Here is a 288,358-nt window from a genome sequence, read left to right as displayed (position 1 = left end):
TGCATCCTTTATAATAGATTCACCATAATCATAAACACAAAAGGAGGTATCTGTAGCTTGATAACATCTCTAAGTGGTCTTTTGTTACTTTATTTTACGTTATTGAGACAGCTAAATAGAAAATATTTTGCTGCAAGATCTCTGATGTAACATCCTGCTTCAATTATATCATGAATGAGAATAGTAGGCAGCACTTCCTATTGTTGGAGCATAACTTCATAATGCTGCATCAAAGGGAGACTTCATAATGCTGCATAAAGTGTTAACTTCAGATTGCCTTAAGTGAGCAGCTGTAGTTGTTGCAATGACTCAGTGACCTAGAAATTCGAAAGTGTCGCACCTGTTTGCTTAAAACGGGCACCGAAGCAACCAATATGAAGGGTGGGCAGACAAACATGCTGATTACACGCCAGAAGTGTGCCGCCTACTATATTAAATCAAGCTGGGTTCACACTAGAACTACTCAAAATGATGAATTAATTCGGTTCCTACGCATGTTTAATGAAAAGGAAAATCAGGCAGGATGTATATTGGCTCGCTAATTCGACATTGCCCATTTTACAGCCTTGCCCAAAATTAAAATTACACTCCATTGGCGAAGTGGAAAACTGCTTGCAAGTGAAATTTAGAGATATGGGGAGTTTAATTGGGCTGTGTAGCACCCATTTTTTAGGCGCTACTGGACACTAATGTTCCCATTAAACTGCGTGGCCGCGCAGCGCTCTGGAGGTCCCGGGCAGCCTGCTTGCTGGCTACACAATGGAAAAACTGTGCATGCGCAGAAATTTGAGTTGATCGCGCAGCCCGTTAAAGGGGTCACACACCCCAAAAGAAAATTAGAGGGAGTATTGGTGGCCACCTAAGGTTTAAAAATGGGGTCCAATATGCACGCACACAGTTCCCATGTGAAGTGCACAGTGTGGTGTATGTGCCTTTACGAGCCCCCTGTGTACTGTAATGCCGGTAATGGCCACTCGGGCTATATAAGCCTGTATATTGTCTTGTATCTGTTAGTTCACCTCCAGACTTTGTTCAGTAAACACCTGTGAAACCTACTCCTGCCTTCCGTGTCTCTATTAACACACGGATACAACAGTGGCGACGAATTGGAAACGGACTTACCTGCAATTCGGCAGCACCTCAAGGACATCGATTCCTCAGACATGCAAAGTCGAAGAAAAGCAAGAAAAAAAAAAAAACGCAGAAAACAGCGTTGTCAGCAGCAGCAGCGGCGGGAAAGCACGGGAAGCGCCATATTTTTTCTGCAGGAAAGAAAGAAAAGCGCGGGATGCACCATTTTTTTCCAGGATGCCTAAGGCTGGCAATATTGATGCTTTTGATAATGATACAGAGGATTGGACCACATATGTGGAAAGAGTGGAGAAATATTGCACAGCGAATGAAATAAAAGATGATAAAAAGGCATCGGTACTTCTAAATCTAATGGGTGCAAGGACATACGGGCTGTTACGAAACTTAATCACTCCAGCCAAACCGATGGACAAGAATTTTAAGGAGATTGTTGATACCCTACACTGCCAATTCAGGACAGGACTGGCAGATTCTCTATGAGACAAATTCGTCTGCGGTCTCCTAAGTGAAGGAACACAAAAAAAGCTACTTTCTGAGAAAGATTTGACACTGGACAAGGCTTTCAGTGTGGCTGTATCATACGAAGCAGCAGCAAGAGGAGCTGCAAAGATACAGCAAAAGCCACAGGACTTCGGCACCCATGAAATGACACGGGGTTTCGAGAGATGTTATCGCTGCGGCAGATCCACCCATGACCAGAGGGACTGCTGGTTCAAGGACAAAGCATGCAGTCAATGCGGAAAGATGGGACATATTACACGTGTATGCCGATCTGGAAACAAAAAATCCACTGACAGAAAAAAAATCAATAAAGAAAAGTACAGAAAGGTACAAATGATGACGGACAGTAGCTCTGAAGACCAGAAGAGTGATAGCGACTCCGGAAACAAGAGACTAAGCTCTCTCAAATTGCATAATGTAATTGCCAAAGAACCCAGACCATTTGGGTTACCCTCACGATAGCGGGGTCCCCAGTTAAAATGGAGCTAGATACAGGACCAGCTCTGACCGTCATAAGTAGACGGGATTACGAGCAGCTATTTCCGCATATACCTTTGAAAGACACATCCATTATCTTGTAAACATATACGGGGCAGAAAGTATACCCCAAAGGGAAAATAAAGGTGCCTGTTGTATACAATGGCAAGGAAATACAGAAGTTGTATTTATACGTTCTGCAAGATGGTGGTCCACCGCTGTTGGGACGTGAATGGATCAGGAAGATACGTTTGAACTGGCACTCCATTCAGGCACTGACGGTGACCAGTAAGAAAAAAAATGATGATGACATCATACCTGAACGATTAAAAGACATCTTGACCAACGCCAAAGAAGTGTTCGAACAGGAACTAGGAACCTTGAAAGGCGTCACCGCCTCAATAAAGGTGGAAGATGCGGCAATTCCCAAGTTTTTTAAGGCAAGGCCGGTGCCATACGCAATTCGTCCAGCAGTCGAGGCAGAGCTGGAGAATTTGGAAAAGACAGGCGTGTTATCCAAGATAGATTGGAGCGAGTGGGCAACACCCATCGTCCCGGTCATGAAGAAAACGTTAAATAATGATAAATCTGAAGAACAGAGAAAAATTCACATCTGTGGGGACTTCAAGGTGACTGTAAACCCAGTCCTTCACACGGTACAGTATCCTCTTCCGAGGATAGAAGATATTTTTGCCTCACTATCCGGAGGGAAACGTTTCACAAAAATTGACTTGGCACAGGCATATCTACAGATGGAGGTTGAGGAGGCCTCTAAAAAGTATCTCACAATAAACACACACAAAGGCCTGTACCAGTACAATCGACTGGTTTTCGGAATAGCATCAGCTCCAGCTATCTGGCAAAGAGCTATGGAACAAGTCCTGCAAGGGATTCCTGGGACTCAATGCTACCTAGACGACATCCTTGTAACAGGAGAAAACGACAATGAACACCTTGCCAATTTGGAGAAGGTACTCACTAGGCTGAGAGAACGGGGCCTACGAGCAAACCGCCCCAAGTGCGAATTTTTCCAGAAACAAATATCATATTGTGGCCACATAATTAATGAAGAAGGGTTGCATAAGTCCCCTGAGAAAATTGAAGCGGTCATAAAAGTACCAGCACCTGAAAATGTCTCACAATTAAGGTCGTTCCTGGGATTGATAAATTACTACCATAAATTTTTACCGAACTTGTCAACTGTTCTGCACCCTCTTAATGAACTGCTACAAACGGGAGTAATTTGGGAATGGAGCGAGGACTGTAAACGTGCCTTCCATAAATGTAAGGGCTTGATCACGTCCAAGGAAGTTTTGGCTCATTACAACCCATCACTGCCAATCAGACTGGCGTGCGATGCATCCCCTTACGGCGTAGGAGTGGTATTATCACATAGATTCCCTGATGGCTCAGAATGGCCGATAGCTTTTGCGTCACGCTCATTGAACTCAGCTGAGCGTAACTATGCCCAGATCGACAGGGAAGCACTCAGCCTGGTATGGGGAGTGAAGAAATTCAACCATTACCTACACGGACAAAAATTTACCTTGTTGACTGACCATCAACCCCTCGTCTCCATATTCAACCCTAAAAAGGGTGTTCCCATTATGACAGCGCAAAGGCAACAGAGGTGGTCCCTTTTCCTAGGGGCACACCAATATGACATAGAATACAAAGGATCAAAACAGCATGGGAATGCTGATGGTTTATCGCGCCTACCATTGCCAACGGTAGAAGAGGCACCTACAGTAGACCCAGTGGAGGTGTTCCACTCAACCATAGTGGAATGTCTACCAGTAACAAATTCTGCCATTGAAAAGGAAACGAGAAATGTCCCGACTCTCTCACGAGTCTACGATTTAACGGTGAAGGGATGGCCAGCACATGGCTAACCACTGTTGCCAGCATTCTCGCAAAGAAGAGAACCGCTGTCAGTGTGCCGAGGAACCTTGATGTGTGGATCCAGAGTGGTGATTCCACCCAAACTCCAGGATAAAGTTCTAAAGGAGCTTCACGAGGGTCATCTGGGTGGAGTGAAAATGAAGAACCTAGCCAGAGCGTTTGTGTGGTGGCCAGGTATCGATGGAGACATCGAAGAAATGACCAAGAGCTGCCTAGGATGCCAGAAGGTCCAAAACACCCCACCACAAGCCCCTCTACATCCATGGGAGTGGCCCTCATCTCCATGGCAAAGGGTACACATCGACTTTGCTGGTGCATTTATGGACTCAATGTTCTTAATCGCGGTTGATGTACACTCCAAGTGGCTGGAGGTAATAAAGATGTCCTCCACCACCACGGAAAAAACCATCACAGTATTAAGGACCATATTTGCCAGGAATGGGCTGCCTGAACAGATCTGTTCTGATAATGGACCGCAATTTGTGTCCGAAGAATTCAGGAAGTTCTTAAAAAACAATGGGGTTAAGCACTACACGTCCGCCCCATACCATCCCGCCACCAATGGATTGGCTGAAAGGTTTGTCCAGACCTTCAAGAAGGCCATAAAGGCCATGGGTAATGAAGACATAAAACTTCAGCATAAGGTAGATAACTTCTTGTTTGCATGCAGGAATGCAACACATGTGGTTCCAAACCAAACTCCCGCCATGATGTTCTTCAATAGAAACCTAAGATGCCGGCTGGATTTGATCAAGCCAAACATCAGAAGGGACGTGGAGAACCGGCAACTTCAAGGCATGAATGAAAGGCCAACTAGAACCTTCCAGATAGGTCAACAAGTTTTGGCCCGGGACTACCGTACCGAGAAATGGCAGCCTGGAACTATTTGCACATGACTAGGACCGCTGATGTATACCGTGGACATTGGAGAAAGCATAATAAGGCGCCATGCTGACCAGATCATAGAGTCATCCGAAAAGGGACAACCTACACCACAACTCTATACGCCTAATGATGAAGTAGAGATACCCATAGTATCTACCTCCGATCCGGTGATACTGGAACCAGATGAACCCGACACTGGCATTCAAGCCGAATCAGCCTTGCCAAAAGAACCTACTACACCACCAGAAACTACTACACCACCGAGGCGTTATCCGGACCGAGTCAGGAAGCCTCCAGAAAGACTGACTTATAATTGATTAACTGCAGCAATGTGTAGATTATTGTTCTTGCAACATGTTAATTAATGATTACTTAAAATATTATGTACTGGTTGTCTAAAAGGGGAGGAATTGTGGTGTATGTGCCTTTAAGAGCCCCCTGTGTACTGTAATGCCAGTAATGGCCACTCAGGCTATATAAGCCTGTATATTGTCTTGTATCTGTTAGTTCACCTCCAGACTTTGTTCAGTAAACACCTGTGAAACCTACTCCTGCCTTCCGTGTCTCTATTAACACACGGATACAACACACAGGATACCGTCTTGATAAAGAGGTTGCGCGGCAGCTTGCACAGCAGGCAGATCATGATGCGAATCAGTGTGCAACTCTGATTTGAAGCTACCGCTGCCATTTTGTAACTCCACACTCCTGCTAATACCATGTCTCAACCTCACACAGCTGAACACAATGTTTCATGGCAAGAATTAAACCCCACAGCACTATTTAAAGGGATCATGAAGTACTTACAGCTGGATTATTTCTTCTGGCTGCTGGTGCAATTGTACGCATTTTTCGAAGTTTCCTATGCTTGGCTAATGTTCTAGTACTCTACAGGAAATTGCCTGGCTGGTCTTGCAGTTATTTTTGTGTCATTTAAAATATTGTGGTAAAAAAGTTGTTTCCAGACATAGGTGGCCTGGTAGGGCTTCCTCAGGGAATTGAACATAACTGGGAGAATGAAGACAGGCCACACAGAGCAGGACAAGCTGCTGGAAAAAGGAGGAGGATGAGGGGGAGAAGGACGTTCAGCAGGAGGCCATATCCGCGAAGTGGTCTTCAGGGAGCTCTTACCTCAACCTCAGCGAGGACCAATGCTGGAGACGTCTTTGGTTCACAAAGGAGGTCACGACTGAAATCTGCCAACTGCTGCAGCCACATCTGCAGCCTCAAAGCAAGGCAAGGACAGTAATGTCTGCGGCTGTTAAGGTGACCATAGCTTAATTTTTATGCTTTTGGCTCCTTTCCTGCTGCTGTTGGAGATATAAGCAACATCTTGTAGTTTGCACTGCACTGCTGTATAAGGGAGGTCACTGAGGCTCTCTATACAATGAGAGACACGTACATCTTAATTCCTTTTGCCAGAGACATGTAGAATGAGTGAGCACGAGGTTTTGCATGGATTGCAGATTTTCCCATGGAGCAGAGTGCCATTGACTGCATGTACATTGCCTTGCGTGCACCACAGGCAGTGCATCATGCAGGTGAATGTCTGCTATCCTGGCAGCAGTCATGATTCTTTCATTCTGCAGCAATTCTCTGCTCCACCTGTTTTTGAACAGCCACAGAAAGTTAAAGGCTGGCATCTGGGCGACGAGAGTTATCCCCTGATAACATAGCTCATGACAGGAACCCACGCACACCTGCACAGCAGGCCTACAATGAGAGCCGTGCTGCCACAAGGAACATTATAGAACAGACTATTAGCTTTCTCAAGTAACACTTCTGTTGCCTGGAGGATCCCTGCAGTACTCAGCTAAGCAGGTATTGAGATTTGTGGTAGTATACTGCATGCTGTACAACTTGGCCATTATGAGGGAACAGCCCTTGTCACTACCTATCAGACGAGAAGCTGAGCAGGTGCATGAGGAGGAGGAGGAGGTGCAAGAGGAAGTGATGAAAGAGGAAGGGAGGCTATAAATTTGACAGGCCTTTTCTGCCAGGGCTCTACATGATCAACTTATTCATGAGCGACACCAGTACCCTCAACTGCCACTCTCCCAGTGATCTGTTGGACAACAGATTGCTAGACTGCTGTGATGCCCTGGAAGTTCCTTGCAACAGTGGTACCCAGAGCCACTCCAGCCATGGGAAACAACCTCTCAGCATCTACCCTGTCAATTCCCCATAGAATCTTATATGTTTCAATGAGATCACCTCTCATTCTTCTAAACTCCAGAGAGTATAGGCCCAATCTACACAATCTCTCCTCATAGGACAACCCTCTCATCCCAGGGATCAATCTGGTGAACCTTTGTTGTACCGCTTCAAAAGCAAGTATATCTTTCCTCAGATAAAGAGACCAAAACTGTGCACAGTACTCCAGGTGTGATCTCACCAAAGCCCTTTACAATTGTAGCAAGACTTCCTTACTCTTGTACTCCAACCCCCTTGCAATAAAGGCCAACATGCCAGTTGCTTTCCGAATTGGCTGCTGTACCTGCATGCTAACTCACTGGGCTGGATTTTCATGGGGAAGGCGGTTTGGGGGCAGGGGGGCTCCGATGCGTGCGGGAAACCCAGCAGACCCTGCTGACTTTAATGGCATGTCCTGATTTGCATCTGAAGCCTTTGTTTCCCACATGCAGGCAACCAGATGGAGAGGATGGATGGCTGAGGGCGGGCAAGCCTGCGGCACTAGGCTGCAGAGAGGAGGGAGAGAGGGATCGGGTGGGGGCTGGTGCCGGCCTCTGGGGAGGAAAGAAGTTCGTAGCCATCGAGGGACCGGGGGGCTGGACAGGAAAGAAGATCACGGCCATTGAGGGACCGGGGGGTGTGGGGAGGGAAGAAGATCATGGCCATCGAGGGGCCGGGGTGTGGGAGGGAAGAAGATCACGGCCGTTGAGGGACTGGGGGGTGTGGGGAGGGAAGAAGATCATGGCCATCGAGGGACCGGGGGGTGTGGGGAGGGAAGAAGGTCACAGCCGTCGAGGGACTGGGGTGTGTGGGGAGGGAAGAAGATCACGGCCGTCGAGGGACCGGGGGTGTGTGGGGAGGGAAGAAGATCACAGCCATCGAGGGACTGGGGGGTGTGGGGAGGGAAGAAGATCATGGCCGTCGAGGGACCGGGGGGCTGGAGAGGGAAGAAGATCACAGCCGTCGAGGGACTGGGAGGTATGGGGAGGGAAGAAGATCACGGCCATCGAGGGACCGGGGGGTGGGGGGAGGGAAGAAGATCATGGCCGTTGAGGGACCGGGGGGTGTGCGGAGGGAAGAAGATCACGGCCGTCGAGGGACTGGGGGGTGTGGGGAGGGAAGAAGATCACGGCCGTCGAGGGACCAGGGGGTGTGGGGAGGGAAGAAGATCATGGCCGTCGAGGGACCGGGGGGTGTGGGGAGGGAAGAAGATCACCGCCATCGAGGGACCGGGGGGCTGGAGAGGGAAGAAGATCACGGCCGTCGAGGGACCGGGGGGTGTGGGGAGGGAAGAAGATCATGTCCATCGAGGGACCGGGGGGCTGGAGAGGGAAGAAGATCATGGCCGTCGAGGGACCGGGGGGTGTGGGGAGGGAAGAAGATCACCGCCATCGAGGGACCGGGGGGTGTGGGGAGGGAAGAAGATCATGGCCGTCGAGGGACCGGGGGGTGTGGGGAGGGAAGAAGATCATGTCCATCGAGGGACCGGGGGGCTGGAGAGGGAAGAAGATCATGGCCGTCGAGGGACCGGGGGGTGTGGGGAGGGAAGAAGATCATGGCCATCGAGGGACCGGGGGGTGTGGGGAGGGAAGAAGATCACGGCCATCGAGGGACCGGGGTGGGGGGAGGGTGGGGAGGGAAGAAGATCACGGCCGTCGAGGGACCGGAGGGTGTGGGTAGGGAAGAAAATCGGGGCTGGCCACTGGAGGATCATGGTCAGCCTCAGGCTGATCGGTGTTTGGGATGGGGATTCGGGAAGGTGACGGGAGGTCTCGTCGGGAGGTCTCTGATCATGGGTGGTGGGCTCGTCAGGGACCTTCGATCCTGGAGGTAGGTGTAAAGGCACCTACCTCCTGGATGCAGCAGTCCCCGTCTTACTGTAACTGCTGGGTTTTAAGAAGTGTGTAAAACCCATCCGCATAGAGTTAAAAGCAAAATGTAGTTTAAAAAAGAGGCTTGCAGCCTCATTGTAATGTTTAAATTGATGTCCCGCCTCCTCGCAGCCAGTTGGCTTCCGTTAAAACTGGAAGTGGGCGGGTTGGAGGCGAGTTCAGGTTGGGATCAGATTTTTAACAATTTAACTACCCCGACACTCCAAAACCACCCTTTTTTAGGTTAAAATAACCACTTTGTGTTTTCCATACAAGGCACCTAAATCCCTCTGAACACCAACATTTAATAGTTTCTCACCATTTAAAAAATATTCTGTTTTTCTTTTCTTCCTACTAAAGTGAATAATCTCACATTTCCCCACATTATACTCCATCTGCCACCTTATTTCCCATTCACTTAACCTGCCTATATCCCTTTGCAGGATCTTTGTGTCGCCCTCACAGCTTACTTTCCCACTTAGCTTTGTATTGTCAACAAACTTGGATACATTACATTTGGTCCCTTCACTTAAGTCATTAACAGAAATTGTAATAGCTGAGGCTCAAGCACTGATCTTTGCAGCACCTCACTAGTTACAGCCTGCCAACCTGAAAATGACCCATTTATCTTTTTTCTGCCCGTTATCCAATCCTCTATCCATCCGTGCTAATATATTAACCCTAACCCCATGTGCCCTTATCTTGTGTAGCACCCTTTTATGTGGCACCTTATCGAATGTCTTTTGGAAAGCCAAATACATTACATCCACTGGTTTCCCTTTATCTACCCTGCTAGTTAATTCCTCAAAAATCTCTAATAAATTTGTAAAACACCATTTCCCTCTCATAAAATCATGTTGACTCTGTCTAATCATATTATGATTTTCTAAATACCCTGTTACCAATTCTTTAATAATGGATTCCAGCATTTTCCCAATAACTGATATCAGGCTACCTGGCCTGTAGTTCCCTGTTTTCTCGCCCCTCCTTTCTTGAATAGCGATGTTATATTTGCTACGTTCCAATCCACTGGGACCGTTCTAGAATCTAGGGAATTTTGGAAGATCACAACCAATGCATCCACTATCTCTGCAGTCACCTCTTTTAGAACCCTAGGATGTTGGCCATCAGCTCCAGGGGATTTGTCGACTTTTAGTCCCATTAGTTTCTCAAGTACTTTTCCTCTACTGCTATTAATTACTTTAACTTCCTCATTCCCATTAGCCCCTTGGTTCCCCACTATTTTTGGTATGCTTTTTGTGTCTTCTACTGTGAAGACAGATATAAAATATATGTTTAAAGTCTCTGCCATTTCCTTATTACTCATTATAATTTCTTCTGTCTCAGCCTCTAAGGGACCAATGCTTACTTTTGCTACTCTCTTCCTTTTTACATTCTTGTAGAACCTCTTACAATTTATTTTTATATTTCTTGCTAGTTTACTCTCATATTTTAATTTCTCCATTTTTATCAATTTTATGTTCATCCTTTGCTGGTTTCTAGAGCTCTCCTAATCCTCAGGCTTACTAATGTGCTTTGCAACATTATAAGCCTCTTATTTTAATCTAATACTATCCTTAACTTCTTTAATTAACCACAGATGGATCACTTTTCCCATGGAGCTTTTATTTTTCAATGGAATGTATATTTGTTGAGAATTTTGGAATATTTCTTTAAATGTTTGCCACTGCTTATCTACCACCATACCTTTTAATCTATTTTTCCAATCTACCTGAGCCACCTCACGCCTCATGCCTAGTGTCGGACTTAAGTATTTCACTCTGAATACCAATGTGAAGTTCTATCATATTATGATCATTCTTCCCCAAGGATCCTTTTCTATGATATTACTAATTAACCCTATCTCATTACACAATACAAGATCTAAAATAAGCTGTTCCCTCGTTGGTTCAACAATGTATTGTTCTAGGAAACTGTCTCGAATGCTTTCCATGAAATCATCCTGCAGATTACCTTTGCCAATTTGATTTGCCGAGTCTATATGAAGATTAAAGTCCCTCACAATTATTGCATTACCTTTGTTACAAGCTCCTATTATTTGTTGATTAATACTCTGTCCAACATTATAGCTATTGTTTGGGGGCCTATAAACTACTCCCAATAGTGTTGCCTGCCCCTTGTTATTCTTTATCTCCATCATACTGATTCTACTTCTATAGTAATCTGGGATGTTATGATTAAGGTTATCCACCAGGTGGTGCTGTAGCCAATGCTACTGCTAAGGTCAGGGGTTGCTTCCTGTTAAGGTCAGGGGTTAGCTTCCTGCTAAGGTCAGCAAAGGTGCAATGCCTGGAAGCAGGCCTGCCTGGTTGTCTCGCAGTCGTTCAATAAAGTACTCGTCTTAATCTTCATACCTCGCCTCTTCGAGTTCCTTGTCTCACTACATGGATTTATCACATTTGGCGACGAGGTAAAACAGGACCCTGAATAAGAGAAGTCTGCCAGGACGTTTAAATGACAAAATCACAAGCTGCAGTTAGCTACCAGTTGGAAGAGAGCATGGCTGCCACGGCAGGAATGGTCTCCGCTTTTGATATTCAAGCACAAACTTGGGAGGAATACTGTGAAGTGTTGGGTTATTTTTTCGAAGCAAATGAAATAAATTATGCCGGAAAAAGGAAAGCCATTCTGCTTAGTTCAGTGGGAAGCCAAACCTACACTTTGATGAAGAACCTGCTCAGTCCTGAAAAGCCTGGAGACAAATCATTTGTTGAATTAGTGGCTGTGCTAAAAGAACATTTCAACCCTAAGCCTAGTGAGATTGTACAGCGGTTCAAGTTTGATTCAAGGAACAGGAAAGAGGAAGAGAGTGTAATGGACTATGTAGCGGCGTTGCGTAAATTGGCACAAGATTGCAATTATGGGAACAACCTGAAGGAAATGCTGAGAGATAGGCTAGTTTGCGGAATAATGGACGACCGAATGCAGCGCAGATTATTATCCGAGACTGGGCTTACTTATGAAAAAGCATTGGAACTTGTTCAAGCCATAGAGACAGCGAACCGAGATGTAAAAGAAATACAGGGTTCAGACAGGGCTAATGCTACGCAAGTTGCAGGTCAGGTTGTTGTGCACAAGTTGAACATGCATCAGAAACCACAACGTGAGCATGTGAAGGCATGTTATAGATGCAAGGGTGATCACCTGGCGAGTGAATGCCGGTTTGTGGAGGAAAAGTGCTACAAGTGTGGGAAACAAGGACACATAAAACGAGCTTGCAGGGCGAAATCACCTGTGGAGGAATCCAAACCAAAAGGGGGAGGACAGCAAAACCAAGGGAGAGAAGTGAAAAAACATGGAGCACACCACATCAGCAGGGAAGCTGAGGAAGAAGAGGATATGTTCATAATGTATGGCATGTTAGAGAACATTCCAAAAGTGGCTCCTATCACATTGCAACTGACAGTAAATGACTCTAAGGTGAACTTTGAAGTGGATACAGGGTGCGGCGTGACCATAATGAACAAGGCAGAGTACTCAAAATTGTGGAACCGTGCAAAACTTCCAGAGTTAAAGCCTTGCTCCCTGCATCTTAAAACATATACAGGTGAATGAGTAGCAACATTAGGTAAGCTAAGGTAACTGTGCAACACAGGGACACAGTGGAACAGCTACCTGTAGTTATAGTATCGGGTTACGGACCAAACCTGTTAGGTCAGGGCTGGATAAGAGAACTTAAATTAGACTGGGGAGCAGTACATCAAATAGATGCGGGCAAACAGTTGACTTTGCAAGAAGTGTTGAGTGAACATGAGAATGTGTTCAAGGAGGAACTTGGCACATTTAATGACCCCCCAGCTAAGATTTATGTAGACAAGGAGGCACCGCCAAGGTGTTTTAAACAACGACCTGTGCCTTATGCCATGAAGCCAAAGGTAGAGGCTGAGCTTGACTGTCTATTGAGAGAGAACATACTGGAGCCAGTGAAATGTTCGGAATGGGCAGCTCCCATAGTACCTGTTTTAAAACCGGACAATTCGGTAAGACTCTGTGGAGACTATAAATTGACAGTCAATCGGGTGTCCATACTAGAGCAGTATCCTATTCCCAAAACAGAGGATCTCTTTGCAAACCTGGCTGGAGGAAAGAAATTCACAAAGTTGGATATGAGTCATGCCTACTTGCAAATTACACTGGATGACGAATCAAAGAAGTATGTCACCATAAATACACACAAGGGCTTGTTTACATATAACCGCTTACCGTTTGGTGTCTCATCTAGTCCAGCTATCTTCCAGAGGACAATCGAAGGTGTACTGCAAGGGATTCCACATGTTTCCATCTATCTGGATGACATTCTGGTGATGGGAAGAAGCGACCAGGAGCATCTGAGAACTCTGAGAGAGGTACTACAGAGATTGGAGAGGGCAGGGTTGCGGCTCAAGAGGAGTAAGTGCGCTTTCCTGGGGAATGAGGCAGTGTTCCTGGGACACAGAGTGGATGCCACCAGGCTCCATCCACTCAAGGAGAAGGTACAAGCACTGCAGGATGCCCCTGCTCCTACAAATGTGGCTGAGTTAAAAGCTTACCTGGGACTGCTGAACTATTATAACAGGTTTTTACCAAACTTGTCAACTGTGTTAGCACCTCTTCACAAACTACTGCGCAAGGAGACACAGTGGCAGTGGGGAGAGGAGCAGGGGGTTTCCTTTGAACAGTCCAAGAAACTGATGCTGTCGTCGGATGTGCTGGTTCACTACAATGCAGAGAAAGACATCATTCTCTCTTGTGACGCTTCACCTTATGGGGTGGGGGCAGTTCTTTCACACTGCATGGAAGATGGAACTGAAAGACCAATAGGGTTTATGTCCCGAACTCTAACACCAGCGGAAAAAAACTATTCCCAGTTAGACAAAGAGGGGTTAGCAGTAATGTTTGGGTTACAGAGGTTCCACAAGTACATATATGGCAGGAAGTTCACCATATGCACCGATCATAAACCTCTTCTCTCTCTTTTCAATGAAATGAAAGCAGTTCCACAGATGGTGTCACCCCGGATCCAGAGGTGGGCCGTGACGTTGAGGGCATATGAGTATGTCATCATCTACAAGGCGGGCAAGTACCATGGGAATGCAGATGCCTTGATCCGCCTTCCACTGCCAGGCACACCTATCCGTGCAGCTCCAGAGGACAGAGTGTTGATGTTGGAGGACACTGACATGGCACTTGTGACTGCAGAGCAAGTAAGAACATGGACAGGTAAAGATCCAGTACTGTCTAGAGTTTGAGAATATGTGGTGAGGGGATGGCCACAGCATCCGGAAGGGTCTGACTTCACACCCTACAGTGTCAGGAAAACAGAGCTGAGTGTGCAAGATGGTTACGTGTTGTGGGGAGCACGAGTGATTATACCACAGCCAGCATGACAGTCTATCCTAGAGCAACTACATCTGTGTCTTCCTGGGGTCTCGCGTGTGAAAGCCTTGGCTGGGAGTTACTTGTGGTGGCCAAAGCTAGATGGGGAGATAGAAAATCTAGTCAAGACATGCAGCACTTGTCAAGTACACAGGAAGGCACCAGCAGCGGCTCCTCTCCACCCCTGGGAGTGGCCGGATAAACCATGGAGAAGATTACACTTAGATTATGCGGGTCCATTCATAGGGAAGATGTTCCCCATAATCATTGATGCACATTCCATATGGATGGATGTTTATCCTGTAAATTCTGCGGACTTGCGGAGAGAGCCGTACAAACATTTAAAGAGATGATGATAAAAAGTGCAGAAGGAAGTTTAGCAGCCAAAGTGTCACGGGTTCTGTTCAGCTACAGAATAACACCTCAATCCACCACAGGACTCTCTCCTGCTGAGATGTTATTAGGCCATAGACTACGCTCCACTCTTGACCTTGTCCACCCAGACCTAAAAAGGAAAATGGAAAACAGACAAAACAAACAAAAAGAGAACCATGACAAAAGAGCAAAGAGCCGAAGTTTTGGAGAAGGAGATGCGGTCCTTACCAGGAATTTCAGTTATGGACCCAAGTGGATTCCTGGCTTCATAGACTCAATGACCGGTCCCGTATCATACCAGGTCATGTTGGGTGATGGTAGGGTAGTACGCAGACATGTAGATCAGATACTTACCAGACAAGGGGAAATTGAAATGAAGGCTCCAGATGCAATGGCTGAGGACAGGGTTGCCCCCAGTTATCCAAGTGCATCTGTGGTGCCACCACCAGGGACAGAGACAATTCCACAGGAACCCATTCATCAAGAGGAAACCATCGTTGCAGAGTCAGATACTCCGAGCACTGCTCAGGAGCAACTGGTGGCTTCACCACAAACAAGCAGGGACTTTACTGTCAGACATTCACAAAGGACTCACAAGCCACCAGAGAGATTGATACTGACCTGTTAGATTCGTCAAGTATGGAACATGGTGAATGGAGACTTCTTATGTGACCCTTCGGAATGGTGGTTTGTTAAGAAATTCATACTGAAATCTTAAGGGGGGAGGGATATAGTAATCTGGGATGTTATGATTAAGGTTATCCACCAGGTGGTGCTGTAGCAAATGCTGCTGCTAAGGTCAGGGGTTGCTTCCTGTTAATGTCAGGGGTTAGCTTCCTGCTAAGGTCAGCAAAGGTGCAATGCCTGGAAGCAGGCCTGCCTGGTTGTCTCGCGGTCGTTCAATAAAGTACTCGTCTTAATCCTCATACCTCGCCCCTTCGAGTTCCTTGTCTCACTACATGGATTTATCACAACTTCCTAATTTTCCGAGCCAAGATCCTTTCTCACTACTGTTGTTACATGATCCTTCATTATCTTGCGTAGCAACATTTTACGTGGCACCTTATCAAATGCCCTGCCCCACCATCATTTTCTATCTGTCTGTCTTTTCAAAACATCAAGTACCCTGGAATATTTAGTTCCCAAGCAGTTCTGATGAAGGGTCATCAACCTGAAACGTTAACTCTGTTTCTCTCTCCACAGATGCTGCCTGACCTGCTGAGTATTTCCAGCATTTTCTGTTTTTCGTTCAGATTTCCAGCATCCGCAGTATTTTGCTTTTGTATTAGTTCCCAACCTTGGTCATCTTGCAACCACTGGGGGAATTTTAACCCTAAAAAGTGGCTGCATTTGGAGCGTGGGGGTAGTTAAATTGTTAAAAATGGGATTCCCGACCTGATGCCACCTCCAACCTGCTCACTTCTGGTTTTAACAGAGGTGGAACAGGGGTGGGACGAGGATGGGGGTGGGAGCAGGGGCGGGGGTGGGAGCAGGGGCGGGGGTGGGGGCCACCCAGGTTTCCCAACCACCTCAGAACCCCCATCTTCCTCCTCAAAATTCCAATCCTCGTCTCTGTGATGACTATTAGATCAAACCCATTTATCTCTATTTTTGCAACTAGTTTATCTATCTCATTACGAATGTTTTATGCATTCAGATAAAGAGCCTTTAATGTTAAATTTTTACCATTATTCCCTGCTTTCACTTTATTTGCTGATGCGCTATTACTGTTAAACTCTCTGTCCCTTCCTGTCACACTCTGCTTATCTTTACCCAAATTGCTACGCTGCTCCATTGCCTTGACCTTTCTCTTTAGATTTCTAAATTTCCCCTCACCTGACCCCTCGCCCTCCTTTTTAGTTTAAAGCCCTAGCTATAGTCCTAGTTACTCGATTTACCAGGCCACTGGTCCCAGCCTGGTTTAAGTGGAGCCCGTCCTAACAAAACCGCTCCCTCTTTCCCCAGTACTGGTGCGAGTGCCCCATGAATCGAAACCCGTTCCTCCCACACCACTCTTTGAGCCATGCATTTAGCCTTCTGATCTGCTTGTCCCTTTGCCAATTTGCAAACGGCTCAGGTAACAATCCAGAGATTATTACCTTTGAGGTTCTGCATTTTAATTTGGACCCTAGCTCCTCATACTCTCTCAGCAGAACCTCATTCCTAGTTCCAATAAAAGCTGTGTCATCAGTCATCAGGTACTGCAACATGTTGCTGATGGAAGTGACCACGTGTTGGAAAGGATGGGCTCCAGGTTCTGCACAAAGCCCTGCACCAAGTTGGACGCGCACTCATCCTTGTTCTTTAACATTGTGCAGTCTTTCTGGCAGGCTTTACAGTGCATCAAGCATTTGGTTATGAGCACCCATCAGCCTTCTTCTGTAGCCTGGGCCATCAATGTCCTCATCTGATTCCCCTGCAGCAGAACCAGTGTGCGACCTCACTCACTGCTGAACTGGCACCTGTGTGTCCTTTCCCCTTCCTTGCCCTGGCTCGTACACGCTTGTGCCTGGTGTATCACCATGTGCAGATACCTCCTCTAACCTATCCTCCAAAGTATGTGCAGTGTCAGTCTCTGAGCTGTTGGCTGCAAATGTAAGATCGAGTGACAGTGTCCATCATCAATCTTCTTCCTCTTCCTGTTATTACAGGTCACCATGCCCTGTTTGCTAGGGGTAACCAGTACATCACCTTCCCCATTGGTCTCAACAGTCAACAGTCAGTGATTTGTAGCATTGGCTTGGTTCCCTCACATCCAGGGCATCATTGACTGCACACATGTTGCCAGAACACCAGCCAGCAACTTTTGTGAATGGAAAAGGTTACCACGCCACTAATGTCCAGCTGGCCTCCGATCACAGAAACAGCATCATGCAAGTTTGTGCAAGGTACCCAGGCATCCTGTGACACTCAACCATCCCTCCCAATATTTGACCCTTCCACCTGTGACAGGATGGCTACTGGGCGACAAGGGATTCGTACTACAGACGTGACTCATGACACCTCTCTGCACCCCCCAGGACACCTGACCAACACAGGTATAATCAAGACTATGGGACTTTCAGGCTGATTATTGAGCACACCAGAGTGTTGCTGAAACAGAGGTTCAGGTGTCTGGACAGGTCTGGTAGCTCCCTACAGTATGCCCAAAGAAGAGTCTCCTGCATCATAGTGGTGTGCACACCACACAACCTCACCATATAGCAAGGCCTGTATTTGGAGGAGGCACAGCAGCAGTAGCTGCAGCAGTCCTCATTGGACGAAGACGACTGGGAGAAGGCGAAGAAGCAGCAGAAAAAGGAGGGTCACCTCAATACCTTGCAACAAGAGATGTGAGGTATCAGCTCAGCAATTGTGCATATCTGCTCATTCCCCTTCCCTGGTAACTTACACAAAACCCATCTGCATTAACAATCCTTGCTAGATTGGCATTGAGATGCGAGACATTAGCAGGCAATGGTCATGGGAATGCAGCTTGAAGTTGTGAAGCTTGCTGAATATTTGCTGAGGTGAATGAAGGGTTACAAATAATATGCAGACACGCTGCTGAAATAAACTGCTAGCCTTGCCTTCCCCGATGCTCATGGCTTTGCCTGGGCCACTATCGCTAGGGCTTCATGCTAAGCTTGGGTGAGGGCTATAATTTTAGGTACTCCTCCCCCAGTCTTAATCCTCTCCCTTGCATTATGTGCTGCTTTGTCCTGCAGATGGAGAGGGCAATAGTTATTGAGTGGCTGTTGAAAAGGTAAGTGGAGATGTATAGAGCTTGTGCTTATAGTGAATGTGCTCAGAGCTGGAGATAAATCAAAATGTATGAATGTAAAGTCAAGTGTGTGGAATGTGAAGTGAGGAAGGAGTGCTGGGAGGAGTTGTTAGTTGTGCAAGTGCGAGGATGTCTGAAGAGGATGCTGTTTGTGTGTGGTCTGAAGAGAGCAAAACAAGAGGTGAGAGTGATTTGGAATAAGAAAGAGAGGTGTTGCAGTGTGCCCTTGTGACTTGGTGTTGAAGGATGTGATGGAGGGAAGGGAATTGTTGAGAATGGTGGGGGAGTGGATAAAAGAAGTGTTGGCAGAGATGGAGAGATGAAGAGCTATGTTTACTTTTGCTGCTCTTGTGAAGTTATTGAACCTCTTCCTACACTGAAGTCAGGTCCTGGAATGACCATCTTAGCCACGTCTGTCCATGCCTGGTAGATAGTGACCCTGGGGATGCTCTTGCAAAGGCTGGGGAAAACTACCACCCTCCTTGACTTGACCACCTCCACCAGGACCTCCAGGGAGGCATCTGAATTCCTGGGGGCAGCCCTGTGACTTATCGCTGTAATCGAAATTCTGTCCACACTGTTCCAATAAAATGCGAAATCAGGAAATGCAACCTTGCTTTAATGGGTGCATTCCTGTTGTACGTAGGCCTTGAACAGTCCACCAGAAATTGTGCAGACAAAATGGATGGGCTGCCCATTTTCTGACCCAATCAGGTGGGCAGCTTGCAATCATATTAAAATGAGGTAACGCCTGGGCCTCACACTGGCAATGTCATGCTTGCTGCTCCCCCCCCACCACCCCTCCCTGCCTGCATGCCAGATACGTCTCCCGAGACAAAATTGAGTCTTTAATTTCCAGTCTGTGGTCTTTAAATTAATTATTGCTTGACCAGTCAGTCCCTAGCAACTCTGGATGCCAAGCTTCCACATCATGTGCTGCACTTGGCATCCTGCATATCTGCATACCAGGAATTTGTGCTTAGGATGTCTCTGCCCCCTTTGGAATAAGATAATGAAGCTCTTGTCTGTCTCAGATAGAAGCTTTGAACGGTCGCTCCAAACATCATCGGAGAATCAACTGGGGTGCATAGAGGATAGAAATTAGACAGAACTGATTTACTGTTCAGTTATGCTCAGTCTGTACCCTAGTGTGGAACCTAATGGTGTCTAAAATCAGCTGCAAGTCTATAATCTTGGGGTAATGCACCAAAACAAGCTGGACCATGCCTGCGATTGAACCTGATTTTTAACCACATATATATTATGACAGATAGAAATAAGCTAATATTATGACGCATCGATAAAAATGATTCATTTTTGTCAGAGTTATTTCCTAACCAGCAGATATTTCTGCTCAAAGGCTGTGGATAGATCCATTAAGCCTTTTTTTAGAAAGTATCCTGGAAGAGGATTCATAGGAAGGATGGGGGAGGAGGAGGATGGGGGCTTTGCATGTTTTATGTAAGTATTTTTCTACCTGAATAAAGGTCTCATTTTGTATGCATAGGGTGATATAGATTTTTGTGTGCATAGGATGTAATAAAACAAGCAGTTTTGTCTAATCTTAGCTTGGAAGTGGTCCCTTTTTCAGTCAGTAAACTTAAGGGGATCAATTTTCAATTTTCCTAATCTCCCAAAGCTTTGGTCAGGTGGTACACATTTAACATGATTGAATCAGTCATTGCCAGCAACACTGCCACATGAACAGATTTAAGCTTCAAAATGGCTCTGAGATACCTTCAAACTTGGTGCAGATCAAGTCAGTGCATTATATAGTTTTACATTACATAGTATTTATAACACAAAAACATAGATGCATTCAAAGGGAAGCTAGATAAACACATGAAGGAGAAAGGAATAGAAGGACCTGCTGGTGGGGTTAAATGAAGAAGGGTGGGAGGAGGCTTGTGTCTCTTGGGACCTTCACTGTTTTTAGCTTTTTGCCATTAAGAAAGTACCCTGCTCTACCCTTTTTATTTCCAAAGTGGATGCCCTGACAGTTGCTTGCATTGAAATCCATTTGTCACAATTTTGCCCTTTTGCTTAATCTATCAATATCGCATTGTAATTTTATGCTTTTATCTACACTGCCTACAATGCCGCCTATCTTTGTGTCATCGGCAAATTTGGATATGTGGCTTTCTATGCCATCATCTAAGTCGTTAATAAATACCGTGAATAGTTGAGGGACATCACTAGTCACATCCTGCCAATTAGAGTACCTGCCCATTATCCCTACTCTCAGCAGACCAAATGAGCCTGGCTCGAGATAGCAGAGGAGGTGAAGAGCAGGGATGTTGTCAGGAGGACCTGGGTTCAGTGTGTTATGTTCATTAATAACTAGACGTTTGCATTATGAACAGCTAGCTTTTGCTAGACATTTATTCAGTACATGTTCTCTGTTATACAGCATCCATCTTGACTACTGCCTTGTGGGTAGCCTAGTGCATCGTGGGTAGTGTAGTCCCAAACACATACAACTAAACATACAGCAATATACAGCTCTATGGCTCCATCTAGTGTACCACTCTAGAATGACATGTTACTGATCATTACACAGTGCTGGAAACATTTCAATGATCTCATTAGATTAGGATTGGTGAGTGCAAAGCCACACTCAACTTCATCCTGCTGTGCCTCTGCACATCCCCAACACTCTGCCTTCCCAAGCCTACTCCTGCAGATCATCACTCACACCAACATACCTTGCATGTCCACCCATCCCTCTCTATCTACATAATCACATCCCCATCTGACTAACCACCCCTCACACTCACCCTCATTCTAATGCAATCATACCAACTAACAACACACAAGGAGGCCATTTGGCATTGGCACCCCACTCCATCATAGTCACCCTCTAAAGATGTAATCCATTCCTTACACTCATTCCATCACCCTCACTCAAACGTATCTTCTTTCCCTCCTTGCAGGAGAAGAGAACCCACAATAAGAGGGAAAGGGAGAGAACGTGAGGTGGCCCTCCATCATTGGTCACCTTAACTGCAGCAGAGGAAATCGCCCTAGAGGTCTCAGCAGTTGCAGAGCAGCTGGAGGTGGGAGACGGAGAGAGGGGAACATCTCAGCAACCTGGTGACAGAATTACATCTCATACAACCATATGGCATTCATATGGGGACTGCTGTCAGCAGCCAGTGAATGTTCATCATATGCATAATTGTATCATTACCCATTCTTGATATGACATTTCTAAGTAATCTCTTTACTGTCCCACAGGTCAATTAAGAGCCTCCCCACTTTCTAAGAGGAAGATGAATCCTCAGAGGATCCTCCAGCCTCTGAGGGTGCACCGTCAGCAGCCATAAGTGCAGCCAGCACCAGCACAGATACGCACACCTTGGTGGGTCCCACCTGAGATAGAGTAGTGTTGTCACCTGGTGTGTCACAAGTCACAAGTGAGCAAAAGGAGATGGTGGAGACAGGGACAGCAGAAAGAAGTGCAGGAGACTTTGACAGGTTTTGCAAACGCGATGGCTGCAAATGTGCAGAGAATGGAGGAGTCCATCTCCAACCTGAGCACCACAGTGTCACAGATGATGATTGTATGCGCTTCCATGGAAAGGATAGCTACCTGCATGGAGCAGCTAATGTGCCACTTGTATGAGCACATAGCCTCTACGGGGAATAGATTGCTATCAATGGAGAACAGATGGCTATCTATGGAAAATAGATGGCTATCTGTGTAGAATAGATGGCAGACGCTCATAGACCTCCTCTCTAGGAGGGATGTCAACAGGGTCCTCATGGCCCCACTGCTGTGCAGCAAGCTGCTCTGAAACTCCTTGCTAGCAGGGAAGTGCGGGTGGCCCATGAGAAGGATGACGGTGAGAGGGGACCTGAAAGTGGGGGCTCCTCTCAAAGCGTATCCCTCTCAGTTAGCCCCATATGCTTTCTGGGATTGCGATGGCCGAGTCTGCCCCTGCACAGTCGCAGGAGGAACAGACTTTTGCAGGGCCATCACAGGCTCCAAGTCCCAGAGGACATCCACCAAAAATGACTATACAGATGCAGCAGGGAAGTGAGGAGGCTGCCTCTACCTCTGCTGAAGCCATAGGGGTAGCACCTCATAGAAGCATGCGCAAGGGAAAGATGAATCACAATAATTGCACAAGGGTAAGCACTTGGGTGTTTTAATAACTGCTTGTGTAAAGTTTCCGTTACTGTGATGTCCACAGAGTTGGAGTGAATGGTGAGTCATAATGTTACCTCCAGCAATGGTGGTCAGTGTGAAAGGAATGGCTTGATCATTGTAGGGTGTTGCCATGGGGTGGTGGGAACATGGCGCAGCATGTGGTAGCCATATGGGTGTAATGCCTGAAGTTAAGTAAATCTGGCCATGATGAGGTCATCCCTGGCCTCCCGGGCAGCAATGAGCTTGGGTGCTGATGGGATCTAGACCGCAGGTTCCTCCTGCTCATCCTCCTCCTTGTCTTCCAGCTGATGCTCCTCCTCCTCCTCTTCTGAAGAGGCTGTGCACTCAGAGCCTTGCTCCTCATGCAATGCTAATCCTCGCTGCTGTGCTATGTTGTGCAGGGCGGAGCAGACCATGATGATTCTGGAGACCCTGGCTGGTAAGTACTGAAGGGTTCCTCCAGATCTGTCAAGGCATCTGAAGCACATTTTCAGCATGCCTATTGTCTGCTCTATGATACACCTGGTGGAAATGTAGCTTTCATTATATCTCTCCTCGGCCTCAGTACTTTGCCTCCTCAAGGGTGTCATGAGCCACATCTTCAGTGGATAGCCCTTGTATCCAAGCAGCCAGCAGGAAAGTATGTTTGGAGGTGTGAAGAACTGAGGGAGGGTGGACTGACGCAGGACGAATGAGTCATGGCAGCTGCCAGGGAATTTGGCGCACACATGCATGATGATCTTCCTATAGTTGCAGAACAGCTGCACATTGAGTGAGTGGACAAAGGTTGACCTCCTGGGTGATGTGGGGGTGCCCTGATGGCCACATGCGTGCAGTTGATGATGCCCTGCACCTGTGGGAATCCAGCCAGACCGGCAAAGCCGAGCTTCTGCTCAGTAACACTGGCTTCATCAGTGGCAAATTTGATATAATTGGCTGACTTGTCAAACAGGGCATCGGTGACCTGTGTGATGCATCTGTGGGCGGCCGACTGCGAGATGCCGCAAATGTCTGCTGCAGATCCCTGGAATGATCCTGAGGCAAAGAAGTTGAGAATGCTGGTGGCTTTGACAACAACTGGTAAGGCATGTTCACCCACTCTTCTGGGCTGCAGGTCTTGCTCCAGCAATCTGCAAATGTCTGCGACAACCTGGTGCAATAGCCTGAGCCTCCTTTGGCACTGCTGCTCAGTCATTTTGAGGAAACTCATCCTCTGCCTCCATACTCTGTGTTGGGGCTATCGCCTTCAGCGCAGTGCAACCCTGCAGTGCAACCCTGCGCTGATGCCCTCTGTCCTGTGGATCATCAGGTGGTTGAGGAGAAGGTTGGTGGTGTTGTTGGTGCTGCTGGTGTGCCTGGTGCTGCTGGTGTTGGGGATCATCGTGGTCCGATTCTGAGGACCAATTTGAGACAGTATAAATGGCACCCATGCTGATGTAATAGATGGCTAGTCAAGTAGAGATGAAAGAAGCAATCTGTCAATGGTGTGAGAGGTTCTACCAATAAAGTAACAGTGGATCTGGAAACACTTGCAACCTCTACAAAGCTAAATCTGTGCTGGCAATGCACTCAGCAACAGCATCTGTCTTAGGAAAATGACCAGGTCTCAGGTGGGAGTATTTATTGTGCTTTCTATGTTGTGCACTAATGAGTTCCATCAATGGCCACTAAACTTCCATCTCAGGTTCACAGATATGGTTCCTGAGCTGCTTGATTCCTGTGGTCATCCAGTGAAATTTGAAAGGTAGGGTTAAAAAGACGCTTAAAGGTCTGACAAGTACCTAATAATGATGTAAATTAGCTCAGCTACCTCTGCCGTTCGGGTCATGGCCACGCTGGCAAATGCGCCCGAGTGAAAGGTGCGTGTGTTAGATCCGTGATTCTAAGAGTATGATGTTTTTCAATAACCACACGGATGCTGTAACTTAACAATCAACAGGTATTTACTGGTGTAGGGTAGTCTCAAGACTGGGGTACAGAGGCATGCTCAAGGCTTATATACAGGTGTGGTCACTGCCGGTACTACAGTATACAGGAGCTGTAAAAGTAGTTCTCTCTTAAAGGTACATACACTACAATTCCTCCCCTTTTAGATTAGTAGTACCCATAATATTCAAATAACAATTAACACTATAACATGTACATTAAACAACAATAGTCCATTTATAGATTCAGTCTTTGGGGCGGCTTCCTGATCCTTTTGGGATAGCGCCTTTCCTGAGGTTCTTGTTCTTGGTGCGGAGGCGATTCTGGCCCCTTTTCATTGGTTAGTTCATCGGGTTCCACTGCTACTGGTTCGGAGGTAGATGCGACCGGTATGTCGGGTTCATCCCCAGGTACGCAAGACATGGGGTTGACTCGTTCCTGTGACGCTAAGATCTGATCAACGTGGCATCTCACAATGTTCTCCCTGACATCCACTGTGTACATTAATGGCCCCTGCCGTGTGCATATCGTTCCGGGTTGCCATTTCTCTGTTCGGTAGTCATGGGCCAAGACTGGTTGTCCTACATTGAAGCTCCTTGTCGGCTTCTCATTGATGTGCTGGAATTGTTTATCTTCAACATTTCTTCGCACATTTGGTCTAAGCAAGTCCAGACGAGATCGCAACCTTCGGTTAAAGAACATCATGGCCGGGGTCTGGTTGGTAACTGCATGTGTCGCATTTCGGTAGGCTAATAAGAAATTGTCCACCTTATGCTGTAGTGGAATTTCATCGTCGCACATGGCCTTTATCGCCTCCTTAAAGGTTTGTACGAACCTTTCAGCCAATCCATTTGTGGCTGGATGATACGGGGCGGATGTGTAATGCCTTACCCCATTCCTTCTCATAAATTTCCAAAACTCTTCGGACACAAACTGTGGTCCATTATCAGAGCAAATCTGCTCTGGCAAGCCGTTTCTGGCAAATATGGTCCGTAGGACTGCAATCGTTTTCTCTGTAGTGGTTGAGGACATTTTTATCACCTCAGGCCACTTCGAATGAGCATCCACTGCTATTAAGAACATTGAGTCCATGAATGGACCAGCAAAATCAAAATGCACCCGTTGCCATGGAGAGGAGGGCCACTCCCATGGGTGTAGAGGGGCATGTGGTGGTGCATTTTGGACCTTCTGGCATCCTGAGCAGCTCTTGGTTAGGTCTTCGATTTGTTGATCGATTCCCGGCCACCACACATAAGCCCTAGCAAGGCTTTTCATTTTCACTCCCCCCAGATGACCTTCATGTAGCTCATTTAGCACTCTCTCCCTTAACTTGGGTGGAATCACCACTCTGGATCCACACATCACTGTCCCCTGGCATACTGACAGCTGCTCTCTTCTGGATGAGAATGCTGGCAACAGTGAGTCGCCATGTGTTGGCCATCCCCTCACCGTCAAATCATATACCCGAGACAGCGTTGGATCATTGCGGGTCTCCTTCTCTATATCCGCGTTCGTTACTGGCAATCGTTCAATTATTGACGAATAAAATATCTCGATAGGGTCCACTGCTGGTGCTTCCTCCACAGTAGGCAGTGGCAGGCGCGATAGCCCATCAGCGTTTCCATGCTGTTTCGTGCCTTTATATTCTATTTCATATTGATTCGCCCCTAGAAACAGGGACCATCTTTGTAACCGTTGTGCAGTCATCACTGAAACACCCTTCTTAGGATTAAAGATGGAGACAAGTGGTTGGTGGTCAGTCAGCAAGGTGAACTTCTGCCCATGCAGATAGTGGTTGAATTTTTTTACTCCCCATACTAGGCTGAGGGCCTCCCTGTCAATCTGGGCGTAGTTGCGCTCAGCTGAGGTTAGTGACCGAGACGCAAAGGCTACTGGCCTCTCCAACCCATCTGGGAATTTGTGCGACAGCACTGCTCCAATACCATAGGGTGATGCATCACATGCCAAACGAATTGGTAGTGCTTGGTTGAAATGGGCCAACACCTCTTTTGATGTGATCAATTCTTTACACTCCTGGAAAGCTCGTCTACGTTCGTCATTCCACTTCCATGGTACCCCCGTTTGCAGTAGGGTGTTCAGTGGGTGTAATACCGTGGACAAATTTGGTAAGAACTTATGGTAGTAGTTTACCAGCCCGAGGAACGACCTCAGTTGTGACACATTTTCTGGTGCTGGAGCCTTGACTACTGCCTCAATCTTTTCAGGGGACTTATGTAACCCCTCTTCATCGATGACGTGGCCACAATACGAGATCTGCTTCTGGAAAAACTCGCACTTGTGGCGATTAGCTCGTAGCCCATATTCCTTTAATCTGGTGAGCACCTTCTCCAAGTTGGCGAGGTGATCTCTGTCATTTTTGCCCGTGACCAGGATGTCGTCCAAATAACACTGGGTCCCTGGAATCCCTTGCAGGACTTGATCCATCACCCTTTGCCAAATAGCCGGAGCCGATGCTACCCCGAACACCAGCCAGTTGTATTGATAAAGACCTTTATGAGTGTTAATCGTAAGGTATTTTTTCGAGGCTTCTTCTACCACCATTTGCAAGTACGCCTGGGCTAGATCAATTTTGGTGAAGCGTTTACCTCCAGATAGCGAGGCGAAAATATCCTCAATTCGTGGAAGCGGATATTGTACCGTGTGAAGGACTGGGTTCACTGTCACCGTAAAATCCCCACAGATGCGGACCTTCTTTGGTTCCCCAGGCGTATTACTCAACGACCTCTTCATTACAGGAACGATGGGTGTAGCCAACTCACTCCAGTCTACTTTGGACAGTACTCCTGAACGTTCCAACCCTTCCAGCTCTGCTTCGACAGCTGGTCTGATCGCATAAGGCACTGGTCTGGCCTTAACAAACTTTGGGGTTGCATTTTCCTCTATTTTAATCGTTGCCGTTATGCCTTTTAGTGTTCCGAGTCCCTCCTGGAACACTTCTTTTGCATCAGTTAGCATTTTTGACAGTCGCCCAGGTGTGACGTCGGCATCCTTTTTGGCCTCAACCTTCAGTGCCTGTATGGAATGCCAATCTAATTGTATCTTCCGGATCCATTCACGTCCTAGCAGTGGTGGTCCTCCATCTGGCAATACATATATATCCATTTTAGGTATTTCCTGGCCTTTATATATCACTTTCACCCTTATTTTTCCTTTGGGGTAGACTTTTTGCCCCGTGTATGTCTTCAAGACAATCTCTGTAGCTTTCAAGGGTATATATGAAAATAGCCACTTGTAGTCCCTTTGCTTTATGACTGTTAGGGCTGATCCTGTGTCCAGTTCCATTTTCACTTGGACTCCGTCCATCTTGAGTGTAACCCAGATAGTCTGGTGATCCTCCATTTTGGTTACCTTATGTCATTTCAGACAACCCAGCTCCTTGCTTCCGGAGTCTGTGTCACTTTTCTGTTCGTCTGAACTACTGTCCATCACCTGGTGTACCTTTTTGTACTTCTCCTGTGGCGATTTCTTACTGTTGGTTTTCTTCCCAGACCTGCAGACTCTTGCTATGTGTCCTGCTTTTCCACACTGTCTGCACACTTGGTCCTTGAACCAACAATCCTTCTGGTCATGTGTTGTTCTGTTGCAGCGATAGCACTTCCCTGTTCCATAGGACATTTCATTGGTGCCATATTCTTGCGGTCTCCGTTGTATCTCTGCAGCGCCCCTTGCGGCTGCTTCATGCGATACTGCCATACTGAAAGCCTTGTCCAGTGTAAGATCCTTTTCTGATAGAAGCCGTTTCTGGGTTCCTTCACTTTGCAGCCCACACACAAACTTGTCCCTTAACGTATCTGCTAGCCCCGCTCCAAACTGGCAGTGTTTTGATAGCTTGCGCAGTTCCATTAGGTACTCAGCATTGCTTTCGTCTTTGTGTTGGTTCCTTTTATGGAACTTAAATCGTTCTGCTATCAGCAGCGGTGTGGGGTTTAAGTGGTACTGTAGGATTTCTACTATGCTTTCAAAATTCTTGTTCACCGGCTTCTCTGGGGTTATTAGGTTTTGCAGTAACCCATACGTTTTTGCACCCATGGAATTTAACAAAACCAGTGCTTTCCTAGCCTCTGGCACTTCGTTCACCCTGCAGTACACCTCAGTACGTTCCACATATGTCGCCCAATCTCCGACTTCATTGTCGAACGTAGAGATACTGCCACTCTTCGGCATCCCTGGGTGTGATTTTACTGTCAATAATGGCATCTCCCGCGCTTCCCCTTCTTCTCCGCTGGCACAAAATGGCGTCTCCCGTGCTTTCCTTCCTTCCCGCGCTCGCCCTTCTTCTCCGCTGCGGCTTCTAAATATGGCATTTCCCGCGCTCTTCCTTCTTCTCCCCACAGACACTGTTCAGCCCTTGAGCCCTGGCTGTGCTCTGCACGTTCTTTTTTTTTTTTTGTGCGCCTTTCCCGTTTCCGCCGCTCGGTCCTGAACCCGGCTGTTGCTTTACCCTCTCTCTCTCCGTTTTGTTTTTCCTCAACGCCGCTCGGTTTTCAACCCCCGGCTGCGCCCTGTGCGCTTCACCCTCTGTCTTACCCCGTCGACGCTGCTCGGCTTTCTCTCCACCGTCGGTCGGCTCCAGCCGCCGCTGTCCGGGAAGGGTCTGTGCTGTACCTGTCATCAGTCTATTGCTGATCGTCGTGGCTGGGGAACCAAGCCCGGCTCTCCACAGCCTCCCCTGCAATGTTCACTCTCTGCCGGACGACTGGGCAGTTGCTCGTGGTCGACGCCCGTGTTTCTGGCCTCGACTTTCTTCCACCACCCTCCCGGAGCGAATCCTCAAAGGGAAATGCAGAGTTGCAGGTAGATTCGAATCGACACTCGTCGCCACTGTTAGATCCGTGATTCTAAGAGTATGATGTTTTTCAATAACCACACGGATGCTGTAACTTAACAATCAACAGGTATTTACTGGAGTAGGTTGGTCTCAAGACTGGGGTACAGAGGCATGCTCAAGGCTTATATACAGGTGTGGTCACTGCCGGTACTACAGTATACAGGAGCTGTAAAAGTAGTTCTCTCTTAAAGGTACACACACTACAGCGCGGAGGAGGGATGACGGCGGGTTCCCGACCCGCTCCGAGTTATTTCAACATTCACTCCCGACCCGCCTCCAATCCCGCCCGCACAGATGCCAGAATATTCCGGCCATGCTCTTACTTATTAGTTGATTCTCCTTCCAGATTCAACAAGCTTCCAGTTTACCACCTGATTGCTGAGAGGGGACACCTTTTAAATCAAGGTATTCCAATCAGCAGTATTACAGACATGTGTGCTAGGCCGATGTAGCAAAGCCTGGTCTCCAAACATCTTGGATCCCCTTGCCATTGGACCAAGACCTTACTCTGTCAAGCCCGTGTGGCAGCTGGTGTGCAACAGCCACCCCACGTTAAAAGAATTCACACAAGGCATCTTCCACCCTTTAAAATGAAGTTTGGGACCTGGAATGTCAGGACCCTCATGGACAACCCCAACAGCGACAGACCGGAACGTCGTACTGCTATCGTTGCCCAGCAGCTCAGACGTTTCGACATAGACATCGCCGCCCTAAGCGAGACCCGGCAGGCAAAGGAAGACCAGCTCAAGGAGCAAGGCGGTGGCTACACCTTCTTCTGATAAGGCAAACCTGAAGAAGAATGTCGCCTCCATGGGGTAGGCTTCACCATAAAAACTGAGCTAGTTGAACATGTCAGAGACTCCCCTTGTGGAATAAACGAATGCCTCATGACTCTACGGCTCACCCTAGCCCGGAAGCAGTGCGCTACCGTCATCAGTGCATACGCCCCAACACTGGAAGCCACAGACGAAACCAAAGTGGAATTCTACTCCAGCCTCCAACAATCCCTGTCCTGAGTCCCAACGGGTGACAAGCTGATAATTTTTGGTGACTTCAACGCCAGATTTGGAAAGGACACAGACCTCTGGGGAAGTGTGAGCGGCAGAGAGGGGGTAGGGAAAGGCAACTCCAACGGTATCCTCCTCCTGACGAAATGCTTAGAACATGGCCTTGTCATAACCAACACCTTGTTCTGCCAGAGAGACAAGTACAAGGCTTCATGGCAACACCCTCGCTCCAAGCGAGGGACCGCAAGGACATCCGCATCACCTGCATCATGACAGGAGCTGACGACTTCTGGACAGACCACCGCCTAATCCACTCTGTCACCTCCATCAATGTAGCCCCAAAACAGCGACAGCAACAGAAGCAATGCTGCAGGAAAATCAACGCTGGAACACTCAAAGACCCTGCTAAGAAAGCCCTATTCAGCCTGTGCCTCACAATCAACCTGACGTGCCCCAGTGATTCAGAGACATAGAGGGGGCAATTTTCCTGCAGGTGTGAGGAATTGTCGGGTTCCCTGAATGTCGGGGTTCCCACACGAATTTAAATGGGCCTGCCAGATTGATGCAATTTTCCCTCAATTGGCCAATTCATTTCCAGCGTGTGGGAACCCTTGCTAATTGACTATTTCCAGTCAGAAAGTCGCACAGTATGATGTCATCATTCGTGGTGCTTTTAAGGTCCACGGCAAGCATTGCTTCCTCTGCAGGCTTCCAAAGGATCCATACAGGATGGCAGAGGAGCCTGCAGCAGCTGTGGCCAGTGCCAGACCCCGAGCTGCCTCCAAATTCGACGAGGCTTCACTGCAGGCATTATTGGATGGGGTTAGGGTCTACAGGGAGGTCCTCTTCCCTAGGCCAGGGAGGAAGAGGCCTCCCACTGAGACCAAGGCTGCATAGATGCAGGTGTCAGCAGATGTCAACTCGCTGGGAGTCACCAGAAGAATCTGGATACAATGTCGGAAACGATTCCATGACCTTCACCATACAGGAAAAGTAAGTATGAAGTTTCCATCACCCTCAAACTGATCCCCATTGCCTTTCCCCACCAGCACTCAGCTTTAGCACTCTCTTCCTCCACATCCCACTTCACAGTCACATCCATGCACCCTTACCCATTCCCTCTCTCTCTATGCTCACATTCACATAACTATTCCACCATGCAGCCCTCACACTCCCTCTCACTCTGATGCTTTGAACACAACTGACAACACACAGGGAGGGCCCTTGGTCTCGCAGCCTCACACCATCTTTGTCTCCCTCGAAGTATCTATGCTATGCAATCTCTACACTCACCCCTTCATTCTCACTCAAACTCCACTTGTCTCCCTCATTGCAGGAAAAGATAGCTCATAACAACAGAGAGCGAGCCAGGACTGGAGGAGGCCCACCCTCAATAGCCCACCTGACCCCCTGGGAGGAAGGAGTGCTGGAAATTGTCGGGGCTGATGTGGCTGCGGAAGTTGGGAAAGGAGAGACAGGGGCAGTCCCGCAAGCTGGTGACAGAATAGTTTTCCACCTCTCTCATTGACATAGCATGAGTCGCTGTTATGATTCTGAAGCTACATCATTTGGACTTATGAACATCTGCAGAATCCAATGTGCATGTAACCTTGGCATCACATCTCTAACTCTTTCCTTTACTCCCCCACAGGACCATCCAGAGCCCCCGTCCCCACTGTGGAGGAGGAAGAGGCTGAGCAGCCAGACTCCTCAGAGGAAGCTCCAACCTCTGCGGGCGCAGCGTCAGCAGAAGAAAGCGCACCCAGCACCAGCGCAGACACTCACACCTCGGGGGGACCTTTGGGACATAGAGTAGTGTTGTCACTTGGTGCTTCACAGCTCACAAGTGAGCATCAGCAGATTGTGGAGACAGGGACAGCAGTGGAGAGTCATCGTCGGAGGGCGCAGGACTCTGCCAGCTCGGCTCAGCTGCATGACGACCCTCTGCCTCTGGGTCCATCAGCAAGAGAAGAGGTGATGGATCTCCATGCACAGATGCAGGAGTCTCTGTCAGGTTTTGTCTCCTGGGTCGCTGAGAGTGTGGAGCGAATGGAGGAATCCATAGCGAACATGAGCAGAGCCTTAGTGGAGTCATAGGCGCATGAACGCATCACCACAGAAAGGATGGCAACCTCCGTGGAAAGGATGGCTACAGTAGAGGAGAGGATGGGTACGGCCATGGAGGAGCTAAGTCTCCAGAGTGTTGAAAACATGGTGAGCGTTCAGAATAGACTGACATCTCTGGAGGAGCGATGGTCAGACCTTCATGGCAGGCCCCCTGAGTAGGACTGCCATTGTTGAAACGGGTCCCCATGGCCCCCCTGATGTGCAGCAAGCTGCTCTCAAGCCACTTGCAGGCACTGAGGGGGACCTGACCCATGAGAGGGAGGTTGGTGGCAGACCTCAAGGAAGTGGGGGCTCCTCTCCAAGCACTCACACTTCCATGCCACTGCAGAGCCCTCGGTCAGAGCCCCGCCGGAGTCCACACCCAATGGAGATAGAGTTCTCAACCCCTGCACAGCTGTAGGAGCAGCAGACTGCTGGCGAGCCCTCACAGGCTCGCCATCCCAGAGGACGCCCGCCAAAGGTGTCGAGACAGGAGCAGCAGGAAAGTGAGCAAGGGGCCTCCACATCTGCTGGAGCCACAGGGCAACCACTACGTAGGAGCACGCGTAAGAGGAAAATAAAGCACTAATAATCACAAGGGTAGTCACTTGGGTGAAATGTGTTTATTTTAAAAATGCCATCAGTTGGTTATTGTAAATAACATTTCTGATGGCAACTTCTGCAGCTGTGGCGTGTGTCATTTCGCGAATGGGGCTGGAGGTCTTCTAATGCCAAGAGGGGAAGGAAAAAAAGGCCTCCCATGCTTCTGGGGTGCCTCAGTTGAGGAAGCGCTGAGTGAGGGTGGCGAGAGGGGCTTCCCAGGAGCTCACACTGGAGAAGTGTATGAGGCTCCAACCTTCCACAGCTGTGCCTAAGCCTGGTACAAGTTGCCCCAAGCCTGAAACAACAAGGTCCTACAACCTACAAATCATGTCTGATTAAATCTGTTCTTTCCTGATTGACCTGCAGCTGATAGTCAGCAATCCGATATTGTTCACGCCAGGTTTCATCAGTGGGGTTCCCACCAGGCGTGTTTACCATGGGAAAAGGCTGAAAATAGCAACGGCCCCTTAAAATGGCATTATAGATGCCAATTATTGGTGATTAAGGTGCCTGAAGACCAGTCCCGCCTGCTGCGGGCAGGACTGATTCGGGTTGGACAGAAACGCCGGGGTGAAAATCGGACGGGGCGGGGAATCAGGCGGGGGGGGGCGGGTCGCGAACCCCTATTTTTCGATTTCCCCCCCCCAGACGCCTGAAAGCCCGCCTGACGGCTCCAGGGAAATCGGCCCCAGAGTGTCCACAGCGCCTGGTCTGCAGTCAAGGCCTCCATAATCAGTACCTGTGAAGAGATGCTCGGTCACTCAACCAGGAAACACCAAGACTGGTTCAACGAGAATGACCAGGAGATCCAGGAGCTAATAAGCCGCAAGCGCAAGGCATTCCTGATCTGGAAAGAGCAACAGAACTCGAGAACAAGAAAGCAGCTCTGCAGACGCCTGAAGGCCGAGGTCCAACAAGAAACTCGTGACCTAAAGAACAGATGGTGGGTGGAGTAAGCGCAGGAGATCCAGCAGCTAGCCGACAACCACGATGTGCGTGCATTCTTTTGCGCAGTCAAGATCACCTACGGCCCAAGCACCCAAGGTCCTACCCCACTGCGGGCCAAGAACGGAGAGGTACTCATCAAGGACAGAGAGGCAGTCAGTGCCCGCTGGAAGGAGCAATTCGAAGATCTCCTTAACCAAGACTCTGTCTTCGACGCGAGTGTCCTCAACTCCATCCCGCAGCATGCTACCCGCCACTACCTCAGCACAACCCCAGCCCGGCATGAGGTTGAAAAGGCCATCCAACAACTGAAGAACAACAAGGCCTCAGGAGCAGATGGAATCCCCGCCGAGGCACTAAAACATGGAGGAGAAGTACTATTGGCGTGAATGCATGAACTCATTTCTCTTATTTGGAAGGAGGACAGCATGCCAGGGGATCTCAGAGATGCCGTAATCGTGACCATCTTCAAGAAAGGTGACAAGTCCGAATGCGGTAATTACAGAGGAGTCTCCCTGCTGTTTGCCACAGGTAAAGTCATTGCAAGAATCATTCTCAATCGCTTTCACCCAGTGGCTGAAGAGCTCCTCCCAGAGTCGTAATGCGGATTCCGTCCACTAAGGGGCACAATGGACATGATCTTCACTGCGCGTAAACTACAAGAGAAATGCAGGGAACAGCACCAACCACTGTACATGGCGTTCTTTGACCTCCAGTCCAGATTGCAGGGGGTTTTGGTGTGTGTCCAGTCAGCTCTGCCCCTGACTGTCTCTGAGCAGTTCGAATCGCTCCACACCCCCTGGGTTCTAGACACCGGACTTAGGTACAGGCGGCGATACAGAAAATCGAGTAGACAAGTGGTTTGGTGCAAGAAAACCAAATGTTATTAAAAGGCTGAATAAAACACAATACTGTAGGAGTCTACGTACTCCTAGCAAAAAATACTGCACTCGGAGAGGTTCAACAGAAAAGGTTTAATTGTTGAGGCTGCATGCTGAACACAAAATGGAGTCAGAGACCACACAAAGTACAACTGCCTTTCATCAGTGCACAGCTTCGACACCTCCTCCCCCGCTCTGGGCTTAACTATATGCAGACTGAGTTTCTTAAAGGTGTGATGCTTCTTAAAGGCATGACGCCTGATTTATAGTCTACGGACCGGAAAGTGGATTGTGTCCGTTCTGTGATCGGTACGCCACACAGCTCCCCCCAGAATCTGCTAGTAGGGAGTGTACGAACCGGCGTGGTGGCTTGATGGCATGGCCGGAACGGCTCTTGGCGGTTGGTGTCGGGAGCGGGGCGGTCGGACACGTCGGGCTCTTAGGTGGTCTGCCCCGCGGTGGGGGTTGGCCCACTTGAACGGGTTTGTCGGGCTCTAGGTGTGCCAGTTTGAGCCAGTCGACCGACACCTTGTCAGTTCTGCTGCCCGCTTCGAGGAGGAAGAACTTATTCCCCGTCTGGAGTACCTTGTAGGGTCCGTCGTATGGGGGCCGTAGAAGTCCTCGGTGGGCGTCATGGCACACGAAAACAAATTTGGCCATGTGCAGGCTAGGTGGTACGCGGGTTGCTGGTTCGCCGTGCCGGCCGGTGGGTACCGGAGCGAACTGTTGTGCTCGGTTGGCGAAAGCGCGGCGTTGCTGGTCAGCCGACCAGGGGGTCATGGCAGTGGGCAGGAACTCTCCGGGTACACGCAGCGGCTGGCCGTACATGAGTTCCACCGCCGAGGCTTGCAGGTCTTCCTTGACCGTGGAGCGTAGGCCGAGTAGCACCCACGGGAGGTGGTCGATCCAAGCCTCGTCCTCGAGGCTGGTGCGGAGGGACGCCTTCATGGACCTGTGGAATCGCTCGCACAGTCCGTTGGCTTGGGGGTGGTAAGCCGTGGTGCGGTGAACGGCCACCCCGAGGTTTCGGGCGATGGCGGCCCACAGATCAGAGGTGAACTGCGGGCCTCTATCCGACGTCATGTCGGAGGGGACGCCGATCCGAGCGACCCAGGTACCGATGAACGCCCTCGCGATGTCGGCGGTGGTGGTGGAAGTCAGTGGAATGGCCTCGGGCCAGCGGGTGGTACGGTCCACGATTGTCAGCAGGTGCGTGTGACCTTGTGATGGTGGCAGGGGGCCGACGAGGTCGATGTGGACGTGGTTGAACCTCCTTTCTGGCACGGTGAACTCCTCGAGTGGGGCTTTGACGTGCTGGTGGATTTTGGCACGCTGGCAAGCTATGCAGCAGCTGGCCCAGGCACACACATCTTTGCGCAGGCCGCGCCAGACAAATCGGTTGGCCACCAGTCTAATGGACGCGCGGGTGCCGGGGTGTGAGAGGCCGTGGACGATGTTGAACACCCGTTTTCGCCAGGACACCGGGACTACGGGACGGGGTTGCGCCAAGGAGGTGTCGCATTTGACTGTGACGGCGGACGGGCCGCAGGCGACGTCGGTCAGTCGCAGCCCTGGGAGGGTTGTGGGCGCGGAGAGCAGATCGGGGTCGGTGCGTTGCTCCGCTACCAGTTGAGCATAGTCCACTGCCAGGTGGGCGCCGTGGACGGCGGGGCGGGATAGGCAATCGGCCACCACGTTGTCTCGACCGGAGACGTGCCGGATGTCCGTGGTGAATTCGGACACCGCAGTGAGCTGGCGTTGTTGCCTGGCTGACCACGGGTCCGCAGATTTTGCCATCACGAATGTCAGGCATTTGTGGTCGACAAACGCGGTGAAGGGGCGGCCCTCCAGAAGAAATCTAAAATGGCGGACTGCCAGGTACAGTGCGAGGAGCTCGCGGTCAAAGGCGCTGTATTTGGCCTCCGGGAGGCGCAGTTGGCGGCTGAAAAAGGCCAGCGGTTGCCAGGCCCCGTCGACCCACTGTTCGTACACGGCGCCGACCGCGTGGTTGGAGGCGTCCGTGGTGAGGGCCACCCTGGCGTTGGGCTGTGGGTGAGCGAGCATGGTGGCGTCGGCGAGCGCCTTTTTGGTCGAGTCGAAAGCGGTCAACATGTCCGCCGACCACTCGGTCGCCATTCTATCTTTCTTACCCCGGAGGGCTTCGTATAGGGGCTGCATGAGGGAGGCCGCTCCGGGAATGAAGCGGTTGTAAAAGTTGATCATCCCCAAGAACTCCTGGAGGCCTTTGATGGTGGTAGGCTGGGGGAACTGCTGGACGGCTTGCACCTTGGCGGGCAGGGGAATGGCTCCGTCCTGCGTGATGTGGTGGCCGAGGAATTCGATCCTGCTGAGGCCGAATTGGCACTTGGCTGGGCTGATGATGAGCCCGTGCTCACTGAGCCGCTGGAACAGGGCGCGGAGGTACTCGATGTGTTCCTGCTTGGAGGAACTAGCTACCAGGATGTCATCCAGGTAGACAAAGAGGAACTTCAGGTCCCGGAGGACCGAGTCCATAAGCTGCTGGAAGGCCTGGGCCGCGTTTTTGAGGCCGAAGGGCATTCGGAGAAACTGGACTAGCCCAAAAGGGGTGATTATGGCCGTCTTGGGAACGTCCGTGGGGTGGACTGGCACCTGATGGTAACCGTGCACCAGGTCGACTTTGGAGAAGACTGAGCGGCCGGCCAGTCTAGCCGAGAAGTCCTGAATGTGCGGTATGGGGTACCGATCCGGCGTGGTAGCGTCGTTTAGGCGCCGGTAGTCCCCGCAGGGGCGCCATCCAATACAATACAATACAATACAAATCGCTTTATTGGCATGATAAGGTACATCTTATGTTGCCAAAGCATCAAAATACATTTATGGTTGAACACATAAACGCGGTTCCATTCATACAGTGTATAAACAGGTATATCCTTGAGTTTATAAATATATTTTCGCCTTGTTTATATATACTCTTGTCTTAGTTTACTGGTTGTCTCTCTGTTCATGGCAAGCTGTAACATAGTGTGCCGCCAGTGTTACACAGCTTCTCTCCTCCCCCAGTAGGAATGGGAGTTTTTGGTTGTCAGTCAGATTTCTGAATTCAGGGCATATTTGTGAGAATTTTTGATAGAAATTCTCTCTGATGCCCTGATATTTTCCACAGGCTGTGAGGAAGTGCATCTCTGTCTCAACTACTCCCTGACTGCAGTGAGAGCATATCCTGTCTTCTCTTGGCAGCCTGGTCTGCCTGTGTCTGCCTTTTTCGATCGCTAGGCTATGTTCGCTAAGTCTGTACCTTGTCAAGGTTTGGTGACGATGTGGAGTGGGGAGGCCCAGGGGCTGTTGGAGCGGCGGATGATGCCGAGCTGTTCCATTGTGGCGAACTCGGCCCGCGCGATCTCCAGCTTGGCCGGGTCCAGCCTGCGGGCGTGGGCATACACCGGTGGGCCCGTGGTGGGGATGAAGTGTTCTACCCGTGTTTAGCAACCTTCGCGGAGAAGGTCGGGTTGGTGAGGACTGGGAACTCAGCCAGGAGTGCTGAGTAGTCGTCCATTACCATCCTTCCCTGAAGCTTAGCTAACCTTCTACTTTAGAGTATCTTTAACGCCTAGTCAACCTTCAGCTGAAATCTAGCTGCATCCTTATATATGTCACCAGTATCTTGGTCTTCCATGATCTTTCTCTGGTTTTCTAGGCTGATGTGTCACTTATGAAAGTTGTTTGGAAATTTAATCCTCACAGACTTGCAATGTAATTCTATCATCTCCTTTTGTGATGCTGCATTTTTAATGGCTCTTTAAACTTTTGCACTTTAGAACTTTAGGTACCAATGACGCCAGTGTAATACTGCATCGCAACATTGTCATCTGTTCTCAATTGCAACGTCAACTCTGCGAATTAAATAAATAGTTGAAGGAGATGGTGACATCATATGCAATACACATCAGAAAATAGCTGTCTCATTCAGTAACTTTCAGAGATTTTACAATAGATAAATGAAAATTAGCTTATTTCAATTCATTTTGTTGTGGGTTACTTTTACAGGCATGGCACAATATTTTGACAAAGCAGATTCCAATAATCTGGGCACACCATATGATTATAATTCAATTATGCATTATGGCAAGTAAGTACTACATTATTTGTTTGTATTGTAGTAATAAGCAATATTATAAAATTAATATGTTACATTCTTTATGAGATTTAACCCAAAATAATGGCCTGTGATCCAATTTGGACCATCTGCCTCACTGGCAGCGGCCCGAAGGTAAGTCCTGGGACGAGGAGAGCAGAGCGCAGCCAGCAGCAGTCCATAATAGTGTTGTAGACCCAGGAGGAACACTCCTGTTTCTCCTGGTTTCCATATCAAAATAAGTATAAAAAAACCTTGGGAGGAAAGATTTGTTAGTGGCCATTTTGGGTCGCTAACATCGCCTGGGTGCTAAATTTAGTGCCCGACGAAAAATAGCGCCGGCAATCACTAACTTCAGTTTTAGCATCCCAAAATGGAGGTGGAGCGCTAATTCAAGCACTCGACTTCCTTCTTAGAGCACTAACCCCGAATATCGGGGCAGTGCGTTCTGCAGCACTATGCACTGGGCCACATAGTGCTTCCCCTCAATAAAGAGGAGGGCCTAAGCCCACAACTCTGCAGGCTCCTACCTGGACCATTGAGGAGCGGAGTGCCGTGCCAGCAGCCCAGCACTCAAGAGGAGTGGCGGGCTGCCAGATCGCGGCACGGACCCTGCATTCAAAGACGCAATGGGCCGCAACAAGTATGTCAGCTGATTTTAATTTTCCCCACCTGCCACCTCCCCTTTAGTTAGGGTCCCGCGAGCCTCCTGCCACTCTGTTCCTGCCCCCTGAATCGGTCTCTGTCATCGCCTGCTGCAGATTCAGTGGGCGTGTGCCAATTTTGCAGGTGGGATGAAAACGGGGCGTTGCGCACGGTGACGACGTCGTCTTCGCCAGCACAGTGGAGCGGGGCACTACCGGTTACCGCCGCTGCTAAACTTCCGCTGAATTTAGCAGGAATTGTTAGCGGCACCGTGCCTGGGTGAAAAGTCGATTGTGTTCTGTTAACGTCCCATGGGGACGCTAGCGAGAGGCGCAAATGCACCAAATCTCTAGCCCCTTTTGTTTAACTTTAAGGACTGTTGGTTCGGCCACATGTAGACCAGGTAATGGGGAGTGCACCAGGCCCAGCGCCTGTTCTGCTCAGTTCAGAATTTCTTACAGAGTTTCTGAATCAGGCATTAGGCCCCTCATTTACATTTGGAAGGGACTTAATGCCCATTTTAGACAGACACCATGGATGACTGGCAAGCCACCAATATGGCGGTTCCCGTATCCCTGGCACAGATCGGGCATGGGATGTTACGCACCGAAATTGATCCTCATTGCCCTCGTTTTATAGCTGGGAAACTGGCGCAGTGAGGACCAATCCCCTCCTCACCCTTTTGTTCTGTGGCTTCTGCACCTCCTGCGCCCTTGCATTTCCAGGCCATCCTATCCTCCTGTTCCCACTGCACTTGTTCTGCTCCCAATGCACTGCAAGACAGCCAGCGATAGTCGCTGCATCCAATTCTATGGAGGTGAAATAACTTCTGTACTGGTCATGAGTGGTGGGCTGGTACACCACTTTCAAATTTTACCCTCGTTCCTTACATTAGTACACCAAAATAAGATTAATCTATAAGCATTGTTCAACTTACAAAGTATTGCATTAATTATGCACAAAATATTTGACAGAATTTACATTTCCACTTGAGAAAAAAATAACCATCTTCAAGTTAGCAGCGGCAAAAACTGTAGCCTAGAAATTGCTGTTTTTGATATTTGTAGATGAGACTGAATGTTTTCGGGCAACATTCCTTTGCCCTTATTTTACTTATCTGCTCATGAATGGGTTAACACTGCCGCTAAAATAGCAGACAGTATATGGAAATATTAAGGCCTAAATATTTGGTGATGCCATGCCCTATTAAAGGTGCCTAAGCCCCTATTAAAGGTGCCTAAGCATTCAATATGGTGGGCTGTGTGCAAGTGCGTGGTGTCCATTAGCATGAGCTGGTGAGCAATATGTGCCATATTGGTAAAGGCTTTGGTATAGGTGTCCTGGGCCCCGCCTGAAACATGTGTAAGACCCTTTGCATATACAAATAACACCTGTTTGAATCCCCCTTCATGAAATTGGGCTACCCTGAACACAGCCGATGCTGGGTCTGCTGCGTTCAGGATAACCATGTCTATATGTGGCCTAACCAGCGGTCCTTAAAGACACCAAAAAGATAATTTTTTAAAAACATACCTAAAACATATGGAGCCAGGAGCCCAATTCTGAATGATCCTCGGGCCTCCGGCTTCTGATGTGCAATCCCAGCGTGTCACCTATTTCAGGCTTGAAAACGGGCTGAACCTAATTTCCACCCCTAAGTGTTTGTCCACTGATATCACTGAAGGCAAGTTTCAGGCTAATAAATCTATTTCTTTCTATTAATTACAAAGTTTCTGAATCAGTCAGAGGTTTTTGGTTTCTGTAGATTTCTCCTAAACACCATTCTGCTGTAGCTTTTAAAAGCTCTTTAGAATAATTTGTCCGTGACTACACAAATCACTTTGGGTACAGGTATATTGTGTAAAGTAAAACAGGTTTATTAAGCATTAAACTTCCATTGCAAAGAAGTAATACTTAAGAAGAAGATAGTCGCAGTCTGGTTCATCGAACACTGGCGTTCCTTCCGAGTGACTGTGGTGCAGTCTCTTTATTCTCTTGCTGTATTCTGTTGACTGAAGCTTCTCAACCTCTGGTTTCGCGCTGCTTTCGGTGTTCAATAGCTGTTCATTTATAACTTTTTTTCCTCTGTTTTGCCTACGTGGCAGTTAGTAAGCAAGCTATCCTTATCTGAGAACAACTTTCACACTAAATTCTCACAGGTGTCTTTTTGCTTTTTAATCAGTTCATTGTTTAGCCGATTCTGCATTTTTGAGAAGACAGGGAGTGGTGACTATCTCCAGCCTCCTATCTTCTTTTGCAATGTTGCTGAATTTCTTGTTCCCCACTATCTCCTTGTTTACTTAACAGGCCATTTTACAGAATTACATCAATTTCTAAGAGTTTAGTCAGGTTGGCATAATTCCCATCCTGCTTTGGTCTCAGCCATTCGCCATTTTATACAGGCTTTTTAGGTTTTTAACTTACAATTTCACATTTTATAGTTATATAATAATGGTTATTGAATCTTCATAATGTTTACTAAATCCTACAGGTACACTCTATCCTACACTGCTTGACCTTCATCACAGCGTAAGCAAGTTTTGCAATTCAGTACTTAAAAGAAACATTCATTGTATAAAACATCTGTTGTGTAGACTCTTTCCTTGCCCCCTGTACGAAGCAGCACAATGTTCTTTGGTCAGCCCTAACAAGTCCTTAACATGAGCAGAATCTTTTTTGATATTTCCTTACATCCATTTGAGAATGGGAGTAAATTTCAGAGTAGTAGTAATAATAGACAAAGGCCCCGATATTAATCTGAAGGCGGCTTCCGTGCGGTGGGGTAATGGGAGGGGGCTGGAATTGTGTGGGGGAAACCCGGAAGTCAACTCAGCGAGTTGGAATCTGAAATCTCAACTCAATTGAACCAATTAATTTTGACTTCTGGGTTTCATGTCTCCAAGCGAGCGTGATGCGTACCCGCATAACACAATCTCAACTGTATGTGAAGGGACCATCCACAAATGTAAATTTGAGGTTTTCATGATGAATGCTGGACATAGAGCAAGGGCAGCGCCCAGATGTAATGATGCCTTGCTGGAATTACTGCTGGGTGCAGTCAGGAGCAGGAAAGATATACTTTTCCCCAGAAATGGGAGGAAGAAACCTGCTACTCTCATGAAGAAAATGTGGTTGAAGGTAGCTGAGGAGGTTTGCAGCAGGAGCGTGTGCCCAGGTCATGGATGCAATGTAGAAATTGATTTAATGACCTAACCAGGTCAGGAAGAGTGACTACAATTGCTGAATCATCTACATCTTGTGCTTTAAGTTCACCCCCTTCACTTTGTCTTACTAAATGTTCTCCATCACATCACACCTCACACCTACTCAACTTTCAGCTGGATCCAGCCTTCGCTTTGTATGCACTTCATCACCTCCTTTGAACAGTTCTAGTCTCCATATTATAAAAAGGATATAGAGGCACTGGAGAAGGTACAAAATGATTTACTAGAATGATACCTATCACAAAAGATTGAACAGGCTGGGGCTCTTTTCTCTAGAAAAGAGAAGACTGAGGGGTGCTCTGATAGAGGTCTTCTATATTATGAAAGGGTTTGATAGGTTAGATATAGAGAAGATGTTTCCACTATTGGGAGACACCAGAACTAGGGGCCATAAATATAAGATAGTCACTAATAAATCCAATAGGGAATTCAGGAGAAACTTATTTACGCAGAGAGTGGTTAGAATGTGGAACTCGCTACCATAGGGAATAGTTGAACGCATCACCACGGAAAGGATAGCAACCTCCACGGAAAGGATGGCTACAGTAGAGGAGAGGATGGCTATGGCCATGGAGGAGATAAGTCGCCAGAGTGCTGAAAACATGGTGAGTGTTCAGAATAGACTGAAATCTCTGGAGGAGTGATGGTCAGCTATTGAGCAGAGAAACCAGACCTTCATGGCAGGCCCTCTGAGTAGGACTGCCATTGTAGAAACGGGTCCCCATGACCCCCCTGATGTGCAGCAAGCTGCTCTCAAGCCACTTGCAGGCACTGAGGGGGACCTGACCCATGAGAGGGAGGTTGGTGGCATACCTCAAGGAAGTGGTGGCTCCTCTCCAAGCGCTCACACTTCCATGCCACTGCAGAGCCCTCGGTCCGAGCCCTGCCGGAGTCCACACCCAACGGACATAGAGGTCTCAACCCCTGCACAGCCACAGGAGCCGCAGACTGCTGGCGAGCCCTCACAGGCTCGCCACCCCAGAGGACGCCCGCCAAAGGTGTCAAGACAGGAGCAGCAGGAAAGTGAGCAAGGGGCCTCCACATCAGCTGAAGCCACAGGGGAACCACTACGTAGGAGCACGCGCAAGAGAAAAATAAAGCACCAGTAATCACAAGGGTAGTCACTTGGGTGAAATGTGTTTATTTTAAAAATGCCATCAGTTGGTTATTGTAAATAAAATTTCAGATGGCAACTTCTGCAGTTGTGGCGTGTGTCATTTCGCGAATGGGGCTGGAGGTCCTCTAATGCCAAGAGGGGAAGGAAAAAAAGGCCTCCCATGCTTCTGGTAGGTGCCTCAGTTGAGGAAGCGCTGAGTGAGGGTGGTGAGAGGGGCTTCCCAGGAGCTCACACTGGAGAAGTGTGTGAGGCTTCAACCTTCCACAGCTGTGCCTAAGCCTTGAACAAGTTGCCCCAAGCCTGAAACAACAAGGTCCTGCAACCTACAAATGCTGTCTGATTAAATCTCTTCTTTCCTGATTGACCTGCAGCTGAATGTAAGCAAGCCGAGATTGTTCACGCCAGCTTTCATCAGCGGGGTTCCCACCAGGTGTGTTTAGTGTGGGAAAAGGCTGAAAATAGTAAGAGACCCTTAAAATGGCATTAAAGGTGCCAATTACTGGTGATTAGGCTCCCGACGTTCAGTCCCGCCAGCTGCGGGCGAGACTGATTCGGGTCGGATTGAAACGCCGGGGTGAAAGACGGATGGGGCGGGGAATCAGGCGGGGGGGGTCGCGACCCCCTATTTTTGCTATTTTCCCCCCCCAACATGCCTGAAACCCCGCCTGACGGCTCCAGGAAAATCGACCCCGATGTCTTTTTTCAGTGATCCCCATTCATACTTTTGACAGGTCTATCTGTCAAAAGTATGAAGGGAGATTCCCTTCTCCCATTGACTCGCCTGGCCCATGTGATCCTAGGGACGCTTCCAAACTGCATGCGCCTCTGGGATACGTGGGCTGTACGCATTTTGTTGTGGAGAGGCCCAGGATCGGAAGCGTCCGGACCTCGAGAGCCCTCAGGTAAGGGCATAGATTTTTTCCCAATAGGAGGCATCCGCACGCAGGAAGCCTCCTATCGGATATTCCGGGCCAGTGGCACTTCCACATCTTGCCCATTATTGCATCCCGAGGACCAACTTGCCCTTTCACTTGTTTCATGATGAATATCAATACATGATGGGACCCATTGGGCAGATGTGCAATGGTTGAATGAGTGGTTGAAGGACTGTTTTGTGCAAAGTGAGGGTATTGGTTTGGTGCTGAAGGTGGGAGCGGACTGTGGGATTTTATTTGTTATGTTTCCCGGGCAGCAATGTAAACATATGGTCTGGATTTGGCTACCCCATCTTCATCCTCCTATTTCTCCTCCTCTACATTCTCCTCATCCAAAGATGAGTAATAAGCCCCTTTGTCCTCTTCCACTTGCAAATTTCCCTGCTGTGCACCTTCTTTCCTGTGCACATGCTGATCCCACCACAGCATGTCGTTGCTGCCGTGGATGGTGATGGTCTTCCTCTTCTGATGTGCTGTCAAATGCATCCAAAGCACCTCCCATCCAGATCTTGTCAATTTGAAATCCTCCAAGGTTGAAAAAGTTATATCCACACAAACATTCTCTGCCAAACATTTTTGCCAGCAGGAACTGGGATAGCAGCTGCAATAAGTGAACTTTTATTCAGATGGGACAATGACACCTGAACTGCTGCTTAAAAAACTTGCCTCAGCTTCTGAGCCCCAGGAAACCCATCCTGCTCAAGTAAAATTTGGAGCCAAGAAAAAAACTATTTAAATATACCTCATTTACGTCTCCTAAGTACATTGGCCCAGAAATTCGGGTCTCCATGGGTGAGTACGCACTGGGTACTCACCCGTAGGCCCAATGGAAGTGCCGGTTTCCTGCATGCACTGCGCACCGGCACTTCCATTCCTCTGAACGAAGGGGTTCAGAGGTCGAACGCGTGCGTGGGGGAGGCTGCGCGTGCGCATCGAACTTCGTTTTTTTTTGCAGGTTTTCCTGGGAGGTTACAGCTGCAGAAGTTAGAAATGTAAAAAGCAGGCGTAAAGCGCAAGGTAAGTGGTGAATTAATTAAAATTAAAACATTTTTTCCACAGGTTTATTATTTTAAAGCAAGGTAAGTTTATTTTTAGCCCCGTTAGAAAATAAAATTATTTTTTCAAAAATTTAAATTATTGTTTAAAATAGTTATTTCATGTAATTTATAGTTTATTTTAAAAATGTGATGTTTTTAAAAAATTTATTTGGAGATTTAGTGCTGTTTTTGGGCCGTAGTATTTATAAGTCTTGACAGCACTTCCTGTCAGACTTATGAATGGAGCATTCCCTGCTCCGATTGGCTCCCTATGGCCCACATGATCCCAGGGGACGCATCGAACTAACTGAGCCCCAGGATACGCAAGCACTGCGCGCCGGCAGCTGGACAAGGCCCCGGATCGGAATTCCACGGGGGCCCACAGCTCAATGGCCGGCGCACAAGGTAAGTGCAGATCGGGGGCTTGCACCCACGGGAAGCCCCCGACCCGAATTTCTAGGCCATTAATTGCATCAATAAGTACCCACCCACATCCAATTAGGAAGTCCCCAACTTCAGCTAGTAGGTTTCTTAAAATGTGTCTCTGTTACACCTGGAAGTGGGTGCATTGGAGCCAGGATCCACTCCCGCTCTAAAAATCAGTAATTTTTACCCCCCACCTGCTCCCAGCCCAACTGTTCTTGGGGGTTAAAATTCCCCCCAAAATGTAAGTTGCCACTTTCATTAAAAGTTACACCAAAAGGAAAATATGGCTCAAAAAGATGAAGAGACATGGAAGGACTTTAGCAGGATGAAAATCACAGAAAACCAACTAATATTGACCTACTGCATTGAAAATAGATTAATAATATTAAAATGATAAAAAGCTTATCTTGTTTGAAACTGAGCAGAATATACTTCCATTAATTTTTGTTTACGAATGATAGGTCATGCACTCCATACAAAAATAATTTCTTAGAGAAGCAAATGTTGTAGGAGAACGACTTTAAGCATTGAGTTCAGAATGAAAAGTGTTTAGAAGTGAAAATTCAACTTATTTTTTGGTTACAGGTACTATCTCTCCAAAGGTTATCCGAAGCGGACCATGATACCCAAACGAAATCCAAACATACCTATTGGATTTGCTCCTGGGCTCAGTGAAACAGATGTTACAAAGATAAACAAATTGTATCAGTGCAGTAAGTGCATATATATAGTTATTTATCTATTTATTCTGTTTGAAGTGCATTAATGTTTATATAGCATTTTGTTGACTGCAATGACATTTTTCTGTCGCAAGCGAAACATGCTAAAACTAGCATATTTCACTGGCAAAGCATTTTAGTGTACCGTAGAACATACAAAACAAGTTCAGTCGCCATAATCTACTATTCAAGGGTTTAGTTTACAGTGAGAATTTTTTTCTCAGTGCACTCACAGACCTTTACAAGTTAATTCAATGTTTTTTCTTGAGAGCTTGAATGCATAACAGAACTGAATATATAATCTCGACAAATGCTGCTTAGTCACTGGTTTAGGATTTCTGCTTTCATCAGATTCAAAATAGATTTTGTGGTCCACCGCAAAACATAGCAGGTAACAACATTATGCATTACAATGCTCATGTGATCAATCTTTGCCTTCTTTTATCTATAAATAAAAAAGACAGTAAACCCAGATGGAGGAGGAAACTGACTATCTTGCACTCATCAGTCCTCTGCACTATCTACATCACCTGAGCACACACACACACACACACGCGTACACACTGAGGGCATCGACCTAGACACCGGCTGTAATGATATCAGCAAATAGTGATGTTATTTGCCTGTTTGATTATCATGTCTTACCAGCATAGTTGCCTGATTGATTACTTATGCCTGACCAGCAGAGGTCAGGTGACAGAGACAAGCAAGGCAGTTTAGTTTAGTTTCAGTTTTGTTCTAGATGCATCACTAGCATGATGTCTCCTGTAAATGCTGTGAAAAGAGTTGAACAAGCTTTAGATTAAAAGACATTCTCTTTCATAAATGTCTCGTCATTGAACCCACAAAGAAATCAATACATGGTGTCAGAAGTGGGATTGAAAGAGATGAAGAGAAAAAATCTGAAGTTAAATCAGCTCTCCACAAATTAGCAAGCCAAAAGAGAACATCGTTGCTTACCATTGGAGAATAGCTAATGAAGTGAAAAATGGAAGGTTTACACCCACCGGCGACGCTTCAGTTGACAGGTAATGTGGCTGAAAATTGGAGGAGATTCCAACAACATGTGTGGTTGTATTTAGCGGCAATCGGAGCTGACGAGCAAAGTGATAATAAGAAATCGTCAGTGTTCTTACATGTCGTGGGTGATGAAGCGCTGGAGGTGTATAATAACTTCACATTCGCTGCTAATGGAGACAAAATGAAGCTAGATAAAATAGCGGAACAGTTTGAGGCCTACTGCATACCTAAACGTAACGTGATGTTTGAGAGGCACAGATTTTTCACATGTGTACAGAAAACGGGTGAGACTATTGATCAGTATGTGACTGAACTGAGAAACAGAAGCAAAACATGTGAATTTGGGGGACTGACAGACTCGCTGATAAAAGACAGACTGGTGTGTGGTATTCCAGATAATGGTCTAAGGGAAAGACTGCTAAGAGAGCAAGATCTAGACCTGGGGAAAGCCATAGCACTGTGTAGGGCTACAGAGACTGTGAAGTTGCAGGCAAAGGAGCTGTTCAGTGACAGTAGCTGCAACGTGGATGCAGTGAGAAAGAACGGATACAAACCGTTTAACAAAAAGAGCGCCAATGTGAAAAAAGAGGCGTGGCCAGCGAACGAAAATGAAAGGGACAATCGAAAGTCATGTAGTCGATGCGGTACACAGCATCCACCAAAAAAGTGTCCAGCATATGGTAAAACATGCAATAGTTGCAACAAAAACAACCATTATGCCCGTTGCTGTAAGAACCAAGCGCAACAAAGCAAGGTCCATACAGTAGATGAAAGCGAGATAGAGGAGTTGAATGTAGATGTTGTGTCTGAAAACAAAAAAGAAGAAAGAGACTGGATGTTGACACTAAAAGTGAATGGCATACACATTCCATTTAAATTGGATACTGGAGCACAAGTTAATGTAATATCAGAGACTGATTTTAAGAAAATTAGACCCAGACCAAAGATACATGGAATCAAAGTGAAAGTGACAGGATACTCAGGTACTGATATACCAGTGAAAGGAAGATGCATTGTCAAAGTAACACACAAGGACAGAGAGCACATGCTAGCATTAATCGTGGTGCCAAAGGATGTGCAAGCCATACTAGGTTTAAAAGCCTGTGAGAGACTGAACCTGGTAAAGAGAGTCCTCGTTGTGGAAAGCGAAGGAGAGACAGTCTATGATGAACTGAATGTTGCGTACACACCGGGTAAGCTGATGTATACAGCAGACACATTGTCCAGAACTGTTGGCCCAGGAGAGCCCGCAAACACAGTGAAAAGACTGATGTACAAGGCAAAAGACAGTGGAACTGACTTCTACCAGAGCATGCTTGTATACCGCACAACGCCGCTCGAGTGTGGTAAGTCACCAGCCCAACTCCTGATGGGACGTCGGCTAAGGTCAAACCTACCCATCCCGGAGAACCTCCTGAAAACAAAAGAGGGGGAGAAAGTGAGGAAGTTCAAAGAGCAACAGAAAGAAAAGCAAAAGTACTACTATGACAGAGGAACACAAAACCTACCTGAACTCCACACTGGTGACCAAGTAAGGTTGAAAGACAAAACAAACACATGGACTCAGAAGGGAACTGTCCTGAGTGAAGTTCAACCAAGATCATACACCATTCAGACAGATGAGGGTGCTGTTCTGAGAAGAAATCGTCGAGATCTTCTCATGGGACCAGCCACAGCAGGTCAAGAGACTGATACTGTTGAACAACCTGATCACACAGCTGAGAAACCATCATCTGAGGCAACAACTCAGATTCAAGGACAATCAATCAGAAAACCCTCAAGACATGTGAAGCCTCCTGAGAGACTCATTGAGCAAATTTAAGGACTATTGTTATAGAAGGAAGTAATGTTATCTTATTCTTTCTTCAAGTTCTAGTGTATTGACATATTTCATGTGAACACACAAAGCAAGGTTAAAAAACCTTGATCATGATAATGATAATGTAAGTTCATTAAGTGTTACAGTTAAAATGCAGATTAATACAAAGAAAACATGTTGTTAGTTAAAAGTAAAATACTTTTGTTTTAAGAAAAGGAGATGTAATGATATCAGCAAATAGTGATGTTATTTGCCTGTTTGATTATCATGTCTTACCAGCATAGTTGCCTGATTGATTACTTATGCCTGACCAGCAGAGGTCAGGTGACAGAGACAAGCAAGGCAGTTTAGTTTAGTTTCAGTTTCATTCTAGATGCATCACTAGCATGATGTCTCCTGTAAATGCTGTTAAAAGAGTTGAACAAGCTTTAGATTAAAAGACATTCTCTTTCATAAATGTCTCATCATTGAACCCACAAAGAAATCAATACACCGGCTTCGGACACGACAATGGCACACCCAACCCAGTTGACCCTGATAAGTCATCCTCGCTAGCATCTGGGGACTTGAACCAAAATTGGGAGAGTTGTCCCACAGACTAGTCAAGCAATTGCCTGACATAGTCATACTCACAGAATCATACCTTTAAACCAATGTCCCAGACTCCTCCATCACCATCCATGGGTATGTCCTGTCCCACTAGCAGGACAGACCCACCAGGGGTGGTGGCACAGTGGTATACAGTCGGGAAGGAGCGGCCCTGGGAGTCCTCAACTTTGACTCCGGACCCCATGAAGTCTCATGGCTTCAGGTCAAACATGAGCAAGGAAACCTCCTGCTGATTACCACCTACCGCCCTCCCTCAGCTGATGAATCAGTGCTCCTCCATGTTGAACAGCACTTGGTAAAAGCACTGAGAGTAGCAAGGGCACAGAATGTACTCTGGATGGGGGACTTCAATGTCCATCACCAAGACTGGCTCGGAAGCACCACTACTGACCAAGCTCGACAAGTCCTAAAGGACATAGCTGCCAGACTGGGCTTGCGGCAGGCGGTGAGAGAACCAACATGAGGAAAAAAACCTACTTGACCTTGTCCTCACCAATCTACCTGTCGCAGATGCATCTGTCCATGACAGCATTGGCAGCAATGACCACCACACAGTCATTGTGGAGACGAAATCCCGTCTTCACACTGAGGACACCCTTCATCAATTTGTGTGGCACAAATACCATGCTAAATTTTTTTTAATTTGTTTATGGGATGTGGGTTGTAGTGTATGTGCTTTAAGTCAGAACTACTTTTTACAGCTCCTGTATACTGTAGTACCGGCAGTAACCACACCAGTATATAAGCTGTGCGCATGCCTTTGTACCCCAGTCTAGAGATGACCCTCCTCCAGTTATTTGTTTATGTACAGCATCCGTGTAATTATTTATCCACTGAACCATGGATCTAACAGTGGCGACGAGTGTTGATGCTAATCTACCTGCAACATAAAAAAAAATAAAAAAAATAGTCGAGTCCAGGAACACGGGCGTCGACCGCGAGCAACTGCCCAGCAGTCAGGCAGAGATCCAACTTCGCTGGGGAGGCTGTGGAGAGCCGGGCTTGGTTCCCCAGCCACAACGAGCAGTAAGAGACCGACGACAGGTCCAGAGCAGACCCTTCCCGAGCTGCGGCGGCTGGAGCTGACCGACGGCAGAGAGAGAGAGCCGGGCAGCGTCGACGGGGTAAGAAAGAGGGTGAAGAGAGCAGGGCGCAGCCGGGAGTTGATCACCGAGTGGCGTCGAGGAACAATACTGCAAACCGGAGAGAGAGAGGGTAAGAAACAGCCGGGTTCTAGACTGAGCGGCATCGACAAATATCAAGAGAAGAACGCGCAGAGCACAGCCAGGGATCACGGGCTGATCAGGGTCCGCGGGGCGAAGCAAGGGGAGATGCCATTGAGCCGCGGAGAAGCAGGGAGAGCGCGGGAGGTGCCATTTAGCCGCGGAGAAGCAGGGAGAGCATGGGAGGCGCCATTGAGCCGCGGAGAAGAAGGAAGAGCGCGGGAGACGCCATTTTGCGAAGCCGCAGCGGAGAAGACGGGCGAGCGTGGGAAGAAAGGAAAGCGCGGGAGACACCATTTTGTGCCAGCGGAGAAGAAGGGAAGCGCGGGAGGCGCCATTGGGGATAGTTAATGCACAACCAAGGATGCCGAAGAGTGGCAGTATCTCTACGTTCGACAATGAAGTCGAAGATTGGGCGACATATGTGGAATGTATTGAGGTGTACTGAAGGGCAAATGAAGTGCCAGATGCTAATAAAGCACTGATTATGTTAAATTCCATCGGTGCAAAAACTTATGGGTTACTGCAAAATCTAATAACCCCAGAGAAGCCGGTAAACAAGAATTTTGAAAGCATAGTAGAAATCTGACAGGACCACTTAAACCCCACACCGCTGCTGATAGCAGAACGATTTAAGTTCCATAAAAGGAACCAACACAAAGACGAAAGCAATGCTGAGTACCTAACGGAACTGCGCAAGCTATCGAAATACTGCCAGTTTGGAGCGGGACTAGCAGACACGTTAAGGGACAAGTTTGTGTGTGGGCTACAAAGTGAAGGAACCCAGAAACGGCTTCTATCAGAAAAGGACCTTACGCTGGACAAAGCTTTCAGTATGGCAGTATCACAAGAAGCAGCCGCAAGGGGCGCTGCAGAGATACAACGGAGACCGCAAGAATACGGCACCAACGAAATGACCTATGGAACAGGGAAGTGCTATCGCTGCGGCAGAACAACACATGACCAGAAAGATTGTTGGTTCAAGGACCAAGTGTGCAGACAGTGTGGGAAAGCAGGACACATAGCAAGAGTCTGCAGGTCTGGGAAGAAAACCAACAGTAAGAAATCTCCACAGGAGAAGTACAAGAAGGTACACCAGGTGATGGACAGTGGTTCAGACGAACAGAAAAGTGACACAGACTCCGGAAGCAAGGAGCTGGGTTGTCTGAAACTACATAATGTGATCAAAACGGAGGATTACCAAACTATCTGGGTCACGCTCAAGATAGCCGGAGTCCAAGTGAAAATGGAATTGGACACAGGATCAGCCCTAACAGTCATAAACCGAAGGGACTACAAGCGGCTATTCTCACATACACCCTTGAGAGATACGGAGATTGTCTTGAAGACGTACACGGGGCAAAAAGTCTACCACAAAGGAAAAATAAGGGTGAACGTTATATATAACGGCAAGGAAGCACCAAAAATGGACCTATATGTATTGCCAGATGGAGGACCACCACTACTAGGACGTGAATGGATCCGGAAGATACAGCTAGATTGACATTCCATACAAGCACTGACTGTAGATGCCAAAAAGGATGACGACGTCACACCTGGACGACTGTCAGAAATGCTAACTGACACAAAAGAAGTGTTCCAGGAGGGACTAGGAACACTAAAAGGAATAACAGCAACAATTAAAATAGAGGATAATGCAAGCCCAAAGTTTCTGAAAGCCAGACCAGTGCCTTATGCGATCAGACCAGCGGTTGAAGCAGAGCTGGAAGGGTTGGAACGTTCAGGAGTACTGTCCAAAGTGGACTGGAGCAAGTGGGCTACACCCATCGTTCCTGTAATGAAGAGGTCATTGAGTAATACGCCTGTGGAACCAAAGAAGGTCCTCATCTGTGGGGATTTTAAGGTGACAGTGAACCCAGTCCTTCACACGGTGCAATATTCGCTTCCACGAATTGAGGATATTTTCGCCTCGCTATCTGGTGGTAAACGCTTCACCAAAATTGATCTAGCCCAGGTGTACTTGCAAATGGTGGTAGAAGAAACTTCAAAACATTACCTTACGATCAACACCCATAAAGGTCTCTATCAATACAACCGGCTGGTGTTTGGAGTAGCCTCGGCTCCGGCTATCTGGCAAAGGGCGATGGATCAGGTCCTGCAAGGGATTCCAGGGACCCAGTGTTATTTGGACGACATCTTGGTCACGGGCGAAAATGACGGTGATCAACTCGCTAACTTGGAGAAGGTGCTCGCCAGATTAAAGGAATATGGGCTACGAGCTAATCGCCACAAGTGCGAGTTTTTCCAGAAACAGATCTCGTATTGCGGCCATGTCATCGATGAAGAGGGGTTACATAAGTCCCCTGACAAGATTGAGGCAGTAGTCAAGGCTCCAGCACTGGAAAATGTATCACAACTGAGGTCGTTCCTCGGGCTGGTAAACTATTACCACAAGTTCTTACCAAATTTGTCTACGGTATTACACCCGCTGAACACCCTACTGCAAACAGGGGTACCATGGAAGTGGGATGACGAACATAGATGAGCTTTCCAGAAGTGTAAAGAATTGATCACATCAAAAGAGGTGTTGGCCCATTTCAACCCAGCACTACCAATTCGTTTGGCATGTGATGCATCACCCTACGGCATTGGAGCGGTGCTGTCGCAGAAATTCCCAGACGGGTTGGAGAGGCCAGTAGCCTTTGCGTCTCGGTCACTAACCTCAGCCGAGCGCAACTACGCCCAGATTGACAGGGAGGCCCTCAGCCTAGTATGGGGAGTAAAAAAATTCAACCATTATCTGCATGGGCAGAAGTTCACCTTGCTGACTGACCACCAACCACTTGTCTCCATCTTTAATCCTAAGAAGGGCGTGCCAGTAATGACTGCACAGCGGTTACAAAGATGGTCCCTGTTTCTAGGGGCGAATCAATATGAAATAGAATATAAAGGCACGAAACAGCATGGGAACGCTGATGGGCTATCAGGCCTGCCACTGCCTATGGTGGAGGAAGCACCAGCAGTGGACCCTATCGAGATATTTTATTCGTCGATAATTGAACGATTGCCAGTAACAAATGCGGATATAGAGAAGGAGACCCGCAATGATCCGACGCTGTCACGGGTATATGAATTGACGGTGAGGGGACGGCCAACACATGGCGACTCACTGTTGCCAGCATTCTCATCCAGAAGAGAACAGCTGTCAGTATGCCAGGGGACAGTGATGTGTGGATCCAGAGTGGTGATTCCACCCAAGTTAAGGGAGAGAGTGTTAAAGGAGCTACATGAAGGTCATCTGCGGGGAGTGAAAATGAAAAGCCTTGCTAGGGCTTATGTGTGGTGGCCGGGAATCGATCAACAAATCGAAGACCTAACTAAGAGCTGCTTAGGATGCCACAAGGTCCAAAATGCACCACCACATGCCCCTCTACACCCATGGGAGTGGCCCTCCTCTCCATGGCAATGGGTGCACATTCATTTCGCTGGTCCATTCATGGACTCAATGTTCTTAATAGCAGTGGATGCTCATTCAAAGTGGCCTGAGGTGATAAAGATGTCTTCAACCACTACAGAGAAAACGATTGCAGTCCTACAGACCATATTTGCCAGAAATGGTTTGCCAGAGCAGATCTGCTCTGATAATGGACCACAGTTTGTGTCCGACGAGTTCCAAAAATTCATGAAAAGGAATGGGGTAAGATATTACACATCCGCCCCGTATCATCCAGCCACCAATGGATTGGCTGAGAGGTTCGTACAAACCTTTAAGAAGGCGATAAAGGCCATGTGCGACGAGGATATTCCACTGCAGCATAAGATGGACAATTTCTTATTAGCCTACCGAAACGCGACACATGCAGTTACCAACCAGACCCCGGCCATGATGTTCTTTAACCGAAGGTTGAGATCTCGCCTGGACTTGCTCAGACCAAATGTGCGAAGAAATGTTGAGGACAAACAATTCCAGCACATCAACGAGAAGCCGACAAGGAGCTTCAATGTAGGGCAACCAGTCTTGGCCCGTGACTATCGAACAGAGAAGTGGCAACCTGGAACGATATGTACAAGGCAGGGGCCATTAATGTACACAGTGGATGTCAGGGAGAACATTGTGAGACGCCACGTCGATCAGATCTTAGCGTCACAGGAAGGCGTCAACCCCATGTCTCGAGTGCCTGAGGATGAACCCGACATACCGGTAGCATCTACTTCAGACCCAGTAGCAGTGGAACCCGATGAATTACCCGATGAAAAGGGGTCAGAATCGCCTCTGCACCAAGAACAAGAACCTCCGGAAAGGCGCTATCCCGAAAGGGTCAGGAAGCCGCCCCAAAGACTGAATCTATAAATGGACTTTTGTTATTGAATGTACATGTAAAAATGTAATTGTTATTTGAATATTAAGGGGGTATTATTAATCTAAAAAGGGAGGAATTGTAGTGTATGTGCTTTAAGTCAGAACTACTTTTTACAGCTCCTGTATACTGCAGTACCGGCAGTAACCACACCGGTATATAAGCTGTGCGCATGCCTCTGTACCCCATTCTAGAGATGACCCTCCTCCAGTAAAGACCTGTTATTTGTTTATGTACAACATCCGTGTAATTATTTATCCACTGAACCACGTTACCTAACATGGGTGTCGCTGGCAAGGCCAGCATTTATTGCCCATCCCTTGAGAAGGTGGTGGTGAGCCGCCTTCTTGAACCGCTACAGTCCATGTGGTGAAGTCCCATCGTTCTGTTAGGTAGGGAGTTCCAGGATTCTGACCCAGTGACGATGAAGGATCGGTGATATACTTCTAAGTCAGAATGGTGTGTGACTTGGAGGGGAACTTGGAGGTGGTGGTGTTCCCATGCGCCTGCTGCCCTTGTCCTTCTAGGTGGAATAGGTCAGTCCATAAGGATGACCCCGAACTTTCGGTTGCTTGTCACTTTAATTCTCCATTCCGCTCCCACTCAGACCTCACCGTCCTCGGCCTCTTACACTGTTCCAATGAAGCTCAACGTCAGCTCGAGGAACAGCACCTCATCGTTCAATTAGGCATTTTACAGCCTTCTGGACTCTAACAATTTCAGACCATAACCTCTGCCCCTATCTTTTTTCCATTTTTTTTTCTCTCTCTCACATGGCAGCTGTCTTTCATTCTGCCGGTGCCATTTACACTTCATCTAGAGTCACCTTTTGTTTCTTAACTTGTCCCATTACCATCTCCTTTTGCCTTGCACCATCATTTATTCTGCCTCTTAATCTCTCCTGCCTTCTATCCTATCACAGACCTTCCCTATTGTTCTTTCCTCCACTCCCCCCTTTCCCTGCCCCTACTGTTGCTTAAAAACCGGTTCCATCTCCAGCTTTTTCCAGTTCTGACGAAGGGTCATCGACCTGAAACGTTAACTCTGTTTCTCTCTCCACAGATGCTGCCCGACCTGCTGAGTATTTCCAGCATTTTCTGTTTTAATTTCAGATTTCCAGCATCCGCAGTATTTTGTTGTAAACATAGAAACATAGAAGATAGGAGCAGGAGTAGGCCATTCGGCCCCTCGAGCCTGCTCCACCATTCAATGCGATCATGGCTGATCATCCAATTTCAGTACCCGGTCCCTGCTTTCTCCCCGTACCCCTGGAATCCCTTTAGCCTTAAGAAATATATCCAACTCCTTCTTGAATGTATTTAATGAATTGGCTTCTACTGCCTTCTGTGGTAGAGAATTCCATAGGTTCACCACTCTCTGGGTGAAGAAATTCCTCTTCATTTCTGTCCTAAATGGCCTACCCCTTATCCTTAGACTGTGACCCCTGGTTCTGGACTCCCCGACCATTGGGAACATCCTTCCTGCATCTAGTCTGTCCAGTCCTGTCAGAATTTTATAGGTTTCAATGAGATCCCCTCTCATTCTTCTAAACTCCAGCGAGTACAAGTCCAATCGTCCCAATCTCCCCTCATGCGTCATTCCTGCCATCCCAGGTATCAGCCTGGTGAATCTTCGCTGAACTCCTTCCATGGCAAGAACATCCTTCCTCAGATAAGGCGACCAAAACTGCACACAATACTCCAGATGTGGTCTCCCCAAGGCCCTGTACAACTGCAGCAAGACATCCTTGTTCCTGTACTCAAACCCTCTCACTACGAAGGCCAACATACCATTTGCCTTCTTAACCGCCTGCTGCACCTGCATGCTTACCTTCAGCGACTTGTGCACAAGGACACCCAGGTCTCGTTGCACTTCTCCTTCTCCCAATCTATTGCCATTCAGATAATAATCTGCCTTCCTGTTTTTGCCACCAAAGTGGATAACCTCACATTTATCCACGTTATATTGCATCTGCCATGCTTTTGCCCAATCACCCAACCTGTCCAAATAATCCTAGAGTTTCTCAGCCTCCTCCTCACAGCACACATGACCACCCAGCTTTGTGTCATCTGCAAATTTGGTGATATTACATCTAGTTCCCTTGTCTAGATCATTAATATATATTGTGAATAGCTGGGGTCCAAGGACCGATCCCTGCTGTATGCCACTAGTCACTGCCTGCCACTCGGAAAAAGACCCGTTTATTCCAACTCTTTGCTTTCTGTCTGCCAACCAGTTCTCTATCCAAGTCAACACCTTGCCCCCAATCTCATGTGCCTTAACTTTACACGCTAATCTCTTATGCGGGACCTTATCAAAAGCCTTCTGAAAGTCCAAATACACCACATCCACTGGTTCTCCCTTATCTATTTTACCAGTTACATCCTCAAAAAATTCTAGCAGATTAGTCAAGCATGATTTACCTTTTGTAAATCCATGTTGACTTTGTCCGATCCGGTCACTGTTTTCCAAGTGCTCTGATATTACATATTTTATAATGGACTCCAGCATTTTCCCTACTACTGATGTCAGGCTTACCGGTCTGTAATTCCCTGTTTTCTCTCTACCACCTTTTTTGAATAGTGGGGTAACATGAGCTACCATCCAATCCATGGGTACTGTTCTAGATTCCATCGATGTTGGAAGATGATCAGCAATGCATCTACTATTTCTAGGGCCACTTCCTTAAGTACCCTAGGATGTAGATTATCAGGCCCTGGGGATTTATCTGCCTTCAATCCCATCAATTTCCCTAACACCATTCCCCTACAAATACTGATTTCTTTCAGTTCCTCCCTTTCATCAGACCCTATGTTCCCCGACATCTCTGGGAGGTTATTTGTGTCCTCCTCTGTGAAGACAGAACCAAAATATGTATTTAATTTGTCTGCCATTTCTTTGTTCCCCATTATAAATTCCCCTGATTCTGACTGCAAGGGACCTACGCTTGACTTCACCAATCTTTTCCTCTTCACATATCTATAAAAGCTTTTACAGTCAGTTTTTATGTTCCCTGCAAGTTTACTCTCATATTCAATTTTCCCCTTCTTAATTAATCCCTTTGTCCTCCTTTGTTGAATCCTAAACTGCTCCCAATCCTCAGGTTTACTGCTTTTTCTGGCCAATTTATATGTCCTCTCCTTGGATCTTATCCTATCCCTAATTTCCCTTGTTAGCCACGGTTGAGTCACCTTTTTTGTTTTATTTTTATGCCAAACTGGGATGAACAAATTCTATAGTTCATCCATGCGGTCTTTGAATGTTTGCCACTGCCTATCCACCATCAACCCTTTGAGTGACATTCCCCTATCAATCCTACCCAATTCACGCCTCAGACCATCGTAGTTTCCTTTATTTAAATTCAGGACCCTAGTCTCTGAGTCAACTACTTCATTCTCTATCTTAATGAAGAATTCGATCATATTATGATCGCTCTGACCCAAGGGGCCTCGTACAACAAGATTGCTAATTAATCCTTTCTCGTTACATAATACCCAGTCTAAGATGGCCTGATCTCTGGTTGGTTCCTCGACATATTGGTCCAGGAAACCATCCCGTAAACACTCCAGGAATTCCTCCTCCACAGTATTGTTACTAATTTGGTTAGCCCAATCTATATGTAGATTAAATTCACCCATGATGACTGCTGTGCCCTTATTGCACGCTTCTCTAATTTCCCTTTTAATGCCATCCCCAACCTCCGCATTACTGTTTGGCGCTCTATATACCACTCCCACTAACGTTTTCTGCCCCTTGGTATTTCTCAGTTCTACCCATACAGATTCCACATCATCAGAGCTAATATCCTTCCTTACAATTGTGTTAATCCCTTCTTTAACAAGCAATGCTACCCCACCTCCCTTTGCTTTTTGCCTATCTTTCCTGAATATTGAATACCCCTGGATGTTGAGTTCCCAGCCTTGGCCACACTGGAGCCATGTTTCCGTGATCCCAATCAAATCATATTCGTTTACCTCTATTTGCGCAGCCAATTCATCCACCTTATTACGAATGCTCCTCGCATTAATACACAAGGCCTTCAGGCTTGTTTTTTTTATTGCTCTTAGACCTATTAGAATTATTATTTACTGTGGCCATGTTTGATTTAAACCATTGATTTCTCTGACTACCACTTTTGTTTTTCTCCTTCCTATCTTTTGCTTTTATCCTTGTTTCCCTTTCCTCTGTCTCCCTGCTCAGGTTCCCAACCCCCTGCCATTTTAGCTTAAACTCTCCCTTGTAGGTGGAATAGGTCATGGGTTTGGGAAGTGCTGCCGAAGAAGCCTTGGCAAGTTGCTGCAGTGCACCTTATAGATGGTACACAGTGTAGCCACGGTACGCGTGGTGGAGGGAGTGAATGTTTAAGGTGGTGGATGGGATGCCAATCAAGCGGGCTGCTTTGTCCTGGATGGTGTCGCACCTCTTGAGTGTTGTTGGAGCTGCACTCATCTAGGCAAGTGGAGAGTATTCCATCACACCCCTTACTTGTGCCTTGTAGATGGTGGAAAGGCTTTGGGGAGTCAGGAGGTGAGACACTCGTCGCAGAATACCTAGCTTCTGACCTGTTATTGTTGCCACAGTATTTATGTGGCTGGTCCAGTTAAGTTTCTGGTCAATGGTGACCCCCAGGATGTTGATGGTGGGGGATTCGGTGATGGTAAGGCCATTGAATGTCAAGGGGAGGTGGTTGGATTCTCGCTTGTTGGAGATATTGATTGCCTGGCACTTCTGTGGCATGAATGTTACCTTCCAGTTATTAGCCCAAGCCTGAACGTCGTCCAGGTCTTGTTGCATGCGGGCATGGACTGCTTCATTATCCGAGGAGTTGTGAATGGCGCTGAACACTGTGCAGTCATCAGCGAACATCCCCATTTCTGAGCTTATGTTGGAGGGAAGGTCATTGATGAAGCAGCCGAAGATGGTTGGGCCTAGGACACTGCTCTTAGAAACTCCTGCAGCGATATACTGGGGCTGTGATGATTGACCTTCAACCAATTAAAAACAGATTTGAAGCTCAAAACTGGGCATCCATGAGTTGCTGAATTGTATTCTACCACAATCTGTAACCTCATGGCCTGGCATATCCCTCAATCTACTATTACCATCAAGCCAGGGGACCAACTCTGGTTCAATGAGGAGCGCAGAAGAGCATACCGGGAGTAGCACCAGGTGTACCTAAAAATGAAGTGCGAACCTGGGGAAGCTGCAACTACATACATGCTAGATATTGGAAACAGCATGCTATAGACAGAGCTAAGCAATCCCACAACTAATGGATCAGATCAAAGCTCTGCAGTCCTGACACATCCAGTCATGAATGGTAGTGAACAATTAAACAGCTAACGGGAGGAGGGTGCTTCATGAATATCCCCAGCTTCAATGATGGCAGAGCCCAGCAAGTGAGTGCAAAAGATAAGGCTGAAGCATTTGCAACCATCTTCAGCCAGAATTGCCGAGCGGATGATAACCATCACAGAAGCCAGTCATCAGCCAATTTCATTCACTCCATATGATATCAAGAAACAGCTGAGCGCATTGGATACAGCAAAGGCTATGGGCCTCGACTACATTCTGCCTGTCGTGCTGAAGACTTGTGCACTAGAACTAGCCACGCACCTCTAGCCAAGCCCTTCCAGTACAGCTACAACACTGGCATCTACCCAACAATGTGGAAAACTGCCCAGGTACGTCCTGTCCACAAAGAGCAGGACAAATCCAATCCAGCCAGTTACCGCCCCATCAGTGTACTCTCAATCATCAGCAAAGTAATGGAAGGTGTTGTCAACAGTACTATTAAGCTGTACTTACTTACCAATAACCTGTTCAACCATGCTCAGTTTGGGTTCCACCAGGACCATTTGGCTCCAGACCTCATTACAGCCTTAGTCCAAACATGGACAAAAGAGCTGAATTCCAGAGGTGAGGTGAGTGTGATTGCCCTTGATATCAAGGCAGCATTTGACCGAGTGTGGCATGAAGCAGCCCTATTAAAATTGGAGTCAATGGGATGAAGGGGGAGAACTTTCCACTGGCTGGAGTCATACGTAGCACAAAGGAAGATGATTGTGGTTGTTGGTGGTCAATCATCTCAGCCCCAGGACATCGCTGAAGGAATTCTTCAGGGCAGTGTCCCAGACTCAACCATCTTCAGCTGCTTCATCAATGACCTTCCTTCCCTCCATCATAAGGTCAGAAATGGGAATGTTCGCTGATGATTGCAGAGTGTTCAGGTCCATTCGCAACAAAATGATGCAGTCCATGCCCGCATGCAGCAAGATATGAACGACATTCAGGCTTGGGCTGATAAGTGGCAAGTAACATTTGTGCCACTCAAGTGCCAGGCAATGACTATCTCCAACAAGCGAGAGTCTAGCCACCGCTTCTTGGCATCACCATCACCGAATTCCCCACCATCAACATCCTGGAGGTCACCATTGACCAGAAACTTAACTGGACCAGCCACGTAAATACTGTGGCTACAAGAGCAGGCCAGCGGCTGGGTATTCTGCAGCAAGAGTCTCACCTGCTGACTTCCCAAAGCCTTTACAAGGCACACGTCAGGAGCGTGATGGAATACTCTCCACATACCTGGATGAGTGCAGCTCCAACAACACTCAAGAAGCTCGACACCATCCAGGACAAAGCAGCTCGCTTGATTGGCACCCCATCCACTACCTTAAACATTCACTCCCTCCACTGTGGCTGCAGTGTGTACCATCTACAAGATGCACTGCAGCAACTCACCAAGGTTTCTTCGACAGCACCTCCCAAACCTGTGACCTTTACCACCTGGTAGGACAAGGGCAGCAGGCGCATGGGAACACCACCACCTGCAAATTCCCCTCCTAGTCACACACCATCCTGACTTGGAAATATATTGCCGTTCCTTCATCGTCATTGGGTCAAAACCCCAGAACTCCTTCCCTAACAGCACTATGGGAGTACCTTCACCACATGGACTGCGGCTCACCAGCACCTTGTCAAGGGCAATTAGGGATGAGCAATAAATGCTGGCCTTGCCAGCGACACCCACATCCCAGGAAAGAATAAAAATAAGCACAGGATGAGTCACTGATCATAAGGGAGGAGTCAGCAGAAGTGTTTTCTGTGGGGAATTTGAACATGACCACAGCCCGATGGAAATGTTCTTGATTCCGGCAGCACTGGACCAATAATGGGATTGAGGTTCTTCCATGAGGATGATCTGGTGAACAAGTCATTTCCCTCATCACATGACATGGTACACACTGGTCTGGATAGAGTTGAGATGGTACATACTGGTCTGGATAGAATTGAGATGGTACATACTGGTCTGGATAGAGTTGAGGTGGTCCACACTGGTCTGCATAGAGATGTGGTGGTACACACTGGTCTGGATAGAATTGAGATGGTACACACTGCTCTGGATAGAGTTGAGGTGGTACACACTGGTCTGGATAGAGTTGAGATGGTACACACTGGTCTGGATAGAGTTGAGATGGTACACACTGGTCTGGATAGAGTTGAGATGGTACACACTGGTCTGGATAGAGTTGAGATGGTACACACTGGTCTGGATAGAGTTGTGATGGCCCACACTGGGCTGGATAGAATTGAGATGGTACATACTGGTCTGGATAGAGTTGTGATGGTCCACACTGGTCTGGATAGAATTCAGATGGTACATACTGGTCTGGATAGAGTTGTGATGGTCCACACTGGTGTGGATAGAATTGAGATGGTACATACTGGTCTGGATAGAGTTCTGATGATACACACTGGTCTGGATAGAGTTGAGATGGTACACACTGCTCTGGATAGAGTTGAGGTGGTACACACTGGTCTGGATAGAGTTGAGATGGTACAGATTGGTCTGGATTGAGTTGAGATGGTACACACTAGTCTGGATAGAGTTGAGATGGTACACACTGGTCTGGATAGAGTTGTGATGGCCCAAACTGGTCTGGATAGAATTGAGATGGTACATACTGGTCTGGATAGAGTTGTGATGGTCCACACTGGCCTGGATAGAATTGAGATGGTACATACTGGTCTGGATAGAGTTGAGATGGTACACACTGGTCTGGATAGAGTTGAGATGGTACACACTGCTCTGGATAGAGTTGAGGTGGTACACACTGGTCTGGATAGAGTTGAGATGGTACACACTGGTCTGGATAGAGTTGAGGTGGTACACACTGGTCTGGATAGAGTTGAGATGGTACACACTGGTCTGGATAGAGTTGAGATGGTACATTGTTGCATTTGCAAAGATAATCCAGAGACCGTCAGTTGAGTTCAGTTCATGTTGCTTTTGTAATGGCTGCCACACACACACACTTCCAGGCACAAGCAATTGAATACCTATACACAATACAATGATAACAGCACTATCAAACTCCATGTGCTCAGGCCAAGGTAATCGAGTACCTATCACCAATGTCAGACATAACATTTCCTCCCCCCTCACAGAATTTCAAACATGAAATGTAGTGACAAAGTCCTGTAGGTGGCCAGGGCGAGAATGTGTACGAACAGGCCGAGGTGTGGACTGGTGAAGAGCAGGCCGAAGTGGGGACTGCTGAGGAGCAGGCTGAGGCACAACATCTGCTTGGGGGTTGGCTGGCTGAGTCACATGTGCATCCCGCCACTCTGGGGGTAAGGCTTGGGGGTTAGGTCCGTATAATCCCGCATCAGGGGGTGCTGGCACCTTCCGAAGGCGGCTGGCATGCCACCGAGAGCCGTCAGTGAGGCAGGAAGTGGCTGGTCCAAGTTGGCGGCTGATTTGGAGAGGGGAGGGCCAGAATGACGCCATCTTATTATTGCGGTGAGGCCTGCGGACTCTGACCCAATCGGAGACTGAGATGTTGGGCGCCTTGGCCCTCTTCAACTGGTCGAAGCGGAGTTTCATCTTCTCCTGCTGTCTAGCGACTGTGGCTTGAGCCGGTGGAGCAGGGCTCTGAGCTAGCGAGGGGTGGAGCCTGCCAAGGGGCAGCATGAGCTCACGGCCTCGCATGAGGGATGCGGGTGAGACCCCTGTAGTGGAATGCTGGGAGGCTCTGTAGTGCAGCAGTGTGTGGAGGAGGGCCTTATCAAACGCACATCCCTGGGATAGGTGTGCTCTGAGGCCATTTTTCAGTGTCTGGTTAAAATGCTCCACCCCCCCATTTGAATCGGGGTGGTAGTACACTGTGCGAATGTGAAGGATGCCCTTGCTCTCAAGGTAAGAGGAGAGTTCCGAAGAGACCATTTGGGGGCCATTGTCTGTGGTGATGGCCTTTGGATGCCCCCAGCGGGAGAAGAGGGATGCAAGGATATCAATGATGACCCGAGAGGTGACGGAGCCCACGGCAGTGATCTCTGGCCATTTTGAGTGCAGGTCATAGGTCACCACTAGGAACCGTTGATGGTGGGGGACACCATGGATCTCCCCGCAGACGTCCAGCTGCAGGTGCTCCCAGGGCTGAGAGGGCCAGGCAAGGGGTTGCAGGGGTGGGGGAGCTTGGTGGCCAGTCTTGCCACTTACAAGGCAGGCTGCACAGTCCTTGACCAGGGCCTCGATTTCCCTGTCGATACCCGGCCACCACACTAGGTCTCGGCATCGTTGTTTGAGCTTCACTATGCCCAAGTGGTCCTCATGCGCCATGGATAAAACACGCGCACGAAGGGCACTTGGAACCACATTGCAGAGCCCACGTGCAACACAGGAGTCATTCCAGTAGGAGAGCTCCTCTTTAACTCTGGAGTAGGCAGACAGTTCCTCAGGCACCTTGCGAGGCCAGCCATCTCTGATGAAGGTGCACAGCTGGGAGAGGGCCGGATCCTGTTCAGAGGCCTCTTTGAGCTCCTGGAGAGAGACTGTGGTTTGGAGAGGCATGTGCAGCATCTGGACGATATCCTGTTCCACTTGTTCAGACCTGACGAGTGGGGCTGGGGCAGAGACAGTGCGGGAGAGCAGATCTGCAACAACATTGTCACGTCCTGGTGTGAACTGGAGACTGAAATTGTATTGGCGGAGGCGGTCAGACCAACAGTGTAGACGCAGTGGTCTGTGGCCCGTGCCGGATGTCGACAGCAGGGCAGTGAGAGCCTGGTGATCGGTTCGCAGGGTGAAGGCACGGCCATACGTGTACAGGTGCCACCGACCGCTCACATGCCCAGATGCACGCCAGCGCCTCACGCTCGCCTACTGAGTACTTCTGTTCGGTGGGGCTAAGGGCTCGGGAGGCAAAGGCGATTGGTTTCTCCACTCCATTCTGTATCTGCGATAACACCGCCCCCACAGCTGCAGCGGACGCGTCGCAGGTGATGAGGGTGGGGCTGGTGACGTCAAAGTGAGCCAACACTGGAGGCGACGTGAGCTGCGATTTGAGGAGGCGAACAGCTTTCGTACAGGCTTGTGACCACACCCAGGGCTCATCCTTTCGCAGGAGCTGGCGCAGTGGGGCTGTGGTGGCTGAGTACTGGGGCAAAAACTTCAGGTAGTACCCAGTCATGCCAAGGAAGGAGGCAACCTGTACTGCAGAGCTGGGTTCTGGGATGCTGTGAATGGCATCCACATTTGATTGGAGTGGGGATATACCATCAGCCGACAACCAAAACCCCACAAATTCGATCTCTGAAACAGCAAAGACACACTTTTCGCCATTCAGTGTGAGCTTGTGTTTTGCTAGAGCTGTGAAAACTCTGTGAAGGCGTTCGTCGTGAGTGGAGGTTGAGGGCCCATGCACGACGGTGTCATCCAGGTAGATGGCCACCCCAGGAATGCCCGCGAGCACAGAGGCCATCACCTTTTGGAAGCAGCTGGGTGCAGAGCTAAGTCCAAATGGCATCCTGGTATACCGAAAGACGCCAGCATGTGTCACAAAAGCAGTGAGGCCCCTACTGCTGGGGTGGAGGGGAACCTGTAGATAGCCCTGTCGAAGGTCCAGTTTCAAGAACAGGATGGAACCATAGAACTGCGCTGTGAGTTCCTCTGACGTGGGCAGTGGATACTTGTCAGGGATTACGGCCTTATTCACTGCTCGAAGATCGGCACAGACGCGTAGACCACCTGACTTTTTCGTTGCGACCACCAGGTTGGAGACCCATGGGGAGGCATCAACTGGTTCGATGATGCCGGCTTCCAGTAGCTGCTTTAGTTCAGCTGTGACCCCGTCACGGAGAGCAAGCGGGATGCAGCGCAGTGGCTGAATGACAGGGGTAACAGTGGAGTCAACCATGGGCTGATGGGTGAAGGCAGTCAGGCAGCCCAGACCCTCGAAGAGTGCTGGCCATGTTTGGCGCCACGGTGAGGCGACGTGCAGAATCGCAGACCCGCCGGTGTCCAAGAGAGAAAAACCCAGGTCAGTGAAAAGATCCAGTCCCATCAGGTTAGCTCCTTGGCGTGCCACATGAAAACAAAAATCTGGCAAAACTTTTGTTCCATAGCGTACAGTGAAGTTGACTGAGCCCACTAGTCCAATTTTCGAATTACCGTACCCACAAAGGGTAGTGGAAGGCGCAGAGAGTGGCAGGGAGCTGAAAAAGCGTTTGAATGTGTTCACATTCGGCAGTGAGACGCTGGCACCGGTATCCAACAACAGCGGGATGCACACATCATTCAGGTTAATTGTGCATGATTTGAAAGCCACTACTGGCCCAGAGCTCACGTGAATTATAGTGCTTGAGGAATGAGAGTGTTCATTTGTAGCAACCGGGGCAGAGCGGCAGACATTGGCAAAGTGATTTTGTTTTCCACAATTGCGACAGGCTTGGCCGCGCGCGGAGCAATTCTGCACTCTGGTAGCATGTGAACGAGATCCGCAGTTTCCACACTGTTGCCGCGGTAGCGCGCGTTGCTGCCATCGCGTGAGCATTACCGTGTCAGAGCTGTCGGGGCTGAGGGCGCTGTCACTGGGTGTGTGTGCTAGTTTCGCTGCACATTTGGCTGCAGATTCCACTTGAAAGGCAATGTTGACTGCCTGTGACAACGACAGATCGTCGGACTCGAGTAACAGTCTTTCACGCACTCTCACGTTGTTTGTGTGCTCTATTAGTTGATCATGCACCGTCTCATCTTGTAATGCATCGAACTTGCACGAGCTAGCTAACCCCCTCAAATTAGCCACGTATTGATGCACCGACTCGCCGAGGAGTTGGTGACGCTGTCTAAAAATGAATCGCCGCAGGAGGGCACTTTGTGGGGCAGAGAACTGTGTGCTTAACAGAGCCACAGCCTCATCATATGTTTGGATTCAGTCTGTTGTGCATAATGTCCCAAGAACACGCTGGCCCTCCGCTCCCAAGCAATGGGATAACAGTGCCTTTTTCCGAGCCGTACTCACAGTTTCTATTCCAAGAGCAATGAGATAGGTTTCAAAGGACTGTAACCAGCGAACCCATGGGATCGGGGGCTCACCTGGTAGTGCAAGGAAGGGAGGAGGTGGTGGAAGAGAGATTTCAGCCATCCTTGTCGCCAAATGTTGCGTTTGCAAAGATAATCCAGAGACCGTCAGTCGAGTTCAGTTCATGTTGCTTTTATAATGGCTGCCAGACACACACACTTCCAGGCACAAGCAATCGAATACCTATACACAATACAATGATAACAGCACTATCAAACTCCATGTGCTCAGGCCAAGGCAATCGAGTACCTATCACCAATGTCAGACATAACATACACACTAGTCTGGATAGAGTTGAGATAGTACACACTGCTCTGGATAGAGTTGAGATGGTACACACTGGTCTGGATAGAGTTGAGATGGTACACACTGCTCTAGATAGAGTTGAGATGGTACACACTGGTCTGGATAGAATTGAGATGGTACATACTGGTCTGGATAGAATTGAGATGGTACACACTGCTCTGGATAGAATTGAGATGGGACACACTGGTCTGGATATAATTGAGATGGTACACACTGGTCTGGATAGAGTTGAGATGGTACACACTGGTCTGGATAGAGTTGAGATGGTACACACTGCTCTGGATAGAGTTGAGATGGTACACACTGCTCTGGATAGAGTTGAGAAGATACAGACTGGCCTGGCTAGAATTGAGATGATACACACTGGTCTGGATAGAGTTGAGATGATACACACTGGTCTGGATAGAATTGAGATGATACACAGCTCTGGATAGAGTTGAGATGGTACACACTGCTCTGGATAGAGTTGAGATGGTACACACTGCTCTGGATAGAGTTGAGATGGTACACACGGCTCTGGATAGAGTTGAGATGGTACACACTGATCTGGATAGATTTGAGATGGTACACACTGGTCTGGATAGAGTTGAGATGGTACACACTGGTCTGAATAGAGTTGAGATGGTACATACTGGTCTGGATAGAGTTGAGATGGTACACACTGGTCTGGATAGAATTGAGATGGTCCACACTGGTCTGGATAGAGTTGAGATGATACACACTGGTCTGGATAGAATTGAGATGGTACACACTGGTCTGGATAGAGTTGAGATGGTACAAACTGGTCTGGATAGAATTGAGATGGTCCACACTGGTCTGGATAGAGTTGAGATGATACACACTGGTCTGGATAGAATTGAGATGGTACACACTGGTCTGGATAGAATTGAGATGGTACACACTGGTCTGGATAGAGTTGAGATGGTACCTACTTGTCTGGATAGGGTTGAGATGGTACACACTGCTCTGGATAGAGTTGAGATGGTACACACTGTTCTGGATAGAGTTGAGATGGTACCTACTTGTCTGGATAGAGTTGAGATGGTACACACTGCTCTGGATAGAGTTGAGGTGGTACACACTGGTCTGGATAGAGTTGAGATGGTACACACTGGTCTGGATAGAGTTGAGGTGGTACACACTGGTCTGGATAGAGTTGAGATGGTACACACTGGTCTGGATAGAGTTGAGATGGTACATTGTTGCATTTGCAAAGATAATCCAGAGACCGTCAGTTGAGTTCAGTTCATGTTGCTTTTGTAATGGCTGCCACACACACACACTTCCAGGCACAAGCAATTGAATACCTATACACAATACAATGATAACAGCACTATCAAACTCCATGTGCTCAGGCCAAGGCAATCAAGTACCTATCACCAATGTCAGACATAACATACACACTAGTCTGGATAGAGTTGAGATAGTACACACTGCTCTGGATAGAGTTGAGATGGTACACACTGGTCTGGATAGAGTTGAGATGGTACACACTGCTCTAGATAGAGTTGAGATGGTACACACTGGTCTGGATAGAATTGAGATGGTACATACTGGTCTGGATAGAATTGAGATGGTACACACTGCTCTGGATAGAATTGAGATGGGACACACTGGTCTGGATATAATTGAGATGGTACACACTGGTCTGGATAGAGTTGAGATGGTACACACTGGTCTGGATAGAGTTGAGATGGTACACACTGCTCTGGATAGAGTTGAGATGGTACACACTGCTCTGGATAGAGTTGAGAAGATACAGACTGGCCTGGCTAGAATTGAGATGATACACACTGGTCTGGATAGAGTTGAGATGATACACACTGGTCTGGATAGAATTGAGATGGTACACACTGCTCTGGATAGAGTTGAGATGGTACACACTGCTCTGGATAGATTTGAGATGGTACACACTGCTCTGGATAGAGTTGAGATGGTACACACTGCTCTGGATAGAGTTGAGATGGTACACACTGATCTGGATAGATTTGAGATGGTACACACTGGTCTGGATAGAGTTGAGATGGTACACACTGGTCTGAATAGAGTTGAGATGGTACATACTGGTCTGGATAGAGTTGAGATGGTACACACTGGTCTGGATAGAGTTGAGATGGTACAAACTGGTCTGGATAGAATTGAGATGGTCCACACTGGTCTGGATAGAGTTGAGATGATACACACTGGTCTGGATAGAATTGAGATGGTACACACTGGTCTGGATAGAATTGAGATGGTACACACTGGTCTGGATAGAGTTGAGATGGTACCTACTTGTCTGGATAGAGTTGAGATGGTACACACTGCTCTGGATAGAGTTGAGATGGTACACACTGTTCTGGATAGAGTTGAGATGGTACCTACTTGTCTGGATAGAGTTGAGATGGTACACACTGCTCTGGATAGAGTTGAAATTGTACACACTGCTCTGGATAGAGTTGAGATGATACACACTGGTCTGGATAGAGTTGAGATGGTACCTACTTGTCTGGATAGAGTTGAGATGGTACACACTGGTCTGGATAGAGTTGAGATGATACACACTGGTCTGGATAGAGTTGAGATGGTACCTACCTGTCTGGATAGATTTGAGATGGTACACACTGGTCTGGATAGAGTTGAGATGATACACACTGGGCTGGATAGAGTTGAGATGGTCCACACTGGTCTGGATAGAATTGAGATGGTACCTACTTGTCTGGATAGATTTGAGATTGTACACACTGGTCTGGATTGAATTGTGATGGTACACACTGGTCTGGATAGAGTTGAGATGGTACCTATTGGTCTGGATAGAGTTGAGATGGTACCTGCTGATCTGGATAGAATTGTGATCGTACTTCACTTTCCTGCCCAATCACCATATCCTTTGATTCCTCTGGAGTCCAAAAATCTATCGATCTCAACTTTGAATATACTCAAAGAGTGAGCATCCATAGCACTTTGGGGTAGAGAATTCCAAAGATTCACAACCCACTGAGTGAAGAAATTCCTCCAAATCTCAGTCTTAAAGGATCAACCCCTTATTTTGAGACTATGCCCCCTAGGACACCTAAATCTCTCTGAACAACAACATTTAATCGTTTCTCACCATTTAAAAAATATTCCGTTTTTTTAATCTTCCTACCAAAGTGAATATCCTCACATTTTCCCACATTATACACCATCTGCCAACTTATTGCCCACTCACTTAACCATCTATATCCCTTTGCAGGCTCTTTGTGTCCTCCTCACATCTTACTTTCTCACCTTGCTTTGTATCATCAGCAAACTTGGATACATTTCACTCGGTCCCTTCATCTAAGTTATTAATATAGACACTAAAAAGTTAAGGCCCAAGCACTGATCCTTGTGACAGCCCCCTTGTTACAGCCGGCCAACCAGAAAATGACCCGTTTATCCCTACTCTCTGTTTTCTGTCTATTAACCAATCCTCTATCCATGCTAATATAATACTCCCAACCAATGTTCCCTCTAATTTGTTTTGGGCCAAGCGGCCCCTTGAATAGTGCCACTGTGTGCGAGCTGTGAGTTGTGGGTGTGAGGCTTGCAACAGTGCTAAGTGTGTGAGGGTGAAGTAAAGCATATGAATTTCAGGGTTGAGTACTGATTGATAGAGATTGTTGGTAGGTGGATGATGGGGATGTAGTGAATTGAGCAATGGATGAGTCTAGTGATGTAGTTGGTGTGATGTACCATTTGAAGATGAACTCACACACCTTGACAGCACGTGTGAGATCATTAAACTTCTTCCTGCACTGCATCTATGTTTTTGGAGGGACACTCCTGGCATTGATCTCTGCTGTTACTTCTTCCCACTGCCTCCTGAGCATCTGTCTGGATGGTCTCCTGTCCCCCTGTGGATACAAGATATCTCTCCTTCTTTCCACCTGTTCCATGAAGACCTCCAGTGCAGTGTCTGAAAACCTAAGTGCACGCTGTCTCACATGTTCAGACATTGCTCAAAGTATCAGAGCACAGATTCTGTTTTCAAAGGGCTCCCACCACTTCTCGCAGCCACAATGCACCTCCTCTTTAAGAGGTGCATGTTGCCTTTAAGTCATTCAAGCCACTCGCAATATCGAGCCCAATGCTGATGAGTGCAGCCAATTGACAGTGTGGGTAGCACTGGCAGCATGCAGCAATCATGTATTTACCGTTCTGCCTGCAACACAATGAATGGGCAAACTGAAACCCCCGCGTCTGTTTTTGAGGATTAGCCTAGTTAGCCCCCATAGTATCTACACGGCAGCTTAGGAAGTACTGTGCTCAGTTTTTATGGGGGTAGTCTGCCTCCGTTTCTGCACCTGGCAGTATTTGAGAAAATGTGTGTGCAAATTCTTCTGAAAGTCGTTTGCATGTAATTAACATTGCTACATCCTCTTCAGGCAGATACAGCAAAGCCATAGGGGTAGTTCAGGTCCAGTACTGGATGTCGGACAACTTAAAGATAGTGGAGGGGTTGAGAGAAGTGGTGGTGAGGTAGAGTAGGGTGTCATCAGCGTACATATGACAACTGACATTATGTTTTTGGATGATGTCAGGCGGGGCAGCATGTAGATGAGAAATAGAAGTGGGGCAAGGATAGATCCTTGGGGGACACCAGAGGGAACGCTATGGGAGTGGTAAGAGAAGCCACTGCAGGTGATTCTCTGACTACAATTCGATAGATAAGAATGGAACCAAATAAGGGCAGTTCCACCCAGATGGCAGAGAGGCATTGGAGGAGGATGGTGTGATCAACTGTGTTGAAGGCTGCAGATAAGTCGAAAAGAATGAGGAGGGATCGATTATCATGGTCACTGTAATATAGAATGTCATTTGTGACAAGGGCAGTTTAAGTACTGTGGCAGGGGCGGAAATCTGATTGGAGGGAATCAAACATGGAATTACGGGAAAGATGGGCACAGATTTGGGTGGCAACAACATGTTCAAGGACTTTGGAGATGAAAGCGAGGTTGAAGATGGGGCGGTAGTTGCACTGCTTTTATGGGTGTTGTTTAGGAGCAGGGAAGGAGCGGCACTTACTCAGCAATAACCTGCTAACTGACGCCCAGTTTGGGTTCTGCCAGGGCCACTCAGGGCCACTCAGCTCCTGACCTCATTACAGCCTTGGTCCAAACATGGACAAAAGAGCTGAACTCAAGAGGTGAGGTGAGAGTGACTGCCCTTGACATCAAGGCAGCATTTGATCGAGTGTGGCATCAAGGAGCCCTAGCAAAACTGAAGTCAATGGGAATCAAGGGGAAAACTCTCCATTGGTTGGAATCACATCTAGCACAAAGGAAGTTGGCTGTGGTTGTTGGAGGTCATTCATCTCAATCACATGACATCACTGCAGGAGTTCCTCAGGGCAGTGTCCTAAGCCCAACCATCTTCAGCTGTTTCATCAATGACCTTCCCTCCATCATAAGGTCAGAAGTGGGGATGTTCGCTGATGATTGCACACTGTTCAGCACCATTCAAGACTCGTCAGATACTGACGCAGTCCGTGTCCATATGCAGCAAGACCTGGACAACATTCAGACTTGGGCTGACAAGTGGCAAGTAACATTCGCACCACACAAGTGCCAGGCAATGACCATCTCCAACAAGCGAGACTCTAACCATCTCCCCTTGACATTCAATGGCATTACCATTGCTGAATCCCCCACTATCAACATCCTGGGGGTTACCATTGATCAGAAACTGAACTGGACCAGCCAGGGAATTCTGCGGCGAGTGTCTCACCTCCTGACTCCCCAAAGCCTTTCCACCATCTACAAGGCACAAGTCAGGAGTGTGATGGAATACTCTCCACTTGCCTGGATGAGTGCAGCTCCAACAACACTCAAGAAGCTCGACACCATTCAGGATAAAGCAGCCCGCTTGATTGGCACCCCATCCACCACCTTCAACATTCACTCCCTCCACCACCGGCGCACTGTGGCTGCAGTGTGTACCATCTACAAGATGCACTTCAGCAACTCGCCAAAGCTCCTTCAACAGCACCTTCCAAACCCGCGACCTCTACCACTTAGAAGGACAAGGGCAGCAGACGCATGGGAACATCACCACCTACAAGTTCCCCTCCAAGCCACACATCATCCTGACTTGGACCTGTATCGCCGTTCCTTCACTGTCGCTGGGCCAAAATCCTGGAACTCCCTTCCTAACAGCATTGTGGGTGTACCTACACCATATGGACTGCAGCGGTTCAAGAAGGCGGCTCACCACCATCTTCTCAAGGGCAATTAGGGATGGGCACTAAATGCAGGCCTAGCCAGCGACGCCCACATCCCATCAATGGAAAAAAATATCTGCCCTTTGGTATTGAAGGGAATAAAGCCATGTAGATAGAAACATGGCTAAAGGGCAGAAAGCAAAGAGAAGGGATAAAAGATGATTATTGGATTGGGAGGGAGGGATGGTAATGGTGTGTCCCAGGGATCTGTGCAGAAATCCATTTTGTTTTCCACTAAACTGATTTGAACATATGAACAAGCAAAAGAGAAATGAGAACAACATTTGCTGATGATGCCAAATTAGATGGCATGGCATACTCTAAGAAAGTGTTCAGGAAATTGTAGGAGGACATAGACAGATTGGTCTGCACAGAGTGATCTTAAACAGAGTGCTTCTAAACAGAGTGTTAATCTTGGGAATTTGGAGAGAGTGGGAGTCTCTAAGTAATGGGTGAGTCTGGGTGAGTATTAGCTGTAAAAAGTGAAATTTAGTTTAATATTTTGAATTTAACTTGGAACTTTAAAAACTGTAGTTAACAGAAACTGTCAGTCAGATGTAAGTGTTTGTCTTGAAATGGTGCTAAAATACAGGGAGCTGAGACAGCACTTATAACTTGGATATGGCCCCAAAGTTATAAAAGGAAACATTATCTGCTGACGCATAGAGTGGTCTGCACAGAGTGATCTTAAATGGAGTGCTTCTAAACAGAGTGTTAAACTTGGGAATTTGGAGAGAGTGGGAATTCTGATCAGAGGGGAAAGGAGGTGCTGCTGTATGCCACCAATACTTGGAGAGCTTTGTGTTACAGGTAAATATTTAATTTAATCTACGTAGTACTTAAACTAGGTCTAGTAATTAACTAAAAACAAAACTATAAGCTAAGTTAATTAAATACATATATTTTAATTAACTAAATAAATAAAACAAGGTTATAAAGGGATGGCAGTGCAGGTGGTATGCTACAACTGCAGCACGTGGGAATTTGTGGAGAGCATCGTGATCCCGGATGACCACGTCTGCAGTAAGTGTCTGCATCTCGAGGAACTTCAGCTCAGAGTTGTTGAGCTTGAGTCCGAGGTGCAGACATTGCGGGGCATCAAGGAGGAGGAGAGTTATCTGGACACTTTCATCCAGGAGGCAGTCACACCCCTTAGGTTAGTAGTGGTCTGTTTGGTAGTCAGGGACAGGAGGGTATGACTGCAACTTAGGCAAGTAAAGGGTTCTCAGGTGCAGTGCTGGAGGAGCCTCAGCCTTTACCCTTGACCAACAGGTATGAGGTTCTTACTGCCTGTGTGGATGAAGGCAAAGTCTGCAGGGTAGATGAGCAAACTGACCACGGCACCATGGTACAGGAGGCCATTCAAGTGGGGGAGTGAAAAAGAATGTTGTGGCGGTAGGAGACAGTATAGTCAGGGGGATAGAAACTGTTCTCATAAGCCACGACCAGGAGTTCTGAAGGCTGTGTTGTCTACCCGGTGCCAGGGTTAAGGATATCTCCTCATGGTTGGAGACGAATTTGGAGTGGAGGGGAAGGATCCAGTTGTCGTGGTCCACGTAGGAACCAACGACATAGGTAGAACTAGGAATGAGGTTCTGCTGAGAAGGTTTGAGGAGCTAGGGTCAAAATTAAAAAGCAGAACCTCAAAGGTAATAATCTCTGGATTGTTACCTGAGCCACGTGCAAATTGGCATAGGAACAAGCAGATCAGAGAGTTAAATGCGTGGCTCAAAGAGTGGTGTGTGAGGAAGGGGTTTCAATTCATGGGGCACTGGCCCCAGCACTGGGGAAAGAGGGAGTTCTGTTGGGATGATATCCACTTAAAATGGGCTGGGACCAGCGTCCTGGTGAATTGAATAACTAGGGCTGTAGCTAGGGCTTTAAACTAAAAAGGGGGGGAGGGGTCAGGTGAGGGGAAATTTAGAAATCTAAAGAGAAATGTCAAGCAATTTGGGTAAAGATAAGCAGAGTGTGACAGGAAGGGAGATGGGGGGAGAAATTCAAGTGGTTTGCGCCACATGTTAGTGCCAGATGGCGCTAAAATGCTGTTGACAGCTGTAATGACAGCTGATGCCGGTTCCAGCGCCGTACACCATATTGGTGTTGCCGGTAGCGCTGCCGGTAAACTCGATTGCCAGGGACCTCGCCATCATGAAGATCGTGATGTCAGTGAGTGTGCAAGGTTCACTGGATGTCCGATTTCCCAACTTCGTTATAGCCACTTACCTTAACGACATCACGGAACAATGACAGGAGGAGCTGGCATCTACCAGCTGGAAGCAGGCTGCTGCAGCGATATTTAAAGGTACCATCCCCAATCAGCTGCAACTAACATGGTTCTGCAGTTTCAGTGCCTGTTTGCTACTTCCTGCAACTGAAACAGCTTTCTTTAGTTATTTCAAGTTTTTTTTGTGACAGGGAGTGTTGATTCAAGTGCAGAAGTCACTCATTATTTGTTAAAGGCTTCTGCTCACAACACTTCCTTGGGAGCTGCGGGATTGCGGGATTACCTCAAGAGGACAAGGAGGTGGAGGAGGACAAGGAGGAAGAAGGCGAGGAGGAGTAACAGGAGGGAGGGTGGAGGCAGCGAGACAATCAACCTTCTGAATAGGCTGTCCCTGACTACCTCATCTGACTGCAATTCACATGAATGAAACCCCAGATCCCCGTGGCTCACCACATCCCCATCATATAATCCCTGTCTCATGCCATATCACAGTGTCCTCCTGGGCACGAAGGTGAAATGAGAGAGACCACAAAATATACCAAACACACGTAAAAATGTACCTATAAACATATCACACATATCACACAAATTCTAATAACTAATGACCCCTGTGCCTGCCATAGTTGAATAGCTGTCATTGTGTGCAAGGTGTGAGATGTGGGTGTTTGTGTTGCTAGGTAGAGATTGTTGGTGGATGAATGCTGGGGGTGTGGTGCATTGAGCAGTGTGTGAAGTTTGTGGTACAGATGGTGGTATGTAGCATTTGTTGAAGCCTTCACTCACCCTGACCACCTGTGTGAGCTCGTTAAACTTCCTCCTGCACTGTGTGTAAGTTCTGGGGAGCACAGTGCTACCCCTGATGTGGTGTGCCACCTCCCTCAACATAGTCTGGCAGTCTTGTGGCGAGGGTCTCCTGCCAGTTGGGGGGTATAGGATCACCTGCCTTCTCCCCACCGCTAAAACCAATGCCTCCAAACTTTTCCTCGGAAATCCTCTGGGTTCTCTCCCTGGGGCGGAGATCTGCCATTAGGATTTGTAAATAAGTGCTCCTTCTCCTTGTCCTTCATCTTATGGTTGTTGAGGCAGCTGCACACCCAACAATGCTGAGAATAAGTTGCTGCAGCATCAATGAACCTCCCCTTTTAGTAGTGAAAAAAGCCTGTGGCAATCATTACTTGCGTTTAGACTGCCTCAATAATGAGCTTGAGCTTTTAGACTAGAATCATGACTGCAATCATTTTAAGTGAGGACGAATCTTGTGTGCAGCCTAGACGTTTTTCAAGTGGTGCTACTAAACCATTTTTATTCTAAACACTGCCTATTTCTTAGCTATAACGAATTTCTAGCCCAGAGAGTTTAACAGTAAAATTGCATCAGTGAATAAGGTGAAAGCATGGAATAATGGTAAAAAGTTAAAATTAAAGGCTCTTTATCTGAATGCACAAAGCATTCATAACAAGATAGACGAATTAATGGCACAGATAGAGATAAATGGCTTTGATCTAATAGCCATTACAGAGATGTGGTTACAAGATAACCAAGGTTGGGAGCTAAATATTCCAGGGTACTTGACATTTAGAAAAGACAGGCAGAATGGAAAAGGAGATGGGGTAGCCCTAATAATAAAGGATGACATAAGGAAAGTCGTGAGAAAGGATCTTGGCTTGGGAGATCAGGAAGTAGAATCAGTATGGGTGGAGATAAGGAACAACAAGGGTCAGAAAACCTAGGTAGGAGTAGTTTATAGGCCCCCAAACAGTAGCTATACCATTGGACAGATTATTAATCAACAAATACCAGGAGCTTGTAACAAAGGTAATACAATAATCGTGGGGCACTTTAATCTTCATATAGACTGGGCAAATCAAATTAGCAAAGGTAGTCTGGAGGATGAGTTAATGGAATGCATTTGAGACAGTTTCCGAGAACAATACATCATGGAACCAACCAGGGAACAGGCTATTTTAGATCTTTTATTGTGTAATGAGAGAGGGTTAATTAGTAATATCATAGTAAAGGATCCTCTGGGGAAGAGTGAGAATAATATGATAAAATTTCACATTGAGTTTGAGAGTGAAATACTTAGTCAGAAACAAGAGTCTTAAAATTAAATAAAGCCAATTACATAGGTATGAGGGGTGAGTTAGCTAAGGCAGATTGGGAAATTAGTTTAAAAGGTTTGATGGTAGATAAGCAGTGGTAAACATTTAAAGAAATATTCCAAAATTCGCAATGAACATACATTTCATTGAGAAATAAAATTCCACAGGAAAAGTGGTCTATCCGTGGCTAACTAAAGAAGTTAAGAATAGTATTAGATTAAAAGAAGAGGCTTATAATTTTGTGAAGAATAGTAGTAAACCTAAGGACTGGGAAAGCTCTAGAAACCAGCAAAGGATGACCAAAAATTTGATAAAATGGGAGAAAATAGAATATGAGAGTAAACTAGCAAGAAATATGAAAATAAATTGTAAGAGCTTCTACAAGGATGTAAAATGGAAGAGAATAGCAAAAGTAAGCATTGGTCCCTTAGAGGCTGAGACAGATGAAATTATAATGGGGCAGAAACTTTAAACAAATATTTTGTACCTGTCTTCACAGTAGAAGACACAAAAAGCATACCAAAAATGGTGGGAAACCAAGGGGCCAATGGGAGTGAGGAACTTAAAGTAATTAATATCAGTCGAGGAAAAGTACTTGAGGAACTAATGGGACTAAAATCTGACAAATCCTTTGGATCTGATGGTCCACATCCTAGAAAGGAGGGAGAGAAAAAACAGGGAACTACAGGCCAGTTAGCCTGACATCAGTTTTCAGGGAAAATGCTGGAATCCATTATTAAGGAAGTGGTAATGGGGCACTTAGAAATCATAGTATAATTAGGCAGCGTCAACATGTTTTTAAGAAAGGGAAATTGTGTTTAACAAATTTACTAGAGTTTTTTAGGATGTAACTAGTAGGGTAGATAAAGGGGAACCAGTAGATGTAGTATATTTGGATTTCCAGAAGGCATTCAATAAGGTGCCACATAAAAGGTTGCTATGCAAGATAAGAGCTCATGGGGTTGGGAGTAATACATTAGCATGGATCGAGGATTGGTTAACCAGATAAAAAACAGAGAATGGGGATAAACGGGTCATTTTAAGGTTGGCAGTCTGTAACGAGTGGAGTGTCGCAAGGATCAGTGCTTGGGCCTCAGCTATTTACAATCTATATTAATAACTAAGATGAAGGGACCGAGTGTAATGTATCCACGTTTGTTGACAATACAAAGCTAGGTGGGAAACTAAGCTGTGAAGAAGACACAAAGAGCCTGCAAATGATATAGACAGGTTAAGTGAGTGGGCAATAAGTTGGCAGATGGAGTTTATTATGAGGAAATGTGAGGTTATTCACTTTAGTAGGAAGAATAGAAAAACAGAATAATTTTTTAAATGGTGAGAAACTATTAAATGTTGGTGTTCAGAGAGATTCAGGTGTCCTTACAGGAATCACAGAAAGTTAGCATGCTGGCACAGCAGGCAATTAGGAATGCAAATGGCATGTTGGCCTTTATTGCAATGGGGTTGGAGTACAAGAGTAAGGAAGTCTTACAACAGTTGTACAGGGCTTTGGTGAGACCACACCTGGAGTACTGTGCACAGTTTTTGTCTCCTTATCTGAGGAAGGATATACATGCCTAAGAGGCGATGCAATGTAGGTTCACTAGATTGATCCCTGGGATGAGAGGGTTGACCTATGAGGAGAGATTTGGAATAATGGATTGTGGAGTGGCGAAGGACAAAGGTGTCATGAGTGCTTCTCCAATGGTCTGAAATAACTTGCAGAATCCTCAGTTACGCATCGCAGACAATTATCACTTTTAACGAGAGGTAACCCTTCCTGTTGATGAAAGTGCCAGGTTCCTGAAGTGGAGCTTCTGCGGCACATCGATGGCCCCCCGTACCCTTGGGAAGCCAGCAATCCTGATGGACCTGCCTCTTTGCTGCACTGGGGAATTTAATGAAGTCCGATGTCCTGCAGAAGAGGGCGACTGTCTGTGTGGAGTTTGCACATTCTCCCCGTGTTTGCGTGGGTTTTCTCCGGGTGCTCCGGTTTCCTCCCACAGTCCAAAGATGTGCAGGTTAGGTTGATTGGCTATGATAAATTGACCCTTAGTGTTAGGGGGATTAAATACGTGGGGTTACGGGGATAGGGTGGGATATGTGTTGGTGTTGGTGTAGGGGTTACGGGGATCGGGTGGGATATGTGTCGGTGCAGGCTCGATGGGCCGAAATGGCCTCTATCTGCACTGTGGGGTTTCTGTGATTCTGTGATCTGTCACCTGTTGAATGCAGGTCCTCACAGCTCCTTGGCTGATGTCACAGAGATCTCCAGTGCCTGACTAGAATTAATTAGAGCCATAGAAATTGAGGGCCGTCGTTACCTTCATTGCCACTGACAAGGCTCTGTGGAAAGTAGACTACGGTTTCAGATTGTCATGGACTATCTCACAGAGGTGGCCAATTGCTTCCTTGGTGAAGCGCAGTCTGCACATGCACAGCTCCTCCAACAGTGCCTCAAATGACATCCATTCCCTGCACTCTTTTGGGGGTGGGGGCTCAGTTCAGTCTCCAGCCATCGTGCCTCAAGCGATGCAACTGCTCCCTCTGCTCCTCCTCCAGTCTTCCGTGATAAGCAAGAACAGGAAAATGCCCATTGATTAGGCATTTACAATGCTTTCACCTTCAAAACACATATAAAGAGGTGGGGTCCTGAAATTAATTGTCTTCAGGAACAAACAGTACACTGGATGGCAAAACTGACAAAAATAAACTGACAAAACTAACAGCATTAAAAAAAAAACTCTGAGAACAATTTCGAGATTGCTGGGGTGAGGCTCCACAGCTTTATAGGTTTCTTTGTGGTCTCCCAGGCTGAGAGTCATGTGAGAGCCATAAATCACGTTAATATCAGGTCACTCACTCCATTATCTTTCAGTCTACGTGGCTGCGACGAAAATCTATATATATAAAAGTATAGTGGTGTCTGTCTGTCTGTCTGTCTGTCTGTCCGGGCATCACTCAAAAGTTATAGAGCGTACCTACACATATGTTATATCAAAAGAAAGGTTATGATTAGGAGGGTGTCCTAGGCATATTTACTTTTTGGTCAGACAAAAATTGTTCGGACAGTAGACAAAAAACTTTCAAAATTCTGCTCATTAGTGGTTGGCCAATCATACGGGGGAAATCCGCTCATTAGCAGTGAGTGATGTGAAGATTGACCAATCCTACGGGGGGAGCATGCTGCATCACGGGGGGCGTTTCATGGCGTGTGTGGGCGGGGCCTAATCTTTCAAACTGCCGTTAATTCGGCCATCTTTACCTCAGCTTTTACTTTTATTCACATTTTAACAGCTGCCACCTTCCTGTTCTATATGGCTTAATGCCAGATCATGTAGTGCAGTTGCCTTCTTAGCTATGGGGTGCTTAAAAACCTGAACTTTAATACAGGGAACTAAGGAAAAGAACAAATGAATTCAGTTTTAAATTGTATTTAGGGAACTCAGTTTTCTTCCAGGGAAGGTCTCCCCACCTTGTGGAGCTGGAGGTCCCAGCCGGGGACTCGGGCTTTCCCCCCCTCAGCCCGGTCCTCCGCTCCATTTGCGGCTGGGGACTTGGGCTTTCCCCCCCTTGGCCTGGTCCCGGGCCTCGGCTCCGTTTGCGGCCGGGGACTCGGGCTTTCCCCCCCTCGGCCCGCTCCCGGGGCTCGGCTCCGTTTGCGCCCGTGGGCCGGGGACTCGGCCTTTACCCCCTCAGCCCAGTCCCGGGGCTCGGCTCCGTTTGCGGCCACGGGCCGGGGACTTGGCCTTTCCCCCCCTCGACCCGGTCCCGGGGCTCGGCTCCGTTTGCGGCCGCGGGTCGGGGACTCGGCCTTTCCCCCCCTCGGCCCGGTCCCGGGGCTCGGCTCAGTGTCCGGGCCTGAGGCGCTAGGGAGGGAGAGGGGAGGGAGGGAGAGAGGAGGGAGGGACAGAGAGGAAAGCAGGGAGAGATAGGGGGAGGGAGAGAGAGAGGGGGAGGGAGGGAGAGAGGCAGGGAGAGGAGAGGGGGAGAGGGAGAGAGAGGGAGAGGGGAGGGAGGGAGAGAGAGGGAGGGAGAGATAGCGGGGAGAGAGGGGGAGAGGGTGAGGGAGGGAAAGAGTGAGGGGGTGGGAGAGGGAGGGAGAGCTTGCCTTCTTCCTTCCTTCCTTCGCAGGGGTCCATCGGGCCAGGCCTTAGGCGTTCCTTCCCCACCTCTCTCCAGGCTAATCCCGAACTAAATCCAGCAATCTCTCTCTCTCTCTTCCCCCCATCTCTCTCTTCTCACCCCAGTCTCTCTCTCTCTCTCTCTCTTCCCCCCATCTCTCTCTTCTCCCCCAGTCTCTCTCTCTCTCTCTCTCCCCCCAGTCTCTCTCTCTCTCTCTTCCCCCCAGTCTCTCTCTATCTCACTCCCCGTCTCTCTCTCTCTTCCCCCGTCTCACTCTCTCTTCCCCCAGTCTCTCTCTCTCTCTCCCCCAGTCTCTCTCTCTCTCTCCCCCCCAGTCTCTCTCTCTCTCCCCCCCAGTGTCTCTCTCTCTTCCCCAGTCTCTCTCTCTCTCTCCCCCCAGTCTCTCTCTCTCTCTCCCCCCCAGTCTCTCTCTCTCTCCCCCCCAGTGTCTCTCTCTCTTCCCCAGTCTCTCTCTCTCTCTTCCCCCCAGTCTCTCTCTCTCTGTCTCCCCCCCCAGTCTCTCTCTCTCTCTCTCCCCCCCAGTCTCTCTCTCTCTCTCCCCCAGTCCCTCTCTCTCTCCCCTCCAGTCTCTCTCTCTCTCTCTTCCCCCCAGTCTCTCTCTCCCCCCCAGTCTCTCTCTCTCCCCCCCCCCAGTCGCTCTCTCCCCCCCAGTCTCTCTCTCCCCCCCCATCTCTCTCTTCTCCCCCCAGTCTCTCTCTCGATCCCCGGGCCTCTGTCCCCCCCCACCGGTCTCTCTCTCTCTCTTTCCCTCTCTCTCTCTCTCTCCTTCCCACACAGACAGACAGACAGACAAACTTATTTATATATATAAAAATTATTTCTACTTTTTTCATAACAACATGCCCTCAAAAATCCCTCGGCACCACTGGGCACTCCAGCTAGTAATGGCATAAATCCAGCAAATTGGCAATCGCCATGGACTGCAACTGTGGATTGGGCAACGAGAACAAACTTTTACCAGCTTAGGCGAGCTATCGGCAGAGCGGCACAAATGTTCCTGCAAATTATGGCACAATGCCAACAATGGCATAACTCACATACTCTATTATTTCCAGGAACTTTTCCATATTAATAATGCCGCACGTGGTTAATTCACCATTACTATGCCAACAAATTCAATGTTATAAAGTTTAAGGCCTAAAAATTTGAGGACTTAACGTCACCCGTTACCAGCAAAAAGTTGCGTTAAGAGGGAGGTCGACGCTCATTTGCCAGCTGGTGGCGGGTCCTGTGGTGTCTTCATTTTTCCTAGGCCTGGGAGCTCTGCCGGTAAGATGCATCGCCCTGCAAATTAAAATGAGGGAGAGGTGACGTCGGTCGGCGTGCAACGGTGACTTTACATCACCACGGCAAACTTGGACCTTTGCACTGAGTTCAGTGCTGGTTCCTAAGCTCGGCATGTAAATACAGCATGCAAGCAGACTCACAGAGGCACTGTCAGCACCTCTTAAAGGGGCACACACATCTTGCAGGTAAGTTTGCATTTTAGCTTTTGAACAGGATTTTTTTGATTTTTTTTGAAGTTGAGGCTTGTTGCAATACATGTTAAAAGTTTTTAAAGTGGGTAGGAAGTGCTGCTGGATGCTTGCAAGGCCTCAGATGGTAAAGGAAGACCTCTGAGAAGATATAAAATGCTGCAAATACTCAGCAGGTCAGGCAACATCCGTGGAGAGAGAAACAGAGTTTAGGGATGGAATTTTCCTGCTGATGGACGTGTGGGTTTGGAGACGGGTTGGCAGTAAAAGTTGCCGAAATTGCGAGCGCATCGGAAACCAGCCGTCATCCCACTGCCTCATACATTTAACTCGTGAACATTTCCCAGCGCGCCATGGACCCGAACGGCAGAGGCTGGCGGCCTAATAGGAGTAATTAAATGCTTGTTGTAAGACCCTTAACAGGATTTTTAACAAGAGCTTTTGATTTTTACTGAATGACCACGGGAATCACGCAGCTCGTGAACCTTGTCTGTCAACGTGAAGTGGAAGCTCAGTGGCCATTGTGCGAGGTCATTAATGGAGAACTTGTAAATCCAAATAAATACTTCCACATGACACCTGTTTACTTGCCTAAGGAAAAGGCTCTCGCTGACTCCATTTTGTACACAGTTCTAGGTGTCTATAGTTTGCAAGTCTTTTCTGCAACCTCGGAAGCCACTCTCACCACATTGCTAGTAACTACCACAACATTGACAGATTAGTCCTCTGATCTCTACTTGGCCTGCCATCTCTTACATCGTGTGGAGATGCCGGAGTTGGACTGGGGTGGACAAATGTAAGAAATCACACAACACCAGGTTATAGTCCAACAGCTTTATTTGAAATCACAAGCTTTCGGAGCGCTGCTCCTTCTTCAGGTGAAGTGGAGAAATGCATAAAGACACAGCTTATATAGTCAGAGAATCATGTCAGATGTTTACAGGTAACCTTTCCAACTGCCATTTATCACACCTCGGCAGAGAGATAATCACAGCAGTCAAAGGTGTGAATGGTGTCCAAACAGGTCAGTCAGGGAAACATTACATCAAAGAACAATGAGGTGGGGTCACAAGGGGTCAAATATTGCAGATGCTGGGGTCTGTATGAAAAACAAAAAGACAGACAAAAACATTTTTTTTGGCTGGAAATCACAGCAGGTCCGGCCGCATCTGTGTAGAAAGAACAAGCCAATGTCGACTCGAGTCTGGATGACCCTGCATCAGGTGGGGTTACATGTAGCGTGACATGAACCCAAGATCTCGGTTAAGGCCGTCCTCATGGGTGCGGAACTTGGCTATCAATTTCTGTTCGACGATTTTGCGTTGTCGTGTGTCTCGAAGGCCACCTTGGAGAATGCTTACCCGAAGATCGGAGGCTGAATGTCCTTGACTGCTGAAGTGTTCCCCGACTGGGAGGGAACACTCCTGCCTGGTGATTGTTGCGCGGTGTCCGTTCATCCGTTGTCGCAGTGTCTGCATGGTCTCGCCGATGTACCATGCTCCGGGGCATCCTTTCCTGCAACGTATGAGGTAGACAACGTTGGCCGAGTCACATGAGTATGTACCATGTACCTGGTGGGTGGTGTCCTCACGTGTGATGATGGTATCTGTGTTGATGATCTGGCATGATTCTCTGACTATATAAGCTGTGTCTTTATGCATTTCTCCACTTCACCTGAAGAAGGAGCAGCGCTCCGAAAGCTTGTGATTTCAAATAAAGCTGTTGGACTATAACCTGGTGTTGTGTGATTTCTTACATCTCTTACATCAGCATGGGTGCCAATTATACTGTTTCACCTTGGTCCTCAGAATTGGACCAAGATGAGCCCCACCACCAGCAGCAGCAACAACACCACCAGCTTTCTCCTCAACGACCTGATGCTCCACAGGAGAGAGTGCATCAGTGCAGGGTTGCACCACCCCAGAGCCAATTTCCTCAACACAGGGTATACAGGCAGAGGATTAGCTTCCTCAACATGACTGAGCAGCAGTGCCAAAGGAGGCTCAAACTATTGCGCCAAGTCGTTGCAGACATTTGCAGCAAGACCTCCAGCTCAGAGGACCTGGTGAACATGCCTTACCAGTGGCTGTCAAAGTCACCACTGCCCTCAACCTCTTTGCCTCAGGTTCCTTCCATGGTTCTGCAGCAGATATTTGCGGCATCTCGCGGTCGGCTGCCCACAGCCAGAAGTGCCGAGTGGATGATCCATATCGGCCTACTCCCGAGGTTCCCACCATCACAGAAGCCAGTCTTCAGCCAATTCGATTCACTCCACGTGATATCAAGAAACGGCTGAGCACATTGGATGCAGCAAAGGCTATGGGCCCCGACAACATCCCAGCTATCATGCTGAAGGCTTGTGCTCCAGAATTAGCCACGCCTCTAGCCAAGCTGTTCCAGTACAGCTACAACACTGGCATCTACCCGATAATGTGGAAAACTGCCCAGGTATGTCCTGTCCATAAAAAGCAGGACAAATCCAACCCGGCCAATTACCGCACCATCAGTCTACTATCAATCATCAGCAAAGTGATGGAAGGTATCATCGACAGTGCTATCAAGCGGCACTTACTCACCAATAACCTGCTCACTGATGCACAATTTGGAAGTCGGTGAAACCCAATACACACCTTGCAGGTTCCGCCAAGACCACTGGGCACCCGACCTCATTATAGCCTTGGTCCAAACATGGACAAAGGAGCTGAATTCCAGAGGTGAGGTGAGAGTGACTGCCCTCGACATCAAGGCAGCATTTGACCGAGTCTGGCATCAAGGAGCTCTAGTAAAACTGAAGCCAATGGGAATCAGGGGGAAAACGCTCTACTGGCTGGAGTCATACCTAGCACAAAGGAAGATGGTTGTGGTGATTGAAGGTCAATCATCACAGCCCCAGGACATCACTGCAGGAGTTCCTCAGGGCAGTGTCCAAGGCCCAACCATCTTCAGCTGCTTCATCAATGACTTTCCCTCCAACATAAAGTCAGAAATGGAGATGTTCGCTGATGACTGCACAATGTTCAGTGCCATTCACAACTCCACAGATAATGAAGCAGTCCATGCCCGCATGCAACAAGACCTGGACGATGTTCAGGCTTGGGCTGATAAGTGGCAGGTAACATTCGTGCCACAGAAGTGCCAGGCAATGACTATCTCCAACAAGCAAGAGTCTAACCACCTCCTCTTCACATTCAATGGCATTACCATCGCCGAATCCCCCACTGTCAACATCCTGGGGGTCATCATTAACCAGAAACTTAACTCGACCAGCCATATAAATACTGTGGCAACAAGAGCAGGTCAGAGGCTAGGTATTCTGCGACGAGTGTCTCACCTCCTGACTCCCCAAAGCCTTTCCACCATCTACAAGGCACAAGTAAGGAGTGTGATGGAATACCCTCCACTTGCCTGGATGAGTGCAGCTCCAACAACACTCAAGAAGCTCAACACCATCCAGGACAAAGCAGCCCGCTTGATTGGCACCCCATCCACTACCTTAAACATTCACTCCCTCCACCACCGGCGTACCGTGGCTGCAGTGTTTACCATCTACAAGATGCACTGCAGCAACTCGCCAAGGCTTCTTCAGCAGCACCTCCCAAACCCGCGACCTCTTCCACCTAGAAGTACAAGGGCAGCAGGCACATGGGAACACCACCACCTCCAAGTTCCCCTCCAAGTCGCACACCATCCTGACTTAGAAGTGTATCGCCGATCCTTCATCGTCGCTGGGTCAAAATCCTGGAACTCCCTCCCTAACAGCACTGTGGGAGTACCATCACCATACGGACTGCAGCGGTTCAAGAAGGCGGCTCACCACCACCTTCTCAAGGGCAACTAGGGATGGGCAGTAAATGCTGGCATTGCCAGCGATGCCCTGATCCCATAAACAAATAAAGAAAAAGATGCATTACACAGGCCACTGATGCCATGTTTAACAAGACAGCCAATTATATGAACTTTGCCACTGATGACGCCAGTGTTACAGAGAGGAGGCTCGGCTTTCCGCTCTGTCTGGCTTCCCACAGGTGCAGGGCATAATCAACTGCATGCATGTGGCCATCAGAGCACCTCCACATCACCCAGGAGTATTTGTGAACTGCAAGGGCTTCCACTCCCTTAATGTGCAGCTGGTCTGCAACAACAGGAAGATCATTTGTGCTCCAAATTCCCTGGCAGCTTACATGACTCTTTAATGCTGCACCAGTCCACTCTCCATCAGCTCTTCGCACTGCCAAACACACTTACCAACTAGCTGCTTGGAGACAACGGCTATCCACTAAAGACGAGGCTCATGACACCCTTGAGGAGGCCAAGTAATGAGGCCGAGGAGCGTATAATAAAAGCCACTTGTCCACCTGATGTGTCATAGAACAAACAATAGGCATGCTCAAGATGCGCTTCAGATGCCTTGACAGATCTGGAGGAGTGGTTCAGTACACACCAGCCAGGGTCTCCAGAATCGTTGTCGTATGCTGCGCGCTGCACAACATAGCGCAGCAGCAATATTTAGAGCTGCATCAGGAGAAAGGCATGCATCCCAGAGGAAGAGAAGGAGGAGGAGGGGGAGCAGGAGGAACCTGTGGTCCAGATGGCACCAGCAGTGGAGCATATTGCTGCCCAGGAGGACAGGAATGGCATCATCATGGCCAGATTTACTTAACTTCCTGCAATGCACCCATATGGCTGCCACAGGAGGGGTAATTTAGAAATCTAAATAGAAAGGTCAAGGTGTAGGAGTCTACGTACTCCTAGCAAAAAATACTGAACTCGGAGAGATTCAACAGAAAAGGTTTAATTGTTGAGACTGAATGTTGAACACAAAAATGGCGTCAGAGCCTACACCAAGTCCGACTGCCTTTCATCAGTCCACAGCTTCGACTGCTCCTCCCCCGCTCTGGGCTTAACTATGTTGCAGATCGAGCTTCTTAAAGGTGTGCTCCTTCTTAAAGGCATGACGCCTGATTTATAGTCTATGGACCGAAAAACGGATTGTGTCCTTTCTGTGATCGGTACGCCACAAAGGCAATAGAGCAGTGTAGCAATTTGGGTAAAAGTAAGTGTGACAGCAAGGGACAGAGGCCTAGAAATTCATTATAGCCACTTTTGGGGCGGTAAAGTCGGGCGGCCGCTAAAGTTTGCGCCCGGCGCAAATTCGAGGCCACTTCGCCGATATTCATTAGCTTCGCCCTAAGAGTTTGCTCGAGCGCTAAAACTGGCGATGCACGGCTCTCTTTAGGCGCTAAGCCGGAGGTGCTGAGCGATACCGCCGAGGCCGGGCACAGCGCAGGTGCGGCCATTTCTTGATTGACAGCAGACACCCTGGCGCCGGCCAGCTCTTAAGGGGGAAGGGTCGAGTTGGTCTGCTGCCACGCCCTGGACACTGCAGCCCTCCAGCTAGGCCTGAACACTGCTGCTGGACCCAAATAGCGCCTGAAAGGATGGAGAAGGCCCGTGAACGAGCGCAGCGCTTCTCAGAGCATGATCTGAGGGTGCTGGTTGGCACTGTGGAGAAGAGACGCCATATTTTGTTTCCGGACAATGGGAAGAAGCCGGCGGCCCGCGTCTACCGGAAAGCCTGGAGGCATGTCGCCACCAGGGTGACATCCAACAGTGAGGCCCCCAGGAGCGCTGTACAATGCTGCAAAAAGCTAAATGACCTCGCCAGGATTGTCAAGGTGAGTACCCTTTCCAGTGTCCTCCTCATCCTTGCATGTGCACCTCACATTATGGGCAAAGGGACCTGAAAGCCCTAATGGCCAGCCCTCATGCAGCAGCTATGGGACAGTCATGAACATCAATTGCACATTGTGCACTTAACACACTGGCCAGGCTATTCCACCATGGGAGGCAGTGCACACAAGATCAGGGCTACACATTGTACTTAGAGGCCGTCCTTTCTCTTGCAGGCCAAGCTGGCCAATAATAAGAGGAGCCGGACTGAGACCGGGGGAGGTGGACCCCAGATCCAGCAGCTCACCGAGCTGCAACAGCGCGTGGAGCGCATCATGGGTGCCCGGGTGATTGGCCCCGTTGCATCTGGAGATGCCGACCCTGTTCTGGGCACCAATGGTAAGGACATCACCTTTTGGACCTCTCTCATCCCACTTGCGCATCAGATCTACATCCTTTGCCACTGTCCGACCAATGCGCTGAATGCCACCACTCATGCATCCCTCGCTGACGCCCTCTCCTCACTCTAAAGCTACTCTTGTGCCTTCCTGCTTTCAGATGGTGAGGAGGAGGTCCCTGAAGTTGCCAGTGATAGCCCCTCAGAAGAGGAGGAGGAGGAGGAGCAAGAGGAAGGCGGCCCATCAGGGGAACCCTCAGCCGCGGCAAGCCATGCCAATGTAGGGGACACGTCTTCCCTGGAGGGGAGCGTGGGGGAAGTGTCGGAGAGGAGTGTATCTCCTGGGACCAGCGGCCTGCAGAAACGCGGGAGGGGGGTGGAAGCTCAGCGGCCTTCTCCCCAGAGGGGGGAAGGGTCGGAGGGGAGTCCAATTACTGGGCCCAGCAGCGTCCAGCAACGCAGGAAGGGTCGGCCAGCTCGGCGGCCTTCTCCCCAGAGGGAGAGTCCGGCCTCCATTCCGGAGACGGTCAACGCCGAGGAGATGCCACCAGTTTGGCGGAATTCGGGGCAGCTCAGGCAGCGACTGGCCAGGTGATCAGTGGTGCCGTGCAGCCACTGGCTGCTCTGATGCGGTCACAGAACAGGGCAACACGGGCACTCACTGCTGCCACACTCGCTGTGCCAGCCAGGCATCGCCAGGGCACCCGGCGCGCTGCAGCAGCACAGCGGTCTGTCCCTCGGCAGATTGCTGCGCATGCTGCAGTGCTGGCCCGGGCGAGTGCCAGTGTCTCAGGCGACCAGCGAGCGCCTGCCATCCGCCAGCTTGCCCCCATTCCTCCAGCCGCCACTGCCACTCCCCCAGTGGAGCTGCCACGAGCTGCTGCAGCGACTGATGCTGCCCAGCCACAGCTGCAGCATTCACCAGCCGGCCCCTCGACGGCCAGACCTCGTCTAGGCCGACCCCCAAGGGCATCTGCCGTCACGACATGTGCCCCTCAGGAGCCTTCCTCCAGCCTTGCAGCAGCCACTGGCCTCACTTTGAGGAGGAGCAGCAGGGCGTGCAGGGGCCGCCAAAGTTTGCAGAAGGCATCGCCCTCACGGGCCACAAAGTAGAGGGTGTGTCCGAATGTTTTGTTTTTTGGAATGGGTGTTTTGTGAAGGCCGAGGATGAAGGCCATTTTTGTTTACATCTTTTGTTAATCCTCCCCAGGTTGTGGGAGTGAGTCATGTATGTGAGTGTTTTTTGGGGGTTTCGTGTGTTCTTGGTTTTCATGTGGGAAGGGCCCTGAGTTTGTACAATAAACCATTTTATTTATTCACATTGTCCATGTTTGATCTTTGAAGTGTTTGTTGCCTTAACCGGCTGAGGGCTTGCGGAGCAGCTGCAATCATGTTCTTTCATTGGCACAAGCCATTCCCTGACAGGGGGCCTAGAAGTGACGTTCAATAAGCCGCCGACGGGCGGCCCTTGGACCTTCTGCCTCCCTCCTGGGCTGGTACTCCTCCTCCTCCTCCTCCTCATGCTCCTCCTGCTCCTCCTCCTGAGGTGGTGGTCCAACGTGAGGTGGCAGTGCCTGAGTCCTGCGGATAGCCAGGTTGTGCAGCATGCAGCAAACGACGACGAATTGGGAGACTCGCTCCTGCGAATACTGGAGGGCTCCCCCGGAGCAATCCAGACAGCGGAACCGTTGCTTCAGGACGCCGATTGTTTGTTCGATGAGGTTCCTGGTCGCTTGATGGCTCTCGTTGTATGCCTCTTCAGCAGGGGTCGTGGGCGCGCGGAGCGGGGTCATGAGCCAGGTACACAAAGGATAGCCTTTGTCCCCGATAAGCCATCCTCTTGGGTGAGGCTGTGCCTGGAACATGTCAGCCACAGTTGTCTGTCGCAGGATAAAGGCATCGTGGCTGCTGCCTGGAAAGCGGGCATTGACAGCTAGGATGCGCTGCCTGTGGTCACACACCAGCTGTACGTTGAGGGAATGGTAGCCCTTCTGGTTGCGGTAATCCTCGGCATGCTCCAGAGGTGCCCGCAAAGCCACATGCGTGCAGTCAATGGCGCCCTGCACCATGGGGAAGCCCGCTATTCTTGCAAATCCCACTGCACGCTGCTGCTGCTTGTCCAGGGTCATGGGGGAGGAGATGAATTGACGTCTCCTTCTGAAAAGGGCATTGGTCACCTGGCGGATGCAGCAATGCACGGCGAACTGGGAGATGTTAGCGATGTCCCCAGCAGCGGATTGGAAGGAGCCGGTGGCATAGAAGTTGAGAGCCACCGTCACCTTCACTGCCACCGACAGAGACGTCCTGCGCATCAGCTGTGGACGCAGATCTCTGTGAAGCAGCTGGCAGATGTCTGCAACCACCTCCCTTCTGAATCGCAGCCTCCTAACACAGTGCGCGGCAGACATGTTGAGATAGGAGAACTGCTGGCGGTATACCCTGGGTGGGTAAGGCCTCACTTGGCGACGCCTGTTGCCCCCTCTGCGTCTAGCCAGGGCTGCCACTCTCTCACGGCGTCTGTAAGCCCTTCCGACATAAGGCTGAAACTCAGCTTTGGCACCCAATGCAGCCCCCATAATATGCTGGCAAACACTGAGATCTCAATGAAGGCAAAGATAATTGCAAAGCTCTGGCCTGAAGCCAAAAATACCTGTCCTAGTGTTGGGCCAAAGCAGTAAGCTCTCTTCCTTGGTCTCTCTCCAAAAATCCGTTGCACAAGAGTGAATGCTGCAAAATGGCTGCCCTTTATAGTGCAGGGTAAATGCTCTTTAATTTGCGCTCCCCGCGGCCCGCCTCGGCTGTGTACCGTTCCACTCAACAATCGTTAGGGCTGCCCGGCGCACAATGGGGCGGCGCGAGTGAAGTTCTGGTTCCGGGCGCACAAAGGGCGTTGCACGATGAAATGACGTCATGATCTGCGCGCGCAGATGAGCGCGCGCAAAGACTTTGCGCCGGCGCTAAATGTCTACTGAAGTTGGGGCGAGGCGCAGATCATGCTGCGCCCGGGCGCTAAGCGCCTAGCGCTCGAGATCTGCTCCTCCTAAGGCGCTAACGGCTGGCGCAGCCAACTGAATTTCTAGGCCTGAGAGTTTAATGGTAGCAGTGCAACAGAGAATAAGGTCAAAGCAGGGGAAAATGGTAAATAATTTAAATTAAAGGCTCTTTATCTGAATGCATGAAGCATTTGTAACAAGATAGTTGAACTCATGGCACAAATAGAGATAAATGGGTTTGATCTAATAACCATTACAGAGACGTGGTCGGGAGCTAAATGTTCCAGGGTACATGACATTTGAAAAGACAGACAGAATGGAAAAGGAGGTGGAGGGTGACATGAATCAGCCATTCATGTGGAAATGACTTATGAAATAATACTGGGTGGCCTGCTGGTGGCGCTGTCCAGGGAGAGTATAAATACTCGGGCATGGGCCTAGCTTGCTGAGGACATTGTTTTACAGGAACTAGTGAAGGACACAACTGGATCTCCATGTTATAAAACAGTTGATTAAAGCTTTGTTTAACGCTTAGACCAAGTGCCTAGTAGTTTTCTTACGTCAGGGGGTAGCCCTGATAATAAAGGATGACATAAGGACAGTAGAGAGAAAGGATCTCGGCTTGGAAGATCAGGAAATAGAATCAGTATGGGTGGAGATAAGGAATAACAAGGGGCAGAAAACACTGGTGGGAGTATATAGGCCCCCTAACAATAGTTATCCGGTTGGAGAGATTATTAATCAAGAAATAGTAGGAGCTTGTAACAATCATAATGCAATAATCATGGGGGATGTTAATCTTCATATAGACTGGACAAATCAAATTGGCAAAGATAGTCTGCAGGACGAGTTCATGGAATGCATTCGGGACAGTATCCTAGAACAATACATCATGGAACCAACCAGGGAACAGGGTATTTTAGATCTTGTACTGTGTAATGAGACAGGGTTAATTAGCAATCTCATAGCAAAGAATCCTCGGGGCAGAGTGACCATAATATGATAAAATTTCACATTAAGTTTGAGAGTTACTTGCCTAAGTCTGAAACTAGAGTCATAGGCCTAGAAATTCAGTCGCGCCACTTTTGGGGCGCTAAAGTCGGGCGGTCGCTAAAGTTAGCACCCGCCGGAAAGTGTAGGCCACTTCGCCGAAATTCAGTAGATTTGGCCAAGGAGTTTGGGCGAGCGCTGAAACTGGCGTTGCACTCCTATCTTTAGGCGCTAAGCCGGCGGTGCGGACTGATAACGCCGAGGCCGGGCGCAGCGCAGGTGCGGTCATGTTTTGATTGACAGCAGACACCCTGACGCCGGCCAGCTCTTAAAGGGGGAAGGGTCGACTTTGTTTGCTGCCACGCCCTGGATAGTGGAGCCCTGCAGCTAGGCCTCAACACTGCTGGTGGACCCAAATAGCGCCTGAAGCCATGCAGAAGGCCCGTGAATGAGCGCAGCGCTTCTCAGAGCCTGCTTTGTGGGTGCTGCTTAAGGGTTTGGAAAAGAGAAGAGAGATCTTGTGCCCGGACAGTGGCAAGAAGGCTCCCAGAGGCAGTTCAGGAGAGCCTGGAGGGAAATCGCCCACAGGGTGTCAGCCACCAGCGATGTCCCCAGGACTGGTGACCAATGCCGCAAGAAGTACAACGACCTCACTCGGTTGGTCAAGGTGAGTAGCCTTTCCAGTGTCCTCCTCATCCTTGCATGTGCACCTCACATTATGGGCAAAGGGACCTCAAAGGCCTAATGGCCATCCCTCCTCCCGCAGCTATGGCACTGGCATGATCATCAATAGCACTTTCTGCACTTTACACACTGGCCAAGCTATTCGACCATGGGAGGCAGTGCACACAACAACAGGGCACCACACTGTACTTAGAGGCCGTCCTTTCTCTTGCAGGCCAAGCTGGCCCAGAATATGAAGAGCCGGAATGTCACCGGGGGAGGCCGTGCCCAGTTCCAGGAGCTCAGTGAGCTGGAGGAGCACGTGGCTCGACTCATGCGTGGCCGGGTGGTTGGCCCCATTGCTATTGGTGATGCGGACCCTGTGCTGGGCCCCAATGGTAAGGACATGACCGTTTGGACCTCTCTCGTTCCCCTTGCGCTTCAGATCTACATCCTTTGCCACTGTCCGACCAATGCGCATAATGCCACCACTCATGCCTCCCTCGCTGATGCCCTGTCCTCACTCTAAAGCTACTCTTGTGCCTTCCTGCTTTCAGCTGGTGAGGAGGAGGTCCATGAAGCTGAGAGTGCCAGTCCCTCGGAAGAGGAGGACGACGAGGACCAAGAGGAAGGCGGCACATCGGGGGAACCCTCATCCGCGCCAGGGGATGGCAATGGAGGGGAGACGTCTTGCCTGGAGGAGAGCCAGGGGGAAGTGTTGCAGGGGGGTGTAGCTCCTGGGCCCAGTGGCGTCCAGGCACGCGGGAAGGGTCGGGCAGCACGGCGGCCTTCTCCCCAGAGGGGGGAAGTGTTGCAGGGGGGTGTAGCTCCTGGGCCCAGTGGCGTCCAGGCACGCGGGAAGGGTCGGGCAGCACGGCGGCCTTCTCCCTAGAGGGGGGAAGTGTTGCAGGGGGGGGCAGTTGCTGGGCCCAGTGGCGTCCAGGCACGCGGGAAGGGTCGGGCAGCTCGGCGGCCTTCTCCCCAGAGGGAGAGTCCGCCCTCCAGTCCGGAGACGGTCCTCGCCCAGGAGGTGCGCCTCCTTGATGAAATGTCCGCGGCCTCGGAGCGGCGCCAAAACGAGTTCATGGGGGTTGTGGGACAGATGCCTCAGGCCATTGAGTCCCTGGCTCATAGTGTGGCCGCTTTCGGGGACTCACAGGCCAGGGGTGTCGACCAACTCGCGGCAGCACAGGCCAGGGGTGTCGACCAACTCGCGGCAGCACAGGATGTGAGTCGCGAGTTCATGAGTGGTGCCGTCCAGACACTGGCTGATCTGATGCGGGCACAGACCAGGGCAGTTCGGGCACTCACTTCTGCCACACTCGCGGTGTCACGGAAGCATCGCCAGGGCACCCGCCGCCCTGCTGCAGCACAGCGGTCTGGCCTCCACCAGATTGCTGCGCTTGCTGCAGTGCCAGCCCGGCCGAGTGCCAGTGTCTCTGGCGACCAGCGAGCGCCTGGCATCAGCCAGCTTGCCCCCATTGCTGCAGCCGCCACTGCCACTCCCCCAGCCAAGGTGCGACGAGCTGATGCAGAGACTGATGCTGCCCAGCCACAGCTGCAGCAGTCAGCAGCCGGCCCCTCCAGGGCCGGACCTCGTCTAGGCCGACCCCCAAGGGCATCTGCCGTCACGCAGTGTGCCCCTCAGGAGCCTTCCCCCAGCCTTGCCACACCCACAGGGCCCAGGTTGAGGCGGAGCAACAGGTCGGGCAGGGGCCGGAGAAGGCTGCACAAGGACTCGCCCTCTCGGCACACCAAGTAGAGTGTGTTGCCAACTGTTTTTTTTATATGGGGGTGTTTGTGTTCTGGCGGGGGGGCTTATTTTGGGAAGGCCGAAGATGAAGCCAAATGTTTTTTTATATGGGGGTGGCTGTGTTCTGGAGGGGGGGTGGCTTATTTTGGGAAGGCCGAGGATGAAGGCAAATGTTATTGACAAGTTTTGTTATTCCTCCCCAGGTTGTGGGAGTGAGAGATGTTTTTGACTGTTTTTTGGGGGTCTTGTCTGTTTCTCTGTTTCATGTGGGAAGGGCCCTGAGTTTGTTAAATAAAGCTTTTTATTTATTCAGCTTGTCCAGGTGTCATGTTTCAAGTGGTTGTTGCATTAACCGGCTGAGGGCTTGCGGAGCGGCTGCATTCAGGTGCGTTCATTGCCACAAGCCATTCCCTGACAGGGGGCCTAGAAGTGCCGTTCAATAAGCCGCCGGCGGACAGCCCTTGGACCTTGTGGCTCCCTCCTGGGCTGGTACTCCTCCTCCTCCTCCTCCTCCTCATGGTCCTCCTGCTCGTCCTCCTGAGGTGGTGGTCCAACGTGAGGTGGCAGTGCCTGAGTCCTGCGGATAGCCAGGTTGTGCAGCATGCAGCAAACGACGACGAACTGGGAGACTCTATCCGGCGAATACTGTAGAGATCCGCCGGAACGATCCAGGCAGCGGAACCGTTGCTTGAGGACGCCAATCGTTTGCTCTATGATGTTCCTTGTGGCTTGATGGCTTTCGTTGTATGCCTCCTCCGCAGGGGCCCTGGGCGCGCGGAGTGGGGTCATGAGCCATGTACACAAAGGGTAGCCCTTGTCCCCAATAAGCCATCCCCTTGGTGGAGGCTGTGCCTCGAACATGTCAGCCACAGTAGTCTGGCGCAGGATAAATGCATCGTGGCTGCTTCCTGGAAACCGGGCATTGACAGCTAGGATGCGCTGCCTGTGGTTACACACCAGCTGTACATTGAGGGAATGGTAGCCCTTCCGGTTGCAGTAATCCTTGGCATTGTCGATAGGTGCCCGCATAGCCACATGTGTGCAGTCAATGGCGCCCTGCACCATGGGGAAGTCGGCGATCCTGGCAAATCCGACTGCACGTTGCTCCTGCCTCTCTAGGGTCATGGGGAAGGAGATGAATTGGTGTCTCCTTGCGAAAAGGGCATCGGTGACCTGCCGGATGCAGCGATGCACGGCGAACTGGGAGATGTTCGCTATGTCCCCAGCAGCGGCTTGGAAGGAGCCGCTTGCATAAAAGTTCAGAGCCACCGTGACCTTCACTTCCACCGACAGAGAGGTCCTGCACATCAGCTGTGGACGCAGATCTCTGTGAAGCAGCTGGCAGATCTCTGCAACCACCTCCCTTCTGAAGCGCAGCCTCCTAACACAATGCGCAGCAGTCATGGTGAGATAGGACACCTGCTGCCGGTATTCCCTGAGTGGGTAAGGCCTACGTTGCCGATGCCTGATGGCCCCTCTGCGTCTAGGCATGGCTGGCCCTCTCACACAGCGTCTGCGAGCCCTTCGCACATAATGCTGGAACTGAGGGTTGGAACCCCATGCAGCCCCCATAATAAACTTGCAAACAGTGAAATCACAAGAGTCACATTTCCAAGCTCTGGCCAGAAGCCAAAAATACCTCTCCTATGTTGTCCCAAATCAGTAAGGTCTGTTCCTTGGTCTCTGTACAGAAATCCAAAGCACTGAAGTCATTGCAGCAAAATAGCTGGCCTTTATAGTTCAGTGTAAGTGCCCTTTAATTAGCGCTCCCCGAGGCCCGCAGGGCCTGTGCTGCATTCCACTTCACAGTTCTTAACAGCACCACGCCCACATTGGGCGGACGCCACTGAATTTCCGGTTTGGGGCGTACAAACAGCGTTGCACGACGAAATGACATCAGAAGCTGCGCGCGCAGCTGAGCGGGCGCAAACACTTTGCGCCGGCGCTAAATGTCAACTGAAGTTGGGCGTAGGCGCAGATCGACCTGCGCCCGGGCGCTAAGTGCCTAGTGCTGGAAATCTACCCCTCTTATGGCGTTAACGGCTGGTGAACGCAACTGAATTTCTAGGCCTTAAACTTAAATAAAGCCAATTACATAGATATGAGGGGCGAGTTGGCAAAGGTAGATTGGAAAAATAGATTAAAAGGTACGGCGGCAGATAAGCAGTGGCTATTATTTAAAGAAATATTTAATAATTCTCAACAAAAATACATTCCATTGAGAAACAAAACCTACACGGGAAAATGATCCATCCGTGGCTAACTAAAGAAGTTAAATATAGCACGAGATTGAAAGAAGAAGCTTATAATGTTGTGAGGAATAGTAGTAAGCCTGAGGATTGGGAGAGTTTCAGAAACCAGTAAAGGATGACCAAAAAATTGATAAAAAGGGAAAAAATAGAATATGAGAGAAAAATAGCAAGAAATATAAAAACAGACTGTAAGAGCTTCTATAAGTATGTAAAAAGGAAGAGAGTAGCAAAAGTAAATGTTCATCCCTTAGAGGCTGAGACGAGAAATTATTATGGGGAATAAGGAAATGGCAGAAACGTTAAACAAATATTTTGTATCTGTCTTCATAGTAGAAGACACAAAAAGCATACCAAGAATGGTGGGGAACCAAGGGTCTAATGAGGGTGAGAAACTTAATGTAATTAATATAAGTAGAGAAAAAAAGAAAGGACAGAGGGAGAAAACAGAGAATTACAGGCCCATTAGCCTGACATCAGTCATCAGGAAAATGCTGGAATCCATTATTAAGGAAGTGGTATCAGGGCACTTAGAAAATCATAACATGATTAGGCAGAGTCAACATGGTTTTATGAAAGGGAAATCATGTTTCACAAATTTATTAGAGTTTTTCTTGACGTAACAAGCAGGGTAGATAATGGGGAACCAGTGGATGTAATATATTTGGATGTCCAAAAGACAATCGATAAGGTGCCATACAAGATAAGGGCTAATTGTGGTGTATGTGCCTTTAAGAGCAATTATGGTGTATGTGCCTTTAAGAGCCCCAGGTGTGCGTAATGCCGGTAATTGCCACTTGGGCTATATAAACCTGTGTATTGTGTATATCCTTTAGAAACCCCCCCCAGACTTGCTTAGTAAATACCTATGAACCAACTCCTGTCTTCAGTGTCTTTATCTACACACGGACACTACAGTGGCGACGAAGTGGAAACGGACTTACCTGCAATTCAGCAGCACCTCAAGGACATCGATTCCTCCAGCGTCCAGAAGACTCAAGGAAGTAAGAGAAACTGTGGTTTCACCAGCTGGCCAAGCTGGTGACAGGTACTGCGCTAATCCTTCCTGGGCGTCAGGCTGGAGCTCCAGCGGCGGGCTCTACAGCTGAGACAGGCAGCGAAATCGGAGGCAAGCAATAATGGACTGGGAGGGTGCACTCGAGAGACGGCCAGCGCGGCAAGCAGGTCAGCGTTTAGACCTCCATCGGGAATGAGTCTCCAACAGTGAATAAACGGAAACCACAGTAAAACAGCGTTGTTATCGATAGCAGCAGCGGGAAAGCGCGGGAAGCGCCATATCTTTTCTGAAATGCCTAAATCTGGTAATATTGAGGCTTTTGTTGGCGAAATAGAGGATTGGACCACATACGTGGAAAGAGTAGAGGTTTATTGCACTGCAAATGGAATAACAGATGAAAAAAAAGCTTCAGTACTTCTGAACTTAATGGGCGCGAAGACATACGGGCTGTTACGAAATTTAATCACTCCAGCCAAACCAAAGGACAAGACTTTTAAAGAAATTGTTGATACCCTGCAGGAGCATTTAAACCCAACACCGCTGCTGATAGCGGAACGATTCAAGTTCTTCAAGAGAAATCAACACAAGAATGAAAGTAACGCTGATTACCTAACCGAATTAAGAAAGCTATCAAAGTACTGTCAATTCGGAGCAGGACTATCGGATTATCTTCGAGACAAATTTGTTTGCGGTCTCTTAAGTGAAGGAACACAAAAAAGACTGCTTTCTGAAAAAGATTTAACATTGGACAAAGCTTTCAGTATGGCTGTATCATACGAAGCAGCAGCAAAAGGAGCTGCAGAGATACAACAAGAGACACAGGACTTCGGCACCCATAAAATGACACAGGAGTTCGGAAGATGTTATTGCTGCGGCAGATCCACCCATAAGCAGAGGGACTGCTGGTTCAAGGGCAAAGCATGCAGGCAATGTGGTAAGATTGGACACATTGCACGGGTATGCCAATCTGGACAAAATAAATCCACTGACAGAAAACAAAAAATCAATAAAGAAAAGTACAGGAAGGTACAAATGATGACGGACAATAGCTCCGAAGACCAGAATAGCGATAGCGACTCCGGAAACAAGAGACTAAGCTGTCTCAAATTACATAATGTACTTGCCAAAGAGGATTACCAAACCATTTGGGTTACCCTCACAATAGCAGGGTCCCCAGTTAAAATGGAGCTAGATACAGGATCAGCTCTAACCGTAATAAATCGACGAGATTACGAGAGGCTATTTTCGCATATACCTCTAAAAGACACATCCATTATCTTAAAAACATATACAGGGCAGAAAGTCTACCCCAAAGGAAAAATAAGGGTGCCTGTGGTATACAACGGCAAAGAAATACAAAAGTTGTATTTATACATTCTACAAGATGGTGGTCCACCGTTGTTGGGACGTGAATGGATAAGGAAGATACGCTTAGACTGGCACTCCATTCAGGCACTGACGGTGACCAGTAAGGAAAAAAACGATGATGACGTCATACCTGAACGATTAAAAGACATCTTGGCCAACGCCAAAGAAGTGTTTCAAGAGAAACTAGGAACCTTGAAAGGCATCACCGCCTCAATAAAAGTGGAAGATACAGCAATTCCAAAATGTTTTAAGGCAAGACCGGTGCCATACGCAATACGTCCGGCAGTCGAGGCAGAGCTGAAGAATTTGGAAAAGGCAGGCGTATTATCCAAAATAGATTGGAGCGAATGGGCAACACCCATCGTTCCAGTCATGAAAAAAACATTGAAAAATAACTCTGAGGAACAGAAAAAAATTCGCATCTGTGGGGACTTTAAGGTGACTGTAAACCCGGTCCTTCACGCGGTACAGTATCCTCTTCCGAGGATAGAAGATATTTTCGCCTCACTATCCGGAGGGAAACGTTTCACAAAAATTGACTTGGCACAGGCATATCTACAGATGGAGGTTGAGGAGACCTCTAAAAAATATCTCACAATAAACACACACAAAGGCCTGTACCAGTACAATCGACTGGTTTTTGGAATAGCATCAGCTCCAGCTATCTGGCAAAGAGCTATGGAGCAAGTCCTGCAAGGGGTTCCGGGGACTCAATGCTACCTAGACGACATCCTTATAACAGGAGAAAACGACAACGAGCACCTTGCCAATTTGGAGCAGGTGCTCACTAGGCTGAAAGAACGGGGCCTACGACCAAATCGCCCCAAGTGCGAATTTTTCCAAAATCAGATATCATATTGTGGCCACATAATTAATAAGGAAGGGTTGCATAAGTCACCTGAAAAAATTGAAGCAGTTATAAAAGCCCCAGCACCTGAAAATGTTTCACAATTAAGTTTTTACTGAACTTATCAACTATTCTACACCCTCTTAATGATCTTCTACAGACAGGAGTGATTTGGAAATGGAACGAAGACTGTAAACATGCCTTCCATAAATGTAAAGACTTAATCACATCCGAGAAAATTTTGGCTCATTACAACCCATCACTACCAATCAGACTGGCGTGCGATGCATCCCCTTACGCCATAGGAGCGGTATTGTCCCATAGATTCCCTGATGGCTCGGAACGGCCGATAGCTTTTGCGTCACGCTCATTGAACTCAGCTGAGCGTAACTATGCCCAGATAGACAGGGAAGCACTCAGCCTGGTATGGGGAGTGAAGAAATTCAACCATTACCTACACGGACAAAAATTTACCTTGCTGACTGACCATCAACCCCTCATCTCCATATTCAACCCTAAAAAAGGTGTCCCCATTATGACGGCACAAAGACTACAGAGGTGGTCCCTTTTTCTAGGGGCACACCAATACAACATTGAATACAAAGGGTCAAAACAGCATGGGAATGCTGACGGTTTATCACGCCTACCGTTGCCAACGATAGAAGAGGCACCTACAGTAGACCCAGTAGAGATATTCCACTCTACCATAGTGGAATGTCTACCGGTGACAAATTCTGCCATTGAAAGGGAGACAAGAAATGACCCTACTCTCTCACGGGTCTACGATTTAACAGTGAAGGGATGGCCAGCACATGGCGAACCACTGTTGCCAGCATTCTCGCAAAGAAGAGAACAGCTGTCAGTGTGCCGAGGAACCTTGATGTGTGGATCCAGAGTGGTGATTCCACCCAAACTCCAGGATAAAGTGCTAAAGGAGCTTCACGAGGGGCATCTGGGTGGAGTGAAAATGAAGAACCTAGCTAGGGCGTTTGTATGGTGGCCAGGTATCGATGGAGACATCGAAGACATGACCAAGAGCTGCCTAGGATGCCAGAAGGTCCAAAATGCTCCGCCACAGGCCCCTCTACATCCATGGGAGTGGCCCTCATCTCCCTGGCAAAGGGTGCACATTGACTTTGCTGGTCCATTTATGGACTCAATGTTCTTAATTGCAGTTGATGCACACTCCAAGTGGCCGGAGGTAATAAAGATGTCCTCCACCACCACGGAAAAAACCATCACAGTATTAAGGACCATATTTGCCAGGAATGGGCTGCCGGAGCAGATATGTTCTGATAATGGACCGCAATTTGTGTCCGAAGAATTCAGAAAGTTCTTAAAGAACAATGGGGTAAAGCACTACACGTCCGCCCCATACCATCCCGCCACCAATGGATTGGCTGAAAGGTTTGTCCAGACCTTCAAGAAGGCCATCAAGGCCATGGGTAATGAAGACATAAAACTTCAGCACAAGGTGGATAACTTCTTATTTGCATATAGGAATGCAACGCATATGGTTACTAACCAAACTCCCGCCATGATGTTCTACAATAGAAACCTAAGATGCCGGCTGGATTTGGTCAAGCCCAACATCCGAAGGGACTTGGAGAACCGGCAGTTTCAGGGCATGAATGAAAGGCCAACTAGGGCCTTCCAGATAGGCCAACCGGTTTTGGCCCGGGACTACCGTACCGAGAAATGGTAGCCTGGAACTATCTGCACACGATTAGGACCACTGATGTATACCGTGGACATCGGAGACAGCATAATAAGGCGCCATGCTGACCAAATCATCAAGTCATCCGAAAAGGGACAACCTACACCACCACTCTATACATCTAACGATGAAGTAGAGATACCCATATCTACCTCCGATCCGGTGATACTGGAGCCCGATGAACCCGACACTGGCCTTCAAGCCGAATCAGCCTTGCCAGAAGAACCTACTACACCACCAGAAACTACTACACCCCCGAGGCGTTATCCGGACCGAGTCAGGAAGCCTCCTGAGAGACTAACTTATAATTAATTAATACAGCAATGTATATTATTTTGCATATAACATGTAATTAATAATTACTTAAAATATGATGTACTAGTTAGCTAGAAGGGGAGGAATTGTGGTGTATGTGCCTTTAAGAGCAATTATGGTGTATGTGCCTTTAAGAGCCCCAGGTGTGCGTAATGCCGGTAATTGCCACTTGGGCTATATAAGCCTGTGTATTGTGTATATCCTTTAGAAATCCCCCCCAGACTTGCTTAGTAAATACCTATGAACCAACTCCTGTCTTCAGTGTCTTTATCTACACACGGACACTACACTCATGGGGTTGGGGTAATATAGTAGCATGGATAGAGGATTGGTTAACAGACAGAAAACAGAGAGGATAAACGGATCTTTTTCAGGTTCGCAGGTTACTAGTGGGGTGTTGCAAGGATCAGTGTTGGGGCCTCAGCTATTTACAATCTATATTAATGACCTAGATAAAACGACCGAGTGTAATGTATCCAAGTTTGCTGATGATACAAAGCTAGGTGGGACATTAAGTTGTAAGGAGAACACAGAGGGGGCGAAATTGGGTGCCTTTGCGTCTCCTATTTGTGCCCCCGGGAGGTGCTAATGGGGCGCAACTGGCGCAAATCGCTTTGCTACCGGGCACGGCACTGACATCGACTCCCGCCATATTCAGCGGGAGTTTTGCGGCGGCGCTACAGCATTGCGCCCTGACCTCCTTTGCCTGGAGATCGTGAGGTCATCGGCGTGCACAACACCCCGGTAGTGCCCTGGACCCGAAATTGACTTCTGCCCCCTGCAGCAACGCCGGTCGAAAACACCGACAGCTGCAGGAGGCATGCAACGGGTGGCCTGCTGCTAATTTTCAAACTTTTAAAAGTGAGCGCCTCAAACAGGGCTATAATTAATTTCTCCCTCAAAGTATCTACAAAGGGATATAGATAGACTAAGTGAGTGGGCAGTAAGGTGGCAGATGGAGTATAATGTGGGGAAAGGTGAAGTTATTCACTTTGGTAGGAAGAATAGAAAAGCAGAATATTTTTTAAATGGTGAGAAACTTTCAAATGTTGGTGTTCAGAGAGATTTGGGTGTCCTCGTGCAAGAAACACAGAAATCTAGCATGCAGGTACAGCAAGGTATGTTGGCCTTTATTGCAAGGGGGTTGGAGTATAAGAGTAAGGAAGTCTTGCTACAATTGTACAGGGCCTTGGTGAGACCACACCTGGAGTACTGTGCACAGTTTTGGTCTCCTTATCTAAGGAAGGATATACTTGCCTTGGAGGCAGTGCAACAAAGGTTCACTAGACTGAGATGCGAGGGCTGTCCTATGATGAAAGATTGTGTAGAATGGGCCTATACTCACTGGAGTTTAGAAGAATGAGAGGTGATCTCATTGAAACATACAAGATTTTGAAGGGGATTGACAGGGTAGATGCTGACAGGTTGCTTCCCCTGACGAGTGTTCAGAACTGGAGGGCATAGTCTCAGGATAAGGGGTAGGCCATTTAAGACTGAGATGAGGAGGAATTTCTTCACTCAGAGGGTTGCGAATCTTTGGAATTCTCTGCCCCAGAGGGCTGTGGATGCTGAGTCTTTGAATATATTCAAGGCTGAGATGGATAGATTTTTGGACTCTAGGGGAATCAAGGGATATGGAGATTGGTCGGGAAAGTGGAGTTGAGGTCGATGATCAGCCATGATCTTATTGAATGGCGGAGCAGGCTCGAGGGGCCGTATGACCTACTCCTGCTCCTATTTCTTATGTTCTTACATGGTGTGCCAATTTGCACCCCCAACAACACCATAAAGCATCCCTACAATGACCAAGCTATTCCTTTCACACTGACCCCCACTGCTGGAGGTTACATAATATCTCACCATTCACTCCAACTCACAAAGCCACTTCCAAGGTAGCAGACAAAAATGAGCATGACCAGAAAGTGGTGAAAATAGATACTCTTATATGTGCGATAACAGTAACGGAACCTTAACAACAACACTTCTTTATACACCCATGTGTATACTCTTGTGCAATTAAGATTGTGGCTTTTTACTTTCACTTGTGCTTCTACAAGGTGCAACCCCTGTGGCTTCAGCAGAGGTATAGGCAGGCTGCTCACTTCGCTGCCGTGACTGCATAGACACTTTTGGTGGATGTCCTCTTGGTTTTGGAATCTGTGAGGGCACTGCCGAAGACTGCTCCTCCTGTGACTGTGCAGGAGCAGATTCAGCCATCGCGATCTGAGGAAGCTTTTGGGGTTCTGACTGAGGGGGAGGCAACAGGGGAAAAGTGGGAGCGCTTTGAGAGGAGCCCCCACTTCCATGTCGCCTCTCACCATCATCCTGCTCATGGTCCACCTGCACTTCCCTGCTAGCAAGGAGCTGGCGAGCACCTTGCTGCACAGCAGTGGGGCCATGAGGCCTCAAGTCAACATTTAGATCCCTCCTAGAGAGGAGGTCTATGAGCCTCTGCCATCTGTTCTCCATAGCTAGCATGTGCTCATGTGAGTGGAGCATTAGCTGCTCCATGCAGGTGGCCATCGACATGGTGGTGCTCATGTTAGAGATGGACTCCTCTATTCTCTGCACATTTGCAGACGTTGCGGCTGTAAAACCTACCAGAGCCTCCTGCATTTCTTGCTACCCCTCTAGGATCACCCTCTTTCTGGATGGTGTAGGGGGTTTCTCTTGCTTGCTCTGGTCTCCTGCCAGGCTTCTTGCAATAATTACCCGTGAGTGGTTCGACCCACTCGCCCCTACGGTTCTAGACCTTGGACTTAGGTGCAGGGAGCTGTAGTGCAGAAAAACTCAATAGACCAGGTCGAATAGCACGAAATGGATGCCTTTATTGAACAGTTTGCAGCATTATAAAATACATGTCATATGCACAGATTAAAGCAACTACAAGCATGCACACATCTATAAACTTAACTCTATAGAAATGGGGAACACACGGCACATCGTAAAAGGGGTAACACATTACAATTACCCTTAACCCCCTCCCCTAAACCTAACTAAGTTTCGATTTGAGGGACTCGGGATCATGCTCACCACTTCAAGAATTGCGAAAAAGGCTTTGCAGCCTTTCGACACAGCTTTCCGTTGTCACATGGGTTTGGAAGCTTCTGGCGCAGCTTGTTTTCCTCTTGGTTCTCCTGCGATGAGCGCTCGCCGATGTGATGTTGACGAACTGGAGTACCGGGCCCTGAGTGTCTTCTTCTCCGGCCTGGGTCGTCGATGATCTCCCGATGGTCTTCCCCGGGGTGGGACGCTGGTTCCGAAATGACTCTTTATACAGTCAGAATTGTCCTTCTGATTTCTCCAACGGTGGAGCAGAATTGGAGTACCTGGGCCCTGAGGGTCTTCTTCTCCGGCCTGGGTCGTCGATGATCTCCCGACAAAAGTACCCGGGCCTCCCTCGTCGTCTTCTCGTCGTGGCCGGGCCTTGCCTGGCCGAGCTGGCTTCCAAGCCGAACTCTTCTCGTCGTCTTCTCGTCGTGGCCGGGCCTTGCCTGGCCGAACACCGACCACGTTCCGAACCGAAATTGTTCCGAAGGTCCGAACCGAAGTGCTGCTTAGTTCTGATGGAGTCTGTCCCGAAGCGTACCGATGGAGAACTCACTGATGGACTTTACTCAATCCATAGTTATACCTTTTGGAACATGCTTATCTCCCGCCAAATCATAGTCCTGTCTTTGTAATAATTTTGGCGGGCAGAACTCTCTGCAGGGGTGTTTTGTCTTCATAACGGGAGTCGGTGATAGCTTAACTGGCCTTCCTGGGCCGATAATGTCTTTGCTTTGTTACCGTAACTTGGTTTGTATATTGATCGGTCTGGAGATTGCCCTGGATAGCTGTTAAATGGCTTCTCTTTGTACAGTGTAATGGGCTTAAGCGTTCGTTCAATTGTCCACCCATTTCTTGATGGGTCACATCCTGCCACCCAAATCTGTCCTGTACTTGTAATCTAATCAATATGTATACTCAGTTCCATGAGTTTCGGCTTCCCGAAACTGGTTTTCGCGGGCTTTTAATGTCCTCAATCCACAAGCCTGTCTGGCTTGCAGTAACAGAAATTCAAATGGTCCCAGAAGCTGGTCACGAGGTCTGGCGGCCATTTTGTGTGCCCTTTTATCAAAGGTTTCTCTGTATAAGCTTCTTTTGGTCAATAAAGCTGTTTTATTAACCCTACTTTCCTACGTGATTATTTAATGAAAATTTCGCGAATCTTACAATGGCCCCAGAGACTCAGCATTTGCATGCAGCTGAGCAGAGCTTGGAGCATCCTGCACCCTCTTGTGAGGAGTCTCCATTGCTGTCCCCATCAACACTATCTGCTCTTGCTCACTTGTGACCTGTGAGACACCAGGTGACAACACTACTCTATCTTGCAGAGCACCCACCGAGGTGTGCGTACCTGCGCTGGTGCTGGGTGTGCTTGGGTCTGCTGACGGTGCACCCTCAGAGGCTGGAGCTTCCTCTGAGGAGTCGTCTTCCTCCTCCGGCTGGACAGTGGTGGGGGGGGCTCTTGATAGACCTGTGGGACAGTAAATAAGATCTCTCCCCTTCCCTGTTGCAGTGGGCTCCTTTCTCCCGCAAGGATGGAAAGAAGAGAAGTTTGAGTGAGAGTGATAGAATGAGTGTAAGGAATGTGTGGGTTACATCTGTAGAGGGTGACTGTAAGAGAGTGTGGTGCCAATGCCAAATGGCGGCCTCCTATGGTGTTACTTGGTATGATTACATTAGGATGAAGGTGAGTGTGAGGTTAGTCAGATGGGGATGTGAGTATGTACATAGAGAGAGGGATGGGTGGATGTACAAAGTATATTGGTGTGAGGAATGATGTGCAGGAGTAGGTTTGGGAAGGGAGAGTGATGGGGATGTGGTGACAGTCACATCAGGATGAAGGTGAATGTGGCTTTGCACTCACCTTTCCTGATCTCATCAGATCATTGAATCTCTCCCTGCACTGTACCCATGTCCTCCTGATGACATCCCTGCTGCTGACCTCCTCAGCAATTTTGAGCCATGCCCTTTTGATCTCTTGGGGAGGTCTCTTCTGCCCAGCAGCAGGGAAGAGGACCTCCCTGCATGCTCTGACTCCATCCACAAGAATATGTAGTGTCATCCAAAAACCGGGTGCAGCCCTCTATCTTTGAGAACTCATTTTTATAACTCTCAGCAAGAACCCACTCCTCTACAATACTCCCTCCATACTCCTACATGAACCTTCAAATGCGATGTGGCCAAGGCTGCTTTAAATATCCCCGCTGGAAATGAGTGATCAATGATGTAATCAGATCTGCACCATTTAATAGGGCTGGCAAATGCGCGTGACTAATTTAATAGGGGCCATTAACGGTAAGTCGCAGTGGGGAGTGTGCTGTTCACATCTTCGGGCTCCCGACCCACTACGCGGCACACACCCACGCAACCTGACTCCAAGGTAAAAGTTCCGGCCCACATCTCAGTCAAGATGCTGCCTGACCTGCTGAGTATTTCCAGCATTTTATGCTGTCATTTCAGATTTATAGCATCCGCTCACAGAAGGAAGAGGAAGACACAGAAGAGGAAGACGCCGAAGAGGAAGAAATAGAAGAGAATGAAGCCAAAGACGAGGAAGGCGAAGAGGAGGAAGACAAATAGGAGGAAACAGAAGAGGAGGAAGCAGAAGGAAAGTTGCAACCCAGACAGCACCTTTCTGGCCGGGCTATCCAGGATGGAATCATCCGCCTGCGGTACAAGTGACCACAAGCCCAATTCCCCTTTCAACATTTTTCCCACACCTTACTTTCCCTTTGTTACTGACCATCACAGGCCATGATACTGAAATAAAAGTCACCACAAAGCAAACTTTCCAATCTAACTTTATACATCTATCCATTGAATATGACATCAAGAAATCAACTCATCACCCTTAGTGACATTCTCTTTGTGACTGTCTTGTGTGTGCCTTTGCCTATCCTACTGATGTCGTGCAGTGCAACCCCAAAGGCTGCAGCATGACTGGTGGAAGGTTGCTGACTTTCAGTGAGGGCACTGCAAATGGTCTTGCTGGTCGACCTTGATTCTTCTTCTTCTTCTTCTTCCTCAACTACTGGCTAGGCAGGCTGCATTTCTTAGGTGTGTGTAATGAGGAAGGCACAAGGGTGGAGTTGTGGTGAGGGGAGGGCAGGAAATCAAGAGGTGCATGTGGTGTATGTGCCTTTAAGAGCAATTATGGTGTATGTGCCTTTAAGAGCCCCAGGTGTGCGTAATGCCGGTAATTGCCACTTGGGCTATATAAGCCTGTGTATTGTGTATATCCTTTAGAAACCCCCCCCCCAGACTTGCTTAGTAAATACCTATGAACCAACTCCTGTCTTCAGTGTCTTTATCTACACACGGACACTACAGTGGCGACGAGGATGGGATTCGAACCACTTGGAGTGTGCATCAACTGCGATTAAGAACATTGAGTCCATAAATGGACCAGCAAAGTCGATGTGCACCCTTTGCCAGGGAGATGAGGGCCACTCCCATGGATGTAGAGGGGCCTGTGGCGGAGCATTTTGGACCTTCTGGCATCCTAGGCAGCTTTTGCGTCACGCTCATTGAACTCAGCTGAGCGTAACTATGCCCAGATAGACAGGGAAGCACTCAGCCTGGTATGGGGAGTGAAGAAATTCAACCATTACCTACACGGACAAAAATTTACCTTGCTGACTGACCATCAACCCCTCATCTCCATATTCAACCCTAAAAAAGGTGTCCCCATTATGACGGCACAAAGAGTACAGAGGTGGTCCCTTTTTCTAGGGGCACACCAATACAACATTGAATACAAAGGGTCAGAACAGCATGGGAATGCTGACGGTTTATCACGCTTACCGTTGCCAACGATAGAAGAGGCACCTACAGTAGACCCAGTAGAGATATTCCACTCTACCATAGTGGAATGTCTACCGGTGACAAATTCTGCCATTGAAAGGGAGACAAGAAATGACCCTACTCTCTCACGGGTCTACGATTTAACAGTGAAGGGATGGCCAGCACATGGCGAACCACTGTTGCCAGCATTCTCGCAAAGAAGAGAACAGCTGTCAGTGTGCCGAGGAACCTTGATGTGTGGATCCAGAGTGGTGATTCCACCCAAACTCCAGGATAAAGTGCTAAAGGAGCTTCACGAGGGGCATCTGGGTGGAGTGGAAATGAAGAACCTAGCTAGGGCATTTGTATGGTGGCCAGGTATCGATGGAGACCTCGAAGACATGACCAAGAGCTGCCTAGGATGCCAGAAGGTCCAAAATGCTCCGCCACAGGCCCCTCTACATCCATGGGAGTGGCCCTCATCTCCCTGGCAAAGGGTGCACATCGACTTTGCTGGTCCATTTATGGACTCAATGTTCTTAATCGCAGTTGATGCACACTCCAAGTGGCCGGAGGTAATAAAGATGTCCTCCACCACCACGGAAAAAACCATCACAGTATTAAGGACCATATTTGCCAGGAATGGGCTGCCGGAGCAGATATGTTCTGATAATGGACCGCAATTTGTGTCCGAAGAATTCAGAAAGTTCTTAAAGAACAATGGGGTAAAGCACTACACGTCCGCCCCATACCATCCCGCCACCAATGGATTGGCTGAAAGGTTTGTCCAGACCTTCAAGAAGGCCATCAAGGCCATGGGTAATGAAGACATAAAACTTCAGCACAAGGTGGATAACTTCTTATTTGCATATAGGAATGCAACGCATATGGTTACTAACCAAACTCCCGCCATGATGTTCTACAATAGAAACCTAAGATGCCGGCTGGATTTGGTCAAGCCCAACATCCGAAGGGACGTGGAGAACCGGCAGTTTCAGGGCATGAATGAAAGGCCAACTAGGGCCTTCCAGATAGGCCAACCGGTTTTGGCCCGGGACTACCGTACCGAGAAATGGCAGCCTGGAACTATCTGCACACGATTAGGCCACTGATGTATACCGTGGACATCGGAGACAGCATAATAAGGCGCCATGCTGACCAAATCATCAAGTCATCCGAAAAGGGACAACCTACACCACCACTCTATACATCTAACGATGAAGTAGAGATACCCATATCTACCTCCGATCCGGTGATACTGGAGCCCGATGAACCCGACACTGGCCTTCAAGCCGAATCAGCCTTGCCAGAAGAACCTACTACACCACCAGAAACTACTACACCCCCGAGGCGTTATCCGGACCGAGTCAGGAAGCCTCCTGAGAGACTAACTTATAATTAATTAATACAGCAATGTATATTATTTTGCATATAACATGTAATTAATAATTACTTAAAATATGATGTACTAGTTAGCTAGAAGGGGAGGAATTGTGGTGTATGTGCCTTTAAGAGCAATTATGGTGTATGTGCCTTTAAGAGCCCCAGGTGTGCGTAATGCCGGTAATTGCCACTTGGGCTATATAAGCCTGTGTATTGTGTATATCCTTTAGAAACCTCCCCCCCCCCCCCCCAGACTTGCTCAGTAAATACCTATGAACCAACTCCTGTCTTCAGTGTCTTTATCTACACACGGACACTACAGTGCATACCAGAAGGAGGATAATGTATGAGGATACCAGCATCTTGTATCCTTTCTGCCCCGCTGCTGGCCAATGGTTCAGTCATGCCCCTGCCAAGAATGGCCTGCACTGCCTCCTCCAAGGTGGTGAGGTGAGGCTAGGAATGGGAGGTGTGCTTTGTGATTGGTACAGATTGTTGGTAGGTGTGTGATTGGCAGGGGGGTCGTGCATTGAGAAGTGTGTGAGGCTAGTGGTGCACTAAAACACCCAGATCTCTTTCTTTCACCATTGGCTTTAATTCTTTTCCTGCAGGATGTATATGTATGTTTAGCATTTGACCTGCCGATATGCATAACACTACGCTTTTCTAAGTTATGCATTGGGGTGAATTTTAACACCCAAAATCGGGTGGGCTGTGGTCAGGTCAAATGTTACAATTTTAAAAATCTCAAACCTGACTCCAACCCGCCCACTTCTGGGTTTAACGGAGGCGGGACAAGGGTCGGACAGCAACACACTCCCAATTAAAACTCCACAGCATGCAGGGAAACCAGGACATCTAGGTATCCCATCCGAAACTCCACCACCCTCCACCCCGCTAAGTAACCTACCTCTGTTAATATCCAGGTCATTATTTCCAAATACAGTCCTAATCCTCCAACACATCTAAATCTGCTTGTAGAAGTTGAACATACTCGACAGTCCGAACTCTCGCACATATCTTGGTATTGTCCGCAATCTTCCGCATCATTCCCTTAACACCTACATTTATTAATGGAAATAGTAAATAGCTAAAGTCCTAACATGACCCTCGTGGGATGCCATTGATAACTGGGGAGTGAAATTCCCCTAGAGGGCCGTTTCGGGCGCGAAGTAAAAAATGTTTGGAAAGTTGCCGCCAGGCGCTAATCTTTTCAAACATTAGTTAAATTCCCATTTTTTCTTCCAAGAGGGAAGTGGTGTGCTAAATCAAGTGCTCCACTTGTCTCTTGGAGAGCAAGAGGCGGGGAATGTCCCGGTCCGGGGCGAAGTGCTCAGCAGCGCCACGGGTGGCCACACGTGGTGCTGCCGCGTTGCAGGGGCTCTTCCCTCAATTAAAGGGAAGGGCCCTGTTGGATCCGTGGTTCAGTGGATATGCTATTATTAAATAATCACACGGATGCTGTACATGAACAATAAACAGGTCTTTACTGGAGGAGGGTAGTCTCTAGACTGGGGGTACAGAGGCATGCGCAAAGCTCATATACCGGTGTGGTCACTGCCGGTACTACAGTATACAGGAGCTGTAAATGTAGTTCTGACTTAAAGGCACATACACTACAATTCCTCCCCTTTTAGATTAGTAGTACCCCTAACATTCAAATAACAATTAACATTTCAACATGTACATTAAACAACAGAAGTCCATTTATAGATTCAGTCTTTGGGGCGGCTTCCTGACCCTTTCGGGATAGCGCCTTTCCGGAGGTTCTTGTTCTTGGTGCAGAGGCGATTCTGACCCCTTTTCATTGGGTACTTCATCGGGTTCCACTGCTACTGGGTCTGAAGTAGATGCTACCTGTATGTCGGGTTCATCCCCAGGTACTCGAGACATGGGGTTGACACGTTCCTGTGACGCTAAGATCTGATCGACGTGGCGTCTCAGAATGTTCTCCCCGACATCCACTGTGTACATTAATGGCCCCTGCCTTGTACATATCATTCCGGATTGCCATTTCTCTGTTCGATAGTCACGGGCCAAGACTGGTTGCCCTACATTGAAGCTCCTTGTCGGCTTCTCATTGATGTGCTGGAATTGTTTGTCCTCAACATTTCTTCGCACATTTGGTCTAAGCAAGTCCAGACGAGATCTCAACCTTCGGTTAAAGAACATCATGGCCGGGGTCTGGTTGGTAACTGCATGTGTCGCGTTTCGGTAGGCTAATAAGAAATTGTCCATCTTATGCTGTAGTGGAATTTCATCGTTGCACATGGCCTTGATCGCCTTCTTAAAGGTTTGTACGAACCTCTCAGCCAATCCATTTGTGGCTGGATGATACGGGGCAGATGTGTAATGCCTTACCCCATTCCTTCTCATAAATTTTTTGAACTCGTCGGACACAAACTGTGGTCCATTATCAGAGCAAATCTGCTCTGGCAAACCGTTTCTGGCAAATATGGTCCATAGGACTGCAATTGTTTTCTCTGTAGTGGTTGAAGACATTTTTATCACCTCAGGCCACTTTGAATGAGCATCCACTGCTATTAAGAACATTGAGTCCATGAATGGACCAGCGAAATCAATATGCACCCGTTGCCATGGAGAGGAGGGCAACTCTCATGGGTGTAGAGGGGCATGTGGTGGTTCATTTTGGACCTTCTGGCATCCTAAGCAGCTCTTAGTTAGGTCTTCGATTTGTTGATCGACTCCCGGCCACCACACATAAGCCCTAGCAAGGCTTTTCATTTTCACTTCCCCCAGATGACCTTCATGCAGCTCATTTAGCACTCTCTCCCTTAACTTGGGTGGAATCACCACTCTGGATCCACACATCACTATTCCCTGGCATACTGACAGCTGTTCTCTTCTGGATGAGAATGCTGGCAACAGTGAGTCGCCATGTGTTGGCCATCCCTCACCGTCAATTCATATACCCTCGACAGCGTCGGATCATTGCGGGTCTCCTTCTCTATATCCGCGTTTGTTACTGGCAATCGTTTAATTATTGACGAATAAAATATCTCAATAGGGTCCACTGCTGGTGCTTCCTCCACAGTAGGCAGTGGCAGGCGCGATAGCCCATCAGCGTTCCCATACTGTTTCGTGACTTTATATTCTATTTCATATTCCCAGAGAGCAAATAATACAAATGACAACAGAGAAGGTCATAGACTTAGGTAGCAGTGGGGAAATTAAAAACCAGAGCGTGTCAGGAAGGGGTAGAAGGTGGGGAGTAAAAGGTAAAGTAATAAAAAGGGCAATAGCAGGAACTAAGTGTCACAAAACATATTTGAAAGTTCTCTATCTGAATGCTCGTAGCATTCGTAACAAAATAGACGAGTTAAAGGCACAAATAGCTACATATGGGTATGATCTTGTGGCCATTACAGAAACATGGCTGCAGGGTGACAATGCCTGGGAATTAAACATACCAGGTTATTTAACAATCAGGAAGGACAGGCAGGAAGGAAGGGGAGGTGGGGTGGCTATGTTAATAAAGGAAGGAATCACTGTAATACAGAGAAATGATATTGGGTCAAAGGATCAGGATAATGAAACAGTTTGGGTGGAGATAAGGAATAATAAGGGGAAAAAAACACTAGTGGGTGTAGTATATAGGCCTCCGAACAGTCGCAACTCGGTTGGACGGAGTATCAATCAGGAAATAGTTGAGGCTTGTAATAAGGGAACATCTATAATTATGGGAGATTTTAACTATCTTATAAATTGGACAAATCAAATTGGGCAGGGCTGCCTTGAGGATGAGTTCATTGAGTGTATTAGGGATGGGTTTCTTGAGCAGTATGTAACTGAACCAACCAGGGGGCAAGCAACCTTAGATCTGGTCCTGTGTAACGAGACAGGATTAATTAAAAATGTCCTAGTAAAGGATCCCCTTGGAATGAGTGACCATAACATGGTTGAATTCCATATTCAGTTAGAGGGTGAGGAGGCTGTATCTCAAACAAGCGTGCTAAGCTTGAATAAAGGAGACTATGAAGGTATGAGAGCGGAATTGAGTAAAGTGGATTGGGAAAATAGGTTAAAGGATAAGACGATACATGATCAGTGGTGTACATTTAAGGAGTTATTTTACAAATTCCAAAAAAAGTATATTCCACTGAGAAAAAAAGGGTGTAAAAGAAAAGACAGCCATCCGTGGCTAAGTAAAGAAATTAAGGATAGTATTCGACTAAAAACAAGGGCATATAAGGTAGCCAAATCTAGTGGGAGGATAGAGGATTGGGAAAACTTTAAAAGACAGCAAAAAATAACAAAAAGATTGATTAAGAAAGGGAAGATACATTATGAAAGTAAATTAGCAAAAAATATAAAGACAGATAGTAAGAGTTTTTATAGTTATATAAAAAGAAAAAGGGTGGCTAAAGTAAATGTTGGTCCCTTAGAGGATGAGACCGAGAAATTAATGGTGGGAAATATGGAGATGGCAAAAACACTGAATGAATATTTTGTATCAGTCTTTACAGTAGAGGACACCAAGAATATCCCAACACTTGACAAGCAGGGGGCTATGGGGGGGGAGGAGCTAAATACGATTAAAATCACTAAGGAAGTAGTACTTGGTAAAATAATGGGACTCAAGGCGGATAAATCACCTGGACCTGATGGCTTACATCCCAGGGTTTTGAGGGAAGTGGCGGTAGGGATTGTGGATGCATTGGTAATAATCTTCCAAAACTCCCTGGACTCAGCAAAGGTCCCGGCAGACTGGAAAACTGCTAATGTAACACCCTTATTTAAAAAGGGCAGTAGACAGAAGGCTGGAAACTATAGACCGGTTAGCCTAACATCTGTGGTAGGTAAAATTTTGGAGTCCATTATTAAGGAGACAGTAACAGGACATTTGGATAATCATAATTTAATAAGACAAAGTCAGCATGGTTTTATGAAGGGGAAGTCATGTTTGACAAATTTGCTGGAGTTCTTTGAGGAAGTAACATATAGGGTGGATAAAGGTGAACCAGTGGACGTAGTGTATTTAGACTTCCAAAAGGCATTTGACAAGGTGCCACACAAAAGATTATTGCTTAAGATAAAAAATCACGGGATTGGGGGTAATATTCTGGCATGGATAGAGGATTGGCTATCTAACAGAAGGCAGAGAGTTGGGATAAATGGTTCATATTCAGACTGGCAATCAGTAACCAGTGGTGTTCCGCAGGGGTCAGTGCTGGGTCCCCAACTCTTTACAATCTATATTAACGATTTGGAGGAGGGGACCGAGTGTAACACATCAAAGTTTGCAGATGATACTAAGATGGGAGGGAAAGTAGTGAGTGAGGAGGACATAAAAAACCTGCAAGGGGACATAGACAGGCTAAGTAAGTGGGCAGAGATTTGGCAGATGGAATACAATACTGGAAAGTGTGAGGTTATGCACTTTGGCAGGAAAAATCGTAGAGCAAGTTATTATCTTAATGGCAAGAAACTTGAAAGTACTGAAGTACAAAGGGATCTGGGGGTCCTGGTGCACGAAACTCAAAAGGTTAGTATGCAGGTGCAGCAAGTGATTAAGAAGGCCAATGGAATGTTGGCTTTCATTGCTAGGGGGATAGAATATAAAAATAGGGAGGTATTGCTTCAGTTGTACAAGGTATTGGTGAGACCGCACCTGGACTACTGCATACAGTTTTGGTGTCCATACTTAAGAAAGGACATACTTGCTCTCGAGTCAGTACAAAGAAGGATCACTCGATTAATCCCGGGGATGAGGGGATGGACATATGAGGAGAGGTTGAGTAGATTGGGACTCTACTCATTGGAGTTCAGAAGAATGAGAGGCGATCTTATTGAAACATATAAGATTATGAAGGGGTTGGATCGGGTGGATGCAGGGAGGATGTTCCAGATGATGGGTGAAACTAGAACTAGGGGGCATAGTCTTAGAATAAGGGGCTGCTCTTTCAAAACTGAGATGAGGAGGAACTACTTCACTCAGAGGGTGGTAGGTCCATGGAATATGCTGCCCCAAAAAGCTGTCGAAGCCACATCATTACATAAATTTAAAACAGAAATAGACAGTTTCCTAGTAGAAAAGGGAATTAAGGGTTACGGGGAGCGGGCAGGAATTTGGACATGAGTCTAGGTTCGGATAGGTCATGGCCCTGTGGGTAGCGGAGCGGGCCCAGGGGCCGTGTAGCCTGATCCTGCTCCTGTTTTTCGTGTGTCTAATGCTGTTAGATTCAGGAGATAGTCCTGTCATAGTGGATTGGCGGTTAGGATCAGATCAGCCATGATCTTATTGAATGGCGGAGCAGGCTCGAGGGGCCAATTGGCCTACTCCTGCTCCTATTTCTTATGTTCTTATGTTCTTATATTGATTCGCCCCTAGAAACAGGGACCATCTTTGTAACCGCTGTGCAGTCATCACTGGAACGCCCTTCTTAGGATTAAAGATGGAGACAAGTGGTTGGTGGTCAGTCAGCAAGGTGAACTTCTGCCCATGCAGATAGTGGATGAATTTTTTTACTCCCCATACTAGGCTGAGGGCCTCCCTGTCAATTTGGGCGTAGTTGTGCTTGGCTGAGGTTAGTGACCGAGACGCAAAGGCTGCTGGCCTCTCCAACCCGTCTGGGAATTTGTGCGACAGCACCGCTCCAATACCATAGGGTGATGCATCACATGCCAAACGAATTGGTAGTGCTGGGTTGAAGTGGGCCAACACCTCTTTTGATGTGATCAATTCTTTATACTTCTGGAAAGCTCATCTACGTTCGTCATCCCACTTCCATGGTACCCCTGTTTGCAGTAGGGTGTTCAGCGGGTGTAATGCCGTAGACAAATTTGGTAAGAACTTGTGGTAGTAGTTTACCAGCCCGAGGAACGACCTCAGTTGTGACACATTTTCCGGTGCTGGAGCCTTGACTACTGCCTCAATCTTGTCCAATAATTTACATATTGATTGGACTACCCAAACTAGTAAAAATTCTGAGGAGGAGGAATTCCTGGAATGTTTTCGGGACGGTTATCTGGACCAATATGTCGAGGAGCCGACTCGAGATCAGGCCATTTTAGACTGGGTATTGTGCAATGAGAAGGGACTTATCAGCAATCTTCTTGTACGAGGCCCCTTGGGTCAGAGCGATCATAATATGATCGAGCTCTCAGTCGAGATGGAGAGTGAGGAAATTGAATCAGAGACTAAGGTCCAGAACTTAAATAAAGGGAATTACGAGGGTATGAGACGGGAATTGGGTAAGAGTGATTGGGTGGTGTTTCTGGGGGGATTGACAGTGGATAGACAATGGCAAGCATTCAAAGATAGAATGGAAGAATTCCAGAACATGTTTATACCGGTTTGGCACAAAAATAAACCTAAAAAGGTGACTCAACCGTGGATAACGAGGGAAATTAGGGACAGCATAAAATAAAAAAAAAGGGCATATCAACTGGCAAAAAAAAGCACCAGACCGGAAGATTGGGGGCAGTACAAGATACAGCAAAAGAGGACAAAGGGATTAATCAGGAAGGGGAAAATAGAATACGAAAGTAAACTTGCAGCAAACATAAAGACAGACTGCAAAAGCTTTTATCGGTATATCAGGAGGAAAAGACTGGTAAAATCCCAAGTCGGTCCCTTGCAGTCCGATTCGGGAGAATATATAATGGAGAATAAGGAAATGGCAGACCAATTAAACTCATACTTTGGTTCTGTATTCACAAAGGAGGACATAAATAACCTCCCAGGAATATCGGCAAACATAGGGACTAATGAGAGGGAGGAGCTGACAGAAATTAGTATCTCTAGGGATATGGTGCTGGGTAAGTTGAGGGGACTGAAGGCCGACAAATCCCCGGGGCCCGATAAACTACATCCTAGGGTACTTAAGGAGGTGGCCCTGGAGATAGCAGATGCTCTAAGGATCATCTTCCGGAACTCCATTGACTCGGGAACAGTACCCGTGGATTGGAGGGTAGCTAATGTTACCCCAATATTTAAAAAGGGGGGTAGAGAGAAAGCAGGGAATTATAGACCAGTAAGCCTTACATCGGTTGTGGGCAGAATGCTAGAGTCCATTATTAAGGATAAAATAGCGGAGCACTTGACAAATGGGGAAAGGATCGGACAGAGTCAACATGGATTTACAAAGGGTAAATCGTGTTTGACTAATCTGCTGGAATTTTTTGAGGAAGTAACTGGTAAAATAGATGGGGGAGAGCCAGTGGATGTGGTGTACCTTGACTTCCAGAAAGCCTTCGATAAGGTTCCACACAAAAGATTATCATGCAAAATTAAGGCTCATGGGATTGGGGGCAAAGTATTAACGTGGATAGAGAACTGGCTGGCGGATAGAAAACAGAGAGTTGGAATAAACGGCTTGTTTTCGGAGTGGCAGGCAGTGACCAGCGGGGTGCCGCAAGGATCTGTCCTGGGACCCCAGCTGTTCACAATATATATAAATGATCTGGATCAGGGAATTGGATGCAATATTTCCAAATTCGCTGACGACACTAAACTAGGAGGAGGGGTGGGCTCTGATGAGGATGTCAGGAGGCTACAGTGCGATTTGGACAGGTTGGGGGAATGGGCGGATACGTGGCAGATGCACTATAATGTGGATAAATGCGAGGTTATCCACTTTGGGGGTAAAAACAGGAGGGTAGATTATTATCTAAATGGCAATAGATTGGGAGATGGGGAAGTGCAGAAGGACCTGGGTGTTCTTGTGCACCAGTCACTGAAGGAGAGCATGCAGGTGCAACAGGCGATTAAGAAGGCAAATGGTATGTTGGCCTTCATATCAAGGGGGTTCGAGTATAGGAATAGGGATACCTTACTACAGCTGTACAAGGTGCTGGTGAGACCGCATCTGGAGTATTGTGTACAGTTTTGGTCGCCCCATCTGCGGAAGGATGTTCTTGCCATGGAAAGAGTGCAACGGCGATTCACCAGGCTGATACCTGGAATGGCGGGAATGACCTACGAAGAGAGATTAAATAGTTTGGGCTTGTACTCACTGGAGTTTAGAAGATTGAGAGGGGATCTCATCGAAACATATAAAATTATGGCAGGCCTGGACAGGCTGAATTCAGAGAGAATGTTTCCAATGGCCGGGGAGCACAGAACCAGGGGCCACAGTCTAAAAATAGCGGGCAAATCATTTAAAACAGAGATGAGGAAGAATTTCTTCACTCAAAGAGTGGTGAGCCTGTGGAATTCCCTGCCACAGAGGGCTGCGAAGGCTAATTCAATAAATATTTTCAAGAGAGAATTGGATATATTTCTGAAGGCTAAGGGGATTAAGGGTTACGGAGAAAAGGCGGGGACGGGGTACTGAACTGGTAAGATCAGCTATGATCTCAGACGAAGATCAGCCATGATCTCATTGAATGGCGGAGCAGGCTCGAAGGGCCGAATGGCCTACTCCTGTTCCTATCTCTATGTTTCTATGTTTCTATGTAACCCCTCTTCATCGATGACGTGCCCACAATACGAGACCTGTTTCTGGAAAAACTCGCACTTGTGGCGATTACCTCATAGCCCATACTCCTTTAATCTGGTGAGCACCTTCTCCAAGTTGGCGAGGTGATCACCGTCATTTTCGCCCGTGACCAAGATGTCGTCCAAATAACACTGGGTCCCTGGAATCCATTGCAGGACCTGATCCATCGCCCTTTGCCAGATAGCCGGAGCCGAGGCTACTCCAAACACCAGCCGATTGTATTGATAGAGACCTTTATGAGTGTTGATCGTAAGGTAATGTTTCGAAGCTTCTTCTACCTCCATTTGCAAGTACGCCTGGGCTAGATCAATTTTGGTGAAGCGTTTACCTCCAGACAGCGAGGCGAAAATATCCTCAATTCGTGGAAGCGGATATTGCACCGTGTGAAGGACTGGGTTCACTGTCACCTTAAAATCCCCACAGATGCGGACCTTCTTTGGTTCCCCAGGCGTATTACTCAACGACCTCTTCATTACAGGAACGATGGGTGTAGCCCACTCGCTCCAGTCCACTTTGGACAGTACTCCTGAACATTCCAACCCTTCCAGCTCTGCTTCAACAGCTGGTCTGATCGCATAAGGCACTGGTCTGGCCGTCAGAAACTTTAGGCTTGCATGTTCCTCTATTTTAATCATTGCTGTTATTCCTTTTAGTGTTCCTAGTCCCTCCTGGAACACTTCTTTTGTGTCAGTTAGCATTTTTGACAGTCGTCCAGGTGTGACGTCGTCATCCTTTTTGGCCTCAGCCTTTAGTGCCTGTATGGAATGCCAATCTAATTGTATCTTCCGGATCCATTCATGTCCTAGCAGTGGTGGTCCTCCATTTGGCAATACATATATATCCATTTTAGGTATTTCCTGGCCTTTATATGTCACTTTCACCCTTATTTTTCCTTTGGGGTAGACATTTTGCCCCGTATACGTCTTCAAGACAATCTCTGTAGCTTTCAAGGGTATGTGTGAAAATAGCCGCTTGTAGTCTCTTTGATTTATGACTGTTAGAGCTGACCCTGTGTCCAATTCCATTTTCACTTGGACTCCGTCTATCTTGAGTGTAACCCAGATAGTCTGGCGATCCTCCATTTCTGTTACCTTATGTAGTTTCAGACAACCCAGCTCCTTGCTTCCGGTGTCTGTGTCACTTTTCCGTTCGTCTGAACCACTGTCCATCACCTGGTGTACCTTTTTGTACTTCTCCTGTGGAGATTTCTTACTGTTGGTTTTCTTCCCAGACCTGCAGACTTTTGCTATGTGTCCTGCTTTCCCACACTGTCTGCACACTTGGTCCTTGAACCAACAATCTTTCTGGTCATGTGTTGTTCTGCCGCAGCGATAGCACTTCCCTGTTCCATAGGACATTTCATTTGTGCCATATTCTTGTGGTCTCCATTGTATCTCTGCAGCGCCCCTTGCGGCTGCTTCGTGTGATACTGCCATACTGAAAGCTTTGTCCAGCGTAAGGTCCTTTTCTGATAGAAGCCGTTTCTGGGTTCCTTCACTTTGTAGCCCACACACAAACTTGTCCCTTAACGTATCTGCTAGTCCCGCTCCAAACTGGCGGTGTACTCAGCATTGCTTTCGTCTTTGTGTTGGTTCCTTTTATGGAACTTAAATCGTTCTGCTATCAGCAGCGGTGTGGGGTTTAAGTGGTCCTGTAGGATTTCTACTATACTTTCAAAATTCTTGTTTACCGGCTTCTCTGGGGTTATTAGATTTCGCAGTAACCCATAAGTTTTTGCACCCATGGAATTTAACAGAACCAGTGCTTTATTAGCGTCTGGCACTTCATTTGCCCTTCAGTACACCTCAATACGTTCCACATATGTCACCCAATCTTCGACTTCATTGTCGAACGTAGAGATACTGCCACTCTTCGGCATCCTTGGGTGTGAGTTAACTGTCACAAATGGCGCCTCCCCTTCTTCTCCGCTGGCACAAAATGGCGTCTCCCGCGCTTTCCTTCCTTCCTGTGCTCGCCCTTCTTCTCCGCTGCGGCTTCTAAAAATGGCGCCTCCCGCGCTCTTCCTTCTTCTCCGTGGCTCAATGGCGTCTCCCCTTTCTTCGCCCCGCGGACCCTGTTCAGCCCGTGAGCCCTGGCTGTGCTCTGCGCGTTCTTCTTTTTATTTTTTTTCGACGCCGCTCAGTCTATAACCCGGCAGTATCTTAACCCTCTCTCTCTCCGGTTTGTTTTCTTTTTCTCGATGCCACTCGGTGTTTAACCCCCGGCTGCGCCCTGCACTCTTCACCCTCTGTCTTACCCCATCGACGCTGCTCGGCTTTCTCTCCGCCGTCAGTCGGCTCCAGCCGCCGCTGCTCGGGAAGGGTCTGCGCTGGACCTGTCGTCGGTCTCTTACTGCTCGTCGTGGCTGGGGAACCAAGCCCGGCTCTCCACAGCCTCCCCTGCGAAGTTCAATCTCTGCCTGACTGCTGGGCGGTTGCTCGTGGTCGACGCCCGTGTTCCTGGCCTCGACTATTTAAAAAAAAATTTTTTTTATGTTGCAGGTAGATTCGAATCGACACTCGTCACCACTGTTGGATCCGTGGTTCAGTGGATATGCTATTATTAAATAATCACACGGATGCTGTACATGAACAATAAACAGGTCTTTACTGGAGGAGGGTAGTCTCTAGACTGGGGGTACAGAGGCATGCGCAAAGCTTATATACCGGTGTGGTCACTGCCAGTATTACAGTATACAGGAGCTGTAAAAGTAGTTCTGACTTAAAGGCACATACACTACAGGCCCCACACTGCGGGCTCTGCAGGTTTATTTTTAGATATGTGGGCCACTGGGGAGCGGGAGTGCCACGCGATCAGCCTGGCATTCATGCAGAGTGCCGGATTGACCGATCGTGGCATGGACGCCGTGACCGGTGGTTGAAAATAAATATTTTTTTAAATCGGCAGATTTTTTTGCCAACCGCCCACTGCGCCTTTAAGTAACGCCCGTGAGCGGCCGGCCTCACTGTTCGCGACCCCTGCAACAGTCAGTAATATCGGCCGGCGCTACTGCGGGGTGCGATTGTGAATTTTTCTTCCGAGGCACTACCGGGGCGCTGTGCCTGGAGGTGACATCACGATCTCTGGGCGCAGAACATCGGGGCACTACCTGTTAGCGCCGCCGCTAACCTCCCACAGAATTTCACAGGAGGCATGGTTATCGCCTCGTGGGGGGCACAAAGCCATTTACGCCCCGTTAGCGCCTCCCACCAGAGGCTCAAACGAGGGGAATTTCACCCCCTGGTCTCCAAGCAGATCTAAATCCATTGATAACAACTTTCTGCATATGGGCCTTCAGCCAATTCTCAATCCGCCGCAGCAGATTACCATTAATTCCACAAGATTCTATCTTATAGAGAAGCCTCTTATCAAAAGTTTTCTGGAAGTCCAGGCTGACCATATCTGACATCCAGCTAATGGGCCTATAGTTACCGGTTCTGTCTTACCCTCTCTTTTAAAGATAGGAACTACAGTAGCCTCTGTGCCTACACGGCTTCTATGTGCTTTAATTTGCTTTTAGAAACTTACCATTTATATTCCGCATCGGTTTTGTCCACACCCAGTAGGGTTGACCAATGGACCAGTTCCAAATTCTCTGTCATTTTATTGAAGTTAGTCCTTTTGAAATCAGGAATTAATTTTAGATTTTCAGCACCTTTAGTTCAACCAGCCAATTGAAACCTTATAATCGTGTTGTCACTGTTTACCAGTTGTTGTCCCACATGGAGATCTGATATCACTCACTGCTAATCACTAAATCTAGTATCTGATTACCCCTGGTTTCCTCTTTGACATTCTGAGTCAGTAAACAGTCTCGTATAATTTCAACAAATCTTTCAGTTGCAGTTCCCACCACATCAGATGGTATACCATTATGTAAGTTTGCCATCAAACAAAGATCACATATTTTAGAGGCTTTGGAAATGTAATATTTGCACGTAGCATGGTCCAGCAAACAGTAATGAGATAAATGACCAGATAATGTCCTAAAAATTTTGTTCCATTGCGCCTGTTGTTTGGGCACTATAGGTGCCAAATTGGGACCAAAATGGCGTCTGAGCAGTGCGTACACATTTCTGGTGCAGGCTGCGTTGGACACCATCTTGATGAGGGCAGTAGGATGGCCATTAGGAGCATGCACTAGAAGTATGCTAAGTAGGCAAATTGTGATGTCACATGCTCATTTAATGCCAGTGCTGCTATTTTAGTCGGCATCACTAGAGCTAACGCCCTCTCCTAACCTTGCAGAGCTGAACATGCGTTCAGCAGCAGGAAGGACCTCTCGCCAGCAATATTTAAAGGGATCATCACCAACTATCAGGTAACTTGCTTTTTGGTTTCTACTGGCTCTGTGTAAGTTTGTGGAGCTGTTTGGAGCTTTCTAGAGTTGGTTAAAGTTGGTGAGGTGACGGGGAGTGGTGCTGCAAGTGGAGAAGGCCTTGCTTCTGAATTCAAGGGTTCTGGTCAGACCACTTGCTCCCATTCAAGGGGGCTCTAGTTGTTATTCCCCTTGGCCTGCAGCATGAAAGGGGGATGGAGCAGAGGCAGCAAAGAAGAGGACAAGTTGCTCGCAGAGGGAGGAGGAGGCGGGGGAGAAAGGCTCTCAGCAGGAGGCCTTATCCACCTAGGATCTTCCGAGTGCAATTCTCTTACCTCAATCTGAGCCAGCAGCAGTGGCGGAGATGTCTGCAATTTACGAAGGAGGTGCTCACAGAACTCGCCCACCTCTTTCAACCAGACCTGCAGCCTTACTCCAGGGCAAGGACAGCACTGCGAGTGGCTGTGAACATGACCGTGGCCTTAAATTTCTTCACATCAGGATCCGTCCAGGTTGGAGCAGGTGTCATCTGTAGGTCTCACAGTTCGCTGTTTACTGCTGCATAAGCGAGGTGGCAGAAGCTTTTTAGGCCAGGAGAGGGGACTTAATTTTCTTCTCTCTGACCAGAGAGAAGCAGATGGAGCATCCACATGGCTTCGCCAGGAAAATGGACTTCGCCACGGTGCAGGACACCATCGACTGCATGCACATTGCTTTGCAGGCACCGTATATAAATGCTGAGTTGTACCACAACCGCAAAGGTTACCACCCACTGACTGCAGTTGGTGTGCAACTACACTCAGCACATCATGATGGTGTATGCCCAGTATTTTAGCAGCAGTCATGATGATTTTATTCTGCACCAGTCCACTGCTCCCTCAGTCTTTGAGCCACCAAAACAAACCAGAGGGTGGCTACTGGCGGCAAGGGCTATCCCTTGACCACCAGGATCATGACTCCGCTCCACAACCCAACCACACATGGGCAGCATCATAGAGCAGATCATTGGTGTCCTTAAACAACGCTTCCACTGCCTGGATTGCTCTGGAGGAGCCCTACCGCATTCACCGGAGCGTGTGTCCCGATTCATCGTGTTCTGCTGTATCCTCCACAACCTGGCCATCATGAGGGCACAGCCCTTGTCACCAGGGATATGGGCACCAGCTCAAGAGGAGAGGAGGAGGAGGAGGGGTAGGAAGTGGAGGAGGCAGAAGTGGAGGAAATGGAAGGAAGGAAGCAACCCAGACAGCTCCTTTATGGCTGGTATATCCAGGATCCAATCATCCGCCTGCAGTACGATTGAACGCAACCCCAAATCCCCATTCAACATTAGTCCCATACTTTACCTTCCCTCTGTTACTGACCATCACAGTGTCATCTTGGCCACAATGCTGAAATAAAAGCAAGCATTTCAATCAAACGTTATCCATATATGCACCCAATATTACATCAAAAAATCAACTAATCACCCATGTGCATTCCCTTAGTGACTGTCTTGTGTGTGCCTTTGCCTATCCTCGTGCACCTATGCAGTGCTACCCCAGTGGCTGCAGCATGGCTGGTGGAAGGCTGCTGACTTTCAGTGGGGGAGACTCCAGTTCGCCTTGCAGGACGACCTCGAGTAGCTCTAGGCTGTCATCCTGAGAGAGGGCAGCAGGGTCAGCCTCCACGGATCCATTGCCACTCCCCGGGGCAGCGCCTCAGCAATCCTAGTCTTCTTCTTCTTAGGCAGTCCCTCGGAACCGAGGATGACTTGCTTCCACATTAAAAATGAGCTCGCGGGTGACTGATGAGTCCAATGCGGGACCTACAGTCTCTGTCACAGGTGGGGCAGACGGTGGTTGAAGGAGCGGGTGGGTGGGGTGCTTGGGTTGACGTGCACTCCTTGTGCTGCCTGCGCTTGGCTTCCGCTTGCTCCCGGCGAAGAGACTCGAGGTGTTCGGCGCCTTCCCGGATGCTTCTCCTCCACTTTGTGCGGTCTTGGGCCAGGAATTCCCAGGTGTCGGTGGGGATGTTACACTTTTTCAAGGAGGCTTTGAGGGTGTCTTTGAAGCGTTTCCTCTGCCCACCTGGGGCTCTCTTGCCGTGCCGGAGCTCCGAGTAGAGCGCTTGTTTTGGGAGTCTTATATCGGGCATGCGGACAATGTGACCTGTCCATCGGAGCTGATTGAGCGTGGTCAAAGCTTCGATGCTGGGGATGTTGGCCTGAGCAAGAACACTGACGTTGGTGCGCCTATCCTGCCAATGGATTTGCAGGATCTTGCAGAGGCAGCGTTGGTGGTACCTCTCCAGTGCTTTGCGGTGCCTGCTGTACATGGTCCATGTCTCTGAGGCATACAGCAGGGCAGGTATCACTGCTGCCCTGTAGACCATGAGCTTAGTGCCGGGTTTGAGGTCCTGGTCTTCAAACACTCTCTTCCTCAGGTGACCGAAGGCTGCACTGGCGCACTGAAGGCGGTGTTGGACTTCGTCGTTGACGTCTGCCCTTGTTGACAGTAGACTCCCGAGGAATGTAAAGTGGTCCACGTTGTCCAAGGCCTTGTCGTGGATTTTGATAATTGCGGGGCAGCACTGTGTGGCGGGGGCAGGTTGGTAGAGGACCTTTGTCTTACGGATGTTTAGTGTAAGGCCCATGCTCTCGTATGCTTCGGTGAAGGTGTTTACGATGGTTTGGAGTTCGACCTCCGAGTGAGCACAGACGCAAGCATTGTTTGCATAATGTACTTCGATGACAGAGGATGGGACGACCTTGGATCTGGACTGGAGGCGACGGAGGTTGAACAGTTTCCCGTTTGTTCTGTAAATTAGCTCCACTCCAGTGGGGAGCTTACTGAGGGTGAGATGGAGCATTGCAGCAAGGAAGGGCAGCACGGTCAGCCTCCATGGATCCATTGCCACTCCCTGGGGCAGCGCCTCAGCAATCCTAGTAATCTGTTGGAGTACAGACTTCTGGACTGCTGTGACACCCTGCAAACTCCTTTTAACACTGGTAAACACAGCCATAATGGCAGCAGTCTGAGCCTGCATGACTTCAGTCTACGCTTCTGTTGCAGCACTCAGAGTGTTGAATCCGGGAGTGTTAATGTATGGTATTCTTCAATAAATCGACAGAGACTGCAGAGGAACAATTAACAGGTGTTTACTGGATGCAGGTTACTCAAAAACTAAAGTACAGATCCCTACTCAGGGTTTATATACCGGTGTGGTCCCTGCCGGTACTACAGTATACAGGAGCCGTAAAAAGTAGTTCTCCCCTTAAAGGTACATACACTACAATTCCTCCCCTTTTAGATTAACAGTACCATAACATTCATTTAACAATTAACACTTTTAACATGTAACATTAACGGCAAATAGTCCATTTATAAATTCAGTCTTTGGGGCGGCTTCCTGATCCTTTCTGGATAGCGCCTTTCCTGAGTGTCTTGCTCTTGGTGCGGAGGCGATTCTGGCCCCCTGTCGTCGGTTGGTTCATCAGCTTCCGATGCTACTGTTTCTGGGGTAGATGCTACCTGTATGTCGGGTTCATCACCAGGTACGCGAGACCTGGGGTGGACTCTTTCCTGTGACTCCAGGATCTGGTCGACATGGCGTCTCACAATGTTCTCCCCAACATCCACGGTGTACATTAGTGGCCCCTGCCATGTGCATATCGTTCCTGGTTGCCATTTCTCTGTTCGGTAGTCGCGAGCCAAGACTGGTTGCCCTACATTGAAGCTCCTTGTCGGCTTCTCATTGATGTGCTGGAATTGCTTATTCTCAACATCTCTTCGTACATTTGGTTTGAGCAAATCCAGACGAGATCGCAACCTTCGGTTAAAGAACATCATGGCCGGGGTCTGGTTGGCGACTGTATGTGTCGCATTTCTGTAGGCTAACAGGAAATTGTCCACCTTATGCTGCAGTGGAATGTCGTCATCGCACATGGCCCTTACTGCTTTTTTAAAGGTTTGTACAAACCTCTCAGCCAATCCATTGGTGGCTGGATGATACGGAGCGGAGGTGTAATGCCTTACCCCATTCCTTTTCATAAATCTTCGAAACTCTTCGGACACAAACTGTGGTCCATTATCAGAGCAAATCTGCTCTGGCAAGCCGTTCCTGGCAAAGATGGTCCGAAGGACTGCAATAGTTTTCTCCGTGGTGGTGGAGGACATTTTGATCACCTCAGGCCATTTCGAGTGCGCATCCACAGCTATTAAAAACATTGAGTCCATGAATGGACCAGCAAAATCAATATGCACCCATTGCCATGGAGATGAGGGCCACTCCCATGGGTGTAGAGGGGCATGTGGTGGTGCATTTTGGACCTTCTGGCATCCTGAGCAGCTCTTTGTCAGTTCCTCGATTTGCTGATCGATCCCCGGCTGTTGTGTATGTAATATGTGTGCTACTTTGAACCTATGGACAGGACTGCACTACTTGTAGGGCGTAGTGATACGCAGTACCACTCCTGGCCATAGGGGTATAAATAGTACTGTGGGTACTGATCTCCCCTCAGTTCCCGCCTGTGGGCATGAAGTAAAGACTTACGTGCAGTCCCTACCTCCAACCAGTAAAGACCTGTTAGAGTTATACGTTTAAGTCTTTGTGTTAATTGTTCAATACAATACACATACTTAACACTGGCGACGAGTCGGTTCGAACCCTGCGGCAGTTATTCCACGGCGGCTTCGTCCAAAGACAGGACGTTGAAGAGAGGTTTCAATCCTCAACACCCCACTCAAAACTGAAGGGCAGCAGAAATCCTGACAGCTTCCAGCGACTGGAAGCGACAGGCATTAGGACCCTGAAGCCTCCATAACCTCGTGGGTAAGCCAGAGCCCGGGAGGGAGCGAGCAAGAGCCGCGCGAGCGGGTGAGCCAGAGGCCGGGAGCCGCTTCAAGTGCGAGGCGCAGCGCGGGCCAGCGATCGGGACCAAAGATAAGGGCCGCACTCGGACTGAAAGGCGCGGCGGCTGCAGAAGCTCAAGGTGCGAGAGCCGTGGTGCACAGCGCGGGCTATCGATCGCGGCGAAGATAAGGGCCGCACTCGGGGGCTGAAGGGAGACGGCGTCGGGGGACGGGTGAAGACCGCCAAGCGCGGGAAAACCGCCATTTTGTGGGTGGAGGATGACGGCAAGAGCGGGAAGCCGCCATCTTTGATAACAAGTAAACAAAATAAAATCTGAGAAATTGCAAATCTACAATGCCTAAACACGGGAATATTAGCACCTTTGATAGTGACCTCGAAGATTGGGCCATATATGTTGAAAGAGTAAAAAATTATTGTAAGGCCAATAAAATTCGTGACCAAGATAAAGCTCTAACATTATTAAATTTAATGGGTGCGAAGACATACGGGCAATTGAAACACCTGTTATCACCAGATGAACCGGCGGATAAGACGTTCGATGAGATTGTTACTGTCCTGAAAGATCATCTAAACCCCACGCCGCTGATGCTAGCGGAACGATTTAAATTTTACGACAGAAGGCAGCTACAGCATGAAAGCAATGCTGAATATTTGCTGGAATTGCGTAAATTAGCGAAATATTGCCAGTTTGGAACGGGACTGACAGATGCACTACGAGACAAATTTTTGTGTGGTTTATTTAAACAGGATACACAAAAGCGACTGCTCAAGGAGAATGAGCTGATGCTTGAGAAGGCGGTCACTATGGCAGCAGCACACGAAGCCGCAGCGAGAGGCACGGCAGTAATGCAGCTACGGTCACCGGAGCTCAGTGCACACAAATTGGGTGTGAGTTCTGGCAAATGTTATCGTTGTGGAAAGACAACGCATGATCAGAACCAGTGTTGGTTTAAAAACCAAGAATGTAGAACTTGTGGTAGGCTTGGACATATAGCTAGAGTATGCAGGTCAGGGAAGAAGACCAGCAACAAGAAGTCACCGCAAGGAAAATACGCAAAGGTACACAAGGTGACCGAACAGGAGTCCGATTCAGACGCTAGCAGTAATGAACTGGCTAGCTTAAGCTGTAATGAACTGGCTAGCTTAAGAGTACTCAACGCTGGTAAGGGTGCAGACCTCCAGACAATTTGGGTCACTCTTCAGATAGAAGGAGTCCAAGTAAAACTGGAATTGGACACTGGATCGGCATTGACGGTCATAAATAAGAAAGATTACGGAAAGTTATTCCAACATATTCCCCTACAGGATACGGGGATTATATTGGAAACATACACGGGGCAAAGAGTGTACCCCATCGGGAAAATAGAGGTTGCAGTGGTCCACAAGGGCGAAGACAGTCAAATAATGGACTTATATGTGATATCTGAAGGAGGTCCTCCACTACTAGGACGGGAGTGGATTAGGAAAATGAATATGGACTGGCATTTCCTACAAACAATAACGAGTGAGAACTCGGTGAAGATAGTCGGCCCAGACTCTGGAACGGATGATGGTAAGCCCAACTCAGGTGCAAAAGACAAAGTTTCAGCACAGAATTCCACTGAGCAACAACAACATAGTTTAACTGTGGATTCTGAGTCTGGCAAGTCTACTGATGTGCCCATTTCTGAGGGACACCGGGCTTGAACTCAACTCCATTTCAAACTACAACAGCAATTAGAACAAATGCTTCGCCGTTTTGAGCAAGAGTTGAATGCAACGAAAGAGTTCTTGGATATAGAGTTGGAGAATCTGGAAAGACAACAGAAGCAGCTGATGGAGAAAATGGAGCAGGAGCACACAAAACGTCTGATGTCAGAGGAGTTAACGGTCAGCCAACTCCTGCATATGCTGAAGGACAGGACTCTGAAATGGGAAAAACTTGAACACGAACTTCAATATTCAAACGAAAGGGGTTCGGAGCTCTCAAAGGTTATTGGAAGAGCTGAGGTGGCAACACAGACTGAGATGACTGCAACAGAGCAGCCCTTGGATGCCAAAAGTACGCTGACTCACGTCAACGTAGAACAACAGACCGCTGAAACAGCTGCTCCGGTAGAGGGATTGAATAGTCCGATCAATCAATCTCCAAAAGAAGTTGAAGTAGTAAAATCTCAAATGAGGTCATTAGTAAACGACTTGCTGAAAGCCCAGAAAAAGCTGGATGAAGAGGTACGCATGAAGAAGTCTCTTCAGGAAAGATGTCTGGACTTGGAACAAAAGCTGGCTAACGCCCAGCTGGGTACGGAGGAAATAGAAGACCCTCTCGCTGGCCTAGATCAGGACGACACCGAATATTACTATGTCCTGTCCTGCCCAACTGGTAACTTCGACTCCCACCATACAGAAATCATGGAGGAGCACCGAAAGTCTACGGAACATCGGGAGAAGGTGGCTCTACTACGGAAAAAGGAGGAAGAGAAGGAGGAACTGCGCATGCAGCTGGCAGCTGACAGTGGAGCCCAGAGAGTCTCCAAGAAGCAGAAAAGGGAAAGTCGAAACAGAAGATGACCCATCTGAACCATTATTACCTCTACCAGATCACACACGTGGTCCCTCCGAAAGGAGCCAATTCAGTTCGGAAGTTCAAACTGTTAAATCCATGGAAGGACTATTGAATGAGTCACTCCAGCAACGTGAACCGACTACACCACAGAGATTGAATCTGTGAACTGTTTTCCGCAGAGACTGAATCTGTGATCTGTTTTGACATGAAGTCATCTATGTATCTATGTTATTCTGTTATGTAAACCTGAAGTTATATATGTATATATGTTATTACGTTATGTTAAATGGGGAGATGACTGTAAAGCTAAGAAGGGAGGAATGTTGTGTATGTAATATGTGTGCTACTTTGAACCTATGGACAGGACTGCACTACTTGTAGGGCGTAGTGATACGCAGTACCACTCCTGGCCATAGGGGTATAAATAGTACTGTGGGTACTGATCTCCCCTCAGTTCCCGCCTGTGGGCATGAAGTAAAGACCTACGTGCAGTCCCTACCTCCAATCAGTAAAGACCTGTTTGAGTTATACGTTTAAGTCTTTGTGTTAATTGTTCAATACAATACACATACTTAACACCGGCCACCACACATAAGCCCTAGCAAGGCTTTTCATTTTCACCCCTCCCAGATGGCCTTCGTGAAGCTCATTGAGCACTCTCTCCCTTAACTTGGGTGGAATTACCACTCGGGATCCACACATCAAGTTCCCCTGGCATACTGACAGCTGTTCTCTTCTGGATGAGAATGCTGGCAACAGTGAGTCGCCATGTGCTGGCCACCCCTTCACCATCAAATCATATCCCCGAGACAGTGTCGGGTCATTTCGGGACTCCTTCTCTATACCAGCGTTAGTTACTGGCAAGCATTCAATTATAGTCGAATGAAATATTTCGACAGGATCCACTGCTGGTGCTTCCTCCGCAGTAGGTAGTGGCAGGCGTGATAGCCCATCAGCGTTTCCATGCTGTTTCGTACCCTTACACTCGATATCATATTGGTGCGCCCCTAGAAAAAGGGACCATCTTTGTAGCCGTTGCGCAGTCATCACCGGAACGCCCTTCTTTGGGTTAAAGATGGAGACAAGTGGTTGGTGGTCAGTCAGCAAGGTGAACTTCTGCCCGTGCAGATAGTGGTTAAACTTTTTTACTCCCCACACTAGGCTGAGGGCCTCCCTGTCAATCTGGGCATAGTTACGCTCGGCTGAGGTTAGTGACCGAGACGCAAAGGCTACTGGCCTCTCCGAGCCGTCCGGGAATTTGTGCGACAGCACCGCTCCAATGCCATAGGGTGATGCATCACATGCCAGCCGAATTGGTAGTGCCGGGTTGAAATGAGCCAACACCTCTTTTGATGTGATCAATTCTTTGCACTTCTGGAAAGCTCGTTTACATTCGTTATTCCACTTCCATGGTACCCCCGTTTGCAGTAGGGTGTTCAGTGGGTGTGGAACTGTAGACAAATTCGGCAAGAACTTATGGTAGTAGTTCACCAACCCGAGGAACGACCTCAGTTGTGATACAGTCAAGTGCTGGAGCCTTGACTACTGCCTCAATCTTTTCAGGGGACTTATGTAACCCCTCTTCATCAATAACGTGGCCACAATACGAGATCTGCTTCTAGAAAAACTCGCATTTGTGGCGATTAGCTCGGAGCCCATAATCCTTCAATCTAGTGAGCACCTGCTCCAGGTTGGCGAGGTGATCACTGTCATTTTCGCCCGTGACCAGGATGTCGTCCAAATAACACTGGGTCCCTGGAATCCCTTGCAGGACTTGATCCATTGCCCTTTGCCAAATAGCCGGAGCTGATGCTACCCTGAACACCAGCCAGTTGTATTGGTAGAGACCTTTATGAGTGTTGATCGTGAAGTACTTTTTCGAGGCTTCTTCTACCTCCATTTGCAGGTACGCCTGGGCCAAATCAATCTTAGTGAAGCGTTTCCCTCCAGATAGCGAGGCGAAAATATCTTCAAACCGCGGAAGTGGATATTGTACAGTGTGAAGGATTGGGTTCACTGTCACCTTAAAGTCCCCACAGATGCGAACCTTCTTTGGTTCCCCAGGCGTATTACTCAACGACCTCTTCATTACAGGAACAATGGGTGTAGCCCACTCGCTCCAGTCCACTTCGGATAGCACTCCTGAACGTTCCAAACCTTCCAGTTCTGCTTCGACGGCTGGGTGGATCGCATAAGGTACCGGTCTGGCCTTAAAAAATTTTGGGCTTGCATTTTCCTCTATTTTGATCGTTGCTGTTATGCCTTTTAGTGTTCCGAGTCCCTCCTGGAACACTTCTTGTGCGTCAGTTAGCATTTTTGACAGTCGTCCCGGTGTGACGTCGTCATCCTTTTTGGCATCTACAGTCAGTGCTTGTATGGAATGCCAATCTAGCTCTATCTTTCGGATCCATTCACGCCCTAGTAGTGGCGGTCCTCCATCTGGCAATACATATATGTCCATTTTTGGTGTTTCCTTGCAGTTGTATATCACGTTCACCCTTATTTTTCCTTTGGGGTAGACTTTTTGCCCCGTGTACGTCTTCAAGACAATCTCTGTATCTCTCAAGGGTATATGTGAGAATAGCCGCTTGTAGTCCCTTTGGTTTATGACTGTTAGGGCTGATCCTGTGTCCAATTCCATTTTCACTTGGACTCCGCCTATCTTGAGCGTGACCCAGATAGTTTGGTGATCCTCCATTTTGATTACATGATGTAGTTTCAGACAACCCAGCTCCTTGCTTCCGGAGTCTGTATCACTTTTCTGTTCATCTGAACTACTCTCCGTCACCTTATGTACCTTTTTGTACTTCTCCTGTGGAGATTTCTTGCTGCTGGTTTTCTTTCCCGACCTGCAGACATTTGCTCTGTGTCCTACTTTTCCACACTTTCTGCACACTTGGTCCTTGAACCAACAGCCCTTGTGGTCGTGTGTTGTTTTGCCACAGCAATAACACTTCACTGCTCCATATGACATTTCATTTGTGCCATATTCTTGCGATCTCCGTTGTATCTCTGCAGCGCCCCATGTGGCTGCTTCGTGTGATACTGCCATGCTGAAAGCCTTGTCCAGCGTAAGATCCTTTTCTGATAGAAGCCGCTTCTGGGTTCCTTCACTTTGAAACCCACACACAAACTTGTCCCTTAAAGTATCTGCTAGTCCCGTTCCAAACTGGCAGTGTTTCGATAGTTTGCGCAGTTCCGTTAAATACTCAGCATTACTTTCGCGTTTATGCTGGTTCCTTTTGTGAAACTTAAATCTTTCGGCTATCAGCAGCAGTGTGGGATTTAAGTGGTCCTGTAGGATTGCCACTATGCTTTCAAAATCCTTTTCCACTGGCTTCTCTGGGGTTATTAGGTTTCGCAGTAAGCCGTACGTTTTTGCACCCATGGAATTGAACAATACCAGTGCTTTCCTAGCATCTGGCACTTCATTCGCCTTGCAGTACACTTCTACACGTTCTATACATGTTGCCCAATCTTCGACTTCATTGTCGACACCGCCACTCTTCTGCATCCTTGGGTGTGGTTAGGCTGGCTAAAAATGGCGTCTCCCGCGCTGTCCCTTCTTCTCCGCCGGCTCAAAATGGTGTCTCCCGTGCTTCTTTCCTCCCCCGCGGACGCTGCTCAGCCCTTGAAACCCCGGCCACGCTCTGTGCGTTTTCCCTTCTCTCATTGACGCCGCTCGGTCTTCAACCCCGGCTCTGCCCTGTGCGCTTCACCCTCTCTCTTACCCCATCGACGCTGCTCGGCCTTTTTGTGTGCCATCGATCGTCTCCAGCCGCTGCCATCCGGGAAGGGTCTGCGCCGTACCTGCTGCCAGCCCGCTGTACTGGATCGTCTCGACTGGGGAACCAAGCCCAGCTCTCCACAGCCTCCTCTGCGATGTTCAAGTCCTCTCCGGATGGTTGACGCCTGCACTGGTGGAATTGGCCTTCTTTTACAGAATTGCAGGTAGGTTCGAATCAACTCGTCGCCACTGTTGAATCCGGGAATGTTAAGGTATGGTATTCTTCAATAAATCGACAGAGACTGCAGAGGAACAATTAACAGGTGTTTACTGGATGCAGGTTACTCAAAAACTAATGTACAGATCCCTACTCAGGGTTTATATACTGGTGTGGTCACTGCCGGTACTACAGTATACAGGAGCTGTAAAAAGTAGTTCTCCCCTTAAAGGTACATACACTACACAGAGGTTGAGTGGTTTCTGCTTGTGCTGCAATGGAAGAAATCCAGCCTGCCTAGTCAGTGGTTGAACAACAAGAGGGAGTGGAGAGCTAAGAAGAACAAGAAACACTATCACTCGATTTCACACTCCTAGCCACCAGCTCAGATACTGACACTCCGGCCTGAGACCTTGGCCATCAGATGCAGCATGATGGTTGGATCCACAAGTGCGATAATGGACCTGCCCAGCCCTTCCACATTGGAAACGATGGGCTCCAAGCTCTGCCCAAAGCCCTGTGCAAGGCTGGAGCTGGACTCCTCCATGCTCCTTGACATTGCATTCAAGCTTTCTGACAGGCCTGCCAGTGCACCAAGCATTTCATTTTGCATACCCGTCAGCATTCTCCTGTAGGCCGTCCCATTGAGATCTTCATCTGAGTCCCATGCATCAGAATTTATGTGTGACCTCAACCTCCGGGGAGCTGGCACCTGAGCTACCCTTTCCCCCTGCCCTGGCTGCAGGTCACTCGTGCCCGGTGTCTCACCATGTGCAGATGCCGTGTCTAGCCTATCCTCTAAAGTACGTGGAGTGTCAGTATCTAAGCTGGTGGCTAGGAGTGTGAAATTGAGTGACAGTGTTTCTTGTTCTTAACTCTCCTCCCCCTCTTGTTGTTCGACCACTGGCTGGGCAGACTGGATTTCTTGGGTGTCTGAAATGAGAAAGGCACAAGGGTAGCTTTGTGTTGAGAGGAGGGAGGGAAAGCAAGAGGTGCATGCTTACACCATGTGCAGATTGTAAATCAGAACAGATTGTGGGATGAGGGTGAAGTGGGTTGTGATAAAGAGGATAACATATGAGGTTATCAGCATCTTGTATTCCTCAGCCCCATCGCTGGCCATGGGCTCAGCCATGCCCCTGCCAAGAATGACCAGCACCATCTCCTCAAAGGGGGTAAGGTGATGCAGGCGAGCATGTATTCCATCGGTTAAGGTCTACTGTTGTCGGTTATGCCCCACCTTTTCCTGCAAGAGAAAGGGAAGTGTGTCAGTGAGTGTAGCGTCATGTGTTTGGATGATGTGTCTGTCATGGTTGAATAGCTGACAGTGTGTTCAAGCTGTGAGATGTAGGTGTGAGGCTTGCAACAGTGGTATGTGCAGGTGATGTGAAGCTATGAATGTGAGGTATGAGCCATGTTTGGTAGAGATTGTTGGTAGGTGAGTGTTGGGGGGTGGTGCATTGAACAGTGTGTGAGGCTGGTGGTGCAGATGGTGGATAGGGCATTTCAAGATGAATTCATTGACCTTGACTACATGTGTGAGGTCATTAAACTTCTTCCTGCATTGAGTCCAGGTCCTCACGGCTATACTGCTGGCATTGACCTGTAAGGATTTCGCAATAATTTCAGAATTTCCTACAGTTCCGAAGATTGAATTTTGATTAAAGAATACCTAGGTAATATACCTTTAAAATCCAGGGATCAAAATGGCCGTCAGACCTCGTGGCAGAAGACAAAAGACATTGAAAAGGCAGCTTGCGTGTGTCTGTGAAAAAGGGGTAATCAAAGATGGCTGCCCGACCTCATGTCAGGACACAGACTGTGGACATATGAAAAGGGAAGATCAAAAATGGCTGATTAAACTGCCAATCAAAGGCAGTTCAGCGAGTTCCCCTTCCTGCAGAGACAATTGACAGAAACTGCTACTATGTTTACACAAAGGATTAACCACTTGAGACTGCGGTTTCAGTTTGACCACAGGACAATGACTTTTGTTTACACTAACTTCCAAAGCTGTTTACTCAGCAATTATAGAAAGACATGCTTTTTTTCAAACCAGGACAGCTCCATTCAAACTCAGTACAATGAATGGGAATACATTCACAAACCCATCACAATCAATGGGTAATTCATCCAAACCCATCACAGACAATGGGGACAGTTTGGATCCCTTTTGTTCAGCCCAGATGCACCTGGATCTGGGCGGGAAGGTTTCGGCCCCAAATGGGGTATAAGATAGCTTCTCAAGAAGCCATCTCTCTCCCTCTCTCTGCCACCTCGCCTCCGTGCTCTGCCTACAGAAGAACAGCTCAGAAGCCTGCCTAAAGGAGTGGAATACCAGCAGTTTACTTTTAAATACTGGGGTATTTTCTACTTCGGGGCAGTGAAGATCATAGACTGCAGGGGGCACGGAGCAGGCATTTTCATTGGTGAGCATACCTTTTCTGGCCCATTACAAGGCAACTTAGAATAGGTATAGTGGTGGGAATTAAGGGGAATTTTGTTAGAACTGTAATTTTAGTCGCTTTTCCCTCGTTGTGTCTGTTCTCTCCTCCCCTATTTAAGTAACAGTGTTGCACTAGCAGAGAAGTGCTGTAGTGAACACTGAGTTCTGTATTAAAAGTGCTGTATTTAAATAAAAGTGTTGCACTAAGCAGGGAAGTGCTGCAGTGAACATTAAGTGATTTGTAAGAAGTAAAGTGCTGTATTTGAGTAACAGTGTTGCGCTAAGCAGAAAGATGCTTCAGTGGACACTAAGCAGCTGTATTAAAGTGCAGTATTTAAGTAAAAGCCACTAAGCAGAGGTGCTGTAGTGAGCAAAGTGTACTGTATTAAAGGTGTGTTGCAATAGTTAAAGGTGCTGTATTTAAGTAAAGCCACTAAGCAAAAGAGTGCTGCAGTAAACGATAAGTGAACTGTGTTAAGCAAAAGTGCTGTACCAGACATAGGTGTGTTGTATCGATTATTTTTAAGTTGTTTCTTTCTTTTGTTTCAATAAATACTGGTCTGTTTTGCACCCGAACCATGAGTCACGTTTTTTTGTCTACATCGCTACTGAATAAGTCCGGCGGTCAGAACCAGGAATAGGGGAGCGCTTCAAAACCGCACGGGGGTCCCTGGAGCAGCTCAGAGGCTTCTGACTGGCCAGAGACAATAACCATAACCCCAACCCCGCTTGTTTAATTCCTACAGACCACATTGGCTATCTGGTCCCACTGGAGTCTTGTCTGTTGTCTGGAGTGCCTCCTGGCCCCCTGTGGGAAGAGGAGCTCTCTCCTGGAGTTGACCTCCTGGACCAACGCCTCCAGTGCTGCATCGGAGAACCTTGGAGCTCTTTCTCTGGCCTGTTAAGTCATTACTCAGTTTTCTATTTCTGACAGTAGCCTCCACAAGCACTTCCACCACCTGTTGCCAGCAGAAGGCATCTCACCTTTAAGAGGTGCAGACTGCCTTTAAGTTGTGCAGGCTAGCTTTAACTAGAGCTAGTCTCGCATGAAACTGGGCCCCCTGCTGAGCGTTCAGCCACTCAGCAGCGTGATCAGTGCTCGGTTGAAAGCTACAATCATGCAAAATAGCAGGCTTCATGAATTTTACGTGCTTCCTACAGTCCTCCAAACAAGCATGGGTTGCTATTACATAGCGATCCACGTGCCCGTTTTCAGGGGCTACCGAACTTCTAGGCCAATATGTTTTCGGTTGTGTTGGTTGAGGGATAAATGTTGGCCAGGACACCAAGCAAAATCCCTGCTCTTCTTCGGATAATGTAAAGTGATCTTTATGATCCACCTGAGAGGGCAGTCAGGATCTCAGTTTAACATCTCAACTGGAAGATGGCACCTCCAACAATTCAGCACTCCCTCAGTAGTGCACTGAAGTGTCGACCGAGATTATCTGCTCAAGTCTCTGGAGTTGGGCTTGAACACACAACTTTCCGACAGAGGCAAGAGTGATACTGCTGTGACAAGACTGCCACCTATTGGGGCAGTAATTCCTCCCCAAACGCGTGAGTACGGAAGGGGTACTCACGCGTCTGGCCGGAGGAAATGCCGGTTTTCAGCATGCACAGCGCATGCGCTGAAAACTGGCATTTCCTCTCCTCTAACCCAAGAGGTGAAGAGGCTAGCGCGTGCACTGTAGGGGGCAGCGCGTGCATCTTGGATTTCCTCTGTTTTGGGGGATTTGCGCATGTGTAAAGGCCTCCGGTCTTTATGCTTGTAAAAAAGCACACGTAAGTATTTATTTTTACAGGTAAGTGGTGTTTTAGTGCAATTTAGAATTTTTTTCCCACAGGTTTATTATTTTAAAGAACCTACAATAAGGTAAGTTTAGTTTTAGACCCTTTTTATTAAAAATGTATTTTTTTCAAAAAAAAAATTATTGTTTAAATTATTTTTTTAAACTTATTTATACTTAATTTAATGATTGGGATGTTTTTAAATTTTTATTTAAAGTTTAAATAGTGTTTTGGGCCCCCGTAGTTTTCATGAGTTTGACAGCTATTACTCTCAAACTCATGAATGAACCTTCCCCTCCCCTGATTGGTTGTACAGTGTTCACCTGATCCCAGCTGGCACATTGCACTAACTACGCCGCTGGATCAGGTAAGCACTGCGCGCTGACATCTGAACCGGGCCTGTGAAAGGAAATGCAAGCAGGCCCGGGCTTCAGATGTCAGCGCGCCGGGTGAGTGCGGATCGGGGGCTTGCACGCGCGGCAAGCCCCCAATCCTAATTTCAGGGCCATTATAAGTTACTTTTAGGATAACCATTCATCAGAAAGAACCAAAATAATTATAGTGTAAAAAAATATCAGTGTTATTTTTACAGTGAGTGTATTATATTGTATAATTTGTATTTGTAACATAAAGCTAATACTATTTTGTTCTGTTTCATTTTAAAAGATGTATGTGGAAAGCTATATACCAACGATGATGGAAGTTTCACCTCTGCAAATTACCCAGCTTTGTATCCTAATAATGCTAACTGCAAGTGGATGATTAGGTCACCTTCAGCAATGAAGGTATGGAATAGCTTAACAACATCCAGAGAATCTATAAATATTAGTTGATCTCGCATGGTATTGCACAATGGGAAAATAATTTTAACTTGTGCTGATAGCATAAAACGGGCAATATCGGATTGGCTGCCCATTATATACCTCATCCAATTTTCATTTCCATTGATTTCAAGTCCTGAGGGGTGATTTTAACTCTACCTGCCTAGGCTGTTAAAATCGGTCAGGTGACCTACCTGTTGCGTCTCACTCCGATCCCGCTGTCTGGAATTTTAACTTGCTCTTCTAAACATGTACAGACCAGGATACAATGACATTACCCAACTGTAATTTTAACTGGTGGCCAGAGCAGGGAATTCATTGTGGCTTTCCGCTTGGTTAAAATTTAGACAGGGTCCGGGGCCAGAAGAAACCCAAACGGGTAAGTTTTTTTTAGCTTATTTTACTTTCCTTGTAGGCCCAGAGAGTACTCCTCGCCCGGGCTCCCCCCACCTTCCTGAATGCGAGACCCTCCTGAAATCCCCTCCTTGCGACTTAGCTGGGTGCTAGCGAATGTTTCTTCAGTCCTGGCCAGTGACTTCCTGAAAAAATTCTGCCCTTGCCTGACGACCAGCTGTCACTTCCCACCTGTTTCAGGCAGGCAGCTGACTGGGGCATGCCGATGAGGCCAGGGAGTTAAAGTCGCTCGGGACTCACACTGCCGAGGTTAGGGAGGGATTTGACACTCACCTTCTCCCCTACTTCCCAATTTCCTCTATGGGCTTTGGAGTAGGGCTATCATCTCACAACCTTCTGACTCAAAGAAATCCTTGCACTGAAGTTTGCAGGGCATTGAACAGTCAGTGTGGGAGAGCACTTTTTTCTTTACACCTCTACATTTGATGTACGAGGATAAACGTAAAGAATTAAATAGTGTATTATTCTGAAAGGCAAAAAATGCCTGAAGATTGTTGCCAAACTGATCATTTGTAGTTATTTATTTATTAACAGCTGATAAACCTCAAGTTCTACCTTTAATGTCCTATTAATTCATACCCCTAAATTTCTCTGCTCTTCCATGGCAAAAGTCTATTTACATTCAGCGTATAATGACTGCTGTTATTTTATTACCAAAATGGATCACCTCACACTTACTGACATTGAATTCCACTTTTTATCCCATTCCACTGTCTTATCAATATTTATTTGCAGCTGCCTTTGATTTTATAAAGAACGAACTATACCCACTATTGTGGTGTGATATACACAGCGCTTTTCTTGCCATTCTTCCTATACACACCTGGAATTGCACCACTGCCAGATTTTTAAACGCTCCTCCCTCCCACCCCCTACCCACAGTGAGAGCTTCTCAGGTGCAGATATGCATTCCTTATGGGCATTCTCTTGCATGCCATTATTGTGGTGAAGGATGAGAAGCAACCCAAGATGAAACAAGGGAGAGTCAGGCAGCATTTAAACAGGATTCATCCCATCATATATCAGCTCCTCCATAGAACATACAGACAACACAGGGCATATGAAGACTTAATGAAGGAAATGTGTATAAGAAGAGTGTGCTTCACCTAAGAGGCAATAGGACAGCTCTGTCACCTTTTGCACGAGGAACTGCAGTCATGCTCACTGGGGGAATGGCTGGTCTAATGCAGCAATCAGGTCCTGAAAGCTCTGAGAGACATCAGCATGCATCAGAGCTGCAGCCTGTATTTTCATGGAGATGGAGGCACTGACTGGTCTCTGGCCGCTTTCTAGGTGGGTGTCTGATGCAGATTCCAATGAAGCAGCCCCACACCCTTTGGTGTCTGCAACAAAGAAAAAGCTTTCCCGATGTTGCCTCAAATAAAAATTGTAGATTCAAGCGTCACATCTGTCAGTTGCTTCCCATTCTTGGAAACTAACCTCAGTGTTGGCATGTAGATATGATTTTCCATGACTATCCTTCTGTTCAGGCGAGTTCCCATGAGCTCTGGGTCCCATGACACCAAAGCCGTGTGCAACCTTGTTTTTAGGCTCCCCGGGATAGGGGGTACATCCGCACCTAATCCCATAAGAACATAAGAAGTAAGAGCAGGAGTAGGCCATATGGCCCCTCAAGCCTGCTCTGCCATTCAATAAGATTATGACTGACCATCGACCTCAACTCCGCTTTCCCGCCCGATCTCCATATCCCCTGATTCCCCTAGAGTCCAAAAATCTATTTACACTCGGTCCCTTCACCTAGGTCATTAATACAAATTATAAATAGCTGTGGTACCCTACTAGTTACAGCCTGCCAATCTGAAAGTGACCCATTTATCCCAACTCTCTGTTTTCTGTTAGTTAGCCAATCCTATATTCACATTACCTCCAACACCATGAGCTGTTATCTTGTGCAGCAACCTTTTATGTTGCACCTTATCAAATGCCTTTTGAAAATCCAAATATACTACATGCACTGGTTCCCCTTTATCTACCCTGCTAGTTACATCCTCAAAAAACTCTAATAAATTTGTCAAACACGATTTCCCTTTCATAAAACCATGTTGACTCTGCCTAATCATGTTATGATTTTCAAAGTGACTTGATACCACTTCCTTAACAATGGATTCCAGCATTTACCCGACGACTGATGTCAGGCTAACTGACCTGTAGTTCCCTGCCTTCTCTCTCCCTCCTTTCTTGAATAGCGGTGTTACATTTGTGACCTTCCAATCCCCTGGGACCATTCCAGAATCTAGGGAATTTTAGAAGATCAAAACCAATGCATCCACTATCTCTTCAGCCACCTCTTTTGGAACCCTAGGACGTAGGCTGTCAGGTCCAGGGGATTTGTCGGCTTTTAGTCTCATTAGTTTCTCTAGTACTTTTTCACTACTTATATTAATTACGTTAAGTTCCCCACTATTTCACCGCTTACACCACTTCCATCGGCAGCGAGTTCCACGTCCTCACCACTCGCTGCGTAAAGAAGTTTTTCCTCACATCCCCCCTGTATCTCTTGCCCAAAACCTTAAGGGGTCGATTTTAACTCAGCCGTGAGGCAGGCTTTGAGGCGTGCGGGGGGGTTAAAATCGCAAAAACTGGGGGTCGGGACCCCCCCCCACCTGGTTCCCGACCCCGAGCCATTTTAACCCAGGCGCGTCTGATGGTCCCGAATCAGTCCCGCCTCCAACAGGCGGGACTGGTCTTTAAGGCCCTTAATCAGCAATAATTGGCCTTTATAATGCCATTTTAACAGGCCCTTGCATTTTTAACCCTTTTCCCACGTAAAACACACCTGGTGGGGATCACGCCTGTGAAACCTGGCATGAACACTATTGGCTTGCTGACTATCAGCTGCAGGTCAACCATTAAAGAGGAGATTTGATCAGTCATCATTTGCAAGTGGCAGGACTTTGTTGTTTCAGGTCTGGGGCAACTTTTATCAGGCTTAACAACACCTGTGGAAGGTTGGAGCCTCACACACATCTCCAGTGTGACCTCCTGGGAAACCCCTCTCGCCACCCTCACTCAGCGCTTCCTTAAAGTGAGGCATATACCAGAAGCATGGGAGCCATTTATTTCCTTCCCTTTTGGGCATTAGATGAGCTCGAACACCAGCGCGGCACCAGCAGAACCAGGAACAAAAGCAGCAGCAACAGGAGCGCCAGGCTGCTGCTCACCCACCTGAAGCTGCACAGGCCAGAAGGGGCCAGCGCTTGGAAGTGGCTTGAGAGCACCTTGCTGCACATCAGGGGGCCATGGGGACCCATATCTGCCCTGGCAGTCCTACTCAGAAGGACTTCCATGAAGGTTTGGTTTCTCTGTTCAATAGATGCCCATCGCTCCTCAAGAGATGTCATTCTATTATGAACACTCACCGTGTTTTCCATACCCTGGCGACTTCGCTCCCCCATGGAGGTTGCCATCCTTTCCATGGTGATGCGTTCATGCGCCAATAACTCCACAAAGGCTCTGCTCATGTTCGCTATGGACTCCTCCATTCGCTCCACACTCACATCGACCCTGGAGACAAAACCTGTCAGAGACTCCTGCATCTGTTCCTGGAGTTCCAGCCCCGCTGATCTTATGGATGGACCCAGAGGCAGAGGGTCGACATGCAGCTGAGCCGAGCTGGCAGAGTCCTGCGCCCTCCGACTAGCACTCTCCACTGCTGTCCCTGTCTCCACAATCTGCTGATGCTCACTTGTGAGCTGTGATACACCAGGTGACAACACTACTCTATATCCCAAAGGTCCCACCGAGGTGCGAGTGTCTGCACTGGTGCTGGGTGCGCTGAATTCTGCTGACACTGCACCCTCAGATGTTGCAGATTCCTCTGAGGAGTCTGGAAGCTCAGGCTCTTCCTCCTGGACAGTGGGGACGGGGACTCTCGATGGTCCTGTGGGGGAGTGAAGGAAAGAGTTAGAGATGTGAGGTCAAGGTTACATGCACATTGCATATTGCAGATGATCATTAGTCCACCTGTTATAGCTTCAGAATCATTATCAGTGACTCATGCAATGTCAATGAGAGAGATGGAAAACTATTCTGTCACCAGCTTGCTGTGATGCACCCATCTGTCCGTCCCCCACTTGCGCCTCATCCTCCAGTCCTACGATCTCCAGGACCGCCTCCTCCCAGGGGGTGAGGTGGGCTACTGATGGTGGCCCTCCTCCTGTCCTCGCTCGTTCTGTTTTATTGTGAGCTCTCTTTTCCTGCAATGAGGGAGACAAGTGGAGTTTGAGTGAGAATGAAGGAGTGAGTGTAGAGAATCCATAGCATAGCTGCTTAGAAGGAGACAAAGATGGAGTGAGGTGGCAAGACCAAGGGCTCTGCCTGTGTGTTGTCAGTTGTTTTCATAGCATCAGAGTGATAGGGAGTGTGAGGGCTGCATAGTCGAATAGTTAGGTGAATGTGAGCATAGAGAGAGAGGGAATGGGTAAGGGTGCATGGATGTCAGTGTCAAGTGGGATGCAGAGGAAAAGATTGCTAAAGCTGAGTGCTGGTGAGGAAAGGCAATGGAGATCAGATTGAGAGTGATGGGAACTTCATACTCACTTTTCCAGTGTTCTGAAGGTCATGAAATTTCTTCATGCACTGTATCCAGGTTCTGCAGGTAGCCGATAAGGAGTTGACCTCCTCTGCCACTTGCAGCCACGCAGCCTTTGTCTGCTGGGGAGGCATCTTCCTCCCTGATGAAGGGAAGAGCACCTCCTTGTGAGCTCTTGCTCCCTCCACTAAAGCCTGCAGGGCAACGTCGTCGAAACGGGGTGCAGACCTCGGTCTTTCTCTTTGCATTCTGCTTCCAGCTCAGTGTATCAGCAAATGCCAAAAGGTTGGCAGCCTGCAGAAGAAGCAAGGCTTGTTGCAGACCCTAAATGCAGCAGCAATAATGACGTCATATTATGCGACTTTCTGACTGGAAATACTCATTTGCTAAGATTCCCACACGTTGGAAATCAATTGGCCAATTGAGTTAAAATTGCATCAATCTCACACACCCATTTAGATTCGTGGTGGAAACACCAAACACCAAATTCAGGGAACCCGACAATTCCCTGCACCTGATTTAAAATCGAGCCCTAAATCTGTGTCCCCTAGTCCTTGTACCACCAACTAGTGGAACAGCCTTTCCCCATCTAGCCTATGCAATCCCGTCATAATCTTGTACACCTCTATCAAATCACCCCTCAACCTCCTGTGCTCTAATGAAAACAAATCCAGCTTCTCCAACCTGTCCTTGTAGCTAAGATGCCCCATCCCTGGAACTATTGTGGTAAATCTCTTCTGCACCCTCTCAAGTGACTCCACATCCTTCCTAAAGTGTGGTGACCAGAACTGGACACAATACTCCAGTTGTAGCCTAACCAGCGCTTCATAAAGCTTCAGCATAACTTCTCTACTTTTGTACTCAATACCTCTACTTATGAATGTAAGAAGTCACACAACACCAGGTTATAGTCCAACAGCTTTATTTGAAATCACAAGCTTTCGGAGCGCTGCTCCTTCTTCAGGTGAAGTGGAGAAATGCATAAAGACACAGCTTATATAGTCAGAGAATCATGTCAGATGTTTACAGGTAACCTTTCCAACTGCTTGTTCTTTGATGTAATGTTTCCCTGACTGACCTGTTTGGACACCATTCACACCTTTGACTGCTGTGATTATCTCTCTGCCGAGGTGTGATAAATGGCAGTTGGAAAGGTTACCTGTAAACATCTGACATGATTCTCTGACTATATAAGCTGTGTCTTTATGCATTTCTCCACTTCACCTGAAGAAGGAGCAGCGCTCCGAAAGCTTGTGATTTCAAATAAAGCTGTTGGACTATAACCTGGTGTTGTGTGACTTCTTACATTTGTCCACCCCAGTCCAACTCCGGCATCTCCACACCATGTCTACTTATGAAGCCCAAGATCCCATATGCTTTGTTAACCACTCTCTCAATATGTCCTGCCACCTTCAGGGACCTATGCACATTAACTCCCAGGTCCCTCTGGTCCTGCACATTCTTTAAAACTGTGCCATTAAGTGTATATTGCCTCTCCCTGTTCCTTCTACCAAAATGCATCACCTCACACTTCTCTGTATTAAATTCTATCTGCCACTTGTCTGCCCATTCTGCTAGCCTTTCTATGTCCTGTTGCAGTCAATTGATAGCATCATCACTGTTTGCCACACCCCCAAGTTTGGTGTCATCGGCAAATTTAGAAATTCTACTCTGTATTCCAATATCCAGGTCATTTTTATATAGATTAAAAAAAACATTGGCCCCAGCACTGACCCTTGGGGAACACCACTGTCTACCATCCTCCAGTCTGAAAAACAGCCATTTACCACAACTCGCTGTTTTCTGCCCTTAAGCCAATTCCTTATCCAGGCTGTCAATGACCCTTATATTCCATTAGCGTCAATTTTGTTAACCAGACTTCTATGTACTATTTTGTCAAATGCCTTCCGAAAATCCATGTAGACAACATCCATTGTATTCCCTTCATCAATCCTCCCTGTTACTTCATCAAAAAATTTAATTAGATTAGTCAAACACGATCTTCCTTTTACAAATCTGTGTTGGCTCTCCTTAATTAGCTTAAACCTCTCCAAATGCCTGTTAATTTTTTCCTTGATTACTGTTTCTAAAACTTTACCCACCACTGATGTTAAACTGACTGGCCTGTAATTACTAGGATTGTCCTTACACCCATTCTTGAACAATGGTGTCACATTTGCCACTTTCCAATCCTTAGGTACCTCCCCTGCACTAGGGAAGATTGGAAAATTATGGCAAGCCCTTCCGCTATCTACTCCCCCAATTCCCTTAGCAATCTGGGATGCAAGCCATCTGGACCAGGCAACTTATCCACTCTAAACATACCCAGCCTTTCTAGTACATCCTGTCTATCAATTTTCACCCCTTCCATGGCTTCTACCTTTCCCACTTCTACCAATGTTTTGTCAGCATCCACCTCCTTAGTAAACACTGATACAAAGTATTCATTGCGTATTCTAGCATTACCCTGCACCTCAAAGCATATATTACCTTCTTTGTCTCTAATAGGCCCCACCCCGCCTCATACTACCTGCGTACTGTTCACATGCCGGTAGAAGATTTACTGTTCTGGTGTACTCTGCTGGAATGATGTACTGAGCTGTTCTGGTGTTCTCTGCTGGAATGTTGTACTGAACTGTTCTGGTGTTCTCTGCTGGAAAGATGTACTGAACTGTTCTGGTGTACTCTGCTGGAATGTTGTGCTGAACTGTTCTGGTGTACTCTGCTGGAATGATGTACTGAAATGTTCTTGTGTACTCTGCAGGAATGTTGTACTGAGCTGTTCTGGTGTTCTCTGCTGGAATGATGTACTGAACCGTTCTGGTGTTCTCTGCTGGAATGATGTACTGAACTGTTCTGGTGTATTCTGCTGGAATGTTGTACTGAGCTGTTCTGGTGTTCTCTGCTGGAATGTTGTACTGAGCTGTTCTGGTGTACTCTGCTGGAATGATGTACTGAACTGATCTGGTGTTCTCTGCTGGAATGTTGTACTGAGCTGTTCAGGTGTACTCTGCTGGAATGATGTACTGAACTGTTCTGGTGTACTCTGCTGGAATGCTGTACTGAACTGTTCTGGTGTATTCTGCTGGAATGTTGCACTGAACTGATCTGGTGTACTCTGCTGGAATGTTGTACTGAGCTGTTCTGGCGCACTCTGCTGGAGTGATGCACTGAACTTTTCTGGTGTACTCTGCTGGAATGTTGTACTGAACTGTTCTGGTGTACTCTGCTGGAATGTTGTACTGAGCTGTTCTGGTGTTCTCTGCTGGAATGATGTACTGAACTGTTCTGGTGTACTCTGCTGGAATGATGTACTGAACTGTTCTGGTGTTCTCTGTTGGAATGTTGTACTGAGCTGTTCTGGTGTATTCTGCTGGAATGATGTACTGAACTGTTCTGGTGTATTCTGCTGGAATGTTGTACTGAGCTGTTCTGGTGTTCTCTGCTGGAATGATGTACTGAACTGTTCTGGTGTACACTGCTGGAATGTTGTACTGAGCTGTTCTAGTGTATTCTGCTGGAATGATGTACTGAACTGTTCTGGTGTATTCTCCTGAAATGATGTACTGAACTGTTCTGGTGTTCTCTGCTGGAATGTTGTACTGAGCTGTTTTGGTGTGTTCTGCTGGAATGTTGTACTGAGCTGTTCTAGTGTATTCTGCTGGAATGATGTACTGAACTGTTCTGGTGTATTCTCCTGAAATGATGTACTGAACTGTTCTGGTGTTCTCTGCTGGAATGTTGTACTGAGCTGTTCTGGTGTTCTCTGCTGGAATGTTGTACTGAACTGTTCTGGTGTATTCTGCTGGAATGTTGTACTGAACTGTTCTGGTGTTCTCTGCTGGAATGTTGTACTGAGATGTTCTGGTGTATTCTGCTGGAATGTTGTACTGAACTGTTCTGATGTTCTCTGCTGGAATGTTGTACTGAGCTGTTCTGGTGTATTCTGCTGGAATGTTGTACTGAACTGTTCTGATGTTCTCTGTTGGAATGTTGTACTGAGCTGTTCTGGTATATTCTGCTGGAATGTTGCACTGAACTGTTCTGGTGTTCTCTGCTGGAATGTTGTACTGAGCTGTTCTGGTGTATTCTGCTGGAATGCTGTACTGAACTGTTCTGGTGTTCTCTGCTGGAATGTTGTACTGAGCTGTTCTGGTGTATTCTGCTGGAATGTTGTACTGAGCTGTTCTGGTGAACTCTGCTGGAATGTTGTACTGAACCATTCTGGTGTACTCTGCTGGAATGATGTACTGAACTGTTCTGGTGTACTCTGCTGGAATGTTGTACTGAGCTGTTATGGTGTTCTCTGCTGGAAAGATGTACTGAACTGTTCTGGTGGACTCTGCTGGAATGATGTACTGAACTGTTCTGGTGTTCTCTGCTGGAATGTTGTACTGAGCTGTTCTGGTGTTCTCTGCTGAAATGATATACTGAACTGTTCTGGTGTTCTCTGCTGGAATGTTGTACTGAGCTGTTCTGGTGTTCTCTGCTGGAATGATGTACTGAACTGTTCTGGTGTACACTGCTGGAATGTTGTACTGAGCTGTTCTGGTGTTCTCTGCTGGAATTATGTACTGAACTGTTCTGGTGTACTCTGCTGGAATGTTGTACTGAACTGTTCTGGTGTATTCTTCTGGAATGTTGTACTGAACTGTTCTGGTGTATTCTGCTGGAATGTTGTACTGAGCTGCTCTGGTGTTCTCTGCTGGAATGATGTACTGAACTGTTCTGGTGTTCTCTGCTGGAATGTTGTACTGAGCTGTTCTGGTGTTCTCTGCTGGAATGATGTAGTGAACTGTTCTGGTGTTCTCTGCTGGAATGTTGTACTGAGATGTTCTGGTGTTTTCTGCTGGAATGATGTACTGAACTGTTCTGGTGTTCTCTGCTGGAATGTTGTACTGAGCTGTTCTCGTGTACTCTGCTGGAATGATGCACTGAACTGTTCTGGTGTTCTCTGCTGGAATGTTGTACTGAGCTGTTCTGGTGTACTCTGCTGGAATGATGCACTGAACTGTTCTGGTGTACTCTGCTGGAATGATGTAATGAACTGTTCTGGTGTATTCTGCTGGAATGTTGTACTGAGCTGTTCTGGAGAACTCTGCTGGAATGATGTACTGAACTGTTCTGGTGTTCTCTGCTGGAATGTTGTACTGAACTGTTCTGGTGTATTCTGCTGGAATGTTGTAAAGAGCTGTTCTGGTGTTCTCTGCTGGAATGTTGTACTGAGCTGTTCTGGTGTACTCTGCTGGAATGATGTACTGAACTGTTCTGGTTTTCTCTGCTGGAATGTTGTACTGAGCTGTTCAGGTGTACTCTGCTGGAATGATGTACTGAACTGTTCTGGTGTACTCTGCTGGAATGCTGTACTGAACTGTTCTGGTGTATTCTGCTGGAATGTTGTACTGAACTGATCTGGTGTACTCTGCTGGAATGTTGTACTGAGCTGTTCTGGCGCACTCTGCTGGAGTGATGCACTGAACTGTTCTGGTGTACTCTGCTGGAATGTTGTACTGAACTGTTCTGGTGTACTCTGCTGGAATGTTGTACTGAGCTGTTCTGGTGTTCTCTGCTGGAATGATGTACTGAACTGTTCTGGTGTACTCTGCTGGAATGATGTACTGAACTGTTCTGGTGTTCTCCGTTGGAATGTTGTACTGAGCTGTCCTGGAGTATTCTGCTGGAATGATGTACCGAACTGTTCTGGTGTATTCTGCTGGAATGATGTACTGAACTGATCTGGTGTTTTCTGCTGGAATGTTGTACTAAGCTGTTCAGGTGTACTCTGCTGGAATGATGTACTGAACTGTTCTGGTGTACTCTGCTGGAATGCTGTACTGAACTGTTCTGGTGTATTCTGCTGGAATGTTGTACTGAACTGATCTGGTGTACTCTGCTGGAATGTTGTACTGAGCTGTTCTGGCGCACTCTGCTGGAGTGATGCACTGAACTTTTCTGGTGTACTCTGCTGGAATGTTGTACTGAACTGTTCTGGTGTACTCTGCTGGAATGTTGTACTGAGCTGTTCTGGTGTTCTCTGCTGGAATGATGTACTGAACTGTTCTGGTGTACTCTGCTGGAATGATGTACTGAACTGTTCTGGTGTTCTCTGTTGGAATGTTGAACTGAGCTGTTCTGGTGTATTCTGCTGGAATGATATACTGATCTGTTCTGGTGTATTCTGCTGGAATGTTGTACTGAGCTGTTCTGGTGTTCTCTGCTGGAATGATGTACTGAACTGTTCTGGTGTACTCTGCTGGAATGATGTACTGAACTGTTCTGGTGTTCTCTGTTGGAATGTTGTACTGAGCTGTTCTGGTGTATTCTGCTGGAATGATGTACTGAACTGTTCTGGTGTATTCTGCTGGAATGTTGTACTGAGCTGTTCTAGTGTATTCTGCTGGAATGATGTACTGAACTGTTCTGGTGTATTCTCCTGAAATGATGTACTGAACTGTTCTGGTGTTCTCTGCTGGAATGTTGTACTGAGCTGTTTTGGTGTGTTCTGCTGGAATGTTGTACTGAGCTGTTCTAGTGTATTCTGCTGGAATGATGTACTGAACTGTTCTGGTGTATTCTCCTGAAATGATGTACTGAACTGTTCTGGTGTTCTCTGCTGGAATGTTGTACTGAGCTGTTCTGGTGTTCTCTGCTGGAATGTTGTACTGAACTGTTCTGGTGTATTCTGCTGGAATGTTGTACTGAACTGTTCTGGTGTTCTCTGCTGGAATGTTGTACTGAGATGTTCTGGTGTATTCTGCTGGAATGTTGTACTGAACTGTTCTGATGTTCTCTGCTGGAATGTTGTACTGAGCTGTTCTGGTGTATTCTGCTGGAATGTTGTACTGAACTGTTCTGATGTTCTCTGTTGGAATGTTGTACTGAGCTGTTCTGGTATATTCTGCTGGAATGTTGCACTGAACTGTTCTGGTGTTCTCTGCTGGAATGTTGTACTGAGCTGTTCTGGTGTATTCTGCTGGAATGCTGTACTGAACTGTTCTGGTGTTCTCTGCTGGAATGTTATACTGAGCTGTTCTCATGTATTCTGCTGGAATGTTGTACTGAGCTGTTCTGGTGTTCTCTGCTGGAATGATGTACTGAACTGTTCTGGTGTACTCTGCTGGAATGATGTACTGAACTGTTCTGGTGTACTCTGCTGGAATGTTGTACTGAGCTGTTCTGGTGTATTCTGCTGGAATGTTGTACTGAGCTGTTCTGGTGAACTCTGCTGGAATGTTGTACTGAACCATTCTGGTGTACTCTGCTGGAATGGTGTACTGAACTGTTCTGGTGTACTCTGCTGGAATGCTGCACTGAGCTGTTATGGTGTTCTCTGCTGGAAAGATGTACTGAACTGTTCTGGTGTACTCTGCTGGATTGATGTACTGAACTGTTCTGGTGTTCTCTGCTGGAATGTTGTACTGAGCTGTTCTGGTGTTCTCTGCTGGAATGGTATACTGAACTGTTCTGGTGTTCTCTGCTGGAATGTTGTACTGAGCTGTTCTGGTGTTCTCTGCTGGAATGATGCACTGAACTGTTCTGGTGTACACTGCTGGAATGTTGTACTGAGCTGTTCTGGTGTTCTCTGCTGGAATTATGTACTGAACTGTTCTGGTGTACTCTGCTGGAATGTTGTACTGAACTGTTCTGGTGTATTCTTCTGGAATGCTGTACTGAACTGTTCTGGTGTATTCTGCTGGAATGTTGTACTGAGCTGTTCTGGTGTTCTCTGCTGGAATGATGTACTGAACTGTTCTGGTGTTCTCTGCTGGAATGTTGTACTGAGCTGTTCTGGTGTTCTCTGCTGGAATGATGTAGTGAACTGTTCTGGTGTTCTCTGCTGGAATGTTGTACTGAGATGGTCTGGTGTTCTCTGCTGGAATGATGTACTGAACTGTTCTGGTGTTCTCTGCTGGAATGTTGTACTGAGCTGTTCTCGTGTACTCTGCTGGAATGATGCACTGAACTGTTCTGGAGTTCTCTGCTGGAATGTTGTACTGAGCTGTTCTGGTGTACTCTGCTGGAATGATGCACTGAACTGTTCTGGTGTACTCTGCTGGAATGATGTACTGAACTGTTCTGGTGTATTCTGCTGGAAAGTTGTACTGAGCTGTTCTGGAGAACTCTGCTGGAATGATGTACTCAACTGTTCTGGTGTTCTCTGCTGGAATGTTGTACTGAACTGTTCTGGTGTATTCTGCTGGAATGTTGTACTGAGCTGTTCTGGTGTTCTCTGCTGGAATGTTGTACTGAGCTGTTCTGGTGTACTCTGCTGGAATGATGTACTGAACTGTTCTGGTTTTCTCTGCTGGAATGTTGTACTGAGCTGTTCAGGTGTACTCTGCTGGAATGATGTACTGAACTGTTCTGGTGTACTCTGCTGGAATGCTGTACTGAACTGTTCTGGTGTATTCTGCTGGAATGTTGTACTGAACTGATCTGGTGTACTCTGCTGGAATGTTGTACTGAGCTGTTCTGGAGCACTCTGCTGGAGTGATGCACTGTACTGTTCTGGTGTACTCTGCTGGAATGTTGTACTGAACTGTTCTGGTGTACTCTGCTGGAATGTTGTACTGAGCTGTTCTGGTGTTCTCTGCTGGAATGATGTACTGAACTGTTCTGGTGTACTCTGCTGGAATGATGTACTGAACTGTTCTGGTGTTCCCTGTTGGAATGTTGTACTGAGCTGTCCTGGTGTATTCTGCTGGAATGATGTACCGAACTGTTCTGGTGTTCTCTGCTGGAATGTTGTACTGAGCTGTTCTAGTGTATTCTGCTGGAATGATGTACTGAACTGTTCTGGTGTATTCTCCTGAAATGATGTACTGAACTGTTCTGGTGTTCTCTGCTGGAATGTTGTGCTGAGCTGTTCTGGTGTATTCTGCTGGAATGTACTGAGCTGTTCTGATGTTCTCTGCTGGAATGTTGTACTGAGCTGTTCTGGTGTATTCTACTGGAATGTTGTACTGAACTGTTCCGGTGTATTCTGCTGGAATGTTGTACTGAACTGTTCTGGTGTTCTCAGCTGGAATGTTGTACTGAGCTGTTCTGGTGCATTCTGCTGGAATGTTGTACTGAACTGTTCTGGTGTATTCTGCTGGAATATTGTACTGAGCTGTTCTGGTGTTCTCTGCTGGAATGATGTACGGAACTGTCCTGGTGTTCTCTGCTGGAATGTTGTACTGAGCTGTTCTGGTGTTCTCTGCTGGAATGATGCAGTGAACTGTTCTGGTGTTCTCTGCTGGAATGCTGTACTGAGCTGTTCTGGTGTTCTCTGCTGGAATGATGTACTGAACTGTTCTGGTGTTCTCTGCTGGAATGATGCACTGAACTGTTCTGGTGTACTCTGCTGGAATGATGTACTGAACTGTTCTGGTGCATTCTGCTGGAAAGTTGTATTGAGCTGTTCTGGTGAACTCTGCTGGAATGATGTACTGAACTGTTCTGGTGTTCTCTGCTGGAATGATGTACTGAACTGTTCTGGTGTATTCTGCTGGAATGATGTACTGAACTGTTCTGGTGTTCTCTGCTGGAATGTTGTACTGAACTGTTCTGGTTTATTCTGCTGGAATGATGTACTGAACTGTTCTGGTGTATTCTGCTGGAATGTTGTACTGAGCTGTTCTGGTGTATTCTGCTGGAATGTTGGACTGAGCTGTTCTGATGTATTCTGCTGGAATGTTGTACTGAGCTGTTCTGGTGTACTCTGCTGGAATGTTGTACTGAGCTGTTCTGGTGTATTCTGCTGGAATGATGTACTGAACTGTTCTGGTGTATTCTGCTGGAATGAGGTACTGAACTGTTCTGGTGTTCTCTGCTCGAATGTTGTACTGAGCTGTTCTGGTGTATTCTGCTGGAATGTTGTACTGAGTTGTTCTGGTGTATTCTGCTGGAATGATGTACTGAACTGTTCTGGTGTTCTCTGCTGGAATGTTGTACTGAACTGTTCTGGTGTATTCTGCTGGAATGATGGACTGAACTGTTCTTGTGTTCTCTGCTGGAATGTTGTACTGAGCTGTTCTGGTGTACGCTGCTGGAATGTTGTACTGAGCTGCTCTGGTGTACTCTGCTGGAATGATGTACTGAACTGTTCTGGTGTTCTCTGCTGGAATGTTGTACTGAGCTGTTCTTTTGTTCTCTGCTGGAATGATGCACTGAACTGTTCTGGTGTCTTCTGCTGGAATGTTGTACTGAGCTGCCCTGGTGTTCTCTGCTGGAATGTTGTACTGAGCTGTTCTGGTGTATTCTGCTGGAATGTTGTATTGAACGTTTCTGGTGTTCTCTGCTGGAATGTTGTACTGAGCTGTTCTGGTGTATTCTGTTGGAAAGTTGTACTGAGCTGTTCTGGTGTATTCTGCTGGAATGTTGTACTGAAATGTTCTGGTATTCTCTGCTGGAATGTTGTACTGAGCTGTTCTGATGTATTCTGCTGGAATGTTATACTGAACTGTTCTGGTGTATTCTGCTGGAATGTTGTACTGAACTGTTCTGGTGTTCTCAGCTGGAATGTTGTACTGAGCTGTTCTGGTGCATTCTGCTGGAATGTTGTACTGAACTGTTCTGGTGTATTCTGCTGGAATATTGTACTGAGCTGTTCTGGTGTTCTCTGCTGGAATGATGTACGGAACTGTCCTGGTGTTCTCTGCTGGAATGTTGTACTGAGCTGTTCTGGTGTTCTCTGCTGGAATGATGCAGTGAACTGTTCTGGTGTTCTCTGCTGGAATGCTGTACTGAGCTGTTCTGGTGTTCTCTGCTGGAATGATGTACTGAACTGTTCTGGTGTTCTCTGCTGGAATGATGCACTGAACTGTTCTGGTGTACTCTGCTGGAATGATGTACTGAACTGTTCTGGTGCATTCTGCTGGAAAGTTGTATTGAGCTGTTCTGGTGAACTCTGCTGGAATGATGTACTGAACTGTTCTGGTGTTCTCTGCTGGAATGATGTACTGAACTGTTCTGGTGTATTCTGCTGGAATGATGTACTGAACTGTTCTGGTGTTCTCTGCTGGAATGTTGTACTGAGCTGTTCTGGTGTGTTCTGCTGGAATGTTGTACTGAGCTGTTCTAGTGTATACTGCTGGAATGATGTACTGAACTGTTCTGGTGTATTCTCCTGAAATGATGTACTGAACTGTTCTGGTGTACTCTGCTGGAATGTTGTACTGAGCTGTTCTGGTGTTCTCTGCTGGAATGTTGTACTGAACTGTTCTGGTGTATTCTCCTGAAATGATGTACTGAACTGTTCTGGTGTTCTCTGCTGGAATGTTGTACTGAGCTGTTCTGGTGTATTCTGCTGGAATGTTGTACTGAGCTGTTCTGGTGTATTCTGCTGGAATGATGTACTGAACTGTTCTGGTGTTCTCTGTTGGAATGTTGTACTGAGCTGTTCTCGTGTTCTCTGCCGGAATGATGTACTGAACTGTTCTGTTGTCTTCTGCTGAAATGTTATACTGAGCTGTCCTGGTGTTCTCTGCTGGAATGTTGTACTGAGCTGTTCTGGTGTATTCTGCTGGAATGTTGAACTGAACTGTTCTGGTGTTCTCTGCGGGAATGTTGTACTGAGCTGTTCTGGTGTATTCTGCTGGAATGTTGTACTGAACTGTTCTGGTGTTTTCTGCTGGAATGTTGTACTGGGCTGTTCTGGTGTATTCTGCTGGAATGTTGTACTGAACTGTTCTGGTGTTCTCTGCTGGAATGTTGTGCTGAGCTGTTCTGGTGTATTCTGCTGGAATGTTGTACTGAACTGTTCTGATGTTCTCTGCTGGCATGTTGAACTGAGCTGTTCTGGTGTATTTGCTGGAATGTTGTACTGAACTGTTCTGGTGTTCTCTGCTGGAATGTTGTACTGAGCTGTTCTGGTGTATTCTGCTGGAATGATGTACTGAGCTGTTCTGGTGTATTCTGCTGGAATGTTGTACTGAGCTGTTCTGGTGTATTCTGAAGGAATGTTGTACTGAACTGTTCTGGTGTTCTCTGCTGGAATGTTGTACTGAGCTGTTCTGGTGTATTCTGCTGGAATGATGTACTGAGCTGTTCTGCTGTATTCTGCTGGAATGTTGTACTGAGCTGATCTGATGTATTCTGCTGGAATGTTCTACTGAACTGTTCTGGTGTATTCTGCTGGAATGTTGTACTGATCTGTTCTGGTGTTCTCTGCTGGAATGTTGTACTGAGCTGTTCTGGTGTATTCTGCTGGAATGTTGTGCTGAACTGTTCTAGTGTATTCTGCTGGAATGTTATACTGAACTGTTCTGGTGTATTCTGCTGGAATGTTGTACTGAACTGTTCTGGTGTTCTCTGCTGGATTGTTGTACTGAGCTGTTCTGGTGTATTCTGCTGGAATGTTGTACTGAGGTGTTCTGGTGCATTCTGCTGGAATGTTGTACTGAACTGTTCTGGTGTTCTCTGCTGGAATGTTGTACTGAGCTGTTCTGATGTATTCTGCTGGAATGATGTACTGAGCTGTTCTGGTGTATTCTGCTGGAATGTTGTAATGAGATGTTCTGGTGTATTCTGCTGGAATGTTGTACTGAGCTGTTCTGGTGTATTCTGCTGGAATGTTGTACTGAACTGTTCTGGTGTTACTCTGCTGGAATGTTGTACTGAGCTGTTCTGGTGTATTCTGCTGGAATGATGTACTGAGCTGTTCTGGTGTATTCTGCTGGAATGTTGTAATGAGCTGTTCTGGTGTATTCTGCTGGAATGTTGTACTGAACTGTTCTGGTGTACTCTGCTGGAATGTTGTACTGAGTTGTTCTGGTGTATTCTGCTGGAATGTTGTACTGAACTGTTCTGGTGTTGTCTGCTGGAATGTTGTGCTGAGCTGTTCTGGTGTATTCTGCTGGAATGTACTGAGCTGTTCTGATGTTCTCTGCTGGAATGTTGTACTGAGCTGTTCTGGTGTATTCTACTGGAATGTTGTACTGAACTGTTCCGGTGTTCTCTGCAGGAATGTTGTACTGAGCTGTTCTGGTGTATTCTGCTGGAATGATGTACTGAGCTGTTCTGGTGTATTCTGCTGGAATGTTGTACTGAGCTGTTCTGGTGTATTCTGCTGGAATGTTGTACTGAACTGTTCTGGTGTACTCTGCTGGAATGTTGTGCTGAGCTGTACTGGTGTATTCTGCTGGAATGTTGTACTGAGCTGTTCTGGTGTATTCTGCTGGAATGTTGTACTGAGCTGTTCTGGTGTATTCTGCTGGAATGTTGTACTGAGCTGTTCTGATGTATTCTGCTGGAATGTTATACTGAACTGTTCTGGTGTATTCTGCTGGAATGTTGTACTGAACTGTTCTGGTGTTCTCAGCTGGAATGTTGTACTGAGCTGTTCTGGTGCATTCTGCTGGAATGTTGTACTGAACTGTTCTGGTGTATTCTGCTGGAATATTGTACTGAGCTGTTCTGGTGTTCTCTGCTGGAATGATGTACTGAACTGTCCTGGTGTTCTCTGCTGGAATGTTGTACTGAGCTGTTCTGGTGTTCTCTGCTGGAATGATGCAGTGAACTGTTCTGGTGTTCTCTGCTGGAATGCTGTACTGAGCTGTTCTGGTGTTCTCTGCTGGAATGATGTGCTGAACTGTTCTGGTGTTCTCTGCTGGAATGTTGTACTGAGCTGTTCTGGTGTTCTCTGCTGGAATGATGTACTGAAATGTTCTGGTGTTCTCTGCTGGAATGATGCACTGAACTGTTCTGGTGTACTCTGCTGGAATGATGTACTGAACTGTTCTGGTGCATTCTGCTGGAATGTTGTATTGAGCTGTTCTGGTGAACTCTGCTGGAATGATGTACTGAACTGTTCTGGTGTTCTCTGCTGGAATGATGTACTGAACTGTTCTGGTGTATTCTGCTGGAATGTTGTACTGAGCTGTTCTGGTGTTCTCTGATGGAATGTTGTACTGAGCTGTTCTGGTGTACTCTGCTGGAATGATGTACTGAACTGTTCTGGTGTTCTCTGCTGGAATGTTGTACTGAGCTGTTCTGGTGTACTCTGCTGGAATGATGTACTGAACTGTTCTGGTGTACTCTGCTAGAATGTTGCACTGAACTGTTCTGGTGTATTCTGCTGGAATGTTACACTGAACTGTTCTGGTGTACTGTGCTGGAATGTTGCACTGAGCTGTTCTGGTGTATTCTGCTGGAATGTTGTACTGAACTGTCCTGGTGTATTCTCCTGAAATGATGTACTGAATTGTTCTGGTGTTCTCTGCTGGAATGTTGTACTGAGCTGTTCTGGTGTTCTCTGCTGGAATGTTGCACTGAACTGTTCTGGTGTATTCTCTTGAAATGATGTACTGAACTGTTCTGGTGTTCTCTGCTGGAATGTTGTACTGAGCTGTTCTGGTGTATTCTGCTGGAATGTTGTGCTGAACTGTTCTGGTGTACTCTGCTGGAATGATGTACTGAACTGTTCTGGTGTTCTCTGCTGGAATGTTGTGCTGAACTGTTCTGGTGTACTCTGCTGGAATGATCTACTGAACTGTTCTGGTGTTCTCTGCTGGAATGTTGTACTGAGCTGTCCTGGTGTTCTCTGCTGGAATGTTGTACTGAGCTGTTCTGGTGTATTCTGCTGGAATGTTGTACTGAACTGTTCTGGTGTTCTATGCTGGAATGTTGTTCTGAGCTGTTCTGGTGTATTCTGCTATAATGTTGTACTGAACTGTTCTGGTGTTCTCTGCTGGAATGTTGTACTGAGCTGTTCTGGTGTATCCTGCTGGAATGTTGTACTGAACTGTTCTGATGTTCTCTGCTGGAATGTTGTACTGAGCTGTTCTGGTGTATTCTGCAGGAATGTTGTACTGAACTGTTCTGATGCTTTCTGTTGGAATGTTGTACTGAGCTGTTCTGGTATATTCTGCTGGAATGTTGCACTGAACTGTTCTGGTGTTCTCTGCTGGAATGTTGTACCGAGATGTTCTGGTGTATTCTGCTGGAATGATGTACTGAACTGTTCTGGTGTTCTCTGCTGGAATGTTGTACTGAGCTGCTCTGGTGTATTCTGCTGGAATGTTGTACTGAACTGTTCTGGTGTTCTCTGCTGGAATGTTGTACTGAGCTGTTCTGGTGTATCCGGCTGGAATGTTGCACTGAACTGTTCTGATGTTCTCTGCTGGAATGTTGTACTGAGCTGTTCTGGTGTATTCTGCTGGAATGTTGTACTGAACTGTTCTGGTGTTCTCTGCTGCAATGTTGTACTGAGCTGTTCCGGTGTATTCTGCTGGAATGATGTACTGAGCTGTTCTGGTGTATTCTGCTGGAATGTTGTACTGAGCTGTTCTGGTGTATTCTGCTGGAATGTTGTTCTGAACTGTTCTGGTGTACTCATTGGAATGTTGTACTGAGCTGTTCTGGTGTATTCTGCTGGAATGATGTACTGAACTGTTCTGGTGTTCTCTGGTGGAATGTTGTACTGAACTGTTCTGGTGTATTCTGCTGGAATGATGTACTGAACTGTTCTGGTGTATTCTGCTGGAATGTTGTACTGAGCTGTTCTGGTGTATTCTGCTGGAATGTTGGACTGAGCTGTTCTGATGTATTCTGCTGGAATGTTGTACTGAGCTGTTCTGGTGTACTCTGCTGGAATGTTGTACTGAGCTGTTCTGGTGTATTCTGCTGGAATGATGTACTGAACTGTTCTGGTGTATTCTGCTGGAATGTTGTACTGAACTGTTCTGGTGTTCTCTGCTGGAATGTTGTACTGAGCTGTTCTGGTGTATTCTGCTGGAATGTTGTGCTGAACTGTTCTGGTGTACTCTGCTGGAAAGATGTACTGAACTGTTCTGGTGTTCTCTGCTGGAATGTTGTGCTGAACTGTTCTGGTGTACTCTGCTGGAATGATGTACTGAACTGTTCGGGTGTTCTCTGCTGGAATGTTGTACTGAGCTGTCCTGGTGTTCTCTGCTGGAATGTTGTACTGAGCTGTTCTGGTGTATTCTGCTGGAATGTTGTACTGAACTGTTCTGGTGTTCTATTCTGGAATGTTGTACTGAGTTGTTCTGGTGTATTCTGCTGGAATGTTGTACTGAGCTGTTCTGGTGTTCTATGCTGGAATGTTGTACTGAGCTGTTCTGGTGTTCTATGCTGGAATGTTGTACTTAGTTGTTCTGGTGTATTCTGCTGGAATGTTGTACTGAACTGTTCTGGTGTTCTCTGCTGGAATGTTGTACTGAGCTGTTCTGGTGTGTTCTGCTGGAATGTTGTACTGAACTGTTCTGATGTTCTCTGCTGGAATGTTGTACTGAGCTGTTCTGGTGTATTCTGCTGGAATGTTGTACTGAACTATTCTGATGCTCCATTCCCGCTCCATTCCCACTCGGACCTCACCGTCCTTGGCCTCTTGTACTGTTCCACGGAGCTCAACGTAAACTCGAGGAACAGCACCTCATCTTCCGATTAGGCACTCTGCCGCCTTCCGGTCTCAATATCGAGTTCAACAATTTCAGATCATAACCTCGGCCCCTATTTCATTTTCACTTATATTTTTCCACTCCTTTCCTTTCCGCGCCCCCCCCCCCCCTTTCCTTTTGTTTCTCTCTCACACCTGGCAGCTATCTTTTGCCCTGCCGGTACACTTTACACCTAATCACAGCCTATTACCATCTCGTCTAGCTTCTAATCTCTTTTACTTCTTTTGGTTCTTTTATTCTTTTGTCCGATCGCAGCCCTGCCTTCGATCTAGTTCCTTTTCTCTCCAGTTTTGAAGAAGGGTCAAACCCGAAACGTCAACTCAAATTTCTCTCCACGGATGTTGCCTGACCTGCTGAGTTTTTCCAGCATTTTCTGTTGTTATTTCGGATTTCCAACATCTGCAGTATTTTGCTATCGTATTCTGATGCTTTCTGTTGGAATGTTGTACTGAGCTGTTCTGGTATATTCTGCTGGAATGTTGCACTGAACTGTTCTGGTGTTCTCTGCTGGAATGTTGTACTGAGCTGTTCTGGTGTATTCTGCTGGAATGATGTACTGAACTGTTCTGGTGTATTCTGCTGGAATGATGTACTGAGCTGTTCTGGTGTATTCTGCTGCAATATTGTACTGAGCTGTTCTGGTGTATTCTGCTGGAATGTTGTACTGAACTGTTCTGGTGTTCTCTGCTGGAATGTTGTACTGAGCTGTTCTGGTGTATTCTGCTGGAATTATGTACTGAGCTGTTCTGGTGTATTCTGCTGGAATGTTGTACTGAGCTGTTCTGGTGTATTCTGCATGAATGTTGTACAGAACTGTTCTGGTGTACTCTGCTGGAATGTTGTACTGAGCTGTTCTGGTGTATTCTGCTGGAATGTTGTACTGAGCTGTTCTGGTGTATTCTGCTGGAATGTTGTACTGAACTGTTCTGGTGTACTCTGCTGGAATGTTGTACTGAACTTTTCTGGTGTATTATGCTGGAATGTTGTACTGAGCTGTTCTGGTGTATTCTGCTGGAATGTTGTACTGAACTGTTCTGGTGTATTCTGCTGGAATGTTGTACTGAACTGTTCTGGTGTATTCTGCTGGAATGTTGTACTGAACTGTTCTGGTGTTCTCTGCTGGAATGTTGTACTGAGCTGTTCTGGTGTATTCTGCTGGAATGTTGTACTGAACTGTTCTGGTGTATTCTGCTGGAATGTTGTACTGAGCTGTTCTGGTGTATTCTGCTGGAATGATGCACTGAACTGTTCTGGTGTATTCTGCTGGAATGTTGTACTGAACTGTTCTGGTGTTCTCTGCTGGAATGTTGTACTGAACTGTTCTGGGGTATTCTGCTGGAATGTTGTACTGAGCTGTTCTGGTGTACTCTGCTGGAATGTTGTGCTGAACTGTTCTGGTGTATTCTGCTGGAGTGTTGTACTGAACTGTTCTGGTGTATGCTGCTGGAATGTTGTAATGAGCTGTTCTGGTGTACTCTGCTGGAATGTTGTCCTCAGCTGTTCTGGTGTATTCTGCTGGAATGATGTAATGAACTGTTCTGTGTTCTCTGCTGGAAGGTTGTACTGAGCTGTTCTGATGTTCTCTGCTGGAATGATGTACTGAACTGTTCTGGTGTTCTCTGCTGGAATGTTGTACTGAACAGTTCTGGTGTTCTCTGCTGGAATGTTGTGCTGAACTGTTCTTGTGTATTCTGCTGGAATGATGTACTGAGCTTTTCTGGTGTTCTCTGCTGGAATGATGTACTGAACTGTTCTGGTGTATTCTGCCGGAATGATGTACTGAGCTGTTCTGGTGTTCTCTGCTGGAATGTTGAACTGAACTGTTCTGATGTATTCTGCTGGAATGATGTACTGAGCTGTTCTGGTGTTCTCTGCTGGAATGATGTACTGAACTGTTCTGGTGTTCTCTGCTGGAATGTTGTGCTGAACTGTTCTGATGCATTCTGCTGGAATGATGTACTGAACTGTTCTGGTGTACTCTGCTGGAATAATGCACTGAACTTTTCTGGTGTTCTCTGCTGGAATGATGTACTGAACTGTTCTGGTGTACTCTGCTGGAATGATGCACTGAACTGTTCTGGTGTACTCTGCTGGAATGATGTACTGAACTGTTCTGGTGTTCTCTGCTGGAATGTTGTGCTGAACTGTTCTGGTGTACTCTGCTGGAATGTTGTACTGAGCTGTTCTGGTGTACTCTGCTGGAATGTTGTACTGAACAGTTCTGGTGTTTTCTGCTGGAATGTTGTACTGAGCTGTTCTGGTGTATTCTGCTGGAATGATGTACTGAAATGTTCTGGTGTTCTCTGCTGGAATGTTGTACTGAACTGTTGTGGTGTACTCTGCTGGAATGTTGGACTGAGCTGTTCTGGTGTACTCTGCTGGAATGTTGTACTGAACTGTTCTGGTGTATACTGCTGGAATGTTGTACTGAACTGTTCTGGTGTATTCTGCTGGAATGTTGTACTGAACTGTTCTGGTGTACTCTGCTGGAATGTTGTACTGAACTGATCTGGTCTATTCTGCTGGAATGTTGTACTGAACTGTTCTGGTGTATTCTGCTGGAATGTTGTACTGAGCTGTTCTGGTGTACTCTGCTGGAATGTTGGACTGAGCTGTTCTGGTGTATTCTGCTGGAATGATGTACTGAACAGTTCTGTTGTATTCTGCTGGAATGATGTACTGAACTGTTCTGGTGTTCTCCGCTGGAATGTTGTACTGAGCTGTTCTGGTGTATTCTGCTGGAATGTTGTACTGAGTTGTTCTGGTGTATTCTGCTGGAATGATGTACTGAACTGTTCTGGTGATATCTGCTGGAATGTTGTACTGAGCTGTTCTGGTGTATTCTGCTGGAATGTTGAACTGAACTGTTCTGGTGTTCTCTGCGGGAATGTTGTACTGAGCTGTTCTGGTGTATTCTGCTGGAATGTTGTACTGAACTGTTCTGGTGTTTTCTGCTGGAATGTTGTACTGGGCTGTTCTGGTGTATTCTGCTGGAATGTTGTACTGAACTGTTCTGGTGTTCTCTGCTGGAATGTTGTGCTGAGCTGTTCTGGTGTATTCTGCTGGAATGTTGTACTGAACTGTTCTGATGTTCTCTGCTGGCATGTTGAACTGAGCTGTTCTGGTGTATTTGCTGGAATGTTGTACTGAACTGTTCTGGTGTTCTCTGCTGGAATGTTGTACTGAGCTGTTCTGGTGTATTCTGCTGGAATGATGTACTGAGCTGTTCTGGTGTATTCTGCTGGAATGTTGTACTGAGCTGTTCTGGTGTATTCTGATGGAATGTTGTACTGAACTGTTCTGGTGTTCTCTGCTGGAATGTTGTACTGAGCTGTTCTGGTGTATTCTGCTGGAATGATGTACTGAGCTGTTCTGCTGTATTCTGCTGGAATGTTGTGCTGAGCTGTTCTGGTGTATTCTGCTGGAATGTTGTACTGAACTGTTCTGATGTTCTCTGCTGGCATGTTGAACTGAGCTGTTCTGGTGTATTTGCTGGAATGTTGTACTGAACTGTTCTGGTGTTCTCTGCTGGAATGTTGTACTGAGCTGTTCTGGTGTATTCTGCTGGAATGATGTACTGAGCTGTTCTGGTGTATTCTGCTGGAATGTTGTACTGAGCTGTTCTGGTGTATTCTGATGGAATGTTGTACTGAACTGTTCTGGTGTTCTCTGCTGGAATGTTGTACTGAGCTGTTCTGGTGTATTCTGCTGGAATGATGTACTGAGCTGTTCTGCTGTATTCTGCTGGAATGTTGTACTGAGCTGATCTGATGTATTCTGCTGGAATGTTCTACTGAACTGTTCTGGTGTATTCTGCTGGAATGTTGTACTGATCTGTTCTGGTGTTCTCTGCTGGAATGTTGTACTGAGCTGTTCTGGTGTATTCTGCTGGAATGTTGTGCTGAACTGTTCTAGTGTATTCTGCTGGAATGTTATACTGAACTGTTCTGGTGTATTCTGCTGGAATGTTGTACTGAACTGTTCTGGTGTTCTCTGCTGGATTGTTGTACTGAGCTGTTCTGGTGTATTCTGCTGGAATATTGTACTGAGGTGTTCTGGTGCATTCTGCTGGAATGTTGTACTGAACTGTTCTGGTGTTGTCTGCTGGAATGTTGTACTGAGCTGTTCTGATGTATTCTGCTGTTCTGGTGTATACTGCTGGAAAGTTGTACTGAGCTGTTCTACTGTATTCTGCTGGACTGTTGTACTGAACTGTTCTGGTGTTCTCTGCTGGAATGTTGTACTGAGCTGTTCTGATGTATTCTGCTGGAATGATGTACTGAGCTGTTCTGGTGTATTCTGCTGGAATGTTGTACTGAGCTGTTCTGGTGTATTCTGCAGGAATGTTGTACTGAATTGTTCTGGTGTTCTCTGCTGGAATGTTGTACTGAGCTGTTCTGGTGTATACTGCTGGAATGATGTACTGAGCTGTTCTGGTGTATTCTGCTGGAATGCTCTACTGAGCTGTTCCGGTGTATTCTGCTGGAATGTTGTACTGAACTGTTCTGGTATACTCTGCTGGAATGTTGTCCTGAGCTGTTCTGGTGTATTCTGCTGGAATGTTGTACTGAGCTGTTCTGGTGTATTCTGCTGGAATGTTGTACTGAGCTGTTCTGGTGTATTCTGCTGGAATGCTGTACTGAGCTGTTCTGGTGTATTCTGCTGGAATGTTGGACTGAGCTGTTCTGGTGTATTCTGGTGGAATGTTGTACTGAACTGTTCTGGTGTTCTTTGCTGGAATGTTGTACTGAGCTGTTCTGGTGTATTCTGCTGGAATGTTGTACTGAGCTGTTCTGGTGTATTCTGCTGGAATGTTGTACTGAGCTGTTCTGGTGTATTCTGCTGGAATGTTGTACTGAACTGTTCTGGTGTACTCTGCTGGAATGTTGTACTGAGCTGTTCTGGTGTATTCTGCTGGAATGTTGTACTGAACTGTTCTGGTGTATTCTGCTGGAATGTTGTACTGAGCTGTTCTCGTGTATTTTGCTGGAATGTTGTACTGAACTGTTCTGGTGTTCTCTGCTGGAATGTTGTCCTGAGCTGTTCTGTTGTATTCTGCTGGAATGTTGTACTGAGCTGTTCTAGTGTATTCTGCTGGAATGTTGTACTGAACTGTTCTGGTGTACTCTGCTGGAATGTTGTACTGAACTTTTCTGCTGTATTATGCTGGAATGTTGTACTGAGCTGTTCTGGTGTATTCTGCTGGAATGTTGTACTGAACTGTTCTGGTGTATTCTGCTGGAATGTTGTACTGAACTGTTCTGGTGTATTCTGCTGGAATGTTGTACTGAACTGTTCTGGTGTTTTCTGCTGGAATGTTGTACTGAGCTGTTCTGATGTATTCTGCTGGAATGTTGTACTGAACTGTTCTGGTGTATTCTGCTGGAATGTTGTACTGAGCTGTTCTGGTGTATTCTGCTGGAATGATTTACTGAACTGTTCTGGTGTATTCTGCTGGAATGTTGTACTGAACTGTTCTGGTGTTCTCTGCTGGAATGTTGTACTGAGCTGTTCTGGTGTATTCTGCTGGAATGATGTACTGAACTATTCTGGTGTATTCTGCTGGAATGATGTACTGAGCTGTTCTGGTGTATTCTGCTGCAATATTGTACTGAGCTGTTCTGCTGTATTCTGCTGGAATGTTGTACTGAACTGTTCTGGTGTTCTCTGCTGGAATGTTGTACTGAGCTGTTCTGGTGTATTCTGCTGGAATGATGTACTGAGCTGTTCTGGTGTATTCTGCTGGAATGTTGTACTGAGCTGTTCTGGTGTATTCTGCATGAATGTTGTACAGAACTGTTCTGGTGTACTCTGCTGGAATGTTGTACTGAGCTGTTCTGGTGTATTCTGCTGGAATGTTGTACTGAGCTGTTCTGGTGTATTCTGCTGGAATGTTGTACTGAACTGTTCTGGTGTACTCTGCTGGAATGTTGTACTGAACTTTTCTGGTGTATTATGCTGGAATGTTGTACTGAGCTGTTCTGGTGTATTCTGCTGGAATGTTGTACTGAACTGTTCTGGTGTATTCTGCTGGAATGTTGTACTGAACTGTTCTGGTGTATTCTGCTGGAATGTTGTACTGAACTGTTCTGGTGTTCTCTGCTGGAATGTTGTACTGAGCTGTTCTGGTGTATTCTGCTGGAATGTTGTACTGAACTGTTCTGGTGTATTCTGCTGGAATGTTGTACTGAGCTGTTCTGGTGTATTCTGCTGGAATGATGCACTGAACTGTTCTGGTGTATTCTGCTGGAATGTTGTACTGAACTGTTCTGGTGTTCTCTGCTGGAATGTTGTACTGAACTGTTCTGGGGTATTCTGCTGGAATGTTGTACTGAGCTGTTCTGGTGTACTCTGCTGGAATGTTGTGCTGAACTGTTCTGGTGTATTCTGCTGGAGTGTTGTACTGAACTGTTCTGGTGTATGCTGCTGGAATGTTGTAATGAGCTGTTCTGCTGTACTCTGCTGGAATGTTGTCCTCAGCTGTTCTGGTGTATTCTGCTGGAATGATGTAATGAACTGTTCTGTGTTCTCTGCTGGAAGGTTGTACTGAGCTGTTCTGATGTTCTGTGCTGGAATGATGTACTGAACTGTTCTGGTGTTCTCTGCTGGAATGTTGTACTGAAATGTTCTGGTGTACTCTGCTGGAATGATGCACTGAACTGTTCTGGTGTACTCTGCTGGAATGATGTACTGAACAGTTCTGGTGTTCTCTGCTGGAATGTTGTGCTGAACTGTTCTTGTGTATTCTGCTGGAATGATGTACTGAGCTTTTCTGGTGTTCTCTGCTGGAATGATGTACTGAACTGTTCTGGTGTATTCTGCCGGAATGATGTACTGAGCTGTTATGGTGTTCTCTGCTGGAATGTTGAACTGAACTGTTCTGATGTATTCTGCTGGAATGATGTACTGAGCTGTTCTGGTGTTCTCTGCTGGAATGATGTACTGAACTGTTCTGGTGTTCTCTGCTGGAATGTTGTGCTGAACTGTTCTGATGCATTCTGCTGGAATGATGTACTGAACTGTTCTGGTGTACTCTGCTGGAATAATGCACTGAACTTTTCTGGTGTTCTCTGCTGGAATGATGTACTGAACTGTTCTGGTGTACTCTGCTGGAATGATGCACTGAACTGTTCTGGTGTATTCTGCTGGAATGATGTACTGAACTGTTCTGGTGTTCTCTGCTGGAATGTTGTGCTGAACTGTTCTGGTGTACTCTGCTGGAATGTTGTACTGAGCTGTTCTGGTGTACTCTGCTGGAATGTTGTACTGAACAGTTGTGGTGTTTTCTGCTGGAATGTTGTACTGAGCTGTTCTGGTGTATTCTGCTGGAATGATGTACTGAAATGTTCTGGTGTTCTCTGCTGGAATGTTGTACTGAACTGTTCTGGTGTACTCTGCTGGAATGTTGGACTGAGCTGTTCTGGTGTACTCTGCTGGAATGTTGTGCTGAACTGTACTGGTGTACTCTGCTGGAATGATGTACTGAACTGTTGTTGTGTACTCTGCTGGAATGTTGTACTGAGCTGTTCTGGTGTACACTGCTGGAATGTTGTACTGAACTGTTCTGGTGTATACTGCTGGAATGTTGTACTGAACTGTTCTGGTGTATTCTGCTGGAATGTTGTACTGAACTGTTCTGGTGTACTCTGCTGGAATGTTGTACTGAACTGTTCTGGTCTATTCTGCTGGAATGTTGTACTGAACTGTTCTGGTGTATTCTGCTGGAATGTTGTACTGATATGTTCTGGTGTATTCTGATGGAATGTTGTACTGAACTGTTCTGGTGTTCTCTGCGGGAATGTTGTACTGAGCTGTTCTGGTGTTCTCTGCTGGAATGTTGTACTGAGCTGTTCTGGTGTATTCTGCTGGAATGTTGTGCTGAACTGTTCTAGTGTATTCTGCTGGAATGTTATACTGAACTGTTCTGGTGTATTCTGCTGGAATGTTGTACTGAACTGTTCTGGTGTTCTCTGCTGGATTGTTGTACTGAGCTGTTCTGGTGTATTCTGCTGGAATGTTGTACTGAGGTGTTCTGGTGCATTCTGCTGGAATGTTGTACTGAACTGTTCTGGTGTTCTCTGCTGGAATGTTGTACTGAGCTGTTCTGATGTATTCTGCTGGAATGATGTACTGAGCTGTTCTGGTGTATACTGCTGGAAAGTTGTACTGAGCTGTTCTGCTGTATTCTGCTGGACTGTTGTACTGAACTGTTCTGGTGTACTCTGCTGGAATGTTGTACTGAGCTGTTCTGATGTATTCTGCTGGAAAGATGTACTGAGCTGTTCTGGTGTATTCTGCTGGAATGTTGTACTGAGCTGTTCTGGTGTATTCTGCAGGAATGTTGTACAGAATTGTTCTGGTGTTCTCTGCTGGAATGTTGTACTGAGCTGTTCTGGTGTATACTGCTGGAATGATGTACTGAGCTGTTCTGGTGTATTCTGCTGGAATGCTCTACTGAGCTGTTCTGGTGTATTCTGCTGGAATGTTGTACTGAACTGTTCTGGTATCCTCTGCTGGAATGTTGTACTGAGCTGTTCTGGTGTATTCTGCTGGAATGTTGTACTGAGCTGTTCTGGTGTATTCTGCTGGAATGTTGTACTGAGCTGTTCTGGTGTATTCTGCTGGAATGTTGTACTGAGCTGTTCTGGTGTATTCTGCTGGAATGTTGGACTGAGCTGTTCTGGTGTATTCTGCTGGAATGTTGTACTGAACTGTTCTGGTGTTCTTTGCTGGAATGTTGTACTGAGCTGTTCTGGTGTATTCTGCTGGAATGTTATACTGAGCTGTTCTGGTGTATTCTGCTGGAATGTTGTACTGAGCTGTTCTGGTATATTCTGCTGGAATGTTGTACTGAACTGTTCTGGTGTACTCTGCTGGAATGTTGTACTGAGCTGTTCTTGTGTATTCTGCTGGAATGTTGTACTGAACTGTTCTGGTGTATTCTGCTGGAATGTTGTACTGAGCTGTTCTCGTGTATTTTGCTGGAATGTTGTACTGAACTGTTCTGGTGTTCTCTGCTGGAATGTTGTCCTGAGCTGTTCTGTTGTATTCTGCTGGAATGTTGTACTGAGCTGTTCGAGTGTATTCTGCTGGAATGTTGTACTGAACTGTTCTGGTGTACTCTGCTGGAATGTTGTACTGAACCTTTCTGCTGTATTATGCTGGAATGTTGTACTGAGCTGTTCTGGTGTATTCTGCTGGAATGTTGTACTGAACTGTTCTGGTGTATTCTGCTGGAATGTTGTACTGAACTGTTCTGGTGTATTCTGCTGGAATGTTGTACTGAACTGTTCTGGTGTTTTCTGCTGGAATGTTGTACTGAGCTGTTCTGATGTATTCTGCTGGAATGTTGTACTGAACTGTTCTGGTGTATTCTGCTGGAATGTTGTACTGAGCTGTTCTGGTGTATTCTGCTGGAATGATGTACTGAACTGTTCTGGTGTATTCTGCTGGAATGATGTACTGAGCTGTTCTGGTGTATTCTGCTGCAATATTGTACTGAGCTGTTCTGGTGTATTCTGCTGGAATGTTGTACTGAACTGTTCTGGTGTTCTCTGCTGGAATGTTGTACTGAGCTGTTCTGGTGTATTCTGCTGGAGTGATGTACTGAGCTGTTCTGGTGTATTCTGCTGGAATGTTGTACTGAGCTGTTCTGGTGTATTCTGCATGAATGTTGTACAGAACTGTTCTGGTGTACTCTGCTGGAATGTTGTACTGAACTGTTCTGGTGTATTCTGCTGGAATGTTGTACTGAACTGTTCTGGTGTATTCTGCTGGAATGTTGTACTGAACTGTTCTGGTGTTCTCTGCTGGAATGTTGTACTGAGTTGTTCTGGTGTATTCTGCTGGAATGTTGTACTGAACTGTTCTGGTGTATTCTGCTGGAATGTTGTACTGAGCTGTTCTGGTGTATTCTGCTGGAATGATGCACTGAACTGTTCTGGTGTATTCTGCTGGAATGTTGTACTGAACTGTTCTGGTGTACTCTGCTGGAATGTTGTGCTGAACTGTTCTGGTGTATTCTGCTGGAGTGTTGTACTGAACTGTTCTGGTGTATGCTGCTGGAATGTTGTAATGAGCTGTTCTGGTGTACTCTGCTGGAATGTTGTCCTCAGCTGTTCTGGTGTATTCTGCTGGAATGATGTAATGAACTGTTCTGTGTTCTCTGCTGGAAGGTTGTACTGAGCTGTTCTGATGTTCTCTGCTGGAATGATGTACAGAACTGTTCTGGTGTTTTCTGCTGGAATGTTGTACTGAAATGTTCTGGTGTACTCTGCTGGAATGATGCACTGAACTGTTCTGGTGTACTCTGCTGGAATGATGTACTGAACAGTTCTGGTGTTCTCTGCTGGAATGTTGTGCTGAACTGTTCTTGTGTATTCTGCTGGAATGATGTACTGAGCTTTTCTGGTGTTCTCTGCTGGAATGATGTACTGAACTGTTCTGGTGTATTCTGCCGGAATGATGTACTGAGCTGTTCTGGTGTTCTCTGCTGGAATGTTGAACTGAACTGTTCTGATGTATTCTGCTGGAATGATGTACTGAGCTGTTCTGGTGTTCTCTGCTGGAATGATGTACTGAACTGTTCTGGTGTTCTCTGCTGGAATGATGTACTGAACTGTTCTGGTGTACTCTGCTGGAATGATGCACTGAACTGTTCTGGTGTACTCTGCTGGAATGATGTACTGAACTGTTCTGGTGTTCTCTGCTGGAATGTTGTGCTGAACTGTTCTGGTGTACTCTGCTGGAATGTTGTACTGAGCTGTTCTGGTGTACTCTGCTGGAATGTTGTACTGAACAGTTCTGGTGTTTTCTGCTGGAATGTTGTACTGAGCTGTTCTGGTGTATTCTGCTGGAATGATGTACTGAAATGTTCTGGTGTTCTCTGCTGGAATGTTGTACTGAACTGTTCTGGTGTACTCTGCTGGAATGTTGGACTGAGCTGTTCTGGTGCACTCTGCTGGAATGTTGTGCTGAACTGTACTGGTGAACTCTGCTGGAATGATGTACTGAACTGTTGTGGTGTACTCTGCTGGAATGTTGTACTGAGCTGTTCTGGTGTACTCTGCTGGAATGTTGTACTGAACTGTTCTGGTGTATACTGCTGGAATGTTGTACTGAACTGTTCTGGTGTATTCTGCTGGAATGTTGTACTGAACTGTTCTGGTGTACTCTGCTGGAATGTTGTACTGAACTGTTCTGGTCTATTCTGCTGGAATGTTGTACTGAGCTGTTCTGGTGTACTCTGCTGGAATGTTGGACTGAGCTGTTATGGTGTTCTCTGCTGGAATGTTGAACTGAACTGTTCTGATGTATTCTGCTGGAATGATGTACTGAGCTGTTCTGGTGTTCTCTGCTGGAATGATGTACTGAACTGTTCTGGTGTTCTCTACTGGAATGTTGTGCTGAACTGTTCTGATGCATTCTGCTGGAATGATGTACTGAACTGTTCTGGTGTACTCTGCTGGAATAATGCACTGAACTTTTCTGGTGTTCTCTGCTGGAATGATGTACTGAACTGTTCTGGTGTACTCTGCTGGAATGATGCACTGAACTGTTCTGGTGTACTCTGCTGGAATGATGTACTGAACTGTTCTGGTGTTCTCTGCTGGAATGTTGTGCTGAACTGTTCTGGTGTACTCTGCTGGAATGTTGTACTGAGCTGTTCTGGTGTACTCTGCTGGAATGTTGTACTGAACAGTTCTGGTGTTTTCTGATGGAATGTTGTACTGAGCTGTTCCGGTGTATTCTGCTGGAATGATGTACTGAAATGTTCTGGTGTTCTCTGCTGGAATGTTGTACTGAACTGTTCTGGTGTACTCTGCTGGAATGTTGGACTGAGCTGTTCTGGTGTACTCTGCTGGAATGTTGTGCTGAACTGTACTGGTGTATACTGCTGGAATGTTGTACTGAACTGTTCTGGTGTATACTGCTGGAATGTTGTACTGAACTGTTCTGGTGTATTCTGCTGGAATGTTGTACTGAACTGTTCTGGTGTACTCTGCTGGAATGTTGTACTGAACTGTTCTGGTCTATTCTGCTGGAATGTTGTACTGAACTGTTCTGGTGTATTCTGCTGGAATGTTGTACTGATATGTTCTGGTGTATTCTGATGGAATGTTGTACTGAACTGTTCTGGTGTTCTCTGCTGGAATGTTGTACTGAGCTGTTCTGGTGTTCTCTGCTGGAATGTTGTACTGAGCTGTTCTGGTGTATTCTGCTGGAATGTTGTGCTGAACTGTTCTAGTGTATTCTGCTGGAATGTTATACTGAACTGTTCTGGTGTATTCTGCTGGAATGTTGTACTGAACTGTTCTGGTGTTCTCTGCTGGATTGTTGTACTGAGCTGTTCTGGTGTATTCTGCTGGAATGTTGTACTGAGGTGTTCTGGTGCATTCTGCTGGAATGTTGTACTGAACTGTTCTGGTGTTCTCTGCTGGAATGTTGTACTGAGCTGTTCTGATGTATTCTGCTGGAATGATGTACTGAGCTGTTCTGGTGTATACTGCTGGAAAGTTGTACTGAGCTGTTCTGCTGTATTCTGCTGGACTGTTGTACTGAACTGTTCTGGTGTTCTCTGCTGGAATGTTGTACTGAGCTGTTCTGATGTATTCTGCTGGAATGATGTACTGAGCTGTTCTGGTGTATTCTGCTGGAATGTTGTACTGAGCTGTTCTGGTGTATTCTGCAGGAATGTTGTACAGAATTGTTCTGGTGTTCTCTGCTGGAATGTTGTACTGAGCTGTTCTGGTGTATACTGCTGGAATGATGTACTGAGCTGTTCTGGTGTATTCTGCTGGAATGCTCTACTGAGCTGTTCTGGTGTATTCTGCTGGAATGTTGTACTGAACTGTTCTGGTATACTCTGCTGGAATGTTGTACTGAGCTGTTCTGGTGTATTCTGCTGGAATGTTGTACTGAGCTGTTCTGGTGTATTCTGCTGGAATGTTGTACTGAGCTGTTCTGGTGTATTCTGCTGGAATGTTGTACTGAGCTGTTCTGGTGTATTCTGCTGGAATGTTGGACTGAGCTGTTCTGGTGTATTCTGCTGGAATGTTGTACTGAACTGTTCTGGTGTTCTTTGCTGGAATGTTGTACTGAGCTGTTCTGGTGTATTCTGCTGGAATGTTATACTGAGCTGTTCTGGTGTATTCTGCTGGAATGTTGTACTGAGCTGTTCTGGTATATTCTGCTGGAATGTTGTACTGAACTGTTCTGGTGTACTCTGCTGGAATGTTGTACTGAGCTGTTCTGGTGTATTCTGCTGGAATGTTGTACTGAACTGTTCTGGTGTATTCTGCTGGAATGTTGTACTGAGCTGCTCTCGTGTATTTTGCTGGAATGTTGTACTGAACTGTTCTGGTGTTCTCTGCTGGAATGTTGTCCTGAGCTGTTCTGTTGTATTCTGCTGGAATGTTGTACTGAGCTGTTCGAGTGTATTCTGCTGGAATGTTGTACTGAACTGTTCTGGTGTACTCTGCTGGAATGTTGTACTGAACTTTTCTGCTGTATTATGCTGGAATGTTGTACTGAGCTGTTCTGGTGTATTCTGCTGGAATGTTGTACTGAACTGTTCTGGTGTATTCTGCTGGAATGTTGTACTGAACTGTTCTGGTGTATTCTGCTGGAATGTTGTACTGAACTGTTCTGGTGTTTTCTGCTGGAATGTTGTACTGAGCTGTTCTGATGTATTCTGCTGGAATGTTGTACTGAACTGTTCTGGTGTATTCTGCTGGAATGTTGTACTGAGCTGTTCTGGTGTATTCTGCTGGAATGATGTACTGAACTGTTCTGGTGTATTCTGCTGGAATGATGTACTGAGCTGTTCTGGTGTATTCTGCTGCAATATTGTACTGAGCTGTTCTGGTGTATTCTGCTGGAGTGATGTACTGAGCTGTTCTGGTGTATTCTGCTGGAATGTTGTACTGAGCTGTTCTGGTGTATTCTGCATGAATGTTGTACAGAACTGTTCTGGTGTACTCTGCTGGAATGTTGTACTGAGCTGTTCTGGTGTATTCTGCTGGAATGTTGTACTGAGCTGTTCTGGTGTATTCTGCTGGAATGTTGTACTGAACTGTTCTGGTGTACTCTGCTGGAATGTTGTACTGAACTTTTCTGGTGTATTATGCTGGAATGTTGTACTGAGCTGTTCTGGTGTATTCTGCTGGAATGTTGTACTGAACTGTTCTGGTGTATTCTGCTGGAATGTTGTACTGAACTGTTCTGGTGTATTCTGCTGGAATGTTGTACTGAACTGTTCTGGTGTTCTCTGCTGGAATGTTGTACTGAGCTGTTCTGGTGTATTCTGCTGGAATGTTGTACTGAACTGTTCTGGTGTATTCTGCTGGAATGTTGTACTGAGCTGTTCTGGTGTATTCTGCTGGAATGATGCACTGAACTGTTCTGGTGTATTCTGCTGGAATGTTGTACTGAACTGTTCTGGTGTACTCTGCTGGAATGTTGTGCTGAACTGTTCTGGTGTATTCTGCTGGAGTGTTGTACTGAACTGTTCTGGTGTATGCTGCTGGAATGTTGTAATGAGCTGTTCTGGTGTACTCTGCTGGAATGTTGTCCTCAGCTGTTCTGGTGTATTCTGCTGGAATGATGTAATGAACTGTTCTGTGTTCTCTGCTGGAAGGTTGTACTGAGCTGTTCTGATGTTCTCTGCTGGAATGATGTACAGAACTGTTCTGGTGTTTTCTGCTGGAATGTTGTACTGAAATGTTCTGGTGTACTCTGCTGGAATGATGCACTGAACTGTTCTGGTGTACTCTGCTGGAATGATGTACTGAACAGTTCTGGTGTTCTCTGCTGGAATGTTGTGCTGAACTGTTCTTGTGTATTCTGCTGGAATGATGTACTGAGCTTTTCTGGTGTTCTCTGCTGGAATGATGTACTGAACTGTTCTGGTGTATTCTGCCGGAATGATGTACTGAGCTGTTCTGGTGTTCTCTGCTGGAATGTTGAACTGAACTGTTCTGATGTATTCTGCTGGAATGATGTACTGAGCTGTTCTGGTGTTCTCTGCTGGAATGATGTACTGAACTGTTCTGGTGTTCTCTGCTGGAATGTTGTGCTGAACTGTTCTGATGCATTCTGCTGGAATGATGTACTGAACTGTTCTGGTGTACTCTGCTGGAATAATGCACTGAACTTTTCTGGTGTTCTCTGCTGGAATGATGTACTGAACTGTTCTGGTGTACTCTGCTGGAATGATGCACTGAACTGTTCTGGTGTACGCTGCTGGAATGATGTACTGAACTGTTCTGGTGTTCTCTGCTGGAATGTTGTGCTGAACTGTTCTGGTGTACTCTGCTGGAATGTTGTACTGAGCTGTTCTGGTGTACTCTGCTGGAATGTTGTACTGAACAGTTCTGGTGTTTTCTGCTGGAATGTTGTACTGAGCTGTTCTGGTGTATTCTGCTGGAATGATGTACTGAAATGTTCTGGTGTTCTCTGCTGGAATGTTGTACTGAACTGTTCTGGTGTACTCTGCTGGAATGTTGGACTGAGCTGTTCTGGTGTACTCTGCTGGAATGTTGTGCTGAACTGTACTGGTGTACTCTGCTGGAATGATGTACTGAACTGTTGTGGTGTACTCTGCTGGAATGTTGTACTGAGCTGTTCTGGTGTACTCTGCTGGACTGTTGTACTGAACTGTTCTGGTGTATACTGCTGGAATGTTGTACTGAACTGTTCTGGTGTATTCTGCTGGAATGTTGTACTGAACTGTTGTGGTGTACTCTGCTGGAATGTTGTACTGAACTGTTCTGGTCTATTCTGCTGGAATGTTGTACTGAGCTGTTCTGGTGTACTCTGCTGGAATGTTGGACTGAGCTGTTCCGGTGTATTCTGCTGGAATGATGTAGTGAACAGTTCTGTTGTATTCTGCTGGAATGATGTACTGAACTGTTCTGGTGTTCTCCGCTGGAATGTTGTACTGAGCTGTTCTGGTGTATTCTGCTGGAATGTTGTACTGAGTTGTTCTGGTGTATTCTGCTGGAATGATGTACTGAACTGTTCTGGTGATATCTGCTGGAATGTTGTACTGAGCTGTTCTGGTGTATTCTGCTGGAATGATGTACTGAACTGTTCTGGTGTTCTCTGCTGGAATGTTGTACCGAGCTGTTCTCGTGTTCTCTGCCGGAATGATGTACTGAACTGTTCTGTTGTCTTCTGCTGAAATGTTATACTGAGCTGTCCTGGTGTTCTCTGCTGGAATGTTGTACTGAGCTGTTCTGGTGTATTCTGCTGGAATGTTGAACTGAACTGTTCTGGTGTTCTCTGCGGGAATGTTGTACTGAGCTGTTCTGGTGTATTCTGCTGGAATGTTGTACTGAACTGTTCTGGTGTTTTCTGCTGGAATGTTGTACTGGGCTGTTCTGGTGTATTCTGCTGGTATGTTGTACTTAACTGTTCTGGTGTTCTCTGCTGGAATGTTGTGCTGAGCTCTTCTGGTGTATTCTGCTGGAATGTTGTACTGAACTGTTCTGATGTTCTCTGCTGGCATGTTGAACTGAGCTGTTCTGGTGTATTTGCTGGAATGTTGTACTGAACTGTTCTGGTGTTCTCTGCTGGAATGCTGTACTGAGCTGTTCTGGTGTATTCTGCTGGAATGATGTACTGAGCTGTTCTGGTGTATTCTGCTAGAATGTTGTACTGAGCTGTTCTGGTGTATTCTGATGGAATGTTGTACTGAACTGTTCTGGTGTTCTCTGCTGGAATGTTGTACTGAGCTGTTCTGGTGTATTCTGCTGGAATGATGTACTGAGCTGTTCTGCTGTATTCTGCTGGAATGTTGTACTGAGCTGATCTGATGTATTCTGCTGGAATGTTCTACTGAACTGTTCTGGTGTATTCTGCTGGAATGTTGTACTGATCTGTTCTGGTGTTCTCTGCTGGAATGTTGTACTGAGCTGTTCTGGTGTATTCTGCTGGAATGTTGTGCTGAACTGTTCTCGTGTATTCTGCTGGAATGTTATACTGAACTGTTCTGGTGTATTCTGCTGGAATGTTGTACTGAACTGTTCTGGTGTATTCTGCTGGAATGTTGTACTGAACTGTTCTGGTGTATTCTGCTGGAATGTTGTACTGAACTGTTCTGGTGTATTCTGCTGGAATGTTGTACTGAACTGTTCTGGTGTTCTCTGCTGGAATGTTGTACTGAGCTGTTCTGGTGTATTCTGCTGGAATGTTGTACTGAACTGTTCTGGTGTATTCTGCTGGAATGTTGTACTGAGCTGTTCTGGTGTATTCTGCTGGAATGATGCACTGAACTGTTCTGGTGTATTCTGCTGGAATGTTGTACTGAACTGTTCTGGTGTACTCTGCTGGAATGTTGTGCTGAACTGTTCTGGTGTATTCTGCTGGAGTGTTGTACTGAACTGTTCTGGTGTATGCTGCTGGAATGTTGTAATGAGCTGTTCTGGTGTACTCTGCTGGAATGTTGTCCTCAGCTGTTCTGGTGTATTCTGCTGGAATGATGTAATGAACTGTTCTGTGTTCTCTGCTGGAAGGTTGTACTGAGCTGTTCTGATGTTCTCTGCTGGAATGATGTACAGAACTGTTCTGGTGTTTTCTGCTGGAATGTTGTACTGAAATGTTCTGGTGTACTCTGCTGGAATGATGCACTGAACTGTTCTGGTGTACTCTGCTGGAATGATGTACTGAACAGTTCTGGTGTTCTCTGCTGGAATGTTGTGCTGAACTGTTCTTGTGTATTCTGCTGGAATGATGTACTGAGCTTTTCTGGTGTTCTCTGCTGGAATGATGTACTGAACTGTTCTGGTGTATTCTGCCGGAATGATGTACTGAGCTGTTCTGGTGTTCTCTGCTGGAATGTTGAACTGAACTGTTCTGATGTATTCTGCTGGAATGATGTACTGAGCTGTTCTGGTGTTCTCTGCTGGAATGATGTACTGAACTGTTCTGGTGTTCTCTGCTGGAATGTTGTGCTGAACTGTTCTGATGCATTCTGCTGGAATGATGTACTGAACTGTTCTGGTGTACTCTGCTGGAATAATGCACTGAACTTTTCTGGTGTTCTCTGCTGGAATGATGTACTGAACTGTTCTGGTGTACTCTGCTGGAATGATGCACTGAACTGTTCTGGTGTACGCTGCTGGAATGATGTACTGAACTGTTCTGGTGTTCTCTGCTGGAATGTTGTGCTGAACTGTTCTGGTGTACTCTGCTGGAATGTTGTACTGAGCTGTTCTGGTGTACTCTGCTGGAATGTTGTACTGAACAGTTCTGGTGTTTTCTGCTGGAATGTTGTACTGAGCTGTTCTGGTGTATTCTGCTGGAATGATGTACTGAAATGTTCTGGTGTTCTCTGCTGGAATGTTGTACTGAACTGTTCTGGTGTACTCTGCTGGAATGTTGGACTGAGCTGTTCTGGTGTACTCTGCTGGAATGTTGTGCTGAACTGTACTGGTGTACTCTGCTGGAATGATGTACTGAACTGTTGTGGTGTACTCTGCTGGAATGTTGTACTGAGCTGTTCTGGTGTACTCTGCTGGACTGTTGTACTGAACTGTTCTGGTGTATACTGCTGGAATGTTGTACTGAACTGTTCTGGTGTATTCTGCTGGAATGTTGTACTGAACTGTTGTGGTGTACTCTGCTGGAATGTTGTACTGAACTGTTCTGGTCTATTCTGCTGGAATGTTGTACTGAGCTGTTCTGGTGTACTCTGCTGGAATGTTGGACTGAGCTGTTCCGGTGTATTCTGCTGGAATGATGTAGTGAACAGTTCTGTTGTATTCTGCTGGAATGATGTACTGAACTGTTCTGGTGTTCTCCGCTGGAATGTTGTACTGAGCTGTTCTGGTGTATTCTGCTGGAATGTTGTACTGAGTTGTTCTGGTGTATTCTGCTGGAATGATGTACTGAACTGTTCTGGTGATATCTGCTGGAATGTTGTACTGAGCTGTTCTGGTGTATTCTGCTGGAATGATGTACTGAACTGTTCTGGTGTTCTCTGCTGGAATGTTGTACTGAGCTGTTCTCGTGTTCTCTGCCGGAATGATGTACTGAACTGTTCTGTTGTCTTCTGCTGAAATGTTATACTGAGCTGTCCTGGTGTTCTCTGCTGGAATGTTGTACTGAGCTGTTCTGGTGTATTCTGCTGGAATGTTGAACTGAACTGTTCTGGTGTTCTCTGCGGGAATGTTGTACTGAGCTGTTCTGGTGTATTCTGCTGGAATGTTGTACTGAACTGTTCTGGTGTTTTCTGCTGGAATGTTGTACTGGGCTGTTCTGGTGTATTCTGCTGGTATGTTGTACTTAACGGTTCTGGTGTTCTCTGCTGGAATGTTGTGCTGAGCTCTTCTGGTGTATTCTGCTGGAATGTTGTACTGAACTGTTCTGATGTTCTCTGCTGGCATGTTGAACTGAGCTGTTCTGGTGTATTTGCTGGAATGTTGTACTGAACTGTTCTGGTGTTCTCTGCTGGAATGCTGTACTGAGCTGTTCTGGTGTATTCTGCTGGAATGATGTACTGAGCTGTTCTGGTGTATTCTGCTAGAATGTTGTACTGAGCTGTTCTGGTGTATTCTGATGGAATGTTGTACTGAACTGTTCTGGTGTTCTCTGCTGGAATGTTGTACTGAGGTGTTCTGGTGTATTCTGCTGGAATGATGTACTGAGCTGTTCTGCTGTATTCTGCTGGAATGTTGTACTGAGCTGATCTGATGTATTCTGCTGGAATGTTCTACTGAACTGTTCTGGTGTATTCTGCTGGAATGTTGTACTGATCTGTTCTGGTGTTCTCTGCTGGAATGTTGTACTGAGCTGTTCTGGTGTATTCTGCTGGAATGTTGTGCTGAACTGTTCTAGTGTATTCTGCTGGAATGTTATACTGAACTGTTCTGGTGTATTCTGCTGGAATGTTGTACTGAACTTTTCTGGTGTTCTCTGCTGGATTGTTGTACTGAGCTGTTCTGGTGTATTCTGCTGGAATGTTGTACTGAGGTGTTCTGGTGCATTCTGCTGGAATGTTGTACTGAACTGTTCTGGTGTTCTCTGCTGGAATGTTGTACTGAGCTGTTCTGATGTATTCTGCTGGAATGATGTACTGAGCTGTTCTGGTGTATACTGCTGGAAAGTTGTACTGAGCTGTTCTGCTGTATTCTGCTGGACTGTTGTACTGAACTGTTCTGGTGTTCTCTGCTGGAATGTTGTACTGAGCTGTTCTGATGTATTCTGCTGGAATGATGTACTGAGCTGTTCTGGTGTATTCTGCTGGAATGTTGTACTGAGCTGTTCTGGTGTATTCTGCAGGAATGTTGTACTGAGCTGTTCTGGTGTATTCTGCTGGAATGTTGTACTGAGCTGTTCTGGTGTATTCTGCTGGAATGTTGTACTGAGCTGTTCTGGTGTATTCTGCTGGAATGTTGGACTGAGCTGTTCTGGTGTATTCTGCTGGAATGTTGTACTGAACTGTTCTGGTGTTCTTTGCTGGAATGTTGTACTGAGCTGTTCTGGTGTATTCTGCTGGAATGTTGTACTGAGCTGTTCTGGTGTATTCTGCTGGAATGTTGTACTGAGCTGTTCTGGTGTATTCTGCTGGAATGTTGTACTGAACTGTTCTGGTGTACTCTGCTGGAATGTTGTACTGAGCTGTTCTGGTGTATTCTGCTGGAATGTTGTACTGAACTGTTCTGGTGTATTCTGCTGGAATGTTGTACTGAGCTGTTCTCGTGTATTTTGCTGGAATGTTGTACTGAACTGTTCTGGTGTTCTCTGCTGGAATGTTGTCCTGAGCTGTTCTGTTGTATTCTGCTGGAATGTTGTACTGTGCTGTTCTAGTGTATTCTGCTGGAATGTTGTACTGAACTGTTCTGGTGTACTCTGCTGGAATGTTGTACTGAACTTTTCTGCTGTATTATGCTGGAATGTTGTACTGAGCTGTTCTGGTGTATTCTGCTGGAATGTTGTACTGAACTGTTCTGGTGTATTCTGCTGGAATGTTGTACTGAACTGTTCTGGTGTATTCTGCTGGAATGTTGTACTGAACTGTTCTGGTGTTTTCTGCTGGAATGTTGTACTGAGCTGTTCTGATGTATTCTGCTGGAATGTTGTACTGAACTGTTCTGGTGTATTCTGCTGGAATGTTGTAATGAGCTGTTCTGGTGTATTCTGCTGGAATGATTTACTGAACTGTTCTGGTGTATTCTGCTGGAATGTTGTACTGAACTGTTCTGGTGTTCTCTGCTGGAATGTTGTACTGAGCTGTTCTGGTGTATTCTGCTGGAATGATGTACTGAACTGTTCTGGTGTATTCTGCTGGAATGATGTACTGAGCTGTTCTGGTGTATTCTGCTGCAATATTGTACTGAGCTGTTCTGGTGTATTCTGCTGGAATGTTGTACTGAACTGTTCTGGTGTTCTCTGCTGGAATGTTGTACTGAGCTGTTCTGGTGTATTCTGCTGGAATGATGTACTGAGCTGTTCTGGTGTATTCTGCTGGAATGTTGTACTGAGCTGTTCTGGTGTATTCTGCATGAATGTTGTACAGAACTGTTCTGGTGTACTCTGCTGGAATGTTGTACTGAGCTGTTCTGGTGTATTCTGCTGGAATGTTGTACTGAGCTGTTCTGGTGTATTCTGCTGGAATGTTGTACTGAACTGTTCTGGTGTTTTCTGCTGGAATGTTGTACTGAGCTGTTCTGATGTATTCTGCTGGAATGTTGTACTGAACTTTTCTGGTGTATTATGCTGGAATGTTGTACTGAGCTGTTCTGGTGTATTCTGCTGGAATGTTGTACTGAACTGTTCTGGTGTATTCTGCTGGAATGTTGTACTGAACTGTTCTGGTGTATTCTGCTGGAATGTTGTACTGAACTGTTCTGGTGTTCTCTGCTGGAATGTTGTACTGAGCTGTTCTGGTGTATTCTGCTGGAATGTTGTACTGAACTGTTCTGGTGTATTCTGCTGGAATGTTGTACTGAGCTGTTCTGGTGTATTCTGCTGGAATGTTGTACTGAACTGTTCTGGTGTATTCTGCTGGAATGTTGTACTGAGCTGTTCTGGTGTACTCTGCTGGAATGTTGTGCTGAACTGTTCTTTTGTATTCTGCTGGAGTGTTGTACTGAACTGTTCTGGTGTATGCTGCTGGAATGTTGTAATGAGCTGTTCTGGCGTACTCTGCTGGAATGTTGTCCTCAGCTGTTCTGGTGTATTCTGCTGGAATGATGTAATGAACTGTTCTGTGTTCTCTGCTGGAAGGGTGTACTGAGCTGTTCTGATGTTCTCTGCTGGAATGATGTACTGAACTGTTCTGGTGTTCTCTGCTGGAATGTTGTACTGAAATGTTCTGGTGTTCTCTGCTGGAATGATGCACTGAACTGTTCTGGTGTACTCTGCTGGAATGATGTGCTGAACAGTTCTGGTGTTCTCTGCTGGAATGTTGTGCTGAACTGTTCTTGTGTATTCTGCTGGAATGATGTACTGAGCTTTTCTGGTGTTCTCTGCTGGAATGATGTACTGAACTGTTCTGGTGTATTCTGCCGGAATGATGTACTGAGCTGTTCTGGTGTTCTCTGCTGGAATGTTGAACTGAACTGTTCTGATGTATTCTGCTGGAATGATGTACTGAGCTGTTCTGGTGTTCTCTGCTGGAATGATGTACTGAACTGTTCTGGTGTTCTCTGCTGGAATGTTGTGCTGAACTGTTCTGATGCATTCTGCTGGAATGATGTACTGAACTGTTCTGGTGTACTCTGCTGGAATAATGCACTGAACTTTTCTGGTGTTCTCTGCTGGAATGATGTACTGAACTGTTCTGGTGTACTCTGCTGGAATGATGCACTGAACTGTTCTGGTGTACTCTGCTGGAATGATGTACTGAACTGTTCTGGTGTTCTCTGCTGGAATGTTGTGCTGAACTGTTCTGGTGTACTCTGCTGGAATGTTGTACTGAGCTGTTCTGGTGTACTCTGCTGGAATGTTGTGCTGAACAGTTCTGGTGTTTTCTGCTGGAATGTTGTACTGAGCTGTTCTGGTGTATTCTGCTGCAATATTGTACTGAGCTGTTCTGGTGTATTCTGCTGGAATGTTGTACTGAACTGTTCTGGTGTTCTCTGCTGGAATGTTGTACTGAGCTGTTCTGGTGTATTCTGCTGGAATGATGTACTGAGCTGTTCTGGTGTATTCTGCATGAATGTTGTACAGAACTGTTCTGGTGTACTCTGCTGGAATGTTGTACTGAGCTGTTCTGGTGTATTCTGCTGGAATGTTGTACTGAGCTGTTCTGGTGTATTCTGCTGGAATGTTGTACTGAATTGTTCTGGTGTTTTCTGCTGGAATGTTGTACTGAGCTGTTCTGATGTATTCTGCTGGAATGTTGTACTGAACTGTTCTGGTGTATTCTGCTGGAATGTTGTACTGAGCTGTTCTGGTGTATTCTGCTGGAATGATTTACTGAACTGTTCTGGTGTATTCTGCTGGAATGTTGTACTGAACTGTTCTGGTGTTCTCTGCTGGAATGTTGTACTGAGCTGTTCTGGTGTATTCTGCTGGAATGATGTACTGAACTGTTCTGGTGTACTCTGCTGGAATGATGTACTGAGCTGTTCTGGTGTATTCTGCTGCAATATTGTACTGAGCTGTTCTGGTGTATTCTGCTGGAATGTTGTACTGAACTGTTCTGGTGTTCTCTGCTGGAATGTTGTACTGAGCTGTTCTGGTGTATTCTGCTGGAATGATGTACTGAGCTGTTCTGGTGTATTCTGCTGGAATGTTGTACTGAGCTGTTCTGGTGTATTCTGCATGAATGTTGTACAGAACTGTTCTGGTGTACTCTGCTGGAATGTTGTACTGAGCTGTTCTGGTGTATTCTGCTGGAATGTTGTACTGAGCTGTTCTGGTGTATTCTGCTGGAATGTTGTACTGAACTGTTCTGGTGTACTCTGCTGGAATGTTGTACTGAACTTTTCTGGTGTATTATGCTGGAATGTTGTACTGAGCTGTTCTGGTGTATTCTGCTGGAATGTTGTACTGAACTGTTCTGGTGTATTCTGCTGGAATGTTGTACTGAACTGTTCTGGTGTATTCTGCTGGAATGTTGTACTGAACTGTTCTGGTGTTCTCTGCTGGAATGTTGTACTGAGCTGTTCTGGTGTATTCTGCTGGAATGTTGTACTGAACTGTTCTGGTGTATTCTGCTGGAATGTTGTACTGAGCTGTTCTGGTGTATTCTGCTGGAATGATGCACTGAACTGTTCTGGTGTATTCTGCTGGAATGTTGTACTGAACTGTTCTGGTGTTCTCTGCTGGAATGTTGTACTGAACTGTTCTGGGGTATTCTGCTGGAATGTTGTACTGAGCTGTTCTGGTGTACTCTGCTGGAATGTTGTGCTGAACTGTTCTTTTGTATTCTGCTGGAGTGTTGTACTGAACTGTTCTGGTGTATGCTGCTGGAATGTTGTAATGAGCTGTTCTGGCGTACTCTGCTGGAATGTTGTCCTCAGCTGTTCTGGTGTATTCTGCTGGAATGATGTAATGAACTGTTCTGTGTTCTCTGCTGGAAGGTTGTACTGAGCTGTTCTGATGTTCTCTGCTGGAATGATGTACTGAACTGTTCTGGTGTTCTCTGCTGGAATGTTGTACTGAAATGTTCTGGTGTACTCTGCTGGAATGATGCACTGAACTGTTCTGGTGTACTCTGCTGGAATGATGTACTGAACAGTTCTGGTGTTCTCTGCTGGAATGTTGTGCTGAACTGTTCTTGTGTATTCTGCTGGAATGATGTACTGAGCTTTTCTGGTGTTCTCTGCTGGAATGATGTACTGAACTGTTCTGGTGTATTCTGCCGGAATGATGTACTGAGCTGTTCTGGTGTTCTCTGCTGGAATGTTGAACTGAACTGTTCTGATGTATTCTGCTGGAATGATGTACTGAGCTGTTCTGGTGTTCTCTGCTGGAATGATGTACTGAACTGTTCTGGTGTTCTCTGCTGGAATGTTGTGCTGAACTGTTCTGATGCATTCTGCTGGAATGATGTACTGAACTGTTCTGGTGTACTCTGCTGGAATAATGCACTGAACTTTTCTGGTGTTCTCTGCTGGAATGATGTACTGAACTGTTCTGGTGTACTCTGCTGGAATGATGCACTGAACTGTTCTGGTGTACTCTGCTGGAATGATGTACTGAACTGTTCTGGTGTTCTCTGCTGGAATGTTGTGCTGAACTGTTCTGGTGTACTCTGCTGGAATGTTGTACTGAGCTGTTCTGGTGTACTCTGCTGGAATGTTGTGCTGAACAGTTCTGGTGTTTTCTGCTGGAATGTTGTACTGAGCTGTTCTGGTGTACTCTGCTGGAATGATGTACTGAAATGTTCTGGTGTTCTCTGCTGGAATGTTGTACTGAACTGTTCTGGTGTACTCTGCTGGAATGTTGGACTGAGCTGTTCTGGTGTACTCTGCTGGAATGTTGTGCTGAACTGTACTGGTGTACTCTGCTGGAATGATGTACTGAACTGTTGTGGTGTACTCTGCTGGAATGTTGTACTGAGCTGTTCTGGTGTACTCTGCTGGAATGTTGTACTGAACTGTTCTGGTGTATACTGCTGGAATGTTGTACTGAACTGTTCTGGTGTATTCTGCTGGAATGTTGTACTGAACTGTTCTGGTGTACTCTGCTGGAATGTTGTACTGAACTGTTCTGGTCTATTCTGCTGGAATGTTGTACTGAACTGTTCTGGTGTATTCTGCTGGAATGTTGTACTGAGCTGTTCTGGTGTATTCTGATGGAATGTTGTACTGAACTGTTCTGGTGTTCTCTGCTGGAATGTTGTACTGAGCTGTTCTGGTGTATTCTGCTGGAATGATGTACTGAGCTGTTCTGCTGTATTCTGCTGGAATGTTGTACTGAGCTGTTCTGGTGTATTCTGCATGAATGTTGTACAGAACTGTTCTGGTGTACTCTGCTGGAATGTTGTACTGAGCTGTTCTGGTGTATTCTGCTGGAATGTTGTACTGAGCTGTTCTGGTGTATTCTGCTGGAATGTTGTACTGAACTGTTCTGGTGTACTCTGCTGGAATGTTGTACTGAACTTTTCTGGTGTATTATGCTGGAATGTTGTACTGAGCTGTTCTGGTGTATTCTGCTGGAATGTTGTACTGAACTGTTCTGGTGTATTCTGCTGGAATGTTGTACTGAACTGTTCTGGTGTATTCTGCTGGAATGTTGTACTGAACTGTTCTGGTGTTCTCTGCTGGAATGTTGTACTGAGCTGTTCTGGTGTATTCTGCTGGAATGTTGTACTGAACTGTTCTGGTGTATTCTGCTGGAATGTTGTACTGAGCTGTTCTGGTGTATTCTGCTGGAATGATGCACTGAACTGTTCTGGTGTATTCTGCTGGAATGTTGTACTGAACTGTTCTGGTGTTCTCTGCTGGAATGTTGTACTGAACTGTTCTGGGGTATTCTGCTGGAATGTTGTACTGAGCTGTTCTGGTGTACTCTGCTGGAATGTTGTGCTGAACTGTTCTTTTGTATTCTGCTGGAGTGTTGTACTGAACTGTTCTGGTGTATGCTGCTGGAATGTTGTAATGAGCTGTTCTGGCGTACTCTGCTGGAATGTTGTCCTCAGCTGTTCTGGTGTATTCTGCTGGAATGATGTAATGAACTGTTCTGTGTTCTCTGCTGGAAGGTTGTACTGAGCTGTTCTGATGTTCTCTGCTGGAATGATGTACTGAACTGTTCTGGTGTTCTCTGCTGGAATGTTGTACTGAAATGTTCTGGTGTACTCTGCTGGAATGATGCACTGAACTGTTCTGGTGTACTCTGCTGGAATGATGTACTGAACAGTTCTGGTGTTCTCTGCTGGAATGTTGTGCTGAACTGTTCTTGTGTATTCTGCTGGAATGATGTACTGAGCTTTTCTGGTGTTCTCTGCTGGAATGATGTACTGAACTGTTCTGGTGTATTCTGCCGGAATGATGTACTGAGCTGTTCTGGTGTTCTCTGCTGGAATGTTGAACTGAACTGTTCTGATGTATTCTGCTGGAATGATGTACTGAGCTGTTCTGGTGTTCTCTGCTGGAATGATGTACTGAACTGTTCTGGTGTTCTCTGCTGGAATGTTGTGCTGAACTGTTCTGATGCATTCTGCTGGAATGATGTACTGAACTGTTCTGGTGTACTCTGCTGGAATAATGCACTGAACTTTTCTGGTGTTCTCTGCTGGAATGATGTACTGAACTGTTCTGGTGTACTCTGCTGGAATGATGCACTGAACTGTTCTGGTGTACTCTGCTGGAATGATGTACTGAACTGTTCTGGTGTTCTCTGCTGGAATGTTGTGCTGAACTGTTCTGGTGTACTCTGCTGGAATGTTGTACTGAGCTGTTCTGGTGTACTCTGCTGGAATGTTGTGCTGAACAGTTCTGGTGTTTTCTGCTGGAATGTTGTACTGAGCTGTTCTGGTGTACTCTGCTGGAATGATGTACTGAAATGTTCTGGTGTTCTCTGCTGGAATGTTGTACTGAACTGTTCTGGTGTACTCTGCTGGAATGTTGGACTGAGCTGTTCTGGTGTACTCTGCTGGAATGTTGTGCTGAACTGTACTGGTGTACTCTGCTGGAATGATGTACTGAACTGTTGTGGTGTACTCTGCTGGAATGTTGTACTGAGCTGTTCTGGTGTACTCTGCTGGAATGTTGTACTGAACTGTTCTGGTGTATACTGCTGGAATGTTGTACTGAACTGTTCTGGTGTATTCTGCTGGAATGTTGTACTGAACTGTTCTGGTGTACTCTGCTGGAATGTTGTACTGAACTGTTCTGGTCTATTCTGCTGGAATGTTGTACTGAACTGTTCTGGTGTATTCTGCTGGAATGTTGTACTGAGCTGTTCTGGTGTATTCTGATGGAATGTTGTACTGAACTGTTCTGGTGTTCTCTGCTGGAATGTTGTACTGAGCTGTTCTGGTGTATTCTGCTGGAATGATGTACTGAGCTGTTCTGCTGTATTCTGCTGGAATGTTGTACTGAGCTGATCTGATGTATTCTGCTGGAATGTTCTACTGAACTGTTCTGGTGTATTCTGCTGGAATGTTGTACTGATCTGTTCTGGTGTTCTCTGCTGGAATGTTGTACTGAGCTGTTCTGGTGTATTCTGCTGGAATGTTGTGCTGAACTGTTCTAGTGTATTCTGCTGGAATGTTATACTGAACTGTTCTTGTGTATTCTGCTGGAATGTTGTACTGAACTGTTCTGGTGTTCTCTGCTGGATTGTTGTACTGAGCTGTTCTGGTGTATTCTGCTGGAATGTTGTACTGAGGTGTTCTGGTGCATTCTGCTGGAATTTTGTACTGAACTGTTCTGGTGTTCTCTGCTGGAATGTTGTACTGAGCTGTTCTGATGTATTCTGCTGGAATGATGTACTGAGCTGTTCTGGTGTATACTGCTGGAAAGTTGTACTGAGCTGTTCTGCTGTATTCTGCTGGACTGTTGTACTGAACTGTTCTGGTGTTCTCTGCTGGAATGTTGTACTGAGCTGTTCTGATGTATTCTGCTGGAATGATGTACTGAGCTGTTCTGGTGTATTCTGCTGGAATGTTGTACTGAGCTGTTCTGGTGTATTCTGCAGGAATGTTGTACTGAATTGTTCTGGTGTTCTCTGCTGGAATGTTGTACTGAGCTGTGCTGGTGTATACTGCTGGAATGATGTACTGAGCTGTTCTGGTGTATTCTGCTGGAATGCTCTACTGAGCTGTTCTGGTGTATTCTGCTGGAATGTTGTACTGAACTGTTCTGGTATACTCTGCTGGAATGTTGTACTGAGCTGTTCTGGTGTATTCTGCTGGAATGTTGTACTGAGCTGTTCTGGTGTATTCTGCTGGAATGTTGTACTGAGCTGTTCTGGTGTATTCTGCTGGAATGTTGTACTGAGCTGTTCTGGTGTATTCTGCTGGAATGTTGGACTGAGCTGTTCTGGTGTATTCTGCTGGAATGTTGTACTGAACTGTTCTGGTGTTCTTTGCTGGAATGTTGTACTGAGCTGTTCTGGTGTATTCTGCTGGAATGTTATACTGAGCTGTTCTGGTGTATTCTGCTGGAATGTTGTACTGAGCTGTTCTGGTGTATTCTGCTGGAATGTTGTACTGAACTGTTCTGGTGTACTCTGCTGGAATGTTGTACTGAGCTGTTCTGGTGTATTCTGCTGGAATGTTGTACTGAACTGTTCTGGTGTATTCTGCTGGAATGTTGTACTGAGCTGTTCTCGTGTATTTTGCTGGAATGTTGTACTGAACTGTTCTGGTGTTCTCTGCTGGAATGTTGTCCTGAGCTGTTCTTTTGTATTCTGCTGGAATGTTGTACTGAGCTGTTCTAGTGTATTCTGCTGGAATGTTGTACTGAACTGTTCTGGTGTACTCTGCTGGAATGTTGTACTGAACTTTTCTGCTGTATTATGCTGGAATGTTGTACTGAGCTGTTCTGGTGTATTCTGCTGGAATGTTGTACTGAACTGTTCTGGTGTATTCTGCTGGAATGTTGTACTGAACTGTTCTGGTGTATTCTGCTGGAATGTTGTACTGAACTGTTCTGGTGTTTTCTGCTGGAATGTTGTACTGAGCTGTTCTGATGTATTCTGCTGGAATGTTGTACTGAACTGTTCTGGTGTATTCTGCTGGAATGTTGTACTGAGCTGTTCTGGTGTATTCTGCTGGAATGATGTACTGAACTGTTCTGGTGTATTCTGCTGGAATGATGTACTGAGCTGTTCTGGTGTATTCTGCTGCAATATTGTACTGAGCTGTTCTGGTGTATTCTGCTGGAATGTTGTACTGAACTGTTCTGGTGTTCTCTGCTGGAATGTTGTACTGAGCTGTTCTGGTGTATTCTGCTGGAATGATGTACTGAGCTGTTCTGGTTTATTCTGCTGGAATGTTGTACTGAGCTGTTCTGGTGTATTCTGCATGAATGTTGTACAGAACTGTTCTGGTGTACTCTGCTGGAATGTTGTACTGAGCTGTTCTGGTGTATTCTGCTGGAATGTTGTACTGAGCTGTTCTGGTGTATTCTGCTGGAATGTTGTACTGAACTGTTCTGGTGTACTCTGCTGGAATGTTGTACTGAACTTTTCTGGTGTATTATGCTGGAATGTTGTACTGAGCTGTTCTGGTGTATTCTGCTGGAATGTTGTACTGAACTGTTCTGGTGTATTCTGCTGGAATGTTGTACTGAACTGTTCTGGTGTATTCTGCTGGAATGTTGTACTGAACTGTTCTGGTGTTCTCTGCTGGAATGTTGTACTGAGCTGTTCTGGTGTATTCTGCTGGAATGTTGTACTGAACTGTTCTGGTGTATTCTGCTGGAATGTTGTACTGAGCTGTTCTGGTGTATTCTGCTGGAATGATGCACTGAACTGTTCTGGTGTATTCTGCTGGAATGTTGTACTGAACTGTTCTGGTGTTCTCTGCTGGAATGTTGTACTGAACTGTTCTGGGGTATTCTGCTGGAATGTTGTACTGAGCTGTTCTGGTGTACTCTGCTGGAATGTTGTGCTGAACTGTTCTGGTGTATTCTGCTGGAGTGTTGTACTGAACTGTTCTGGTGTATGCTGCTGGAATGTTGTAATGAGCTGTTCTGGTGTACTCTGCTGGAATGTTGTCCTCAGCTGTTCTCGTGTATTCTGCTGGAATGATGTAATGAACTGTTCTGTGTTCTCTGCTGGAAGGTTGTACTGAGCTGTTCTGATGTTCTCTGCTGGAATGATGTACTGAACTGTTCTGGTGTTTTCTGCTGGAATGTTGTACTGAAATGTTCTGGTGTACTCTGCTGGAATGATGCACTGAACTGTTCTGGTGTACTCTGCTGGAATGATGTACTGAACAGTTCTGGTGTTCTCTGCTGGAATGTTGTGCTGAACTGTTCTTGTGTATTCTGCTGGAATGATGTACTGAGCTTTTCTGGTGTTCTCTGCTGGAATGATGTACTGAACTGTTCTGGTGTATTCTGCCGGAATGATGTACTGAGCTGTTCTGGTGTTCTCTGCTGGAATGTTGAACTGAACTGTTCTGATGTATTCTGCTGGAATGATGTACTGAGCTGTTCTGGTGTTCTCTGCTGGAATGATGTACTGAACTGTTCTGGTGTTCTCTGCTGGAATGTTGTGCTGAACTGTTCTGATGCATTCTGCTGGAATGATGTACTGATCTGTTCTGTTGTACTCTGCTGGAATAATGCACTGAACTTTTCTGGTGTTCTCTGCTGGAATGATGTACTGAACTGTTCTGGTGTACTCTGCTGGAATGATGCACTGAACTGTTCTGGTGTACTCTGCTGGAATGATGTACTGAACTGTTCTGGTGTTCTCTGCTGGAATGTTGTGCTGAACTGTTCTGGTGTACTCTGCTGGAATGTTGTACTGAGCTGTTCTGGTGTACTCTGCTGGAATGTTGTACTGAACAGTTCTGGTGTTTTCTGCTGGAATGTTGTACTGAGCTGTTCTGGTGTATTCTGCTGGAATGATGTACTGAAATGTTCTGGTGTTCTCTGCTGGAATGTTGTACTGAACTGTTCTGGTGTACTCTGCTGGAATGTTGGACTGAGCTGTTCTGGTGTACTCTGCTGGAATGTTGTGCTGAACTGTACTGGTGTACTCTGCTGGAATGATGTACTGCACTGTTGTGGTGTACTCTGCTGGAATGTTGTACTGAGCTGTTCTGGTGTACTCTGCTGGAATGTTGTACTGAACTGTTCTGGTGTATACTGCTGGAATGTTGTACTGAACTGTTCTGGTGTATTCTGCTGGAATGTTGTACTGAACTGTTCTGGTGTACTCTGCTGGAATGTTGTACTGAACTGTTCTGGTCTATTCTGCTGGAATGTTGTACTGAACTGTTTTGGTGTATTCTGCTGGAATGTTGTACTGAGCTGTTCTGGTGTACTCTGCTGGAATGTTGGACTGAGCTGTTCTGGTGTATTCTGCTGGAATGATGTACTGAACAGTTCTGTTGTATTCTGCTGGAATGATGTACTGAACTGTTCTGGTGTTCTCCGCTGGAATGTTGTACTGAGCTGTTCTGGTGTATTCTGCTGGAATGTTGTACTGAGTTGTTCTGGTGTATTCTGCTGGAATGATGTGCTGAACTGTTCTGGTGATATCTGCTGGAATGTTGTACTGAGCTGTTCTGGTGTATTCTGCTGGAATGATGTACTGAACTGTTCTGGTGTTCTCTGCTGGAATGTTGTACTGAGCTGTTCTCGTGTTCTCTGCCGGAATGATGTACTGAACTGTTCTGTTGTCTTCTGCTGAAATGTTATACTGAGCTGTCCTGGTGTTCTCTGCTGGAATGTTGTACTGAGCTGTTCTGGTGTATTCTGCTGGAATGTTGAACTGAACTGTTCTGGTGTTCTCTGCGGGAATGTTGTACTGAGCTGTTCTGGTGTATTCTGCTGGAATGTTGTACTGAACTGTTCTGGTGTTTCCTGCTGGAATGTTGTACTGGGCTGTTCTGGTGTATTCTGCTGGAATGTTGTACTGAACTGTTCTGGTGTTCTCTGCTGGAATGTTGTGCTGAGCTCTTCTGGTGTATTCTGCTGGAATGTTGTACTGAACTGTTCTGATGTTCTCTGCTGGCATGTTGAACTTAGCTGTTCTGGTGTATTTGCTGGAATGTTGTACTGAACTGTTCTGGTGTTCTCTGCTGGAATGTTGTACTGAGCTGTTCTGGTGTATTCTGCTGGAATGATGTACTGAGCTGTTCTGGTGTATTCTGCTGGAATGTTGTACTGAGCTGTTCTGGTGTATTCTGATGGAATGTTGTACTGAACTGTTCTGGTGTTCTCTGCTGGAATGTTGTACTGAGCTGTTCTGGTGTATTCTGCTGGAATGATGTACTGAGCTGTTCTGCTGTATTCTGCTGGAATGTTGTACTGAGCTGATCTGATGTATTCTGCTGGAATGTTCTACTGAACTGTTCTGGTGTATTCTGCTGGAATGTTGTACTGATCTGTTCTGGTGTTCTCTGCTGGAATGTTGTACTGAGCTGTTCTGGTGTATTCTGCTGGAATGTTGTGCTGAACTGTTCTAGTGTATTCTGCTGGAATGTTATACTGAACTGTTCTGGTGTATTCTGCTGGAATGTTGTACTGAGCTGTTCTGATGTATTCTGCTGGAATGATGTACTGAGCTGTTCTGGTGTATTCTGCTGGAATGTTGTACTGAGCTGTTCTGGTGTATTCTGCAGGAATGTTGTACTGAATTGTTCTGGTGTTCTCTGCTGGAATGTTGTACTGAGCTGTTCTGGTGTATACTGCTGGAATGATGTACTGAGCTGTTCTGGTGTATTCTGCTGGAATGCTCTACTGAGCTGTTCTGGTGTATTCTGCTGGAATGTTGTACTGAACTGTTCTGGTATACTCTGCTGGAATGTTGTACTGAGCTGTTCTGGTGTATTCTGCTGGAATGTTGTACTGAGCTGTTCTGGTGTATTCTGCTGGAATGTTGTACTGAGCTGTTCTGGTGTATTCTGCTGGAATGTTGTACTGAGCTGTTCTGGTGTATTCTGCTGGAATGTTGGACTGAGCTGTTCTGGTGTATTCTGCTGGAATGTTGTACTGAACTGTTCTGGTGTTCTTTGCTGGAATGTTGTACTGAGCTGTTCTGGTGTATTCTGCTGGAATGTTGTACTGAGCTGTTCTGGTGTATTCTGCTGGAATGTTGTACTGAGCTGTTCTGGTGTATTCTGCTGGAATGTTGTACTGAACTGTTCTGGTGTACTCTGCTGGAATGTTGTACTGAGCTGTTCTGGTGTATTCTGCTGGAATGTTGTACTGAACTGTTCTGGTGTATTCTGCTGGAATGTTGTACTGAGCTGTTCTCGTGTATTTTGCTGGAATGTTGTACTGAACTGTTCTGGTGTTCTCTGCTGGAATGTTGTCCTGAGCTGTTCTGTTGTATTCTGCTGGAATGTTGTACTGAGCTGTTCTAGTGTATTCTGCTGGAATGTTGTACTGAACTGTTCTGGTGTACTCTGCTGGAATGTTGTACTGAACTTTTCTGCTGTATTATGCTGGAATGTTGTACTGAGCTGTTCTGGTGTATTCTGCTGGAATGTTGTACTGAACTGTTCTGGTGTATTCTGCTGAAATGTTGTACTGAACTGTTCTGGTGTATTCTGCTGGAATGTGGTACTGAACTGTTCTGGTGTTTTCTGCTGGAATGTTGCACTGAGCTGTTCTGATGTATTCTGCTGGAATGTTGAACTGAACTGTTCTGGTGTATTCTGCTGGAATGTTGTACTGAGCTGTTCTGGTGTATTCTGCTGGAATGATTTACTGAACTGTTCTGGTGTATTCTGCTGGAATGTTGTACTGAACTGTTCTGGTGTTCTCTGCTGGAATGTTGTACTGAGCTGTTATGGTGTATTCTGCTGGAATGTTGTACTGAGCTGTTCTGGTGTATTCTGCTGGAATGTTGTACTGAACTGTTCTGGTGTACTCTGCTGGAATGTTGTACTGAACTGTTCTGGGGTATTCTGCTGGAATGTTGTACTGAGCTGTTCTGGTGTACTCTGCTGGAATGTTATACTGAACTGTTCTGGTGTATTCTGCTGGAATGTTGTACTGAACTGTTCTGGTGTATTCTGCTGGAATGTTGTAATGAGCTGTTCTGGTGTACTCTGCTGGAATGTTGTACTGAGCTGTTCTGGTGTATTCTGCTGGATTGATGTAATGAACTGTTCTGGTGTTCTCTGCTGGAAGGTTGTAGTGAGCTGTTCTGATGTTCTCTGCTGGAATGATGTACTGAACTGTTCTGGTGTTCTCTGCTGGGATGTTGTACTGAAAAGTTCTGGTGTACTCTGCTGGAATGATGCACTGAAGTGTTCTGGTGTACTCTGCTGGAACGATGTACTGAACTGTTCTGGTGTTCTCTGCTGGAATGTTGTGCTGAACTGTTCTGGTGTATTCTGCTGGAATGTTGTACTGAACTGTTCTGGTGCATTCTGCTGGAATGATGTACTGAGCTGTTCTGGTGTTCTCTGCTGGAATGATGTACTGAACTGTTCTGGTGTATTCTGCTAGAATGATGTACTGAGCTGTTCTGGTGTTCTCTGCTGGAATGTTGTACTGAACTGTTCTGGTGTATTCTGATGGAATGATGTACTGAGCTGTTCTGGTGTTCTCTACTGGAATGATGTACTGAACTGTTCTGGTGTACTCTGCTGGAATGTTGTAATGAGCTGTTCTGGTGTTCTCTGCTGGAATGATGTACTGAACTGTTCTGGTGTACTCTGCTGGAATGATGTACTGAACTGTGCTGGTGTACTCTGCTGGAATGTTGTCCTGAACTGTTCTGGTGTACTCTGCTGGAATGTTGTACTGAACTGTTCTGGTGTATACTGCTGGAATGTTGTACTGAGCTGTTCTGGTGTATTCTGCTGGAATGATGTACTGAACAGTTCTGGTGTATTCTGCTGGAATGATGTTCTGAACTGTTCTGGTGTTCTCTGCTGGAATGTTGTACTGAGCTGTTCTGGTGTATTCTGCTGGAATGTTGTACTGAGTTGTTCTTGTGTATTCTGCTGGAATGATGGACTGAACTGTTCTGGTGATCCCTGCTGGAATGTTGCACTGAACTGTTCTGGTGTATTCTGCTGGAATGATCTACTGAACTGTTCTTGTGTTCTCTGCTGGAATGTTGTACTGAACTGTCCTGGTGTTCTCTGCTGGAATGTTGTACTGAGCTGTTCTCGTGTTCTCTGCTGGAATGATGTACTGAACTGTTCTGGTGTCTTCTGCTGGAATGTTGTACTGAGCTGTCCTGGTGTTCTCTGCTGGAATGTTGTACTGAGCTGTTCTGGTGTATTCTGCTGGAATGTTGTACTGAACTGTTCTGGTGTTCTCTGCTGGAATGTTGTACTGAGCTGTTCTGGTGTATTCTGCTGGAATGTTGTGCTGAACTGTTCTGGTATACTCTGCTGGAATGTTGTACTGAGCTGTTCTTGTGTATTCTGCTGGAATGTTGTACTGAGCTGTTCTGGTGTTCTCTGCTGGAATGTTGTACTGAGCTGTTCTGGTGTATTCTGCTGGAATGTTGTACTGACCTGTTCTGGTGTATTCTGCTGGAATGTTGTACTGAGCTGTTCTGGTGTATTCTGGTGGAATGTTGTACTGAGCTGTTCTGGTGTATTCTGCTGGAATCTTGTACTGAACTGTTCTGGTGTTTTCTGCTGGAATGTTGTACTGAGCTGTTCTGGTGTATTCTGCTGGAATAATGTGCTGAACTGTTCTGGTGTATTCTGCTGGAATGTTGTACTGAGCTGTTCTGCTGTATTCTGCTGGAATGTTGTACTGAACTGTTCTGGTGTTCTCTGCTGGAATGTTGTACTGAGCTGTTCTGGTGTATTCTGCTGGAATGATGTACTGAGCTGTTCTGGTGTATTCTGCTGGAATGTGGTACTGAGCTGTTCTGGTGTATTCTGCAGGAATGTTGTACTGAACTGGTCTGGTGTTCTCTGCTGGAATGTTGTACTGAGCTGTTCTGTATTCTGCTGGAATGATGTACTGAGCTGTTCTGGTGTATTCTGCTGGAATGATGTACTGAGCTGTTCTGGTGTATTCTGCTGGAATGTTGGACTGAGCTGTTCTGGTGTATTCTGCTGGAATGTTGTACTAAGCTGTTCTGATGTGCTCCGCTGGAATGTTGTACTGAACTGTTCTGGTGTATTCTGCTGGAATGTTGTACTGAACTGTTCTGGTGTTCTCTGCTGGAATGTTGTACTGAGCTGTTCTGGTGTATTCTGCTGGAATGTTGTACTGAACTGTTCTGGTGTATTCTGCTGGAATGTTGTACTGAACTGTTCTGGTGTATTCTGCTGGAATGCTGTACTGAACTCTTCTGGTGTTCTCTGCTGGAATGTTGTACTGAGCTGTTCTGGTATATTCTGCTGGAATGTTGTACTGAGCTGTTCTGGTGTATTCTGCTGGAATGTTGTACTGAACTGTTCTGGTGTTCTCTGCTGGAATGTTGTCCTGAGCTGTTCTGGTGTACTCTGCTGGAATGTTGTACTGAGCTGTTCTGGTGTATTCTGCTGGAATGTTGCACTGAGCTGTTCTGGTATATTCTGCTGGAATGTTGTACTGAGCTGTTCTGATGTATTCTGCTGGAATGTTGTACTGAACTGTTCTGGTGTATTCTGCTGGAATGTTGTACTGAGCTGTTCTGGTGTATTCTGCTGGAATGTTGTACTGAACTGTTCTGGTGTTCTCTGCTGGAATGTTGAACTGAGCTGTTCTGGTGTATTCTGCTGGAATGTTGTACTGAACTGTTCTGGTGTATTCTGCTGGAATGTTGTACTGAACTGTTCTGGTGTATTCTGCTGTAATGTTGTACTGAACTGTTCTGGTGTTCTCTGCTGGAATGTTGTACTGAGCTGTTCTGGTGCATTCTGCTGGAATGTTGTACTGAGCTGTTCTGGTGTATTCTGCTGGATTGTTGTACTGAGCTGTTCTGGTATATTCTGCTGGAATGTTGTACTGAGCTGTTCTGGTGTATTCTGCTGGAATGTTGTACTGAACTGTTCTGGTGTTCTCTGCTGGAATGTTGTCCTGAGCTGTTCTGGTGTACTCTGCTGGAATGTTGTACTGAGCTGTTCTGGTGTATTCTGCTGGAATGTTGCACTGAGCTGTTCTGGTATATTCTGCTGGAATGTTGTACTGAGCTGTTCTGATGTATTCTGCTGGAATGTTGTACTGAACTGTTCTGGTGTATTCTGCTGGAATGTTGTACTGAGCTGTTCTGGTGTATTCTGCTGGAATGTTGTACTGAACTGTTCTGGTGTTCTCTGCTGGAATGTTGAACTGAGCTGTTCTGGTGTATTCTGCTGGAATGTTGTACTGAACTGTTCTGGTGTATTCTGCTGGAATGTTGTACTGAACTGTTCTGGTGTATTCTGCTGTAATGTTGTACTGAACTGTTCTGGTGTTCTCTGCTGGAATGTTGTACTGAGCTGTTCTGGTGCATTCTGCTGGAATGTTGTACTGAGCTGTTCTGGTGTATTCTGCTGGATTGTTGTACTGAACTGTTCTGGTGTTCTCTGCTGGAATGTTGTACTGAGCTGTTCTGGTCTATTCTGATGGAATGATGTACTGAGCTGTTCTGATGTATTCTGCTGGAATGTTGTACTGAGCTGTTCTGCTGTATTCTGCTGGAATGTTGTACTGAACTGTTCTGGTGTTCTCTGCTGGAATGTTGAACTGAGCTGTTCTGGTGTATTCTGCTGGAATGTTGTACTGAACTGTTCTGGTGTATTCTGCTGGAATGTTGTACTGAACTGTTCTGGTGTATTCTGCTGTAATGTTGTACTGAACTGTTCTGGTGTTCTCTGCTGGAATGTTGTACTGAGCTGTTCTGGTGCATTCTGCTGGAATGTTGTACTGAGCTGTTCTGGTGTATTCTGCTGGATTGTTGTACTGAACTGTTCTGGTGTTCTCTGCTGGAATGTTGTACTGAGCTGTTCTGGTCTATTCTGATGGAATGATGTACTGAGCTGTTCTGATGTATTCTGCTGGAATGTTGTACTGAGCTGTTCTGCTGTATTCTGCTGGAATGTTGTACTGAACTGTTCTGGTGTTCTCTGCTGGAATGTTGTCCTGAGCTGTTCTGGTGTACTCTGCTGGAATGTTGTACTGAGCTGTTCTGGTGTATTCTGCTGGAATGTTGCACTGAGCTGTTCTGGTATATTCTGCTGGAATGTTGTACTGAGCTGTTCTGATGTATTCTGCTGGAATGTTGTACTGAACTGTTCTGGTGTATTCTGCTGGAATGTTGTACTGAGCTGTTCTGGTGTATTCTGCTGGAATGTTGTACTGAACTGTTCTGGTGTTCTCTGCTGGAATGTTGAACTGAGCTGTTCTGGTGTATTCTGCTGGAATGTTGTACTGAACTGTTCTGGTGTATTCTGCTGGAATGTTGTACTGAACTGTTCTGGTGTATTCTGCTGTAATGTTGTACTGAACTGTTCTGGTGTTCTCTGCTGGAATGTTGTACTGAGCTGTTCTGGTGCATTCTGCTGGAATGTTGTACTGAGCTGTTCTGGTGTATTCTGCTGGATTGTTGTACTGAACTGTTCTGGTGTTCTCTGCTGGAATGTTGTACTGAGCTGTTCTGGTCTATTCTGATGGAATGATGTACTGAGCTGTTCTGATGTATTCTGCTGGAATGTTGTACTGAGCTGTTCTGCTGTATTCTGCTGGAATGTTGTACTGAACTGTTCTGGTGTACTCTGCTGGAATGTTGTACTGAACTGTTCTGGTGTTCTCTGCTGGAATGTTGTACTGAGCTGTTCTGGTGTATTCTGCTGCAATGTTGTACTGAACTGTTCTGGTGTTCTCTGCTGGAATGCTGTGCTGAGCTTTTCTGGTGTATTCTGCTGGAATGTACTGAACTGTTCTGATGTTCTCTGCTGGAATGTTGTACTGAACTGTTCTGGTGTATTCTGCTGGAATATTGTACTGAAATGTTCTGGTGTATTCTGCTGGAATGTTGTACTGAACTGTTCTGGTGTACTCTGCTGGAATGTTGTACTGAACTGTTCTGGTGTATTCTGCTGGAATGTTGTACTGAACTGTTCTGGTGTTCTCTGCTGGAATGTTGTACTGAGCTGTTCTGGTGTATTCTGCTGGAATGTTGTACTGAGTTGTTCTGGTGTATTCTGCTGGAATGATGTACTGAGCTGTTATGGTGATCTCTGCTGGAATGTTGTACTGAACTCTTCTGGTGTATTCTGCTGGAATGATGTACTGAACTGTTCTTGTGTTCTCTGCTGGAATGTTGTACTGAGCTGTTCTTTTGTACTCTGCTGGAATGTTGTACTGAGCTGTTCTGGTGTATTCTGCTGGAATGATGTACTGAACTGTTCTGGTGTTCTCTGCTGGAATGTTGTACTGAGCTGTTCTCGTGTTCTCTGCTGGAATGATGTACTGAACCATTCTGGTGTCTTCTGCTGGAATGTTGTACTGAGCTGTCCTCGTGTTCTCTGCTGGTATGTTGTACTGAGCTGTTCTGGTGTATTCTGCTGGAATGTTGTACTGAACTGTTCTAGTGTTCTCTGCTGGAATGTTGTACTGAACTGTTCTGGTGTACTCTGCTGGAATGTTGTACTGAACTGTTCTGGTGTTCTCTGCTGGAATGTTGTACTGAGCTGTTCTGGTGTATTCTGCTGGAATGTTGTACTGAACTGTTCTGGTGTTCTCTGCTGGAATGCTGTGCTGAGCTGTTCTGGTGTATTCTGCTGGAATGTACTGAACTGTTCTGATGTTCTCTGCTGGAATGTTGTACTGAACTGTTCTGGTGTATTCTGCTGGAATATTGTGCTGAACTGTTCTGGTGTATTCTGCTGGAATGTTGTACTGAACTGTTCTGGTGTACTCTGCTGGAATGTTGTACTGAACTGTTCTGGTGTATTCTGCTGGAATGTTGTACTGAACTGTTCTGGTGTTCTCTGCTGGAATGTTGTACTGAGCTGTTCTGGTGTATTCTGCTGGAATGTTGTACTGAGTTGTTCTGGTGTATTCTGCTGGAATGATGTACTGAGCTGTTATGGTGATCTCTGCTGGAATGTTGTACTGAACTCTTCTGGTGTATTCTGCTGGAATGATGTACTGAACTGTTCTTGTGTTCTCTGCTGGAATGTTGTACTGAGCTGTTCTTGTGTACTCTGCTGGAATGTTGTACTGAGCTGTTCTGGTGTTCTCTGCTGGAATGTTGTACTGAGCTGTTCTGGTGTATTCTGCTGGAATGTTGTACTGAACTGTTCTGGTGTATTCTGCTGGAATGTTGTACTGAGCTGTTCTGGTGTATTCTGGTGGAATGTTGTACTGAGCTGTTCTGGTGTATTCTGCTGGAATCTTGTACTGAACTGTTCTGGTGTTTTCTGCTGGAATGTTGTACTGAGCTGTTCTGGTGTATTCTGCTGGAATAATGTACTGAACTGTTCTGGTGTATTCTGCTGGAATGTTGTACTGAGCTGTTCTGCTGTATTCTGCTGGAATGTTGTACTGAACTGTTCTGGTGTTCTCTGCTGGAATGTTGTACTGAGCTGTTCTGGTGTATTCTGCTGGAATGATGTACTGAGCTGTTCTGGTGTATTCTGCTGGAATGTGGTACTGAGCTGTTCTGGTGTATTCTGCAGGAATGTTGTACTGAACTGGTCTGGTGTTCTCTGCTGGAATGTTGTACTGAGCTGTTCTGTATTCTGCTGGAAAGTTGTACTGAGCTGTTCTGGTGTATTCTGCTGGAATGATGTACTGAGCTGTTCTGGTGTATTCTGCTGGAATGTTGGACTGAGCTGTTCTAGTGTATTCTGCTGGAATGTTGTACTAAGCTGTTCTGATGTGCTCCGCTGGAATGTTGTACTGAACTGTTCTGGTGTATTCTGCTGGAATGTTGTACTGAACTGTTCTGGTGTTCTCTGCTGGAATGTTGTACTGAGCTGTTCTGGTGTATTCTGCTGGAATGCTGTACTGAACTGTTCTGGTGTTCTCTGCTGGAATGTTGTACTGAGCTGTTCTGGTATATTCTGCTGGAATGTTGTACTGAGCTGTTCTGGTGTATTCTGCTGGAATGTTGTACTGAACTGTTCTGGTGTTCTCTGCTGGAATGTTGTCCTGAGCTGTTCTGGTGTACTCTGCTGGAATGTTGTACTGAGCTGTTCTGGTGTATTCTGCTGGAATGTTGTACTGAGCTGTTCTGGTATATTCTGCTGGAATGTTGTACTGAGCTGTTCTGATGTATTCTGCTGGAATGTTGCACTGAACTGTTCTGGTGTATTCTGCTGGAATGTTGCACTGAACTGTTCTGGTGTTCTCTGCTGGAATGTTGAACTGAGCTGTTCTGGTGTATTCTGCTGGAATGTTGTACTGAACTGTTCTGGTGTATTCTGCTGGAATGTTGTACTGAATTGTTCTGGTGTATTCTGCTGGACTGTTGTACTGAACTGTTCTGGTGTTCTCTGCTGGAATGTTGTACTGAGCTGTTCTGATGTATTCTGCTGGAATGATGTACTGAGCTGTTCTGGTGTATTCTGCTGGAATGTTGTACTGAGCTGTTCTGGTGTATTCTGCAGGAATGTTGTACTGAATTGTTCTGGTGTTCTCTGCTGGAATGTTGTACTGAGCTGTTCTGGTGTATACTGCTGGAATGATGTACTGAGCTGTTCTGGTGTATTCTGCTGGAATGCTCTACTGAGCTGTTCTGGTGTATTCTGCTGGAATGTTGTACTGAACTGTTCTGGTATACTCTGCTGGAATGTTGTACTGAGCTGTTCTGGTGTATTCTGCTGGAATGTTGTACTGAGCTGTTCTGGTGTATTCTGCTGGAATGTTGTACTGAGCTGTTCTGGTGTATTCTGCTGGAATGTTGTACTGAGCTGTTCTGGTGTATTCTGCAGGAATGTTGGACTGAGCTGTTCTGGTGTATTCTGCTGGAATGTTGTACTGAACTGTTCTGGTGTTCTTTGCTGGAATGTTGTACTGAGCTGTTCTGGTGTATTCTGCTGGAATGTTGTACTGAGCTGTTCTGGTGTATTCTGCTGGAATGTTGTACTGAGCTGTTCTGGTGTATTCTGCTGGAATGTTGTACTGAACTGTTCTGGTGTACTCTGCTGGAATGTTGTACTGAGCTGTTCTGGTGTATTCTGCTGGAATGTTGTACTGAACTGTTCTGGTGTATTCTGCTGGAATGTTGTACTGAGCTGTTCTCGTGTATTTTGCTGGAATGTTGTACTGAACTGTTCTGGTGTTCTCTGCTGGAATGTTGTCCTGAGCTGTTCTGTTGTATTCTGCTGGAATGTTGTACTGAGCTGTTCTAGTGTATTCTGCTGGAATGTTGTACTGAACTGTTCTGGTGTACTCTGCTGGAATGTTGTACTGAACTTTTCTGCTGTATTATGCTGGAATGTTGTACTGAGCTGTTCTGGTGTATTCTGCTGGAATGTTGTACTGAACTGTTCTGGTGTATTCTGCTGGAATGTTGTACTGAACTGTTCTGGTGTATTCTGCTGGAATGTGGTACTGAACTGTTCTGGTGTTTTCTGCTGGAATGTTGCACTGAGCTGTTCTGATGTATTCTGCCGGAATGTTGTACTGAACTGTTCTGGTGTATTCTGCTGGAATGTTGTACTGAGCTGTTCTGGTGTATTCTGCTGGAATGATTTACTGAACTGTTCTGGTGTATTCTGCTGGAATGTTGTACTGAACTGTTCTGGTGTTCTCTGCTGGAATGTTGTACTGAGCTGTTATGGTGTATTCTGCTGGAATGTTGTACTGAGCTGTTCTGGTGTATTCTGCTGGAATGTTGTACTGAACTGTTCTGGTGTACTCTGCTGGAATGTTGTACTGAACTGTTCTGGGGTATTCTGCTGGAATGTTGTACTGAGCTGTTCTGGTGTACTCTGCTGGAATGTTATACTGAACTGTTCTGGTGTATTCTGCTGGAATGTTGTACTGAACTGTTCTGGTGTATTCTGCTGGAATGTTGCAATGAGCTGTTCTGGTGTACTCTGCTGGAATGTTGTACTGAGCTGTTCTGGTGTATTCTGCTGGATTGATGTAATGAACTGTTCTGGTGTTCTCTGCTGGAAGGTTGTAGTGAGCTGTTCTGATGTTCTCTGCTGGAATGATGTACTGAACTGTTCTGGTGTTCTCTGCTGGGATGTTGTACTGAAAAGTTCTGGTGTACTCTGCTGGAATGATGCACTGAAGTGTTCTGGTGTACTCTGCTGGAACGATGTACTGAACTGTTCTGGTGTTCTCTGCTGGAATGTTGTGCTGAACTGTTCTGGTGTATTCTGCTGGAATGTTGTACTGAACTGTTCTGGTGTATTCTGCTGGAATGATGTACTGAGCTGTTCTGGTGTTCTCTGCTGGAATGATGTACTGAACTGTGCTGGTGTATTCTGCTAGAATGATGTACTGAGCTGTTCTGGTGTTCTCTGCTGGAATGTTGTACTGAACTGTTCTGGTGTATTCTGATGGAATGATGTACTGAGCTGTTCTGGTGTTCTCTACTGGAATGATGTACTGAACTGTTCTGGTGTACTCTGCTGGAATGTTGTAATGAGCTGTTCTGGTGTTCTCTGCTGGAATGATGTACTGAACTGTTCTGGTGTACTCTGCTGGAATAATGTACTGAACTGTGCTGGTGTACTCTGCTGGAATGTTGTCCTGAACTGTTCTGGTGTACTCTGCTGGAATGTTGTACTGAACTGTTCTGGTGTATACTGCTGGAATGTTGTACTGAGCTGTTCTGGTGTATTCTGCTGGAATGATGTACTGAACAGTTCTGGTGTATTCTGCTGGAATGATGTTCTGAACTGTTCTGGTGTTCTCTGCTGGAATGTTGTACTGAGCTGTTCTGGTGTATTCTGCTGGAATGTTGTACTGAGTTGTTCTTGTGTATTCTGCTGGAATGATGGACTGAACTGGTCTGGTGATCCCTGCTGGAATGTTGCACTGAACTGTTCTGGTGTATTCTGCTGGAATGATCTACTGAACTGTTCTTGTGTTCTCTGCTGTAATGTTGTACTGAGCTGTTCTGGTGTACTCTGCTGGAATGTTGTACTGAGCTGTTCTGGTGTATTCTGCTCGAATGATGTACTGAACTGTTCTGGTGTTCTCTGCTGGAATGTTGTACTGAGCTGTTCTCGTGTTCTCTGCTGGAATGATGTCCTGAACTGTTCTGGTGTCTTCTGCTGGAATGTTGTACTGAGCTGTCCTGGTGTTCTCTGCTGGAATGTTGTACTGAGCTGTTCTGGTGTATTCTGCTGGAATGTTGTACTGAACTGTTCTGGTGTTCTCTGCTGGAATGTTGTACTGAGCTGTTCTGGTGTATTCTGCTGGAATGTTGTGCTGAACTGTTCTGGTATACTCTGCTGGAATGTTGTACTGAGCTGTTCTTGTGTATTCTGCTGGAATGTTGTACTGAGCTGTTCTGGTGTTCTCTGCTGGAATGTTGTACTGAGCTGTTCTGGTGTATTCTGCTGGAATGTTGTACTGAACTGTTCTGGTGTATTCTGCTGGAATGTTGTACTGAGCTGTTCTGGTGTATTCTGGTGGAATGTTGTACTGAGCTGTTCTGGTGTATTCTGCTGGAATCTTGTACTGAACTGTTCTGGTGTTTTCTGCTGGAATGTTGTACTGAGCTGTTCTGGTGTATTCTGCTGGAATAATGTGCTGAACTGTTCTGGTGTATTCTGCTGGAATGTTGTACTGAGCTGTTCTGCTGTATTCTGCTGGAATGTTGTACTGAACTGTTCTGGTGTTCTCTGCTGGAATGTTGTACTGAGCTGTTCTGGTGTATTCTGCTGGAATGATGTACTGAGCTGTTCTGGTGTATTCTGCTGGAATGTGGTACTGAGCTGTTCTGGTGTATTCTGCAGGAATGTTGTACTGAACTGGTCTGGTGTTCTCTGCTGGAATGTTGTACTGAGCTGTTCTGTATTCTGCTGGAATGATGTACTGAGCTGTTTTGGTGTATTCTGCTGGAATGATGTACTGAGCTGTTCTGGTGTATTCTGCTGGAATGTTGGACTGAGCTGTTCTGGTGTATTCTGCTGGAATGTTGTACTAAGCTGTTCTGATGTGCTCCGCTGGAATGTTGTACTGAACTGTTCTGGTGTATTCTGCTGGAATGTTGTACTGAACTGTTCTGGTGTTCTCTGCTGGAATGTTGTACTGAGCTGTTCTGGTGTATTCTGCTGGAATGTTGTACTGAACTGTTCTGGTGTATTCTGCTGGAATGTTGTACTGAACTGTTCTGGTGTATTCTGCTGGAATGCTGTACTGAACTCTTCTGGTGTTCTCTGCTGGAATGTTGTACTGAGCTGTTCTGGTATATTCTGCTGGAATGTTGTACTGAGCTGTTCTGGTGTATTCTGCTGGAATGTTGTACTGAACTGTTCTGGTGTTCTCTGCTGGAATGTTGTCCTGAGCTGTTCTGGTGTACTCTGCTGGAATGTTGTACTGAGCTGTTCTGGTGTATTCTGCTGGAATGTTGTACTGAGCTGTTCTGCTATATTCTGCTGGAATGTTGTACTGAGCTGTTCTGATGTATTCTGCTGGAATGTTGTACTGAACTGTTCTAGTGTATTCTGCTGGAATGTTGTACTGAACTGTTCTGGTGTTCTCTGCTGGAATGTTGAACTGAGCTGTTCTGGTGTATTCTGCTGGAATGTTGTACTGAACTGTTCTGGTGTATTCTGCTGGAATGTTGTACTGAACTGTTCTGGTGTATTCTGCTGTAATGTTGTACTGAACTGTTCTGGTGTTCTCTGCTGGAATGTTGTACTGAGCTGTTCTGGTGCATTCTGCTGGAATGTTGTACTGAGCTGTTCTGGTGTATTCTGCTGGATTGTTGTACTGAACTGTTCTGGTGTTCTCTGCTGGAATGTTGTACTGAGCTGTTCTGGTCTATTCTGATGGAATGATGTACTGAGCTGTTCTGATGTATTCTGCTGGAATGTTGTACTGAGCTGTTCTGCTGTATTCTGCTGGAATGTTGTACTGAACTGTTCTGGTGTACTCTGCTGGAATGTTGTACTGAACTGTTCTGGTGTTCTCTGCTGGAATGTTGTACTGAGCTGTTCTGGTGTATTCTGCTGCAATGTTGTACTGAACTGTTCTGGTGTTCTCTGCTGGAATGCTGTGCTGAGCTTTTCTGGTGTATTCTGCTGGAATGTACTGAACTGTTCTGATGTTCTCTGCTGGAATGTTGTACTGAACTGTTCTGGTGTATTCTGCTGGAATATTGTACTGAAATGTTCTGGTGTATTCTGCTGGAATGTTGTACTGAACTGTTCTGGTGTACTCTGCTGGAATGTTGTACTGAACTGTTCTGGTGTATTCTGCTGGAATGTTGTACTGAACTGTTCTGGTGTTCTCTGCTGGAATGTTGTACTGAGCTGTTCTGGTGTATTCTGCTGGAATGTTGTACTGAGTTGTTCTGGTGTATTCTGCTGGAATGATGTACTGAGCTGTTATGGTGATCTCTGCTGGAATGTTGTACTGAACTCTTCTGGTGTATTCTGCTGGAATGATGTACTGAACTGTTCTTGTGTTCTCTGCTGGAATGTTGTACTGAGCTGTTCTTGTGTACTCTGCTGGAATGTTGTACTGAGCTGTTCTGGTGTATTCTGCTGGAATGATGTACTGAACTGTTCTGGTGTTCTCTGCTGGAATGTTGTACTGAGCTGTTCTCGTGTTCTCTGCTGGAATGATGTACTGAACCATTCTGGTGTCTTCTGCTGGAATGTTGTACTGAGCTGTCCTCGTGTTCTCTGCTGGTATGTTGTACTGAGCTGTTCTGGTGTATTCTGCTGGAATGTTGTACTGAACTGTTCTAGTGTTCTCTGCTGGAATGTTGTACTGAACTGTTCTGGTGTACTCTGCTGGAATGTTGTACTGAACTGTTCTGGTGTTCTCTGCTGGAATGTTGTACTGAGCTGTTCTGGTGTATTCTGCTGGAATGTTGTACTGAACTGTTCTGGTGTTCTCTGCTGGAATGCTGTGCTGAGCTGTTCTGGTGTATTCTGCTGGAATGTACTGAACTGTTCTGATGTTCTCTGCTGGAATGTTGTACTGAACTGTTCTGGTGTATTCTGCTGGAATATTGTGCTGAACTGTTCTGGTGTATTCTGCTGGAATGTTGTACTGAACTGTTCTGGTGTACTCTGCTGGAATGTTGTACTGAACTGTTCTGGTGTATTCTGCTGGAATGTTGTACTGAACTGTTCTGGTGTTCTCTGCTGGAATGTTGTACTGAGCTGTTCTGGTGTATTCTGCTGGAATGTTGTACTGAGTTGTTCTGGTGTATTCTGCTGGAATGATGTACTGAGCTGTTATCGTGATCTCTGCTGGAATGTTGTACTGAACTCTTCTGGTGTATTCTGCTGGAATGATGTACTGAACTGTTCTTGTGTTCTCTGCTGGAATGTTGTACTGAGCTGTTCTTGTGTACTCTGCTGGAATGTTGTACTGAGCTGTTCTGGTGTTCTCTGCTGGAATGTTGTACTGAGCTGTTCTGGTGTATTCTGCTGGAATGTTGTACTGAACTGTTCTGGTGTATTCTGCTGGAATGTTGTACTGAGCTGTTCTGGTGTATTCTGGTGGAATGTTGTACTGAGCTGTTCTGGTGTATTCTGCTGGAATCTTGTACTGAACTGTTCTGGTGTTTTCTGCTGGAATGTTGTACTGAGCTGTTCTGGTGTATTCTGCTGGAATAATGTACTGAACTGTTCTGGTGTATTCTGCTGGAATGTTGTACTGAGCTGTTCTGCTGTATTCTGCTGGAATGTTGTACTGAACTGTTCTGGTGTTCTCTGCTGGAATGTTGTACTGAGCTGTTCTGGTGTATTCTGCTGGAATGATGTACTGAGCTGTTCTGGTGTATTCTGCTGGAATGTGGTACTGAGCTGTTCTGGTGTATTCTGCAGGAATGTTGTACTGAACTGGTCTGGTGTTCTCTGCTGGAATGTTGTACTGAGCTGTTCTGTATTCTGCTGGAATGATGTACTGAGCTGTTCTGGTGTATTCTGCTGGAATGATGTACTGAGCTGTTCTGGTGTATTCTGCTGGAATGTTGGACTGAGCTGTTCTAGTGTATTCTGCTGGAATGTTGTACTAAGCTGTTCTGATGTGCTCCGCTGGAATGTTGTACTGAACTGTTCTGGTGTATTCTGCTGGAATGTTGTACTGAACTGTTCTGGTGTTCTCTGCTGGAATGTTGTACTGAGCTGTTCTGGTGTATTCTGCTGGAATGCTGTACTGAACTGTTCTGGTGTTCTCTGCTGGAATGTTGTACTGAGCTGTTCTGGTATATTCTGCTGGAATGTTGTACTGAGCTGTTCTGGTGTATTCTGCTGGAATGTTGTACTGAACTGTTCTGGTGTTCTCTGCTGGAATGTTGTCCTGAGCTGTTCTGGTGTACTCTGCTGGAATGTTGTACTGAGCTGTTCTGGTGTATTCTGCTGGAATGTTGTACTGAGCTGTTCTGGTATATTCTGCTGGAATGTTGTACTGAGCTGTTCTGATGTATTCTGCTGGAATGTTGCACTGAACTGTTCTGGTGTATTCTGCTGGAATGTTGCACTGAACTGTTCTGGTGTTCTCTGCTGGACTGTTGAACTGAGCTGTTCTGGTGTATTCTGCTGGAATGTTGTACTGAACTGTTCTGGTGTATTCTGCTGGAATGTTGTACTGAACTGTTCTGGTGTATTCTGCTGTAATGTTGTACTGAACTGTTCTGGTGTTCTCTGCTGGAATGTTGTACTGAGCTGTTCTGGTGCATTCTGCTGGAATGTTGTACTGAGCTGTTCTGGTGTATTCTGCTGGATTGTTGTACTGAACTGTTCTGGTGTTCTCTGCTGGAATGTTGTACTGAGCTGTTCTGGTCTATTCTGATGGAATGATGTACTGAGCTGTTCTGATGTATTCTGCTGGAATGTTGTACTGAGCTGTTCTGCTGTATTCTGCTGGAATGTTGCACTGAACTGTTCTGGTGTACTCTGCGGAATGTTGTACTGAACTGTTCTGGTGTTCTCTGCTGGAATGTTGTACTGAGCTGTTCTGGTGTATTCTGCTGGAATGTTGTACTGAACTGTTCTGGTGTTCTCTGCTGGAATGCTGTGCTGAGCTGTTCTGGTGTATTCTGCTGGAATGTACTGAACTGTTCTGATGTTCTCTGCTGGAATGTTGTACTGAACTGTTCTGGTGTATTCTGCTGGAATATTGTACTGAACTGTTTTGGTGTATTCTGCTGGAATGTTGTACTGAACTGTTCTGGTGTACTCTGCTGGAATGTTGTACTGAACTGTTCTGGTGTATTCTGCTGGAATGTTGTACTGAACTGTTCTGGTGTTCTCTGCTGGAATGTTGTACTGAGCTGTTCTGGTGTATTCTGCTGGAATGTTGTACTGAGTTGTTCTGGTGTATTCTGCTGGAATGATGTACTGAGCTGTTATGGTGATCTCTGCTGGAATGTTGTACTGAACTCTTCTGGTGTATTCTGCTGGAATGATGTACTGAACTGTTCTTGTGTTCTCTGCTGGAATGTTGTACTGAGCTGTTCTTGTGTACTCTGCTGGAATATTGTACTGAGCTGTTCTGGTGTATTCTGCTGGAATGATGTACTGAACTGTTCTGGTGTTCTCTGCTGGAATGTTGTACTGAGCTGTTCTCGTGTTCTCTGCTGGAATGATGTACTGAACCATTCTGGTGTCTTCTGCTGGAATGTTGTACTGAGCTGTCCTCGTGTTCTCTGCTGGTATGTTGTACTGAGCTGTTCTGGTGTATTCTGCTGGAATGTTGTACTGAACTGTTCTGGTGTTCTCTGCTGGAATGTTGTACTGAACTGTTCTGGTGTACTCTGCTGGAATGTTGTACTGAACTGTTCTGGTGTTCTCTGCTGGAATGTTGTACTGAGCTGTTCTGGTGTATTCTGCTGGAATGTTGTAGTGAACTGTTCTGGTGTTCTCTGCTGGAATGCTGTGCTGAGCTGTTCTGGTGTATTCTGCTGGAATGTACTGAACTGTTCTGATGTTCTCTGCTGGAATGTTGTACTGAACTGTTCTGGTGTATTCTGCTGGAATATTGTACTGAACTGTTCTGGTGTATTCTGCTGGAATGTTGTACTGAACTGTTCTGGTGTACTCTGCTGGAATGTTGTACTGAACTGTTCTGGTGTATTCTGCTGGAATGTTGTACTGAACTGTTCTGGTGTTCTCTGCTGGAATGTTGTACTGAGCTGTTCTGGTGTATTCTGCTGGAATGTTGTACTGAGTTGTTCTGGTGTATTCTGCTGGAATGATGTACTGAGCTGTTATGGTGATCTCTGCTGGAATGTTGTACTGAACTCTTCTGGTGTATTCTGCTGGAATGATGTACTGAACTGTTCTTGTGTTCTCTGCTGGAATGTTGTACTGAGCTGTTCTTGTGTACTCTGCTGGAATGTTGTACTGCGCTGCTCTGGTGTTCTCTGCTGGAATGTTGTACTGAGCTGTTCTGGTGTATTCTGCTGGAATGTTGTACTGAACTGTTCTGGTGTATTCTGCTGGAATGTTGTACTGAGCTGTTCTGGTGTATTCTGGTGGAATGTTGTACTGAGCTGTTCTGGTGTATTCTGCTGGAATCTTGTACTGAACTGTTCTGGTGTTTTCTGCTGGAATGTTGTACTGAGCTGTTCTGGTGTATTCTGCTGGAATAATGTACTGAACTGTTCTGGTGTATTCTGCTGGAATGTTGTACTGAGCTGTTCTGCTGTATTCTGCTGGAATGTTGTACTGAACTGTTCTGGTGTTCTCTGCTGGAATGTTGTACTGAGCTGTTCTGGTGTATTCTGCTGGAATGATGTACTGAGCTGTTCTGGTGTATTCTGCTGGAATGTGGTACTGAGCTGTTCTGGTGTATTCTGCAGGAATGTTGTACTGAACTGGTCTGGTGTTCTCTGCTGGAATGTTGTACTGAGCTGTTCTGTATTCTGCTGGAATGATGTACTGAGCTGTTCTGGTGTATTCTGCTGGAATGATGTACTGAGCTGTTCTGGTGTATTCTGCTGGAATTTTGGACTGAGCTGTTCTAGTGTATTCTGCTGGAATGTTGTACTAAGCTGTTCTGATGTGCTCCGCTGGAATGTTGTACTGAACTGTTCTGGTGTATTCTGCTGGAATGTTGTACTGAACTGTTCTGGTGTTCTCTGCTGGAATGTTGTACTGAGCTGTTCTGGTGTATTCTGCTGGAAAGTTGTACTGAACTGTTCTGGTGTATTCTGCTGGAATGTTGTACTGAACTGTTCTGGTGTATTCTGCTGGAATGCTGTACTGAACTGTTCTGGTGTTCTCTGCTGTAATGTTGTACTGAGCTGTTCTGGTATATTCTGCTGGAATGTTGTACTGAGCTGTTCTGGTGTATTCTGCTGGAATGTTGTACTGAACTGTTCTGGTGTTCTCTGCTGGAATGTTGTCCTGAGCTGTTCTGGTGTACTCTGCTGGAATGTTGTACTGAGCTGTTCTGGTGTATTCTGCTGGAATGTTGTACTGAGCTGTTCTGGTATATTCTGCTGGAATGTTGTACTGAGCTGTTCTGATGTATTCTGCTGGAATGTTGCACTGAACTGTTCTGGTGTATTCTGCTGGAATGTTGCACTGAACTGTTCTGGTGTTCTCTGCTGGACTGTTGAACTGAGCTGTTCTGGTGTATTCTGCTGGAATGTTGTACTGAACTGTTCTGGTGTATTCTGCTGGAATGTTGTACTGAACTGTTCTGGTGTATTCTGCTGTAATGTTGTACTGAACTGTTCTGGTGTTCTCTGCTGGAATGTTGTACTGAGCTGTTCTGGTGCATTCTGCTGGAATGTTGTACTGAGCTGTTCTGGTGTATTCTGCTGGATTGTTGTACTGAACTGTTCTGGTGTTCTCTGCTGGAATGTTGTACTGAGCTGTTCTGGTCTATTCTGATGGAATGATGTACTGAGCTGTTCTGATGTATTCTGCTGGAATGTTGTACTGAGCTGTTCTGCTGTATTCTGCTGGAATGTTGCACTGAACTGTTCTGGTGTACTCTGCGGAATGTTGTACTGAACTGTTCTGGTGTTCTCTGCTGGAATGTTGTACTGAGCTGTTCTGGTGTATTCTGCTGGAATGTTGTACTGAACTGTTCTGGTGTTCTCTGCTGGAATGCTGTGCTGAGCTGTTCTGGTGTATTCTGCTGGAATGTACTGAACTGTTCTGATGTTCTCTGCTGGAATGTTGTACTGAACTGTTCTGGTGTATTCTGCTGGAATATTGTACTGAACTGTTTTGGTGTATTCTGCTGGAATGTTGTACTGAACTGTTCTGGTGTACTCTGCTGGAATGTTGTACTGAACTGTTCTGGTGTATTCTGCTGGAATGTTGTACTGAACTGTTCTGGTGTTCTCTGCTGGAATGTTGTACTGAGCTGTTCTGGTGTATTCTGCTGGAATGTTGTACTGAGTTGTTCTGGTGTATTCTGCTGGAATGATGTACTGAGCTGTTATGGTGATCTCTGCTGGAATGTTGTACTGAACTCTTCTGGTGTATTCTGCTGGAATGATGTACTGAACTGTTCTTGTGTTCTCTGCTGGAATGTTGTACTGAGCTGTTCTTGTGTACTCTGCTGGAATATTGTACTGAGCTGTTCTGGTGTATTCTGCTGGAATGATGTACTGAACTGTTCTGGTGTTCTCTGCTGGAATGTTGTACTGAGCTGTTCTCGTGTTCTCTGCTGGAATGATGTACTGAACCATTCTGGTGTCTTCTGCTGGAATGTTGTACTGAGCTGTCCTCGTGTTCTCTGCTGGTATGTTGTACTGAGCTGTTCTGGTGTATTCTGCTGGAATGTTGTACTGAACTGTTCTGGTGTTCTCTGCTGGAATGTTGTACTGAACTGTTCTGGTGTACTCTGCTGGAATGTTGTACTGAACTGTTCTGGTGTTCTCTGCTGGAATGTTGTACTGAGCTGTTCTGGTGTATTCTGCTGGAATGTTGTAGTGAACTGTTCTGGTGTTCTCTGCTGGAATGCTGTGCTGAGCTGTTCTGGTGTATTCTGCTGGAATGTACTGAACTGTTCTGATGTTCTCTGCTGGAATGTTGTACTGAACTGTTCTGGTGTATTCTGCTGGAATATTGTACTGAACTGTTCTGGTGTATTCTGCTGGAATGTTGTACTGAACTGTTCTGGTGTACTCTGCTGGAATGTTGTACTGAACTGTTCTGGTGTATTCTGCTGGAATGTTGTACTGAACTGTTCTGGTGTTCTCTGCTGGAATGTTGTACTGAGCTGTTCTGGTGTATTCTGCTGGAATGTTGTACTGAGTTGTTCTGGTGTATTCTGCTGGAATGATGTACTGAGCTGTTATGGTGATCTCTGCTGGAATGTTGTACTGAACTCTTCTGGTGTATTCTGCTGGAATGATGTACTGAACTGTTCTTGTGTTCTCTGCTGGAATGTTGTACTGAGCTGTTCTTGTGTACTCTGCTGGAATGTTGTACTGCGCTGCTCTGGTGTTCTCTGCTGGAATGTTGTACTGAGCTGTTCTGGTGTATTCTGCTGGAATGTTGTACTGAACTGTTCTGGTGTATTCTGCTGGAATGTTGTACTGAGCTGTTCTGGTGTATTCTGGTGGAATGTTGTACTGAGCTGTTCTGGTGTATTCTGCTGGAATCTTGTACTGAACTGTTCTGGTGTTTTCTGCTGGAATGTTGTACTGAGCTGTTCTGGTGTATTCTGCTGGAATAATGTACTGAACTGTTCTGGTGTATTCTGCTGGAATGTTGTACTGAGCTGTTCTGCTGTATTCTGCTGGAATGTTGTACTGAACTGTTCTGGTGTTCTCTGCTGGAATGTTGTACTGAGCTGTTCTGGTGTATTCTGCTGGAATGATGTACTGAGCTGTTCTGGTGTATTCTGCTGGAATGTGGTACTGAGCTGTTCTGGTGTATTCTGCAGGAATGTTGTACTGAACTGGTCTGGTGTTCTCTGCTGGAATGTTGTACTGAGCTGTTCTGTATTCTGCTGGAATGATGTACTGAGCTGTTCTGCTGTATTCTGCTGGAATGATGTACTGAGCTGTTCTGGTGTATTCTGCTGGAATTTTGGACTGAGCTGTTCTAGTGTATTCTGCTGGAATGTTGTACTAAGCTGTTCTGATGTGCTCCGCTGGAATGTTGTACTGAACTGTTCTGGTGTATTCTGCTGGAATGTTGTACTGAACTGTTCTGGTGTTCTCTGCTGGAATGTTGTACTGAGCTGTTCTGGTGTATTCTGCTGGAAAGTTGTACTGAACTGTTCTGGTGTATTCTGCTGGAATGTTGTACTGAACTGTTCTGGTGTATTCTGCTGGAATGCTGTACTGAACTGTTCTGGTGTTCTCTGCTGTAATGTTGTACTGAGCTGTTCTGGTATATTCTGCTGGAATGTTGTACTGAGCTGTTCTGGTGTATTCTGCTGGAATGTTGTACTGAACTGTTCTGGTGTTCTCTGCTGGAATGTTGTCCTGAGCTGTTCTGGTGTACTCTGCTGGAATGTTGTACTGAGCTGTTCTGGTGTATTCTGCTGGAATTTTGTACTGAGCTGTTCTGGTATATTCTGCTGGAATGTTGTACTGAGCTGTTCTGATGTATTCTGCTGGAATGTTGTACTGAACTGTTCTGGTGTATTCTGCTGGAATGTTGCACTGAACTGTTCTGGTGTTCTCTGCTGGAATGTTGAACTGAGCTGTTCTGGTGTATTCTGCTGGAATGTTGTACTGAACTGTTCTGGTGTATTCTGCTGGAATGTTGTACTGAACTGTTCTGGTGTATTCTGCTGTAATGTTGTACTGAACTGTTCTGGTGTTCTCTGCTGGAATGTTGTACTGAGCTGTTCTGGTGCATTCTGCTGGAATGTTGTACTGAGCTGTTCTGGTGTATTCTGCTGGATTGTTGTACTGAACTGTTCTGGTGTTCTCTGCTGGAATGTTGTACTGAGCTGTTCTGGTCTATTCTGATGGAATGATGTACTGAGCTGTTCTGATGTATTCTGCTGGAATGTTGTACTGAGCTGTTCTGCTGTATTCTGCTGGAATGTTGTACTGAACTGTTCTGGTGTACTCTGCTGGAATGTTGTACTGAACTGTTCTGGTGTTCTCTGCTGGAATGTTGTACTGAGCTGTTCTGGTGTATTCTGCTGGAATGTTGTACTGAACTGTTCTGGTGTTCTCTGCTGGAATGCTGTGCTGAGCTGTTCTGGTGTATTCTGCTGGAATGTACTGAACTGTTCTGATGTTCTCTGCTGGAATGTTGTACTGAACTGTTCTGGTGTATTCTGCTGGAATATTGTACTGAACTGTTCTGGTGTATTCTGCTGGAATGTTGTACTGAACTGTTCTGGTGTACTCTGCTGGAATGTTGTACTGAACTGTTCTGGTGTATTCTGCTGGAATGTTGTACTGAACTGTTCTGGTGTTCTCTGCTGGAATGTTGTACTGAGCTGTTCTGGTGTATTCTGCTGGAATGTTGTACTGAGTTGTTCTGGTGTATTCTGCTGGAATGATGTACTGAGCTGTTCTGGTGTACTCTGCTGGAATGTTGTACTGAACTGTTCTGGTGTATTCTGCTGGAATGTTGTACTGAACTGTTCTGGTGTTCTCTGCTGGAATGTTGTACTGAGCTGTTCTGGTGTATTCTGCTGGAATGTTGTACTGAGTTGTTCTGGTGTATTCTGCTGGAATGATGTACTGAGCTGTTATGGTGATCTCTGCTGGAATGTTGTACTGAACTCTTCTGGTGTATTCTGCTGGAATGATGTACTGAACTGTTCTTGTGTTCTCTGCTGGAATGTTGTACTGAGCTGTTCTTGTGTACTCTGCTGGAATATTGTACTGAGCTGTTCTGGTGTATTCTGCTGGAATGATGTACTGAACTGTTCTGGTGTTCTCTGCTGGAATGTTGTACTGAGCTGTTCTCGTGTTCTCTGCTGGAATGATGTACTGAACCATTCTGGTGTCTTCTGCTGGAATGTTGTACTGAGCTGTCCTCGTGTTCTCTGCTGGTATGTTGTACTGAGCTGTTCTGGTGTATTCTGCTGGAATGTTGTACTGAACTGTTCTGGTGTTCTCTGCTGGAATGTTGTACTGAACTGTTCTGGTGTACTCTGCTGGAATGTTGTACTGAACTGTTCTGGTGTTCTCTGCTGGAATGTTGTACTGAGCTGTTCTGGTGTATTCTGCTGGAATGTTGTAGTGAACTGTTCTGGTGTTCTCTGCTGGAATGCTGTGCTGAGCTGTTCTGGTGTATTCTGCTGGAATGTACTGAACTGTTCTGATGTTCTCTGCTGGAATGTTGTACTGAACTGTTCTGGTGTATTCTGCTGGAATATTGTACTGAACTGTTCTGGTGTATTCTGCTGGAATGTTGTACTGAACTGTTCTGGTGTACTCTGCTGGAATGTTGTACTGAACTGTTCTGGTGTATTCTGCTGGAATGTTGTACTGAACTGTTCTGGTGTTCTCTGCTGGAATGTTGTACTGAGCTGTTCTGGTGTATTCTGCTGGAATGTTGTACTGAGTTGTTCTGGTGTATTCTGCTGGAATGATGTACTGAGCTGTTATGGTGATCTCTGCTGGAATGTTGTACTGAACTCTTCTGGTGTATTCTGCTGGAATGATGTACTGAACTGTTCTTGTGTTCTCTGCTGGAATGTTGTACTGAGCTGTTCTTGTGTACTCTGCTGGAATGTTGTACTGCGCTGCTCTGGTGTTCTCTGCTGGAATGTTGTACTGAGCTGTTCTGGTGTATTCTGCTGGAATGTTGTACTGAACTGTTCTGGTGTATTCTGCTGGAATGTTGTACTGAGCTGTTCTGGTGTATTCTGGTGGAATGTTGTACTGAGCTGTTCTGGTGTATTCTGCTGGAATCTTGTACTGAACTGTTCTGGTGTTTTCTGCTGGAATGTTGTACTGAGCTGTTCTGGTGTATTCTGCTGGAATAATGTACTGAACTGTTCTGGTGTATTCTGCTGGAATGTTGTACTGAGCTGTTCTGCTGTATTCTGCTGGAATGTTGTACTGAACTGTTCTGGTGTTCTCTGCTGGAATGTTGTACTGAGCTGTTCTGGTGTATTCTGCTGGAATGATGTACTGAGCTGTTCTGGTGTATTCTGCTGGAATGTGGTACTGAGCTGTTCTGGTGTATTCTGCAGGAATGTTGTACTGAACTGGTCTGGTGTTCTCTGCTGGAATGTTGTACTGAGCTGTTCTGTATTCTGCTGGAATGATGTACTGAGCTGTTCTGGTGTATTCTGCTGGAATGATGTACTGAGCTGTTCTGGTGTATTCTGCTGGAATTTTGGACTGAGCTGTTCTAGTGTATTCTGCTGGAATGTTGTACTAAGCTGTTCTGATGTGCTCCGCTGGAATGTTGTACTGAACTGTTCTGGTGTATTCTGCTGGAATGTTGTACTGAACTGTTCTGGTGTTCTCTGCTGGAATGTTGTACTGAGCTGTTCTGGTGTATTCTGCTGGAAAGTTGTACTGAACTGTTCTGGTGTATTCTGCTGGAATGTTGTACTGAACTGTTCTGGTGTATTCTGCTGGAATGCTGTACTGAACTGTTCTGGTGTTCTCTGCTGTAATGTTGTACTGAGCTGTTCTGGTATATTCTGCTGGAATGTTGTACTGAGCTGTTCTGGTGTATTCTGCTGGAATGTTGTACTGAACTGTTCTGGTGTTCTCTGCTGGAATGTTGTCCTGAGCTGTTCTGGTGTACTCTGCTGGAATGTTGTACTGAGCTGTTCTGGTGTATTCTGCTGGAATTTTGTACTGAGCTGTTCTGGTATATTCTGCTGGAATGTTGTACTGAGCTGTTCTGATGTATTCTGCTGGAATGTTGTACTGAACTGTTCTGGTGTATTCTGCTGGAATGTTGCACTGAACTGTTCTGGTGTTCTCTGCTGGAATGTTGAACTGAGCTGTTCTGGTGTATTCTGCTGGAATGTTGTACTGAACTGTTCTGGTGTATTCTGCTGGAATGTTGTACTGAACTGTTCTGGTGTATTCTGCTGTAATGTTGTACTGAACTGTTCTGGTGTTCTCTGCTGGAATGTTGTACTGAGCTGTTCTGGTGCATTCTGCTGGAATGTTGTACTGAGCTGTTCTGGTGTATTCTGCTGGATTGTTGTACTGAACTGTTCTGGTGTTCTCTGCTGGAATGTTGTACTGAGCTGTTCTGGTCTATTCTGATGGAATGATGTACTGAGCTGTTCTGATGTATTCTGCTGGAATGTTGTACTGAGCTGTTCTGCTGTATTCTGCTGGAATGTTGTACTGAACTGTTCTGGTGTACTCTGCTGGAATGTTGTACTGAACTGTTCTGGTGTTCTCTGCTGGAATGTTGTACTGAGCTGTTCTGGTGTATTCTGCTGGAATGTTGTACTGAACTGTTCTGGTGTTCTCTGCTGGAATGCTGTGCTGAGCTGTTCTGGTGTATTCTGCTGGAATGTACTGAACTGTTCTGATGTTCTCTGCTGGAATGTTGTACTGAACTGTTCTGGTGTATTCTGCTGGAATATTGTACTGAACTGTTCTGGTGTATTCTGCTGGAATGTTGTACTGAACTGTTCTGGTGTACTCTGCTGGAATGTTGTACTGAACTGTTCTGGTGTATTCTGCTGGAATGTTGTACTGAACTGTTCTGGTGTTCTCTGCTGGAATGTTGTACTGAGCTGTTCTGGTGTATTCTGCTGGAATGTTGTACTGAGTTGTTCTGGTGTATTCTGCTGGAATGATGTACTGAGCTGTTCTGGTGTACTCTGCTGGAATGTTGTACTGAACTGTTCTGGTGTATTCTGCTGGAATGTTGTACTGAACTGTTCTGGTGTTCTCTGCTGGAATGTTGTACTGAGCTGTTCTGGTGTATTCTGCTGGAATGTTGTACTGAGTTGTTCTGGTGTATTCTGCTGGAATGATGTACTGAGCTGTTATGGTGATCTCTGCTGGAATGTTGTACTGAACTCTTCTGGTGTATTCTGCTGGAATGATGTACTGAACTGTTCTTGTGTTCTCTGCTGGAATGTTGTACTGAGCTGTTCTTGTGTACTCTGCTGGAATATTGTACTGAGCTGTTCTGGTGTATTCTGCTGGAATGATGTACTGAACTGTTCTGGTGTTCTCTGCTGGAATGTTGTACTGAGCTGTTCTCGTGTTCTCTGCTGGAATGATGTACTGAACCATTCTGGTGTCTTCTGCTGGAATGTTGTACTGAGCTGTCCTCGTGTTCTCTGCTGGTATGTTGTACTGAGCTGTTCTGGTGTATTCTGCTGGAATGTTGTACTGAACTGTTCTGGTGTTCTCTGCTGGAATGTTGTACTGAACTGTTCTGGTGTACTCTGCTGGAATGTTGTACTGAACTGTTCTGGTGTTCTCTGCTGGAATGTTGTACTGAGCTGTTCTGGTGTATTCTGCTGGAATGTTGTAGTGAACTGTTCTGGTGTTCTCTGCTGGAATGCTGTGCTGAGCTGTTCTGGTGTATTCTGCTGGAATGTACTGAACTGTTCTGATGTTCTCTGCTGGAATGTTGTACTGAACTGTTCTGGTGTATTCTGCTGGAATATTGTACTGAACTGTTCTGGTGTATTCTGCTGGAATGTTGTACTGAACTGTTCTGGTGTACTCTGCTGGAATGTTGTACTGAACTGTTCTGGTGTATTCTGCTGGAATGTTGTACTGAACTGTTCTGGTGTTCTCTGCTGGAATGTTGTACTGAGCTGTTCTGGTGTATTCTGCTGGAATGTTGTACTGAGTTGTTCTGGTGTATTCTGCTGGAATGATGTACTGAGCTGTTATGGTGATCTCTGCTGGAATGTTGTACTGAACTCTTCTGGTGTATTCTGCTGGAATGATGTACTGAACTGTTCTTGTGTTCTCTGCTGGAATGTTGTACTGAGCTGTTCTTGTGTACTCTGCTGGAATGTTGTACTGCGCTGCTCTGGTGTTCTCTGCTGGAATGTTGTACTGAGCTGTTCTGGTGTATTCTGCTGGAATGTTGTACTGAACTGTTCTGGTGTATTCTGCTGGAATGTTGTACTGAGCTGTTCTGGTGTATTCTGGTGGAATGTTGTACTGAGCTGTTCTGGTGTATTCTGCTGGAATCTTGTACTGAACTGTTCTGGTGTTTTCTGCTGGAATGTTGTACTGAGCTGTTCTGGTGTATTCTGCTGGAATAATGTACTGAACTGTTCTGGTGTATTCTGCTGGAATGTTGTACTGAGCTGTTCTGCTGTATTCTGCTGGAATGTTGTACTGAACTGTTCTGGTGTTCTCTGCTGGAATGTTGTACTGAGCTGTTCTGGTGTATTCTGCTGGAATGATGTACTGAGCTGTTCTGGTGTATTCTGCTGGAATGTGGTACTGAGCTGTTCTGGTGTATTCTGCAGGAATGTTGTACTGAACTGGTCTGGTGTTCTCTGCTGGAATGTTGTACTGAGCTGTTCTGTATTCTGCTGGAATGATGTACTGAGCTGTTCTGGTGTATTCTGCTGGAATGATGTACTGAGCTGTTCTGGTGTATTCTGCTGGAATTTTGGACTGAGCTGTTCTAGTGTATTCTGCTGGAATGTTGTACTAAGCTGTTCTGATGTGCTCCGCTGGAATGTTGTACTGAACTGTTCTGGTGTATTCTGCTGGAATGTTGTACTGAACTGTTCTGGTGTTCTCTGCTGGAATGTTGTACTGAGCTGTTCTGGTGTATTCTGCTGGAAAGTTGTACTGAACTGTTCTGGTGTATTCTGCTGGAATGTTGTACTGAACTGTTCTGGTGTATTCTGCTGGAATGCTGTACTGAACTGTTCTGGTGTTCTCTGCTGTAATGTTGTACTGAGCTGTTCTGGTATATTCTGCTGGAATGTTGTACTGAGCTGTTCTGGTGTATTCTGCTGGAATGTTGTACTGAACTGTTCTGGTGTTCTCTGCTGGAATGTTGTCCTGAGCTGTTCTGGTGTACTCTGCTGGAATGTTGTACTGAGCTGTTCTGGTGTATTCTGCTGGAATGTTGTACTGAGCTGTTCTGGTATATTCTGCTGGAATGTTGTACTGAGCTGTTCTGATGTATTCTGCTGGAATGTTGCACTGAACTGTTCTGGTGTATTCTGCTGGAATGTTGCACTGAACTGTTCTGGTGTTCTCTGCTGGACTGTTGAACTGAGCTGTTCTGGTGTATTCTGCTGGAATGTTGTACTGAACTGTTCTGGTGTATTCTGCTGGAATGTTGTACTGAACTGTTCTGGTGTATTCTGCTGTAATGTTGTACTGAACTGTTCTGGTGTTCTCTGCTGGAATGTTGTACTGAGCTGTTCTGGTGCATTCTGCTGGAATGTTGTACTGAGCTGTTCTGGTGTATTCTGCTGGATTGTTGTACTGAACTGTTCTGGTGTTCTCTGCTGGAATGTTGTACTGAGCTGTTCTGGTCTATTCTGATGGAATGATGTACTGAGCTGTTCTGATGTATTCTGCTGGAATGTTGTACTGAGCTGTTCTGCTGTATTCTGCTGGAATGTTGCACTGAACTGTTCTGGTGTACTCTGCGGAATGTTGTACTGAACTGTTCTGGTGTTCTCTGCTGGAATGTTGTACTGAGCTGTTCTGGTGTATTCTGCTGGAATGTTGTACTGAACTGTTCTGGTGTTCTCTGCTGGAATGCTGTGCTGAGCTGTTCTGGTGTATTCTGCTGGAATGTACTGAACTGTTCTGATGTTCTCTGCTGGAATGTTGTACTGAACTGTTCTGGTGTATTCTGCTGGAATATTGTACTGAACTGTTTTGGTGTATTCTGCTGGAATGTTGTACTGAACTGTTCTGGTGTACTCTGCTGGAATGTTGTACTGAACTGTTCTGGTGTATTCTGCTGGAATGTTGTACTGAACTGTTCTGGTGTTCTCTGCTGGAATGTTGTACTGAGCTGTTCTGGTGTATTCTGCTGGAATGTTGTACTGAGTTGTTCTGGTGTATTCTGCTGGAATGATGTACTGAGCTGTTATGGTGATCTCTGCTGGAATGTTGTACTGAACTCTTCTGGTGTATTCTGCTGGAATGATGTACTGAACTGTTCTTGTGTTCTCTGCTGGAATGTTGTACTGAGCTGTTCTTGTGTACTCTGCTGGAATATTGTACTGAGCTGTTCTGGTGTATTCTGCTGGAATGATGTACTGAACTGTTCTGGTGTTCTCTGCTGGAATGTTGTACTGAGCTGTTCTCGTGTTCTCTGCTGGAATGATGTACTGAACCATTCTGGTGTCTTCTGCTGGAATGTTGTACTGAGCTGTCCTCGTGTTCTCTGCTGGTATGTTGTACTGAGCTGTTCTGGTGTATTCTGCTGGAATGTTGTACTGAACTGTTCTGGTGTTCTCTGCTGGAATGTTGTACTGAACTGTTCTGGTGTACTCTGCTGGAATGTTGTACTGAACTGTTCTGGTGTTCTCTGCTGGAATGTTGTACTGAGCTGTTCTGGTGTATTCTGCTGGAATGTTGTAGTGAACTGTTCTGGTGTTCTCTGCTGGAATGCTGTGCTGAGCTGTTCTGGTGTATTCTGCTGGAATGTACTGAACTGTTCTGATGTTCTCTGCTGGAATGTTGTACTGAACTGTTCTGGTGTATTCTGCTGGAATATTGTACTGAACTGTTCTGGTGTATTCTGCTGGAATGTTGTACTGAACTGTTCTGGTGTACTCTGCTGGAATGTTGTACTGAACTGTTCTGGTGTATTCTGCTGGAATGTTGTACTGAACTGTTCTGGTGTTCTCTGCTGGAATGTTGTACTGAGCTGTTCTGGTGTATTCTGCTGGAATGTTGTACTGAGTTGTTCTGGTGTATTCTGCTGGAATGATGTACTGAGCTGTTATGGTGATCTCTGCTGGAATGTTGTACTGAACTCTTCTGGTGTATTCTGCTGGAATGATGTACTGAACTGTTCTTGTGTTCTCTGCTGGAATGTTGTACTGAGCTGTTCTTGTGTACTCTGCTGGAATGTTGTACTGCGCTGCTCTGGTGTTCTCTGCTGGAATGTTGTACTGAGCTGTTCTGGTGTATTCTGCTGGAATGTTGTACTGAACTGTTCTGGTGTATTCTGCTGGAATGTTGTACTGAGCTGTTCTGGTGTATTCTGGTGGAATGTTGTACTGAGCTGTTCTGGTGTATTCTGCTGGAATCTTGTACTGAACTGTTCTGGTGTTTTCTGCTGGAATGTTGTACTGAGCTGTTCTGGTGTATTCTGCTGGAATAATGTACTGAACTGTTCTGGTGTATTCTGCTGGAATGTTGTACTGAGCTGTTCTGCTGTATTCTGCTGGAATGTTGTACTGAACTGTTCTGGTGTTCTCTGCTGGAATGTTGTACTGAGCTGTTCTGGTGTATTCTGCTGGAATGATGTACTGAGCTGTTCTGGTGTATTCTGCTGGAATGTGGTACTGAGCTGTTCTGGTGTATTCTGCAGGAATGTTGTACTGAACTGGTCTGGTGTTCTCTGCTGGAATGTTGTACTGAGCTGTTCTGTATTCTGCTGGAATGATGTACTGAGCTGTTCTGGTGTATTCTGCTGGAATGATGTACTGAGCTGTTCTGGTGTATTCTGCTGGAATTTTGGACTGAGCTGTTCTAGTGTATTCTGCTGGAATGTTGTACTAAGCTGTTCTGATGTGCTCCGCTGGAATGTTGTACTGAACTGTTCTGGTGTATTCTGCTGGAATGTTGTACTGAACTGTTCTGGTGTTCTCTGCTGGAATGTTGTACTGAGCTGTTCTGGTGTATTCTGCTGGAAAGTTGTACTGAACTGTTCTGGTGTATTCTGCTGGAATGTTGTACTGAACTGTTCTGGTGTATTCTGCTGGAATGCTGTACTGAACTGTTCTGGTGTTCTCTGCTGTAATGTTGTACTGAGCTGTTCTGGTATATTCTGCTGGAATGTTGTACTGAGCTGTTCTGGTGTATTCTGCTGGAATGTTGTACTGAACTGTTCTGGTGTTCTCTGCTGGAATGTTGTCCTGAGCTGTTCTGGTGTACTCTGCTGGAATGTTGTACTGAGCTGTTCTGGTGTATTCTGCTGGAATTTTGTACTGAGCTGTTCTGGTATATTCTGCTGGAATGTTGTACTGAGCTGTTCTGATGTATTCTGCTGGAATGTTGTACTGAACTGTTCTGGTGTATTCTGCTGGAATGTTGCACTGAACTGTTCTGGTGTTCTCTGCTGGAATGTTGAACTGAGCTGTTCTGGTGTATTCTGCTGGAATGTTGTACTGAACTGTTCTGGTGTATTCTGCTGGAATGTTGTACTGAACTGTTCTGGTGTATTCTGCTGTAATGTTGTACTGAACTGTTCTGGTGTTCTCTGCTGGAATGTTGTACTGAGCTGTTCTGGTGCATTCTGCTGGAATGTTGTACTGAGCTGTTCTGGTGTATTCTGCTGGATTGTTGTACTGAACTGTTCTGGTGTTCTCTGCTGGAATGTTGTACTGAGCTGTTCTGGTCTATTCTGATGGAATGATGTACTGAGCTGTTCTGATGTATTCTGCTGGAATGTTGTACTGAGCTGTTCTGCTGTATTCTGCTGGAATGTTGTACTGAACTGTTCTGGTGTACTCTGCTGGAATGTTGTACTGAACTGTTCTGGTGTTCTCTGCTGGAATGTTGTACTGAGCTGTTCTGGTGTATTCTGCTGGAATGTTGTACTGAACTGTTCTGGTGTTCTCTGCTGGAATGCTGTGCTGAGCTGTTCTGGTGTATTCTGCTGGAATGTACTGAACTGTTCTGATGTTCTCTGCTGGAATGTTGTACTGAACTGTTCTGGTGTATTCTGCTGGAATATTGTACTGAACTGTTCTGGTGTATTCTGCTGGAATGTTGTACTGAACTGTTCTGGTGTACTCTGCTGGAATGTTGTACTGAACTGTTCTGGTGTATTCTGCTGGAATGTTGTACTGAACTGTTCTGGTGTTCTCTGCTGGAATGTTGTACTGAGCTGTTCTGGTGTATTCTGCTGGAATGTTGTACTGAGTTGTTCTGGTGTATTCTGCTGGAATGATGTACTGAGCTGTTATGGTGATCTCTGCTGGAATGTTGTACTGAACTCTTCTGGTGTATTCTGCTGGAATGATGTACTGAACTGTTCTTGTGTTCTCTGCTGGAATGTTGTACTGAGCTGTTCTTGTGTACTCTGCTGGAATATTGTACTGAGCTGTTCTGGTGTATTCTGCTGGAATGATGTACTGAACTGTTCTGGTGTTCTCTGCTGGAATGTTGTACTGAGCTGTTCTCGTGTTCTCTGCTGGAATGATGTACTGAACCATTCTGGTGTCTTCTGCTGGAATGTTGTACTGAGCTGTCCTCGTGTTCTCTGCTGGTATGTTGTACTGAGCTGTTCTGGTGTATTCTGCTGGAATGTTGTACTGAACTGTTCTGGTGTTCTCTGCTGGAATGTTGTACTGAACTGTTCTGGTGTACTCTGCTGGAATGTTGTACTGAACTGTTCTGGTGTTCTCTGCTGGAATGTTGTACTGAGCTGTTCTGGTGTATTCTGCTGGAATGTTGTACTGAACTGTTCTGGTGTTCTCTGCTGGAATGCTGTGCTGAGCTGTTCTGGTGTATTCTGCTGGAATGTACTGAACTGTTCTGATGTTCTCTGCTGGAATGTTGTACTGAACTGTTCTGGTGTATTCTGCTGGAATATTGTACTGAACTGTTCTGGTGTATTCTGCTGGAATGTTGTACTGAACTGTTCTGGTGTACTCTGCTGGAATGTTGTACTGAACTGTTCTGGTGTATTCTGCTGGAATGTTGTACTGAACTGTTCTGGTGTTCTCTGCTGGAATGTTGTACTGAGCTGTTCTGGTGTATTCTGCTGGAATGTTGTACTGAGTTGTTCTGGTGTATTCTGCTGGAATGATGTACTGAGCTGTTATGGTGATCTCTGCTGGAATGTTGTACTGAACTCTTCTTGTGTATTCTGCTGGAATGATGTACTGAACTGTTCTTGTGTTCTCTGCTGGAATGTTGTACTGAGCTGTTCTTGTGTACTCTGCTGGAATGTTGTACTGAGCTGTTCTGGTGTATTCTGCTGGAATGATGTACTGAACTGTTCTGGTGTTCTCTGCTGGAATGTTGTACTGAGCTGTTCTCATGTTCTCTGCTGGAATGATGTACTGAACCATTCTGGTGTCTTCTGCTGGAATGTTGTACTGAGCTGTCCTCGTGTTCTCTGCTGGTATGTTGTACTGAGCTGTTCTGGTGTATTCTGCTGGAATGTTGTACTGAACTGTTCTGGTGTTCTCTGCTGGAATGTTGTACTGAGCTGTTCTGGTGTATTCTGCTGGAATGTTGTACTGAACTGTTCTGGTGTTCTCTGCTGGAATGTTGTGCTGAGCTGTTCTGGTGTATTCTGCTGGAATGTTGTACTGAACTGTTCTGATGTTCTCTGCTGGAATGTTGTACTGAGCTGTTCTGGTGTATTCTGCTGGAATGTTGTACTGAACTGTTCTGGTGTTCTCTGCTGGAATTTTGTACTGAGCTGTTCTGGTGCATCCTGCTGGAATGTTGTACTGAGCTGTTCTGGTGTATTCTGCTGGAATGTTGTACTGAACTGTTCTGGTATACTCTGCTGGAATGTTGTACTGAGCTGTTCTGGTGTATTCTGCTGGAATGTTGTACTGAGCTGTTCTGGTGTATTCTGCTGGAATGTTGTACTGAGCTGTTCTGATGTATTCTGCTGGAATGTTGTACTGAACTGTTCTGGTGTATTCTGCTGGAATGTTGTACTGAACTGTTCTGGTGTTCTCTGCTGGAATGTTGTACTGAGCTGTTCTGGTGTATTCTGCTGGAATGTTGTACTGAACTGTTCTGGTGTATTCTGCTGGAATGTTGTACTGAACTGTTCTGGTGTATTCTGCTGGAATGTTGTACTGAACTGTTCTGGTGTTCTCTGCTGGAATGTTGTACTGAGCTGTTCTGGTGTATTCTGCTGGAATGTTGTACTGAGCTGTTCTGGTGTATTCTGCTGGAATGTTGTACTGAACTGTTCTGGTGTTCTCTGCTGGAATGTTGTACTGAGCTGTTCTAGTGTATTCTGCTGGAATGATGTACTGAGCTGTTCTGGTGTATTCTGCTGGAATGTTGTACTGAGCTGTTCTGGTGTATTCTGCTGGAATGTTGTACTGAACTGTTCTGGTGTATTCTGCTGGAATGTTGTACTGAACTGTTCTGCTGTATTCTGCTGGAATGTTGTACTGAACTGTTCTGATGTTCTCTGCTGGAATGTTGTACTGAGCTGTTCTGGTGTATTCTGCTGGAATGTTGTACTGAACTGTTCTGGTGTTCTCTGCTGGAATGTTGTACTGAGCTGTTCTGGTGTATTCTGCTGGAATGATGTATTGAGCTGTTCTGGTGTATTCTGCTGGAATGTTGTACTGAACTGTTCTGGTGTATTCTGCTGGAATGTTGTACTGAACTGTTCTGGTGTTCTCTGCTGGAATGTTGTACTGAGCTGTTCTGGTGTATTCTGCTGGAATGTTGTACTGAGCTGTTCTGGTGTTCTCTGCTGGAATGTTGTACTGAGCTGTTCTGGTGTATTCTGCTGGAATGATGCACTGAGCTGTTCTGGTGTTCTCTGCTGGAATGTTGTACTGAGCTGTTCTGGTATATTCTGCTGGAATGTTGTACTGAACTGTTCTGGTGTTCTCTGCTGGAATGATGCACTGAGCTGTTCTGGTGTATTCTGCTGGAATGTTGTACTGAACTGTTCTGGTATATTCTGCTGGAATGTTGTACTGAACTGTTCTGGTGTTCTCTGCTGGAATGTTGTACTGCGCTGTTCTGGTGTATTCTGCTGGAATGTTGTACTGAGCTGTTCTGGTGTATTCTGCTGGAATGTTGTACTGAACTGTTCTGGTGTTCTCTGCTGCCTTGATATACTGAACTGTTCTGGTGTCTTCTGCTTTAATGATGTACTTAACCGTTCTGGTGTGCTCTGCTGGTCTACGAACATATGAACAGGAGTAGGCTATTTAGCCCCTCAAGCTTGTTCCACCATTCAGTGACATCATGGTTAATCTGCGACCTGACTCCATATTCCTGTATTTGCCCCATATCCCTTAATACCTTTGGTTAACAGAAATTTATCAATCTCAGAGTTAAAATTAATAATTGACCGAGTATCAACTGCCGTTTGCAGAAGACAGTTCCAAACTTCTTTCGCCCTTTGAGTGTAGAAGTGTGTCTTAACTTGACTCCTGAAAGGCTTCGCTTTCATTTTTAGGCTATGTCCCCTCATTCTATATTCCCCAACCAGTGGAAATACTTTCTCTCTCTCTACCCTTAATATCTTGAAAGCTTCACTCATTCTCCCCTTGATCTTCTAAATTCCAGGGAATACATCCCTAGTTCATAATGTAACACTGGAGCCCAGGTATCATTTTAATAAATCTACGCTACACACCCTCCAAGGCCAATTTATCCTTCCAAAGGTGTGGTGCCCATAACTGAACGCAGCACTCTTGACACAAACACAAAAGCAAAATACTGCGGATGCTGGAAATCTGAAATAAAAACAGAAAATGCTGGTAATACTCAGCCGGTCAGGCAGCATCTGGTGAGAGAGAAAAGGTGTCGAGACAGGAGCAGCAAGAAAGTGAGCAAGGGGCCTCCACATCTGCTGAAGCCACAGGGGAAGTGTAGTGTATGTACCTTTAAGGGGAGAACTACTTTTTACAGCTCCTTTATACTGTAGTACCGGTAGTGACCACACCGGTGTATAAACCAGAGCTGGAAGGTTTGGAACGTTCAGGAGTGCTATCCGAAGTGGACTGGAGCGAGTGGGCTACACCCATCGTTCCTGTAATGAAGAGGTCGTTGAGTAATACGCCTGGTCAACCAAAGAAGGTTCGCATCTGTGGGGACTTTAAGGTGACAGTGAACCCAATCCTTCACACTGTACAATATCCACTTCCGCGGATTGAAGATTTTTTGCCTTGCTATCTGGAGGGAAATGCTTCGCTAAGATTGATCTAGCCCAGGCGTACCTGCAAATGGAGGTAGAAGAAGCTTCGAAACAGTACTTCACGATCAACACTCATAAAGGTCTCTACCAATACAATCGGCTGGTGTTCGGGGTAGCATCAGCTCCGGCTATTTGGCAAAGGGCAATGGATCAAGTCCTGCAAGGGATTCCAGGGACCCAGTGTTATTTGGACGACATCCTGGTCACGGGCGAAAATGACAGTGATCACCTCGCCAACCTGGAGCAGGTGCTCACTAGATTGAAGGATTATGGGCTCCGAGCTAATCGCCACAAATGCGAGTTTTTCTAGAAGCAGATCTCGTATTGTGGCCACGTTATTGATGAAGAGGGGTTACATAAGTCCCCTGAAAAGATTGAGGCAGTAGTCAAGGCTCCAGCACCGGAAAATGTGTCACAACTGAGGTTGTTCCTCGGGTTGGTGAACTACTACCATAAGTTCTTGCCGAATCTGTCTACAGTTCTACATCCACTGAACACCCTACTGCAAACGGGGGTACCATGGAAGTGGAATGACGAATGTAAACGAGCTTTCCAGAAGTGCAAAGAATTGATCACATCAAAAGAGGTGTTGGCTCATTTCAACCCGGCACTACCAATTCGGCTGGCATGTGATGCATCACCCTATGGCATTGGAGCGGTGCTGTCGCACAAATTCCCGGACGGCTCGGAGAGGCCAGTAGCCTTTGTGTCTCGGTCACTAACCTCAGCCGAGCGTAACTATGCCCAGATTGACAGGGAGGCCCTCAGCCTAGTGTGGGGAGTGAAAAAGTTCAACCATTATCTGCACGGGCAGAAGTTCACCTTGCTGACTGACCACCAACCACTTGTCTCCATCTTTAACCCAAAGAAGGGCGTTCCGGTGATGACTGCGCAACGGCTACAAAGATGGTCCCTTTTTCTAGGGGCGCACCAATATGATATCGAGTATAAGGGTACGAAACAGCATGGAAACGCTGATGGGCTATCATGCCTGCCACTACCTACTGCGGAGGAAGCACCAGCAGTGGATCCTGTCGAAATATTTCATTCGACTATAATTGAATGCTTGCCAGTAACTAACGCTGGAATAGAGAAGGAGACCCGAAATGACCCGACACTGTCTCGGGTATATGATTTGACGGTGAAGGGATGGCCAGCAGATGGCGACTCACTGTTGCCAGCATTCTCATCCAGAAGAGAACAGCTCTCAGTATGCCAGGGGACCTTGATGTGTGGATCCCGAGTGGTAATTCCACCCAAGTTAAGGGAGAGAGTGCTCAATGAGCTTCACGAAGGCCATCTGGGAGGGGTGAAAATGAAAAGCCTTGCTAGGGCTTATGTGTGGTGGCCGGGGATCGATCAGCAAGTTGAGGACCTGACAAAGAGCTGCTCAGGATGCCAGAAGGACCAAAATGCACCACCACATGCCCCTCTACACCCATGGGAGTGGCCCTCATCTCCATCGCAACGGGTGCATATTGATTTTGCTGGTCCATTCAAGGACTCAATGTTTTTAATAGCTGTGGATGCGCACTCGAAATGGCCTGAGGTGATCAAAATGTCCTCCACCACCACGGAGAAAACTATTGCAGTCCTTCGGACCATCTTTGCCAGGAACGGCTTGCCAGAGCAGATTTGCTCTGATAACGGACCACAGTTTGTGTCCGAAGAGTTTCGAAGATTTATGAAAAGGAATGGGGTAAGGCATTACACCTCTGCTCCATATCATCCAGCCACCAATGGATTGGCTGAGAGGTTCGTACAAACCTTTAAAAAAGCAGTAAGGGCCATGTGCGATGATGACATTCCACTGCAGCATAAGGTGGACAATTTCCTGTTAGCCTACAGAAATGCGACACATACAATCACCAACCAGACCCCGGCCATGATGTTCTTTAACCGAAGGTTGAGATCTCGTCTGGATTTCCTCAAACCAAATGTACGAAGAGATGTTGAGAATAAGCAATTCCAGCACATCAATGTGAAGCCGACAAGGAGCTTCAATGTAGGGCAACCAGTCTTGGCTCGCGACTACCGAACAGAGAAATGGCAACCAGGAACGATATGCACACGGCAGGGCCCACTAATGTACACCGTGGATGTTGGGGAGAACATCGTGAGACGCCATGTCGACCAGATCCTAGAGTCACAGGAAAGAGTCCACCCCAGGTCTCGCATACCTGGTGATGAACCCGACATACCGGTAGCATCTACCCCAGAAACAGTAGCATCGGAAGCTGAGGAACCAACCGACGACAGGGGGCCAGAATCGCCTCCGCACCAAGAGCAAGACACTCAGGAAAGGCGCTATCCAGAAAGAATCAGGAAGCCGCCCCAAAGACTGAATTTATAAATGGACTATTTGCCGTTAATGTTACATGTTAAAAGTGTTAATTGTTAAATGAATGTTATGGTACTGTTAATCTAAAAGGGGAGGAATTGTAGTGTATGTACCTTTAAGGGGAGAACTACTTTTTACAGCTCCTGTATACTGTAGTACCAGTAGTGACCACACCGGTATATAAACCCTGAGTAGGGATCTGTACTTTAGTTTTTGAGTAACCTGCATCCAGTAAACACCTGTTAATTGTTCCTCTGCAGTCTCTGTTGATTTGTTGAAGAATACCATACATTCACGGATTCAACAGGAAATACCACATAGGAGCATGTGTAAGAGGAAGACAAAGCACGAGTAGTCACAAGGGTAGTCACTTGGGTGTTCTGTTGTATTGATTTTTGACAAGCCATCCTTACATAGAAACATAGAACATAGAAGATAGGAGTAGGCCATTCGGCCCTTCGAGCCTGCTCCGCCATTCAACGAGATCATGGCTGATCATCCAAACCCTAGCACCCGGTCCCTACACCGACAGCCATCCCACCCAAGCCCTATCCCCGTAACCCCACGTATTTAATCCCCCCTAACACTAAGGGTCAATTTTTATCATGGCCAATCAATCTAACCTGCACATCTTTGGACTGTGGGAGGAAACTGGAGCACCCGGAGGAAACCCACGCAAACACGGGGAGAATGTGCAAACTCCACACAGACAGTCACCTGAGGCCGGATTTGAACCCGGGTCCCTGGCGCTGTGAGGCAACAGTGCTAACCACTATGCCACCGTGCTTCCCTTGAATTGTTATGATAAACAGATTTGATGGCAAACTGTTGAAGTTGTGGCCTGTGTCATTTCGCAAATGGGACTTCCACATTGAGGGCTTAGGGCGACTTGCAATTGCCAGTATGGTGGTCAGAGTGATAGGAATCCTTAGGTTCTTGTTCATTATCGATGCTCTGGTAAGAAGGTGCGAGGCAAAAGTGTTTGATTGTGCAGGCTAAGCAAATCTGGCCAAGATGAGTGCGTCCCTTGCATCCCGGGCAGCAATGTGGTCGCGCGCTGGCACCCTCTGGCCTGTGCAGCTTCAGGTAGGTGAGCAGCAGCTTGGCGTTCCTGTTGTTGCTGCTGCTGTTGGTGGTGCTGTTGTTCAGGGTTCTGCTGCTGCCGCGGCTGGTCTTCGTCCAAATCTGATATCCAGGAGGAAAGGAAATAAATGGTTCCCAAGCTTCTGGTATATACCTCAGTTGAGGAAGTGCTCAGTCAAGGGGAGAGGGGTTTCCCAGGAGGTGACACTGGAGATGGGTGTCAGGCTCCAAACTTCCACAACAATGAGTAGGCTGTGGCATACCAATCACAGAAAGGACACAATCCGCTTTCCGGTCCGTAGACTATAAATCAGGCGTCATGCCTTTAAGAAGGATCACACCTTTAAGAAACTCGATCTGCAACATAGTTAAGCCCAGAGCGGGGGAGGAGCAGTCGAAGCCGTGCACTGATGAAAGGCAGTCGTACTTTGTGTAGTCTCTGACTCCATTTTGTGTTCAGCATGCAGCCTCAACAATTAAACCTTTTCTGTTGAACCTCTCCAAGTTCAGTATTTTTTGCTAGGAGTACATAGACTCCTACATTGGTGACCCCAACACTCAGGACGACACCTAAGCGTAACCATGGCTGACACAAACGCAGTTTCTGTGAAGCTGCCGGAGTTCTGGGAGAACCTGGCCACCACCTGGTTCCTTCAAGCCGAATCGCAATTCCAACCCTGCGGCATCACCGCCGACGCAACGATGTACGACTACCTCCTCGCCTCCCTGGGCAGCTCCACAATCATGAAAGTCTGGACAACACTACAAAACCCTCCGGAGGAAGGCAAGTACGCACATCTCAAGGCCGCGCTCATTAAAAAATTCACAGCCTCCCAATTCTTGTGCAACTGCCACCTCCTCGACCTCCCGGGCCTCGGTGACTCCACACCATCAGACTTGCTCTCACACATGCTTGCTCTGACCGATGAGAAACCGCCCGGCTCCCTCTTCCACACGCTCTTTATCCACCAACTACCTCCCAGCATCCGCCTGGCGATCGTGGCGTCCAGCCTCACGGAGCTCGAGGCCCTGGCCGATGAAGCCATTAAGCTCCTGTCCGCCAGCTCCAACCACGCCGTCACCCCCGACCTGGCCTCCGCAGCATCGGCGCACGCTCCACCCCCTATCGCGCGGCCACACAGCTCGGCCACGAGGCCCCCCAGGCCCCCACGACCCCCAAGCCCTCCGACCCAGGGCTACTGCTACTTCCATACACGGTTCGGCGCATGGGCATGCCGCTGCAGCCATCCCTGCATGTTTCCAACCGCCCCCACACCGGCCTACACGATGGCCGTGGGGCAAACAGGTGCGCTGCTGTACGTTACGGACAGCGCCTCCGGACGCCGTTTTCTATGCGACACGGGCGTGCAGCGCAGCATCATCCCCGCGTCCGCCCTCGAGATCCAGTGAGGCGGCCGCGGCCCTGCACTGGCTGCCGCCAACGGCACCGACATCCGGACGTACAGCACCCGCACCGTCACCATCGACCTCGCAGGCCGCCGCTACCACTGGGAGTTTATCACCGCCAAGGTGCTCTCCCCGCTCCTCGGTGCGGATTTCCTGTGCGCCCACGGCCTGTTGGTCGACATGCCTCGGCGCCGCCTCGTGGACATGAACACCATGTCACCTATCCCGGGCAACATGGGCCCCCCCAACCCGCCGAAATGGCGTGGCAGTGCCGCGCCCGCTCAACGGACGACTACTCAGCACTCCTGGCTGAGTTCCCAGCCCTCACCAACCCGACCTTCTCCGCGAAGGTTGCTAAGCATGGGGTAGAACACTTCATCCCCACCACAGGCCCACCGGTGTATGCCCACGCCCGCAGGCTGGACCCGGCCAAGCTGGAGATCGCGCGGGCCGAGTTCACCACGATGGAACAGCTCGGCATCATCTGCCGCTCCAACAGCCCCTGGGCCTCCCCACTCCACATCGTCACCAAACCCGACGGGGGATGGCGCCCCTGCGGGGACTACCGGCGCCTAAACGACGCCACCACGCCGGATCGGTACCCCATACCGCACATTCAAGACTTCTTGGCTAGACTGGCCGGCCGCTCAGTCTTCTCCAAAGTCGACCTGGTGCGCGGTTACCATCAGGTGCCAGTCCACCCCACGGACGTTCCCAAGACGGCCATAATCACCCCTTTTGGGCTATTTGAGTTCCTCCGAATGCCCTTCGGCCTCAAAAACGCGGCCCAGGCCTTCCAGCGGCTCATGGACTCGATCCTCCGAGACCTGAAGTTCCTCTTTGTCTACCTGGATGACATCCTGGTAACTAGTTCCTCCAAGCAGGAACACATCGAGCACCTCCGCACCCTGTTCCAGCGGCTCAGTGAGCATGGGCTCATCATCAGCCCAGCCAAGTGCCAATTCGGCCTCAGCAAGATCGAATTCCTCGGCCACCACATCACGCAGGACGGAGCCATTCGCCTGCCCGCCAAGGTGCAAGCCGTCCAGCAGTTCCCCCGGCCTACCACCATCAAAGGCCTCCAGGAGTTCTTGGGGATGATCAACTTTTACAACCGCTTCATTCCCGGAGCGGCCTCCCTCATGTGGCCCCTATACGAAGCCCTCCGGGATAAGAAAGACAGAATGGCGATCGAGTGGTCGGCGGACATGTTGACCGCTTTCGACTCGACCAAAAAGGCGCTCGCCGACACCACCGTGCTCGCTCACCCACAGCCCAACGCCAGGGTGGCCCTCACCACGGACGCCTCCGACCACGCAGTCGGCGCCGTGTACGAACAGTAGATCGACAGGGCCTGGCAACCGCTAGCCTTTTTCAGCCGCCAACTGCGACCCCCGGAGGCCAAATACAGCGCCTTTGACCGCGAGCTCCTCGCACTGTACCTGGCAGTCCGCCATTTTAGATTTCTTCTGGAGGGCCGCCCCTTCACCGCGTTTGTCGACCACAAACCCCTGACATTCGCGATGGCGAAATCTGCGGACCCGTGGTCAGCCAGGCAACAACGCCAGCTTGCCGCGGTGTCCGAATTCACCACGGACATCCGGCACGTCTCCGGTCGAGACAACGTGGTGGCCGACTGCCTATCCCGCCCCGCCGTCCACGGCGCCCACCTTGCAGTGGACTTTGCTCAACTGGCAGCGGAGCAACGCACCAACCCCGATCTGCTCTCCGCGCCAACAACCCTCTCAGGGCTGCGACTGACCGACGTCGCCTGCGGCCCGTCTGCCATCACAGTCAAATGCGACACCTCCTTGGCGTAACCCCGCCCCGTAGTCCCGGTGTCCTGGCGAAAACAGGTGTTCGACATCGTCCACGACCTCTCACACCCCGGCACCCGCGCGTCCATTAGACTGGTGGCCAACCGATTTGTCTGGCGCGGCCTGCGCAAAGATGTGCACGTCTGGTCCAGATCCTGCATAGCTTGCCAGCGTGCCAAAATCCACCAGCACGTCAAAGCCCCACTCGAGGAGTTCACCGTGCCAGAAAGAAAGTTCGACCACGTCCACATCGACATCGTCGGCCCCCTGCTGCCATCACAAGGTCACACGCACCTGCTGACAATCGTGGACCGTACCACCCGCTGGCCCGAGGCCATTCCACTGATGTCCACCACCACCGCCGACATCACGAGGGCGTTCATCGGTACCTGGGTCGCCCGGTTCGGCGTCCCCTCCGACATGACGTCAGATAGAGGCCCGCAGTTCACCTCTGATCTGTGGGCCACCATCGCCCGAAACCTCGGGGTGGCTGTTCACCACACCATGGCTTACCACCCCCAAGCCAACGGACTGTGCGAGCGATTCCACAGGTCCATGAAGGCGTCCCTCCGCGCCTGCCTCAAGGACGAGGCTTGGATCGACCGCCTCCCGTGGGTGCTCCTCAGCCTACGCTCCGCGGTTAAGGAAGACCTGCAAGCCTCGGCGGCGGAACTCGTGTATGGCCAGCTGCTGCGCGTACCCGGAGAGTTCCTGCCCACCGCCACGGCCCCCTGGTCGGCTGACCAGCAACGCCGTGCTTTCGCCAACCGAGCACAACAGTTCGCTCCGGTACCCACCGGCCGGCACGGCGAACCAGCAACCCGCGTACCACCTAGCCTGCACATGGCCAAATTTGTTTTTGTGCGCCATGACGCCCACCGAGGACCTCTACGGCCCCCATACGACGGACCCTACAAGGTACTCCAGACGGGGAACAAGTTCTTCCTCCTCGAAGTGGGCGGCAGAACTGACAAGGTGTTGGTCGACCGGCTCAAGCTGGCGCACCTAGAGCCCGACGAACCCGTTCAAGTGGGCCAACCCCCACCGTGGGGCAGACCGCCTAAGAGCCCGACGTGTCTGACCGCCCCGCTCCCGACACCAACTGCCAAGAGCCGTTCCGGCCGTGCCATCAAGCCACCACACCGGTTCGTACACTCCCTACTAGCGGATTCTGGAGGGAGCTGTGTGGCGTACCGATCACAGAAAGGACACAATCCGCTTTCCGGTCCGTAGGCTATAAATCAGGCGTCATGCCTGTAAGAAGGATCACACCTTTAAGAAACTCGATCTGCAACATAGTTAAGCCCAGAGCGGTGGAGGAGCAGTCGAAGCTGTGCACTGATGAAATGCAGTGGGACTTTGTGTAGTCTGTGACTCCATTTTGTGTTCAGCATGCAGCCTCAACAATTAAACCTTTTCTGTTGAACCTCTCCGAGTTCAGTATTTTTTGCTAGGAGTACGTAGACTCCTACAAGGCCTGCTAAAAGTTCCCCCAGGCCTGAGACAACAAAGTTCTGCCACCTGCAAATGATCATTGGTGAAAACTCCTTTTTAATGGTGGAGCTGCAGCTGTTAGTAAGCAATCCACTTGTGAGGCCACCAGGATTAACTGGCGTGTTCCAGAGGAGACGTGCAGGACGGGGGAAATGTGTTAAAATCAGAATGGCCTCTCAAAATGGGATTATAGAGGCAATTAACTGGTTGTTAAGGGCCACTCCAGATGTGGTCTAACCAGGGCTTTGTATAACTGCCGCATGACTTCTAACCATTTGTATTCTAATTCTCTAGATATAAAGGCCAGCATTCCATGAGCCTTTTTGATTATTTGTTGTACCTGTCCATGATATTGTAATGATCTATGCACATACCCCTAAGTTTCTATGGACATCCACTGCTTCTATCTTTTCACCATTTAGATAGTACTTTGATCGATCCTTTTTAGGTCCAAAGTGGATGACCTCACACTTGCCTATATTAAAATCCATTTGCCACAGTTTTGCCCATTCACTTAACCTATTAATATCTCTTTATAATTTTATGTTTCCATCTACACTGATTACAATGCCACCTATCTTTTTGTCATCGGCAAACTTGAATATGTGGCTCTGTAAATTTTCAAGCTGTTCAGTCACTCCATCCTTAATTATAGAGACTCTAATAATTTCCTGACAATTAATGTTAGGCTAACTGGTCTATAATTCCCTGGATTCCCTCTCTCACCTTTCTTAAATAGTGAAGTGATGTGCACAATTTTCAATCTAAAGAAACGGTTCCTGAATCAAGAGAATTTTGGAAGGTCATAGTTATGGCATCAGCAATGTTCTCACCTTATTTTTTTATTCATTTATGGGATGTGGGCATCATTGGCAAGGCCAGCATTTATTACCCATCCTTAATTGCCCTTGAGAAGGTGGTGGTGAACTGCCTTCTTGAACCATTGCAGTCCTTGTGGTGAAGGTACTCCGACGGTGCTGTTAGGGAGGGAGTTCCAGGATTTTGAGCCAGCAACGTTGAAGGATTGGCGATATACTTCTAAGTCAGGATGATGTGTGACTTGGAGGGGAACTTGGAGGTGGTGGTGTTCCCATGCGCCTGCTGCCCTTGTCCTTCTAGGTGGTAGAGGTCGCGGGTTTGGGAGGTGCTGTCGAAGAAGCCTGGCAAGTTGCTGCAGTGCATCTTGTAGATGGTACACACTGTAGCCACGGTGCACCGGTGGTGAAGGGAGTGAATGTTTAAGGTGGTGGATGGGGTGCCAATCAAGCGGGTTGCTTTGTCCTGGATGGTGTCGAGCTTCATGAGTGTTGTTGGAGTTGCACTCATCCAGGCAAGTGGAGAGTATTCCATCACACTCCTCACTTGTGCCTTGTAGATGGTAGGAAGCCTTTGGGGAGTCAGGAGGTGAGACATTCGCCGCAGAATACCTAGCCTCTGACCTGCTCTTGTTGCCACAGTATTTATGTGGCTGGTCCAGTTAAGTTTCTGGTCAATGGTGACCTCCAGGATGTTGATGGTAACGCCGTTGAATGTCAAGGGTGGTGGTTAGATTATTGCTTGTTGGAGATAGTCGTTGCCTGGCACTTCTGTGGCACGAATATTACCTGCCACTTATCAGCCTAAGCCTGAACGTCGTCCAGGTCTTGTTGCATGCAGGCATGTATTGGTTCATTGTCTGAGGAGTTGTGAATGGCACTGAACACCGTGCAGTCATCAGCGAACATCCCTACTTCTGACCTTATGTTGGAGGGAAAGTCATTGATGAAGCAGCTGAAGATGGTTGGGCTGAGGACACTGCCCTGAGGAACTCCTGCAGCGATGTACTGGGGCTGTGATGATTGACCTCCAACAACGACAACCATCTTCCTTTATGCTAGGTATGACTCCAGCCAGTGGAGAGTTTTCCATCTGATTCCCATGGACTTCAATTTTACTAGGGCTCCTTGATGCCACACTCGGTCAAATGCTGCCTTGATGTCAAGGGCAGTCACTCTCACCTCACCTCTGGAATTCAGCTCCTTTGTCCATGTTTGGACCAAGGTTGTAATGAGGTCGGGAGCCCAGTGGTCTTGGCAGAACCCAAACTGGGTATCAGTGAGCAAGTTATTGGTGAGTATGTGCCTCTTGATAGCACTGTCGACGACATCTTCCATCACTTTGCTGATGATTGAGAGTTGACTGATGGGACAGTAATTGACCAGATTAGATTTGTCCTGCTTTTTGTGGACCGGACATACCTGGGCAGTTTTCCACATTGTCGGATAGATGCCAGTGTTGTAGTTGTACTGGAACAGCTTGGCTAGAGGCGCGGCTAGTTCTGGAGCACAAATCTTCAGTACGATAGCCGGGATGTTGTCGGGGCTCATAGCCTTTGCTCTATCCAGTGTGCTCAGCCATTTCTTGATATCACGTGGAGTGAATCGAATTGGCTGAAGACTGGGTCCTGTAATGGTGGGGACCTCAGGAATAGGCCAATATGGATCATCCGCTCGGCACTTCTGACTGAAGATGGTTGCAAATGCTTCAGCTTTGTCTTTTGCACTCACATGCTGGGCTCCATCATCATTGAGGATTGGGATATTCATGGAGCCTCCTCCTCCTGTTAGTTGTTTACTGGTGCACCACCATTCACCTTATTCGTTTAAAATCCTGGGGTGAAACCATCTGGTCCTGGGGATCTGTCACTCTTTAGTGCCATTATTTTCTTCGGTATTGTTAATTTGCTTACGTTACTTATGGTGAATCCCCATCCCTGATTCAAAATTGGGGGATATGGCATGCTATCCTCTTCCTCTGCTGTAAATACTGATGCAAAGTAATTATTAAACATGTCTGCTATTTCCTTATTTTCATTTTTAATAAATTATCAGTTTTTAAGGGGCCCGCATTGCTCTTTTTCCTAATATAATTGTAAAAGTCCTTGTATTGATTTTGATATCCCTTGCATGTTTTTTCATACTCCCTTTTTGTAGCTCTTACTATCTGTTTTGTCACCCGTTTGCTGTTCTTTGTATCTTTGCCATTCAATAGGATCTGTGCTACTTTTTGCATTCTTGTATGCTTTTTCTTTTAGTTTTATGTTGTTCCTTACCTCTGTAGTCATCCATGGGATTTTTAAACTGGTTCCGTATCACATTAAATTCTTTTTTGAACACCTCCCACATATCTTCTGTTGTTTTACCCATTAACAGATTTGCCCAGTTTACTGTGGACAATCTCTGTCTCATCCTGTTGAAGTCAGCCTTATCTAAATCTAGAATCTTAGTAATTGTTTTACTTTTCTCCCTTTCAAACACAACATTGAACTCAATCATATTATGGTCGCTATTAGATAAATGTTCATGCACCGTTAGGCTGTTAACTAAATCTGGCTCATTTCTCATTGTTAAACCTAATATGGCATGCCTCCTTGTTAGTTCTAGGACAGATTGTTGCAGAAAAGTGAATTGGATAAGTACCTGAAGGGGAAAACAATTGCAGGGCTACGGGGAAAGGGACTAGCTGGAGTGCTCTTGCAGAGAGCTGGCACGGGCTCGACGGGCCAAATGACCTCCTTCTGTGCTGTTGTGGCAGAGCCACCAGGGGACTCTGATCTAATGTACATAATTATCTTTAACAAATTATTAGCTACGGAATGAATCTGTATCTTTGTTCATATTATTGCATGTACATAGCGCAGTCCCTTTAAGAATGAGACCAAATGCAATGACGTCATCACGTTGATCACGTGATCCTCCAGTGGCGGGAAAACGTGATGACGTCATGACGTCAGGCTGGGGAGCCGCCCTAGCCAGTCCTCGTGGAGCCAGCAAAGAGTACAGACCTGTAATTTAGTTCTCCTGTGTTTTCGTGTTAAACTCTGTTGAATAGTATTAAACATCGTTTGTTTGATAGACTGACTCAACCTCAGTCCTTTAGTTAGGAATCTAGCCATTCCTACAGTGGTGATCCCGAATTTTCGTGAACAATTTTCGCAGAAGAAGCGAAGCGAAACGAAACATGGAAGCGCACTCCGTGTCTTTGAAGCTCCCACAGTTTTGGGAACAACAGGCGGCCTCCTGGTTCATACAAGCAGAAGCACAATTCGAACTCCGAAACATCATTGCGGATCAGACCCGTTACCTTTACGTGGTCTCCGCACTCGACAGCTCCATGGCCTCACGGATCATCAGCCTGCTCGAAAACCCCCCCGGTTGACAGCAAGTATGATACTCTTAAAGCGCGGTTAATACAGGTCTTCGGGCTCACGAAGGCGGAGCGTGCACGCCGACTGCTCGCTATGCCCGGGCTTGGCGATTCCAAGCCATCTGAGTTAATGAGCCAGATGCTCACACTCTTTGGCTCCGAACCACAATGTTTCCTCTTTCGGGAGTTATTCCTGAGTCAACTACCCGAGCAGGTTTAGGCTGCCCTCGCCAGATCAGAAGCCACAGATTGCGCAGCACTTGCTGCAGAAGCAGATACGATTTATGCGGTCACGCAGCAATCCTGCACCGCCACGAGGCACCCCTCCCCCGCGAATGCCGCCCCGACGCCTCCATCCCCCGGCTTGTGCTTTTACCACGCCCGTTTTGGTGCGAAAGCCAGAGGCTGCCGCCCTCCCTGCAGTTTCGCGCCTAAGAAAAAAAACAGACATCCAACACGTAGCTGGCAAGGACAACTTGGTAGCTGATTGCCTTTCTCGCGCGACCGTACGGGCGGTCCAGCTCAGCATCGATTATGCCCTCATGGCCACTGATCAGGCATCCGACGCTGAAACACAGGCGTATCGCACCGACACCTCTAGCCTCCAACCGGCCGATGTGCAATTCCACGCAGCAGGCACCTCATTACTTTGCGATGTCTCCATGGGAGATCCCCGCCCGATCGTTCCAGTTGCCTGGCGCCGCAAAGTTTTTGACGCCATACATGGGCTTTCCCATCCTGGCGTGAAGGCATCTCAAAAATTAATGTCGGCTAAGTTCCTCTCCTCGTGGGTCGCACATTTCGGTGTTCCGGCGGACATTTCTTCAGACCGCGGTCCACAGTTCTCTTCCGAGCTCTGGAACGCTGTGGCCCAGGGTCTCAGCACCAAGCTTCACTGCACCACAGCCTATCACCTGCAGGCAAACGGTTTGTGTGAACATTTCCACAGATCGTTAAAGGCATCGCTGAGGGCCAGCCTCCAAGGCGCCGGATGGGTGGATAAGCTTCCGTGGGTCATGTTGGGTCTTCGCACGGCACCCAAAGAGGACCTGCAATCGTCCGCCACGGAGCTCGTGTACGGCCAGCCACTCCGCATACCGGGAGATTTCCTGCCGCTTCCAACTGAGCCATGGTCCGCAGCCGACCAACTCAGCAACCACCGGGAAACAGCCAAGGCTTTTGCGCCTATCCCAACTTCGCATCACGGCCTTCCATCTTCACACGTACCAGCGGAGCTAAAGAATGCTGAATTGGTATTCATTCATCATGATGCCCATAAGGATCCACTCAAGGCCCCTTACACAGGCCCCTCCCGCGTACTGGAGACAGGCGACAAGAGTTTCTCCGTAGACATCGGTGGTAAACCCGACCACATATCCATTGACCGTCTCAAACCGGCACACCTGGACATCGACCGGCCAGTAGAGACCGCACAGCCACCACGACGTGGTCGACCTCCCACTGCATCCACGCCAGACCCAAGGCTTCCATCCGCCAGCCCGCCAGCTGTTCAACAACGTCCACTCCAAGAATACAGGAGACGCTCTGACAGGCTTGTCAGACCTCCTAGTCGATTGACTTTTACTGTTAAAGACAATTCTGGGGGGGGCGCATGTGGCAGAGCCACCAGGGGACTCTGATCTAATGTACATAATTATCTTTAACAAATTATTAGCTACGGAATGAATCTGTATCTTTGTTCATATTATTGCATGTACACAGCGCGGTCCCTTTAAGAATGAGACCAAACGCGATGACGTCATCATGTTGATCACGTGATCCTCCAGCGGCGGGAAAACGTGATGACGTCATGACGTCAGGCTGGGGAGCCGCCCTAGCCAGTCCTCGTGGAGCCAGCAACGAGTACAGACCTGTAATTTAGTTCTCCTGTGTTTTCGTGTTAAACTCTGTTGAATAGTATTAAACATTGTTTGTTTGATAGACTGACTCGACCTCAGTCCTTTAGTTAGGAATCTAGCCATTCCTACACTGTAACCATTCTATGATTCTATGAAAACTGTCCTGAACACACTCAAGAAATTTGCTACCTCTCTGACACGAACTTGTCAGCTTACCCTAATCTATATGGAAGTTAAAATCCCCCATTAAAACCACTCAGCCTTTACTACATGCTTGTCTAATCTCTGCATTTACATTCTGCCACTTCACAGCTGCTACCAGTGGGCCTATACACAACTTCCACTACAGTCTTTACTATTTTTTAATTCTACACATAATGGCCTAGATTTTCAGTGTGTCGTGAGGCGGGCTTTTAGGCGGGCGGGGGGCAAAAATCCTGAATTCGGGGGTCCCGACACCATCCCACCCAAAACCCGCCTCCACATAAGTTTCAGAGGAGGCGGGTACCCGCCCTGCACTGGAACCCACCGACCCGAGGCGGGAAGGGATTAGTGCCAATTAACTGCCTGTTAACAGGTAGTTAACAGGCAGTTTTTAGCCTAATCCCTATTTTGAGGGGTGTCGTGTGGGATTCCCGATGGCTCCAAACCACGCCAGGTTAGGGCAGGCGGGCCGTCGAGTTGAAGGACTTGGAGGGGTCGTGATGTCAGTTTTCAGGTGAGTGATGGGTGCATGAGTGCAAAGGTAAGTGTGTTTTAGTGTCTAAAGTGTGTAAAGAAGTTTAAATTACCTGTACTTACCTTAACAGCCTTTCTTCCTGTAGGCGTCGGGAGTCCATCACTTAGCCAGCACTGAAAGCTGAATGGCTGCAATCTGTCAAAAGTGACAGCCTTTAGCTTTTAGTGCCGGTGAGAGTTCTAACTGAGTCTGCGTAGAAGGACTCAGGTTAGAAGTCAGACTGTCAGTGTTTGACAGCTTCAAACAGCTGTGAAGCATTGATATTTCATCTCTCAAGACCTCTTGACAGATGAAATTTCAGTCTGTGATGTCACCTGTTGCCGGGTGGCCCTTAATTGGCCTGCTTAGCCCGCTAGGCGGGCTCAGCAAGGTCAATCAAGGGAAAATCGTGCGGATTGGCCGGACGTCGATGTAGGCGGGACTAAAACCCAAAAGTTGTAGTCCTGCCTCCTTCCCGACAGCTTAATGAAAATCGACCCCAAAGTCTCCACTGCCAGCTTACCTCTCATTATATCATCTCTTATCATAGAAGTAATTTCATCTTTAATCACTAATGCTACTCCTCCCCCTCTACCAGATTTGTATCCTTCCAGTAGATCTTATAACCTGGTATATTCAGTTCCCAGTCTTGACTGTCTTGCTGCCAAATTTCCATAATGGCTACCATGTCATACTGGTCTGATGTCAGCTGTGGCTCAGTGGTCACACTCTCGCCTCTGAGTCAGAAGGTTGTGGGTTCAAGTCCCACTCCAGAGAACTGAGCCCATAATCCAGTCTGACACTCCAGTGCAGTACTGAGGGAGTCTTTCGGGTGAGATGTTAAACGAGGCCCCGTCTTTCCTCTCAGAAGGACATAAAAGACCCCATGGCACTATTTCAAAGAAGAGCAGGTGAGTTCCCCCCGGTGTACTGGCCAATATTTATCCCTCAATTAGCATCTAAAAACAGATTATCTGGTCATTATCACCTGCTGTTTGTAGGACCTTGCAGTGCAGAAATTTGCTGCCGCATTTCCTAGATTCCAACAGTGAATACACTTCAAAAAGTACTTTATTGGCTGTAAAGCGTTTTGGGATGTCTGGAGGTCTATTTATAAACCCAAGTAGACCATATGTTTTTTAACCATCTAATCAACTTGCCCTGCCACCTTTAAGGATTTGTGTATATGACCACCAAGTTCTCTCTGCTCATTTAAACTGTAAAAAAACATAAAAACATGTGATTTATAGTACACTGTCTTTCCCTATTAGTCCGCCACAAGTGCATCACTTCACACTTCTCCACATTGAACTCCATCTACCATGCTTCTGCTCATTTCACCATCTTGTCCAGGTCATCCTGAAGCTCATAACTCTCTTCATCACGATCTAATTCTTTGCCAAGTTTTGTATCATCTGCACACTTTATAACGCTGCTCCCTACACTCGAATCTAGGTTGTTTATAAAAATTGCAAAGAGTAATGGACTCAAAACTGACTCTTGGGGAATACCACTGCAAACCACCTCCCAGTCTAAAAAACATTCATCCACCACCACCCTTTGTCGCGCCGCGGTATTGCAGGCCTTCCTCCCCTTCTTAAAGGGGAGGGGCCTGGTGCAGCGTGACCCGGGGCCCAGCTGGGCCCCCGGGGATCGGGAGAGCCGGCAAAAGAGCCCGGCACGCAAGAGAAGTGCCGGGTTCATGGCGTGCAGCTGGCAGTCCGCGGGGGGGGCGGGCAGGTAAGCAGGCCGGGGACGGGAGCAGAGGCAGGTGCTGGCAGGTGGCCAGCAAAAAAATGGCTGCCCCGCACCTCGCCTTTAAGTAGCGCCTCCCCGGTCGCAGGTAGGGTCCCCTGACTCTGTTGGACATAGCGTCCAGTGGTAAGTCAGGGGGCGCCCCTGAAGATTGCAGCCGGGGCGCGTGCAGGGCGCTGCGCACGGTGATTACATCATCAGCGGCGGCGCAGCGCCACGAGGCGCTACCGGTTACTGCTACCGCTAACCTCTCACTGAATTTCGCTGAATTAGGGCACTAACGGGAGGTGCAAAGCAACCAAATTTCCCCCCCCATATATACAACTGTACTGCACTACCTTGATTAACCTTCTCTCTTACCTCATCAAAGAATTCAATCAATTTAGTCAGACATGATTTACCTTTAACAAATCCATTTTGGCAAGCCTTTCCAAATGAAAGTTTATTTTGTCCCTGACAATAACTTTCCCACCACAGATGTTAGGCTGTTAATCTAATTTTCCAATCTACCTTAGCCAACTCGTCCCTCATACCTATGTAATTGACTTTATTTAAGATTAAGACTCTCGTTTCAGACTTAAGTATTTTGCTCTCAAGCTCAATGTGAAATTCTATCATATTATGATCACTCTTCCCAAGAGGATCCTTTATTATGATATTACTAAGTAGCTCTGTCTCATTACACATTAAAACATCTAAACTAGCCTGTTCCCTGGTTGGTTCCATGAAGTATTGTTCTAGAAAACTTTCTTGAATGCATTACACGCACTCATCCTCCAGAGTCCCTTTGCCAATTTGATTTGCATTCTATATGAAGATTAAAGTGCCCCATGATTATTGTATTACCTTTGTTACAAGCTCCTATTATTTGTTAATTAATACTCTGTATAGCTGCCGTTTGGGGTACATAAAAACATAGAAACACAGAAGATAGGAGCAGGAGTAGGCCATTCAGCCCCTCGAATCTGCTCCGCCATTCAATGAGATCATGGCTGATCATCCAAACTCAGTACCCTGTCCCGGCCTTCTCCCCATATACCTTGATCCCTTTAGCCTTAAGAAATATATCTAACTCCTTCTTGAATATATTTAATGAATTGGCCTCAACTGCCTTCTGTGGTAGAGAATTCCACAGGTTCACCACTCTCTGGGTGAAGAAATTCCTCCTCATCTCAGTCCTAAATGGCTTACCCCTTATCCTTAGACTGTGACCCCTGGTTCTAGACTCCCCCGCCATTGGGAACATCCTTCCTGCATCTAGTCTGTCTAGTCCTGTTAGAAGTTTATAAGTTTCAATGAAATCCCCTCTCATTCTTCTAAACTCCAGCGAGTATAAACCCAATTGACCCAATCTCTCCTCATACGTCATTCCTGCCATTCCAGGTATCAGTCTGGTGAATCTTCGCTGCACTGCCTCCATGGCAAGAACATCCTTCCTCAGATAAGGCGACCAAAACTGCGCACAATACTCAAGATGTGGTCTCACCAAGGCCCTGTACAACTGCAGCAAGACATCCTTGTTCCTGTACTCGAACCCTCTCGCAACAAAGGCCAACATACCATTTGCCTTCTTAACCGCCTGCTGCACCTGCATGCTTACCTTCAGCGACTGGTGCACCAGGACACCCAGGTCTCGTTGCACTTTCCCTTCTCCCAATCTACTGCCATTCAGATAATAATCTGCCTTCCTGTTTTTGCCACCAAAGTGGATAACCTCGTATTTATCCACGTTATACTGCATCTGCCATGCATCTGCCCAATAACCCAACCTGTCCAAATCATACTGGAGTTTCTCGGCATCTTCCTCACAGCACACACGCCCACCCAGCTTTGTGTCATCTGCAAACTCGGAAATATTACATCTAGTTCCCTCATCTAGATCATTAATATATATTGTGAATAGCTGGGGTCCTAGGACCGATCCCTGTGGTACCCCACTAGTCACTGCCTGCCACTCGGAAAAAGACCCGTTTATTCCAACTCTTTGCTTCCTGTCTGCCAACCAGTTCTCTATCCAAGTCAGTACCTTGCCCCCAATCCCATGTGCCTTAACTTTACACGCTAATCTCTTATGCGGGACCTTATCGAAAGCCTTCTGAAAGTCCAAATACACCACATCCACTGGTTCTCCCTTATTCTACCAGTTACATCCTCAAAAAATTCCAGTAGATTAGTCAAGCACGATTTACCTTTTGTAAATCCATGTTGACTTTGTCCGATCCTGTCACTATTTTCCAAGTGCTCTGCTATTACATCTTTTATAATGGACTCTAGCATTTTCCCCACTACCGATGTCAGGCTTACCAGCCTATATTTCCCTGTTTTCTCTCTACCACTTTTTTTGAATAGTTCTCCTGCTTCTTCTTCTTAGACAGTCCCTCGGAACTGAGGATGACTTGTTTCCACATTAAAAATGAGCTCGCAGGTGACTGATTAGTCCAATGCGGGACCTACAGTCTCTGTCACAGGTGGGGCAGACGGTGGTTGAAGGGGCAGGTGGGTGGGGTGCTTGGGTTGACGTGCGCTCCTTGCACTGCTTGCGCTTGGCTTCCGCTTGCTCCCGGCGAAGAGACTCAAGGTGTTCCGCGCCTTCCCGGATGCTTCTCCTCCACTTTGTGCGGTCTTGGGCCAGGGATTCGGTGGGGATGTTGCACTTTTTCAAGGAGGCTTTGAGGGTGTCCTTGAAGCGTTTCCTCTGCCCACCTGGGGCTCTCTTGCCGTGCTGGAGCTCCGAGTAGAGCGCTTGTTTTGGGAGTCTCGTATCGGGCATGCAGACAATGTGACCCGTCCATCGGAGCTGATTGAGCGTGGTCAGAGCTTCGATGCTGGTGATGTTGGCCTGAGCAAGAACACTGACGTTGGTGTGCCTATCCTGCCAATGGATTTGAAGGATCTTGCGGAGGCAGCATTGGTGGTACCTCTCCAGTGCTTTGAGGTGCCTGCTGTACATGGTCCATGTCTCTGAGGCATACAGCAGGGCAGGTATCACTGCTGCCCTGTAGACCATGAGCTTAGTGCCGGGTTTGAGGTCCTGGTCTTCAAACACTCTCTTCCTCAGGCATCCGAAGGCTGCACTGGCAGACTGAAGGCGGTGTTGGGTAACATTGTGGGGTAACATTAGCTACCCTCCAGTCCATGGGAACTGTTCCAGAGTCTATAGAATTTTGGAAGATGACCGCAATGCATCTGCTATTTCTAGGGACACTTCCTTAAGTACCCTAGGACGTAGATTATCAGGCCCTGGGGATTTATCGGCCTTCAATCCCATCAATTTCCCGAACACCATTTCCCTACAAATACTGATTTCATTCAGTTCCTCCCTCTCATTAGACCCTATGTTCCCCGACATCTCTGGGAGGTTATTTGTGTCCTCCTTTGTGAAGACAGAACCAAAGTATGTATTTAATTGGTCATCCATTTCTTTGTTCCCCATTATAAATTCCCTGATTCTGACTGCAAGGGACCTATGCTTGACTTCACGAATCGTTTTCACAGAATCACAGAATCCTCACAGTGCAGATAGAGGCCATTTCGGCCCATCGAGCCTGCACCGACACATATCCCACCCTATCCCCATAACCCCACGTATTTAATCCCCTAACACTAAGGGTCAATTTATCATAGCCAAATCAACCCAAATCAATGTGAAGAATTTCTCTTCACATATCTATAGAAGCTTTTACAGTCAGTTTTTATGTTCTCTAAAAGCTTACTCTCATATTCTATTTCCCCCCTCTTAATTAATCCCTTTGTCCTCCTTTGCTGAATCCTAAACTGCTCCCAATCCTCAGGTTTGCTTTTTCTGGCCAATTTATATGTCCTCTCCTTGGATCTTATGCTATCCCTAATTTCCGTTGTTAGCCACGGTTGAGTCACCCTTTTTGTTTTATTTTTATGCCAAACAGGGCTGAACAAATTCTGTAGTTCATCCATGCGATCTTTAAATGTTTGCCATTGCCTATCCACCATCAACCCTTTGAGTAACATTCCCCACTTAATCCGACCCAATTCGCGCCTCATACCATTGTAGTTTCCTTTATTTAAATTCAGGACCCTAGTCTCTGAGTCAAATACTTCACTCTCCATCTTAATGAAGAATTCTATCATATTATGATTGCTCCGCCCCAAGGGGCCTCGCACCACAAGATTGCTAATTATTCCTTTCTCATTACTTAATACCCAGTCTAAGATGGCCTGCTCCCTAGTTGGTTCCTCGACATATTGGTCCAGGAAACAATCCCGTATACACTCCAGGAATTCCTCCTCCACAGTATTGTTACTAATTTGGTTAGCCCAATCTATATGTAGATTAAAGTCACCCATGATAACTGCAGTGCCCTTATGCACGCATCTCTAATTTCCCGTTTAATGCCATCCCCAACCTCCGCATTACTGTTTGGGGGTCTATATACAACTCCCACTAACGTTTTCTGGCCCTTTCTATTTCTCAGCTCTACTCATACAGATTCCACATCATCAGAGCTAATATCCTTCCTTACTATTGTGTTAATCTCCTCTTTAACCAGCAGTGCTACCCCACCTCCTTTTCCTTTTTGCCTGTCTTTCCTGAATATTGAATACCCCTGGATGTTGAGTTCCCAGCCTTGGACACCCTGGAGCCATGTTTCCATAATCCCAATCACATCATGTCCATTTACATCTATTTGCGCAGCTAATTCATCCACCTTATTACAAATCGTCCTCGCATTAAGACACAAAGCCTTCAGGCTTGTTTTATTTAACACTCTTAGACCTTTTAGAATTATCATTTACTGTGGCCATGTTTGATTTAAACCCTTGATTTCTCTGGCTGCCACTTTTGTTTTCCTCCTTCCTGTCTTTTGCTTCTATCCTTATTTCCCTTTCCTCTGTCTCCCTGCACAGGTTCCCAACCCCCTGCCATTTTAGTTTAAACCCTCCCCCACAGCACTAGCAAACACTCCCCCTAGGACATAGAAACATAGAAGATAGGAGCAGGAGTAGGCCATTCGGCCCCTCGAGCCTGCTCCGCCATTCAATGCGATCATGGCTGATCATCCAAATTCAGTACCCGGTCCCTGCTTTCTCCCCATACCCCTTGATCCCTTTAGCCTTAAGAAATATATCCAACTCCTTTTTGAATATATTTAATGACCTGGCCTCCACCGCCTTCTGTGGTAGAGAATTCCACAGGTTCACCACTCTCTGGGTGAAGAAATTCCTCTTCATTTCTGTCCTAAATAGCCTACCCTTTATCCTTAGACTGTGTCCCCTGGTTCTGGACTCCTCGACCATCGGGAACATCCTTCCTGCATCTAGTCTGTCCAGTCCTGTCAGAATTTTATAAGTTTCAATGAGATCACCTCTCATTCTTCTAAACTCCAGCGAGTACAAGCCCAATCGACACAATCTCTCCTCATACGTCATTCCTGCCATCCCAGGTATCAGCCTGGTGAGTCTTCGCTGAACTCCTTCCATGGCAAGAACATCCTTCCTCTGATAAGGCAACCAAAACTGCACACAATACTCAAGATGTGGTCTCACCAAGGCCCTGTACAACTGCAGCAAGACATCCTTGTTCCTGTACTCAAACCCTCTCGCTACGAAGGTCAACATACCATTTGCCTTCTTAACCGCCTGCTGCACCTGCATGCTTACCTTCAGCGACTGGTGCACAAGGACACCCAGGTCTCGTTGCACTTCCCCTTCTCCCAATCTATTGCCATTTAGATAATAATCTGCCTTCCTGTTTTTGCCACCAAAGTGGATAACCTCACATTTATCCACGTTATAGTGCATCTGCCATGTTTCTGCCCAATCACCCAACCTGTCCAAATCATCCTGGAGTTTCTTGACATCCTCCTCACAGCACACACGCCCACCCAGCTTTGTGTCATCTGCAAATTTGGTGATATTACATCAAGTTCCCTTGTCTAGATCATTAATATATATTGTGAATAGCTGGGGTCCAAGGACCGATCCCTGCGGTACCCGACTAGTCACTGCCTGCCACTCGGAAAAAGATCCGTTTATTCCAACTCTTTGCTTTCTGTCTGCCAACCAGTTCTCTATCCAAGTCAATACCTTGCCCCCAATCCCATATGCCTTAACTTTACACGCTAATCTCTTATGCGGGACCTTATCGAAGGCCTTCTGAAAGTCCAGATACACCACATCCACTGGTTCTCCCTTATCTATTTTACCAGTTACATCCTCAAAAAATTCCAGTAGATTAGTCAAGTACAATTTACCTTTTGTGAATCCATGTTGACTTTGTCCAATCCTGTCACTGTTTTCCAAGTGCTCTGCTATTACATCTTTTATAATGGATTCTAGCATTTTCCCCACTACCGATGTTAGGCTTACCCATCTGTAATTCCCCATTTTCTCTCTACCACCTTTTTTGAATAGTCGGGTAACATTAGCTACCCTCCAATCATGGGTACTGTTCCAGATTCCATCGAATGTTGGAAGATGATCAGCAATGCATCTACTATTTCTAGGGCCACTTCCTTAAGTACCCTAGGATGTAGATTATCAGGCCCTGGGGATTTATCGGCCTTCAATCCCATCAATTTCCCTAACACCATTTCCCTACAAATACTGATTTCTTTCAGTTCCTCCCTTTCATCAGATCCTATGTTCCCCGGCATCTCTGGGAGTTTATTTGTGTCCTCCTTTGTGAAGACAGAACCAAAAAATGTATTTAGTTGGCCTGCCATTTCTTTGTTCCCCATTATAAATTCCCCTGATTCTGACTGCAAGGGACCTACACTTGACTTCACCAATCTTTTTCTCTTCACATATCTATAAAAGCTTTTACAGTCAGTTTTTATGTCCCCTGCAAGCTTACTCTCATATTCTATTTTCCCCTTCTTAATTAATCCCTTTGTCCTCCTTTGTTGAATCCTAAACTGCTCCCAATCCTCAGGATTATTGCTTTTTCTGGCCAATTTATATGTCCTCTCCTTGGATCTTATGCTATCCCTAATTTCCCTTGTTAGCCAATGTTGAGTCACCTTTTTTGTTTTATTTTTATGCCAAACTGGGATGAACAAATTCTGCAGTTCATCCATGCGGTCCCAGCCCTGCCCAGGTGCAAACCACCTGTTTTGTACTGGTCCCACCTCCCTCAGAACCGGTTCCAATGTCCCAGGAATTTGAATCCCTCCCCCTTGCACCATTCCTCTAGCCACACATTCAGCTGAAATATCCTTGTATTTCTACTCTGACTAGCACGTGGCACTGACAGCAATCCTGAGATTACTACCTTTGATATCCAATTTTTAAATTTACCTCCTAACTCACTATATTCAGCTTTTAGGACCTCATCCTGGTTTTTACCTATATCGTTGGTACCTATATGCACCACAACGACTGGCTGTTCACCCTCCCCTTCCAAAATGCTCTGTAGCCACTCCAAGACATCCTTGACCCTTGACTACTCCCATCAGTGTTTTCTGCCCCTTGTTATTTCTTATCTCCACTCATACTGATTCTACTTTCTGATCTTCCGAGCCAAGATCCTTTCTCACTACTTTCCTTATATCATCCTTTATTATTAGGGCTACCCCCTCACCTGTTTTCCATTCTGCCTATCTTTTCAAAACGCCAAGTACCCCGGAATATTTAATTCCCAACCTTGGTCACCTTGCAACCATATCTCTGTAATGGCTATTAGATTAAAAGCCAATTATCTCTATTTGTGCCACTAATTCATCAATCTTGTTACAAATGCTTGATGCATTCAGATAAAGAGCCTTTAATTTAAACTTTTTACCATTATTCCCTGCTTTCACCTTATTTGCTGATGCACTATTTCCATTAAAATCTCTGTCCCATCCTGTCACATTCTGCTTATCTTTACCCAAATTGCTACACTGCTCCATTGCCTTGACTTTTCTCATTAGATTTCTAAATTTCCCTTCACTTGACACCTGCCCTCCTTTTTAGTTTAAAGCCCTTTCTACAGTCCTAGTTATTTGATTCACCAGGATACTAGCCCCAGCCCTGTTTAAGTGGAGCCCGTCCCAACAGAACAGCTCTCTCTTTCCCCAGTACGAGTGCCAGTGCCCCATGAATTGTAACCCCTCCCCCCACACCACTCTTTGAGCCACACATTTAACTTTCTGATCTGCTTGTCCCTTTGCCAATTTGCACATGGCTCAGGTAACAATCCAGAGATTATTACCTTTGAGGTTCTACGTTTTAAGTTGGACCCTAGCTCCTCAAACTCTCTCAGCAGGACCTCATTCCTAGTTCTACCTATGTCGTTGGTTCCTACGTGAACCACTGCAACTGGATCCTCTCCCTCCCACTCCAAATTCTTCCCTAGCTGCGAGGAGATATCCTTAACCCCAGCACCAGGCAGGCAACACAGCCTTCGGAACTCCCGGTCACGAGCTGCAGAGAACAGTATCTATACCCCTGACTATAATGTCCCTTACCACAACTACATTTCTTTTCACTCCCCCACTTGAATGGCCTCCTGTACCAAAGGGCCGTGGTCAGTTTGCCTTCATCCACATATGCAGCAAGAACATTGGATAAGGGCAAAGGCTAAGGCTCCTCCAGCACTGCACCTGGGGTCCCCTTACCTGCCTGAGTTGCAATCACACCCTCCTGTCCCTGACCACTAACCAGACCTGTACCACTACTAACCTAAGGGATGAAAGTGTCCAGATAACTCTCCCCCCTCCCTGATGCCCCGCAATTTCTACACCTCGGACTCCAGCTCAACAACTCTGAGCTGAAGTTCCTCGAGATGCAGACACTTACTGCAGATGTGGTCATCTGGTATCGTAAATCTCTCCACAAATTCACACATGTTGCAGTTGCAGCACACCACCTGCACTGCCATCCCTTTATAACTTGGTTTTAGTTATTTAATTAATTAAAGATTATAAGGGAAATATTTGGTATTGCCCATTTTGGGGCGCAAATATCGACCGGGCACAAAGTTTAGCGCCTGATGCTAATTTTTGCCTCCGACTGCAAAATTCACCTCTCTCGCCCCTGGAGATAATTTGAGTGCTAAACCAGGCGCTACACACCTCTCTTAAGGTGCAAATGTCAGGGAGCGAGGCATTACCTCAGAACGCTACCGAAGCTCAGGTGATGCCAGTTACCATGGAAGCCAGACACACTGGCACCATCCAGTTCTTAAAGGGAAGGGGCCATCTTGCTGGCCAGCCACACCCTACTCATTGCAGCCTTGAATCTTGGCCTGGAGAGACCTCAAAAGCAATTGTGTTGAAAGCACTAATGGATAGGCCCAGGGAAAGAGCTCGGCATTTAGGAACCTCAAAAGTGGTGCTGAGGGCCAAAACTCGTTGGACAGCGTTAAAACTTTTTGCCGACAAGAAAAGGTAGGAAGCGCTCGCCTTTAAATAGCACTCCCCCAACTCCTTCCCAACTTGAAAACGTTCCCCTCTACCTGTCGTACATAGCGACAGGCACTAAGGCAGGGGGCGTGATTCAATTTCCAGTCCGGGGCGCTACCGGGCGTTACATGCTCGACTGACATCACGATTTGTGGGCGCAGGAGATCATGGTGGTAGCATTTAGCGCCGCCGCAAAACAACTGGTCAATTTCGTGAGCGGCGCTAAAATCGCCGCGCTCGGGCGCTAAGTTCCTAGCGCAGCGTTAGCGCCCCTTGGAGGTGCTAATGGGAGGCACTAAGCAACCGAATTTTTCCCCCTATGTATTTATTTAAGTTGGCTTATAGCTTCGTTTTTAACTAATTACTAGATCTAGTTTAAACTATAGGTAGATAAAATTAAATATTTACCTGTAACTCAAGCCACTACAAGTATTGGAGGCAAAAAGCAACACCTCCGTCCCCCTTTGCTCCGAATTCTCACTCTACAAATTCCCAACTTTAGTACTCTTTTTAGATGCACTCCGTTAAGACCACTCTGTTCGTCAGCAGATAGTACAAGTGCTGACTCAGGGCTCACAGTAATTAGCACCTATTCAAGACAAACGCTTACAGGTGACTGACAGTTAACTGCAACTGACAGGCAGTTTCTGTTAACTACAATTTTTAAAGTTCTAAGTTAAATTCAAAATGTTAAACTAAATTTCACTTTTTACAGCTACTTCTCACCCAGACTCATCCAGTACTTACCAGAGACTTCCACTGTCTCCAAATTCACAACTTTAACACTCTGTTTAGAAGCGCTCCATTAAGACCATTCTGTGCAGACCACTCTTGTGTTCCATCTGGTCCAGGTGACTTACCAACTTTCAGTAATGCTGATCTTTTTACTATGTCTTCTCTATCTATTATTATCCTGTCCATAAATTCACTCTCCTCTTTTAGTGTAACCTTCACATCTACCGCTTCCTTTGTGAAGACGGATGCAAAGTACCCATTTAATACTTCTGCCATGTTCGCTGCCTTTACATGAAGATTTCCCTTTGAGTCCTTAATAGGCTCAGCTTTTTCCCTTGCAAACCGCTTACACCATGGGGGTGATTTTGCCAGCCCTGGTGAGGTGGGTATGGAGGCAGGACTGCTGGGAAAATGGCAGAATTTGGGGGCAGGTGCTCAACCCGCCCCCAACCTGCCTCCATGCCAGCTTCCTTGGAGGTGGGTAGCCATCCTGCACCGCGTCCCGTCTCTTTGGAGGCGGGAATGGATTAAAGCCTATTAACTGCCTGTTAACAGGTAGCTAACAGGCAGAAAATAGGATTATCCCCTTTTTGCCTTCTCAAGTGTGGGCTTCCTGAAGGCTCCTAAACCCGCCAGGTCAGCGAGGTGAGTAGCGGGTCTGCAGGGTTGGGGAGGCACAAAAGTGTGCTGTGAATGTAAGTGATGGGTGCAAGAGTGGCGAGGTGAGTATCTGAGGTAAGTGCAAAGTGTTAGTAAAAGTGTACTTACCTTTGTTTCTTCCTGCAGGCTTCAGTCGGTGGGTATGCGGAGAGTCTCCCACCTCCGCGTTGAAGATGACAGATGGCCATTGCATTCTCCGTTGAATTCAAGACCTCATCAAACTACAGAGAATGTCACTGTTCGACAGCTTCACAGAGCTGTCAAATGATGACAATTCATCTGTCAAAAATTTTTGACAGATGAAACATCATACGTTGACATTCTCTGCAACCGGCTTTCCCTTAATTGGCCTGCTAAGCCTGCTGGGCAGGCTTAACAAGGTCAATCAAGGGAATATAGCGTGGGTTGGCCAGAAGTTGTTGGAGGCGGTACTGAAACCCGACAAGTGGGAGTCCCGCCTCCAAATGCTCCCCATTGGCAAAAGCACCCCCTTTATGTTTATAAAATGTTTTCGGGTTCAATTTAATGTTGCCTGCTAATCTTTTCTCATAACCTCTCTTTGCCTCGCATATTAACTTTTTCAATTCCCTCCTGTACTTCCCATAATCTTCCTGGTTATTAACTGAATCTTGCTCCTGACATTTGTCATAAGTCTTCTTTTTCTGTTTTATTTTAACTTTTATTTCCTTTGTCATCCAGGGTGCATTAGGTTTGGATGATCTACCTTTTCCCTTCAAAGGAATATGCCTAGTTTGTACCTGAACTATCTCTTCTCTGAAAGCCCTCCATTGCGCCATTGTTGCTTTACCCTGCAATCGCCTTTTCCAATTTACCTGTGCTAGGTCCCTTCTTAAATCACTGAAATTAGCTCTGCTGCAGTTGAACATTTTTACCTTCGATATTTTCTGGTCTCTTTCCATAATTACTTTAAACCCAATTATGTTGTGCTCACTTAGCTAGATGATCTCCTACTGTAACACATTCACTTGCCCTATTTCATTTCCCAGAATCAGATACAACACACATTGTTGGTGTTGTGTCTCAAGGGGTTTTATACCCTTACCTATATAACAATTAAGGACTCCGGGGTGGAGAGTTTAGTTAACGGCCATTTTATTTACAATGTGCTTCTTCACTCAATGCACTACATTTCCCATAGTGCATTGCAAATCACCACTACGATATCCCATGTGGGACAATTCTAATACACATTCAAAATACACAACATATTTCCTCCCCCTTAAAATAGAATGTCCACAAAACAGAATAACTGAAAATGACTATAACTTTGGAAGAGAGGGTAGACTGCCTCTGCACTCCGCTAACCCTGGGGATTATTCTGCCCCATGCACACCGTTTAGCACTAACTGTAACTAAGGCGCTCTGGAGGCTGCCTTTCTCTTTGGGGGTAACGCCTAGTCTCAGGAGCAGGCTCTGGCTGGCTCTCCCATGACCCTGCAGGCGTGGCTTCCTCCCTCGATGGCACAAGAGTGGATGGTGCCACCGTCTCAGGGTCAGATGACCAGTCCCTGCTGGAGCCCCCAGCAGGTCCTTGATCCTCTGTTTCTTGGGTTACCTGTGGTGACTGTCTTGGCAGTAACTGGTCTACATGCCGTCTCCATGTTCGGTCGTCTCCGGTTCGGACTCGGTATGAAACGGGGCCCATCTTTTGAATGACCGTAGCCGGGACCCACCACTCCGGGGTGGTGTAGTTACGCGCGAGGACTTTGCCCCCCACCACAAAGTGTCGTTCTTTGGACCTCTGAGCTCGTCTGCTGACTTGATCCTGCTGATTGGTGTGCACCACTGCTTCTGTGGACATTGGCCTCAGCAGGTCAAGGCGTGTCCATAGCTGCCTTCCCATGAGTAGGTAAGCAGGATATGCTCCAGTCGTAGCATGAGGCGTGTTTCGGTATTTCAGCAAGAAAGCATTCAGGCGCTGCTTTAGAGGAGCGTCACTTCTTGCCGCTTTCAACGCGCGTTTCAGTGTTCTGACAAATCTCTCCACCAATCCATTCGTGGATGGATGATAAGGCGCGGAGAACGTGTGCTGGATTCCATTGCTCTTGAGGAACTGCTCCATCTCCTGAGATGTGAACTGTGTTCCATTGTCGGTTACGATCTGCTCCGGCAGACCAAATCGCCCGAACATCTCTCTCAGAGTCTCAATGGTTTTCTCCGCAGTGGTAGTGGACATTACTGCAACCTCCGGCCATTTGGAATGGGAGTCCACCGCGACCAGGAACATCGCTCCTTCCACTGGTCCCGCGAAGTCCAGATGGATCCGTTGCCACGGTATCGCCGGCCATTCCCATGGATGCAGTGGTGCTGCTCTTGGCGTATCCCTGGTTGTCTCGCATGATGGGCATGATTTCGCATCGACTTCAATTTCATGATCCAGACCGGGCCACCAGAAGTAGCTTCGTGCCAGCTCCTTCATCCAGACAGCACCACAATGTCCTGAGTGCAGCTCGTTGAGGACATGTTTCCGCAGCTTTGGTGGTATGATCACTCGCATGCCCCAAAGGAGGCATCCTGACATGACAGACAACTCCTTCCCTCTTGACAGGTAAGGTAGGAGCTCAGGTGGTGCGTCTGACACCCGTGATCCGTCTCCTCGCATCACCCGATCCAGCACCTTGGATAGCGTAGGGTCCACTCTGGTCTCTTTCTTGACCTGCCGGGCCGTGACAGGGGCATTGCTCACCATGTCAAAGTAGAAAATCTTCTGCTCACAGCCTTCAGAGGGCACAGGCAGCGGAAGTCTTGACAATCTGTCCGCATTGCCATGTGCTGCTGACCTCCGGTATTTGATGTTGTAATTGTGAGCGCTTAACATCAGCGCCCAGTGCTGCATCCTGCACGCTGCCAGGGAGGGTATTCCTGTGTGTGGACCAAAGATCGACGTCAGAGGACGATGATCCGTCAGCAAGGTGAATTTCCTTCCGAACAAGTAATGATGGAACTTTTTGATTCCAAAGATGATGCCCAAAGCCTCTTTTTCGATCTGCGCGTATTTCACCTCCACCTTGCTCAGGGACCTTGACGCGAATGCAATCGGCTTCTCTTCACCTGAGGGAAAGATGTGGGACATGACCGCGCCGACGCCATAAGGCGACGCGTCACAGGCCAGCTGAATCTGCAACGACGGGTCAAAGTGCGTCAACACTCTGGGGTCAGTCAAAGCTGCTTTGGCTTTCTTGAATGCAGCTTCGCACTCCTTCGTCCATGCCCAGGCCTTGCCCTGACACAGCAACTCATGTAATGGCTTCAACAGTGATGCCAGCTGTGGAATAAACTTTCTGTAATAGTTCAGGAGACCTAAGAATGACCGCAGCTGGCCGACATTTGTAGGTGCAGGAGTGTCGGCAATGGCTTTCACTTTCGACGGTGCTGTGTGTAGGCTGTCCGCATCGATGACATGGCCTAGGTACTCCACTGATGGCTTGAAAAATTCGCATTTGTCCTTGCGAACGCGTAAGCCATATTCTTCAAGTCTTCCCAGTGTCTTCGTCAGGTTCTGCAGATGCTCGTTGTCGTCCTTTCCTGTGACAAGGATATTACCGAGATAACATTGTACCCCTGGAATGCCACTTAAGATCTGGTCCATAGCCCACTGAAACAATGCTGGTGCTGACGTTATACCAAAGGGTAGGTGGCAGTACCTGTAGAGGCCCTTGTGGGTGGTGATGGTGAGGTACTTCTGTGAGTCCTCTTCTACATGCATCTGCAAGTAGGCTTGGCATAGGTCAATCTTGCTAAACTTCTGACCACCTGCTAGACCCGCGAAAAGATCTTCAATGATGGGGAGGGGGTACTGTTCAGCTGAAAGCACAGGATTCACTGTTACTTTGAAATCTCCACATAAGCGAACCGCGCTGTCACTCTTCATCACTGGTACCACGGGCGTGGCCCACTCACTGTGCGAAACCAGCACCAGTACTCCTATCTTGACCAGACGCTCCAGGTCAGCCTCCACCTTTGGTCTGAGGGCGTGGGGAACGTTCCTGGCCTTCAGGAATCATGGCTGGCTGTCAGGCTTCACCTTGAGTTTGACCGTAATCCCCTTCATACTCCCCAATTCTCCTTCAAAGACAGCCGCATGCTTTGTCAACACTGCCGCTAGCCCCACCTCTTCGACTGACACCGCATTCACTTTTTTCCAATTCAGATGAATTTTCTCCAACCATGGCCTGCCCATCAGGGATGGATAGTCACCCTTGACCACGTAAACTGGCAGCATCACGGTTTGTCCATTAAGCTCTACCTTGACCTCCGTCTTACCCAGCATGGGGACTGTTTCCCCAGTGTAGGTCTTTAAGATGAGCTTGGCCGGCGCCAGTGATAGGTGGTTCAGTTTTTCTTTGAATAGCTTCTCTGAAATCAAGGAGACAGTGGCCCCCGTATCCAGCTCCATTTTGACCGGTATTCCCTCTAGTAGTGGAGTGACTCCATAGCCTGATGAGCCTCCATTCACCGTTAACACATGGAGATTCAGCTCCCCATCAGAGTCTGTGTCACTGTCTTCCTGTTCTTGTTTCACCATGTGTAGGTTTTTCTTTTTAGAACGCCAGTTGGATGTGTTTCCTTGTTTGTTTTTGTGTGTCTCTGTGTAGGATTGTTTGCTTTGCCCTTTACACACACGTTCAATGTGTCCTTTCTTTTCACATTTCCGACAGGTCAGGTCTTTACACCAGCAGTCAGATGGCTGATGACCTGACCTTCCACATCTGTAACACTCTCTGGCGCCCCTTGCATGCTTATCCGGTATAGCTGCTACCCTGTGCACTCTTGTTGCAGCCCCCAACAGCTGTGCATCTTTAGCTGCTAACTCCATAGACACAGCGAGCGCCACTGCTGATTTAAGCGTCAGTTTGTCAGTCGTGAGCAAGCGCTTCTGTGTTGCTTCACATCTTAATCCATACACAAACCTATCACGGACAGTGTCATTTAGAGTTTCACCAAACTCACAATGCTCAGTTAGCTTCTTTAGCACTGCAACATATTCGGCTATGGACTCACCCTCCCCTTGGTTTCGTTTGTGAAACCTGAACCTCTCTGCAATCAGCAGCGGCTTGGGTGCGAAATGTGTTTCCAAAACTTCCACAATCTGATCATATGTCTTAGCGCCGGGCTTATCCGGGTGCATCAAACTCCGTAACAAGCCAAATGCTTTTGCTCCGATCACACTGAGGAACGTCGCCACTTTCACGTCATCTTTAATGCCATTTGCAGTCACGAAAAATCCGAAACGCTCTGTATAAGCACTCCATTGCTCCGCCGTTTCATCAAATGGTCCAAACACTCCGGTTAGCGTAGCTATTTTGTTTACTTTTTTTTTCTTTACAGTCCTTTTCCTCCACTTTTTTTTGATTTTTACAGTCCTTTTCCTCCACTTCGTTTCACTGTATCGTTACTCTCCCCCTTCTTATTTGTGTAACACACGAACCGCCACCTTTACGAGGCGATTGCATCAGCACTAAACTGTGGGCGCGCCATTAAGAAAAGACAGGAACTTCTTACTTTAAACATCGCCGATTCCAGTGCAAAGTGATGCGCAAGTCCGTTGTCCTCGTTGCCAGTTTTGTTGTGTCTCAAGGGGTTTTATACCCTTACCTATATAACAATTAACAAGGACTCCGGAGTGGAGAGTTTAGTTAACGGCCAGTTTATTTACAATGTGCTTCTTCACTCAATGCACTACATTTCCCATAGTGCATTGCAAATCACCACTATGATATCCCATGTGGGACAATTCTAATACACATTCAAAATACACAACAGTTGGACTGGAGACATATTGATTGGGAAAGTTCTCCTGTGCACGTATCAGAAATTCTTCTCCTTCCCTACCCTTAGCACTATGTTTTGCCCAGTCGATATTATGGTACTTAGGGGGAGAAATTCGGCATGTTAGCGCCTTCCGTTAATGTCTGGTGCAGGATGAAGGCATGCTGCCAGGATAGTGGGCATTGACGGTGAGGTTTCACTGTGTGTGGTCGCACACCAACTGCACTTTAAGTGAGTGGTAGCCTTTGCGGTTACGGAAGACCTCTGGATTGTTATGGGGTGCCCGCAAAGCGACATAGGTGCAGTGAATGGTGCCTGGCATTACTATGCCTTTGCCTACTCTAGTGCTCCTACCGAAGTGTTGGCCCAGTGACTGCAGCACGGCTGGTGGAAGGCTGCTGATTGTCCATGCGGGAGACTTCAGATGGCCTTGCAGGATGCCCTCGACCAGCTCTGGGCCTGGAAGTCCTGGCTGTAGACTGCACCACCTCAGCATGGGCGGCAGCAGTCTGAGCTGGCTGGATGACAGGCAGCGACAAGGGCAATGGCGGAGTGGCCGTGGTGGGGGCAGGAATGCTGTCATCCTGAGAGGACACAGCAGGTTCCTGCTCCACTGACCCACTGCCACTCCCCCGGGGCAGCACCTCAATATCCCTAGCAATCTGTTGGAGCACAGATTGCTGGCCTGCTGAGACACCGTGAATACCCTGGTCGACGGTGATAGGCGCAGCACGATGGCAGCAGTCAGAGCTTGCGTGGCATCAAGCTGAGACTGCATGAGAGCAGTCTGAGATTGGAAGCTAGCAAGCATAGACTGCATTACAGCGTCACTTCCACCTGTGCTGCAATGAAAGCTGCCAGATCGCCCATCACACACAGCATCAGGACTGGATCACCATGGTCTCTCTGGGAGTCTACCATCCTTTTCAGACTAGAAATGATGGGCTCCATGGTGTGCGCAGAGCCTTGTGCAATGTTCGAGGTGGACTCTGTTAGATCCGTGATTCTTTAAATAGGATGTTTCCCCAAGAACTACACGGCGGCTGTAACTTAACAATCAACAGGTGTTTACTGGAGTAGAGTAGTCTCAAGACTGAAGTGCAGAAGCCTGCTCCGGCTTTATATACAGGTGTGGTCACTGCCGGTACTACAGTATACAGGAGCTGTAAAACAGTTCTCTCTTAAAGGTACATACACAACAATTCCTCCCCTTTTAGATTAACAGTACCCATAACATTCAAATAACAATTAACACTTTAACATGCACATTAAACAGAAATAGTCCATTTATAAATTCAGTCTTTGGGGCGGCTTCCTGATCCTTTCTGGATAGCGCCTTTCCTGAGGTTCTTGTTCTTGGTGCGGAGGCGATTCTGGCCCCTTTCCATCGGTTCCCACTGCTACTGTTTCTGAGGTAGATGCTGCCAGTATGTCGGGTTCATTCCCAGGTATGCGAGACATGGGGTTGACTCGTTCCTGTGACGCTAAGATCTGGTCGACGTGGCATCTCACAATGTTCTCCCCGACATCCACTGTGTACATTAATGGCCCCTGCTGTGTGCATATCGTTCTGGGTTGCCATTTCTCTGTTCGGTAATCACGGGCCAAGACTGGTTGTCCTACATTGAAGCTCCTTGTCGGCTTCTCATTGATGTGCTGGAATTGTTTATCTTCGGCATTTCTTCGCACATTTGGTCTGAGCAAATCCAGGCGAGATCTCAACCTTCGGTTAAAGAACATCATGGCCGGGGTCTGGTTGGTGATTGTATGTGTCACATTTCTGTAGGCTAACAGGAAATTGTCCACCTTATGCTGCAGTGGAATGTTGTCATCGCACATGGCCCTTACTGCTTTTTTAAAGGTTTGTACAAACCTCTCAGCCAATCCATTTGTGGCTGGATGATACGGAGCGGAGGTGTAATGCCTTACCCCATTTCTTTTCATAAATCTTCGAAACTCTTCGGACACCAACTGTGGTCCGTTGTCAGAGCAAATCTGCTCTGGCAAGCCGTTCCTGGCAAAGATGGTCCGTAGGACTGCAATAGTTTTCTCCGTGGTGGTGGAGGACATTTGGATTACCTCAGGCCATTTCAAGTGCGCATCCACGGCTATTAAAAACATTGAGTCCATGAATGGACCAGCAAAGTCAATATGCACCCGTTGCCATGGAGAGGAGGGCCACTCCCAAGGGTGTAGAGGGGCATGTGGTGGTGCATTTTGGACCTTCTGGCATCCTGAACAGCTCTTAGTTAGGTCCTCGATTTGTTGATCAATCCCCGGCCACCACACATAAGCCCTAGCAAGGCTTTTCATTTTCACCCCTCCCAGATGACCTTCGTGAAGCTCATTTAGCACTCTCTCCCTTAACTTGGGTGGAATTACCACTCGGGATCCACACATCACTGTCCCCTGGCATACTGACAGCTGTTCTCTTCTGGATGAGAATGCTGGCAACAGTGGGTCGCCATGTGTTGGCCATCCCCTCACTCTTATGTTCATTAATAAATAGACATTCTTATTATGAACACAGCTAGCTTTTGCTAGACACTTTTATTGAGCACATGTGGACTAGGTACAGTATCTGTAGAGGCTTCCATCTTGACTGCTGCCTTGTGGGTAGCCTAGTGCCTCATGGGTAATGTAGTCTTAATATACATACAGCTGGGTAGTGTAGTCTTATACATACAGCTTTATACAGCTCTACACAGCTCTACGGCTCCACCTAGTGTCCACTATAGAATGACATGTTATTGATCATTACATCCCCCTTTCTTTGAGGTTTAACAAAATCAATATCAATCAACTTTCAAGAAAACAATAAAGATAATATCAGTAACACTTTTGTTCGTGCTCTATAAACATAAACATTTTCAAAACAGTCAACACATTTTCAAAGCTTTACATTGTACTCAAAGATTAAGTCTATCAGGCTTTTTTACTTCACGTGTGGATCTTCTCAACACGGGTAAGTCTGATGTGTCTTCATGAGATTGTTCTGGCGGTGAATGACAAGATGCAGTTGTGGCATTGTCATCGATCCGCTCTTGTATAGATCGAGGTCTCCTTGCGATCTTTGCTTGGAGAGGGTTTCAGTGTTTCCTTCACTCTTCATGCCATAACTCTCAATGTAGTCAATGCACTCTCGAAAAACTGTTGGCAGCTGGATCCCATCATACAGCATAGTCCTCTCAGCAGCCTCGGCTAATGGAACACCAAAGATTGGCCTGAGGGAAGAAGGAGTATTCACCGGAACTGCTTCCTGCTCTGGTGCAGGCTTCTTCTTTTTCTTTTTCTCTTTCCACTGCTTAACAACATCTGCTGCGGTTATATCTTTGGACTTTTTCTCTTTGTGTTTTTCCTCTTTGTGCTTTTCTTCCTTTGGCTTCTCTTTGACCTTAAAGTCTTGATCTTCCTTCTTGGAGAAACTAGGCTTTTTGAAGACATGGATACCCTTTGGCCTTTTCATCCTTGATGGGCTCTCTGCTTCATCACCTGAGTCATCTGGTCTGCTCATGGCACAGTTTATACAGTAAACTCTCTTGACCAGTTCTAAGTCTTCACAAGCTTTGTCACCTAGTATCGAATCAAATCTTTCAGCCACAACAGAAAACATGAGATGATGCACTTTGTCTTTGACTGTCACTTTAAGTCTGCATACACCTAAGCTATCTATTTTCTGTCCATTATAGTCCTTCAGTAGTACTGACTTTTTCTGTATTTTGGGCTTTTCTTTCATATTTTTTATGTCACTCATACTGATTGAGTTTGCTTTTGCCCCAGTGTCCAGTTTCAATGTAACTAATGCTCCATTTATCTGCAGTGGGATCATCCATTTGTCCACTTTTACTGCATTGACTTTATGTTCAGCATTGTCCATTTCTGAGGGCTGCACATTTTCTGTATCTTTTTTGATATCGTCACATGACACCATTCCTACAAAAAATGTCTCACTTAAATCAGTGTCCTCAATCACATTAACTTGTTGCCCTTTTGTTGTTTTTACTTTTGAAAAGCATTGTGTGGCAAAGTGATTCTTTCCATTACACTTTGTGCACATTTTTCCAAATGCTGGGCATTGTCTTAACTGGTGTTTGTAACCACAGCGTTTACAATTAAAAATTTCATCCTCCGATTGCTTTTCATTTCTGTTCTGCCCAAGTTTCTTCCCCTTGTAGGACACAGCACCGACAGTAGCATTATCACTCATTACAATCGCATCATTATTGATTTCACTGAAAGTCTTCGCGTGCTTTCGAGCTAGCTCGCTGGCTTGGCATATTTTCACTGCATTTTCCAAATTTAGTTCGGTTTCTCTCAACAGACGTTCCCTGACTTTTTTATCATGAATACCAAACACAATCTGGTCACGAATCATGGATGCTTTGAGCTCAGAGAAATTACATGTCTGTGCTTTCAGTTTCAGATCAGTTATAAAGCTATCAAAAGTCTCATTTTGTTGCTGTGTCTGAGAACGGAAGATGTATCTTTCATACGTCTCATTCTTTTTGGGAGAGCAATGTGCATCAAATTTTTTTAGCACATCTACTAATTTTTCTCTGTTCCCCTCTGGTTTAAATACAAATGTATTAAATACCTCTATCGCCTGTGGGCCTGCAACCGTAAGCAGCAACGCTATTTTTCTTGCGTCTGGCTTCATACCGAATCCGATGGCAGCAATGTAGAGTTCAAATTGTTGTTTAAAAATCCACCAATTGTAGTCGACATTTCCCTCGAGATTCAAACGCTCTGGTGGCTTCAAATTCTCCATGTCGCTTTTCACAATTTTTTAGCAGATATTTACAACTCTTGGTATCCTGGTACCATCTTATGTTCATTAATAAATAAACATTCTTATTATGAACACAGCTAGCTTTTGCTAGACACTTTTATTGAGCACATGTGGACTAGGTACAGTATCTGTAGAGGCTTCCATCTTGACTGCTGCCTTGTGGGTAGCCTAGTGCCTCATGGGTAATGTAGTCTTAATATACATACAGCTGGGTAGTGTAGTCTTATACATACAGCTATATACAGCTCTACACAGCTCTACGGCTCCACCTAGTGTCCACTATAGAATGACATGTTATTGATCATTACACTCACCGTCAAATCATATACCCGAGACAGTGTCGGATCATTGCGGGTCTCCTTCTCTATATCCGCGTTAGTTACTGGCAATCGTTCAATTATTGACGAATAAAATATCTCGATAGGGTCCACTGCTGGTGCTTCCTCCACAGTAGGCAGTGGCAAGCGTGATAGTCCATCAGCATTTCCGGGCTGTTTCGTGCCTTTATATTCTATTTCATATTGGTTCGCCCCTAGAAAAAGGGAGCATCTTTGTAACCGTTGTGCAGTCATTACCGGAACGCCCTTCTTTGGATTAAAGATGGAGACAAGTGGTTGGTGGTCAGTCAGCAAGGTGAACTTCTGTCCATGCAGATAGTGGTTGAATTTTTTTACTCCCCATACTAGGCTGAGCGCCTCCCTGTCAATCTGGGCGTAGTTGTGCTCGGCTGAGGTTAGTGACCGAGACGCAAAGCCTACTGGCCTCTCCAACCCGTCCGGGAATTTGTGCGACAACACCGCTCCAATACCATAGGGTGATGCATCACATGCCAACCGGATTGGTAGTGCTGGGTTGAAATGGGCCAACACCTCTTTTGATGTGATCAAATCTTTGCACTTCTGGAAAGCTCGTTTACATTTGTCATTCCACTTCCATAGTACCCCCATTTGCCGTAGGGTATTCAGTGGGTGTACTACTGTAGACAATTTTGGTAAGAACTTATGATAGTAGTTCACCAATCCGAGGAACGACCTCAGTGTTGACACATTTTCCGGTGCTGGAGCCTTGACTACTGCCTCAATCTTTTCAGGGGACTTATGTAACCCCTCTTCATCAATAATGTGGCCACAATACGAGATCTGCTTCTGGAAAAACTCGCACTTGTGGCGATTAGCTCGTAGCCCATATTCCTTTAATCTAGCGAGCACCTTCTCCAGGTTGGCGAGGTGCTCACTGTCATTTTCGCCCGTGACCAGGATGTCGTCCAAATAACACTGGGTCCCTGGAATTCCTTGCAGGACTTGATCCATTGCCCTTTGCCAAATAGCCGGAGCCGATGCTACCCCGAAAACCAGTCGGTTGTATTGATAGAGACCTTTATGAGTGTTGATCGTGAGGTATTGTTTCGAGGCTTCTTCCACCTCCATTTGCAAATACGCCTGGGCCAGATCAATTTTGGTGAAGCGTTTAGCCCCAGATAGCGAGGCGAAAATATCCTCAATCCGTGGAAGCGGATATTGTACCGTGTGAAGGACTGGGTTCACTGTCACCTTGAAATCCCCACAGATGCGGACCTTCTTTGGTTCCCCAGGCGTATTACTCAACGACCTCTTCATTACAGGGACGATGGGTGTAGCCCACTCGCTCCAGTCTACTTTGGACAGTACTCCTGAACGTTCCAACCCTTCCAGCTCTGCTTCAACGGCTGGTCGGATCGCATAAGGCACCGGTCTGGCCTTAAAAAACTTTGGACTTGCATTTTCCTCTATTTTAATCGTTGCTGTTATGCCTTTTAGTGTTCCGAGTCCCTCCTGGAACACTTCTTGTGCGTCAGTTAGCATTTTTGACAGTCGTCCAGGTGTGGCGTCGTCATCATTTTTGGCCTCAACCTTCAGTGCCTGTATGGAATGCCAATCTAGTTGTATTTTCTGGATCCATTCACGTCCTAGTAGTGGTGGTCCTCCATCTGGCAATACATATAGGTCCATTTTAGGTATTTCCTGGCCTTTGTATATCACTTTCACCCTTATTTTTCCTTTGGGGTAGATTTTTGCCCCGTGTACGTCTTCAAGAGAATCTCTGTAGCTTTCAAGGGTATATGTGGAAATAGCCGCTTGTAGTCCCTTTGGTTTATGACTGTTAGGGCTGATCCAGTGTCCAATTCCATTTTCACTTGGACTCCATCTATCTTGAGTGTGACCCAGATAGTCTGGTGATCCTCCATTTTGGTTACCTTATGTAGTTTCAGACAACCCAGCTCCTTGCTTCCGGAGTCTGTATCACTTCCCTGTTCATCTGAACTACTGTCCATCACCTTATGTACCTTTTTGTACTTCTCCTGTGGAGATTTCCTGCTGTTGGCTTTCTTCCCTGACCTGCAGACTCTTGCTATGTGTCCTGTCTTTCCACACTGTCTGCACACTTGGTCCTTGAACCAACAATCCTTCTGATCGTGTGTCATTCTGCCGCTGCGATAACACTTCCCTGCTCCATATGACATTTCATTGGTGCCGTATTCTTGCGGTCTCCGTTGCATCTCTGCAGCGCCCCGTGCGGCTGCTTTGTGTGATACTGCCATGCTGAAAGTCTTGTCCAGCATAAGATCCTTTTCTGATAGAAGCCGTTTCTGGGTTCCTTCACTTTGAAGCCCACACACAAACTTGTCCCTTAACGTATCTGATAGACCCGCTCCAAACCGGCAGTGTTTCGATAACTTGCGCAGTTCCGTTAAGTACTCAGCATTACTTTCGTCTTTATGCTGGTTCCTTTTGTGGAACTTAAATCTTTCTGCTATCAGCAGCGGTGTGGGGCTTAAGTGGTCCTGTAGGATTTCTACTATGCTTTCGAAATTCTTCTCCATGGGCTTCTCTGGGTGTAAAGTCTGTGAGTTGTTTAGTTAATTAATACACAGACTACCAGAGTAACTTAAAACAGGACTTTACTATTCGAAGGTCAGGGCGAATCTGCCCAATAAATCCTGACACAGCACTTGTATACCGGTGTGGTCACCGTCGGTATTACAGTATACAGAAGCCACAAAGTAGTGCAACACCTAAAGTAGTTCTCTTAAAGGTGGACGGTTACATACAATAGTTCTCTTAAAGGTAGACGGGTACATACACTACAATCCTCCCTTTTTAGCTTACAACATACTGATTCCCCATTAAACATACATTATAACATATATACAACTTGATGCAAGACAGTTCACAGATTCAGTCTCTCTGGAGGTTTCCGGACTCTGTCCGGATAACGCCTCGGTGGTGTCGTAACTCCCGGCGGGGTAGTAGGTGCTTCTGGCAAGGTCGATTCGGCTTGAAGGACAGTGTCAGGTTCATCTGATTCCAGTATTACCAGATCGGAGGTAGGTGTTCTGGGTATCTCTGTCTCAACATTAACCGTGTAAGGTGGTGGAGTAGGTTGGCCATTTGTGGCTGACCCTATGATCTGGTCAACATGGCGCCTTATTATACTGTCCCCAATGTCCACCGTATACATCAACGGCCCTAGCCTTTTTCCAATAGTTCCAGGCTGCCATTTCTCGGTACGGTAGTCCCGGGCCAAAACTTGTTGACCTATCTGAAAAGATCTAGTTGGCCTTTCATTCATGCCCTGGAATTGCCAGTTCTCTACGTCCCTTCTGACGTTTGGCTTAAGCAAATCCAGCCGGCATCTTAGTCGTCTATTAAAAAACATCATGGCGGGAGTTTGATTTGTGACCGCATGTGTTGCATTCCTGTATGCCAACAAGAAGCTATCCACCTTATGTTGTAAGTTAATGGCTTCATTACCCATGGCCTTTATGGCCTTCTTGAAGGTCTGGACAAACCTTTCAGCCAATCCATTGGAGGCGGGATGGTATGGGGCTGACGTGTAGTGCTTAACCCCATTGCTCTTTAAGAATTTCTTGAATTCTTCGGACACAAATTGCGGTCCATTATCAGAACAGATCTGTTCCGGCAGCCCATTCCTAGCAAACATGGTCCTTAACACTGTGATGGTTTTTTCCGTGGTGGTGGTGGACATCTTTATTACCTCCGGCCACTTGGAGTGTGCATCCACCGCTATTAGAAACATTGAGTCCATAAATGGACCAGCAAAGTCGATGTGTACCCTTTGCCAAGGAGATGAGGGCCACTCCCATGGATGCAGAGGAGCCTGTGGTGGCGCGTTTTGGACCTTCTGGCATCCTAGACAGCTCTTAGTGATTTCTTCGATGTCCCTATCAATGCCTGGCCACCACACAAACGCTCTTGCTAGGTTCTTCATTTTCACTCCACCCAGATGTCCCTCGTGCAGCTCCTTTAACACCTTCTGTTGAAGTTTGGGTGGAATCACCACTCTAGATCCACACATCAGGGTTCCTCGACACACTGACAGCTGTTCTTTTCTCTGCGAAAATGCTGGCAGCGTTGGTTCGCCCTGTGCTGGCCATCCCTCCACCGTTAAATCATAGACTCGTGAGAGAGTCGGGTCATTTCTTGTTTCGTTTTCGATCATCGAATTTGTTACTGGTAGACATTCCACTATGGATGAGTGGAACATCTCTACCGGGTCCACTGTAGTCGCTTCTTCTACTATCGGCAATGGCAAGCGCGATAACCCATCAGCATTTCCATGCTGTTTGGACCTTTTGTATTCGATGTCATATTGGTGTGCCCCAAGTAACATGGACCACCTCTGTAACCTTTGCGCTGTCATGGTGGAAACGGCCTTGTTAGGGTTGAATATGGACACCAACGGCTGGTGGTCTGTCAGTAATGTGAACTTCTTGCCCTGCAGGTAATGATTGAATTTCTTTACGCCCCACACAAGGCTGAGGGCCTCCCTATCTATTTGAGCATAATTTCGCTCCGCGGAGGTCAATGATCTGCATCCGCGAATGCCACTGGCCTTTCCGAGCCATTTGGTAACTTGTGTGAAAGTACTGCTCCAATTCCATAGGGGGAAGCATCACAAGCTAGACGAAGAGGTAACGTTGGGTTGAAATGAGCCAACACTTCTTCAGAGGTAATCAACGCCTTGCTTCTGCGAAAGGCCTTTTTACATTCCTCACTCCACTTCCATGGTACTTCTTTCCGCAACAGAGCATTCAGCGGATGCAGCACCGTGGATAGATTCGGCAGAAACTTGTGATAATAATTAATCAACCCCAAGAATGATCTTAACTGTGATACGTTTTCCGGAGCGGGGGCCTTCACGACAGCTTCTATCTTGTCAGGTGACTTGTGCAGCCCCTCTCGGTCAATGACATGACCGCAGTACGAGATCCGTTTTTGGAAGAACTCACATTTCTTGCGATTAACTCGAAGGCCATATTCCTTCAACCTAGTGAGCACCAGTTTCAAATTTGTGAGGTGTTCTTCCTCGTCTTCTCCCGTAATCAGGATATCGTCTAAGTAACACTGCGTGCTTGGAATTCCTTGTAATACCTGCTCCATGGCCCTCTGCCAAATTGCTGGAGCCGAAGCTACCCCAAAAACCAATCTATTATAACGATACAAGCCTCTGTGTGTGTTGATGGTGAGGTACTGACGCGACTCTTCCTCGACTTCCATTTGTAAGTATGCCTGTGCCAGGTCTATCTTGGTGAAGTGTTTCCCTCCAGCCAACGAAGCAAAGATGTCTTCAATCCGCGGAAGCGGGTATTGTACCGTGTGAAGCACCGGATTCACTGTGATCTTGAAGTCTCCGCAGATGCGGACCTTTCCCGGTCCCCCTGGCTTGTCACTTGGTGAAGACTTCATGACGGGAACAATGGGCGTGGCCCACTCACTCCAGTCCACTTTTGACAGTACCCCTGATCGTTCAAGTTCTTCCAGTTCTGCCTCCACAGCAGGTCGTATCGCGTAAGGTACCGATCTGGCTTTGAAAAATTTTGGGCTTGCATGTTCTGCAATCTTAACCTTTGCTTTAATTCCTCGCAGTGTTCCCAGTCCTTGCTGGAATACCTCTTTAGCTTCGTCCAATATTCTGGACAACCGTTCAGGTTTGACATCTTCCTTTCCGGAATCTACCGTCATGGTGTTTAGTGAATGCCAGTCTATCTTTATTTTCCTGATCCACTCCCATCCCAGAAGTGGTGGACCTCCCTCAGGCAACACATACAGGTCCATCCTTTGGTGATCTTTGTCCTTGTATCTCACCTTGACTTCTATCTTTCCGATGGGGTATACTTTGTGCCCCGTGTATGTCTGCAATACTAGTTCCGGATCCCGTAGGGGACTATGCTTGAATAACTTTTTATAATCATGCTTATTCATGACCGTCAACGCCGATCCGATGTCCACTTCCATTTTCACTTGGACTTTTGCAATCTGTAGTGTGATCCAGATAGCTTGTCGGTCAGCTTCATTACTCACATTGTGAATTCTCAGACTATCCAGTTCCTTGCAGTTGGAGTGTGAGTCCGAATTCTGTTCTTCCGGACTCTTCCTAGTCACCTCATGTACCTTCCTGTACCTCTTTTGTGGTGACTCATTATTGTTGGTCTTCTTTCCTGACCGGCATACCTTAGCTATGTGACCGAGCTTGCCACATTTCCTACATTCCTGGTTTTTAAACCAGCATTGGTTCTGGTCGTATGTTGTCTTCCCACAACGATAGCATTTCGTTGTACCCAAAGTAATTTGCTGCACACTGAGTGCTGCTGCCTTTAGCTGCATTTTCGCCGTTCCTTTCGCTGCGGCTTCGTTCGATGCAGCAATAAGGACAGCCTTATCAAGTGTAAGATCGTTCTCTTCGAGCAGTCGTTTTTGTGTTTCTTCCTTCGACATTCCGCACACGAATTTGTCTCTGAGTGCCTCTGCCAGATTTTCCCTAAACTGACAGTGTTTCGCTAGCCTACGCAGTTCAATCAGGTACTCCGCGTTGCTTTCCTCTTTCCGTTGCGTTCTCGCGTAAAATTTGGATCGTTCCACTAACATCAGTGGTGCGGGGTTAAAATGATCTTTCAGGACAGCAACAATGTCATCGAAAGTCTGATCCGCCAGTTTAGCTGGTGCTAGTAGATGCTTCAAGAGCCCGTCTTCGCGCCCATCGAGTTTAGCAAGGTTATAGCTTTGTCATCTTCTTCTATTTTATTGGCCTCACCATAGATCTCAATGCATTCCACATACGTGGCCCAGTCTTCTACCTCGGAATTAAAATCGTTGATGTTACCACGCTTAGGCATCTTCCTCTCTTCCTGATAACACCACGGATTATTTCTTTAAATTTTCTTTTTTTTTTCAAGATGGCGGTTCCCGCGAAAATGGCGGTTTCCCGCGCTTATCTTCTCTCCCCGCCCACTTCAATGGCGGTTCCCCGCTTCTGTCTTCTTCTCCGCCTAATGGCGGCTTCCCGCGTTTCTTCCCCTGGCGGGAGGGGTACACTTTCCCCATGGGCGACGGCCGCTGGCTTTCAGGTTCACAGCCTGCGCGTCGGCTTCAGTGCTTTCCCTTTTCTCGGCAGGGCAACCGGCGCTGGGTACACCCAGTTGACGGCGAACAGTTTCAGCCGCTGGGCTGGCTCTCGCTCAGTTCCCCTTGCTCGGGCTCTGTCTCTCTCCCGCTCGCTCGGCTCTACCGGCGCTGAGTACACCCCGTTGACGGCGAACAGTTTCAGCCGCTGGACTGGCTCTCGCTCAGTCTCCCTTGGTCGGCTCTGCCTCTCCCGCTCGCTCGGCTCCCAATCGCACCTCCCAGCCCTCTCGCAGTCCGGTGCTTCCCTCCCCGGCTGCGGCTGAGTTTTTATATCTTCCCGTGCCTACGCTCCCGGTCGCAGCGCTTCGTGGCTTCGGTCGCTGCCCGGCCTTTTTCGCCGGTCGCGGTCTAGCTGTCTCACGACGCCGTTGCGTCCCCAGCCTGTCTGTACCGCGGCTTCCTTGCTCCACGCTGCCCCAGTCTCAGCGCCTCTGGGCCCGACTTCTGTCCGGCTCCTTTCCCCCTCGACCATGGTCGAGTGCACTGCCCTTATCCTCCGGTTATTCTTTTTACTTTTCCCTTACTCACAGTCACCGTGGCCGGCTTGCTTCTCGTGCTGATCAGCTCACTCCTCACCGTGGCAGAAGGGACAGTCAGTGCCTGTTGCTGATGGAAGTCTTTGTCTCTGAATTCTTCCTCCTTTCCAGCTCTGCAGACTCGAGTTTTCTCCCAGCAGAATGACGAGGGCGGTTGCCTCTTCTCGACGCTCGTTAACTGCTTCGGAAGTATTGTTGCCGCAGGGTACGATTGGACTTGTCGCCACTGTAAAGTCTGTGAGTTGTTTAGTTAATTAATACACAGACTACCAGAGTAACTTAAAACAGGACTTTACTATTCGAAGGTCAGGGCGAATCTGCCCAATAAATCCTGACACAGCACTTATATACCGGTGTGGTCACCGTCGGTATTACAGTATACAGAAGCCACAAAGTAGTGCAACACCTAAAGTAGTTCTCTTAAAGGTGGACGGTTACATACAATAGTTCTCTTAAAGGTAGACGGGTACATACACTACACTGGGTTTATCAGGTTTCGCAGTAAGCCACAAGTTTTTGCACCCATGGAATTTAACAAAACCAGTGCTTTCCTAGCATCTGGCACTTCATTCGCCCTGCAGTACACCTCAATGCGTTCCACATATGTCGCCCAATCTTCGACTTCATTGTCGAACGCCATGATACTGCCACTCTTCGCCATCCCTGGGTGTATTTTAACTGTCTAAATGGCGTCTCCCGCGCTCTCCCTTCTTCTCCGCTGGAACAAAATGGCGTCTCCCGCGCTTTCCTTCCTTCCCGCGCTCGCCCTTCTTCTCCGCTGCGGCTTCTAAAAATGGCGTCTCCTGCGCTCTCCCTTCTTCTCCACGGCTCATTGGCGTCTCCCGCGCTCTCCCTTCTTCTCCCCGCAGACGCGGTTCAGCCCTTGAGCCCTGGCTGTGCTCTGTGCGTTCTCCTGTGCGCCTTTCCCGTTGCTGTCGCTCGGTCCTTAACCCGGCTGCTGCTTTACCCTCTCTCTCTCTCTGCTCGTTTGTCCTCGATGCTGCTCGGTCGTTTAACCCCGGCCGTGCCCTGTGCGCTTCACCCTCTCTCTTACCCCGTCAACGCTGCTCGGCTTTTCTACGCCGTCGGTCGGCTCCCGCCGCCGCTGTCCGGGAAGGGTGTGCGCTGCACCTGTTGCCAGTCTGTTGCTGGATCATCATGGCTGGTGAACCAAGCCCGGCTCTCAACAGCCACTCCTGCAATGTTGACTTGCTGCCGGATGACTGGGTGGTTGCTTGTGGTCGACGCCCGTGCTTCTGGCATCGACTTTCTTCCACCGTCCTCCCGGAGCGACTCCTCGACGGGAAATGCAGAGTTGCAGGCAGATTTGAATCAACCTCGTCGCCACTGTTAGATCCGTGATTCTTTAAATCGGATGTTTCCCCAAGAACTACACGGAGGCTGTAACTTAACAATCAACAGGTGTTCACTGGAGTAGAGTAGTCTCAAGACTGAAGTACAGAAGCCTGCTCCGGCTTGATATACAGGTGTGGTCACTGCCGGTACTACAGTATACAGGAGCTGTAAAACAGTTCTCTCTTAAAGGTACATACACAACAGACTCCTCCACGCTCCTTACCATTGCCGAGAGGCTCTTGGGCACCCTTGCCATTGCACCTATCATCTCCGTGTGCATGCCCATCACCCTTCTTCTAAAGGCCTCCCCATCGAGGTCTTTTTCTGAGTCCTGTGCAGAAGAACTTGCGCGCGAACTTGCCCTCCGGGGAGCTGGCCCCCGAGCTACCTTATCCCCCTGGCCTTGCTGCAGCCCACTCGTCCTCAGTGCCTCACCCGTTGCAGAATTTGCTACTATACTAGCCTCTAAAGAATGCGTAAGGCCAGTATCTGAGCTGGTGCCTGCGGGTGAGAGATGCAGTGTGTTGGTGTGGTGTGTTCTTCCTTCTCCTCTTCTCCCACCTTGCTCTCTACCATGACTTCAGGGACAGGCTGTTCGGGTGCTTGCTGATTAGCTGAAAGCATAAAGACGCAAGAGTCAGGTTAAGGTGAGGGGAGGGGGGTGCAGGATTAGCTGGAAAGGACAAAACATTTGTGGGGTGAGGGGGAAGTGTGATGTGAGAAGAAGGAGTAGCAATGAACATACCGTTGTTGTCCCCAATGGGGGTCAATGTTGCCGGTGGCCATGGCACCCACCACCTGGCAACCAATAATCTGCAGCACTCGATTCTCCAGCGCAGACAGTGGTTGGGTGTCGGCCTGTCTCCCGCCTGTGCGCTCAAGCTCCCTCCTGTTGTGAGCCACATTGGCCTGCAAGAGAAAGGAAAGTGTGTGAGTGAGTGTGGAGCCATGTGTTTGGGTGATGTGCCTGCCGTAGTTGAATAGCTGTCATTGTGTGCAAGGTGTGAGATGTGGGTATAAGTGTTGGTAGGTAGAGATTGTTGGTGGGTGAGTGCTGGGGGTGTGGTGCTTTGGGCAGTGTGTGAAAATTGTTGTTCAGATGGTGGTATGTAGCATTTGTAGAAGCATTCACTCACCCTGACCACCCGAGTGAGGTTGTTAAATTTCTTCCTGCATAGTGCTGTCCAAGACGTGCTGTGCTACCTCCCTCGACATGGTGCAGAAGACTTGTGGCGAGGGCCTCCTGCCACTTGCCAAGTAGAGAACCACCCTCCGTCTCTCCACAGCGAAAACCAATGCCTCCAATGCTTAATAGCAGAATCTGCGGGCTCTCTCCCTGGGGCGTGGATCTGCCATGAGTACACCTGGTCTTCTGCTCCTACTCCTGCTCCCGCTCCCGCTCCTGCTCCCGCATGTGCTCGCTGAGGAAGCTGCACAGTCAGCAATGCTGAGAATGAGGTTCTGCAGCATCAATGAACCTCCCCTTTAAGTACTGAAAAAAGCCTGTGGCAATCATGACTTGCGATTAGACTGCACCTGATATTGGTCCACCCAACGCCAATGAACTTGGGCTTTAAGACTTGAATTAGGACTCCAATCATTTTTTTGAGCAGTGAGCACGAATTTTGGCGCTAATTCTCCAACTTTTCTACTGACACCGCTCACTCCTTGGCTATGATGAATTTCTAGCCCTATGTTTCTATTAATAGAGCCAAGGAACCCATATGCTTTTTTACCAGCCTTCTCAACATGTCCTGCTACTTTCAAAGATTTGTGTACCTACACTCCCAGGTCTCTCTGTTCCTGCACCTCCTTTAAAATTGTATCATTTAATTTATACTGGCTCTCCTCATTCTTCCTAACAAAATGGATCACTTTACACTTCTCTGCATTCAATTTCATCTGCCATGTGTTTGCCCATTTCACCAGTCATGCTATGTGCTCCTGAAGTCTGTTACTAACCTCCTCATTGCTTATGACATTTCCGAGTTTTGTGCCATCTGCAAACTTTGAAATTATGCCCTGTATACCCAAGTTCAGGTCATTAATATATATCAAAAAGAGCAGTGGTCCTAATACCGACCCCCAGGGAACACCAATCTGAAAAACAACTGTTCACCATTACTTCCTAATTTCTGTCCCTTATCCAATTTTGGATCCACCCTGCCACTGTCCCTTTAACCCTTTAATTTTGCTTTAATTTTGCTTACAAGTTCATTATGTGATACTTTGTCAAATGTCTTTTGAAAGTCCATATATAAGTCATCAACCGCATTACCCTCATCAACTCTTTCCATTACTTCATCAAAGAACTCAAGTTAGTCAAACACAATTTGCCTTTAACAAATCAGTGCTGACTTTCATTAATTAGCCCATACCTTTCCAAGTGCCTATTAATTTTGTCCCGGATTAATGTCTCTAAAAGTTTCCCCACCAGCAACGTTAGGCTGACTGGCCTGTAGTTGCCGTCTCCTCTTTTTTGAACAGGGGTGTAACATTTGCAATCCTCCTGTATGCCCTGCAGTGATTGCAGCCGCTTTTCAAGTTCAAAAACCCTGAACTTGAGCTCGAGCAGCTGGAGGCACTTCCTGCACACATGGTCATCTAGGACACCTGAGGTGTCCTGGAGTTCCCACATGGTGCAGGAATTGTAGGCAATGAGTTTCAGCTGTCCCTCCATTCTATTTACATTCTACTTATATTGTATATATATATATGCCCCTTAAGTTATTTATATGTTTTATTTTAGTACCCCTTTAACTCCTATTTATTATTTCTTTATTTAACATTTATGTATACCGGATTCTTATATAATACAATTTCGGATCCCTTTCGTGTTAGTATCCCCTATTTAGTTTATTTTATCTCCTTAGATAAATAACTTAAATACTTATTTGTTTATTAGTTCGCAATAATTTATTTCTAGAACTACTAGAATCATAGCGGTCTAGATTATAATTAGTACATAGATTTAACTTGATTTCAAATCAGTTAGTAATTAATATATTTCTATTATTAATTATTGCTTTTATTTATTTACCCTTTTTTAAGACAGTTATTTCTCAATCAATGATAACCGACTACAATTAAAATGATAGGGTGTATGCTAAATTGATTCACTTTGGTTTTCACGGGCTCCGTGTAGTCTGTGATGTCACTTTTGCAAATTTTCGCAGAGCTTATATTCCGCACTCTCCCGAAGCACTGTCACACTGTTGTTTAAATAACTGGCTCCACTCCCGTGGTGCTCTGCGCTCTCCCGATGCTGCTTTCGTGATCATCTACACATGTGTTATGCAGTCACAAGTGAGCTTTGCCAGTAAGAAAATGTACCTCAGTGAGCTGAATTTCAGCATCAGAGAGATCTAAAGCAGTTGAGATAACATTTGAATTAGAAATGTCTTCAGATCATCTAAATCCAATCTTCAAGTGCCTGTCTCTAATTAACAAAGCACTTTCCACTAAAGAAATAACTCATCATGTTGCCATTATTTCATATATTATACGAAAAACTTTTTGTGATAGTACATCCATTCTGAATTATGGTTCCCTAGATAAAAAATAAGATTTGACTATGCAATCTCTTTTTTTTAACAGATCATCTTGGAATTTGACTTCTTTCATATTCGACCATTTATAGGCTGCTTTCGTGATCATCTATCAATTTATGAAGGCTCCGATACCAGTACAAACGTCGTAAAAAGGCGAAGTTGTGGCAAAGTAGCTCCAGCAATGGTCTCATCGCAATACAAAGTACTACTTGCACTTTATACTGACAACAGAAAACAAGCAAGGGGATTCAGTGCTAAGTATCGATTTGGTAATATTCTATTCGAATTATTATTGTGTGTTATTCTGAATTATATATAGGAACTTTAAAACTCATACATCTTTCAGTTGCTTAATTTCTCTGTACGTCTTTTATTTCCTAGTTCATTGTGCAGAAATGTTGACCACTTCACAGAGAACAAAGACTGGTAACATTAAATATGAAGGTGCCGACTCCCATTATGAACAGGCAAATTGTATTTGGCTCATCCGAGCACATATAGGACATACGGTATGCATGTAAAATACTGAAGAAAGGCAATGCATTCTTAAAGAAAATCTCACATTCAGATTGTTCATCTTTTGATATCTTTGGTTATCTATGGCTCCTCTGGACAGACATAGGAGTAAGAACATAGGATAAGAACATAAGAAATAAGAGCAGGATTAAGCCATATGGCCTCTCAAGCCTGCGCCACCATTCAATAAGATCATGGCTGATCATTGACCTCAACACCACTTTCCTGCCCGATTTCCATATCCCTTGATTCACCTAGAGTCCAAAAATCTATCAATCACAGCCTTGAATATACTCAACGACTCAGCATCCACAACCCTCTGGGGCAGAGAATTCCAAAGATTCACAACCCTCTGAGTGAAGAAATTCTTTCTCATCTCGGTCTCAAATGGCTCACCCCTTATCCTGAGACTATGACCCCTAGTTCTAGACACTCCAGCCAAGGGAAACAACCTCTCAGCATCTACCCGGTCAAGCTCCTTCAGAATCTTGTATGTTTCAATGAAATCATCTCTCATTCTTCTAAACTCCAGAGTGTATAGGCCCATTCTATACAATCTCTCATCAGCCCTCTCATCCCAGGAATCAATCTAGCGAACCTTCGTTGCATTGCCTGCAAGGCAAGCATATCCTTCCTTAGATAAGGAGACCAAAACTGTGCACAGTAATCCAGGTGTGGTCTCATCAAGGCTCTGTACAATTGTAGCAAGACTTCCTTACTCTTATAATCAACCCCCTTGCAATAAAGGCTAACATGTAATTTGCTTTATTGCTTACATAGGATTACATAGGATATATGACACAGAAACAGGCCATTCGGCCCAACCAGTCCATGCCGGCGTTTATGCTACACTCGAGCCTCCTCCTGTCTTTCCTCATCTAAATCTATCAGCGTAAACCTCTATTTCCTTCTCCCTCATATGCTTGTCCAGCCTCCCCTTTAATGCATCTACACTATTCGCTTCAACCACTCCCTGTGGTAGCGAGTTCCACATTCTTACCACTCTTTGGGTAAAGAAGTTTCTTCTGAATTCCCTTTTGGATTTCTTGGTGACTCTCTTATATTGATGGCCTCTAGTTATGCTCTTCCCCACAAGTGGAAACATTCTCTCTGTATCCACTCAATCAAAACCTTTCATAATTTTAAAGACCTCTATTAGGTCACCCCAGCCTTCCTTTTTCAAGAGAAAAGAGACCCAGCCTGTTCATCCTTTCCTGATATGTATACCCTCGCTTTTCTGGTATCATCCTTGTAAGTCTTCTCTGCACCCTCTCCAGTGCCTCTATATCCTTTTTATAATATGGCGACCAGAATTGCACGCAGTACTCTAAGTGTGGTCTAACCAAGGTTCGATACAGCATAGCTTTCCTACTTTTCAATTCTATCCCTCTAGAAATAAACCCTAGTGCTTGGTTTGCTTTTTTTATGGCCTTGCTAACCTGTATCGCAACTTTTAGTGATTTGTGTATTTATACTCCGAGATCCCTTTGTTCCTCTACCCCACCTAAACTCGCACCCTCCAAGTGGTAAGTGACCTCCCTATTCTTCCTAACAAAATATAATACCTCACATTTATCTGTGTTGAACTTCATTTTCCAATTATTTGCCCATAATGCAAGTTTATTTTTTTAAATTAATTTATGGGATGTGGGCGTCGCTGGCAAGGCCAGCATGTATTACCCAACCCTAAAATATCCTCCTGTAATTTGTTGCAGTCTTCCTCAGTATTGACTATCCCCCTCAATTTGGTATCATCCGCAAATTTAGTAATTGTGTTTTTGATTCCTAAGTGTAAATTGTTAATGTAAATTGTGAACAATAATGGGCCCAGCACTGATCCTTGTGGAACACCACTACCCACCTTCTGCCACTGTGAATAGCTACCCTTTACTCCCACTCTCTGCTTTCTGTCTTGAAGCCAGCTAGCTATCCATTCTGCTACTTGTCCCCTGACTCCACATTCTCTGACCTTATTCATCAGTCTATCATGGGGTACCTTATCAAAAGCCTTTTGAAAATCTAGATACATTACCATTGCCTACTCTCTCTGTTATCTCTTCAAAAAATTCAATAAGGTTGGTCAAGCAAGATTTACCCTTTTGAAATCCATGCTGACTATTCATTATTACACTTTTTGGGCTAGATTTTCAGTCACTTGCGCCAGCAGTTAGCGCCTTAAGAGAAGTGTTTTTCGGGCGCTAGGCGTGTAGCGCCCGGGCGCAGCGCAGTTTGCGCCCCGCCCCAAATTAAGTTGCCCGTTAGCGCCGGCGCAAAGTTTAGCGCCCGCCCGGATGCGCGCGCAGAAAATGACGTCACATCCTCGTGCAACGCCCTTTGTGCGCCCCGATTCCAAACTTCAGTCGGACCGCCCCATTGTGTGGCTGGCGGCCGGAGCGTTTGGAAAAAGGAACGCAACACAACCAGCGCGGGCCCCGGGGGGCGCAAATTAAAGGGGACGTACTCTCCAGTATAAAGGCCAGCCTTTTTTCAGAAAACACTCTTGTGCAACGCATTTCTGGAGACACAACAAGGAGGATAGCTAACTGGTTTCAAGCAGCAAGAGCCAGGTATTTTTGGACTCAGGCCAGAGCGCTGCAAGTGGCCTTTTGGAAATTAGAGTGTTTGCCAGGATTTGATGGGGGTTGCATGGGGTGCCAATGCGGAGCTGCAGCTCCATGTCCGTAGGGCTCGCAGACGCATTGTGAGAGGG

The 288,358-nt window shown here is 46.9% G+C and overlaps 1 protein-coding gene across 1 annotated transcript; it reads left to right on the top strand.

Moving 5' to 3' along the window:
* Positions 1-46,921: 46,921 nt before the first annotated feature.
* Positions 46,922-285,766, top strand: LOC147106562 (embryonic protein UVS.2-like). The gene is made up of 4 exons (XM_086007515.1): positions 46,922-47,116; positions 143,176-143,294; positions 285,179-285,401; positions 285,514-285,766. Exons 1-4 carry the CDS (start codon positions 47,023-47,025, stop codon positions 285,651-285,653), a joined length of 576 nt encoding a protein of 191 aa, XP_085863641.1. The 5' UTR covers positions 46,922-47,022; the 3' UTR covers positions 285,654-285,766.
* Positions 285,767-288,358: the final 2,592 nt, after the last annotated feature.

Source organism: Somniosus microcephalus, chromosome 15 (assembly GCF_052327205.1).
Source record: "Somniosus microcephalus isolate GS21.2 chromosome 15, FLI_Smic_1.0, whole genome shotgun sequence".
Classification (NCBI taxonomy): Eukaryota; Metazoa; Chordata; class Chondrichthyes; order Squaliformes; family Somniosidae; genus Somniosus; species Somniosus microcephalus.
Note: the sequence above shows the minus strand (reverse complement) of the source record. Positions and strands in the feature narration are given on the sequence as shown.

What these genes read in the sequence shown, in the direction of transcription:
- LOC147106562 (XM_086007515.1), top strand. Translation starts at nt 47,023, where the DNA reads ATGATACCCAAACGAAATCCAAACATACCTATTGGATTTGCTCCTGGG. An exon ending in AAACAAATTGTATCAGTGCA is followed by an intron (nt 47,117 to 143,175) that starts GTAAGTGCATAT and finishes TCATTTTAAAAG; the next exon opens with ATGTATGTGGAAAGCTATAT. An exon ending in CAGTGCTAAGTATCGATTTG is followed by an intron (nt 285,402 to 285,513) that starts GTAATATTCTAT and finishes TTTATTTCCTAG; the next exon opens with TTCATTGTGCAGAAATGTTG.